Genomic DNA, 271,970 nt, shown 5'->3' with positions numbered 1-271,970 from the left:
CCTACTGCGCATGCTTGCTCCGTAAGGCCGGCGTAAGCCCGCCTAATTAAAATTTGGAACAGGGGGGCATGTTTTATGTAAATGTTCTGTGACCCGACGTGATTGACGTTTTTCACGAACGGCGCATGCGCCGTCCGTGGAAATCTCCCAGTGTGCATTGCTCCTAATACGCCGCAAGGACGTATTGGTTTTGACGTGAACGTAAATGACGTCCAGCCCCATTCACGGACGAGTTACGCAAACGACGTAGAATTTTAAAATTTTGTCGCGGGAACGATGGCCATACTTAACATTGGTACGCCGCACTTACGTCACCATATAACAGGGGTAACTATACGCCGGGAAAAGCCTAACGTAAACAGGGTAACTTTACTGCGTCGGCCGGGCGTACGTTCGTGAATTCGCGTATCTAGCTGATTTACATATTTTGATGCGTAAATCAGCGTACATGCCCCTAGCGGCCAGCGTAAATATGCAGTTACGATCCGACGGCGTAAGAGACTTACGCCTGTCGGATCTAATAGATATCTATGCGTAACTGATTCTAAGAATCAAGCGCATAGATACGACGGCACAACTCAGAGATACGACGGCGTATCTGGAGATACGCCGTCGTATCCCCACTGAGAATCCGGGCCTTAGTTGCCAGTGGTGTCACCGGTGCATGTGTTCTGAAGGAACAACATAGCCGTGCCCTTCCTTCAAGAGGAAGTAAACCCTCCGAAACAAACCTGAAAAACAATAAACCCTGCAAGACAAAGGCATAATCAGCTAGTATGCATAGCATACTAGCTGATTATGTATTACTTACCTCAGATCCAAGCCCCCACAGCGGTCCACGTCTCCCCCTCTGGCCGCTGACATTGTTTTCCCGGAGTGACTTCAGGGTATTGCGGCTGGAGGGGGATTGCTGTGATTGGCCGGAGCCGTGATGACGTCACTCCCGCGCATGCACACGGGAACGGCACAGTACAACTAAAGGAACGGCACATAGTGGAAACTTCCGCTCATCGGAAACCCTCCCCCCCTCCGATGCCACATTTGACACCTTTCAGGGGGGAGGGGGGTGCAGATACCTATCTAAAGACAGGTACTGTATTTGCACCCACTTCCGGCCACACAGTCTGCGGGTAGACTGCGGGCAGGACGTCAGATCCCATCAGATCACGGTTCCCAGAACACAGCGGGGACCAGAAAGCACGGCGCAGTGCGACTCGCGCATGCGCCGTAGGGAACCGGGCAGCGAAGCCGCAATGCTTCACTTCCTGGTTCACTCACCGAGGATGGCGGTGGGGGCAGCAGAGTGACGAGCGATCGCTTGTCCTCGACTGCAGACGGAGCTGGATTCCAGGACAGGTAAGTGTCCTAATAAAAGTCAGCAGCTGCAGTATTTGTAGCTGCTGGCTTTTAATATTTTTTTTTCCGGCGGAGATCCGCTTTATGTGCGCATGTGCCGCATGACGTCGGCACATGCAAATACAGGGATATCTCCTAAACCATGCAGATTTAGGCCCCATGCACACGAGACGCTGCTAAACTCGAGTTCAGAGGCATTTGGGCATTTTTTTCAACTGCCCCTGAACACATTTAATGTTATCCTATGTGTCCATGCACACGATCACGTTTTTTGGCGTTTCAAAGCAGTTGGGTTTAGGGCCGTTTTTCCAAACCCAAAATTTTGGGTTCAGAAGCTTTCAGCTTTTGCGTTTTAGACGCAAAACGCCGCTAAACGCGGCACAAATAGTTTGATTCTGAGCTTGGGGAGGGTCTACAGTGTTTTGGAGATAAACGCTGACAGCCGCAAATCGCGGCAAAACGCCGCGCAATTCGCGGCAAAAACAGGCGTTTTAAATGACGGTTTTTGCCTTTGAAAAGCTGAGATTAGAGGCGTTTGTAATAGCGTCTCGTGTGCATGGGGCCTAAGGAGACATCCTTGTTAGCTACAGGTAAGCCTTAATATAGGACACAAACCTATATTTTCAGCTTTCAGTGCTGTCGCTGTTTAAATGACAATTGCGCAGTCATGCTACACTGTACCCAAACAGAATTTTTATCATTTTGTTCCCACAAATAAAACTTTCTTTTGGTGGTATTTGAGCACCTCTGCCGTTTTTATTTTTTGCTAAATACTGGCAGGCATTGTGGATGGGTGCTGATTGGCAGCTGCCTGGGCATTGATTGGCAGCTGCCTGGGCACAGATTGGCATTTCCCTGGTGGTCTAGGTGGCATACCTGGTGGTCCAGTGTGGTGGCCTTCCCTGGTGGTCCAATTTGGCATCCTGGCGGTCCTGGGTGGGCATCCCGGGGGGGGGGGGGGGGCTGCGCTAATAAACAATTAGCACAGACCCCCCTGTCAGGAGAGCAGCTAATCGTCTCTCCTCTACGCGCGTCTGTCAGATGCTGAAATGGTCCAGTAGCCTCTAAGGACCTGTGACCTGTTCAAAGAGGTTGCAGGCAGGGAGGGGGGACAACTTTCAGTGGAAGTGTCAATCTGCCAAAACGCGGTGTCTGCTCCCCCCCCCCCCCAAAAAAAAAATAAACCTCCAATACTGTTAGAGGAGGTGGTTCTTAAAAGTGTCACTTTAGGGTGAAGTTCCACTCAAATATCTCTGACAACAGCAGGTTAGAGCTTATGTAGATCGCAGATTTAAAAGGACCCACCCTGGAAATGTCGTTTGTTATGAAGACACATTGGGGAGATGCTCACCATACACGCAGGCTGGATGATTACACCCTATCATAAAACACCTCCCTCTCATCCATTTTTGGACATGACCTTCTTGATGTGATGCCAGTTGCAACATTAAAGTGTTACTAAACCCAGGACCCTGAATGTCTTATATATCCGGTCTCCCACAGTACACAGAACATGGAAATGCAATAGTTTTAGTAAATATAAACAGCTAAATACTTTTTCTCATCAGCAGTTACAGCAGTCCTGTGACTTTTATCAGTGTCTCCTTAAAGCTTGTACGAGGTGTTTTCATTCTCCTCTGAGTGTTCTATGAGGCTGCAGAACACCTGACCATCTGTTTGAACAGTGCTGATTGGCCCTGTGCTGATCACATGCACTTTCCCAAGAAATAAAAACTCTCTAGCAATACACACCAAACTGAACACGTGCAGCTTGCCCCCAGGGCTCTGTTCAACCAGCAGATAGATTGGGCACAGTGGAAGAAGGGGAGGATCAGAGAAGACCGGATCAAACATCCTTTTTACACAATGTGCAGGATTAACCCCCTAGGTTCCACAGTGAGTATAACAAGCATGCTTTATTGCATATACAGACTGATTTTTACTGTTTAGTAACTTTACTTTAAGGGCAAACCACCATTTAATGTCATCTTCATGAACATACATACTGTAAGACCCCTTTCACACTGAGACGTTTTTCAGGCGCTAAAGGGCTTAAAACAGCGCCTGTAAAGTGCCTGAAAAAGGCTTTCCCTGCCACTCCAATGTGAATGCCTGAGTGCTTTCACACTGGAGTGCTGCACTGGCAGGACGTAAAAAAAACCCTGTAAGCAGCATCTTTGGGCGGTGGAGTAGTATATACACCGCTTCTAAACCACCCCTGCCCACTGAAATGAATGGGCACCGGTGTCGAAAGTGCCTGCAAAGCTACACGCTTTACCGCTGTTTAAGTGGCGCTATTCGGCCGCTAGCAGGGCGCTTTTAACCCCCTCTAGCGGCCAAAGAAAAGGTTAAATGCGCCTGGCTAGCGGCCGAATAGCTCTGCTTAAACAGCGGCAAAGTGCTACTAAAACTAGGGGCACTTTACTGCTAGCGCTGCCCGTGGTTCAGTGTTAAAGGGCTCTTAATAATATAATAAATAATATATTAATATACTGTATATAATAATAATATAATAAATAAATAATATTACCTTATTGTCCCTTTTCTTCTCAGTCCTCTTTTCTTTTATTCTTTATTATAAAAAGATCAATAATAAAAAAAAAACAGTTTCCCTAACTTTCTGTTATAGCAGAACTAAACTATCCTATGCTATTTGGCCAAGGAAACTGCCATCTTAACTTCTGTTTGATCTGCAACTGGTGCTGCACATGCATGTGATCAGTTACGACACCAGCCAGGGGCGTAACTACAGGGGGTGCAGAGGTCCCACAGGCATTCATTGACTGCAGGAGGAAATGGAGGGCATCAATTCCTCTATATGCTGCTTCTCCTCTATATGCTGTAGGCTGAAAACTGTCCTGGGCGGGAAGGGGTGAAAGTGCCTGGTATTAAAGTGGTTACATATTGGTATTTGCACTAAAAACTGTAATTTCAGGTATTTTTTTGCAGTGTCAGCAAATTTCATGATTTTTACCGGGGAAACATTTGGTGCCATTTGTAAATTTTGGCATCTTGTCGGTAAATTTCACTTCGGTGGGAAGGCAACACTGTCTGGGAGCAAACTGGAGTGCCTGCAACAATACCACACAGGCTCCGGAAATATATGAAAACTCCAGGCAGTTAATGCCATGGTTTGGATTAAAACCGATGACCCCAATCACTACCTGCCTTGGATTTTCATGTTCTCCCTGTGCCTGTGTGGGAAATGTATTTTATTTTTTTTATGTACACTTTAACATGCAATGGTGTTGATTTACTAAAACTGTAAAGTGAAAAATCTGGTGTAGCTGTGCATGGCAGTGTTGCCAACCACCAGTGACAGGAAAAAATTGCTAGGAAAAAATATGGCTGTGATGCTTGGTTCGAAACTGTGCATGCACAGTTCCTTTCTGGAGCTGGTAGAGACTATGCGAGTGCCTGCTACAGTAATTTCAGGGGCAGGTCTGGCAAAGGCAGTTCCTGAGCGTGTCATGTGATGTCACAGTGCAAGGGAGCTGAATGTTGCGGGCGGAGCCTCTTGTGTGGGTCTGCGGGACAGGAGCAAGACAAGCCGGGATCGGGACTATCAGTGCTCTTTGGACCGGAGTGGACTGAAGGGATCACCTGGTGTGGAGAGAGACTGTCACTGCTGTCAGTGTCACCGTGAGAGGCAATTTCATGTGTGTGTGCCGCCCAGTCCTGTCCCTGAGCTACTTACTTTCTATATCAAAAATAAAATAAGAAATATGGGCCAGATTCTCAGTCAGCGGCGTATCTTTGCCCGGGCGAAAAGTAGCCGATTTACGTTACGCCTCCGCAACTTCGACGGGCAAGTGCTGTATTCTCAAAGCACTTGCTTCGTAAGTTGTGGCGGCGTAGCGTAAATCGGCCGGCGTAAGCCCGCCTAATTCAAATTTGGATCAGGGGGCTGTGTTTTATGTAAAACTACTGTGACCCGACGTGATTGACGTTTTTGCGGAACCGCGCATGCGCCGTCCGTGGAATTTCCCAGTGTGCATTGCTCCAAAGTACGCCGCAAGGTCATTGGTTTCGACGTGAACGTAAATGACGTCAAGCCCCATTCACGGACGACTTACGCAAACAACGTAACTTTTTAAAATTTCGACGTGAGAACGACGGCCATACTTAACATTGGTACGCCGCACTTATGCCTCATATAGCAGGGGCAACTATACGCCGGGAAAAGCCTAACGTAAACGTCGTAACTTTACTGCGTCGGCCGCGCGTACGTTCGGGAATTCGCGTATCTAGCTAATTTGCATACGCGGAATTCGACGGAAGCGCCACCTAGCGGTCAAAAAAAAATGCAGTTAAGATCCGACGGCGTAAGAGACTTGCGCCTGTCGGATCTAATGGATATCTATGCGTAACTGATTCTAAGAATCAGACACATAGATACGACGGGTCGGATTAGGACTTACGACGGCGTACATGGAGCTGCGCCGTCGCAAGTCCTTTCAGAATCTGGCCCTATGTTTTTTTGCCTTAATATCTACCTTATATCACATTGCTCATTGCATATTGCACTTGTTTGTAGCCCAAATACTGAAATTTGAACTTGAACCTGTCATTTTGTAACTTTTGGAAATGCCAATAAAAACATGGCTGTGCCAGTGAATTTTTGGTGTCATGTCAGTAAATTTCAGTCTGGCGGGTTGGCAACACCGGTGCATGTTATCCAATCAGCTTCTAACTTCAAAGAAAAAGAGCCGCTGCTCCAGGTGTATGCTGATAACCTGAGGTGGAATATCACGTAGTGTCAGCCCCGGCCCGCCTCCGTGGGAAACTTGTAAGAAAAGAAATGGCTGCACATCTAGGAATTCCGATTTGCCTTTTATTGTTCAAAATGATAACACCAAAGACACCAACACGAGGTCACGTGGACACGTTTCACACACACAACTTGTGCTTAATCATTACCATTAGCTTCTAACTTCAGCTTGTTCAATTAAGCTTTGACAAAAAAAAAAAAATGGAAGCCGCTTGGTTTCTATGCAGAGCTGAACCAGATTTTACACTCTCCTGTTTTAGTAAATCAGCCTGTGGCGGCCCCTCCACAAGGAGTGCAGGGGCGCCGCCCCCCTAATTGCTATGCGCCCAGCCCTTAATCTCCAAGCAGGGCGCCGTATGCATAGAGTTATACAGTTTTTTTTTTGTGAAGCAGATGATTAGAGTCGGAAGCTCTGATTGGCTTTAAAAAGGGTGGGCTTGGGGCGCAGAGCACTGAGCCCACCCACTTGTGACAATAGCGAATCAACATTCGCTATTGTCTTCCTGCTTCTTCTCCCGGCCAATCAGGACAGGAAGTGGGAGGAGAAGCAACTGGAGGATAAGCTGGGGGAGCCCCCAAAGCCACCTGGGACCTGGATGGGTTAAGTGCAGGGCTGGCGGGCTTGCAAGCGGGGCTGGCGAGCTGAGCTGGCGGGCTTGCAAGCGGGGCTGGCAAGCAGGTCCAGTGGGGCTGGCAGGGGGGGGGGGGGAGTAGGGTGACCACATTTCCAAACTGCCATTCAGGGACAGGGCGGGGGAAAATGTAGCCTCAGGGTTGATGGGGAATTTGGCGGTGGGTTATTTGTCAGCTGAATGTGCCACTTGCCATCAAATGCAGTGCCACTTGCCACCCATAGCCTGCCACCAGATGCAGTGCTGCTGCCACTCCCTCTGCATGAGCCACGTGCGTAGAAGGAAAGGAGTGGCATCACTATCTGGAGAGTGAAGATCACACCAGTCCCTGCTGCTTGCTGCTGGATGCCGGAGAAGGAGGAAGTGCCGAGGTGGGTGGGGACAGCAGTGCTGCACTAGGTGCAGGCCTCACTGTCTGAGAGTAAATTGTCACTGGTTGCAAGACGCCAGGCAGTGCCAACCCTAGCAACCAGTTCTGGAAATGTAGTTGCTAGTTAGTAGGGGTTGACTGTGTCCTTGATTTCATTCCGGGACACTGTATTGTCCCAGGGACCAGGGATAAACATGTCATTTGCGGGACAGTGCCAGGCAATCCGGGACACGTGGGCACCCTAGGGGGGAGGCGGTGGTTGGGTGTTTTTTTTTTTGCCCCCCCCCCCCCCAAATGGAGCACCAACCGCCACTGAAATAAGCCTTAGTATGTTTCTCAATTATATTTGTTTAGCCTCCACGTTCATGTGTCTTACTTTCCTTGACCTGTCTTTGTGTTTCCCCTGCGGCTGGTTCTGTTCCTGTCTCTATTTTCTCCTCTCAGTTGCACTGTGTGAACATTTCCAGGGCCGTTATATAGCTCTGGGATCAGATTCCTCACACTTCACCAGAGTTTCAAATCCCATTTATAGAAGCTGGCTACATGTGACCTGCTCAGGAGAGGGGATCAACATCCTGAGCCAGCAGGCACAGGAGAGTGCTGCCAGCAGGGCTGGACTGACTAGGTAAAAGAGGAACGGAAGCAGAGGGATCAGGAACACTCAGGAACAACTCTGACATTCTGGAGGCACTCCGAGACAAGGACAGGGATTAGTAGGTGACGTTAACTACAGTGGAGGCAAGAAGGAGAGGATTTAACTGTGAACGGAACATCAAAGCTCTGCTTAGCTTCCTTATATGTGTTTGAAGGGTAAGAAATCATTTGTGTCTTTTTTCTTTTACCATGGAGCTCCTTTGCATCATCATATTATCCTACATTACAGTAAAGTGGAGAAACTGCTGCACAGGGGGTTCTACCACTTGTCAAAATTGGTCACATAGGCCTATTAACTAATCAAAAATGAGGACCTAACAAATGACTAATACATACCAGGGGCCAGATCCACAAAGCAGTTATACTGGCGTATTTATTGATACGCCGCGTAACTGCTAGGTTGCTCCGGCGTATCTTTGTTTTGTATCCACAAAACAAGATACGCCTGAAGCTGGGCTAGATCCGACTGGCATATTTACGATGGCCGCTAGGTGGCGCTTCCGTAGATTTCCGCGTTGAGTATGCAAAATAGCTAGATACGCTAATCCACAAACGTACGTCCGGCCGGCGCATTTTTTTACGTCGTTTCCGTAAGGCTTTTTTCAGCGTAACGTTACCCCTGCTATATGAGGCATAGCCAATGTTAAGTATGGCCGTCGGGCCATCGTCTAATTTTCCGTTGTTCACGTCGAAAGCATTGGCTTGTTGCGGGTTCATTTGGAGCATGCGCACTGTGATACCCCCACGGAAGGCGCATGCGCCGTTCAGAAAAAACGTCATTTACGTCGGGTCAAGACATATTAGCAAAAACACGCCCCCATCTCATCCATTTGAATTGCGCGCCCTTACGCCGACACAGTTACACTACGCCGCCATAACTTACGGCGCAAATTTTTTGTGGATACGGGAAATACGCTGTAAGTTACGGCGGCGTAGTGTATCTGAGATACACTGCGCCGGACGTAAAGAAGCGCCGCGGTACGTGGATCTGGCCCCAGATGTTTTGCAATGCAAAAAATCCCATGTTTTTTGGGTTCTGGTAACATAGATCATGCCATCTTAGAGCTCCCTGATCTTTTTGCCATAGGGATTGGAAGGAAATTCTTACTTCATTTCTCATTCAGTCATATTAAGTAGAATCTCTCCAACAGGGACCCAAACAGAAATAAAACACTTTTATTAGAGGGTTACAGCCGCTGTTGGACCCTCAGTTTGGAGTCCTGGTTGGAGTGATCCTTCTCTCACATGTGGTGATTGTGCAGGAAGTGAAGGGAAAGCTATTCAACAGGACCATAGACAGTAAACAGCCTGGCAAAGTTTCTAACCCATTGCTAAAATTCCTAAAAAAAAATGTTTTACTTTCACCTTAAATGCAATAGTTGATAAGGGAAATTGTGATGTCTTTTTGCTCATTTAAAGCAGAGTTCCACCCAAAAATCAAACTTCCGCTTTGAGTGCTGGTGACCCCCTGACATGCCACATTTGGCATGTCATTTTTTTGGTGGGGGAGCAGGTACCCAGTTTTTACAGGCACCCAGCTCCCACTTTCTCCCCCTGCCGAGCCCGGAAGCAAGATCACCTCTACCTCTCTGTAATCTTCTGGGACACGTCACAGTTCCCAGAAGATTCCCCGGCCATTCACTGCATACTGCGTGGCTCATGCCCTGCTGTGAAGCCACAGCCGGGTGCGCACAATTAGAATGCTGGCGCCGTGGAGAGGAGTGAGGCTTTGTGCGCCCACATCGCTGGACCATTAGACAAGCGAGTGTCAGATTATTAAAAGTCAACAGCTACACTTTTTGTAGTGGCTGACTTTTAAATGGATGGAAATCCGCGTTAAACTGGAACTTTACCATAACAACTTGATAAAATATAATTTTCTTTAGCAAAGAACATACATCCCACATTAATAATTATGCTTCCAAAATTAGTGTGCGCTATAAATTGCCTTCAATACTGTTCCTGCTTCTAGAGGCTGCCATTTTACTGAAGCTTTAAGCCCCTGAGCAGCAGTACATCTTTAGGCCGGCAGCAGATCGGCCTCTAGTGGCTCTGACTGCACAATGGCAAAAAATAGAGCACAACTGAGCATGTGCAGAGCACGGTGAGACAGTGTATTACTGGTTTTTAAACAGTATAGGCACTTATGTTTAAGGTTTTACATCGTTATACCTGCAAAAGGGGCCAGCTTAAAGTGATCTAGCAGGACTTATTTTTCTGACTAAAGTTCCACTCCCAGTTAACTCTGGATACGCATTCTGAGCAACCACAGGATGAGATTGTTAATTATTGGTGCCAAAGGCCAGGGACTATAGAGGATAGGAGTGGGGAAGAGGACATACAGTGTATAAATATATGTACAGTATTAACAGTTTGAGATTTGCATGATAAACCAAAGATTGTAATTAATCATGTTAAGCCACTGCATTCAATATATTTCAAACAGGCTTTAAAAACAGATGTCTAGAAGTGGATTAAGGCAGAATGGGGCCTTAGCTAAGATAGCTGCTTCTCTAACCCCAAACTCTGCGGTCTACATTGATACGTAAATAATGGGGTGTGGGGGTTGTGGCGCTGTCTGTGCTTCCACCTATGAGGAGAAGAAGAGGGGGAGAAAAGGGAGGAGAACAGCCCCTCACCCTATTGCCAGTGTGTATAGAATAAAATAAACTAGCTTAAAGCGGAAGTTCACCCTAAATTTGGACTTTGGCTCAACTAAACTAGCAGGCAGAGACAATAATTAATCCATTGTGTTTTTTTTTTTTTTATTGGCGATCCTTACCTTAGTCCGGCAGCAGTTTCTATCCTGTCACTCAATATTCCCCGCGGGAGTGGGTGTTCCTAATCACAGGCTGTGATTGACGTGCTTCCGACGGGAACGCGTCACGAGTTGCCGAAAGAAGCCAAACGTCGGTGCGGCTTTATACGGCGCATGCGCACCGACGTTCGGATTCTTTCGGCAACTCGTGATGCGCAGTATGCGCCGGTCAGAAGCATGTCAATCACAGCCTGTGATTAGGAATGCCCACTCCCGAGGGAAAGCCAGGGGCCGAAAATAGCCCTATACAGGTATGTTGGGGGAAAAAAAACACAAGCAACAGCATACTGGCAGTCTCCTAGGTCGGTCCATGTATTATTAGAATTTTTTTTTAGGGTGAACCCCCGCTTTAAAGGGGTTGTAAAGGGAAATGTTTTTTCACCTTAATGCATCCTATGAATTAAGGTGAAAAAACATCCGATGGTAGCGCCCCCCGAACCCCCGTTTTACTTACCTAAACCCTCGAAAGTCCCGCGCGTGTCCATGTGATGGTCTTCGGTTCCCAGCCTGGCCGTTGATTGGCTAGGCTGAACGGATTGATAGCAGCGCAGCCATTGGATTAGGGGACACTGTGCAAAACGAGCTGCACAGTGGAGGTAAGTATAACATATTTGTTATTTAAAAATAAAAAAAAATTCTGCCTTTAGTGACCCTTTAATTTCCCACAAAAAATAGATACAATGTGTATGTGTAAAGAACACTAGTAGAACAGTGAGAACAATATCATGACCTGTGCCTTATCTATTGGCCATTGATAGCGGCCTGTATGGCAATAACAGGTGTGCAATCTATAAACACCGTGAGTATCTTGTGTGCTCTATGAATGTGTATTTATCAAAAACCATAAAACTCTAAAACCAGCATATACTTGTATAATACAGCAAAAACATCAATCCTTGATTGTCCAGTGAAAAGAACCTAAGACAAAGATTGTCTTATGTGTGTATGCGCATAAATATGCGCCTAATTTTTATTTTTTTATATTTATAGTGATACCAAAAAATCTGTAGAAAAAACACCAAAATTAATATATGTTGAGTAAAAATCCGTAACAGAACATAATTAGTGTCCCATCCACAATAGGATCTTGATATATCTTCAACTTATACAGTGCAGCAATCCGTAGTGAATAGGTGATCCTATATTCAAATTAGTGCTTCCGAGGTGGTTCCCCCACCAGGGTCCCCACTCTCCAGATAGACTCACCCCTCCGGGGGTATACTGCATGTAATTCCAAACTCCCACACTTTGGCTGTTGCGCTCATCCAGTCCTCACGTCAGCTGTGAAGCGAAACTGGAAGTGGTGTGTGTACAGTAGAAGCAGCCAGTAGAGGTCCAAAATCCTCAGAGAGAAGGAAAACAGGCTTCCACGGTGTAGTATAAAAGCGTTTTTACTTGTACTTTCACCAAAAAATATATATACAGGGGAATGCGGATAACTAATGTTAACAAGATCTGGCTCCAAGCAGTTGCCAGCACAAAGAGATTTTAATTAAAAATATAGTGATAAAATAAAAATAAAAACTGAGCGCCAGGTAGTATACCACGCCAAGCTGGGAATGCGGCGTGCGTTCCAAAAGCGTGTCAGCTGGCTCAACCCGGAAGTAGCGTGCGTGCGTGTCTCTGCCTTACGCACGTTTCGTCATTACGTCTTCAGAGGCGGTGTCACGCATAACATGCCTTTTTTGCGGCACTGTGGCCCCCCCACCCCAAAGCACCCTGTCCCCATGTTGATGAGGACAAGGTCCTCTTCCCGACAACCTTGGTTGTCGGGGTCTGCGGGCGGGGGGGCTTTTCGGAATATGGGAGCCCCCTTTAATCGTACCCCTACCCCTTCACCTGGAGGAAATAAGTGTCAAGAATAAAACACTAGACATGTTTTTAAAGTCATTTATTAGGCAGCTCTGGGGGTCTTCTTCCATCTTCGGGGGTCTTCTTCTGACTTTGGGGGCCTCTTCTCCAAATCTCCGGTGCCTTCTCTGCGCTCTCTGGTTCTTCTCTTGCTCTCCGGTGCTATCTGCCTTCTGCCTGGCTCCTCCGCTATCTACCTGGCTCCTGCCAGCTCTTTTACTAGCGTTGGCCCAGTCTTCTCCGCCATTTTCTTCCCTCTTCTCTCCCTTTGATGTGTGCGCGGTGTGCAACGATTTATATAGGCATGGGGCGTGGTCACAGGGTGATGTCACCCGGTGACCCCGCCCTGTATGACGTCACAGTCCCGGGGCATGATGGGACTGTGAAATCATACGGGGCGGAGTCACCGGTACAGTGGTCCTCAAACTACTGACCACTGACACTGGGCAATTTTTACTTTCACCGACCACTGGCCATAGTCTGGCACCCTAGAAACTGAAGGATACTGAACTGTTTCTCAAATTAAAAAGGTTTGCTTCTGAAATACACCAACAGCCTTGGCCTGGGCTGTCAATTTTCTTTGTAAGGCCTGTGTAACCAGATGATAAAACATGATTATTTTATACAAATACCTGTCCAGTCAATGAAAAAGACAATTTTCCCTTTAGTATAGCCATCAATATTGTCTTGTTATACACTGCTTGTTTAAAGCAAAACACCAACCAAAGCTGAACTCCTCCGTCTCTCTCTCTCTCTCTCTCTCTCTCTCTCTCTCCCTGCTCCAGGGGTAGAGCCCCCAGCATAGGGGTCACCTCCCGATGGCTGGACCCTGGACTTTGCTCCCAGACTGCCAGGCTTCAGAATATTTATGGGTTGCTTCCCCACTTTCTGGGCTCACCCCCCCAGGGTTTGATGGAAGTCTTGTAAATATTCAGGCTGCAGCCTCTGTTCCCCCACCCTCTATGTTCTGGAAATCTCCATTGAGTTCCAGAATACAGGGGGAGGTAGCAAAGCTACAACCTGTGATGCACTGCACAGCCTCTAAACACAAGGGGAGCAGACTAAATGTACCTAATAACTAGCCAACTAGGAGGGTGCTACATTATAATAACAGGATGTTACCTTTTTGCTACTGCCTCTAAAAGAAAAGATGCTAAAAAACGTCATGCATGCTTTTTAATGTCAACAGATGATACACCGAAGGGATCTGTCATAAAGGTCAAAAACAAAAGGTTTAATCGATCGGAGAGTATTAACAAGGTGCAAGCAAAGGCAAGCTGAATGAAATGAACAACAGCTGCAGTACAGGCCCTTAGGGCTGGGTGCTCCTAGTATGCACACCACACATGCAAAACAAGAAGTCTTCTGCACAGAACCTTGCCAATACAATCAGTTATTATTGTTCTGCAAACAAATAAAATAAAAACTATTCATAGATTGTAAAAATAGTTAAAGCGGGGGTTCCGCGGGTTTTCTTTTTTTTTTTGCTATGCTTCTGCCGCTCTTACCTGTTTGAAATAAGCACCCGTGTCTCCCAGGATTTCTGCCCGCAGCATTGCACTTCTCCAGAAAGCGAGATTTTTTAAAATCTAAAAATGGACGTTTCCATCTTTACTGTGGGCACTGTGAAGCCCAGCAGCTCGTCCTTCCGGGATACGGTGAATGCCGACGTCCCAGCATTCACCTCTCTATCCCGCGCATGTGCAGTGTTGACGGCGTGCGTCGCCGTCAACACTGCACTGTTGCCATCACAACGACCGGCGTTCCCATACCTAAAATGGAGGATTCGTAGCCGCCCAGGTCACATGACCCTTTTGACGAGTCACATGACCCGCTGGACGTGTTACGTGACCCGCGAGATTTCGCGGGATTACAGCACAATGCGTCTCCTGGGCCATTAAAGTGGAGCTCCACCCAAATGGGGACGTTCCGCTTTAAGGACTCGTCCCCCACTCCCAGGGGCGGACTGACAACTCATGGGGCCCCGGGCAATAGGAGATTATGGGGCCCCCAGGCAATAGGAGATTATGGGGCCCCCAGGCAATAGATTATGGGGCCACACAATATACACACATACAGTATACATACAAAGTATACACACACAGACACACAATACAAACACACAGTATACATACACACAGAATACACATACACACACTGAAAAGGTACTGAAGAGCCGCCAGCAATAATCTTGGGATTTTTTTAAAAACACAGATTTTTACATACTGTCCCTGGTTTTACTGAGGCTGGCAACCCTGCTGGGGCCCCCTAGTGGCATGGGGCCCTCGGGCAGTGCCCGAGTGTCTGAATGGTCAGTCCGCCCCTGCCCACTCCTCTCCTCTTGAATTTTTCGGAGGAGGAGTGAGCAGGTACCCAATTTTGACAGGTACCCGCTCCCATTTCCGCTCCGTATGCCTAGGTGATCGGAGTGGAAGTTCTCCTCCCTCCCCCCTGTAGTCTTCTGGGACATGTGACTGGTTCCAAAAGACTGCCTCCACCATTCACGATGTGCAGCGTGGCTCGCACATGGGCAGTGGGCACCCGACTGCAAGCTGTCACAGCCGGGTACCCATAGTGGAGATGCCGGCGCCGAGGATAGAAGACAGCGGGTGAAACCAACTGGGGTGAGCTCACTGCTGGATCATGAGACAGGTGAGTGGCTGTTTCTCAAAGTCAGCAGCTACAGTTTTGGTAGCTGCTGACTTTTATTTTTACAGGAGACTGGAACTCCTCGTTAAGTTGTATGATGTGTATGGATTATCTTTGGTGAATAAGGATATCATTTAGTGCTGGAGTGCTACCCCCAGAGGAAACGCTGAACAGGGCCGGATTAACATAGGGGCTATTGGAGTTGCAGCTCCAGGCCCCTTCCTCAAGATAGGCCCATTTGCCCAAAAAAAAAAAAAAGATTGACTTTGAGGATTGTAACTCGGCGACCAGGGGTCACAGAGACCCCACATTTGGGAGGTATGTAGCTGAAGACCCACCCCACCACTGGTCAAAATATGGGGCTCATGGTTCCGGAGATATGGGGCTGCTTGCGCAGCCTGTCAGAAGATACATACAGAACGGCCAGTTTAAATACAAGCTGACACACTCTGCAGCAGACTGAGAGGATGAGATCACAGGGCTTATAATAATTATTTGTATATTACTTATGGTAATTAACCCCTTGCCACCCAGGCCAATTCGCGCACACACGGTAATTTTTCGGGTTCTAAAAAACGAAATTTTCAGGCTCTAGAAAAAAACGAAGTTTTTTTTTCAACTTCATCAATAAAACGGCCTTGCCTACACACGATCGTGAAAAAAAAATGCTCTAGCAAAGCGCGGTGACGTACAACACGTACGACGGCACTATAAAGGGGAAGTTCCATGCGGATGGCGCCACCCTTGGGGCTGCTTTAGCTGATTTCGTGCTAGTAAAAGACGATTTGCGCTTTTCTGTCTGTTACAGCGTGATGAATGTGCTTACTCCATTACGAACGGTAGTTTTACCAGAACGAGCGCTCCCGTCTCATAACTTGCTTCTGAGCATGCGCGGATTTTTCACGTCGTTAAAGCCCACACACGACCATTTTTTACAACCCGAAAAACAATGTTAAAAAATGCAGCATGTTCGAAAAAAAATTGTTGTTTTTCAGAACCTGAAAAATGATGTGCAGCCCACACACGATCATTTAAAATGACGTTTTTTAAAAACGAAGTTTTTTTCATGCTGAAAAATTATCGTGTGTACACGGCATCAGACTTAGAGGTACCCCTGCCTATAGACTAACATAAAGCTTTCATCCAGATCCACCTGAAAACCTGACAGGCAGATCTGATCAGAACGCAATGTGAAAGGGACCTATAGCAATGAACTGACAGTATTTAAACTAGTTATGGCTCTGTATAAATTGTCACATCAGTTGCCCTTTGTCAGGGCCGTTTGAAGGAATTTGGGGGCCCCAAGCAAAATGGGGGCCCCCAAGCACCCCCCCCTGCACGCAAAGCCTACATTAGCGCTACACTAATTTTTTACACCCATGTTCTTACTCCTCCCCCTCTCTAGTCCCTATGTTTTTCTATTCTCACCTCCCCTTCTTCCCTGTAGGCTGCCGCTGTAGCGTGGCCGAGCTCCTCTTTCTCCTGTCAGTCCGGTGTTCTATCATCAGATAATGCCCGGGCCGGGTACCGCGCGGTACAGGAGATTCAGTTTCCTTTGTTCCCGGCTGGACTGAAAGGAAGTGAGCACTTAGTGTGCACTTCCTATCAGTCCGGCCGGGAACAGGAAACTGAATCTCCTGTACCACACGCGGTACCCGGCCAGACTGACAGGACTCCAGGAGGAAGGAAGAGGAGCACGGCCATGCTACAGCCTGGGAAGGGGAAGTTGGGGGCCCCTGGCCAGCTCGGGGCCCCAAGCAATTGTTTGTTTTGCCTGTAGCGACGGCTTGCCTTTGTGCATTAGACCCCTTTCACACTGGGGCGCTTTTCAGGCATTTTAGCTCTAAAAATATCGCCTGTAAAGCGCCTCTCAAGTCACACCAGTGTGAAATCCCGAGTCTCTTTCACACTGGGGTGGTGCACTTGCAGGACGGGAAAAAAAATCCTGCAAGCAGCATCTTTGGGGGCGGTGTAAGAGCGGTGTATACACCACTCCCAAACTACCTCTGCCCACTGAAAAGAATGGGCAGAGCTGCCGAAGCACCTTCGGCCGCTAGCAAGGGTTAAAAGCGCTGTGCTAGTGGCTGGAAAGCTAGCGGCACTTTACCGCTAACGCCGGCATCACCATAGTGTGAAAGGGGTCTTAGTTATGTGTTTCAGACTACAGTATATTCGCTATATCAACATATAGAAATGTCTGTTTAATTGAATAATAATGAATATTTTGTGGGTTGTGATAGACATATATTTTAGGCGTAAAAGCAGTGCCGGCCCAAGACATTGTGCTGCCTGGGACCAAGAATGAAACGCTGCCCCCCCCCCCAGAAAAAAAATCACGCCAACCAAAAGGCCCCCACATTCATTATTTTATATCATGATAACTAAAGGGGACCCGTCATGGCTCTATACATGTATAAAGGAGTATAAAGAGGACCTGTCATTGCTCTATACATGTATAGGAGTATAAAGAGGACCTGTCATGGCTCTATACATGTATATAGGGGACCTGTCATTACTCTATACATGTATAAAGGAGTATAACGAGGGCCTGTCATGGCTCTATAGATGTATAAAGAGAACCTGTCATGGCTCTATACATGTATAAAGAAGTATAAAGAGGACCTGTCATGGCTCTATACATGTATATAGAAGACCTGTTGAGACCTTTACATGTAAAGGAATATAAAGAGGACCTGCCATGGCTCTATAAATTAATATAGGAGTATAAAGAGGACCTGTCGTGGCTCTATACAGGTATGTAGGAGAATATAGAGGACCTGTCATGGCTCTATACATGTATAAAGGATCAAAATCAATTTAATGTCCGTCATAGAAATTCTTGCTTCATTAAACAATTTTCTTGTTGTTGTCAGCTTGACTGATTGCCCTTTTATACACCCACATTAATGGTTTCATGCTCAGTTAAGTGGCAGATTCATCCTTGGCTTTGCTCGCCACAAGAAATATTATTCCCGGCTTAGATATAAACACTCATTGATAATATAGAAGAGATGTCCAGCAGACGGACATGGAGAAGTGGGGAGATTGTCTGTGCTGTGATAGAGAAAAGCATGACATCACAGCTCTGCTTAGGACTCTGTCTGGGCTCTTTTGTTTTTTTGGCTCTTTGCATTTGGCTCAGTATTATTGCAGAGGGGTTAGGATTAGCTGCTGCGATCATGTTTCTGCTCTGCTGTCTGACAGTGCAATGATATTTTTAGTTTAGAAGCACTCATATACTTTGAATAACACAGACCAAATAAAAAATAAAACAATATAAAATGCCTCTATATTAAATGTTAATATGAATATGTGCTTTACCCATGCAGGGCAAAGCAACAGGTTCACTTTAATGCCCCCTGACCCAGAAGCACAAGCTTATCTTCCTTAAAGCGATTGTAAACCCGCATATACATTTATTTATTTTTTAACCCTGCAAGGCAAAAGCCATAATGAGCTAGTATGCACCGCATATTAGCTCATTATGAAATACATACCTCGGAACGAGGTAGGGAACTTACCTGGTCCACGCCGAGCCGAGCGTGTCTTCCGGGTATCGCCGCTCCAGCGCTGTGATTGGCTGGAGCGGCGATGACGTCACTCCCACGCATGCGCGCGGGAGATTTCAATCCGGCATGGGTCAGCGAGGCCGGCCCTTCAGCCGAGGAGCTCCCCTGCGCATGCGCCGCTGCAATCAGCGACGCATTGCGAGGGGAATATCTCCTAAACCGTACAGGTTTAGGAGATATTCTTTATACCTACAGGTAAGCCTTATTAACCAATTCCCGACCGCCGCAAGTATATGTACGTCCACAGAATGGCACGTACAGGCATATGGGCGTACAGGTACGTCCTTGCCTTTCCGCGGGTCGGGGGTCCGATCGGAAACCCCCCCCCCCGCTACATGCGGCGGTCGGATTCCCGTGGGGAGCGATCCGGGACGACGGCGCGGCTATTCGAATAGCCGCTCCATCGCGATCGCTCCCCGGAGCTGAACAACGGGGAGAGCCGTATGTAAACACGGCTTCCCCGTGCTTCACTGTGGCGGCTGCATCGATCGAGTGATCCCTTTTTTAGGGAGACTCGATCGATGACGTCAGTCCTACAGCCACACCCCCCTACAGTTGTAAACACACACTAGGTGAACCCTAACTCCTACAGCGCCCCCTGTGGTTAACTCCCAAACTGCAACTGTCATTTTCACAATAAACAATGCAATTTAAATGCATTTTTTGCTGTGAAAATGACAATGGTCCCAAAAATGTGTCAACATTGTCCGAAGTGTCCGTCATAATGCCGCAGTCACGAAAAAAATCGCTGATCGCCGCCATTAGTAGTAAAAAAAAATAATAAAACTATCCCCTATTTTGTAAACGCTATACATTTTGCGCAAACCAATCGATAAACGCTTATTGCGATTTTTTTTTACCAAAAATAGGTAGAAGAATACGTATCGGCCTAAACTGAGGAAAAAAAAAATTATATATGTTTTTGGGGGATATTTATCACAGCAAAAAGTAAAAAATATAGATTTTTTTTCAAAATTGACGCTCTATTTTTGTTTATAGCGCAAAAAATAAAAACCGCAGATGTGATCAAATACCACCAAAAGAAAGATCTATTTGTGGGGAAAAAAGGACGTCAATTTTGTTTGGGAGCCACGTCGCACGACCGCGCAATTGTTTGTTAAAGCGACGCAGTGCCGAATTGTAAAAACGCCTTTGGCCATTTAGCAGCATATTGGTCCGGGGCTTAAGTGGTTAAAGGCTTACCTGCAGGCAAAGGTCAAAAATTTGGGTTTACAACCACTTTAAAGAGGAACTGCAGTCAGCTCACATAATTCGTAATAAAACATCTTTGCTATTCTGAAGCTTCTCTCCAACCACTTTGCATATTATTTAAAGCGGTTGTAAACCCGCATTGACATTTTATTTTATTTTTTTACCTGCAAGGCAAAAGCCATAATGAGCTAGTTTGCACCGCATATTAGCTCATTATGAAATGCTTACCTCGGAACGAGGTAGGGAACTTACCTGGTCCACGCCGAGCCGAGCGTGTCTTCCGGGTATCGCCGCTCCAGCGCTGTGATTGGCTGGAGCGGCGATGACGTCACTCCCGCGCATGCGCGCGGGAGATTTCCTTTCCGGCATGGGTCGGCCCGGCCGGCCCTTCAGCTGAGGATCCCCCCTGCGCATGCGCCGCTGCAATCAGCGGCGCATTACAAGGGGAATATCTCCTAAACTGTACAGGTTTAGGAGATATTCTTTATACCTACAGGTAAGCCTTATTATAGGCTTACCTGTAGGCCAAAGTCAAAAAAGTGGGTTTACAACCACTTTAATACATACTGTGATTCTGTACTTGCCAAATATGCTACAGAAATCTCCCTCCACTGAGTCTGGATGCATCCATTTTAACAGTGGGCAGTGGAAGCTGCTGCCTGTTCACTTCCTGGATTTACAGACACGCAGAGGAAAACCTCCAGCTCTTCAACTCTGCAGCTCTGATTGGCCCTCCTATGACTCATCCCCCCTCCCTTCATGGCAAACTCTCACCAGAGTGAGAGAGAGACCTGTGCATGATGTCATCTAGGCTAATGACCAATCAAGAAACAGAAAGTGGACTGTAGAAGGTATTTACTGGCAGAAAAAACTGTTTTACTATCCAAAGGTAAAACCAGGGCAGAAGATTTAATAGATGGGGGTATCCACTTAATAATTTAATGGTGGTGTTCAGAAAATGGCATAAACTATCCATCACATTCCATTGACATACATTCTGGATTTACTTGAGAGTACATAGTCAATCACATTCAGTGGATGGCCCACAGCAGTCACATGTGAAAGCATTCTGCAGCACTTTGAAGCAGCCAGCTCCCTCCAACAGTCTCTCCTCCCAGGGGAAAGGGAATAGCCGCTCCAGGTGGGAACCCAAACGAACATCCACCGTTGCAGACAACTCAGGTACAGGCAATGCACTTAGCAAAGCAGGAACAAAGATTGTCTCTGGACAGCCGCACACTGAACAAATTGTAGCCTTTATTGAAAAAAAGGACAGCACTACAAGTCACAGCAAAGTGAAGTAAAATAAAACCCAACTGCTGACGCGTTTTGCACTAACACTAGTGCTTAGAAATAGCTATGACTAAGCACTAGTGTTAGTGCGAAACGCGTCAGAAGTTGGGTTTTATTTTACTTCACTTTGCTGTGACTTGTAGTGCTGTCCTTTTTTCAATAAAGACTACAATTTATTCAATGTGCGGCTGTCCAGAGACAATCTTTGTTCCAGTCACTCCTTCCACCTGGAGTTATTAGTACTCACTGGAATGAGATCTCTGTAGTCTCCTCCACCACAGGTACAGCTCTAACGGGACCCTCCTTGATAATGACCTCACTCCAGGGAACTCTTGGCCTGGCCTAAAAAGCCTCTTGCAACCTGTCCTAACCTCCATCTCTAAAAGGGTTAGGAAGTCTACAGCCGGCTCTCCTGGGTCTTCTTCTCCTCAGCCTCCAGCCCTCTCCACCAGGACCTCCATGTGCTGGTTACAGTTGTGCCGAAGTGGAGTGTTTAACTACCATACCCCAACTGCCACTAGAAGTTTTCCCAACTTCCCTTATATCTGGGCATTAATTCACCCATTATAACACTACAGGAGTGTTCTAACTAAAAGGGGCCTAGCACCTGATGACACTGCTTTCTGTAACCAAACACTATTCTGGAACAGAGCCACCTAGTGGTAGACTAGATAGCAGCACCTGCCCAAATGCTGGTTGTAGCAGCATGGAGCGAGTCACATTCGTTTCCTTATCCAGAAGTACTGGGTTTTTGTCTTTACTGTACACCAGCTTCGTTAATTAGCAGGAGAGCAAAGGAAACAAATGGGACTGTGGCAAAAGCACATGCACAGCCTAAAATCGTCACTATCAGAAGTGTGACAATACAGTCTCTGTTAGAGTGTGTAGTATTTACTTACATTGTCTGGACACCCTGCCCCCCCCCCCTCCATAAAAATCACTTGCTATTAGTAAGTGCAAAATGCACCTGTAAAGAAAAAAGTTAGATTTATAGGGCCAAATCCTCAAAGGAGATACGCAGGCGGAACTGCTGTTCAGCCTGCGTATCTCTGTGCCTATCTTTGGATCTGATCCTCAAAAGGATTTTTCCTAAGATAGGCAGAAGATCTGACATCTGTAAGACACTTACACTGTCAGATCTTAAGATGCAGTACCGCATCCGCCGCTGGGGGCATTTTGAGTCGAAATGCCGCTTTGCGTATGCAAATGAGTACTTAGGCAGATCCACAAAGCTTTTTAGCTTTGTGTTTTCTGCGTAAGTGACGTTTTGCATACGTAAAATTAGTTCTGCTTTTACAAAGTGTAAACTAGTAACACCTTGTAAAAACAGAACTTTTTTTCGATCGCCGCGATTTTTTTTAAATTTTGAATTTTTTTTCCCGGCGCGTAACTTTTTTTTTACCCGACGCAACTTTATTGTCCCGTCGCAATCCACAAAGCCTGACGTAACGTAATTTTTCGCGATGCACGTCGGGAAAATGACGTCACACGCATGTGCAGTACGGACGGTGCGGGAGCGCGCCTCATTTAAATTGTAATCGCCCCCCGGAGAGGAGGACCGCCTTGCGACGGAGAAACTTAAGTTACACGGCCTGAAATTTCTAGGTAAGTGCTTTGTGGATCGGGCACTTAGGTAGAAATTTTAAGGCCGTGTAACTTAACTCGGAAAAGTTAAGTTAAGCTAGTTTTCTGAGGATTTGGCCCATACTTACCTCACCTACATTTTTCTTATGCAATGCATAGGCCAGGGTGATGTCACTGTACCTAGATCCTGGGAAATATGGAGCATCCTAAATCTCCTGAACTCTCTTGCAATAGATTGTGGTGCCTTCTCATGTGATCTGGCCTGCTCTGCATTCCCTGGAAACCTTTCCAGAAGGATGGAGATTATTTATTTTCTTACAGGGAGAAAGTTCCCCTTTATACTGGGAACAGTTGAAATTTTCACATTTGCATGACTTATCCCAGTTTATGCAAAGTGTGGTTCAGGAAGTGTATCGCCTGGCAGGAGAATAAAGTAAGAGACCTGATGTCTGTGTTTTGTTACCTGTGGGAACGTAAATTACGGCCAGCCCCATTCACGGACGAGTTACGCAAACAGCGTAAAATGTGAAAAATTTTACGTGGTTCCGACGTCCATACTTAACATTGGCTGCGCCATCTTTTTGGTGGTTTATCTTTAAACCCCTTACGTAAACGGCGTATCTTTTTTTTTTTTAAACAGCGTATCTTTACTGCGACAGCCGGGCGTACGTTCGTGAATAGGCGTATCTAGCTGATTTACATATTCTAGGCGTAAATCAGCGTACACGCCCCTATCGGCCAGCATAAATATGCAGTTAAGATACGACAGCGTAGGAGACTTACGCCGGTCGTGTCTTAGCAACATTTAAGCGTATCTCAGTTTGAGCATACGCTTAAAGTTACGACGCGCGGATTCTGACTTACGACGGCGTATCTACTGATACGCCCGTCGTAAGTCTTTATGAATCTGGCCCAAAGTGTCTAAGTTGCATCGCCTGCCACAACGGCAGGTCAGCCATTGTCCTTATATTGGAAATAGATTTCCAACCATTAGATAAGTGAAAGTTTTAAAGTCTAAACATAATAGATGATAGGAAAAGTCCAGTATACCAGATTGGAAGGCCAGGTTCCTGATGACTGGCTTCCTTTTTACTGTCCCTGTTCCGGATACAGTTATACATTGTGTTTTAGGACTATTTTTATTGTTGTACCTGAGTACATGAGAGAATGGTTTTTGATTGATGTGGAGAGGTCCATCATGAGCCAAGAGAGAGTTTGCAGAGGTAAATCAGTCGTATCCGGATCTAGCTTCACTTAACTCTAAAGCCTCGTACACACGATCAGTCCATCCGATGAGAACGGTTTGAAGGACTGTTGTCATTGGTTAACCGATGAAGCTGACTGATGGTCCGTCGCGCCCACACACCATTGGTTAAATAACCGATCGTGTCAGAACGCGGTGACGTAAAACACAACGACGTGCTGAAAAAAAAGAAGTTCAATGCTTCCAAGCATGCGTCGACTTGATTCTGAGCATGCGTGGATTTTTAACCGATGGTTGTGCCTACGAACGATCGGTTTTGACCTATCGGTTAGGAATCCATCGGTTAAATTTAAGGCAAGTTGGCTTTTTTTTAACTGATGGTTAAATAACCTATGGGGCCCACACACGATCGGTTTTGACCGATGAAAACGGTCCATCAGACCGCTGTCCTCTGGTTAACATATCGTGTGTACGAGGCCTAAAGGGTGGGATGTTTGCACCATTCCACTATTCTTGCAACGTGAACTGCTTGATAGTGCTTGATATGGTCCGGTAGACCTGTTCCACCCCTAGGTTGAGTCATAACATTTTTGATGCCTTAAAATATATACTATATGTAATGTACGATCACTATTCCAGTATATCCTACATAAGAGCACAGGGTTAAATATATGCAGGATGTCCTCACTCTTCACATCTTATTACAGTTTAATGTTTCAAGGCCAGGAGACACAGCTTCATGTGACACTTTTCATGTGTAGTCTGACGTATGTATCGCAGCAGCTGGAAAATGACTCAGGGGACTTGGCAGAGTTAGCACGTAGATACAGTCTTACTCAATGATATACACAACAGTTACGTCAGTAAGACAAGAAGCACTCATGGTACAGTCAATCACACAAGGCCAAATGACTAGATTTGTTTTTAGATGTGTCTGTAATACAGCTGGTAATACTTGTCACATACATTTTTATGTTCTGCTCTGCTTACAATAAACATACGACAATGCTTTAATGTAGGCTGCAGCTATTTTATGACCCCTATGGTTCTAGAGCAGTGACTGCAAAATAGAAATACCGTATTTAACGGCGTATACCGCACACTTTTGTGCCCTGAAATTCAGGGCAAAATCGTGGGTGCGCGATATATACGCCGATACCCGCTTCCCGCGCCGAGTTTGAACTACTGCGCCGGCATATACCGAGCGCAGTACACTTGTGTATAGTCGGGCAGGCTTGGCTCATCTCGCAGTCACGTCCTGGATGTACAGGACGCACAGGACGTGACCGCGAGAGGAGCCGAGCCTGCCCGACTATACACGAGTGTACTGCGCTTGGTATATGCCGGCGCAGTAGTTCAAATTCAGCGCGGGAAGCGGGGATCGAGTGGAGAGGACACCGCAGAAGGACGCCGGACCCGACGAGGAGGACACCACCGAAGCCGCAGACGGACACCGGACCCGACGAGGCCGCCGATGGACGCAGCGCAAGACACCAAAACTGTAAGTACTAAAATCTTTTTTTTACAGGAATGCGGGTCCAATGTAGGGGTGCACGCTATACGCCGGAGCGTGCAATACCTCGAAAAATACGGTAAATGGTATGGCTTTACTAAATGTGTTATATTTCAAACTTTGTGAATGCTGCATTCGCTTTTGTAGCACTATTCATTTCTCTCTCTGCGGCTACTGAGGTATGATGGCGCCACCTGTATAGTATTTAGGAGCAGAGTCTTTATAATCTGTGTTGATGAGGACAGGATCTCTAACAAGCACAGTGCCTCCACTCAATTGGGGCTTGTGAATAGCAAGTGAAATGCCATTTGAGAAATATATCTCCACATAGACAGTAATCCACACAGCATTGTATTTGAAAGTCCACGTATTGAAGAAATAACATTCAGTGTACTATCCAACATAAGGTATTTTCCAAATAGGAACATGAAATCATTATCAGTCTCTATGTTTGTCTCAGTGAGGTGAATTCTGCCGAGAAACTCTGTCGTGTGTACGGGGCCTCAGGTGAATCTGCAGCACTTACACAGTCTGTTCTCCCTTAGCAGGAATTCACTGTTCTCTCTGCCACATGTCTCTCTCTCCACCTCCTTACACAAAAAAAACCCTTGCCATCTTTTGCTCTTCTTGATGACCTCATCCTTGGTGAGAAAGAGCATAGAAGCCATATTGGAAAAGGGCAAACAAACACTGCATAACAAGAGTATACACACGGTAAATGGGCAAATAAATTATCACATCACTACACTTTAAATGTCTTTTTTATGGGTGTATTTTTATGTGTGTATCACTATTTCATGGGGCATATTGTTTAGACATGCTGTTAGTGTTACATACCGGTAGGTAAATTGTACATTCTAAATTAGGCATTAGAGATACAAATTATTTACCATAAATCAGTGTTTCTCAATTCCAGTCCTCAGGCCCCCCCAACAGGTCAGGTTTTCAGGATTTCCATTATTTTGCACAGGTGATTTGATCAGTTTCACTGCCTTAGTAATCACCACAGCCTTTTCATCTGAGGGAAATCCTGAAAACCTGACCTGTTGGGGGGGCCTGAGGACTGGAATTGAGAAACACTGCCATAAATCAACATTTCTGTTGAGAAAGCAAATTCTGTTTGTAGCTATAAAAAATAAAAAAGATTTACACACCACACCTTGAAGGATTGTTCCTGTGTTCAGTTTACAAGAAGACAGAACAATCCCCTTTTGTTAGCATTTCTGTGTTGTATGGGTGGGTTCACATTTATTTCTTTCCTGTGGGTTTCTATACATGGGAATATGAACTAAAATGAAAACACCTGACAAGCATGCACACATTGGAACTCTAAGTATAACCACAGTGTACGCAAAAGTGCTGCATAAACATTTAATTAAGAGCATCATAAGAGGACATCTATCACTGCACCACCATGGCTATGGAACACGGCTGGTTGTATTTAACGATTTCCACTGCATAGATGTAAGTCTGAAGCTTCTAATCTTATCAGGGATTTTAGAAATAAGGATTTAATTTCTATACTGATATAGGTCGTTTGCAATATAAAGTTTCAGTGACGCAACACCTGATGGCCAGTTGGACAGCAAAAATAACCCATTCCCATATGGTGGAAACAAATACATTTTCTTATTTTCTTTCTCTCCACCTTTGGAATATTTGTGGCATATTTAAACAAGAGAACAAATAGAGGTGGGGGGCGCCTTTTAGGTAACTGGCACTATCATTCATGGTACGGACAGAACATATACACTATTAGCTAGATTCAGAAAGACCGCCTTAACTTTGCGACGCCCGCCGCATTTACGCTACGCCGCCAAAACTTAGCAGGCAAGTACTTTGTGAATCATGTACTTGCCTCGCTAACTTACGGCGGCGTAGTGTAAACACGATACACTACGCCGCCGTAAGTTAGCGAGGCAAGTACATGATTCACAAAGTACTTGCCTGCTAAGTTTTGGCGGCGTAGCGTAAATGCGGCGGGCGTAAGCGCGCCTAATTCAAATTCGGCTGAGGGGGGCGTGTTTTTTGTTAATATGGCTTGACCTGACGTGATTGACGTTTTTTTTAGGAACGGCACATGCGCCGTCCATGTACATATCCCAGTGTGCATTGCAGCAAAGTACGCCGCAAGGACCTATTGGTTTCAACGCGGACGTAAATTACGTCCAGCCCTATTCACGGACGACTTACGCAAACAACGTAAAATTTTCAAATTTCGACGTGGGATTGACGGCCATACTTAACCACTTCCTTACTGGGCACTTAAACCCCTTCCTGACCAGAGGACTTTTTGCGATTCGGCACTGCGTCGCTTTAACTGACAATTGCGCGGTCGTGCGACGTGGCTCCCAAACAAAATTAACGTCCTTTTTTCCCCACAAATATAGCTTTCTTTTGGTGGTATTTGATCACCTCTGCGGTTTTTATTTTTTGCGCTATAAACAAAAATAGAGCGACAATTTTGAAAAAAAATAAAATATTTTTACTTTGTTGCTATAATAAATAGCTCAATTTTTTTTTTTTACGTTTTTTTTTTATCCTCAGTCTAGGCCGATACGTATTCTACATATTTTTAGTAAAAAAAAAAAAAAAAATCGCAATAAGCGACTGGTTTGCGCAAAAGTTATAGCGCCTACAAAATAAGGGACAGAATTATTTTTTTTTTTTATTTTTTTTTTACTAGAAATGGCGTCGATCTGCGATTTTTATTGGGACTGCGACGTTATGGCGGACACATCGGACACTTTTGACACATTTTTGGCGCCATTCACATTTATACTGCAATCAGTGCTATAAATATGCACTAATTACTGTATAAATTTTTTTTTTTTACTAGAAAAGGCGGCGATCTGCGATTTTTATTGGGACTGCGACGTTATGGCGGACACATCGGACACTTTTGACACATTTTTGGCGCCATTCACATTTATACTGCAATCAGTGCTATAAATATGCACTAATTACTGTATAAATGCTTTTTTTTTACTAGAAATGGCGGCGATCTGCGATTTTTATTGGGACTGCGACGTTATGGCGGACACATCGGACACTTTTGACACATTTTTGGCGCCATTCACATTTATACTGCAATCAGTGCTATAAATATGCACTAATTACTGTATAAATGTGACTGGCAGGGAAGGGGTTAACACTAGGGGGTGAGGAAGGGGTTAAATGTGTACCCTAATTAGTGTTCTAACTGTGGGGGAGGGGGGGTGACTGGGGGGGTGACCGATCCGTGTCTCTATGTACAAGAGACACAGATCCGTCTCCTCTCTCCCCTGACAGCACCGCTGTCTGCGAGAGCCGGGAATGAGAGATGATCTCATATGTAAACATATGAGATCATCTCTCATTGGCCGCACAGATCGCCTAGGAAACGGCCGCTCCGATTGGCCGTTCACGGCGATCTGTGACTGGCTGTGTCCGAGGGACACGGGCAGCACAGCAGTTCCCCGCTGCGCGCTCGGGAGCGCGCGCGGGGAACGCGAAAAGGGGAGGCCGTAAAAAGACGGCCTGTTAGGGATTGGGAGCCGCGCTGAGGCCGTACAAAGTCGTACGGCCGTCAGCAAGTGGTTAACATTACTAGTTCAGCTATTTGATGGAATAACTATACGCCTGAAAATGCCTTACGTAAACAGCGTATCTGTACAGCGTCGGCCGGGCGTACGTTTGTGAATCGGCGTATCTAGTGATTTACATATTCTACGCCGACCGCAATGGAAGCGCCACTTAGCGGCCAGCCTAAAAATTACACTTTAGGATACGACGGTGTAAGACACTTACGCCGCTCGTATCTTAGCCTAATTTAAGCGTATCTGGTTACCAGAATACGCTTAAATTTGCGTCTGCGCAGATTCAGACTTAGGCTGGCGTATCAGTAGATACGCCAGCCTAAGTCTATCTGAATCTGCATATATATAAGTATAGTTAGATAGTTATTGACATGTAAATTTATAGATAGGCAACTCCTATCCTCATATTGATTGGTGGTTTCAAATTAATAACTACTGCAGTAGGGAACAGACACAAAAGATACACTCAGCATCTTTCCAAATAACTGTTCTGTTTTATTATGACCCAATTGAAGGTTTTTATACACATGATTATGTAGGTATTACAATTACAATTGTACGTTTATGGTAACAAGGGGTGTAACATAGGTAGGCTAATTCTAATCAGGACCCGAAAATACAATACAATTATATACAGAACTTACAATTTTTTTTTACAGTTATATATGCTAAATAGAAGGATTTTAGGTGATGGATTGTACAGTAAATGAAGAAATACTTTTTGGGTTGAACACGATGGCCTTTAAAAATAGCATTAACTGCATAAAATACAATAATGAATGAAATAACATGCCATCATCATGAATGCTACCTTTACCGATCAAGCACAACACATTTCCCAGATTTGCATTCTTCCAGTACTGACATCTACTGCATTCTGAATTCCGTCCTGTAGCATTTTAGAAATGAAAAGTTGATGCTGAAACACTTTCCTCTGCTCGGTGGTGTGATCGAAGGCTAAGGCCCCGTACACACGGCCGAGGAACTCGACGTGCCAAGCACGTCGAGTTCCTCGTCGAGTTCTGGGATGAAGCCGCCGAGGAGCTCGGCGGGCCGCCTTCTCCCATAGAACAACGAGAAAATAGAGAACATGTTCTCTATTTTCTCGTCGAGCTCCTCGGCGGCTCCATCGAGCCAAAACTGTACAGACGACAGAGTTTCTCGGCAGAATCCGGGTTTTGACCGAGTTTCTCGGTGAATTCTGCCGAGAAACTCTGTCGTGTGTACGGGGCCTTAGACAAGGGAGCAGGTAGCTATATACCTCAAAGCACCTGTCACTGTCTCTGGTTTGGGCTCTTTCACACATGCCGACCGTATGTCCGTTTTTCATCCATCCGTTTTCGGATGAAAAACGGACCTACATGTATCCCTATGGGATAGCGGATGTCCGGACATCCGATCTCATCAGTCTCTGCTATGCTCCGAAACTGATGACGGAGGAAAATCCTATTTTTCCATCCGTCTGCGTATCGGATGAACACGGATAGATGGTCCATGTTCATCCGATCCCCTATAGAGGAGAGCGGAGATCTGACAGGGCGGTCCCTGCACAGTGTTTCGGTACCGCCCTGTCATCTGCCGGCTCAGCGGAGATCAACGGAGCGATCCCCGCTCAGCAAGCGCATGTTTAAAAGAGCCCTTAGGGTCACCAACCCAACATACATTATTTGTACTGACATACAGCCCAGTACTTCCCTGCAACAGGTGGTATTATATCTTAATACAGCTCTGGTTATAAGGTCTAGTTCTGTTGAAAAAGTGAACTGAAGGTGCAAATGTTGCCATGACATTGTGTGCTTGCCTTACATCACCACCCTTATATAACCCACCACATATTTTATCTCAGATTCAGCCTAGGTGGGAACCCAGCTTATTCCTGTATCGGCAGGAGCCATATGCATAATGTAAAGTAATCATGAGCAGTGGTTTTCCAACCTTTCGGATCTGGTGTTTCAGTGGGACATTGTATTAAAGAGGCTCCTGTGATTCTCCTGTATGTAATCTGTTGGTGCTCGTCCCGTCCCCTCTGAGGCAGCAGATGGACATCGATCAAGCTGCATTCATGGCAATGGCGGGGCTGCATTCATGACAATGGCGGGGCTGCATTCATGGCAATGGCGAGGCTGCATTCATGGCAATGGCGAGGCTGCATTCATGGCAATGGCGAGGCTGTAGATGGGCACTGATTAGGCTGCATTGATGGGCAATGACCCTTATTTTGCTTCACCGTTCTTTTATTTACATTTTTTTTCCTGAAACTTCCCTCCTAACGTGTGTTATACGCCGATAAATACGGTATATCCAAATAACATGCCCAAGCTCATCTCTTCACCACAAGCAGCCACAAAGGCAAGAGAATTCTTGTTGGGCAGTGTATTAGTGCTCGGGCAAACACACTTAGACCAAATTTTAATGGTTCAAAGAATGTCAGGCAAAATGGTCGGCCCTTACGCATGTTCACTTCATCAAATCTTTGAAAAAAGTTTGGACACCCCTGGCCTACACCTACAGCAAGGGTATTAATTAACTTTGGTCAACCCTGCACAGTTTGTTTTTTCTACATGTGCCCCTTACCTACATAGGCATTTTTTATGGGTAAAGGTGAACTAACTCTTTAATATTAAAGCATAAATTAAATTTAAGAGCCATATTCCCAGGCATTTAAGCATTTATTAAGTGACAGATTATCCAGAGTCATTTAGAAGTCTGGACTCTTTAGGGCGGGTGCCGGCAATGTGTGTTTAGCAGGTTTGGTGTTATGATGGGCGGGTCTCAGATAATAGATGTGTTTTACCTGTCTGGGTGGGAGGAAGAGAAAGCATTACATTTCTACAAGTACAGTCTGGAATCTTATGCAACATACTACTGCTGTAAGTATACGACAGCTGCAGGGGCTTCACATAGAATACACGCCAATCGTACATTTCCTGACAGTGAGACGGGTCTATGCAACAACCTTGGATTACATTTTACTCTAATGGAGGCACACTGGATATTTTGGAGAGATAGTTCTTTTACGTACTGTACATAAGTCTTCTCGGAATTGTATGGTAGCCTATCAAGAAACATTATTTATTGCAAGAGCCGTAAGTAAGGGATATGATACGGTAAAAGGGAATATAATAGAGCTAAAGTGCATGGGTCTGTATTTACTTACATATTGCAAAGACTGAACTTGTGGCATTGCCAACAGAAACCATGCCAGCTAAACGTTCACTAACGTAACTGCTTATTGCGTGCTGAGCTTTATTTAGATAGTAATCTGTGGCCTATTTAAGCAAATCATATTCTCCCTTTGACAGCTGTGATCTGATTGGTTGCAGTGGGCACTGCAGACATTGGGGCAGATCCTCAAAGATCTGCACCGGCGCAGCGTATCTGCGCCGGTGCAAAACTCCCAGGGTGCATTGCTCCAAATGACGTCGCAAGGACGTCATTGTTTTCGTCGTGAACGTAAATGGCGTCCAGCCCAATCACGGACGACTTATGCAAACGACGTCAAATTTTCAAAATTATACGCGGGAACGACGGCCATACTTAACATTGAGTACGCCACCAGATAGCAGCTTTAACTATACGCCGGAAAAAGCCGAACGGAAACGACGTAAAAGAATGCGACGGCCGCTCGTACGTTCGTGGATCGTCAGAAAAAGCGAATTTGTATACTCGACGCGGATTACGACATGAACGCCACCCAGCGGCCGCCGGAAAATTGCATCTTAGATCCTAAGGCGTACGCCTGTCGGATCTAACACAGATGCCGTCGTATCTTGTTTGGTGAATACCAAAACAAATATACGACACGGGAAATTTGAAATTACGCGGCGTATCAACAGATACGCCGGCGTAATTTCTTTGAGGATCTGCCCCATTATTTTTATTTTTTTTGAGATACTGTAAAATATTAAACATTTATTAAGAAATAAGTCTTTTTTGTGAACATGTTTAGAAGTGTTTAAGATTACAGATATTTACAGAACAAAATATGAATACTGTATATGCTTTACGATTTTTTATAGAGTATTTATGTACTTAGAAGCAGTTTTAATTTAGTTGACTAAAACATTTTAGTCGACTAAATTAATAGTATTTTACTAAAACAATTACGATGACTAAAACACGATTAAAACTAAAATGGCATTTTAGTCAAAAGACTAAAATGGGACTTAAACTAAAATGCCATTTAACCACTTAAGCCCCGGACCATTTTGTTGCTAAATGACCTGGCCACTTTTTGCGATTCGGCACTGCGTCGCTTTAACTGAAAATTGCGCGGTCGTGCGATGTGGCTCCCAAACAAAATTGAAGTCTTTTTTTCCCACAAATAGAGCTTTCTTTTGGTGGTATTTGATCACCTCGGCGATTTTTATTTTTTAAACTATAAACAAAAATAGAGCGACAATTTTGGAACAAAATATTTTTCACTTTTTGCTATAATAAATATCCCCCAAAAAATATATAAAAAACGTTTTTTTTCCTCAGTTTAGGCCAATACGTATTCTTCTACATATTTTTTGGTAAAAAAAATCGCAATAAGCGTTTATTGATTGGATTGCCCAAAAGTTATAGGGCCAGATTCACGTAGGAGAGCGTATCTTTAGTTGGGCGTAGCATATCCTATTTACACTACGCCGCCGCAACTTAGACAGGAAGTGCAGTATTCACAAAGTACTTGCTCTGTAAGTTGCGGCGGCATAGTCGTAAATCGGCCGGCGTAAGCCCGCCTAATTCAAATGTGGAAGAGGTGGGCGTGTCTTTTTTTAAATGAGCCGTGACCCCATGCAAATGAAGCGCAGATCATACGGCGCATGCGCGCGCATGCTCAGTATCACGTCGAATTTACTCCCTAAGATACGCCGGCTCAATGCCTGTGACGTGAACGTAACCTATGCACATCCCCATTCACGTACGACTTACGAAAATGACGTAAAAAGATACGCTTGTTCCGATGACCATACTTTGCATTGGCTGCGCCTCATATAGCAGGGGTAACTTTACGCCGGACGTAAGCCTAACGTAAACGGCGTAGCGAGCGCAAGTACGTTCGTGAATCGCCGTATCTACCTAATTTACATATTTGACGCGTAAATCTACGGAAGCGCCCCTTGCAACCAGCGTAAATATGCACCCAAGATACGACGGCGTAGGAGACTTACGCCGCTCGTATCTTGGCCAAATTCATGCGAAACTGATTCTAAGAATCAGGTGCATAGATACGACGGCGCTCATTCGGACATACGACGGTATACGTGGAGATACGCCGTCGTAAGTCCTTTGAGAATCTGGCCCATAGCGTCTACAAAATAGGGGATAGTTTTATAGCATTTTTATTAACAATGTTTCTTACTAGTAATGGTGGCGATCTGCGATTTTTATCTTGACTGTGACATTTTGGCGGACACAAAACGGACACTTTTGACACATTTTTTGGACCATTGTCATTTTTACAGTGATCAGTGCTATAAAAATGCACTTGTGTACTGGAAAATGACACTGGCAGTGAAGGGATTAACCACTAGGTGGCGCTGTAGGGATTAAGTGTTCCCTAAGGGTCCTTTCACACGGAGCGGACCGTTTCTGTGTTCGCTCCGTGTGTCGGCCAAAGCTCAGCGGGGATCATCCGTCATCCCCGCTGAGCTGTCGGCGGATAGGGCGGTCCCCGCACACAGTACAGAGACCGCCCTGTCTCTGCTCCGCTCTCCCCTATGGGGGTTCGGATGCAGACGGACCGTCTGTCCGTCTGCATCCGATCCGTTCAGCCGAACGGAAGAAAAATAGGGTTTCTTCCGTTCGCAAAAGCGGATCCCGACGGACACGGACGTTAGCGGATGCTCCATCCGCTAACGGACGCGATCCCATAGGGATTCATTACAAGTCCGTTAACGGACTTGTAATGAACGGACGAACGGTTCGCTAGTGTGAAAGGACCCTAAGGAGTGATTCTTACTGTAGGGGGGTGTGGCTTGTTTACATTAACATCTCCCTATTCTATCTCTCCGTGAGACGATCGCCGGTATGCCCACGGCGATCGAGTCCGCGCGCCTGCAACAACTGCTTCTAAAAGGGGACGTACAGATAGGTCCTTTTGCCTGCCCGTGCCATGCTGCAGACGTATATCTACGTGCGGCAGGCGGCAAGCGGTTAAAGGGGTTGTAAAGCTTTGTGTTTTTTCACCTTAATGCATCCTATGCATTAAGGTAAAAAAACACCTTGCACTCTCCGGCCCCCCCAGCTGTTTTACTTACCCGAGCCCTACATCTCCATGGGCGCGATCCCGCATTGCTTTCCCCCAGCTCTTCAATGGATGATTGATAGCAGTGCAGCCATTGGCTCCCGCTGCTGTCAATCAAATCAATGACACCGCGTGTCGGGGGGCGAGGCTGAGTGATACACTCGGCTGCTATGGCCTCCAAGTGTATCACACGGGAGCGCGCCCGCAAGCTAACCCCCTTGGGAGAGCGCTTCCCAGAGAGGGGAGGAGCCGAGACAGCTGCCAAGGGACCCCAGAAGACGAGGATCGGGGCCACTCTGTGCAAAATGAACTGCATAGTGGAGGCAAGTATAACACAGGGCTTGACAAATTTTCTTGGAATCTTGGAGCCAGCTAAAAAAGTTAGGAGCCAGGAACGCACCCCGTCCCGCCGAGCTCACGCGCAGAAGCGAACACATACATGACTAGCGCCCGCATTTGAAAGGGGTTTTCAAACCACACATGTGAGGTATCGCCACGATTGGTAGAGCGAGAGCAATAATTCTAGCCCTAGACCTCCTCTGTAACTCAAAACATGCAACCTGTAGAATTTTTTAAACGTCGCCTATGGAGATTTTAAAGGGTAAATGTTTGTTGCGATTCCACAAGCGTACGCAATTTTGAAGCGTGAGATGTTGGGTATCAATTTACTCGGCGTAACAATATCTTTCACAATTTAAAAAAAAATTGTACTAACTTTACTGGTGTCTAATTTTTTAATTTAAAAAAGTATATTTTTTCCCCAAAAAGTGTGCTTGTAAGACCACTGCGCAAATACGAGATGACAGAAAGTATTGCAACGACCGCCATTTTGTTTTCTAGGGTGTTACAATAAAAAATATAAATAATGTTTGGGGGTTTTAATTAGAGGGTAGGAGATGACAGTGAAAACAGACAGGGGAAGCACCATTAGAATTGCTGGTTGTCTTGTCATACCAACGGCCACCACAAGATGGTGCCAGATCACAGCAAGAAAGCATAGGCCTGCAGAAGGCCGCAAAGCCACGGCCCTAATTACCGGCCCGACACGATCGTGCGGCGGGGGCGCACGGAGACACAGGATGCGCCAGGTCGCGAATTCTAGTCGCAATGGCAACCTGGTGCCCGGGTTTCGTCGAACCCTGGTATAACATGTTTGTTATTTAAAAAAAAAAAAAAATAAACCTTTACAACCCCTTTAAGTCAAAAAACTAAAACTAAATTGAAACTTGACTTCAAAATTAACACTGGTCTGTAGTACATGTTCATACCTCAATACCAAAAATAATAACATATTCGATCTTTCACTCCTGAAGTATATAATGAGTTTGGAAATTCTAGAGAAATGTTAACTAATGCATTACAATTTAATTACACCCATTCGATTTTAGTTGACTAAAATGTACTGGAGATTTGATCGACTAAATACAATTAAAACTAAAACAATTGCAGAAGCCTAAAATGTAACTAAAACTAAAATTCCATTTTAGTCCTAAGACTAAAGCCTCATACACACAATCGGATTTCCATCGGAAAAAAGGCGTAGGACTTTTGACCGAAGGGCGTTGGCCGTGAACTTGTTCTGCATACAGACGGCAAAACTTTGTCAGCCAACAAATACGAAACTACGTGGTTTTTCAGCTCTTTAGCGCCACCGTTTGGGCAACTTCTGCTAATGTTGTGTTATGGTTAGCATTTCTTCTGAGCATGCGTGTTTGTACTTTGGAGTTTTGTCCGGCGGACGATCGGATAATCCGACATCACACATTTGTTGTCGGAAACTTTTAAAGCATGCTATCCAACATTTGTTGTCGGAGAATCCGACAACGATCTTCCGATGGAGCATACAAACGGTTGGATTTTCCGACAAAACACTGCCATCACACAATTCCCATCGGAAAGTCTGATCGTGTGTACGGGCCTTTAGACTAAAAACAAAATCGAAATTTGCTGCCAAAATTAACACTGCTTAGAAGTCTGAATTGCAGAAACAGCATAGTACTTATAGCCTTGATTGCACATTACATTTGGAATAATCTGTTATTTTACCCAATATGTTTAATTTTTTGCAGGTTTTTTTTACATAATGCTATAAGAAGCACAAGATGGGTAATGACAACAGCCATAATAAAGCTGAACCTCAGGTGAGATATTATTTTAGTTTTTTTTTTATTAAACATTATTTCCCACAAAGATGTACATTATTTTAGTTTCTTAGCTTAACACATTGAGCACAATAAATAAAAAACATTTCATATTAAACTACATTAAACTAAATTATTAAACAAATTCTTACCCCTGCAATTTACAACGTTCAATGCTGCTGGTTCCTGCACTCCCAGTGCTGCTTCCCTGAACTTCAGGGGGCAGATCCACAAAGGTTGATACGCCGGCGTAATTTGAAAATTCCCACGTCGTATCTTTGTTTTGAATCCTCAAAACAAAATACAACGGCATCTCGGCTAGATCCGACAGGCATACGTCTTAGTACGCCGTCGGATCTAAGCTGCAATTTTTCGGCGGCCGCTAGGTGGCGTTTCTGTCGAATTCCGCTTCGAGTATGCAAATTAGCTATTTACCGCGATCCACGAACGTACGTACGTTCGGCGCATTGTTTTTACGTCGTTTGCGTTCGGCTTTTTCCGGCGTATAGTTAAAGCTGCTATTCTGAGGCGTACTCAATGTTAAGTATGGCCGTCGTTCCCGCATACAATTTTGAATTTTCGTCGTTACGTCGTTTGCGTAAGTCGTTCGCGAATAGGAATTTCCGTCGAATGAAGTCACCGTCGTAAGCATTGGCGGGTTCCAGTTTAATTTCGAGCATGCGCACTGGGACGGCGCATGCGCAGTTAAAAAAAAACGTTGTTTACGTTGGGTCACAACGTATTTACATAAAACACGCCCCCATTAGATCCATTTGAATTCCGCACCCTTACGCCGCCAGAGATACACTATGCCGTCGTAACTTATGGCGCAAATTCTTTGTGGATTCAAAATAAAAAAAATAGGTTACGGCGGCGTAGTGTATCTTCGATATGCTGCGCCCGGCGGAAGATTACGCGGAGGTACCTGGATCTGCCCCCAGGTCTTTACAGGAATGAGTTAACAATAGACAATTTGTTAGCTTAGAGAGGGGGCTGGAAGATCTATGTTTTGCCATTGGGCTATGTGGCTGTGTATTTCTATTGATGGACACAGTGTAGGGAGACAACACTAGTCCTTGCATGCAGCGGTGGCTCCAAAGCATGTTAAAAGAGAAAGGAGCTACCTTAAAACAGGAGACTTGTGGCAGTGGTCATGGCACCAGCTTAAAATTAACACAAATAAGAATTAAAATATAAAGAAGCTGCATACTCATTAAGTAATTAAATCACTCCTACAAACTCAACAGCATGAATTCAGCGACTTTGTATATGTGCTGGCATGCAATGAGTTAAAGTAGAACGATAGGCAATTTTTTTGTTCATTTTGGATAGAGTAAAGAGGGGTTAAAACCCTGTTGCTTTATTTTTTTGCTATCTGTGCCCCGTTGGGGAGATTTACCTTCACCTTCTGTCCCATAGCCAACACAGGAAGTCAAAGAAAATCCCTGCAAAATAGGGGAATTCCTTGGGGACCTCCAGGTCACCAGAACTAGTGCCCCCCTTTGTAAGATTTCCCCTCCATTAATTTTCTGGGGACAACCCAAAATCAGGGCTTTTCTTTTACACTTTCAATGATAAATAGGACAAATTGAGAGTAGGGATGAGCTTTATGTTCGGGTCGAACATGAGTTCGGCTAATTTTAAAGGTTAATATGCAAGTTATTGTCATAAAAAGTGTTTGGGGACCTGGGTCATGCCCCAGGAGACATGTATCAATGCAAAAATACATTTTAAAAATGTCAGTTTTTTCGGGAGCATTGATTTTAATAATGCTTAAAGTGAAACATTCCTTTAAATTTCATACCTGGGGTTATCTATAGTATGCCTGTAAAGTAGCGCATGTTTCCTGTGTTTATAACAGTGTCTGCACAAAATTAAATTTCTAAAGCAAAAAAAGTCATTTAAAACTACTCGCGGCTATAATGAATTGTCGGGTCCTGGCAATACATATAAAAGTCATTGAAAGTCATTGAAAAAAAAAATGCGTGGGGGTCCCCCCAAATTCCATTACCAGGCCCTTCAGGTCTGGCATGGATATTAAGGGAAACCCTGTGCCAAATTTTTTAAAAATGGCATGGAAATCCCCCCAAAAATTTATACCAGACGAAGAGTCTGGTATGGATTTTAGTGGGAACTCCGCACCAAAATAAAAAAAAAATGGCGTGAGGTTCCCCTCAAAAATCCATACCAGACCCTTGTCCAAGCATGCAACTTGGCAGGCCGCAGGAAAAGAGGGGGGGAAGAGAGAGAGAGCTCCCCTTCCTGAACTGTACCAGGTCACATGCCCTCAACATGGGGAGAACAAGGGCTTCATCCCCACAACCCTTGCCCGGTGGTTGTGGTGGTCTGCGGGCGGGGGGTTTATCGGAATCTGGAAGCCCCCTTTAACAAAGGGGACCACCAGTTTCCGGCCCCCCCCTATGTGAATTGGTAAGGGGGTACATTGTACCCTAACCATTTCACAAAACAAAAAAAAGTGTTACAATTTAAAAAAAACGACAGGAGCCATCTTGGGACAAGTCCTTTATTAAAAATCAAAAAAGGATTCCAGCGATGTAATACATTCTCGATCTCCAGCGATGATCTCCAGCGATGATCTCCAGCGATGATCTCCAGCAAGGATACGATACACACAGTCCTGCCTCTACCGGAGGCACCCGACGAATGCCGCGCCGCCAGCCTGACAGCTCTTATATAGCTGAGGGCGGGGCCAGAGACGCAAGGGGAATTGCCAGGGTTACCCAGTGACGTGTACGGTTGACCCCGTCCCCTCTGATGCAACGGGAACCCCGTGTCGTATCCTCGCTGGTGATCATCGCTGGAGATTGAGAATGGATTACATCGCTTGAATATTTTTTTTTATCTTTAATAAAGGACTTTAATTATAGCACCTGTAAGGCATCCTGAAAGAGCGGCTCCATTCACTCCAGTATGAAAGCCCGAGGGCTTTCACACTTGATCGGTGCGCTGGCAGGGCATCAGAAAAAGTCCTGCCAGCAGCTTCTTTGCAGCACATTAGGAGCAGTGAATACACCGCTAATAAAGCGCAGCTGAACCTTTTTTTAACCATTTTTCGACCGATAGCGCGGGTTAAAAGTGCCCTGCCAGCGGGCGAAAAGCACTGCGCCCAGGCACTTTCAGTGTGAAAGCAGCCTTAAGTGTTACTAAACCCAGGACCCTGGATTCACTATATCTGGTCTCCCACAGCACTGTGTGGCTGAGCTCTGGTTAAAGCTTGTAGGAGGAGTTTTCATTCTCCCCTGATTGTCCAATGATGCTGCATGACCCCCGACTAGGGTTGCCACCTCATCCCTTTAAAAAGGAACACATCTGAAGTACACAGGTTCTGTGGCTGATTAAGGTGGTAATTAAACTCACTTGGTGCCTTATCTGCATTAAATTAGCCTCAGAACCTGTGTAATTTAGATGTGTTCCTTTTTAAAGGGATGAGGTGGCAACCCTACCCCCGACCCTCTGTTTCGACAGGGTTGTACCCTCCCAAAAAGCAAAAAACTCTCTAGTAATACACACCAAACTGAGCATGTGCAGAGTGTATACCTGTACTATCAGCAGATGGACTGGGGAAACTAAAAAAAGGGGAGGATTAGAGAAGACGGGATAAAACAGCCCTTTTTCACAATGCGGGGGATTAACCACAGTGAGTATAACAAGCATCCTTTACTGCATATACAGACTGAGTTTATTGTTGTGGCTTAAACTTGTCTAAATATTTTGCCTATATTTTTCACACAGTCATACAACATTTACTTTTTTTTTCAAAATATTTTATTAATTTGGAAAAATGTGTGAATCATTGGTTAAAGTTGTGTGAATTTAGTGTAACATTTTTTATAATATACATACACATATAATTCTATCTATCTATCTATCTATCTATCTATCTATCTATCTATCTATCTATCTATCTATCTATCTATCTATCTATCTATCTATCTATCTATCTATCTATCTATCTATCTATCTATCTATCTATCTATCTATCTATCTATCTATCTATCGATCTATCTATCTAATCTATCCTCAAATAAAATATGGAATATATGTAGTTGTATTTGCAGGCTGTTGGTGGCGCTGTATGTTAACAAATAATCAGTTTTAGTTATAGCGCCACCTAGCGTCAGACAGATGAAATGCAGCTGTGTTGAAAAAAAAGGGGAGTACAGTAGTAGTAGTAGTAGAATAGAGTGTGGGGGCGGGGTGTGTGTGTTGTAGGACAGAAGCACATGGTGCTGACAGAAGGGGGGTTGTCAATACATGGACATACACATAACGTTTACTATATCTACTTCCAGCCTGAACCCCCAACCAGAGACATCCCCAGTGCATCCCAACAGCCTGATGAGGAGGTGCAGGAGGTGAGTTAGTTTGTGCTTTCTGTGACGTCACAGATTTATTACATCATATTCTCTCCCAGCAAGACTTGATGGAGATTTCTGTCACTTACAGACTCTCAAATCAGCAAACCTGACTCCTGTTACCAGCAGATCTGCTGCCAAATAAAACCGATGAGAAAGAATTCTTTGTAACATTTGAGTTTTGTTACTCCAGAAGGGTTCATTTTGGTGATCAGGGGGCAGATCCTCAAAGAAATGACGCGGCGTATCTCTTGATACGCCGCATAATTTCAAATTTTGTGCGTCGTATCTTTGTTTTGGTATCCCCAAAACAAGATACGACGGCATCTCTGTTAGATCCGACAGGCGTACGCCTTAGTACGCCGTCGGATCTTAGATGCAATTTTTCGGCGTCCGCTAGGTGGCGTTCACGTCGTAATCCGCGTCGAGTATGCAAATGAGCTATTTCCGACGATCCACGAACATACGAGCGGCCGTCGCATTTTTTTACGTTGTTTCCACTCGGCTTTTTCCGGCGTATAGTTAAAGCTGCTATCTGGTGGCGTACTTAATGTTAGGTATGGCCGTCGTTCCCACGTCTAATTTTGAAAATTTTACGTCGTTTGCGTAAGTCGTCCGTGAATGGGGCTGGACGTTGAAAACAATGACGGCCTTGCGACGTCATTTAGCGCAATGCACGGCGGGAAATTTTAGGGACGGCGCATGCGCAGTTCGTTCGGCGCGGGGACGCGCTTCATTTAAATGAAACACGCCCCCTACCCGCCCAATTTGAAATCCGCTGCGAGAGATACACTACGCCGCCGTAACTTACGGCGCAAATTCATTGAGGATTCAAACCAAAGCCAGGTAAGTTACAGCGGCGTAGCGTATCTCACATCTGCGCCAGGCGCAGCGGAGGTGCGTGGATCTACCCCCTGGAGTTTTAGATTTCAGTGTCAGTGTTTCCAATTAATGCCATTGTATTTTTGTGTGTATATGGACTTATTGTGTCATCGATTGTTTTATTGCAGTCATTTTAATCTATTAGATATTGGAAATGATTGTTCAGTACAACACAGTCAATTCCCCAGTATGAATGAATAACTGTCAGTGTCAAGCTGGCTATACACTATACAATCTGATCTCCTTTAGATCAACTATGTAGAGAAATGTCCTGCCTGATTTGATACACATTGAGGGCACCTTCACCGTAGAATGCGGTCTAACATCTAGCAAACGCAGTTCATTGGTAATTGTTTAGGTGTCCTCATATTACATATTTTTGGAGGAGATTGTATGATCACACTGTGTATGGGCAGTTTTATGGTGGCCACACACGCTTGGCTTTTTGTATCCAATCCATGTGCAATTCAATTGGTTTTCCTGTCGGGAAAGCTGCCATGGAGCATACATGGCTAGTTTTCCTGCCCGAAAGCTGTCATGGCAGTTTTCCCGACGGGAAAACGAATCGTGTGTACGAGGCATTAGAGAGAGTGGGCCAGATTCAGATAGGAGATACGACGGCGTCTCTCCTGATACGCCGTCGTATCTCTAAGGCCGGCCGGTCGTATCTATGCGACTGATTCAGAGAATCAGTTACGCATAGATATCCCTAAGATCCGACAGGTGTAACTGTATTACACCGTCGGATCTTAGGCTGCAATTCCAGGCCGGCCGCTAGGTGGCGCTTCCGTATCTTTTACGCGTCGAATATGCAAATGAGGAGTTACGCCGATTCAGAAACGAACGACCGCCCGGCGCTTTTTTTTTACGTCGTTTGCGTTCCGCTTTTTCCGGCGTAAAGTTACCCCTGCCATATGAGGGGTAAGTGCGGCGTATACTATGTTAAGTATGGCCGTCGTTCCCGCGCCGAGTTTTGAAATTTTTACGTCGTTTGCGTAAGTCGTTTGCGAATACGGCCGAACGTAATTTACGTTAACGTCGAAACCAATGATGTCCTTGCGAAGTCATTTGGAGCAATGCACGCTGGGAAATTTTGCGGACTGCGCATGCGCAGTTCGCTCGGCGCGGGGACGCGCCTGATTTAAATATTACACTCCCCCTACCCGCCGAATTTGAATTTGGCCGGGGGATTTCTGTTACGCCGCCGCAACTTTACAGGCAAGTGCTTTCTGAATAAAGCACTTGCCTCAAAAACTTGCGGCGGCGTAACGTAAATCAGATAGGTTACGCGGATCTAAAGATCCGCTAACCTATCTAAATCCGGCCCCAAGAGTTTTGGAAACCTTGTAGGGTGCCATTCACACTTATGCAGGTGTGAATGGTGAAGATGTGTGAGCATTAGGTGCATCGTGTTTAGGGCAGCTCATTCACTTCGGTGGACTGACCTACACATGACAATCGCAACAACTGAAGTGCGGGTAATTAATTTTTTTTACAATGTACTCTAACGCATGGCAATAAATTAGCATGCGCTGTGGTGCGATGTTGCACACTCACTTTGGCTGGTGCGTTAATTAAGAATGAATGGCCCCAAAGCACACCTGCAGGAATCCATGCGTTATCGCACATGTTCCTGCATCACATAGGTGTGAACGGGGATATAAAGAGGATTTTTATATAAGGCTTATTAATTACCTGTCCCATTGCTCGTGCCAATAAACAGAACTAAACTGAGCAGGCTGAAAACCTCTATATTTGTTGGATGCGTGCTCTCCCTTCGTGTTCTGTGCGACCATCTGCCGGGTGCTGTATCACTACTGCGTCCTGTACAGTCCACACCTTGTGGCTCACCATGAAAATGGATTGATCTCCCCCGTGCCAGCTGCAACATTTTCTATTCTGAGTGAGGAAAGACTCGCTTAGAAACTTCACTGAAGCAATGAGTTCTGCAACACCTTTTGATGGGTCTCTCAGATGGGCAGTAGTGCCCGTCACCCTCCTTAAAAGCGACCTGTGAGGCCTCGTACACACGACCAGACATGTCCGATGAAAACGGTCCGCGGACCGTTTTTATCGGACATGTCTGCTGGGTGAATTTGGTCTGATGTGTGTACACACCATCAGACCAAATTCCCCGCGGACAAAATACGCGGTGACGTGGCGGCGACGTAGCGGCGACGATGACGCGGTGACGTGCGCGAACCCGGAAGTTCAATGCTTCCACGCATGCGTCGAATCACTTAGACACATGCGCGGGATTTTGGGCCAGCGGACATGTCCAATGAGTCGTACTGACCATCAGACATGTCCGACGGACAGGCTTCCAGCGGACAAGTTTCTTAGCATGCTAAGAAACTTTTGTCCGCTTGAAACCTGTCCGCTAGGCCGGAAAACTGTCCGGTCGGCCCTACACACGGTCGGAGATGTCCGCGGAAACTGGTCCGACGGACCAGTTTCGCTGATGTCATTTTATATTTTCTGTTAGCGCAGTCTTTTTTCTTATATTATATTATATGGATTTTTATCCGATGGAGTTCCACACAGACAATCGTTTTTTTATCCATAGGAAAAATTTTAAACATGTCCTATTTTTTAACACCGATGGAAAAAAGACTGATGGGGCCCACACACGATCGGTTTGTCCGATGAAAACAGTCTATCAGTCTGTTTTCATCGGACAAACCGATCGTGTGTACACGGCTTTAGTGTTTGGGTAACAATTGGTAGTAGTTCCAAATTTGCATGTCTACAATTCAAATGACCGATTTTGATGACTGTGTTGGTTAAGGTTCCTGAGAACTACCATATCCCAGGCATGCATGGGTTTATTATTTCACAGGTTTTCTCTCGAGCTTGATATTATTGCTTATGAAGATTTGTTTTAGGTTTTTTCTCTTGTACTCTCACACTGCTGTGGCTTTATGATGTATGTAAGCTATGTACCATTTGCTGACTACAGCAGTTGCTCCATTCATGTGACATATGGCTTGGGACAAAGGGGTCGTGGAATTTTTACATCTTAATAAACCTGTGCACTAGTGTGGCCAACACAACAGAAAGCGCGCTTAGGTCATATTTTCTGGACTAAAAGCGAAAGAAATGTTCTGTTTTCCAAAACAACACTTGGGACTACATCTGCCATTGTTCTAATTCAAGTTAAGAGTATAAACTTAAATTATTAGTCTAAATAAATGCGACTGAAAGGTATAGATGTGTGTTTATCACGTAATCAATAAAATAAAATTAAATCAAATATAAATATAAGAGCTGCGCGTCTTCCAGCTTAATTATGCCAAAGATACGAGGAAATAGAAAATATAGACTGCGCTTTAAGAGCTTGTTCACACTTGACTAAGTTTCTAATGCTTAAAGTGGAGGTTCACCCGGAAATGTTAATTTTTAACCTTAGATTGATGCTCATTTTGTCAAGGGGAATCGGGTAGTTTTTTTAAAATCGAAGCAGTACTTACCGTTTTAGAGAGCGATCTTCTCCGCCGCTTCCGGGTATGGGCTGCGGGACTGGGCGTTCCTATTTGATTGACAGTCTTCCGACAGGCTTCCGACGGTCGCATTCATCGTGTCGCGATTTTCCGAAAGTGGCCGAACGTCGGTGCGCAGGCGCCGTATAGAGCCGCACCGACGTTCGGCTTCTTTCGGCTACCCGTGACGCGATGGATGCGACCGTCGGAAGACTGTCAATCAAATAGGAACGCCCAGTCCCGCAGCCCATACCCGGAAGCGGCGGAGAAGATCTATCTCTAAAACGGTAAGTACTGCTTCGATTTACAAAAAAAACTAGCCTATTCCCCTAGACAAAATGAGCATCAATCTAAGGTTAAAATTTTTTTTTAGGGTGAACTCCCGCTTTAAAGGAGAAGTCCAGCCTGAGTTTTTTAGGTTGGGCTTCTCCTCTGGGTCACAAGAGGGCAATGAATTTTTTACTCCTGTGACCCGTTTTCAGCGAAGAGCGATCTGAAGTCTGCTCTCTGCTGACATTACAAAGTTCAGTCGAGGCAGGGCGTCATCCCAACTTCCGAAGTCTGGATTGGCCAGGTGCCTGGACTGATGGCAGTCTCAGTGAGCCGCTGAGATGGCCGCTCCCCGCCCCTCCACAGCTCAGAGCTCCAATGAGCGTGGAGGAGCTGAGCAGGAGAGATGCTGACTGACAGGCAGCATCTCTCCGCTCGGGTAGGGGAAAGAACCGAGCCATCGGCGGTGTTTGATGGCTCGGTTCACAGTGAAGAGGCGGCGGGGGACAGATGCAAAATCGATCTGATGCTCCATCCACATAGGTAAGTATGAATATATAAAAAAAAAAACTCTTTTGACAAATGCTCCTATAACGTTAGTATGGGAGTTAGACACATGTTAATGAGCTGTAGTATGGGCATTAGACTGGTGTTTTACAAGCGTTAATGACTGGTTAAAAATGCTCCTCAAATGCCCTATGCGCAGTTTCGAAGCATTTAATGAGCGTTACAGCACATTCAGGCTGGGTTCACACTAGTGCGAATTGGATGTGGGTTTCCCCCAAACCAATTTGCATGTCAGCAGATAGTGACCGGCTCTCTATGGAGCTGGCTCACACATCTCCGGAGCGAATTGCAATTGGACCTGAAACGGTGAACAGCAGACAACCAAAGTCTCCCACGAGGTGCAGGAGTTTCCCGCATTTAGTAGCGGGCTCCTGAACACCTACGAGTGCCCTGCGATCTCCTGGCTGCAGGGCTGATCCTGGGTGGCAGTGGTGTCATCCATGTGTCCCCCTCTGTTCTCCTCTGGTCCGCTGTCCTCCTCCTCAGCCCCCCTCTATTCTCCTCTGGCCCACTATCCTCCTCCTCTGCCCCCCCTCCGTTCTCCTCCGGCCCACTGTCCTCCTCCTCCGCCCTCCTCTGGCCCGCTGTCCTCCTCCTCTGCCCCCCCTCCGTTCTCCTCCAGCCCACTGTCCTCCTCCTCCGCCCTCCTCTGTTCTCCTCTGGCCCGCTGTCCTCCTCCTCAGCCCCCCTCTATTCTCCTCTGGCCCACTATCCTCCTCTTCTGCCCCCCCTCCGTTCTCCTCGGGCCCACTGTCCTCCTCCTCTGTTCTCCTCTAGCCTGCTGTCCTCCTTCTCTGCCACCCCCTGTTCTCCTCCGGCCCGCTGTCCTTCTTCTCCAGCCCCCCCTCTATTCATCTCTGGCTCGCTGTCCTGCTTCTCTGGCCCAGGAAGATCACTCCGCCAGGGAAGGAAAGGAGATAGGCAGGTGGCTGGCCAGGATTTGAGCCTAGGCAGAAGAACATGCGAGCGAAGCTGAATGGGCATGCGCCCGAAACTGAAGAAATATTCCCTCTGCTCCGACCAACACATGGTCATCAGAAAGGGGCACAGATAATGGGAAAAACACAACCCCCCTATGCTAGAAGGCACAGCGGAGCGGGGGTGTAATTCAATTTTTTTCATTTTAACTCTGCACTGACTGTCTTTGAAATTGCCCCTGCCCCCTATTAAATCCAATCTGGGGACAAAACCAGGGACAGACTTGGTCCGGAGACAGTGTCCTCAATCAGGGGACTGTCCCCTGAAACTGGGGATGTCTGGTCACCCTACTTTACATTTACTTTAAGTTCCAAGCACAAGCCTACATTAGCTCTAGCAAATTGTTAGGTGTCTCAGTCTCTCAGAGCTCATTGGCTTCTTGCAAGGACAAGTAGATATCCACCCACTCATAATTTTTAGGAAAATGTCAGATTGTCAATGACAATCCTAATGCCGCGTACACACGACCGTTATTCATGTCATGGAAAAAAGTTTTTCTCAACGTGATTCCTCTCAAGCCTGCCTTGCATACACACGTTCGACAAAAATGCTCGAGCAAAGCGCGGTGACGCACAACACGTACGACAGCACTATAAAGGGGAAGTTCCATTTGAATGGCGCCACCCTTTGGGCTGCTTATGCTAATTTCCCCGTCTCATAACTTGCTTCTAAGCATGCGTGTTTTTTTCCCCCTTCGTTAAAGCGTGCACACGACCATTTTCCACGACGTGAAAAACGACGAGAAAAAATAGAGCAGGTTCTAAATTTTTAATGGCCATTTTTCTCATGCTCTGGAGCCTACACACAATCGTTTCTCACGACCAATTTAAAAAATGGCATTTTTCTCGTCATGAAAATCGGTCGTGTGTACGCGGCATAAGACTCGGAGGCAAGAAGCCTTGTACAGCTTCAGTATCAAAGCATCAATATACCCCGGGGATCTATTTTAGAATGTTTTGTATATTTTTTGCGATGACATGAGTGGTGTCCTTTGCTTTTTGTCATCAGTTCAGTCAGACTATTCTGGAACATCCCTGACCGACCGTCCTGTATAGCAGACATGCACCCACTGTGGCTGCCCCTGCATGACCTGTAATGTTTGGACAGGCTAACAGTTGTCATCTCTATTTAATTCCATGGCGGTGACCTTTCTTACCCAGAATTCACCTTCTCTGTGGGACTGGTCACTTCTTGCCTGAAAGTCTGCTGGGATGGAGGTCATATGGTACAAAGTCTGAATTTATCAGTGTATTTTTTCAGGTATGTGCTTCTCTCCATATAGCGCTATAATTCTTGTTACTTTTTATTGTGTAAAATATTATTTTGGATCCATCATATACTTTGTAATGGTACTGTAGGTGTTCGCAAGTAATTTGAGACTGGCCAAGCTTTGGCAGTATTTGATCGCAGTCTGAGCAGAGCCCAGAATGGATTCATGGGGCTAGATTCAGATAGCCTCGCGCATTGTTACGGCGGCGCAGCGTATCGTATTTACGCTGCGCCGCTGTAAGTTAGAGAGGCAAGTGCTGTATTCGCAAAGCACTTGCCTCCTAACTTACGGCGGTGTAGCGTAAATGGGGCCAGCGTAAGCGCACCTAATTCAAATGAGGATGAGGGGGGCGTGTTTTATTTAAATTAATGGTGACCCCCGTTCGTGAAAGAATCCCAGTGCGCATGCTCGAAATTCCTCCGCAAATCGTCATTGCTTTCGACGTGAACGTAAATTACGTCCAGCCCTATTCGCGAACAACTTACGCAAACGACGTAAAAAAATTCAAAATTCGAAGCGAGAACGACGTCCATACTTAACATTGGCTGCGCCTCATAATAGCAGGAGCAACCTTATGCCGAAAAAGCCTAACGTAAACGACTTAAAAAAATAGCGCCGGACGTACGTACGTTTCTGAATCGGCGTATCTAGTCATTTGCATATTCTACGCCGAAAACGACGGAAGCGCCACCTAGCGGCCAGTGTAAATATGCACCCTAAGATACGACGGCGTAGGAGACTTACGCTGCTCGTATCTTAGCCTAATTTAAGCGTATCTGGTTTCCAGAATACGCTTAAATTTACGACGGCGTAGATTCAGAGTTACGACGGCGTATCAGTAGATACGCCGGCGTAACTCTCTCTGAATCTAGCCCATTGAGTAATCTGTATTCAACAATCATAGGATCTACCTTGACTTTTTCAATGCAAACCATCTGAATAGGACATGTTCATACTGAGATGCTTGAAACTGCACTTGAAACTGTTGAGGGCAAGAGCAAAGCAAGGGTTCCCGGCTCAGCGGGTTCCTCTCAGGATCCAGAAGAGTGACGTAAACAGAGGGGATTGTAGGGGGGCAGTAATCTCAGGAACATTTGTAGAGTTAGATTAGTGGTTCCTGAAAATTAGGGACTCAAGTAAGTATATCTTGCTTCATGAGGAATTCAAAAGCAAACCGTCTTTCAGGGTGTTGTTACAGGGGTAGGTGGGAGATAGGGTTGTGAGCTCCTTTCTCTATCTGCAACATAGAGAGCGTCCTGACTCTCCCGTAGTCCAAGGGAGGGGGCGAGCACGACACTCCACACCGGGGAGAAAGCCTCGCATTACTGTGTGGAGTTACAGACAGAAGATCAGGAAGTGAGGATTTCTCAGAAGAAATAAGGACATTTAAAGCAAAATGGAAGGATGAGGTAAGTGAAGGAGGACTGCACTAAGGTAAAGGAAGCTATTTAGGGGGGGGAAAATTGTACCTTTACAACCCCTTGATGCTATTGCCTCATAACTAGCAGTAGTATTGCCAGCCTGCCATGTGTGCTCCTCAGCTGGCTGTGGCATTGTCAATCTAGTTTATCAGAAAGGTAGGCAAATGTCAAACTAATGCCGCGTACACACGATCTGATTTTCCGTCAGAAAAACCTTGGATGGTTTTTCCGACGGAATTCCGCTCAAGCTTGGCTTGCATACACCCGGTCACACAAAAGTTCTCTGAACTTTCGACCATCAAGAACGCGGTGATGTGCAACACTACAACGAACCAAGAAAATGAAGTTCAATGCTTCAGAGCATGCGTTGAATTGTTTCCGAGCATGCGTCTGAATTTTGCGCGTCGGAATTGCTACAGACGAACAGATTGTTTTCTGTCTGAAAATTTAAGAACCAGCTCTCAATCTTTTGTTGGTGGAAATTCCGGCAGCAAAAGTCTGATGGAGCATACACACGGTCGGAATTTCGGACCAATAGCTCACATCGGACTTTTCTTGTTGGAATTTCCGATCGCGTGTACGTGGCATTAGGGCTCATTCAAAGTTGAGGAAGCCCTTTCCGCCCCTTTGAAAATATCTGTGGTGAATTGCTTTTCAGAAGACAGTTAAAGGGCGCCTGGGTGATGGCTGTTTAAACCTTCTGTGTGCAGCAGTCCCCCCAGCCCCCGTAATACTTGTCTGAGCTCCCTCTCGATCCAGTGATGTCCATGAGAGTCATTCCTGATTGGCCAATGGCTCCTGCTGCTGTCAGTCACACATGCCTCCCAACTGGCACAGATTTTGTGGGACTCTCCCGCATTGACAACTGATTCCCGCGTTCCCGCAAGAGAGGATATTTTCCTGCATAGAAGAGTTTTTCTCTGCATCCCACACAAAGCGGCGGCTTCGGAGTGCACATGCATGGGTGCCCTCACAGCAAGCTGCTTGCTGTGGGGGCACCAAGCAGGAGGGAGTGACCAGGAGCGACGGCATGGGGCCCAAGAAGAGGAGGAGCTGGGCTGCTCTGTGCCAAACCACTGCACAGAGCAGGTAAGTGTAACATGTTTTATGAAAAAAAACAAAACACACAAGTTTTATTATTTTAACTGTCAGCCTGCAACTGGAAGTATTGGGGTAGATTCAGGTAGGGGCGCGCACTGATACGGCGACGCAGCGTATCGTCTTTACGCTACGCCGCCGTAAATTACAGGAGCAAGCGCTGTATTCACGAAGCACTTGCTCCGTAATTTGCGGCGGCGTAGCGTAAAATGGGCCGGCGTAAGCGCGCGTAATTCAAATGATCCGGTAGGGGGCGTGGATCATTTAAATTAGGCGCGTTCCCGCGCCGAACGTGCTGCGCATGCGCCGTCCCTAAAATTTCCCAACGTGCATTGCGGTAAATGACGTCGCAAGGACGTCATTGGCTTCGACGTGAACGTAAATGGCGTCCAGCGCCATTCACGGACGACTTACGCAAACGACGTAAAATTTTCAAATCGCGACGTGGGAACGACGTCCATACTTAACATTGGCTGCGCCTCCTAATAGCAGGAGCAGCCTTACGCCGAAAAAGCCTTAACGCAAACGACGTAAAAAACGAACGCCGGGCGCACGTACGTTTGTGAATCGGCGTAAGTATGTAATTTGCATACTCTACGCTGACAACTACGGAAGCGCCACCTAGCGGCCAGCGGGAGAATGCACCCTAAGATACGACGGCCTAAGAGACTTATGCCAGTCGTTACTTAGGCTAATGTCGGCGTATCTAGCTTTCTGAATACAGAAAAAAGATACGCTGGCGCAGCTTTGGAATTACGCAGCGTATCTATGGATACGCCGGCGTAATTCTTTCCTGAATCTACCCCATTGTCTTTGCAGGATCTCCAGGTGAGAAAGTATGCAACAGATTCACACAAAAACAAATGATTGTGAAAACTATATACAATGCGACATACTGACAAACATAATGAACTGATTTAGGATTCTTTCACACAGGCGGTAAAAGCAGGCAGTTGAGCTAAGTTTTTACCTACCTGGTACCGGTGCCAATCGCAACACTTTTAAGTGAAAAGGGCCCTGGCACAATTATATTGAATGCGGTTGCATTGTGATGGTTCAACCTTTTGAGGGTTTAAACAGGCGGAGAGGAGCCGACATATCGCCTCCCAGGCGCCTGTCAACTGAGGATCGCTTTTCAGATGGGACGCACATCTGCACAAGCCCCGAGAGTTTACTTACACAATAATAATGCAAGTGACTTTCAGCTCCACTGCCTGAAAATATCAGTATAAGTATGGCCGCACACTCTGAGCATCTCTAGCAACTTTTGCATACCATGGAGATATATAAACAAGTGATAACAAGCTTTCATATGCCACAAAACGAAATTCTGTGCTAAATAGGGAACAGTCATGCCGTTAGGCCTCCTGTTATCACAGGCTTTCCTCACTTATGATAATACACGTACAAGTGTTTTGTTAGCATGTGGACTTCTTTGTAAGCTGTGGGAAAAGGGAGCAGTCATTGGGTAGAAGGTGTGCTGTGATGGTGATGCCAGGGTGGCGAGGAGACGTCGCCGTGTACAGGCACAGAGCTGTCTGCAGTGGATTATCTTTGGCACATCTACTGGAAAATATTACTGCACAGCAGAAGTGAGCCGAATCCTCACAATGACGTTTTCCTCTTGCAGTTCGTTTCTTGACCAGCTTCGTGATTCCTGGATGTGAGTGGATCGGTCTGAAATACCCCGTGTTTACTATAATCTGTCTAGCATTCCCCCTTCATCCTCAGCAGCCAGGAAATGTGAAGCTCGGGATAAATTGGTTTTACACAGTGATGATTTTCCCTGGTGCCATTTTTGTGTCCTTTCCATTTACAGGGATGAGCCCTCTGTGTACAGTAAAATCTATTTCTAGATGAAAAATCCAGACGGCACACAAATATCAACTGTGTAGCTGGGAGCAGATGGGGTAGGAGGGATTCTTAAATTCCCAATACATATACACCAAAAGTATTCTGACGCCTGCCATGGCAAGGTCCATAAAGACACGGACGAGCGAGTTATGGTAGAGTAAGGCCTCGTACACACGATAGGATAGCCAGAGGACATTAGGTTAACCGATAAAGCTGACTGATGGTCCGTCACGCCTACACACCATAGGTTAAATAACCGATTGTGTCAGAACGCGGTGACGCAAAACACAACGACGTGCTGAAGTTTAATGCTTCCAAGCATGCGTTGACTTGATTCTGAGCATGCGCGGGTTTTTAACCGATGCTTTTGCATACTAACGATCGGTTTTGACCTATCAGTTAGGCGTCCATCGGTTACATTTTAAAGCAAGTTCCTATTTTTAATGTTAAATAACCTATGGGGCCCACACACGATCGGTTTTGACCGATGAAAACGGTCCTTCAGACCGTTGTCCTCTGGCTATCCTATCGTGTGTACGAGGCCTTAGTTTGATTGGCCTGCACAGAGTCCTGACCTCAACTTGATAGTACACATTTAGGATGAATCAGAGCGGAGACTGTGAGCCAGGCCTTCTCGTCCACATCAGTGCCTGACCTCACAAATGCGTATCAATGCCAGAATCAATAAAAAGTATTAAGAAGGATATCTTTCACCATATGACATCAGCATCTAGAACAATAATAGCTTGTAAAAAAATAAAAGCGCTAACATTGCAGATTGAATATGTGAGGTGAACGAAATACAATATATCGAAAGACAGATAAGAGAAGAAGGATATATAAATGATCAGATGCCAGAATTATGGCAAAAATGGGATGAATTTCGGCTCTAAAATAGAATGAATATTTATAAATGGAAAATCAGGAAGAATTTGAAGGTTTCAAAAGGTATCGAAAGGGAGAGGAAAGAGAGGGCATGTTTTTTTTGTGTGATGTGGTTGATGGTGATGAATGTGAGATAGGATGAATAAGGTACGATAGTAGAATACATGGAGGTATTTATGGTAAAGATTTTTTTTTTTTTATAAAGGTGGTTTATAGGCATTGATCAGATTCTGTACATTGGAAAAATAAAAAGGAATGGATATATACTGTGACAGAATCTTGAATAAATGTAATTGTTTTTATGTTTTTGTATTTAAGAAAAGAGGGCTTGGGTGGAGTTCCGCTTTAAATCACATTCAACAGCCATTTCTAATAAATGTAAGAACGATAGCCCATCATTTATAGCCAAACAAGAATACAAAGGAAGGGCTGAAAATTGTGAAACCACCCTGTTCTCAATACACAATGCAATCCTTGGTGTCAGGAAGACGCTCATAAATGTCAATCCTTCGATATATATAACTGAAGATGTGAGTTGTTGTCAAAACAGAAAGGTAGAGATGTTAACCACTTGCTTACTGGGCACATATACCCCCTTCCTGCCCAGGCGAAATTTCAGCGCTGTCACGGTTTGAATGACAATTGCGCGGTCACGCGACGTGGCTTCCAGACAAAATTGACGTCCTTTTTTTCCCATAAATAGAGCTTTCTTTTGGTGGTATTTGATCATCTCTGCGGTTTTTGTTTTTTGCGCTAAACAAAAAAATAAAAAAACAATTTTGAAAAAAACTGAATATTTTTTACTTTTTGCTATAATAAATATCCCATTTAAAAAAAAATATATATATATTTTTTCTCAGTTTAGGCCAATATGTATTCTTCTACATATTTTTGGTAAAAAAAATCGCAATAAGCGTATAGTGATTGGGTTGCGCAAACGTTATAGCGCTTACAAAATAGGGGATAAAATTATGACATTTTTTTTTAATAGAAATGGAGGCGATCTGCGATTTCTTTTTCAGGACTGCGATATTTTACGGCGGACACATCGGACACTTTTGACACATTTTTGGGACCATTCACATATCTACAGCGAACACTGCTATAAATATGCACTGATTACTGTATAAATGTGACTGGCAGGGAAGGGGTTAACACTAGGGGGCGATCAAGGGGTTAAATGTGTTCCCTGCTAGGTGATTCTTACTGTGGAGGGAGGGAACTGACTGGGACAGGTGACCGATGGTTGTCCCTATGTACAAGGGACACACCATCAGTCTCCTTTTCCTGACAGGACGTGGATCTCTGTGTTTACACACAGAGATCCACATCCCTGTCTCTGTGACTGCCGATCGCGGGTACCTGACAGACATCGTGGCCACCAGGCGGCGCGCAAGCACTCCCAGCGGCGGGAGGACAGAGGCCGTAAATTGACGGCCTCTCAGCATTGTAGAGCCACCTTGTGGCCGTCAATTGTCGATGGCAGGATAGGAAGTGGTTAAAAGAGTGTCTGGGACTATGCCTTGTGGACTTGAAGAAGGCCCATGACACATTATCGGTGCTGCTGAGGATTGGAATAACAGAGACATTTTAGTGCTCTGCGGTCTCTTTGAAGAGATGTCACCTCCAATGATCTCTAGGTTGCCTTGGTTGGCTTGCCTTGAAGAACAGAGCTCTGAAAATCAAGATCAACGCCCATAAATCCAAAGGTTATGTTACTGCTTCAAAAAAGAAGGACTTTATCAAGGAACTAGGGTACCCAGGATTTTTTGAGTGATGAAAAAAAGGAGTACAAAAGTGATGAATAATTTGAGTATTCTGCTAAAGTTTTATAAACACTGATTCAGTCGGTAATGGGAAGCGTGAACCGACTCTTCAGACAAGGCTTGTATATTTATAATAATCCTCTGTTTTTACCTATTCTTATGGGTTATTGGTAATAAGTGTAAGAATGCTGGTAAAGTGGAACTTTAGCCAGGAAATTAAAGGAGTTGTAATGGCAGAAGGCTTTTTTTTATCTTAATGCATCCTATGCTGCCCTAATACTTACCTGAGACCCATCTCTGTCTCGGCCAACTCTCCCTCCTGATTGGCAGAGGCACAGCAGTGGTGTCATTGACTCCCGTTGCGGTCAATCAAGGTCAGTTGGCCAATTTTATCAAGTTGTTATGGGTAAAGTTTCACTTTAGGGATGCAAATAATGATTATTTAAACTAGGATAGCTAGGCTTACGCTACAGGTGAGGATTGAGTCAGTCCCACAACTGATACTTTCTGACAAGGTGTTAACAGTTGAAGAGTTTGATCCCTGAAGCCCCTTTTGAGAGCTTCTGACTTATGTCTAGCTGACCCCAGGAGACCTAGAACATATTGTCAAGATGAAATCTCCCAGCTGGTCAGAGAAAAGTAATTCTCTGCTAACCTGCTCTGACCATTTCATCCATGACTTCTTCAGAATTAGGCTCCATGCACACTGAAGCTGCTAAACTGCAGTTTATTGGCGTTTTGGCGTTTTTTTTTTAAAGCCCATAAACTGAACTCTATGTTAGCCTATGTGCCCATGCACACCTGGGCGTTTTTAAGTGTTAATGAGCTTTGGAGTTGATTGGCTTTTTTGTAAACGCCTGAAATTTGCATTCAAAGTGCCGTTTTTCGGCGAGGAAAAGCGCTAAAGATTGCAAAACGCCAAAAAACGCCCATAAACGCTTTAAAACGCTCAAAAATGCTGGTGCCAGCGTTTTTTTGCATTTTTTTTATCCATTAAAAAAAAAAGTAAAAAAAAAAAAGAAAAACGCTACACTCAAAAACGCTGATTAAAGCTATTGTAAAAACGTTGAAAGGCTCCCTGCAAAGCTACTGGCGTTTTTTTATAGCTTTTATCAGCTTCAGTGTGCATTTTGTTTGCTGTGAGTGTATATACAGCTCACAGGTTCATAGTGAACAAAAATGTTGCTCCTGCCTGTCTTTCTGTCCTCAATTACTCCCCACTGGGTTCAGCCATTTGCCTCTTGCATAGCATAGAGAAGGTGAAACCAGTACTTTCCTAAAGGTCATACTTCTGTTTGTGTGTATTCAAGTAAGTCATTGCCCCCAATATGTGGCTTCTTGTTTAAGTGATATTAAAGCGGTTGTATACCCTCTGCTAGCACTTGCACCTACAGGTAAGCCTACATTAAGGCTTACCTGTAGGTGCTTGCATTATCTCCTTAACAACATGGTTAAGGAGATATTTGCAGAAAAGCGGGCGCCGATGTCTACGGCGCATGCGGAGATCCGCCTAAAGAAAAAAAATATTAAAAGACAGCAGCTACAAACTCTGCAGCTGCTGACTTTTAATAAATGGACACTTACCTGTCCAGGGTTCCCACGATGTTGGCAGCCGAAGCCAAGCAATCGCTCGGCTCTTGGCTGCCCCCGCCGCCATCTTCAGTGATGGAATCAGGAAGTGAAGTGTTGCGGCTTCACTTCCCGGTTCCTTACTGCGCATGCGCGAATTGCGCTGCGTGTCCTTACTGGTCCCCGCTGTCTTCTGGGACATGTGTGTTTCCCAGAAGACAGCGGGGGGGGTGACGCAAAGGGGCGTGACTCCTGCAGGAGTCTATTCCCGGAAGTGGGTGCAAATACCTGTATTATACAGGTATCTGCACCCCCTGAAGGGTGCCAAATGTGACACCGGAGGGGGGGAGAGTTCCGAAAAGTGGATTTTCACTTTTTGTGTGGACCTCCGCTTTAACTCAGCAAAGTACCTTCTGTTCTCTGGCCAAATCTCCAAATTCCTTTTGATTGCTGCTGTGTTGAGACTTCCTTTTAGAGGGTGACTAAAGTTGCTCTCCGTGGTCTCACTGCATGTAAGAATGTAGCCATCCTCTTTGGCTTGCTCCCAAGATGCACTAAGGGCTGTGGCATTTGTAGTGTGCATAGGGTATGACCGCAACCAACAGGCACTGCTCCTCCAAACAAATGGAAGTGAATGGGTACAGAGAGGTTCAGGAACTCATGGAGGACATTACAAGAAGGCTGAAAAACACAGTAAGAAACAATTTAATAAAAAATAGATAACAAAGCCAATAAGTAGCGGATGTGTATGGATTATTTTTGTAGAATAAGGATATAATTTAATGTCATCTGAGGTGCCATGTAATATTGATTAGCTATTTGTTGTGCATCACACCAGGAAGTGGAGGCTAGCCATTCCTTTAGTTTACTAAGCTTGTATGATTCCTTGGATTTATTGGTCATCATACATAGTGGGATCGTTATACCCAGGGGGGCTACCTCTACCTGGACAACTTTCAACCTGTGTGTGCAGCTGTCTGTTCTACAGAAGCTGGTCTCACAACTGGCTTCTGTTGAACAGGAATGCTGGAAGACCAGTATCCAACCCGTATCCAATCAGTGCTGGCAGCCATTGTTCTGTCAGGGGGGCAGCCCCCCTGGCAGAACACAAAAGGCACAGCGGGGGAGATAGCCACACTAACATTGCTTGGGTAAGTACGCAATCTCCCTTTTTTTTTTTTCGGCCCGCTGGGCAAATAAATAAGCATAAAAGGTGAAGCCAGGCTATCGCTCACAGCTTGCATGTAAAAAGTTGGCTATGCACTGTTCAAATTTTGGCCAGTTCCCGATGAATTTTTTTTAAATTGGTGTTCGAACAGCTGATTTTATTCTGTCAGGTGCAACCAGTATTCGGTATTCTGACAGCTGCCACCACAGTACTTTTTTTTTTCAGGGCACACTGCCTGCGCACCACCACTGCACTAGAATCGCTGCCCAACGCACTCTCACCGTACCTTGTGTGAATGAACCTGAAGAAACCTGATCAATTAAAATGTTTTATGATAATACGTACCTGTCAAATGTTGCATAGCCAGTGGAGAGCAGTAAGAGATGGAGAAAAAACTGAAAAGTTTGGGCTATACTTATTATTTTTGAGTCACTGACCTGGAACAAGAATGTGGAGCAGGAGGTCTGGGTTTAATTGCTGGATACATGCTCCTGGTCAGTGACGTGAAATCATTTGATGCAAGAGTGTCAACGTATCGTATATACTCGAGTATAAGCCAAGTTTTTCAGCACATTTTTTGTGCTGAAAATACCCCCCTCTGCTTATACTCAAGTCACCTATTTGCACCTGATCTCCCGGACTTTGGGGACCCGGTACCGGCAGGCCGTAGGGCCCCTGGACCCCAAAATTTGTTGCCCGGGGGACCTACGGCCAGGGAGCACCAAATTTTCAAAGCCTGGCACCCCTTCCATAGAAGCCAATGTTAAACAGTAATTTCTCCGGTGATTTTGGGGACCCGGTACTGGACGGTAATAGGTCCCCTGGACCCGGAACCTGGCACACTTGTAGCCCCATTTCTCCCCTACAAGTGTGCAAAGTTGTTTGTCTGGGGGACCTACGGCTGGGGAGCACGGAATTTTCAAAGCTGGGCACCCCTTCCATTGACTCCCATGTTTAACGTCAGTCTACTCATGGACACAGTGAGGCATAGGCACAGTGAGGCATGGGCACAGAGAGGCATGGGCACAGTGAGGCATGCACATGGACACAGTGAGGCATGCAGATGGACACCCTAAGCTTATACTCGAGCCAATACGTTTTCCCAGTTCTTTGTGGTAAAATTAGGTGCCTTGGCTTATAATCGAGTCAGCTTATACTCGAGTATATACAGTAACTACCAGGCAAGTAACTTTTTTAACGGTAGTCTCTTTATTTTAGCACAAAACAGTTGTAAATCCTTTATAAACGACCCTGTTCCATACATGCCGCTACAGCAGGAAACAGTCCAGACACGTGGGCACTTGTGTATTTTTGATTATTGTGTCTAATGCTTTATTTTCCATGCCACAAATAGTGCAGTGAGGAGGGGTGAATTGTAAAACTGCAATTAGCCTTGTATTAGTTTAGAACTGTCAGAATAATTATAGATAATTGCTTTAGTTTACTATACTTTCGGTGTTGAATGAGTCAGCCACTCTCCCTGTGCTCTATGGGTGCAGGTGGCTAATTTCCCCCTTGATACCTATGAATGGACCCTCCCAATAATTGTTCTTTGCAGAAATGTGGCATTAATTGACAAGGACGAAGGACATGCCTTGGCTGTAATAGTCCCAGTGGATATTTAATTGGCATTTAGTGATCCACGACCACCATCATTGGATAAGTATTCTATTCACCAATTTCAACTAGGAAATGTTTGACATTTAGACATCAGGTCCTCAAAGGGAATCTTAACATCAATTTCTAATATTTGATTTCACATTTTCGAAATATAAAACTTTTAAGGGTCTTTATGCCAAGCTAAAATGGCTGATTAAATTATTTCTAAAGCCAAAACTGATTATTTTTTTCTTTTTATATAAGTAACAATTTTAACTGCAATTTCAATGCTGCATAGCTGGAAACCTGGGGGCTATTCTTACCCTGCATTCACACCTGAACGCGGCGTATTTTACCGCGAATTGCCGCGACAAATTGCTGCGTTTTGTCCCGCGAATTGCCGCGACAAAACGCGGTAAAATACGCCGCGGTACATACGCCGGAGGGGTGATCAACATTGTCGGCTATGCCGAACGCCGAAAGCCGCCTGAAAAAAGGGTCCGGGACTTGTTTTGGGCTTCAGGCGTTTCGGCGTTCGGCGTGGAGATGTGAACCATCTCCATAGCCGACAATGTTAGATCACCCCTCCAGCGTATTGCAGGCTGCAATAGCGTCGCGCTACAGGCGACAAATCGCCTAGGTGTGAATGGGCTCTTAAGCTGGCCACAAACTTGCAGAATTGTATTTGAAATTTTTGTTTTAAGAATGTTCTTTCAATATTCCAATCATTAGTGATGTCAAATTGATGTTTGTTTTCCACCACAGTGCAAGAAAATTCAAAGGAAAGTCATTCTAGAAAGTCCATTTATTTCAAAATGAAATGTTAAAATAAAATAAAATTTCAAGTACTTTCAAACAACATTCTTCATGTCATTGAATGTGCTGAGAATTTTCGTGTGACTGCTGATCAGCTCTCGCTGTATAAAATCACAGGGGGAGCGAGTCGCTGGAGGCGCACGCTCACGCCGTATACCCCACATTTTGGGTTGTCCCCAGAAAAGTAATAGAGGGGAAATCTTCCAATGGGAATACCTGGGGATGCCCAGGAATTCCAATAATTTGCAGGGATTTTCTCTCACTTCCTGTTTGGCTGCTGATGAAAAATCTCAGCAATGTGACACAGATGACAAACAAAAATTGACCGGGGTTATAACCCTCCCTTGCTCTATCCAAAATGTAAAAGTTTTGCGTATGGCTCTACTTTTAAATTTACCATCAATTGATCTCCAATGGAACCTGTTACCATAAAGCTACAAGAACGATCCAATGTTGTCTCAGATAGGAATGATTTTCATGCATCTCGTGAAACAAATGAATCGAGATGTAAAGATGAACCATGAGTAAGTGTACTGTAAGTATTGTGACAGGAAGTCAGGTAAATCTGTGGGTGTTGTCACAGACGGAACATACCTTTTTGCCTTGTTTAGACAATACACCAATCGTTATTAGGTGTCGGCTAGAAAATGTAGCCAGGAAGGCTAAGGGCCGTTGGAAGACTCCAGCTGTTCAGAGTGAGGCAATTAAGGCCTCTATAAGAAGTCCAAAGGATTACCACTAATTGGCTGCATCACTCCTAAGGCTGTGTGAGTAGGAGAGCAGTGCCAGAAGGTCTTCTGTGGAGGTGAGGAGAGGATTGATTTTTTCTGTGTGAAACAAAATCAAAAGACTATTGTTTTGTGCTGTATGACCAGCACTGTCTACCCAGCAGTAGGCTGTGTTAGACTTCATAGATAGGTTCCTGTGTGGAAGGTAGACGCCCAAAGTGGCTAGGAGTTATTTTATGTTTGATTTTGTTTATGCTGTTTGGATGCTTGCAATTGTTTTCCAGCAAGATGGAAAAATAAACCCAAAACTTTGTTTTCAACCGTCTTCGACTGCCAGTCTTTATAAATTCAGTGTGTGGTGAACCCATCCAAGGGGTCACACACCCCGCTACCGAGCTAACCCCTCACATTATGTTAAATGATAATCTGGATTACTGCCCAGCAACGTATGGCACATAACAAATCCTGGAATAAAAATTCTTCTTTTGTGCACAGGTATCATAGGGATCTCGGTCTGTGGGGTTTGCTCATGCAGTTGCTAAAAAAATAATCATAATATAACTACAGCCCCAATTCCAAAAATGTTGGAACGCTATATAATATCTACTGTACATAAAAATAGAATGCCGTGATTTGCAAATATCATGAACCCATTATTTTATTCACAATAGAAAACAGAACAAGTGATTAAACTTAGAAATTGAACCATTTTGAGAAAAAAAAAAGGTCATTTTGTAAATGATGGCAGCAACACATCTTAAAAACATTGGGCCAGGGCAACAAAAAGCTGACAAAGTACAACCCCAACTCCAAAAAAGTTGGGACAGGGCAATGTTTACTACAGTGTAGTATCACCTTTTATTTTAATAACTCTGTAAAAATCTGGGAACCAGTTGCTGGAGTTTTGGGAGAGGAAAGTTTTTCCATTCATGCCTGAGCTAAAACCTCTATATATCTTTAAGCATTGATGGTGCCTTTCCTGATGTGCAAGCTGTCCATTCTAACAGTGCGTACGGGCGCCGCCTCCCCTATCCATGCGTCCAGCTCCCTTTCTACATATCAGTGGCGCCGGATCATGGATTCCAATGCGGGGTGAGTGTTTTTTGAAGCACCTGATTAGACCCAGAGGCTCTAATAGGCTTCAAAAAGGTGGCCTCAGAGCGCAGAGCATTGAGCTCCGAGGCCACCCAGTTGTGTGACCTTAGCGAATAAATTAAAGTTCCTCCCTGACAATCAGGGGGCAGATCTGTGAGACCTGTTTCCCGATTAGCCAAAGCGGCAGCCGATCATATTGCATGCCTGGTGCTTTGGCGGATGAGGAGAAACGCGACGAAGGAAGCCGCTGGAGGAGCGGCCACCAGAGCAGCCACTGTCTTCACTCCAGGAGAGGAGTAGAGGAAACCACAGCCCTGCGGGTAAGTGCCGGATCACCCGGGGGGGTTTCAGTGCCATGTCACACCGCTGGAGGGGGGGTGGGTGTTCTTTTTTTGCCGCCCCCCCAAAAGAAGAACCCACCAGCCTCCACTGCACACTAATGCATCCCAATACCATCAGAGAAGTGCTTATAAGAAGCCGGAGGGTCTCTCTCCTCTTCAGTACGGTGGATGCAGTGCCCATAGTTGCCAAAAAGAAACTCAAATTTCGATTCATCTGATCACTGTACAGTTTTCCACATATGAACGAGAGAAATTGGATAGCTGCACACCCACACTGCTATTCCAGCTTTATTTAAACTTCATAAAAACAAACAAATGAGCTTACAGGCAGGGGAGGAACAGGTAGGTTGACACGTTTCACACAATGGATGTGCTTTATCAAAACCACAGTTGCCAAAAAGAATGTCAAAGTTTGATTCGTCTGACCATAGTACAGTCTTCCACGTTGCTGTACTGATTACTCATTATTCAGTACATAAAACCAGAAAACGTTGTTTTGCTTTGGACCCTTAAATTACTGACACCTAGTTATTCCCACCCTCATACAGCACTTTCTGCGGAAGGTTGAGAATTGCAATGTTTTCCTTGCTCATTCTTGAACAAGGGCAAACTCTTCCATGGGAAAGCAGACGGAACATACCCTTAATACTTTAAATAAAATAAGAGACATCAGACAACTGTTGGATGTTAAAGGCCGCAAGTGTTTAATATTGGTTTCAAATTGTAAATAAATATTTTCAACATATTTTCATAAATAAATAAGCCTTCAAATAAGCCTTAAAGCTAACCTAGCCACTACGGCTCAGGCTGCCAATAAAACTAACCAGCTTTACACCAAGACAATAGCATAAGCTAATAATAATATTATTATAATAACATATAATAAATATAATATAAATATATAGCTAGTCCCCCTTTGTTGATAAATAATTTTATTTTATTTTTTTAAACAAAGGTGACACTACCACATAATAAACACCGTGACAAAATTATAAAAAAAGGGGGGGGGGGGAGAACACCACAGCTCCTAAGTCTTCTGAGGCGAATGAGCCTGAGCTAACGGAACCCTGCTTAAAGCGGGAGTTCACCCATTTCTAAAAAAAAAAATTTTCTTCCCCTAGATTCCTGCTCGTTCGGTCTAGGGGAATCGGCTATTTGTATTAAAATATGAGCCGTACTTACCCGTTTTCGAGCTGCATCTTCTTCCGTCGCTTCCGGGTATGGGTCTTCGGGAGCGGGCGTTCCTTCTTGATTGACATTCTTCCGAGAGGCTTCCGACGGTCGCATCCATCGCGTCACTCGTAGCCGAAAGAAGCCGAACGTCGGTGCGGCTCTATACTGCGCCTGCGCACCGACGTTCGGCTTCTTTCGGAAAATCGTGACGCGATGGATGCGACCGTCGGAAGCCTCTCGGAAGACTGTCACTCAAGAAGGAACGCCCATTCCCGAAGCCCATACCCGGAAGCGACGGAAGAAGATGCAGCTCGAAAACGGGTAAGTACTGCACATATTTTAATACAAATAGCCGATTCCCCTAGAGAAAACGAGCAGGAAGCTAAGGGGAAAAAGTGCCCTCTAAGGGTGAACCCCCGCTTTAAATAGCCCAGAACCAGGTTGGTTCTAACCAGTTCAAACTGGGTTTTCTCGGGCTTTCTACCCCAGAATCTAAAGGTCATCTGTCGGGCAATGAGCCTGCCAAATTCCCCTGCAGTGAGAGGTCAACTGTAGGGCAAAAGAGCCCGCCAATTTTCCCTGAGGGAGCCAAAGGCTCCCCTGGGGAACCTGAAACAATTAAATCCGTTGCTTTCCCATGAGGAAAAGGGGGGCTAGAGACAGCCTTCCCCTTTTCCTGTCATACTTAATACATAATTGAAAACGAGGATGTCTAGAACCCCGGTATCCAGGGACAGCCTGAGGGTCAAATGCAGCCCTATGGCCATAGCCCTCAGCAGCCCGTTGTGATTTCTCTCATGTCTCCTTGTTGGTTGAGGATCTTGGTATTTAGTGACACAAGGATGGGGTTGTTTTACAGCTTTGAAGTGCAATAACTCCAGTGTGTTCATAATTCACAGAACATGAAAGTGTGTTTCAGTGCTGAGGAAGAGCAATTAAGCAGACAATGTAATAGGCTTTAGTAGTGTAGAAAGGGGGATTAGCTCAGTGTGATACATATTAAGATTGCTGAGCTGAGCCTCACAGCTGCTCCTCTTCTCCGGAGGGTCTAGTACCAGACAGTGAACTGCTTTATTGATGTGGGTCTGTGCACATGGCGAACGTTTTCATAGATGTTTATTTTATGGCATGCCGTATCATTGTGGCATAGTTATCAAAGGTCCCCGCTCACTGAAAGTTTCAAGTTTTGTAGATTTGTCACGGAAAATGTCCTGGATGCTGACTAATGATCATCTTCACAGGGCCGGCCCTACCATGGGACCCGATGGTACCATTGTACCAGGCAGCACTTTCAGGGGGGCAGCAAATTTCCTGCCTGCACGCCATCCCATTCCGCCAGCTCCACTCTCCACTCCACTGTGGGGCTAATTGCCGCCCGACCGCTCCTCCCGTTCCGCTCCACTGTGGGGTTAATTGCATGAATAGAGCCATAACAGGTCCTTTTTATACTCCTATATACATGTATAGAGCCAGGATAGGTCCACTTTAGTTATCATGATATAAAATAATTGATGTGGGGGCATTTTGGTGAGCGTAATTTTTTTGGGGGGGGGGGGGCAGCATTTCATTCTTGGTACCAGGCAGCACAATGTCTTGGGCCGGCACTGCATCTTCACAATAACATTTTTTGGGATGTTGCCCTCTTCTACTGTGCATTTTATATTGTCTTTTATGTCTATTTAAACCTGAAGTGTAAAAATATTATTGGAGCATTAGATTGGTACCAATAAAGTACCTCCATGATGTGTGGCCCACTACTGTCTGCTGCTTATTTCTTGTAATTAAAGCTGGCTATACGTTATTAGGTTTTTTTCTTTCAGCCTGCGGGCTGAACAAAATCCTCCATCCAATCCAACAATTTTTCCCTTTTCTCTTTACAATTTTCCTCGATGTCCGCCGGGCACCCGCGATTGCCTGAAACAGAGCAGGGACATGGATCTGTGTGTGTAAACACACAGATCCACGTCCTGTCAGGGAAGAGAACACCGATCAGTGTGTTCCCAGTACAGAGGAACACTGATCGGTCTCTTCCCCCTACAGTTAGAATCACTCCCTAGGGAACACATTTAACCCCTTGATCGCCCCCTAGTGATAACCCCTTCCCTGCCAGTGACATTTATACAGTAATTAGACCCCTTTCACACTGGGGTGTTTTTCAGGCACTTTAGCGTTAAAAAAAGCGCCTGAAAGAAGCTGCATCTGCAATCCCAATATGAAAGCCTGAGTGCTTTCACACTAAAGCGCCTGAAAAATGCCCAGTGTGAAAGGGGTCTTAGCGTTAAAAAAAGCGCCTGAAAGAAGCCTCATCTGCAATCCCAATGTGAAAGCCCGAGTGCTTTCACACTGAGGTGCTGCGCTGGCAGGGCGTCCAAAAAAGTCCTGCAAGCAGCTTCTTTGCAGTGCTTTAGGAGCGCTGAATACACCGCTCCTAAAGCGCCCCTTCCCATTGAGGTGCTTTTTTTAACGCCAAAGTACCTGAAAAACGCCCAGTGTGAAAGGGGTGTTAACGGAGCTTTACCAGCGGTTTTCGGGTGCTGGAAGTGTGATAGGGCTCTGAAAGCACTCGGGCTTCCACATTGGGATTGCAGATGAGGCTTCTTTCAGGCGCTTTACAGGTGCTTTTTTTAACGCCAAAACACATGAAAAACGCTTCAGTATGATGGGGTGCATTTTTATAGCACTGATCGCTGTATAAATGTGAATGGTCCTAAAATAGTGTCAAAAGTGTCCGATCTGTCCGCCGCAATGTCACAGTCACAATAAAAATCGCAGATCGCTGCCATTACTAGTAAAAAAAATTAAATAATAAAAATGCCATAAATCTATCTCCTATTTTGTAGACGCTATAATTTTTGCGCAAACCAATCCATATACGCTTATTGCGTTTTTTTTTACCAAAAATAGAAGAATACATATCTGCCTAAACTGAGGATTTTTTTTTTTTTATTGGATATTTATTATAGCAAAAAGTAAAAAATATTGTGTTATTTTCAAACTTGTCGCTCTTCTTTTGTGTAAAGCGCAAAAAATAAAAACCACAGAGGTGATCAAATACCACCAAAAGAAAGCTCTATTTGTGGGGGAAAAGATTTATCATATCATATGTGTACAGTGTTGCATGACCACGCAATTGTCAAAGTGCGGTGCATACTAGCTTACTATGCTTTTTCCTTTACAGGTGGCAGGAAATTTTTTTTTTTGCCTATACAACCGCTTTAACCGAACTGTAAATACAGGCCAACATAGTGTTAAGAACCCCCAGTGTACAATCTGAAATGGATCCAAGGAAAGGGCAGGATTTCATATTTGGACAAGGGCAGAAGTTAGTGAAGTGTCAGCATCTGGTTACATAGAGTGTTATATTGAGTCATCTTCTAGGATACAAGAGCGTGGGAAGGACAAACAATCCCACAATACGGCCTTTATTACTGGGACCTACTCCACTCATGAAGAGCTGGGGCTTGTGGCGGCATCCAGCACTGCCTTGGAATTTCCAATCTCTTCAGCAGAGTCTGTTCTATCGCAGTAGCGTGTTATCTCTTAAACAGATCCCCATATCACCTACATTGCATAAGGTATACTCAGTTTCTAAAGCCAAATAGCTGCTATATAGAACACCATGAAAGCTCTGAATAGGGATGAAATTTAGCTTAAAGCGGTTGTAAACCCGAACACATCAATACTATATTCATAATATTCTGAAAGGCAAATTAAGTATGAATCGAATGACCACTTTGTGTATATATAAAAATGTTATCTTACAGCATATGTTCTTAAAAATCCAAACCTTATTTCAGTATATTCGCCAGCGCCATCTTCACTGTGGTCTTTTGAATCTAAACCTGCTTTGTATTTCCGCCCACAGAACGTCCTTCTCTCGATAATCCCACGCATGCGCACTAGTAAAGAGATATTCCAAGCCTCGTTTCCGGTTACTATGGAAACGTATAGAAAATAAATCACAGCGCCCGGCGGGGGTTGAGGGATTTCCTCTCACTTCCTGATATTTGCCATCGCACACAGATGGCAAAATTTTTTTCTCAGGGAGTCCCTTACTCTATCCAAAATTAAAAAAATGAGAATGGTCCCAAAATTGTGTCAAAAGTGTCCGATATGTCCGCCGCAATATCGCAGGCCTGACAAAAAAAATAGCAGATCGCCGCCATTACTAGTAAAAAATAAATCATAAATCTATCCCCTATTTTGTAGGCGCTATAACTTTTGCGCAAACTAATTAATATACGCTTATTGCGATTTTTTAATGAAAAATATGTAGAAGAATACGTATCGGCCTAAACCGAGGAAAAAAAAATTAAAAATAAATAAAATTGGGATATTATTATAACAAAAAGTAAAAAATATTGGCCCAGATTCTTTAAAAAACGCCTATCTTTAGGCGGGCGTAGCGTATCTCAGATACACTACGCCGCCTTAACTTAGAGCGGCAGGTCCCGTATTCAGAAACATCTTCCGCTCTAAGTTACGGCGGCGTAGTGTATCTGATATGGCGTAAGCCCGCCTAATTCAAACTAGGCTGGTAGGGGGCGTGTTGTATGTAAATGTTATGTGACCCCACGTAAATGACGCTTTTATCGAACGGCGCATGTGCGCGCATGCTCAGTATCACGTCAAATTTTCTAATTAAATTGCGTCCGCTCAATGCCTAGTCGACGTGAACGTAACTTACGTCCAGCCCCATTCACGGACGACTTACGCAAACGACGTAAAACGTGAAAAATGTTACGCTGTTCCGACGTCCATACCTAACATTGGTACGCCTCATCTACGCCTCATAGAGCAGGGGTAACTTTACGCCAAAAAAACCCTTACGTAAACGACGTAAAAAAAATGCGCCGGGTGCACGTACGTTTGAGAATCGGCGTATCTAGCTCATTACCATATTCGATGCGTAAATCGACGGAAGCGCCACCTAGCCGCCAGCGTAAATATGCAACTTATATACGACGACGTAAGAGACTTACGCCGGTCGGATCTAAGACAAATCTATGCGTAACTGATTCTAAGAATCAGGCGCATAGATATGACGCCTCACACTCAGAGTTACAACGGCGTATCTGGAGATACGCCAGCGTAACTCCTACGAGAATCTGGACCATTGTGTTTTTTTTCACAATTTTCTGTCTTTTTTTGTTTAAAATTAAAAATCGCAGAGATGATCAAATACCACCAAAAGAAAGCTCTATTTGTGGGAAAAAAAAATGATAAAAATATAATTTGGGTACAGTGTTGTATGACCGCACAATTGTCATTCAAAATGCGTCAGCGCTGAAAGCTGAAAATTGGTCTGGGCAGGAAGGGGGTTTAAGTGCCCAGTAATGAAGTGGTTATACAATCTTATTGGTCGGACTGTATTGTATTTTCTTTCTCTGCAAAATGTAAAGAACTTACCTTTATAACATTTTTTGACATGCCCTATTGATGTTACTTCACACGTATTATATTGCAGTTATCTTTGCCAAAAACAATTGTCATGTTCAGGAAATATACTTTACTCCCCCTTTAACTCCATATTCCAATTCAATATTATTTCTCAGATGACTTTACAGTGTGGGAAGTGAGTGAATGGGGCCACATACAACAAAAACCCTGAAGGGGTTCTAACCTCTCATTTTGAGTATTATTAGCATCCTACTAATGGTGATAATAGTTACCGTATTTATCGGCGTATACCGCGCACTTTTTTGCCCTGAAATTCAGGGCAAAATCGTGGGTGCGCGATATACGCCGATACCCGCTTCCCGCTCCGAGTTTGAACTACTGCGCCGGCATATACCGAGCGCAGTACACTCGTGTATAGTCGGGCAGGCTCGGCTCCTCTCGCAGTCACGTCCTGGACGTACAGGACGTGACTGCGAGAGGAGCCGAGCCTGCCCGACTATACACGAGTGTACTGCGCTCGGTATATGCAGGCGCAGTAGTTCAAACTCAGCGCGGGAAGCGGGGAGGACACCGCAGAAGGACGCCGGACCCGACGAGGTCGCCGAAGGACGCCGCGCAAGACACCAAGTACTAAAATCTTTTTTTACAGGAATGCGGGTCCACTTTAGGGGTGCGCGCTATACGCCAGAGCGCGCAATACCCCGATAAATACCGTACTTGTTAAATATTCACAACTACATTAGAGCCTTCATAGCCAGCACTGCGGATGTCATTTAGTTTTGGCTCATTTAATGGGACCTGAACTTTTTATGACATTGCTGTAGTTGGTAATGATTGTGAATCACTTTACTTTACTTTGAAGAGATATGCTGTCTTCAACTACTGCACGTTTCTCATTTCAGGAGTTTCATCCGTCATTGGAAACCCTCCCCGTGCTTTATCCTCAATGGGATACTAACGGCCAACAAGCTGCACCACAGCAGAGGGTGGAATCAAATTTTCCATCATTGTTTTCTGACGACCTGACAGAACCTGCACTTTCCGGGTAAATATTGCATGGCATCCTTTACTATGGATATGTCTTTGCTGTGTGTTTTCACTTAAAATAGATTGTTATTTTTTAACAAATCTACCCAATTCAGTAGGAAAATACAAATGCTTCATTGCTGTGAGACTCTTGCTAATGCCCATTTATTGATTATGTCACATGCTATTCTGAACTACATCCAGACTAGTTCTGAAAGAATACTTTTCTACTTAAAAAAAAAAAAGTATACAAAGGATACCAATCCACTTTGTGTGCACCAAATGCCTTTGCAAATCCAGATATTACATCACTGTGCTGTGTATAGTCTGTGCAGAGAGCAGGTCCCACCCACAAACAAAAAAATACAGAAGGGGGTGGGGCAGGGATGTATTTAGGTTTTGTGCTGCCCTAGGCCTGACTAAACTCGTTCACCCCCTAATTTAAATATGACCCACCCCTTCCTGTCAAGGCCACACCCCTTGTGGTTTAAGACCCACCCTGAAAGTGGGGACACTAGTTCTGATGGCCTGGGGGGGGGGGGGACAATGTATTCCCTTAATTTGCATAGATTTCCTCTCACTTCCTGTTTGGCTATGGATCAGGAAGTGAAGGGAAATCTCTGCAATGGGACAGGGATGGTAAAAAATTTGAAGCGACGCCCCCCCCCCCCCACAGTTGCAGAATGCCAGCCGCCCACATACTGGAAGCAGTGCGGCCGATTTATGGGGGTGCTAAACTAATTTGCCTAACAGCGTAGGGCAAGCCGGCGGGGACACTGTCCATGCTGCCCCCCTGCAAAGTGCTGCCCTAGGCCTGGGCCTTGTTGGCCTAGGCCAAGATACAGCATTGGGGTGGGGACTAGACCAGTCACTCTGCATAAAAAGAGAGATCAGCAGTGACCGGTCTTTATTACAGGAAGCTCCTGCATAGAGGTAAAGTTTCGTACTGGATTACTGCTCTGATTTGGAAGAAATACGCAAGGAAAACTAAGAGTCAAATTATGCCACATACACACGATTGGATTTTCCGTTGGAAAAACCTTGGATCAAAACAACAGGAACAGGGGAACAGCCGACATTTCGCACAAAATCAGTGCTTATTCATGGCTGAAATAAGCCATGTTGTTTTGATCTGGTGATGTATTTGCTGTTCATTTAATAAAAGACAACCTGTACGGTTTTTGGAGTGCGGCCATCCATCCTTCATCTATCTTTTATGCTTTGTTGAAGCCTATTAGAGTCTCTGGCCAAAACAAAAAACAAAACATTGGAATCCAAGTGTCCGGGGCCCCGCATTTAGATTATGGGGCCAGAAGCATGGATGGGCGACAGTGCCCCTGCGCCCTGCATTACGGACCGTCGCTGTTCTAACCATTTCTTTCCCCACCCAAAACTAGAAAACATTTTGACTATAGATATACATTAAATATAGGGCTCCTCCCTACAACTCACTGATATCTGTCCTATACTCCTTGCTTCATTTGACCATTGGAAATACCCGGTACCTCCAGGAATGGGGCAACATGTAATTTTCTCCCAAGATACAGTGCTTAGGAATCTCCAGGCCCAAAGATTGTTACTTGGGGAAGGTAAGAAGGGCATTAACACTGTGCTAGCTCTGACACAGAATAAGGCTAGCTATACGCACGGCTGAATGAGAGAAATTACTTGATTTCTCCATCCAGGCTAAAGAGCGTGGGTGGAGGAATCTCGAGCAACTGTGACTGAGTACCCGAAGCGTGACTGCATCTGATTGGATGCAATCACTTTTTTAGATGACAGTTTTCTAAACAGATCCTTAAATTCTTCAATAATTTTGTTGCGCTGGTAGATGCCGATAGGGTCCCTAAAAGCCTGGGGGGGGGGGGGGGGGGTTTAGGTAGGTTGGCCTGATCATGTTACCACTCTAATTTGCTCTCACAATGGTCACATTATTGGGAGCTAGACCTGCCGACATTCAACCATTACTAGAGATCAGGAGCTGTCACTGGGCTACGAACACTACGCACTCTCAGCACAGGAACCTCGACCACCTTGTTAAAGACCAAATTCTATGCCATAGTACATATGCGTTACATGAGCACCAAGAGGTGAAGTGGTCATCTTAATGATGGCCAGCATACTGTAAATGAATCCAGGCGTAAACATACACAATTCTATACTGAGAACTGTCCAGGAAATATGTAAACATTTACAAGGGAATCGCTCAGATTTTCCATTAAATTCTGCATGTTCATGGGTCTGCTGTTTGTGAGGTCATGACCATCTCTAATTTGACGCCTTGTTGAGGACACATCAAGTCTCTAGGTGACAGGGCCTTGTAATCAGATTTACATGGAGGAATATATGAGTAATTATTCCACAATGTTATTTCAGCCTGAACCCCTATTTCCCTGTGTTCAGTGATGTCCTTTCTTTCCCAGGAGTCACGGTGACGTCTCGCTGCAGCGTGGAGTTTGGGAGGAAGGACAGCTGCTTCCAGCCCTTCCGCAGACTGAACTTTATATAGAGAGACAAGAATATAAAGAATCTGGGAGCAGCTCACAGCCTGGCACCATCAGGTATCATTATTATATGCTTGGCTTGTAACACAGCTCTCGGGTGACTTGGATTTCTCACATTTAACAGCTGTGAGTGTGGAATGAACCATTCGGAGTGTAAAAGCAGCTTTTATTATTTATTATTACAGACCTGAGTATTTAGGCCTGAGCTTGGCATGCTGGGCATGCTTGCAGTGAGTCTGCTTCTGGGTGTTAAGTCATGCTAAGCGGTCATGTACAAACCTGTGGAATTCCTTCTCAGCATCAATAATCCAGGATTATTGCTAACACTGGACACAAAGACTACAAACCAGTGTATACAGTATATCATTCTTTTACGTAATTAATATTTATTATTATTGTTACATTGGTCAGTTTATTGAGTAGGATCATGCAAGGCACAATACATATAGAAACTAATCACATTCCAATTTGCTGCAGTACAATCAATGAAATATGGCTTTTGATTGGTTGCTGCATGGTGCCACATTTTGCCCATTATTCTTCTCCTCATTAACAGTATGAGTTTAGCTGCTTAGCCAATTTCTAGTCTGTCATCATCCATTACCACTACAGGTGCCAAATAGTTTTGCACGCCTCATGCAAGAAATACAAGTTCTACATATCCTATGCTTCTGGAATTTTGATACCAGAGGTGGACTTTCCACAAATGCGGACCTGTTATTAAGTAAACCTCTCTTTAAAGCGGAGGTTCACCCAAAAACACAACTTTGGACCATCCAAACTAGCATACTGTACTAGCATCAGTTACAGTATGCCTTTTTTTTTTTTATGTGCTGTACTTACGGTTTAATCCGTAAGTTTCGTTTCAGACACCCGCGGGGAATGGGCGTTCCTATGAAGAGTGTAACATGATTGACGGCCGGCTATGGCGCGTCCCACATTCCAAAAATAGCCGGAGTAGGACTCGGCTCTTCACGGCGCTATACGGCGCCTGCGCATCAGACTAGAACCTGACTGCGCAGGCGCCGTATATGTGCGCGTCCTATTTCGGCTTTTTTCGGAAGGCATGACGCGCCATAGCTGGATGTCAATCAAGTACCCCTCTTCATAGGAACGCCCATTTCCCGACCGGAGTCTGAAACGAAAGTTACGGATTAAACCGTAAGTACAGCTCAAAAAAAAAAAAAAAAAGGCATACTCTAGCTGACGCTAGTATGCTCGTTTGTATGGTAGATCAAGAAAAAAAAATTTTCAGGGTGAACCCCCGCTTTAAGTAAAGATTCCTTATAAGTAGTAAATGAACATAGGGTCATTAGACAGAGAAAAACGTTAGAACAGAAGGAAAAGAATAGAAGAAAGAAGAAGTGAGGCCTAGTAGCTGAGACGAATTCCCTCAATAGAAAATGAACATTAAAATAATCCACTTACACTTGTGTTGGGCTGTGAAAGGCGATCCACGATGGATCGCTTTTCACAGAGCGGCTGACAGACGTTGCATTGAATATAGGGTCTCTGTGTGCCTAGATGCGCTCCTGTGGGAGCGCATTCGGCGCAGTACAAATCCTGTATCAAATCAAATCAAATACTGTTGACTCCTGAATTTAACAGCTGAATGGCCCTGAATAAGAATAATGTTGTAAACATGAGGCAGCATAGCACTTATTTTTACTGCCTCCCAACCACAAGTGTAAACTAAGCCTTACTGACCTCAGTAGCTGCAGGCACTGTGAATCAATTCATTGTTAAAGTTCACAGCAGGGACTGTTAGGATCATTCTGTCAGCAGCTGAGCGGAGGAACGTCCCGCCCCGTAGTGACAACACAGATAACAAAATCCACACTATATGTGCTCTTCGGCACAGAGGAGCGCACAGTCTCCTAGGAAATGATGACACTCATTTCCCAGGAGTCTGTGCGGCTTAGGTAGGAAAGGAGAAGCACCGCGATCCAGGAAGAAGGCAGATTAGAAATTCTGCCTAGCAACAGGGTATTCCAGGCAAGTAAAACATTTTTTTCACACATAACATTCTTAAACAGATTAAAAGGAACATACTGAATCAATCATACTGAATCAATTCATTTGAACAGCAATAACTGGAGACTTTACTGAACTGTGTGAAATAGAACTATTTCATTTTTGTTGCTTGAAGTCCCTTGTGTTGAGGTTTGAGACTTGTTTACATTCTTTGCATGCTGAGCTAACAGGGGTGACTTGGAAATTTCCCTTTGGCTGCTGTGCTTGCCTTGATTTCATCTCTTTGGCTGGAGTCCATTGCTGTCATCCTTTCTTTCTGGTTGGCAGTATCCTCTATCTGCAGGTTATATTTGTATGTCATGAGTAACTGGATATTATTTCACATACATATTCATAAACTTTCCATTTTATGCATTGATTACTTGTCTGCATTCACAATCAAGTATATTTATACACAGGGAATATATAGGCCCAGATTCTCGTAGACGCGCCTATCTATAGGCGGGCGTAGCATATCTCAGATACACGACGCCGCCGTAACTTAGTGAGGCAGGTCCCGTATTCACAAAGAACTTGCGCCCAAAGTTACGGCGGCGTAGTGTAACTGTGCCGGCGTAAGCCAGCCTAATTCAAAGTAGGCTGGTGTGGGCGTGTTTAATGGTAATGAATAGTGACCCGACGTGATTGACGCTTTTAATGAACGGCGCATGCGCCGTCCGTGAACGTATCCCAGTGCGCATGCTCAAAATTACGCCACAAATAGTCAATGCTTTCGAAGTGAACGTAACTTACGTCCAGCCCCATTCACGGACGACTTACGCAAACGACGTAAAATACGACGCTGTTCGTACGTTTCCGACGTCCATACCTAACATGACTTACCCCTGCTTTATGAGGGGTAACTTTACGCCGGCGTATGTCTTACCTAAACGACGTATCTTGATACACCGGGCGCACGTACGTTCGTGAATCGGCGTATCTAGCTAATTTGCATATTCGACGCGGAAATCTACGGAAGCGCCACCTAGCGGCCAGTGTAAATATGAAACTAAGATACGACGGCGTAAGAGACTTACGCAGCTCGTATCTAAGCCGAATTTATGCGCATAGATACGACGGCTCTCATTCGGACTTACGACGGCGTACGTGGCAATACGCCGTCGTAAGTCCTTTGAGAATCTGAGCCTTAGGCCCCGTACACACGAGAGGATCGATCTGCTGGAATTGATCCGCGGACCGGCTCCAGCGGATAGATCCCCTGGTGTGTACGATCCAGCGGATCTGTTTCCGCGGATTTTTGTCCCCGGGGATGGATTTCCAGCGGATCAAAATTTCTTGACATGCTAAGAAATCGATCCGCTGGAATCCAGTCCAACGGATTGATCCGCTGGTCTGTACAGACTCACCGGATCAATCCGTCCGAATCCATCCCCCACATGCGTCGTAATGATTCGACGCATGCGTGGAATTCCTTATATGACAGAGTCGCGCACGTCGCCGCGTCATCATCGCGGCGACGGCGCGACACGTCACCGCGGACGGAATTCCGCGGGGATTTTGATCTCATGGTTAGTACAACCATGAGATCAAAATCCGCCAGAGGATTTATCCGCGGAAACGGTCCCCCGGACCGTTTCCGCGGATAAATCCTCTCGTGTGTACCCGGCCATAGTGTTCGCGAGTTAAAAAAAAAACTGATTTACCCCTTGAAGGCTTGTGTACAGTGACGAAGAGAGTCCCTCGCTCTCTTCCTCCTTCCTCTTTGTGCCACCTCACCTCTCGTCCAATTACAGAATGCCTTGTATTCAGTGAAAAGAATAAGAGGATTTTCTTTGAATGGATGAGGGGAGAAGAAAGGGGAGAGTAAGTAACTTTCCTTCTCTTTACACTAGTCAGAACTGTCAGTCTGAGTGGTGGAAGATTACAGCTGATGCTAGTATTGTGCAAAAATAAAACTACCGTTTTTAGCATCCCCACCTGACATCCAGACATTGTTGGATAATGTTAGCCATTGTTGGCTAATCACAATTAAAGTACCTTTTCTCGAAGTTCCATTTGAAGGAGTCAGTCCATTCAAAATGTATATATCATTTATTGGTTTATTTTTTTATTTATTTCAGGTACCATATATACTTGAGTATAAGCCGAGTTTTTCAGCTCTTTTCTTTGGGCTGAAAATGACCCCCTCAGCTTATACTCGAGTCAGCGTACCTGAGTCCATTGCCATTCCCTCTGACCTCACCGTGCCAATTGCAGAATCCGATCTATGTACCCGAGTCCGTGACATATTCAAACGGTGGTTTTAAAAACTTGCGCTCCTTCTTGTGCTGTTCCGTGATAGGCGGAACACTCGGTTTCCCAGCAAACACTGTGTTCAGTGTCCCGCCTATCACGATCACCCTCTCATTGATCACAAACGAGAGGGCGATCGTGATAGGCGGAACATTGAACACGGGCGGAACACTTAGTTTCCCAGCAAACATTGTGTTCAGTGTTGCACCTATCACGATCGCCCTCTCATTCCTGATAGACGAGAGGGCGATCGTTATAGGCGGAACACTGAACACAGTGTTTGCTGGGAAAGTGAGTGTTCCGCCTATCACGGAACAGCACAAGGAGGAGCGCGAGTTTTAAAACTGCACGGCCGCCGAATATGTCACGGACTCGGGTACACAGATCGGATTCTGCAATGGGCACGGTGAGGTCAGGCTGCAAAGGTAAAAAAAGCCAATAGGGGAATTGTTCAGAAAGCCAACTATGAGACTTGGCCCACCTAAATCCACCCATAAATAAAGGGTATCTTTTAGATGGTCTGGCCAAATGTTTTCTTTAAATATTATGATCTGCTAAGTGCATATTAACAAATGAATGAATGGGGTATTCTACTTAAAGTGGATGTAAACCCTCACATATACCCAGGAAAGTGAACAGCCTCAGATTATACACAGGGATAAAACAAATCTCCGTACATATGTTTTAAATGTATGTCTGCTGTCTTCAGCTTTATATACTGTTTAGAAAGTTCAGATCGTTTTAAGAGATTTTCTCTTCCCTGTTAGGATTGCAGTGAAGCCTGGGCATACAGCCAAGACAGCTGATTGGAGGAAAGACACACATCCCCTCTCCTCATAGGTAGAGACTTTCAGAGCTGATCATTGAATCGTTCAGCTCTGTGCTAATCTATTTGTAGCATCCTCCCCAACACAAAACTCCAGCTTCTTTTTTTCATATGTGACAGAGAACTTGTCAGAAGTTATCAGACTGATAACAGAAGAACGGAGCAGGAGACAGCTACAGGACATATTGCTTTGAAGAGAGATAACAAAACACTGCCCAGCTCAAATTCCATGAATCAGCTCTACATCCACTTTAATCCAAAGGGGTAAACCTGCTTCAAAATGTATAGTCCTGTCCTACCTCATTGGTCTCCAAACTTTCTAAACAAAGGGCCAGTTTATTGTGCTTTAGACTTTGGGGGGGGGGGGGGGGGTGTTGTGGCCAGTGGGAGTAAACAATGTCCCATCTTTGGTATTGGGGGAATTATTAGTGCCCCAATGTTGGTGTCAGTGGGAGAAATAGTACCCTATCTTTGGTGTCAGTGGGAAGAATAGTGCCCCATTGTTGGTGTCAGGGGAGGAATAGTACCCCAAGGGCCAGACAAAGGCAATCAAATGGCTGCATTCAGCCCCCAGGCCGCAGTTTGGAGACCACTTTCCTACATCATAAATTTCTCATAATAAACCCATATATTAAAATCATCCTTCTGTCCTTAACATTAATCTGGCAGACTATGGGGATTTACTAAAACTGGAGCACACAGAATCTGGTGCAGCTGTGCATAGTAACCAATCAGTTGTAAACCTGATTCATAAAATATATCTTCAGTATTTTATCTCTTCAATGAAATAAGTCCCGTAGCTCTCTCCTGACCCGTTCCTCTGTTATCTGCCTGATAACTCCTGACAAATTCTCAGACACCGTAGACAAAAGCAGCCTGAATCTTCAGTCCGGAGAGGTTGCTAAAATAGATTAGCAGGGAGCACGTCCTATTACAAGACACCTCTGAGAGTCTCTGCCTATGATAAGAGGGGTGTGTGCCTTTCCTCCAATCAGCAATGTTAGCTATCTTGGCTGTATGCCCAGACATCACACATTGTGTTAAACAGGAAGAGAACATTTCCTAACACGATCTTAATGTTCTAAACAGTATATAAATGTGAAGACAGCAGATATACATGTAAAACGTATGTAGGGAGATTTGGTTCATCCTTGTGTATCATCTGAGGCTGTTCACTTCACTGGGTGTATGGAGGGTTTACATCCACTTTAATTGAATTGAAGCTGAAGTTAGAATCTGATTGGTTACTATGCAGAGCTGCACCAAATTCTGTGCGCACCAATTTTAGTAAATCTCCCCATCTATCATCGATCTATCATGCTAGTATATTTGTTATAGATACAATTATATTAGCAGAAATTTGATAATGATTTCCTAGGTAGACAGCTGCAAAAAGGATTCCTTCCCGTTTACTATATAGAAAAGGCTAATATAAATTTCCACACTTTGGCTACACTGGAAAACTCCATCAATAACAAGTAACTGGACAGATAGGTGCTGTGAAATAGTATATAAAGTAATTCTTTTTGCATAGTTTAGAGACTGGCAATAAATAGTTTTAGTTGGTTGCCACATATTTTAGACAGATACTTTTTTACTTAATGTTCTTACCTGCCTTTGCCTCTTCAGCATGTGGTGCATGGTCTGTGGTTTCTTGATCCTTTACTTGGCTGTAACTTTTGCTTTTTACTGCTGATTTTGGCTATCTTTGCTTGCCATCCTGTGTTGCACGTCTATAGCTCTTAGTGAATTGTACCAATCTCCTTAATGACTGCAGCATCCTCTCCAGGGAGGAAACTAACGAGGAAGACATCTTTGGTGAACCAGAAGACATAGGACTGATTGGGATACTCAGAGAATGGGGACAGCAAGTGAAGCCAGAAAAAATTGTTAGAGAAAAAGAAGAAGACAGGAAGGATACAGTATGGATGCCATATACTGAGCCATCTCCCGAAGAAACTTCTCTGATCGGTGACTTCCATGGTGTACAAGCACAAGAGAAAAAGGCAGAATGTGCTGATTTACCTGGTATTAAACATATAACAGCATCCATTGCTGACAGTTCGATTACTTCTTTTAATGCAAATGATACTCTAGATTATGGCAGTTGGAATCTAGGGGAACCCAATATTCAACTTGTAACTGGAACTCTACAGCAGATTTCAGCACCTTTACAGATCTTCTCTAGGAATGAAGAACCAGTGCAACCAGACACAATACCAAAGAACCTCAATATACTGTCTAAACAAGAAAAAGGAGAATCCATGGATAATATTACTGCTCAGACAGAACAGAAACAATTGTGCGGTTTTTATGACGCCAAGGATCTAAATACAGATGGTGCGAATATACAGACAGGTATTCAGGGCAACCTAATCCTGCCTTTAACAACCATTGGAAATTCAGACAGCAATAAAGAAAAACTTGGTACTACATGTAAACCTGAACCAGATAGCTTGGTCTATAGTGGAGTCGTCCCTATAGTTCAGGTGTTTGACCGAAGTCCAATAGTGTTAGAGCAAAGTTCAACTGACTGTAATCTGTATCAGACTGCAGGTGCAGGACTGTTGGCACAGATGGGTAAAAAAACATCTGATCACAGTTTTCCTGGCATACAATCAGAAGATTTTGATAGTGACACTAAGAAGTGTCCTAATGACCTGAACAACAAGGCTGATCAAACAGAGAAGAATTTAACGGAGAACATTCAATCTGAAATCAAAAATTATTCGAAAGAAATTCCCAGAAAAGATAGTGTGGATTTTAGCAGCAAAAATGTAAAAGATGGTGGTGCTAATATGGAATTAAAGGTAGATGAATTAAAAGTCATTGTTAAAAATACAAATCCTTCTGATTTGTTGAGCCCAACAAGTGGCCAGTTTCCTAAAGGGCATGAAGGATCCAAATCTCCCAATGCAGGTAATGGTACCACAGCTACATTATATAATATAAACAGTGATCCAGGCCAACAGATTAGTATTGTACCTCCCATGGACTTGGTTAGTGACAAACACAGTATAATCCTAAATGACCACACTGGCTTTAAGAAAAGTCAGCCTTGTCAGGAAACAGCTGTTGACATTTTCTCTGCACCTGCCAATAAGATAGTCCCCTCAGAAAATGTAGATATTTTGCAGAAACCTCTTACAGATAAAGTAATGAATCAAGCATATGATATTGCACAAATGACAAAGGACAATAAGCCACAGAGCTGTATAAACAACTTACTTTTGGAAGATGTTCCAACTTTTTCTCTCAATACATTGGAATTACATCTGGCAGAGCCATGCCCTGACTTACAAGATGACATTACCAAAAAATCACAATATGGCCACTACAAAGCGCTCAGAGATCAGTCATCCAGTGAGAACAGAGTAACTCCAATTCCGAATGAGAAGATAGTTGATCAAAACGAAGTTGAGTTTCAACTTTCGAGCCTCAGTGGAAATAAACCTAGTAGCACAGGCAATGAACAAGTTCCAGGGGAAGATGATTTTATTTGGAATGTGGAGAATTATATGCAGAGTAATGCCAATGAAAAGTTTGAAAATTACAGTGTAAGCTCAGCCACCTATCTTAGAAAAGCTGCAGAGACTGATATAGAAACCACAAATTTATCAGTTTCTGTGTGTCCTGGTGATATGGGATACTCCCCATCCATTCAGGCTTCACAAGATCTACCAACACAGCCTTTAAATACACTTGAAATATTTTCTAAAGAAGAGGTCTGCCTTCTTCCTCCGAACCTTTATCCACCATTCTTTAAAACTGGGTCTGCTATGGACTATAAGTATATGGTAAGTCCAAAAGGTGAACAGACAAACTCGTTGAATGAAAGCAGCAACATTCTATCTACTGAAGCCATGACAGAGGTTAGCCAAGACCAAAGTGGGCTTGACATGTCTGTAAATCCTGCACATCAAAGACAAAGCTACGATATTGATTGTAAACTACAATCACATTTCCTGACTGATTTGGACAGACATAACCTCAAACCAGATTACACCTTGAAAGAGCCGTCCAAAGTTCAGCTACTAGAGAACGCCTCTGCATTTACAGAGGAAGACAGTAAGGGAGTCAATGACAAGCCAAACCTGGGGAGCAGGTCTACAAAGAGTGAGGACGTTCCCTCGCTTATATTAAGTCAACAACAAGAAGCGTCTTCAAAGGACACACCTTGCCTAATCTCTGACATACTGCCCTGTCTTGATGTTACCGGATCACTATCAGAGGACGGAGTGCTTACTTCCAGAACACCGGACCTTGCTATAGCATGTATTTCAGCCTCTCCAGTCATAATTGATAAAATGGACGAGACTCTTTTTACCACTGGTGACAAAGATGTTGCAGAATTGCAGGGCAGTAACGCTCTTCTGTCTACTGAGTCGAATGTCTTTAACTATGTGAAAGAGGAAAATCAGTTACCAGGATCAAAGACTGAAGGTCAGCGAATTAAAAGTTTAGAGCTGTCTGCAGGTACGAATAAGGCAGATACTGGGATTCCTACAGCCCATTTCGGAATACCAGCAGATACTGGGATTCCTACAGCCCATTTCGGAATACCAGCAGATACTGGGATTCCTACAGCCCATTTCGGAATACCAGCAGATGCATTTAACCAGCTTCAAATGCCAGCTGATACAGACATCCCTATGAAAATGCCATCAAGTAACAATAACATCCTTGTGGAAGATGCTAATGTAGTAACAGCAAGTGTTCCATATCAGAATGTCTGTGAAAAGACAGATGAAGAAACACCTGCTCCTGGTATAGCCATGGAATCCGAAGCCATCCAAATCCTTACACTGGAAGCACAAGGCAAGAGCTTCCAGTCACAACAGGAAATGTCAAGCGTTCCTCTTCCTCTAAGTGATACTAAACAGAAAGAACTTACTGTCATTTGTCAAGAGGGGTCAACAAAGGTATGTGCTGAAGTTAAAACTGACTCTGTAAAGCCAAGCAATGATTATATCCACATGGACAATTCTACTGAAGAATTACCAAGTCACTTATATCAGGTTGGGGTTGACAAGACAGTTACACCTCTTCCTGGTTTAGCCTCAGAATCTAAAGCCATGCTAATTCCAACAGTGGACGCATCACACCAGAACTTCCTGGCAAAACAGGAAATGTCACCTGTTTCTCTTACTCCAGGTAATAATGGAGAGAATGCAACTCCAGACATTCATCCAGAGGATCCAACAAAGGTATGTGCTGAAAATAAGATGGAGTCTGTAATGTCAAACAATGATGACATCAGTAATGATGTAATAACAAGTCCTTTATATCAGGATGGATATAATAAGACTGGTGAAGAAACACTTATTAGTGGTTTAGCCTTAGAATCTAAAGTCAAACAGACTGCCACATTAATAACACCAGAGAAGAATAAGTCACAACAGCTATTGCAACGTGTTCTTCCTCCTATTGACAATGCACAAACCGTAACTCCTATAACATCCATATGTCCAGAGAGTAAGACAAAGGTATATGCTGAAAATCAGATAGAGTCTATTAAACACGATGCCATAGATAACTCTTCTAGTAAAGATGTGGTACAAAATCTCCAAATAGCAAATAATGACCAATTACAGGAATTGTCTATAGGCGTTACTGTCTCCCTTGACATTGAATCCGTAATTGACGATCCGCAAATGTCAGCACAAAACATAAATACATTTAAGCTTGCGCCACTTCTTGGTGACATTGAGAAAGGTTCCAGTGAAGAAACAGTGGGAAAGTTTAGCTACATTGATCAGGCCATGGATATTCTGAGCGATGAAAGAAGTTCAGGAGGGGAGAATCAGGAAAACAGAGAAGATCTAAAATCTTTGGTTGGAGGAGATCCGGCCTCTGGTTTATTTCCTGTACTCACAGCCGTGTCTGCAGAAGGATCACAGCATGCAAAGACAGAATTCCATAAACCAATGGAGAGCCAGGTAAATACTACTGAATATCCCCAAGATGAAACTAATGTGAACCTGGAAAGTTCTAAAACAGCATATCCATTCGTTTATAATGACCAGAAAGCTGGTTCCCAGACTTCCAAGATAGATGGTGGAATTGCAGAAGTGTGCGAAGATAAGTCCCAATATGCAGAGCCTGTTAAGTCAAAGAGCGAACTTTCAGAAAGCTCCCATGCACATAGTGTTAAAGCAGAGGAAGCACTTAATAGTCGGCATCACAATACTCTGGAGGAAATACACCCTCAAGAAACACATCCTGAGATGAGATTCGAAGGTGTGCTTCATATCAGGCCTGACGAAGAAGGAGCAATCATCAGATCGGAAAAGGAGCATACAAGCATTCATACAGATGATGTAGGCAGCTTCACTGCAAACAAAGGTAAAGCATCGGGTGGAACTGCATTAGAAGATACTTTATCTGTCATGAATGACGTGTCTTCTCAAGTAAACTGTAAATTGGATGTAGGGCCTAACAATCAGTGTCTCAGCAAGCAATACTCGGCACCTGTTACTCTAGAGAAAACAGTCTACGGTGGAGAGTTGGGATTATCTTTGGGGCAACCAACCAAACTAGACTTGGGCGTGGAAAATTCTCATTCTGAACAAGACAAAACATGTGACACTACGACAGCATTAACCTTACCTTCTGATGTCCAATGTCAAGAAGACATATCCCCAGAAACTCCATGTCTTCTTCCCGAGAAGAAAGATGAAACCTTTGTGGATTCTACAGTTAGTCTTCAAATCAGTGATGCCTTTGTTTCCAATGATCAAAAAGAACTTAATGGAAAAGACTTTAAAAACACTGATGCTGTAGCAGAAGACTCTCACTCAACTGTCACAGGAGTAGAAGGCTCTCACTCAACTGTCACAGGAGTAGATGGCTCTTACTCAACTGTCACAGGAGTAGATGGCTCTTACTCAACTGTCACAGTAGTAGATGGCTCTCACTCAACTGTCACAGGAGTAGATGGCTCTTACTCAACTGTCACAGGAGTAGATGACTCTCACTCAACCGTAGATGTCTCTCACTCAACTGTCACAGGAGTAGATGGCTCTCACTCAACTGTCACAGGAGTAGAAGGCTCTCACTCAACTGTCACAGGAGTAGATGGCTCTCACTCAACTGTCACAGGAGTAGAAGGCTCTCACTCAACTGTCACAGGAGTAGAAGGCTCTCACTCAACTGTTTCAGGAGTAGATGGCTCTCACTCAACTGTCAGAGGAGAAGATGGCTCTCACTCAACTGTCAGAGGAGAAGATGGCTCTCACTCAACTGTCAGAGGAGAAGATGGCTCTCACTCAACCGTCACAGGAGTAGATGTCTCTCACTCAACCGTCACAGGAGTAGATGGCTCTCACTCAACTGTCACAGGAGTAGATGGCTCTCACTCAACTGTCACAGGAGTAGATGGCTCTCACTCAACTGTCACAGGAGTAGATGGCTCTCACTCAACCGTCACAGAAGTAGATGGCTCTCACTCAACCGTCACAGGAGTAGATGGCTCTCACTCAACTGTCACAGGAGTAGATGGCTCTCACTCAACCGTCACAGGAGTAGATGGCTCTCACTCAACCGTCACAGGAGTAGATGTCTCTCACTCAACCGTCACAGGAGTAGATGGCTCTCACTCAACTGTCACAGGAGTAGATGGCTCTCACTCAACTGTCACAGGAGTAGATGGCTCTCACTCAACTGTCACAGGAGTAGATGGCTCTCACTCAACCGTCACAGAAGTAGATGGCTCTCACTCAACCGTCACAGGAGTAGATGGCTCTCACTCAACTGTCACCGGAGTAGATGGCTCTCACTCAACTGTTTCAGGAAAAGATGGCTCTCACTCAACTGTCAGAGGAGAAGATGGCTCTCACTTAACTGTCACAGGAGTAGATTATGTTCTTGAGGTTAAAGAGACAGCAATAACGTCCGATGACCTAGACTTGATACAGAAGGAGAGTGATATTCTATCTGACTTGCCATGCTCTGCTGTCAAGGAGACAGAAATCCTATCTGATGAGCCACTTTTAACTGAAAATAAGACAAATAATGCATCTCAGCAGATAAGCCCTCCTTGTGATGACTCAGCAACTTCAGCTTTGGCTGTGACTCCCATGGAGGGAATTAGCATGCAAGAAAAATATATCGTACACGAAACGTGTGGCTCTTCAGTTGCAGATCCAAAATCCATACAGACTAAACCTGAATCTGAGGAATTGTTAACATATAGAATAGATACAGCAATTGAAAACAAGCAGGATTCTTCCATGGTACCTGTTCCACTAACAGCTCCTGATACAGATATCTCAAGAAGTGAACTTTCTTCTGCCAGTTCTTGCCAAGAGACACCACCAGCTGAGCCAGTACCTTCCTTGCCAGCAATCAGAAGCCCAACGTTTCCACCTACTGACTCTTTGAGCTTTACTCAGAAGCTACGCAGTGTTCTCCACTCTGAGAGGCCGTTCCCCAAAAAGACGATGACACCGACATCTTCTGAGCCTCTGGTTCTTCCCTCAAGTCCCAGGTTGCGCAAAGAAGGTGCAGTCAATGAAAGGTACTGTTTTGTTTTATATATATATATATAAATAACAGATAAAATAAAGTGTCTTTACTAGGCTTAGCAACCAGTCACGTCATTTCTTTCTACTAACAGCACCAGAAGAATGAGGTAATGTGCATAGTGTCCCATAGCAATGTGCTGTTTAGTTGAAAAAAAAGACACGTTTTGATTGGTTGCCATTGGTTTTTGCATTTAGCATTGCTGTTTGCAGGACTTATCTTAAAGTAGAACTATGGACAAAACTTATTTTTTTCATTTTGGATGGAGCAAGGGGGGGTTATAATCTGACAATTTTTTAATGTCGCAATCTGTGTTCCATTTCGGAGATTTTCCTTCACTTCCTGTTCCATAGCCAAACAGGAAGTGAGAGGAAATCTCTTCAAATGAAAGCGTTTGTTAACCCCCCCCCAAAAAAATGGATCCTGCTCCTTCAAAGCGGAGGTCCACACAAAAAGTGAACCTCCGGTTTGGCACCTTTCAAGGGGGTATAATACAGGTATTTTCACCCACTTCCGGGCATATCTGCAGGGGGTCTATGTCACTCCCCCCCCCCCCCGCTGTCTTCTGGAAAACACACAGGTCCCAGAAGAGAGCGGGTACCAGTGAGAATACGCAGTGTGACTCGCGCATGCGCAGTAGGCAATCGGGAAATGAAGCCGCAATGCTTCACTTCCTGATTCCCTTGCCGTGGATGGCGGCGGGGGAAGTCGAGAGCTGAGCGATTGATCGACTTCGTCTGCCGACATCGCGGGCACCCTGGACAGGCAAGTGTCCATTTATTAACCACTTAACGACCGCCGCATGTACATATACGTCCACAGAATGGCACGTACAGGCAGAAGGGCGTACATGTACGTCCCTGCCTTTCCGCGGATCGGGGGTCCGGTACATGCGGCGGTTGGAAATCGTCTGGGAGCGATCCGGGATGAGGGGGCGGCTATCCGTTTCTAGCCACCCCCTCGCGATCGCTCCCCGGAGCTGAAGAACGGGGAGAGCCGTATGTAAACACGCTTTCCTTGTGCTTCACTGTGTCGGCTGCATCGATCGTGTCATCCCTTTTATAGGGAGACACAATCGATGATGTCAGACCTACAGCCATACCCCCCTACAGTTGTAAACACACACTAGGTGAAACATTACTCCTTCAGCGCCCCCTGTGGTTAACTCCCAAACTGCAACTGTCATTTTCACAATAAATAATGCAATTTAAATGCATTTTTTGCTGTGAAAATGACAATGGTCCCAAAAATGTGTCAAAATTGTCCGAAGTGTCCGTCATAATGTCACAGTCACGAAAAAAATCGCTGATCGCCTCCATTAGTAGTAAAAAAAAGGAAAAATAATAAAAATGCAATAAAACTATCTCCTATTTTGTAAACGCTATACATTTTGCACAAACCAACCGATAAACGCTTATTGCGTTTTTTTTTACCAAAAATTTGTAGAAGAATACGTATCGGCCTAAACTGAGGGAAAAAACGTTTTTTATATATATTTTTTGGGGGATATTTATTATAGAAAAAAGTAAAAAATATTGAATTTTTTTCAAAACTGTCGCTATATTTTTGTTTATAGCGCAAATCACCACTGCGGTTTTTATTTTTTGCGCTATAAACAAAAATAGAGCGACAATTTTGAAAAAAATTCAATATTTTTTTACTTTTTGCTATAATAAATATCCCCAAAAAAGATATACATTTTTTTTCCCCCTCAGTTTAGGCCGATTCGTATTCTTCTACATATTGTTGGTAAAAAACAAATCACAATTAGCGTTTATTGATTAAAATTTATAGCGTCTACCAAATAGGGGATAGTTTTATTGCATTTTTATTAATAATTAATTTTTTCTAGTAATGGCGGCGATCAGCAATTTTTATCGTGACTGCGACATTATGGCGGACACATCGGACACTTTTGACATTATTTTGGGACCATTGTCATTTTTACTCAGTGCTAAAAAATGACACTGGCAGTGAAGGGGTTAACCAGGAGGGGGGTGCTGTAGGGGTTAAGTGTGCCCTAACTGAGTGATTCTTACTGTGGGGGGGTGTGGTTGGGCGTGTGACATCACTGATCGTCGTTCCCTATGACAGGGAACAGACGATCAGTGACAGGCTCACTAGGAAGCACAGGAAGAGGTTTGTTTACACTTACATGTCTCCCTGTTCTTCCTCTCTGTGACCCGATCCGCCGGACACCGGCGGCGATCGGGTCCCCTGTTCCCGCTTGGGCGGTCACAGAGAAGAGGACTGGGTCGTGATCGCGCAGGCTAGTGCATGAGATATGTAAATAACCTGTCACTCACAGCAAGGGGGAAGAACGGACAAAAGTTTTCTCCTGTTTGTCCTTTTATCTCACTGAAAAAAGAAGAGGATTGCTCAGAGCTGGATTATGTCTTTGTGGCAAGACTGGGCACAGATGATAGGAAATCTTATACTCTACATTGAGACATTGTGACAGCATCCACTTTAAGGGATCTTTTTCATGCGTGGCCAGAGGGCAGTTTGGCCGTGTTTTTTCGGTCCTATGGCGGCAAACAGCAATTGTAACTTGGCACTGGGAACATGCCAGAATCATGACTGCATGTGGTATTTTAATACAAAATCCCCCTGGAGATGAAAAAAAGACATTCAGGAGACAGTAGAAATGCCCCCTAATTGTCTGGCAGCCACTGCTCTACTGCCCTCTGAAAAGAGATCACCCCAGATCACTTTTCAGAGGACAGTAGACACAGCCACCCTTGTAAAAGAGCCCTAATAGAGCCATGGATAGCATTAAAGAACCAGACAAGGGCTTTAATCCTTCCCAACTCTAACCAAAACAAAAAAGAAAAGTTTTGACTGGACTTACACTTTAAAATATGTTTGCTTGAATATGCGACTGTAGCAAACAAACAGGCGGGCACTTTAGCTCCTGCTGCTTTTCAAATCTTCTATGGGTTTAACATTCTTTTTTAATCAACACAAACGCACAATCACTACTGACAAAAGCAGTGTATGAAATGGCCAAACCGCTTATTTCCATCAAATAATTGCTGCTTGCTGGGCTCCTATATGGATTATGTTTATGTGTTTGTTATGTTGATGAATTTATTGCAGAACTTCCTGTTTCTTCCCATATTTCAAAAACATACTGCATTTACCTGTTGCCTTTTAATAAAAAATAAAAATAAATGATAGATGTGTATATATATATATATTAGTGCTGTCAGTTAAACGCGCTATTAACGGCGTTAACGCAAACCCATGTTAACGCCGTCAATTTTTTTATCGCGCGATTAACAAGGCGGCATTCGGGGGTTATACGGGGATGATGCCTGCAGATTTAAAAAAGTACACAGTATTCAGAATCGCCGTTTTCGGCAATCTGAATACTTTGAAGTGCAAAGGAGGGCTCGGAGGTCTTTTAGACCCCCGATCCCTCCATAAAGAGTACCTGTCACCACCTATTACTGTCACAAGGGATGTTTACATTCCTTGTAACAGCAATAAAAGTGATCAAAATGTAAAAAAAAAAAAACACAATTTAATATTATAAAAAAAATTAAAATAAATAAGAAAACAAAAAAAAAATGTTTTAAAGGGTGAACCTCCTTAATCGCGCGATTAATCGTGAGTTAACTATGACATTAATGCGATTAATCGCGATTAAACATTTTAATCGCTTGACAGCACTAATATATATACACACACACACTATATTACCAAAAGTATTGGGACGTCTGCCTTTACACACACATGAACCTTAATGGCATCCCAGTCTTAGTCCGTAGGGTTCAATATTGAGTTGGCCCATAACAGCTTCAAGTCTTCTGGGAAGGCTGTCCACAAGGTTTCGGAGTGTGTCTATGGGAATGTTTGACCATTCTTCCAGAAGCACTTTTGTGAGGTTATGAACTGATGTTGGAAGAGAAGGCCTGGCTCAAAGTCTCCGCTCTAATTCATCCCAAAGGTATTCTATCAGATTGAGGTCAGGACTCTGTGCAGACCAGTCAAGTTCCTCCACCCCAAGCTCACTTATCCATGTCTTTATGGACCTTGCTCTGTGCAGTTGTGCGCAGTCATGTTGAAACTGTTCCCACTAAGTTGGGAGCCAAAAAATTGTCCAAAATGTCTTGTAATGCTGGCGCCTTAAAGTGGATGTGGATTTTTTTGTGAATGCAGCCTAAGAGTTCCCTTCACTGGAACTAAGGGGCCAAACCCAACTCCTGAAAAACAACCCCACACCATAATCCCCCCCCCTCTACCAAGTGATTTGGACCAGTGCACAAAGCAAGCTCCATAAAGACATGGATAAGCGAGTTTGGGGTGGAGGAACTTGACTGGCCTGCACAGAGTCCCGACCTCAACCCGATAGATTGCCTTGAGAGAATTATTATTATTAAACAGGGTTTATATAGCGCCAACAGTTTGCGCAGCGCTTAATGAATTACAGCTCAGACTGTGAGCCAGGCCTTCTCATCCACATCAGTGCCTGACCTCAGAAATGTGCTTCTGGAAGAATGGTTAAACATTCCCATAGACACACTCCTAAACCTTGTGGACAGCTTTCCCAGAAGAATTGAAGCTTTTCTAGCTGTAAAGGGTGGGCCAACTCAATATTGAACCCTATAGACCAGGGGTCTCCAAACTGCGGCCCGAGGGCCAGGTGTGGCCCTTTGGTAGTCTTTATCCGGCCCTTGGAGCACTATTCCTTCCACTGCTATAAGGAACTATTACTCCCACTGACACCAACAATGGGGCATTATTTATTCTATGGATATCAATGATGGTATACTATTCCTCCTACTAATAGGGGCACCACTCCTCTTATTAACCACCAACCCTGAGGCCATATTTATTCTCACCGATGATGGGCCTGACATTTTCTGCCCCTGTTGGCCACAATCCGGCCCCCTTAAGTCTAAAGGAGAATAAACTGGCCCTGTGTTTGAAAAAGTTTGGAGACCCCTGCTATAGACCAAGACTGGGATACCATTAAAGTTTATGTGCGTGTAAAGGCAGGCGTCCCAATACTTTTGGTAATATGGTGTATGTTTTTTTATACTATACTATAGAGTTTGCTGAGTAATCTGAGTACATTTGCAATGTGGTTTATGGTCTAAAGCTTTGCAGTCTGATTTGTCACCTCTGCATATCATTATCCACGAGTGAAGGTGTGCAAATATTTAATGGACTTGTCACAGGCTTAAAAGGTTGTTTAAAACCCCTTGCCGCCGAGCGTACGCACAGATGCGTCCTCGGGTTTCGGGGGTTATACCGGGATGATGGCCGCAGCTGCAGGCATCATCCTAGTATAATTTTTTAGAGCCGGCGATTGGCTTTCCAGGGATAACAACCGATGCGGCTAAAAGCCACTCGGTTGTTATCCCGGAGGAGCGGGAGGGGACATCCCTCCCGCCACCTCCGCCGCTCTCCACCGGGAGACCCAATCTACGATCCGCCGCCTCCAGTGCCTAACCGCAGACTGGAACGAAGCCACGAACGGCTTCCATCCAGTCTCTTCAGTGTAAATACGGAAGCAACGTCACTTCCTGTTCACTCGGCTGCCAATGGCGCTGGTTTAAAAAAATACACAGTATTCAGAATCGCCATTTTTCGGCGATCTGAATACTTTGAAGTGCAAAGGAGGGATCGGGGGTCTTTTAGACCCCCGATCCCTCCATAAAGAGTACCTGTCACCACTTATTACTGTCATAAGGGATGTTTACAATTATAAAGCGTGACATGTTTGGTATCTATTTACTCGGCGTAACATCATCTTTCACATTATACAAAAATTGGGCTAAAGGGCTTGTAAAGGTACAGTGAGGTAAGTGAAGGAGGACTGCACTAAAGGAAGCTATTTAGGAAAAAAAATTGTACTTTTACAACCCCTTAACTTTACTTTTTCATTTTTTTGAAAGTGTCTTTCTCCTAAAATGTTGTGTTTAAAACACCGCTGCACAAATGCCGTGTGACATAAAATAATCGCCATTTTATTCTGTAGATTCTCTGCTAAAAAATATATATATAGGGCCAGATTCACAGATGAAATACGCCGGCGTATCTACTCATACGCCTGCGTATTTTCAAATTTCCTGCGTCGTATCTTTAGTTTGAATCCTCAAACCAAGATACGACGGCATTTGGGTAAGATCCGACAGGCGTACGGCTTAGTACGCCTTCGGATCTTAGGATGCAATACTTTGGCGCCCCGCTGGGTGGAGTTGTATGCTAATGCTAATTAGCTACGCGCACTCATCGCATTCTCTTACGTCGGCTTTTCCCGTCGTAAAGTCACGGATGCTATTTCAATGGCTTATATTTAGACTAGCCATGTTAAAGTATGGCCATCGTTCCCGCGTCGCCGTTCAAAAAATTACGTCGGTGCGACGTCATTTTGCGCAAAGCACGGCGGGAAAATACAAAACGGAGCATGTGCAGTACGTTCGGCGCGGGAACGCGTCTAATTTAAATGATACACGCCCAATTTGAATTAGGCGGGCTTGCGACGGACGGATTTACACTACGCCGCCGCAAGTTTACAGGCAAGTGCTTTGTGAATCAAGCACTTGCGCTGAAAACTTGCGGCAGTGTAACGTAAATGGGATACGTTACGCCACCAGAATTGTACATGAATCTGGCCCATAATGTTTGGGGGGTTTTATGTAATTTTCTAGCAAAAAAATGCAGATTTTAACTTGTAAACACACAGGCCCGGATTCAGATAGAGATACGACAGCGTATCTCCTGATACGCCGTTGTATCTCTGAGTTCCGTCGGTCGTATCTGCGCCTGATTCATAGAATCAGCTTCCGCATAGATCTCCCTAAGATCCGACAGGTGTAAGTGACTTACACCGTCAGATCTTAGGCTGCAATTCCAGGCTGGCCGCTAGGTGGCGTTTTGTTTTTTTCACGCGACGAATATGCAAATGAGGATTTCCGCCGATTCAGAAACGAACGCCCGCCCAGCGCTTTTTTTTTACGTCGTTTGCGTTCACCTTTTTACGGCGGATAGTTACCCCTGCTATATGCGGCGTATCCTATGTTAAGTATGGCCGTTCCCGGGTTGAATTTTGAATTTTTTACGTCGTTTGCGTAAGTCGTTTGCGAATACGGATGGCCGTAATTTACGTTCACGTCGAAACCAATGACGTCCTAGCGACGTCATATGGAGCAATGCACGCTGGGAAATTTAGCGGACTGCGCATGCGTAGTTCGTTTCTTCGCGGGGACACGCCTGATTTAAATTCTACACGCCCCCTAGCCGCGGAATTTGAATTCCGCCGGGGGATTTACGATCCGCCGGCGCAACTTTAGAGGCAAGTGCTTTCTGAATAAAGCACTTGCCTCAAAAACTTGCGCCGGCGGATCGTAAATCAGATTGGTTAGGTGGAGATCCGCTAACCTATCTGAATCTAGCCCCAAATGTCAGAAATAGGCTTAGTCATGAAAGGGTTAAACCCGGGATACTATTCCACAGTGAGCATCATTATAATGCTGCGACTGAATGAGTAGGAAAAAATCGGGGAAAATCTCTTTTTTTTTTCTTTTTTGTCATGTAGAATTGCCCTGCATTTTGCTGAAGTGCACCCACAAGAAAATCCATTTAAAATAAACAGACTGCATGAAGTTTAAGCCCTCCCTCTATGAAGCCCCTACTATACCATGTATAAACAATCCCATTATACATACATGGATTGTACAATGGAATTGTAATGTGTATGTTCAGCCTTCTTCCTTCCTCTGATTGCACTGCAGCGTGCCTTGCTGGAAGCAGGACTAGCAGAATGACTGACAATTCTGAAAACAATGTGAGACATTCTCTTTCATTATATTTATGTAACCTCTTTATGAAGGATCTTTACAATCATAGAACACTCATCGATCGATATCTGTGAGTAATAGCCTCAGGTGGAGTGTAAATCATTAACTTCTATCAGTAGCTCCAGGCTGGAGATAAATATGTGGTCTGACTAGTTGAGATGTTGAAGGAAGGGTTGTAGTTACAGCTTTGTGTCTCTCTCTGCCCGCAATCAAAGTTGTGCTTTGTGGACCATCCATCTGCTCTGTCAGCTAATGCCCGGTACACACGAGGAGATGATCGGACGAATGATCGTCCGTTTTATTTTGCATGCTAATCTCCGATCGGATCTGATGAGTTAACTAAAATCATGAAAATTCTCGTACGACAGAAAAAATTTCGGAAGTGATGTCACGTGTTATAATGTATTTGTATTGCATTTTGGAACGACGGCTGTACTGATTAAACGAAAATTGTACGATCTGGCATCGTACGAAAAAATGTGTGCATGTCCAATCAAATAATATCAGATGAACTGTCCTGATCGGCTCTCGAAAGCTCTGTACTAGCGATCATATTATCTTTCGATCGCTCTGAAATCTGTATTTTTTTGTACGATTTTCTGATCGTGTGTACAAGGCTTAAAGGGGTTGTAAAGGTACATTTTTTTTTCCTAAATAGCTTCCTTTACCTTAGTGCAGTCCTCCTTCACTTACCTCATCCTTCCATTTTTCTTTTAAATGTCCTTATTTCTTCTGAGAAATCCTCACTTCCTGTTCTTCTTTCTGTAACTACACACAGTAATGCGAGGCTTTCTCCCTGGTGTGGAGTGTCGGGCTCGCCCCCTCCCTTGGACTACAGGAGAGTAGTCCAGTCCAGTGCGTTTTTTTCTGCATCAAAAACGCATGGAAAGAAGGTCATATGGTTTCCAATGACATTGTTTAAACCAGTGCTTGCAGTTCCAGTGCGTTTCAGTTTCAGTCCCGCTCTGGACTGTACTGGAACGCTGTAAAACGCATCAAAAACACACCGGAATGCAACAAAAAACGCACTTTACTTTACTTAGGGCCAGTTCACACCATAGAAACGCAGTCTGGATGTGTTCCAGATGCTTTTCTGCATTTGCCTTTTTAATGTGTTTCGGTGCGTTTTTGATGCAGTCCTGTGAATCTTTTACCCCTCTTTTTTTTCTTACCTTAAATAAGGACATGTGTGTTCCAGTGCGTTTTTTATGCGTTCTACTGCTTTTCAGTCCAGTGCAGGAAAAATGCAGCGTGTTCTACTTTTTTTTCTGGAACTGGAACGCACTGGAACGGCAGGCACTGGTGTGAACTATGTAATTAAAAACCATATAATTTACTTTCCATGCGTTTTTTAACTTAGGGCCAGTTCACACCCCAGAAACGCAGTCCGGGTGCATTCCAGATGCCTTTCTGCATGCACGTTTTTGATGCGTTCCAGTGCATTTATGATAGGCTTTTGGCGCGTTTTTGATGCAGTCCAGTGCATTTTTTCCCTCTCTTTTTTTCTTAAGGGCCAGTTCACACCACATGCAGTCCAGTGCATTTTTTTCTGCATCAAAAAAGCATGGAAAGTAGGTTATATCGTTTTCAATGGCATAGTTCACACCAGTGCTTGCAGTTCCAGTGCGTTCCAGTTCCAGAAAAAAAAGTAGAACATGCTGCATTTTACCTGCACTGGACTGTACTGGAATGCTGTAAAATGCATCAAAAACGCACTGGAACGCACCTAAATGCACCAAAAACGCACTGGAACACACCTAAATGCACCAACAACGCACTGGAACGCACCTAAATGCACCAAAAACGCACTGGAACACACTTGTCCTTATCTAAGGTTAGTAAAAAAGAGGGGTAAAAAAAGCACTGGACTGCATTAAAAACTTACCAAAAACGCATTGGAACGCATCAAAAACACGCATGCAAAAAAGCACCTGGAACGCATCCGGATTGCGTTTCTATGGTGTGAAGGGCCAATTCACACCATAGAAACGCGATCCAGATGTGTTCCAGTTTCTTTTCTGCTTGCATGTTTTTGATTTGTTCCAGTGCGTTTTTTGATTCATTTTTGATGCAGTCCAGTGCTCCCCCCCCCCCCCACCATCTTTTTTCTTAACCTTCAGTAGGGAAATGTGTGTACCAGTGCATTTTTGGTGCGTTCCAGTGCGTTTGTGATGCATTTTACTGTGTTCCAGTACAGTCCAGTGCAGGAAAATGCAGCATGTTCTACTTTTTTTTTCTGGAACTGGAACTGCAAGCACTGGTGTGAACTATGCCATTGAAAACCATATAACCTACTTGCCATACATTTTTGATGCAAATAAAAACGCACTGGACTGCATGTGGTGTAAACTGGCCCTAAGGACTTGTGCGTTCCAGTGCATTTTTGGTGCTTTTAGGTGCGTTTCGGTGCGTTCCAGTGCAGGAAAAAAGCAGCATGTTGTACTTTTTTTCCTGGAACGCACTGGAACAGCAAGCGCTGGTGTAAACAATGCCATTGGAAACCATATACCGTATTTATCGGCGTATACCGCGCACTTTTTTTCCCTGAAAATTAGGGCAAAATCGTGGGTGCGCGGTATACGCCGATACCCGCTTTCCCGTGCCGAGTTTGAATACTGCGCCGGCATATACCGAGCGCAGTACACTCGTGTATCGTCGGGCAGTCTCGGCTGACGTCCTGGACGTACAGGACGTCAGCGCGAGAGTAGCCGAGCCTGCCCGACGATACACGATATATGTCGGCGCAGTATTCAAACTCGGCGCGGGAAACGAGCAGGGAGGACGCGAGGACGCCGCAGAAGGATGCTGGAACCGACGAAGAGGACACCCGAAGCCGCAGACGGACGCCGGACCCGACGAGGCCGCCGATGGACGCCGCGCAAGACAACAAAACTGTAAGTACAAAAAATCTTTTTTTCCACAGGAATTGGGGCAACTTTAGGGGTGCGCGCTATACGCGGGAGCGCGCTATACCCCGATAAATACGGTAACCTTCTTTCCATGCATTTTTGATGCAGAAAAAAAACGCACTGGACTGCAGGTAGTGTGAACTGGCCCTTAAGATGAAGAAAAAAGAGGGGGGAAAAAATGCACTGGACCGACCCAAAAATGCACTGGAACGCATCAAAAACGCGCATGCAGAAAATCATGTGGAACGCATCCGGACTGCGTTTTTATGGTGTGCACGGGCCCTTAATAGATTGTAGAGAAATGGTACAATGTGATTGTATTGTGTTTAGGAATGGAGCGTTTGCTGTGATCACAGAACAATCCCTTCCAGCGCCTGTGACACGCTCCCTGTCTTTTCACATGTTGAGTTAGTTAAAGGGTGAGCCCCCCTCCCCCCCCCATTCCTGATTGGAGGGCGGCCTATTCCTGCCCTTAGGGGTGTGAATGTTTTAGCGGTGCCTGGGCATGCTGATCCAGTGTGTGTGACAGATTCTTGTGACCCTGTGCAGGACCTCATGCCTGTCTGGGAGCTTTCACAGTGCCCTTCCCTAAGGAGGGGAGAGAGAGGCAGAGCCCCTCCCAGGCAGCACTTCATTCCATTCCCTGGCCTTTTGTTGTGTCTCAACTTTCACTAAGGAGAGGCAAAGTTTCCTTCCATCCTGTGACAGAAGCCGGCATGGCGTCCTCCGGGCATTTCCTCCGCTGCCCCTTGTCTGGGAAGTAGAACTACAACAACAGGCACGCCTCGGATGATCGCCGGTGAGTGAGGATCCAACAAGGGGCACAGCGGGCATTGCCAGGAGCTACAGGAACGGTGAGCCCTTTAAATCCTTCATTGTAGATCTGTACGCGGTCTGCCACTTAACTGTCATTGTGTGGATAGATTGCATATACCAGACTTAGGGCTAGGATCATCTCAGGAGGCTGAGCGTAAGGAATGTTTGAGGATCTATAAGGCTGGACGAAGATTTGGCACTGCGAAGGGCGATGAGGATTTTAGGTTTCGCTCTGTTGGAATATCTCAGCACGATGCACATGGGGGGCTTTCTTCTCCTTCCAACATTTGGGAAGATGCCCGTGTGCAGCGAGCTTCTCCAGCGTCCGGAAACACTTGTATCGTTCCATTTAACGCCCGCATGACCTAGTCGGTGCAACTGATTGTATTGCTTCCTTTTCTACATGTCATTTCAGCGTGATCGCTACTGATACAACGTGGGAGAAGTTAGTACTGATCTGAGTGCGGATCCTTTACACCAGGGGGTCTCCAAACGTTCTAAGCAAGGGGCCAGTTTACTGTTCTTTAGGCTTTGGGGTGGGGGGGGGGGGGCAGACTGTGGCCAGTGGGAGTATAGAATGCCTACCTGGCATCAGTGCCCCATCATTTTTTATTTTTTTTGCAATAGATTTTTATTCAAAGAGTTTAACAAATTCCTTAGATCCCTTTCAAGCCTCGTACACACGACCGAGGAACTCGACGGGCGAAACACATCGTTTTCCTCGTCGAGTTCCTTGTTAGGCTGTCGAGGAACTCAACAAGGCAAGTTTCTCCATTCCCGTCGAGGAAAAAGAAGACACGCTCTCTTTTTGACTCGACGGGATCCTCGACAGTTTCCTCGTCGAAAAATGTACACACGACCGGTTTCCTCGGCAAAAAAGAAATCCCCGCAAGCTTCTTGCTGGTTTTTGCCGAGAAACTCGGTCGTGTGTACGAGGCCTCACACTGAGGAGTTTTTCAGGCGTTTAGCGCTAAAAATAGCGCCTAAATGGCGCCTGAAAAACGCCTGCCCTGCCGTCTCAGTGTGAAAGCCCGAGTGCTTTCACACTGAGGCGATGCGCTGACGGGACCCCTCCAAAAGTCCTGCCAGCAGCATCTTTGGAGCGGTGAGAGAAGCGTTGTTTACCGCTCCTCCACTGCTCCTTCCCATTGAAAACAATGGGACACCATGGTAATACCGCCGGCAATGCGCCTCTGTAATGCGCTATACCGCCACCGCACCTCCCGCCCTGGTGTGAAAGGGGCCTTAGGATACAAATAATATACCAATATAGAAAGATCCATGCACCCACAAGAGTAACCATGTGTCAAATTGTTAGGACTATAATACAAAAATCGATTGTAAAAGGGAAACCCAATGAAATTAGGCTAGTGCCTGCCTGGACATATACAGAATAGTCATAATTACTCTGTGGTATAGACTATTCAGGAATATTACTCCGAAACGCATCCTTGTAACATGTGATCAAACTGTAACGCCTATAGCCTAACCAGAGATGGGAGCACTTATCACCAAGATTGATCTGGTACTTCAAGTCACTTTATGTTGCTCCCACATTGGCATCAAAATATGAGAGGCTCCAGGACTCTTCATTGGCATCCATAAGATAGATATCATTGAACATAAAAAGAAAGAGAAGAAAACCCATTGTTGGTTTTAAAGGGAGGAACAGTGCCCCATTGAGGGTGTCAGTAGGGGGAATGGTGCCCTGTCATTGGTGTCAGTTGGTGGAACAGTGCCCCATTGATGGTGTGAGTAGGGGGAAATGGTGCCATATCATTGGTGTCAGTTTGTAGAATAGTGCCCCATTCATGGTGTCAGTAGGGGTAAATGGTGCCCTATCAATCATTGGTGTCAGTTTGTAGAATAGTGCCCTCATTGATGGTGTCAGTAGGGGGAATGGTGCCCTATCATTGGTGTCAGTTGGTGAAATAGTGCCCTCATTGATGGTGTCAGTAGGGGAAATGGTGCCCTATCATCGGTGTCAGTCGGTAGAACAGTGTCCCATCCATGGTGTCAGTAGGGGAAATGGTGCCCTATCATCGGTGTCAGTTGGTGGAATAGTGCCCCCATTGATGGTGTCAGTAGGGGGAATGGTGCCCTATCATTGGTGTCAGTCGGTAGAACAGTGTCCCATTCATGGTGTCAGTAGGGGGAATGGTGCTCTATCATTGGTGTCAGTTGGGAGGATAGTGCCCCATTGATGGTGTCAGTAGGGGGAATGGTGACCTATCATTGGTGTCAGTTGGGGGAATAGTGCCCCATTGATGGCATCAGTAGGGGGAATGGTGCCCTATCATTGGTGTCAGTTGGTGGAATAGTGCCCCATGGGCCAAATAAAGGCAAGCAAAAGACCACATGCGGGCCCCCAGACCATAGTTTGGAGACCAATGCTTTACACCAGCGATATGCAATTAGCAGGCTTCCAGCTGTTGCAGAACTACAAGTCCCACGAAGCATAGCAAGACTCTGACAGCCACAAGCATGACACCCAGAGGCAGAGGCATGATGGGACTTGTAGTTTTGCAACAGCTGAAGGTCCGCTAATTGCAAATCCCTGCTTTACACCATCAGGGAAGTATTAGGTGAGCACTATGTAAGTATTCATTACCATAGGGCTCATTCACAGCAGTCTATTGGGCAGCATTGCCCAGCGCATAGACAAAGCAATTTGCCTGTTATGCTCTGTATGACACGTGCCCACAACTGTGCGTTGTCTAAGTGCAGTGCAATGCTTTGTTACAACACATCGCAGAGTTAAAAAAAAAATATTTTCAACTCTAATAAAATGTAACAAACTGCCATTTTATTCAATAGTGCGTCACAACAGCCTGCCCTGCGCAACAATGCAACCTGTCCTTTTTATCGGAGCACCTTGTACTAAGGCTAGGTTCACGTTTTTCAGTGCGTTCGTAGATTTGCAGAAATGCACTACAGTCCATTTAACATTAGTTCCTATGAGTCACGTTCCCATCTATGCGGTTTCCACTGGTGCGTTTTTTTTTCTTTTTTTTTGGAAAGGTGCAGCGGCTTTTATACACACAGCATGGTGTGTTTTTGGCTCCATAGACTTCAATGGAATTGTATCAAAGATGCATGGAAAAACGCATGTACATGCTTTTTTAGGGAATTTTGCTACATGACAATACACATCTGCTCCTAGCAACATTACTACACCCTAGAAACTCAAAATGCATAAAAAAACACATAGAACACGCACGTTGGAAAATGGGCCTCAAAAACGCATCTCCCTCAAATGCATAAATGTGAACCTAGCCTTAAACAATAAGGGCTAGATTCAGAAAGAATTTACGCCGGCGTATCTATTGATACGCCGCGTAAATTCAAATCTGCGCCGGCGTATCTTCTTTCTGTATTCAGAAAGCAAGATAAGCTGAAATTTGCCTAAGATCCGACTGGCGTAAGTCTCTTACGCCATCGTATCTCAGTTGCATATTTACGCTGGCCGCTAGGTGGTGCTTCCATCGATTTACGCGAGGAATATGCTAATTAGGTAGATACGCCGATTCACAAACGTACGTACGCCCAGGGGATTTTTTTACATCGTGCGTGTTCTATGTGTTTTTTTTACATCGTTTACGTTAGGCTTTTTCCGGCGTAAGGTTACTCCTGCTATATGAGGCGTACGCAATGTTAAGTATGGACGTGGTTCCCGCGTCAAATTTTGAAATTTTTGCATCGTTTGCGTAAGTCGTTCGCGAATAGGGCTTTGCGGAAATTACGTTCACGTCTAAAGCATTGACGATTTGCGGCGAAATTTCGAGAATGCGCACTGGATTCTTTCACGAACAGCGCATGCGCCGTTCGTTAAAGACGTCATTTACGTGGGGTCATGCTTTATTTACATAAAACACGCCCACCTCTTTTCAATTTGAATTTGGCGCGCTTACGCCGGCAGATTTACGCTACGCCGCCGCAATTTATGGAGCAAGTGCTTTGTGAATACTGCACTTGCCTCTCTAAATTGCGGCGGCGTAGCGTAAATAACATACGCTACGCCCGCACAAACTTACGGCGGGCTACCTGAATCTAGCCCTAAGAAGGCAAATTGTCTTGTCTCTGCGCCGGGCAATGCTACCCAATGCAGCACAATGAGGTTGATGTGAACGAGTACTTGGGTCCATTGGTGTGTGCTGAGAAAAAAGGAATGGTTGAATTTTTACGCAGTGTGTGGCATCGCACGACAACGCATCCCTATACACTGCAGCACATATAGTTGTATAAAAATTTTGCAAAAAGTAAAAAAAAAAGTGGCCTGTCTGCTGCACTGTAGCATTGCATTGCAATGCCCCTACATAACGCACAGCAGCGGTTGAGTGTTCTATAGACCATATCGTGCACCTGCTGCTGTGAGCGTCTCTAATGTCCCAATGGAGTCGTTCTTATAGATTAGAGTAGGATCACACCTTGAAGAGGCACCTTGATGACTATATATGCCTTCTACGTATATATATATATATATATATATATATATATACAAAGCTATGCACCTGAGACCTCTGCATTTGTTTACTATTAGAATTGTTTATTTTTTTGAGGTTCCTTTGTTGGTTTTGTTCTGGGCACCTACAGTATATATAATATTGCATGCTGGCGGGTTTAATAAATAATAATAAGCAAACAATAATATTTGGAATCCTCTTGCTTAAATCTTCCAGCATGCTGGACAATTACATGAACCTGCTTTGACGCTGTATAAGTAATCTTGCAAATTAGAAGTTATTAGGCAAGCAGTAATATTCAGCATCTGCCACAAAAATTTGCCAGCACATTTACATAAATCTCTAATGCCGCGTACACATGACCGTTTTTCATGACGAGAAAAATGCAATTTTTTAAATTGGCCGTTAAAAACGGTCGTGTGTGGGCTCCTGGGCATTTTTCTAGATGAGAAAAATGGGCATTAAAAATTTAGAACCTGCTCTATTTTTTCTCGTCGTGAAAGACGTCTGCGTGTAGGCTTTAACGACAGGGAAAAAAACGTGCATGCTCAGTAGCAAGTTATGAGAAAATAAATTTGCATAATCCGCCCAAAGTGTGGCGCCATTCGAATGGAACTTCCCCTTTATAGTGCCGTTGTCTTGCCGAAAAAGGTCCCCCGGCGGATTATGCCCCCCCTGTACTGTGCAGGCGCGGCGATTGCCTCCGAAAATTGCCGAACATGTAGCTCTAAACGGCGCCTGCACACGCTTCTGACATCCAGGCTCATTCCTTACCATCCCCGTGGACATGGAGAATGTTAAAAAATGAGCCAGGAGGCCGAGCGAGCAAAGCGGGGACATGAGGCCGACTGGCCACTTACAGCGAGGTCCACGCATGCGCCGCATGTTCGGCTATTTTCGGACGCAAGTGCCGCGCATGCGCAGTACAGGGGGGGGAATAATCCGCCGGGGGGACACTTATCGGCAGAACACTGTCGTACTTGTTGTACGTCACCGCGCTTTGCTCGAATATTTTTTATCTAGATCGCGTGTATGCAAGGCAGGCTTGAGAGGAATCACGTCGAGAAAAACGTAGTTTTTTTCCATGGCATGAAAAACGTTCGTGTGTACGCGGCATTAGGCTCGGTTCACACTGTCGCCACATGTGGCTCACTGCAGAATTTCAGCCCAAAATTCGGGCTGAAATCAAACCTGAAACGCACCAAAAAAGGCACGCGTTTTTTTCGGCACAACGCAACAGACCAGCTGCAGAGATATGTAAAACCGACTCCATAGAGAGCCAGTCACATTCTCCTGCTATGCGAATTGGATGCGGTAAAATGTGCATTCAATTTGCATAGGTGTGAACCAAGTCTTACAACTTAGTACCTCTTGCGCTAAATAAATGTCAGCTTTCCTGCTACAATAATGGAATTGCCCTTGCGGTAAGTGATTCAGATGCACAAGTGTTGTTAGGTCACGAGAGATCTGTCCATGGATGGCTGGCTAGACGATTATGGAATATTTGTTAATGTAGTTAGTAAATCTTTCCTTACACAAGCAGATTCTTTATTGGGAAGGTTCAAACAATCTCCACAATGTTGGCTTTTATTTTTTATTTTACACTTGATCAAAAAAAAGATTTGTAGTGCGCGGTCACAGTTGACACAATGGGCTTTTGTTGGTGTAGGATGTTCATTGTCATTATTAGTTACTTTAGGGACGACTATATAACCCTCCTTAACAATGGCATTTGTCATTGTGGGACCTCCGCAGTGTCCCTCTATAACACAGCTGACATACAGATGCAGAACACACATGGCGTGGGGGCTGTCCCTGTCCTGCTGTGTAACTGCGAATATTTTCCAACATTTTTAGTGATCACGCCTGACATTCAGAGGGCTGGTTATCCTTGCTGAGTTAACTGTTCACTGCTTGCTTGCTTGCAGCTTGTTGCTGAATCAATGACATCATTGGGCAGAATAGTTTGACTTGCAATGCGGTCCTCAGTTTATATCCGGGTTAGCACACTTTACGCATGGAGTTTGCACATGCACTCCATGCTTGTATGGTTATTCCAAAGACATGCTGGTAGAGTAACTGGCTCCTGTCTAAATTGGCCTTAATAAGTTTTATAGGGACCTGAGATTTAAAAAAAAAAGAAGTATGGAGTTTGGGGTTTTGCAGAATCATACTTACCCAGCATCTGTCCCCCGCCGGTGCTAACACTGAGAACTGAGCAATCTAATACCGCAGATCGTTTGGGGTCTTACAGCTCCCTGAACAGAGAGCTGCTGACTGTCAGTTACTGCTCTCTACTCGCCCCCCCCTCATGCTCACTGGAGTACTGGGCTGTGGAGGGGTGGGAGCGGCCAGCTCAGGCGCTCAGCGGCTTGCTAAGTGGCTGAGCGGGGTGTCGGTCCAGGCATGTTTGTGGATCCCAACCCCAGTGTTGCCCGAGCCTGGACCAGCACTGTGACGTCAGCAGACAGCGGACTCCAGCCCGCTGTCTGCTGAAAACAGGTCACAGGAGTACAGAACAAACTGCACTTCTGTGATCCACAGGAGAAGTACAACCAAACAAGCTCGAGGGTAGGGACTGATGTGAATGTTCAGTATGTACAGTACTGCTTGAAGAGGAACTTCATCCAAAAGGGGAAGTTCTGCTTTTATTCCTCCTCCATCACTCCTCTTTAGCCCTGGTTCACACTGGGTACGATTTGGAACGATTTGAGATGCGATTTGACATGTCAAATCGCATCTCAAATCGGCGGCAATTGTCGGCAATGGCACTGTCCTAATCAGTGCGTCGCCGCATCTGCGATTTCAAAAAGTAGTTCCTGTACTACTTTTTGCGATTTCGGGCCGCGATTTACATTAAATTGCGGCATTTTACCGCGATTTTGAATTCGCAGCAGTGTGAACCTAGGCTGAAGGCTACTTTCACATTGGGGCCACGGGTGCGTTAGTGCTAAAGTGCCGTTTGTTTTAGCGGTGCTTTAGCGCAGTTTAATTGGTGCTTTTTGTCTGCTAGCAGGGTGCTTTTAACCCCAATAAAGGGGTTAAAACCGACCGCGTTGCGGCGCTTCCAAATCGATTTACAGGCACTTTGGAAGAGGGCTGTTTAAGAGCGGTGTATACAGTGCCCCCAAGCCACCCCAAAGATGCTGCTTTCAGGACTTTTTTCCCGTCCCGCAAGCGCACCACCCCAGTGTAAAAGCACTCGGCCTTTCACAGGGGAGGCATGAGAGGCAGTTTTCAGGCACTTTACAGGCTTTTTAGCGCTCAATTGCCTGAATACTGCCCAAGTGTGAAAGCAGCCTAGCTTTTGGGCACTTTTTTTGAGGTGGGGAGGGGGTACCTAGTTTTGATAGGTACCCACTCCCACTAGGGCCCAAGTTTGGGACTCAAAGACCGGAGAAAAACCGGCCTGAGTGAGGAAAGCACTGGATCCCTGGACAGGTAAGTTTCCTTTTATTAGATTTAGCAGCTACAGTATTTGATTTGATTGGGGTTGAGGCTTCCCCTCATTTACAACTGCCCTAGCAAATTGCACAGTATATCAGCCATTAGTAAATCAACCCCACTGTGAGGCAATCCTTCTCATCCAACATCAGTCAGTACCCGACCTCACAAATGCTCTTTTTTTCTGAATAGAACACATTCAGGCAGACAAACTACAAAAACGTGTGGAAAGCCTTCCCAGAAGAGTGGCGGGGGCTGTTGTAGCCCCACATTTGCGGCCAGTTCAGTATTATTGCTGGGATTTTGGAATAGGGCATATAAGTATGATGGTTTCGGTGTTGGCACACTTTTGGCCATATAGTGTATTTTTGGAAGGACAGCTGAAGGTAGATGTTATGCGTTAGTTACACTAACCACCTTGCCTTCCTTTCCCAGAAACGATTCTGAAAACATTTACCCGGAGCGCGGTGGGACCTTGAAAAGAGGTCAGCTTTACTTAAAAATAAGGGAATCTTTAAAAAAAAACAAAAAACTTATGTGCACAATTAGGGCCGTTTTACACTGGTTGTATCAGCATTGTGATCAGCAGGGGATCTGAGTTCAGAATTGGAGTCCAGGGGTCCAGATGTTGCTTTTGTGACATCCTTGTCTGGTCATTTATGCCCCCTGCATTTTAAAGGAGAAGTAAGGCCAAAGCTTCTTTGTCCCTACTTCTCCTGTGGGTCACAGGAGTGCACTCAATTCTGAACTCCTTTGACCCAGATTAAGCTGACAGCGGGCTAAAATCTGCTGTCGGCTGACTTCACTGAGCTGGTCCAGGCTCTGGAGAGATCCCAACTACTTTAAAGGGACAGTAAAGGTTCCCGTTTTTTTTTTAAAATAACAAACATGTCATACCTACCGCCACTGTGCAGGTCCTTTTGCACAGAGTGGCCCCGATCCTGGTCTTCTGGGGTCCCTCGGCAGCTGTCTTGGCTCCCCCCGCATCAGCTAATCCCATTCATGGGAAGCTCTCTCCCAATGGGGTTAGCTTGCGGGCGCGCTCCCGTGATACAGTCGGCGGCTATAGCCGCCGACTGTATCACTCGGCCCCACCCACCGGCGCGCAGCGTCATTGATTTGATTGACAGCAGCGGGAGTCAATGGCTGCACTGCTATCAATCAACCAATAAATAAGCCGAGAAGCCCGGCCGAGAAGCCAGCGTTCACGGCGCATAACTTTCGAGGGGTCAGATAAGTAAACAGGAGGGCTGGGGGGCCTCTAATCCTCAGATGTTTTTTCACCTTAATGCATTGGAATGCATTAAGGTGAAAAAACATGTACCTTAATAACCCCTTTAATGTTGGAATCCACTTAGATGGCTGAGTGGCAGCTGGTTCAGCCTTTTTAGCACATGGTAGAGAGCCTGAGCCAGCCGCTTCTGCCCCCTCCACAGCTGGGCAGTTTTAGGGAGTGTGAAAAAAAACTCTGAGGGCTAGAGCATTAGAGCAGAGAGCTGGAGACTGACAATCATCATTCTCGGCTCACTGAAGACCGAGAACTGAGCGATCAGTGATGTTTGATCACTCAGCTCTTGGTGTAGAGGTGGCAGGGGACACATAGGCGAGTATGTATGTTTGTTCTTTTGGAAATCCCACACTTCTCTTTTAACTGGCTCATGTTATGTGTGTCTGTTTACATCCATCTACCTCCGATCCATCACATTTATGTCCAAAGGAAAAATATGCCTAGATGGACAGAAATCAGACGTAGTTGGATGCACGTCCCTTCACATCCGCCTGCCTGGAGACTCCATTGAGATTTGTCTGAAAAGCTGACAGGTACAGTGCCTTGAAAAAGTATTCATACCCCTTGAAATTTTCCACATGTTGTCATGTTACAACCAAAAACATAAATGTATTTTATTGGGATTTTATGTAATAGACCAACATAAAGTGGCACATAATAGTGAAGTGGTAGGAAAATGATAAATGGTTTTCAATTTTTTTTTACAAATAAATATCTGAAAAGTGTGGCGTGCATTTGTATTCGGGCCCCTTTACTCTGAAACCCCCTAACTAAAATATAGTGCCACCAATTGCCTTGAGAAGTCACCCAATTAGTAAATAGTCCACCTGTGTGTAATTTAATCTCAATATAAATACAGCTGTTCTGTGAAGCCCTTAGTAAACAAACAGCATAAATAGGGATAAAGTTGTGGAGAGTTTAAAGCAGGGTTAGGTTATTAAAAAAATACCCCAAGCTTTGAACATGGAGCACTGATCAATCCATCATTCGAAAATGGAAAGAGTATGGCACAACTGCAAACCTACCAAGACATGGCCGTCCATCTAAACTGACAGGCCGGGCAAGAAGAGCATTAATCAGAGACGCAGCCAAGAGACCTATGGTTACTCTGGAGGATCTGCAGAGATCCACAGCTCAGGTGGGAGAATCTGTCCACAGGACAACTATTAGCCGCACACTCCACAAATCTGGCCTTTATGGAAGAGTGGCAAGAAGAAAGCCATTGTTGAAAGAAAGCCATAAGAAATCCTGTTTGCAGTTCACGGGAAGTCATGTGGGGAACACAGCAAACATGTGGAAGAAGGTGCTCTGGTCAGATGAGACCAAAATTTTACTATTTAGACTAAAAGCAAAAACGCAGTGTGTGGGGGAAAACTAACACTGCACGTCACCCTGAACACACCATCCCCACTGTGAAACATGGTGGTGGCAGCATCATGTTGTGGGGATGCTGGTCTTCAGCAAAGACAGGGAAGCTGGTCAGAATTCATGGGAAGATGGATGGAGCCAAATACAGGGCAATCTTAGAAGAAAACCTGTTAGAGTCTGCAAAAGACTTGAGACTGGAGAAGGTTCACCTTCCAACAGGACAACGACCCGAAACATACAGCCAGATCTACAATGAAATGGTTTAAATCAAAGCATATTCATGTGTTAGAATGGCCCAGTCAAAATCCAGACCTAAATCTCACTGAAAATCTGTGGCAAAAAAATTGCTGTTCACAGACACTCTCCATCCAATCTGACAGAGCTTAAGCTATTTTGCAAAGAAGAATGGGCAAAAATGTCCCTCTCTAGATGTGCACAGCTTATAGAGACATCTCCGAAAATACTTGCAGCAAAAGGTGGTTCTACAAAGTAGAATACAAATGCACGCCACACTTTTCACATGTTTATCTGTAAAAAAAAATGTGAAACCCATTTCTCATTTTCCTTCCACTTCACAATTATGTGCCACTTTGAGTTGGTCTATCACATAAAATCCCAATAAAATACATTTATGTTTTTGGTTGTAACATGACAAAATGTGGACAATTTCAATGGGGTATGAATACTTTTTAAAGGCACTGTAGATCTGATTGGACTGCTTGTATGAAAGGGCCCTGGGGGAGTACTGGCAATAAACATACAAATATTAAGTGGCACTTGGGATTAGGGGACTCGGATTTGTAAGGCCGGATTCACACTTGTGCGGTGCGAATTTCAGCTCTCTTATCTCTGCAGAGAAATAAGAGAACTGTTCAGCAGATCATCTCTGTTTTAGATGCGAATTTGGAGACCTGGCAGGGGGAGGGGGGAAGTGTATTGAGTAGAATCAGAGAAATCCTGAAGAGAAATTAACACATCTGTGAATCAGATGCGTCCCCATAGAAGATAATGGGCCTGAATTCGCATCTGAGCCGCACCGCAATGCCTAGAAAAGGACACGTTTTTTCGGCAATGCGCAGTGCGAATGCATCGCACATATGTGAACCAGCCTCATTGAAAACAATGTATTTAGAAATGTTCTGCGAATTGGATGCGGTTTAATCCGCACTCAATTCGCATAGGTGTGAACCCAGCCTAAAGGTGGAGGAAATGCTTGGTAAATACCAGTTTTAGCTGAATACACAGTCAGATATTGATTTGTCACATCAAACATCTATGGCATGTGAGGGCCAGACTAAATATTCCATGTAACTTCTATACAGACAGGTAGAGCCTTATATTACACAGTTGTTGGTAGATTTTGTAGATAGGACAGATCAGAGTCTATGTGATCCACTTTGAAAAAAAAAAAAACTGTATAGAGCACTGGAGGAAATGGAAACATTGTGACACATTATGAGACACAACAACTACATAGTAACAGAAGGGTAACAAATGACAAGTATGATAGTAGTGCAATGTTTGTCTTAGGCTGGGTTCACACTACGGTTTTCCCGTCCGTCAGCCGCATACGATTTCAGTATTGAAAACGTACGGGCCCGGACGGGAAAACGTATAGATAGAGAATGCATTGCAAATCGTATGCACCCAGATGCATCCGGGTGCGTACGATTTGCTGGCAAAACGTTTTTTAAACGTACGCAAAACCGTGTTCAACCACGGTTTTGCGGTCGTTTTTAAAACAGTATGGCAACCGCATACGTTTTCCTTTAACATTAATGTCAATGGAAAACGTACATATGTGCGGTTCCATACGTTCCCGTCTGTTTCAGCCGCATACGTTTTTTCATATAAATCGTATGCGGCTGACGGACGGGAAAACCGTAGTGTGAACCCAGCCTAAGGGCTCTTTCACACGTCAGCTCAGTTTTTTAGATCAGTTTTTTTTTCATCAGTTGATCCGTTTTCCCATCAGTTTTTCGTCCGTTTTCCGTCCGTTTTCCGTCAGTTTTTCATCAGTTTTTCATCAGTTTTTCCATCCCTTTTTTTCATCCGTTTTTTTTTTTATTTTTTGGGGCTTTTTACATATTTTGATGAAAAACGGATGCTTCCCTATGGGTTAGCGTCCGTTAGCGGATGCTCATCCGCTAACGGACGCTAACCCATAGGGAGGCATTGCGGTCCATTAACGGACGTCCAAAAAACGGACGAACGGAACGGACGTGTGAAAGAGCCCTTAGGCTGAGTTCACACTACGGTTTTCCCGTCCGTCAGCCGCATACGATTTCAGTATTAAAAAAACGTACGGGCCCGGACGGGAAAACGTATAGATAGACAATGCATTGCAAATCGTATGCACTCAGATGCATCCGGGTGCGTACGATTTGCTGGCAAAACGTTTTTTAAACGTACGCAAAACCGTGTTCAACCACGGTTTTGCGGCCGTTTTTAAAACAGTATGGCAAACGCATACGTTTTCCTTTAACATTAACGCCAATGGAAAACGCACATTTGTGCGGTTCTATACGTTCCCGTCCGTTTCAGCCGCATACGGTTTTTCATATAAATCGTATGCGGCTGACGGACGGGAAAACCGTAGTGTGAACCCAGCCTTACACTATCTATGTTTTAAAAGTATGAGTCGCCTGTCAGAGTACGGAAAGGCAACAAGTTTATTGTAACCATGAGATCAGAAGTCACTGATCAAAGATCTCTATGCAGGGCATATGCAATTAAGTTACTGTCATATAAAAGTTATATACATTACATCAAGTAATTCATTACAGTAGCCTTGTGCTTTACCCATGCAGGACTAAGCGACCGGTTCACTTTATTGGGCAGCCTTCTTCTACATTTACTTAGGCTAGCCATACTAGCCATTTACTTGGGCTAGCCATACTAGCCATTTACTTGGGCTAGCCATACTAGCTATTTACTTGGGCTAGCCATACTAGCCATTTACTTGGGCTAGCCATACATGGATGGAGGAATCTGCACTGGTGTATATTGTCTTCAGACAGCTGCTGCACCCATAACTGTCAAAACAGTGGCTTCATCTGATAGAATGCCGTCACTGTTTTGCCGAAAGTTTTCCACCTGGCTCAGTCATTTTTTAAATTAACTTTTGTCGAGCCAGGTGGTTCAGACAGTGCCTCCCAAGGCTCGGATGTCAGCTGATTCACCAGGGATCCAAAAAAAGTTGAGCCGTATATGGTGGGCATTGCACTACTATTGGGAGTGAGGAAAAATACCTAGTACTTCCAGGCATCAGGATCATGTGACTCATTTCCTTTCATGTGACAACATTGATGCTTGGTGATTGGCCCAACACTGTTACCAGAGGGTGAGGAAACTCTGTAAGCTCCCACTGGAGCTTACCCATTGCTTCCTGGAGGGGAGCTGAGTGGTGGAGGAGCAACAGGAAGGCAAAGTTTAGTCATTGCATGAGCCAGCACAGGGGGAAAGCACAGGTTCACTTCAGAGTAAACCCATCACAAATATGGGCAGAAATGAACATGAAAATCCCAATGCAGAGGTTACCTTTTTGTAAAAATCACACATTAAAATAATCAGCAGCTCCAGAGATACAGGCTGCTAAATGTATCTAGAAATTTCGACGTCTTTTATTAAGTCAGTCTTGGCCCTCCCTACCCCCTTCTTTTTGGAGCTTTCTTATGACGGACGGCTTTATTGACCAAGAGTGGGCTTGGGAGGCCAAGCTCAACTTTTACAGGGAAGTTCAGCTGTGATAATCTCTGAATTTACTTATTATTCTGATTTGGTTTTGACTGAAGGTAACTTTGACTGTGCACTCTCTAATCATATGCTCACTTTAAAATCAACACTTGTGACAGGTTTACGTTAAAGTCACTCAGTGCCATACCTAAATTCAAGCCATTTAAAGAGGAAGTAAACCCTCTCTTAAAAGAAAAACCCTGCAAGACAAAAGCATAATGAACTAGTATGCATATCATACTAGCTCATTAAGAATTACTTACCTGAGAACGAAGCCCCCACATCGGTCCTCAGACACGTCCTCCGTCGCTGCCATGATACCCGGAGTGACTTCCGGGTATCGCTGCTCCAGCGCTGTGAATGGCCGTAGCAGCGATGATGTCACTCCCGCACATTCATGTGGGAGCCGCCACTAACAGCATGAATGCCGTTAGTAGCGGTAAGCTCAGTGCGCCTGCCCGCCGTTGTCTACGAAGCATGCGCCGGAGACATCGGTGCTGTCTTTCTTGGAAATATCTCCTTAACCGTGTAGGTTAAGGAGATATTTATTGGACCTACAAGTAAGCCTTAATCTAGGCTTACCTGTAGGTCAAAGTGGTCTGTTAGGGTTTACAACCACTTTAAAAGGAATAAGTTGACCCTTTTGGTGCCATCATTACTCTTCGCATTGTGGTTGTAATGTAAACCTCTGAAATGAAAAATGAATGCTCTATACATGTACATACATATACACACTAGGAGCTTTGGATTGAGGCTATGTGCCATTGCTTCAGTTAGCCCCAGTGCGCATGTGCCGATGACATTGACACATGCAGGGGACAGGGGATATCTCCTAAACTGTACAGGTTTAGGAGATATCCTGGGTAGCTACAGGTAAGCCTTATTATAGACTTACCTGTAGCATAAATGGTCTGTAAGGGTTTACAAACACTTTAAAGCGGTGGTTCACCCTTAAAAACAAGTTTCTACCATGAAATGCAGCATACTAGCGTGAGCTACAGTATGCCTTTATTTATTTATTTTTGCGCCGTACTCACAGTTTAATCCCGTAGTTAAGTTTCAGACTCCCCGCGGGGAATGGGCGTTCCTATGCAGAGGGGAACATGATTGACGGCCGGCTATGGCGCGTCACGCTTCCCGAAAATAGCCGGAGTAGGACTCGGCTCTTCACGGCGCTATACGGCGCCTGCGCACAGACTAGGAGCTGACTGCGCAGGCGCCGTGAAGAGCCAAGTCCTATTTCGGTTATTTTCGGGAAGCGTGACGCACCATAGCCGGCCGTCAATCTTGTTCTCCTCTGCATAGGAACGCCCATTCCCCGCGGGGAGTCTGAAACTTAACTACGGGATTAAACTGTGAGTACGGCGCAAAAAAAATAAAAATAAAGGCATACTGTAGCTCGCGCTAGTATGCTGGATGGCATGTTAGAAATATTTTTTTTTTTTTATGGTGAACTCCCGCTTTAAGTTTGGGCTCTGACTATTCCATGCAAGGACATTCTTCTTTTTCTCCTTCAACCATTGTGTGGTCATTTTTGCTGTGTGCTTTGGGTCATTGTCATGTGGGATGGTAAACCTTCTTCGCATTGACAACTTTCTAGCAGAGGGCAGCAGATTTTCCTCAAGAATTTGATGGTATATTTCCCCATCCATTTTTCCTTCTGTCCTGACAAGTGCTCCAATCCCTGCTGAAGAGAAACACCCCCATAACAGGATATTACCACCTCCGTGCTTTACTGTAAGAATGGTGTTATTTGGATGGTGAGCTGTATTGGATTTCCGCCAGAAATTTGCCAGGTACACACGATCGGAATTTACAGCCACAAATGTTCGGTGGGAGCTTGTTGTCAGAAATTCCGACCGTGTGTAGGCCCCATCGGACATTTTCTGTCAGAATTTCCGACAACAACAATTTGTGAGCTGGTTCTCACATTTTCCGACAACAAAAGTTCTTGTCAGAAAATCCATATGCATGCTCGGAATCATTGAACTTAATTTTTCTCGGCTCAGTGTAGTGTTGTACGCGACCGCGTTCTTGACGTTCGGGATTTCCGACAACATTTGTGTGACCGTGTGTATGCAACACAAGCTTGAGCCAACAGTCCGTCGGAAAAAAATCCACGGTTTTGTTGTCGGAATTTCCGATCGTGTGTACGCAGCATTAGACTTCACTGTGCTTCTAAGCATTGATAAAGACTGAATTTGTTTGTATCCTTCTCCTGACTTGTGACTAGAATAGGTAAATATTTTTCACTCGTGGTTTGCTCAAGCATGAGTTAGTAACCATGAATAGTATCCTCTTCAATCAAACATTTAGAAGTAGTTCCTTCTGTTGTGCAATTCACAAATATTATTTTAAAGGATCTACATGTGACATAGGGCAAGGTAGTCCACGTGTTGTAATGATGATGTATGGAGGAATTGAAGACAGCTTCGTCCTGGGGGAACGTCAGAGACTTCCAGTCAGGACTTGTTATAAGAGGACAGAAACCTCAGTAAACATTCTATGGTAAATTGTGTGAACGAGGCTTCTTGCTGCCAGATAAACCACCATTTTCAGAGTTGATTATGAGGTACAGAATGTTCTGGGTTGTCTGAGAACTGAAATTTTTGTACCATTAGATTAGCCAAAGTTGTTGATGAAAGGAACTGGCCCTGCACTGACAGGATGCTGCTGAATCCACTTGCTGTCCCCCCCAGCGGGTTGCTGCTCCTTAAATGGGAACAGTTAACTCTTCCCTGTCTTGGCCATTGCCTATTATGGAGATGCTTTGCCTTCGAAGTTCTAAGTGAAAATACACAGAAGCACTGCGGCTTGTCTGCAAAGGAGAGTCAAACCACGCTTGCAGGAGTGCAAGAAGTAAGTTGGAGTAAACAGAGCTATTTTATTTACAAACCAATATATCTTGTATCAAAATGTATAAACACTATGGCATGGTTTGCTGGGGCTTGTGGTAAAATTGCTTGCTATGGGGGCGCACGTGTGGGCTTGCTGTCGTGTGTACAGGGCCCAAGGCTGGTTTCACACTACTGCCAATTGGAGTTCGGGTTTCCCCGCATCCAATTCGCAATAGCAGGAGATTGTGACTGGTTCTTTATGGAGCCGGCTCACGTATCTCGCCTGCGTCTCCGGTGTGAATTTTCACTGGGTCCTGTGCATCTTTTGGTCCATTTCAGGTCCAAATTCAGCCAAACGGACCTGAAACGGACCTGAAAAGGTGAATGGGGATGCACCGACCCCTGCTGTGAGCCACATCATTTAAATGTTAACCCAGTCTAAAGAATTAGCAAGTAAAACTTTGTATTATTCTGCCCAAAGGTGATCTTTCACATGTAAATGTAGCACCCTGCTCCTGAAGAACAGGCGCTGCTCTAAATTTAGTGGGGGTCTGAGCTGGTATTTGGCTCAGACCAGAATGATTGAGGGCAATTTAGCCTCTGTTCCAGCCATGGCTGTGCTGGGAGTATCCACCATTGATCGCCTGGGGGTGTTGTTACCACCCCAGGCCAAGGTTTGCAAGCTGCCAGGTCATGGTGTTTTGAGTGTACCCCTCAGCGGCGAATCAGTGGGAGTGGTCGCCCCACTGTGCATGCTGGGGGGGTACTTAGGGGCCAGACGCCATTGGTGCGGGGTCTGTCGTCCGCCCGTGCCTCGCGGCCCGCCTGGCCAGGGGTGCGTGTTGTGAATCCTGGCTCCGGGACCACGTTAGCCCGGGGCTGCGGCTTCGTTTGCTGGGCCCAGTTGTCTGACTGGGGCCTGTACTGCAGAGGTGATCCTGTGCGGTCTGTCCTGCGGGAGGAAGCCACTTGATGAAGGAAGCCATGGGAGAAAAAATCCTGGTGATGACCATGCTAGAGGCTGGGGCCTGGGGGAAAGCCTGGAAACCTCATCTGAGGATGCACCGTACACCGAGAGGCCTGACAGTGTCTAAAGTTCTAGTGAAGCAAAGTTAAAGAGATCCGGGTGCTGAATCCTGTGGCAGAGGATTCCGGACCAAAACATCTCTACAAAGGAAGGTCTGTGGCAGAGATTGTACTTTATTCCGTGCGCCATCCCGGCTTCTAGGCCAGTGAGAGGGACCTATCCGGGTGAACAATACCCACTCTGGCTAGAGTGGCGATGAGAACTGTTTGCTGGAAACAGGAGTGTTTCCTTACTTTGCACCTGAACCTACCTACCCTTCCACCCCTCATCCTTCTTTTCTACTAAAGTTCTCCCAAATAAACCCAAAGAGAAAAGAGGTACAATGTGTGTGGACATTGAGATTTTTCGCACTCTCCTTTCACCCTGGACAGCGAGAATATAGAGGTAACGTGCCACACAAAATATAACCCGCAGCTCCTGCGGGGGTAGTGCTGCATATATCTAAAAACAGTAGAAACACTATAGTTCCTCTTGTAATGTCTTTGTTGTTTTTGGCTTTGATACTGGAGTTTGTGGTCAAGGAAAGGGTTTTTGAAGGACGTTGATGACAGCCATGATATTGAGGAAGATGTGTAAATATCCCCCTGCAGTGGCATAGTAGAGAGCTCCCGCACAATTATCTGCTGTTCTGGATACAATTATAGGACACAAGGGTTAGAATTCCCTAATCATGACATCACAGTAGTCCCAATGCACATTTCTCAGTCTGCTCCATGGAGGGAATAGGACTTGAGTGCACGGGCAGAGCAGCTGGTACCGCACTGAGCCATGACATCTGCGGCTAAATGTATCTCTGTCTACTGACTCATTGTCATCTACAAGGTACATTAGGCATTATGTCCATTACGCTCATATCACATATCGTTCGCATAAACTCAATGGCACATGCAGCCAGCATGATGAACCATCTCCGAGCACTTGTGCTGATGGACTAATTGCTTTAACTTTATAATTTTCAGAATGGAGGTCAAAGTGACATATTAGTTATAATTTACATGTTGAAAGTTCGACATGTTCCGTGTAAATCTACGATCAAGAAGAAAGCTGCAAAGAGCCATTAACCCTCTCGCTGCTAGAACTCTTTTTGCGTTTTTTGTTTACTTGTTTAAAAAAAGCACTTTAGGCCCAAAGATTACATAAAACCCCCAAAATATTACCGTATATACTCAAGTATAAGCCAAGTTGCCAAGTGCTGAAAATGCCCCCCTCGGCTTATACTCAAGTCGCCTTTTTGCGCCTGATCTCCTGGATTTTTGGGGACCTGGTACTGGCACACATGTAGCCCCACTCTTCCTGTACAAGTGTGCAAAGTTTGTTGTCCGGGGGACCTACGGCAGGGGAGCACCAATATTTCAAAGCCGGGCACCCCTTCCATAGACTCCCATGTTATACGATCATTTCTCCTGTAACTTTAGGGACCCGGTACTAGCCGGTCGTAGGTCCCCTGGACCCCAAACTTGGCACACATGTAGCCCCACTCTTTCTCTACACAAGTTTGTTGTCTGGAGGACCTACGACCAGGGAGCACAGATTTTTCTAACCCAGGCACCCCTTCTATAGACTCCCATGTTAAACGTCAGTCTAGTCATGGACACAGTGAGGCATGGGCACAGTAAGGCATTGACACAGTGAGGCAAAGTGAGGCATGCAGATAGACACCCTAGGCTTATACTCGAGTCAATACGTTTCCCCATTTTTTTGTGGTAAAATTAGGTGTGTGGGCTTATATTCTGGTCGGCTTATACTCGAGTATGTACAATATATATTTTCTGAAAGCAGACACCCTACAGAATAAAATAGTGCTAGATCCAATTTATGCCACGTATTAGCGCAACAGTTTAGGAAATGAAAAATTTAAGTAAAAAATACATTAAAGTTAATCTTAGGGGCAACAAATGCAATAAATGATCAGGTTTGTTTGTAAAATATAAAAGATGAGTTTGCACCAAGTAAATTGATACCCAACATGTCAAGCCTAAGGCTGGGTTCACACCAGTGCTAATTGGATGTGGCTTTCACTGCATCCAATTCGCATGTCACGAGATTGACATCTCCGGGACAGTTCGGAGCAAATTGCACAGGAGTCCTGTGCGTCTTCTGGTCCGTTTCATGTCTGAATTCAGCCAAAAATTCGGACTGAAATCGGACCTGAAATCGGAAACAGGGACGCAATCGGACCCCCGCTGCGAGCCGCTCTGCACAGCAGTGTGAACCCAGCCTTAAAATTGGGTGCTCCCATGAAACAGCTACAAATTCCTTACCTTATATTTTAAACAGGTGACACTTTATACGTTTAGAATTAAAGCGATTGTAATCGATCACCTTGTAAAACAACACATTCACTTTAAAAATAGAAATGAAAGGCAAAACATTTGTGTATGGATATAAAAAAAATACACTATAAATACCATTTTCCCTATTTTTTATAATTGATCACATTCCCTCTGTTCCCAGCTGCATAAGAGCCAGGGAGAGAAGAAGCAACAGCACACTGAGCTTCCCACTGAGAGGCTATGCGGGGGGTGTCAGGACAAGTCTGATCATTGGAGGAGAGCAGGCTAGTTTCCCAGCACAGTTAGAGAACTGACCACTGTGTGCTCCCCTGCTTAGTGTGGTCAGCTTTTAATAGGAATGCAAAGGGACTGGCAGGATCACCAGGGATTTCACATAAGGGAAGCAATACAAGGAGAATAGGATACCTTTTCATACAAGTACATGGTACAGGAGGCACATATCAGGAATATGAACTGTTGGGGTAACAAACACTTTTTAACCATAAATAATGACCATAGAATTGTCTCTCCGGTGTGTGCCGTAATATGTAACTTGTGTAGTACAATTTACGTTTTCTTGCGTAGGTGCCCCATACGTGTGCATTTACAGTCATACATGCGTATATGTGGGGTGCGGGCCTAAAAAATATTTTTGGGAGGATTTTAAATGCTTGGGTGAAACTTGAAATTTTTACACTTTTTTTCATTTTTTTTTTTTCTTGTATCAAACTTTTTTTAATCACATAGACATAGAGGACAAAAAGTCCCCTATCTAATGCATTTTTGGTGACAGGTTTTCTTTAATAAGACGTCAGGGGTGTAAAAGACCCCTTTTGTCTCACCTGCCCTCCATTGAAGCTGATAGAAGGCCGACTGCATTCCATTGGCTTCTTCAACACGGGACACAAGTTTGGTTTACACATCACTTCCAGGCCGGTAACAGGAAGGGGAGATCAGTGAATGGATGTTCGATGGTCTCCCTCTTTGCTACCTTATGGCACCCACCATGCCTGTCCCACGTCTGCTGATGGGCATGGGGGGGGGGTGGTCTTACCAGGGTGTGTGGAAGCGACCGGGTGGCTGCAAAGCCCTTAGATCACTACTACTGAACTCCAGGATAAGCAAATATTGTCTAAATACAAGAGGCATCTGTATTCTTATGTGAATCTTGGTGCGCTTTGTGTATTTCCTCCACATCTAAGAAGTAATCCAATATGAAACTTTGCCTCTGTGCAGCAGCTTCCTGTAATAAAGACCAGTCAGTGCTGCTCTCTCTCCTTGTGCAGGGTGACTGGTCTTGTCTCCCCCCCCCTGTAGTTTTCTGCAGGCAGTCTGTAATGGACAGGTCTGTTGGGTCCCTCTCGGCACAGTAATGATGTCACTGCTAATCTTATATAGTAATATTTGGGCTTGCAAAGGCATATGCTGAGCAAAAAGTGATTTTTTTTTGTGGTTGTAATATTTAAATTACGTTTTTTTTTGTGCCCTGAGTTCAGCTTTAACAAAGACATGCCAGGCAGCTAAATACAAAGAACAAACGCATATATGGAATTTGTTTTACCTGCCAAAGGATTTGGAATTCTGTGGACTGATTCAGGAAGCCCAGCCAGGTCTTGCACTCCCTGAGACCTTTCTGCAGATTAAAATATTTTTGAGTGATGCAGCGTGGTCTACGACTTAACCAGTTAAGGACCCCTTCACGCCGATATAAGTCGGCAGAAGGGCACGGCTGGGCACAGGCACGTAGAGGTACGTCGCCTTTAAGAGCCCAGCCGTGGGTCGTGAGCGCGCCGCCGATGGCGCGTTCGCGACCTAGTCCTGAGCTCCGTGACCGCACCCGTGGGACCCGCGGACCCGATCGCCGCCGGTGTCCCGCGATCGCGTCACAGGAGCTGAAGAACGGGGAGAGGTGAGCGTAAACAAACCTTTCCCGTTCTTCTCTGTGGCTTGTCACTGATCGTCTGTTCATAGGGAACGACGATCAGTGACATGACACGTCCAGCCACGCCCCCCTACAGTAAAAAAAACACACAATAGGACACACTTAACCCCCTAGCACCCCCTAGTGGTTAACCCCTTCACTGCCATTTCATTTTCACAGTATCAGTGCATTTTTATAGCACTTTTCGCTGTGAAAATGACAGTGGTCCCAAAAATGTGTCAAAAGTGTCCGATGTGTCCGCTATAATGTCGCAGTCATGAAAAAAATAAATCGCTGATCACCGCCATTACTAGTAAAAAAAAAATATTATTAATAAAAATGCCATAAAACTATCCCCTATTTTGTAAACGTTATAACTTTTGCGCAAACCAATCAATAAACGCTTATTGCGTTTTTTTTTTTACCAAAAATATGTAGAAGAATACATATCGGCCTAAACTGAGGAAAAAAATGTTTTATATATATTTTTGGGGGATATTTATTATAGCAAAAAGTAAAAAATATTGCATTTTTTTTTTAAATTGTCGCTCTATTTTTGTTTATAGCGCAAAAAATAGAAACCACAGAAATGATCAAATGCCACGAAAAGAAATGTCTATTTGTGGGGAGAAAAGGACGCCAATTTTGTTTGGGAGCCACGTCGCATGACCGCGCAATTGTTAGTTAAAGCGACGCAGTGCCGAAAAGCAAAAAGAGGCCAGGTCCTTTATTTGCATAATGGTCCGGGGCTTAAGTGGTTAACCTCCTCCCCCTCCCCAGCCACATCCAGATCTGAGATTTACACAGCTCTGCACATAGCATTTGTTTTGACTCTGCTGCTTCTAAGCAATGCTTACAGGTCTTCACAGCTTTTGAATGAATAGTGAAAAGAGAAGCGACAGGCTGATGAGCATTCTTTATTGCCACTCTGCTCTCTTCTCCTGTCAGAATGTTCTCTGTTAACACATCAGAACTGCAGCACAACTGAATTCCGACAGCAAATGTCCAATGGAGCCTACACAAGCTCCCATCGAACATTTGTTGTCGGAAATTCCGATTGTGTGTGAGATAACAGGACAGGTCTTCTTTAATATGAGCAGATCCCAGTTACTCAGTGTGCTGGCCGCTAATACTTATGAGCTGTTCTTTTTTTATTCAGTGAAAGCACGCTGGCCCCGGAAAGTGAGTCCTGGCGCCAAGAACACCCTGGCACTTTCCACAATCTGTTACTTAGATTTGTAAGCTTGTGTTCTTAGATATTTTAGAGTGTTGTATATTTGGGAAACATTGCTTGTGTAGACAGGGAGGGTCTTTTATAGCACAATCTATAACTATAACCTTTTTATTTATAACAGTGCGATCGTACTTTAGAGCAGTGGTCGCCAACCTTTCAGACTTCATGGACCACTAAACTCACCCCTGCACTCTGCATCACACTGCTGCCTTATACACACACTGCTACGGTTCTCTGACCCCCTCCATATGCACTCTGCACCACACTGCTGCCTTATACACACACTGCTACGGTTCTCTGCCCCCCTCCATATGCACTCTGCACCACACTGCTGCCGTATACACACACTGCTACGGTTCTCTGCCCCCCCCCCTCCTATGCACTCTGCACCACACTGCTGCCGTATACACACAATGCTATGGTTCTCTGCCCCCCCCCCCCCCCCCCCTATATGCACTCAGCATCACACTGCGTTTCGAGCACTCTTCTTCAGAGCCAAAGAGCGTATGAATGGTATATAGGCCAATGTGAAACTATTTACACTCTTTGGCTCTGAAGAAGAGGGCTCGACCATCGAAAAGCATAAGCCAAAGGACGCAATGAGGGCTTCCCACACCAGTGGATGAGTACCGTGGACCTGGAGGCGATCTTGTCTGCCTCCTTTTATATGCCAATGCATGTCAGGTGGTGCTTCCATTGCGGTCGGCGTAGAATATGTAAATCGCTAGATACGCCTATTCACGAATGTACGCCCGGCCGACGCAGTACAGATACGCCGTTTACGTAACGCATTATCAGGCCTAAAGTTATTCCATCAAATAGCTGGAATAGTAATGTTAAGTATGGCCGTCGTTCCCGTGTCGAAATGTGAAAATTTTACGTTGTTTGCGTAAGTCTTCCGTGAATAGGGATTTATGTCATTTACATCCACGTCAAAACCAATAGGACCGTGCGGGGTACTTAGCCGCAATGCACACTGGGATATGTACACGGACGGCGCATGCGCCGTTCCAAAAAAACGTCAATCACGTCAGGTCAACCCAAATTAACATAAAACACGCCCCCTCAGCCTATTTTGAATTAGGCGCGCTTACGCCCGCCGCATTTACGCTACGCCGCCGTAACTTAGCAGGTGAGTACTTTGTGAATCATGTACTTGCCTCGCTAATTTACGACGGCGTGGTGTAAACACGATACACTACGCCGCCGCAAGGATAAGCCTGCCTACCTGAATCTAGCTATACTACTACTAACCTTTTCAGTGCTCCCAATCTCTTCTTCCTCCGTTACAGCCATCACTAAAATCTGAAGTGTCACCTGGTGTCAGAGGTTAGGGGGAGCAGGGACATCACTCTCTTGGACTACAGATTACATCTGGTACGGTTGTCATCTGGTGAACAGTTTTTGGATTAAAATATTTGAGATATATCAGAAAGTATCGGGAGTAGAGAGGACTCCAAGTATAGAGATATCATTGTTATCCCTGAGGACAGAATCAATAAAGAAGGTTAAAACGGATATTCTTCACCACATGACAACGGCACTCAGAACAATAATAGCTTGTAAATGGAGAGAAACTAAAAGCCCTACAATAACAGAATGGATATGTGAAATGAATGAAATAAAATATATGGAAAATCAGATAAGAGAAGAAGGATATATAAAGAATCAAATGCCAGGAATATGGCAAAAATGGGATGAGTTTCGGTCCGCGAGAAATATGATAGAATATCTATAAATGGAAAAGAACAGGTAACCACCCTATGGGGGTATAAATGAAAGAGGTAAGAAGAGGGAATGGAGAGACTTTGATATGAATGGGAATGGTAGAGAGTAAGAATAAGTTAGTGTGAATATACTATTTTTTTTACGATATAGAAGCTAATAGATATTAATCAAGGTTCTTTTTATTTTTATTATAATACATAACAAAAAGGAACAAATATGTATAGTAATAAACCTTGTATAACTGTAAACATTTTGTATAAATGAATAAAAAGAAATTGAAAACACTCTCTTGGTCATGTGACATGTGTTTAGAAAGGGCTGTTTGCTTGTACCAAGCGCTGTCACAGATGAGGAGGTCACATGCTACCCCATACCCGAAAGCACTGGGTATTGTTGCTGGCTTTGTCCAAAGAAGAAGTGGCTAGAAAGAAAATAAATGACAACCTCATTAGTGCGTTGTTCCTCCTTTAAAGTGCAGTTACAGAGACTGCAGACCAGACCGCAATGCTTAACTGCAGAGACGTCTTAAGAGTGAAGGATCTGGCTGTGTTGCTTGATAGGAGTGCCTGGATCTGTGAACAGCCTTACAAATCCTTTTACAAACAGGATATGCGTTTCAAATTTATTTAGCTGGAGTTCAGCTTTAATGATCCCCGGAAAAAGCCTTAAATCATTATACTGTATATTTTTGGCCTGTATGGGATCAACCATTCCGTGACCATAAAAACACAACCATAGACAACATTGCAATGCTAGGTGACTTTTTAAAATGATGTTTACATATCACACATTTCAGTGAGTCATTGTACGTATTAAAAGCTATATAAAGAAAAGCCTACTGTTGCTAGTATAAATACTGCTGTGTCTCCGTCCCCAATATAGGACAAAGTACATGGGGAGTTTCCAGTGCAAGTCATGCATTACACAGTAGAAAGAGACTCAGGAAAATGCAGCAAAGTAGAAGTACTCATTAGATAAAGTAGAAGAAATTATCTTCAGGAAACCTTTTGTTAAAGAATTTTCCACTCTAAAGAGGAAGTAACCCTGGTAGGATTTACTTCCTCTTTATTCCCCTGCAAAGTAAAAGCATAATGCATCCTAGCCCATTATGTGCCACCTACCTGCAAATGAAGCCTGCAATGTCCGCGATGTCCCGCTGGTGGAAGCATCCATCTTTACTTCTCTTCCTTCCGGGGCTGAGGACTCCAGCTCTGTGACTGGCCAGAGTAGCGTGACGTCACTCCTGTGCATGCACACGGGAGCCGACGGTCATGGTACGGGCCCTATAGAAACGGCACGATCATGCCCTTTCTAAAGTGCGCATGTGCTCATGACATCGGCGCAAACGTATTTGGGAAACGTATCGGTTTTAGGAGATATTTCCAGTACCTACAGGTAAGTCTTATTATAGGCTTACCTGTAGCGAAAAGTGGTCTGTAAGGCTGGTTTCACACTGAGGCGTGCAGCCGCGGTGACGGTATAGCCGCGCTATTTGTAGTGCGGCTATACCGTCGTATTTACCGCGATATTCGGGCGCTAGCGGTGAGGTTTTAACCCCCGCTAGCGGCCGAAAAAGGGTTAATACCGCGGTATTACCGCGCTTTCCCATTGATTTCAATGGGAAGGCGCGGTATAAGAGCGGTGAACACACCGCTCCTATACCGCGGTAAAGATGCGGCTTAAGGGTTTACAGCCAGTTTAAGCTGCCCATAGATAGATTGAAATTCAGTCGGTTCAGCAGGAAGGATCAGGAGCAGGATGGCAGAAGACCATCTAATGAGCAACTTCTGTTGAACAGGGCTGTTGGAAAACTTTTGATGATCAGGCTGGCTGCAGCCGCTAATCAGTGTATTATGACAGCAGAGGAGTCTCCCTGTCAGAATACAGCCGTGGCCAAAAGTTTTAAGAATGAAACGAATATTCATTTTCACAGAGACAATATTTGCAGTGTTGTTCTTTCTTTTTCAAGACCTCTGCAATTCGCCCTGGCATGCTGTCAATCAACTTCCGGGCCACATCCTGACTGATGGAAGCCCATTCTTGCATAATCAATGCTTGGAGTTTATCAGAATTTGTGTTTTTTATTTTTTGTTCTCCCACCTCTTGATGAGGATTGACCACGTCCTCAATGGGAGTTTCCTGGCCATGGACCCAAAATTGTATGTTTTATTCCTCAAGCCACTTAGTTATCACTTTTGCCTCCATCATGCTAAAAAATGCATGTGGCTTCGGACGGGGGGGGGGGGGGGGGGGGGGGGTGGTGGATACAGAGGAGGCTGTGGATGGGGGGAGGGGCGGTGTACAGTGGTGGCTGTGGACAGAGGATACAAGAAAATGTTTGCCCAGCATTTAATAATGTCATCTGTAAAAGTGTCTGTGTTATTTAATAAAAATGCAGCTATAAACCTCATTAAGAGCGCCAGTCGGCACTCACGCGACTTGCTACCTCTCTTTTCTCCTCATCTGACATTTGCAGTGGGCAGGGCTGAGAATTATGTCAGTCAGGAGGGGAGGGGGGGAGGAGGAGAGGCAGCGAGTTCCCTTCACTGGAACTAAGGGGCCAAGGCCAAGCCCAACCCCTGAAAAACAACCCCACACCATAATCCACCAAATTATTTGGAACAGTGTACAAAGCAAGGTCCATAAAGACATGGATGAGTGAGTTTGGGGTGGAGGAACCTTACTGGCCTGCACAGAGTCCTGACTGCAACCCGATAGAACACCTTTGGGATGAATTAGAGTGGAGACTGAGGGCCAGGCCTTTTCGTTCAACATCAGTGCCTGGCCTCATAAAATGTGCTTCTGGAATAGTCAAACATTCCCATAGTCACACTCCTAAACCTTGTGGACAGCCTTCCCAGAAGAGTTGAAGGTGTTATAACTGCAAAGGGCGGGCCAACTCGATATTGAACCCTACGGACTAAGACTGGGATGCCATTAAAGTTCATGGGCGTGTAAAGGCTGGCATCCCAATACTTTTGACAATATAGGCCCAGATTCACGTAGGGAGCGCGTATTTGTGGGTGGGCGTAACGTATCCTATTTACGCTACGCCTCCGCAACTTTGACAGGCAAGTGCAGTTTTCACAAAGCAAAGTTGCGGCGGCGTATCGTAAATAGGCCGGCGTAAGCCCGCCTAATTCAAATATGGAACATGTGGGCGTGTTTTATGTTAATCTACTGTGACCCCACGTAAATGACGCTTTTTACGAACGGCGCATGCGCCGTCCGTGAAAGTATCCCAGTGCGCATGCTCCAAATTAACCCGCAAAAAGCCAATGCTTTCGACGTGAACGTAAATGACACACAGCCCTATTTGCGAACGACTTACGCAAACGACGTAATCTACGGAAAATTTGACGCTGTTCTGACGTCCATACCTAACATTGGTACAGCTCATCTACGCCTCATAGAGCAGGGGTAACTTTACGCCGGAAAAAGCGTAACATAAACGGCGTATCTGTACTGCGTCGGCCGGGCGTACATTCGTGAATAGGCATATCTAGCTGATTTACATATTCTAGGCGTAAATCAGCGTACACGCCCCTAGCGGCCAGCGTTAATATGCAGTTAAGATACGACAGCGTAGGAGACTTACGCTGGTCGTATCTTAGAGAGATTTTGGCGTATCTGATTCTTTGAATCAGGTGCCAAGATACGACACCTCAGACTCAGAGATACGATGGCGTATCTGGACATACGCCGTCGTATCTCCTACGTGAATCTGGGCCATAGTGTATAAGATCCAAAAGTTTGATTGCAACATGTCCAAACAAACAAAACACAGGACAGAGAGCAAATGTTGACGCGTTTCACTCCAGCTGGCGCTCGATCATAATACTTAGTGTAGATTACATCATTTATTGGGGATGGTGAGAGGACTGGGATAGTGGTGACCTTTGGGACATCTGTCACCAATTCTCAGTATTTTTTATATATTTAAAGGTAACAAGAAATGGAAGTATTTACATTCCACATTAAATGCAGTACTTGAAAAACATTCACATACACTTGATCCACCACACACTTTTTTTGCAGATGTCGAATGCTGCGGCTAGCCAAAACTTTTCCAACAGCTGCAGAATGGAATAGATGACATCATATATTTCGCTGTCTGTTCTTACTGTTGTTCTATATGTAAAATTATATTTTGCCAAGCTAATCAACATCTTAAGGAGTAGCCCATGGATTTGGGGCCCCGGCGTAATGCTGCGTACACACGATCGGATTTTCTGACGGAAAAACCTTGGATGTTTTTTCCAGACGGAATTCCGCTCAAGCTTGGCTTGCATACACACGGTCACACAAAAGTTCTCTGAACTTTCGACCGTCAGGAACGCGGTGACGTACAACACTACGACGAGCTGAGAAAATGAAGTTCAATGCTTCCGAGCATGCGTCGAATTGTTTCCGAGAATGCGTCGGAATTTTGCGCATTGGCTCGCGTCCTGGCATTGCACGTGTTACCGCAATGTAATGGTATTGGCCTACAGAGGGGAGATCTCTCTAATTGAGCCTCAGATGGCATTAAAAACCAACAGGTGATCTAAAACTGGCCATGCACTGTTATGCCGCGTACACACCATCACTTTATGTGATGAAAAAAAATGACGTTTTTAAAAACGTCACTTTAATTGACTGTGTGTGGGGGAAAACGTCGTTTTATGTCTTGTAAAAAACGACCAAAAAAAATTGAAGCATGCTTCAATTTTATGTGTCGTTTTTCAAAAGTGCACTTTTTACTTCACAGAAATTGACCGTGTGTAGCAAAAAACGTCGTTTTCTAAGACGTTTTTTCATCCACGCATGCCCAGAAGCTACTTATGAAGCGAGCTTCAATGGTAAAACGTGGTGGAACTAACCTCACTTTGCAAGAACATTGTGAGAAAAACGATGGTGTGTAGGCAACTTCGTCTTTGAAAATTGAAGTTTCAAAAACGTCATTTTTTACTTCACAGAAAGTGTCGTTTTTTTTCATCACATAAAGTGATGGTGTGTATGCGGCATTAGAATTTTGACTGATCTCTGAGAATCGGCTTAAAATCTAACCATGTGTGACCCTGCTGGCAATGCCCGGCTCAACAAACTGTCAGGAGTCAGGAGCAAATTGTAAACTGAAGATTGACTGCAGCCAAATAGATGCAGTCACTGTTTGGGTACCGGGTGTCAGAATACGATAGCTGGCGGGGAAGATGCGCCCATCCATGCTGTTTAGTGTGGATGGGGGACCTGAGTGATTTCTCTGGTTTCTATTACGTCCACTGCTATTGAAATTTAGTGAATGCAGGAATTCAAACTTATTTAGTATAACACTAGTGAACGCAGTGATGAATCAGAGTACAAAAACCCTGGGTGATGATACCAGCTTAAAGTACAACTCCAGCAGTGTATGGCAGGAGTGTATGCTCATTGCGACCAGGTAAGAGGCAATGGTTTTCAATGACTCTCTGCTACCACCTAGAGGCCGCTGCCTATGACAGGCATTCATCTCCTTGTGGACCCTACATATTAGATTTGAGTTGCCTATTGATATAATATGTAAATATAAATTACCTTGTCAATACCTTTGCCTTTGCTAATATGTTATTTTAAGGGAAAGTGTCTATTTTATTTATTTTTTATTATTATTATTATTATTATTATTATTATTATTGAAGCTGCTGCACCACTTACAAAGATTGCCATTTAATTAAAAAGATAAACAGTCAATATGCATTCCAGTATCTGACATCCTTAAAGCCCAACTCTGGGCACAAAAAAAAAAATAAGCCCCCCCCCCCCCTAAACTATCCAAGTTTGAGCTTTAAAGAGGTTGTAAACCTCCATGGGGAAGTTGTACCTATAGGTAAGCCTAGAAGAAGGCTTACCTGTAGGTACTGTAAATACAGGGCCGATCCGCCCTATAGGCTCACTATGCTAGCCGCTTAGGGCCCTGCAAAGCTGCAAAGGGCCCCCCAAATTACTAGAGGCCCCGCCTGGTGAGAAGTCATTTTCGCCCCCTCACCCTGCTTCTCAACTCGCTGGCTGCATGGGAGAAGAGGTAAGAAGTCAGCACCCCTGCTTCTCACTTTAATGTAAGATGTCATTTCCGACAGCAGAACACCCCCTCCCCCACTTCTCAACTTTCTTTAATGTGACATGTCACTGTCGTCAGCGCCCCCCGCTTCTCATTTTTAATGTGCCATTTCATTTTGCTTAGGGCCCCCAGGGAGGTCAGGATCGGCACTGTGTAAATATCTCCTAAACGTGCACCGTTCAGGAGATATTTACTGTTTACTGCGCCAATGATGTCATCATGCACTCTGAATGCCCATGCCATTTCTTCAGGCGAGTATGCCAGGACCGGCGGCTCCCACGCGCTGGAGTGACGTTATGTGGCTCTGGCCAGTCACAGAGCCAGAGTCCGCAGCCCTGAAAGGAAAATGGGCGAAGATGGATGCAGGCTTTGTTTGCAGGAACGTCTCACATAATGTGCTAGTTTGCAGTGCATACTAGCACATTATGCCTTTACTTTTCAGAGAGGAACAAAGGAAGAAAAACACACCAGGGTTTACTTCCCCTTTACCCTTATCTTCTGGGGTCCCACTATCCCCCTCCTCCTCTTCTCTGTTTGCCCCCCTATCAAGCTGTTTGCTAGGGGGGCAGATGTGCAGGCGTGGTTCCAAGCCGGGCTGCGTGCGTCTATTGACACACACACAGATCGGCCCTGCCCTCCTCTCTCTCCTCACAGGATGTAATTGACAGCAGTAGAAGCCAATGGCTCCTGTTGCTGACTCCATGTCCAGTGAGAAGAGGGAGATTAGCGCTGTTGCTCTGGATCACTGGATCATGATCAGGCTCAGGTAAGTATTTAGGGGTGCAGCGGTTGGGGGAGGTGACCTGACCATGGAAGTTTTTTTACCTTAATGCAGCGATTGCTTTAGATAAAACGAACTTAAAGTGTAAATAAAGGCAAAGCTTTTTTTTTTTGGATAGAGTGGAGAAGGATTAGAATGCCTGTCAGTTTTTATCGCTGTCTGTGCCCCCCATTTAGGAGCTTCACCCTCTCTATTTCTCCATTGTTATCATTGAAAGTAAAAGTAAAAGAAAATCCTAAATTTTGGGTTGTCCCCAGAAAAGTAATAGCAGGGAAATCTTTCAATAGGGACGCCGGGTCTGGTAACCTGGTGTTCCCCAAGGAATTCCCTTAATTTGCAGGGATTTCTTATCACTTCCTGTTTGGCTATGGGACAGGAAGTGAAGGGAAATCTCTGCAATTGGGACCCTGATGGTGAAAAAAGGGATTATAACCTTCCCTTACACTATCCAAAATGGGAAAAAAAAAATTCCCTATAGTTCTAAGCCTTTGCAACCACTTTAAGCAGAGTTGTGGATCAGAGCAATGTTCAAGGGGGAATACTGGCACTGGAGTCTTTAACTCTTACTGTAGCACTACAGTAATAAATGAAGAAGGTTTGGTTGGGATTTAAAAACGAATAGCTAGATTTAGGTACGTTCGCGTAACTTTTCGGCGGCGTAGCTTAAGGAATTTAAGCTACGCCGCCGTAAGTTAGCGAGGCAAGTACATGATTCACAATGTACTTGCCTGCTAAGTTACGTCGGCGTAGCCTGAATCGGCGGGCGTAAGGGCGCCTAATTCAAATGTGTTTGAGGGGGGCGTGTTTTATGTTAATGGCGCTTGACCTCACGTTTTTTACGTTTTTTTACTGCGCATGCGCCGGGCGCCTACATTTCCCAGTGTGCATTGCGGCTAAGTACGCCGCACGGGCCTATTGATTTTGACGTGGACGTAAACGACGTAAATCCCGATTCACGGACGACTTACGCAAACAACGTAAAAAATTCGAATTTCGACATGGGAACGGCGGCCATACTTGACATTACTATTCCAATAGAGCCTTGCTCTAACTTTACGCAGCCTATCTCTTACGTAAACGGCGTAAAAGTACTGCGTCGGCCGGGCGTACGTTCGTGAATCGGCGTATCTCCTCATTTACATATTCTACGCCGACCGCAATGGAAGCGCCACCTAGCGGCCATCCAAAATATTGCAATCTAAGATAGAACGGCGCAAGCCGTCGTATCTTAGATATGTTTAAGCGTATCTCTGTTTGAGCATACGCTTAAACATAAGTCGGCGTAGATTCTGAGTTAGGCCGGCTTATCTACTGATAAGTCGGCCTAACTCTTACTGAATCTACCTAAAAATGCTTTACTGTGATATGCCATGTACTGTATATGAATACTAATGCATGTTGGTGTGTGCCTGGCCTGTGAAATGGGTGATCAGTGTAGAAAAGTTTGCTGATCCTATATACAGTACGTTCTGATGCATCCATTTCACATAATGAATTGGACTTGGGATGTATTGGAACATAAAATCTTCCTGTGTATAATGGACTGCAGAGCTGTGTGTGACATCCATGCTTTGTATGGTGATTGGGCTGCTTCCAGGACGGGATCACACAATAGCAGCTCAGTGTCCTCAGACATGAAAGTACAGGAGCAGCCAAGCTTATGTCTCCTCTGACACTGCCTCCTCTGTTATAAAGGTCAGCGAGGAAGGAGACCTTCAGGGCTTTACCAGCTTAGGAACTGTGGCTCTTGCCAAATAAAAGGTACATTAAAGGGACACTACAGGTTCCCATTTTTTTTTAAATAAACAAACATATCATACTTGCCTCCACTGTAAATAGTTAAAGGGGTTGTAAAGGTACAATTTCCCCCCCCCCCCTAAATAGCTTCCTTTACCTTAGTGCAGTCCTCCTTCACTTACCTCATCCTTCCATTTTGCTTTTAAATGTCCTTATTTCTTCTGAGAAATCCTCACTTCCTGTTCTTCTGTCTGTAACTCCACACAGTAATGTGAGGCTTTCTCTCTGGTGTGGAGTGTCATGCTCTCCCCCTCCCTTGGACTACAGGAGAGTCAGGACGCCCACTAACACACCGCTCCTTCCTCTATCTGCAACGTAGAGAGCATCCTGACTCTCCTGTAGTCCAAGGGAGGGGGCGAGCACGACACTCCACACCAGGGAGAAAGCCTTGCATTATTGGGTAGAATAAATAGGTCCTCATTTGACTTTGCTTAATCTTAAATTGGTTGTACAAAGACTACAGCCAGATTGTAATGTGTATGGTGACTTTTAAGCTCACCACACATTGCTGTATTTTATAAATGTAGGGGTTTATATGTAGGATTTTTTTTTTAATAACCGCTCATAGGCAGAGTTTTTATAACATAAGAGACCCTAGTGGTCTCGTCTGTCATAAATACCTCTCGCTATATGTCGCACATGTGCATCTCAGGCCTCGTACACATGACCGAACATGTCTGCTGAGTTTCCGCGGACATGTCCGACCGTGTGTACGGCCTACCGGACCGGATTCCTGGGCTAGTGGACAGGTTTCCAGCGGACAAAAGTTTCTTAGCATGCTAAGAAACTTGTCCGCTGGAACCATGTCCGTCGGACATGTCCGATGGTCAGTATGACTCATCGGACATGTCCGCTGGTTATGACGTATAACCAGCGGCCCGAAATCCCGCGCATGCGTCAAATTAATTTGACGCATGCGTGGAAGCATTGAACTTCCGCGTCAGAGAACGTTGGTGTCGTATACGTCACCGCGTTCTCTGTCCGCAGGGATTTTGGTCTAATGGTGTGTACACACTTCAGACCAAAACATCCCAGCAGACATGTCCGATGAAAACGGTCCGCGGACCGTTTTCATCGGACATGTCTGGCCGTGTGTACAAGGCCTCAGAGTACATTTATTACACTGCTCTGTGTTGGGTGACTCCCATGCGTATTCGGAGGAGTGATATCATCGTTACCCAGCCATTCAAGCAGCCGAACAAAGCGAACACAAAAAGAAGGCTGTGCGAAAATTGAAGCACCTGGGACCAGCAGGAGTGCTGACACCGCACCGTTGGACAGGTAAGTCTGCCAAAATGTGCTAATATGTGGTGCCACTTAATGGCGTAAGCCCCCTGGAGGCCCATTAAAAAGAAACTTGCAGTTTAATTCCGCATTAAAGCGGTGGTAAACTGCTGAAAAAAAAACCCTGCAAGACAATAGCATAATGTGCTAGTATGCATCGCATGCTAGCACATTATAAAATTAATTACCTTAGAACGAAGCTCCCGCCGCATGCCCAGTCACAGCTGAGGGAGCTGACATGTTCCCTCTGTATTTCTTCCGGGATTGCTGGCTCCTGCGCTGTGAGTGACCAGAGCCGCAATGATGTCACTCCCGCGCATGCATGTGGGAGCCCTTTGTTTGGGCAAGTTCTGGCAGGATACACCGAACCTGCAGAGCGGTTGCATGCAGGGTCAATATCTCTTAAACCTTGCAGGTTTAGGAGATATTCTTTTTACCTACAGGTAAGCCTTATTATAGACTTAGCTGTAGGTAAAAATCACGAAGCGGGCAATAAAACCACTTTAAGTAGCAGTGAGGCCGCCATGAAGCCAATACTGCTGCTTTATTAATGCACTCCCTAATGTGTCTAATGATAAATTCAGCCCTGCACCTTGTAGTCTATTTATTAAAAATAAAATAAAAAATGCATGGCCATTCATCCAGTAAATCTGCATATACATTTATTCTGTGCCAATTGGGCAAAAATGAATGTTATGTTATTTTCTCTTCTGAATGAATGTGCTTTTATTATGGGCAATATTAAAATACTGCATTATGGCCACTAGATGGAGCTGGGGAGCATGGGAATAGCATACATGTTTGAAACAAGACATATAATGTAACAATTCTAAAGAAGGCCAGAGAGAATAAACAAATAAATGTAACCATTGGTCACTACTGCCCATAATAATAAGATGTTCGTTCAGAGGAGAAAAATCGTATATATGAATGAATGACGGCTACAACACGGCCAGCTAGTTCTGGGAGGCCATCATATGATGGTCTCCCGTAATCGTGCCCGCTGCTCACCCTCAGCGGGGTGAGGCTGCGTGCTCTGTGATCGTAGAGCAATGCAGACACTGCTGATCAGAGATTGAGGTAAATTGAGCCGATCAGCACTTTACCTCTTTGGACATAGCTGATCATGGATGTAAACAGAAGCCAGTTATCAGCATTCCTTTCCTCATGCTTACAGCATGAGAAGAGAGCCAATAACCGGCTTGTGTAAAAGGGACATCTACATCAGTGTCCTGATTATCAGTGCATTACCAATAGTGCCAACCAGTGCCCATCAGTACCTCCTCATCAGTTTCACTTATTAGTGCCGCCTATTAGTGCCCATCAGTGTCACCTATCGGTGCTGCCTATCAGTGCCCATCAGTGTCATCTATCAGTGCCGCCTCATCAGTGCCCATCAGTACAGCCAGGGCCGCCATCAGGAATTATGGGGCCCCTTACACAGCTAGCTTCAGGCATGGGCTCCCTGGAGCAGAGAACCGGGGGGAGGTGGGGGGGGGGGGATTTGCCACCTCAAATTGAGAAGCTGCCTGTACCCCCCTGATGGTAGCCCTGAGTGCAGCCTATCAATGCCCATCAGTGCCACATCATCAATGTAGCCTATCAGTGCTGCCTAATCAGTGCAGCCTCATCAGCGTACATCAGTGAAGGAGAAAAATGACCTGTTTGCAAAATTTATAACAGACTATACATTTTTTCACCACCAAAAGAAAGCTCCAGTTGCGTGAACGAAATGATAACGATTTTCTTTGGGTACAGTGTTGCATGACCGCGCAATTGTCATTCAAAGTGTGACAGCTCTTAAAGCTGAAAATTGGCCTGGGCAGGAAGGGGGAAAAATGCCCAGTAGGCAAGTGGTTAATAAATAAGATTCTTCAATCACTGTCTTCATAGTAGGAAATTATCATTTTACTATCTGTATACAAAATGTCGAGTTTTCATGCCTACGGGGCGCCAGTTGCAGCATCTCACAGCCATTACCATTAGGGACAATTTTGGTATTCTCCGAAAAAGTCAGCCCATCTGTAGCTGTCCTATGAAAATGAATTGTTTGGAACTTAATGCTGGTCAGAAGTATGAGCGCAGCCTGTGATAGTGCCATGCTTGTACTTCTCCCTAGACAGATGGCAGTGTAATGTGAGCAGGGTACCATGTCCCCATCTGGTCCATCCCACGCTGATGCCTCTTATCCCCCGCTGGCGACGGGTCCAATGCTTCCAGTTCTCACAATCACACACGGCTCCATAGCTGCAGAGGCACTAGCAGTTTAATGACAGGCTGAAATGTAACCAGATAAGATGGACTCTGACAGCCAGGAAAAAAATGTAAAAATCTGTGTACAGTCCGCTCTGAACCTGGACGAAGAAATGTGTAAGGATTAATTGCTCTACAGGATGGTTACATGTCTAGATCTATAGCCTAGCGTTAGCAAAACTATAGCAAAGTATTTTGTTTAGCTGTATATATTCTTTACCAAAATCAAATAGATTTGCATCATATTTTATTTCAGATTGTGATAGAGACAGAACACTAGTGCAGTTGACCTTAAGGGGTCTGGTTATCAAACAGTTGTTGGACGAATGTCACAAGCATTCACTCGGCCTGCACAAATTTTCCTTGTATTTTCTCTACTAAGATTATTTCCTATGATTATTTTCCTATGATATTTAGCGCCATCTAATACACAAAACATGATTTATTTTAATTTTTTTAACCTTTTGCCGACCGCGCCATAGCAAAAATACTGCTACAGCGCAGTCGAGTTGTTCTGGGAGGACGTCCCTGGGACGTCCTCGTGCACTTCCGTGTTTTGCGCGCGCCCTGCGGCGCGCTCGCGGGAGTGTGCGTGCTCGCCGGGTCCAGGAGACCCGGCGCAACACAGATCACGGTGAAGAGCCAATGATAGCGGCTCTTCACCACCTGATCGCTCCCTCCAATGAGGGAGCGATCAAAAAGTAAACAAACGCAGGTCATCCAAAGGTCTCCTTCTCTTCTCTCTTCACATCGTTACAGAGTGTGAGGAGAGAAGACATTTTAAAAGTGAGTGTCATTTTTTCTTGTGCCCAGCAGTGCCCAGCAGTGCCCAGCAGTGCCACACAGTAGCCATCTGTGCCACACAGTACCCATCTGTGCCCCTACAGTACCACTACAGTCCCCACCAGTGCCAATACAGTCCCCATCAGTGCCACCTCTGCCACTTCAGTGCCACCTCTGCCACTTCAGTGCCCATTGGTGCTGCTAGTGTCCATCAGTGCCACTACAGTGCTCATCAGTGCCGCCAGTGTCCGTCAGTGCCACACCACTTTCCAAAAAGGGGTCATTTGGGGGGTATTTGTACTTTGCTGGCTTGTTAGGGTCTCAAGAAATGAGATAGGCTGTCAGTACATCAGGTGTGATCAAATTGATACATTTTCAGTGATTGGCACCATAGCTTGTAGATCCTATAACTTTCACCCAGGCTAAATAATATCCACTAATTTGGGTTATTTTTACTAACGATATGTAGCAGTATACATTTTTGCCAAAATTTATGAAGAAAAATTACTTATTTGCAATATTTTATAATAGAAATGAAGAAAAATTCATTTTTTTTACCAAATTTTCAGTATTTTTTCATTTATAGCACAAAAAATAAAAAACCCAGAGGTGATCAAATACCACCAAAAGAAAGCTCTATTTGTGGTGAAAAAAAAGGACGAAAAATTCATATTGGTACAGTGTTGCATGACTGAATAATTGTCATTCAAAATGTGAAAGCACCGAAAGCTGAAGATTCGTCTGGTTAGGAAGGGGGTTTAAGTGCCCAGTGGTCAAGAGGTTAAATACCTCAGTGAGATAAAATATAGCATTTTGGCCACTAGATGGAGCTGATCATCATAGGAAATAATTGTATTAGAGAAAATACTGTGAAAGTCTTCGCAGGGTAGGTAAATGTTTGTGACATTTGTCCATGGAATGTTTTATAAATAGAGGGGCATCTTTGCAAAGCAGTTCATTTAACAAAAACAAGCATTCACTGCAGGGGAATCTTTCTTGTGCATGTGTTTTTAAAAGGGATAGAGGGAGTATAGTTCTCAATGGAGCACAAGTGTGTTCATGTCCTTTCACTTGTAGTCTATTGATACATCGTTCAGCTCCAGCTAGTCTGCAGGAGCCAGAGCATTGCACCCACAAAAAATCAAAGTCCATGCGCATTGATGAATGAATGAAAAATTTGAATGAATGAAAAATTTATAGAGCGCAACACATGCGAACTGAATCGCTTCTGGGCGCTAGTTGTCTGTGACTCATGACCTCAAAAGAGCAGAGTTTTGATCCGTCTTCTGAAAGTCAGGTGGTTTTCCTCCAACCGAATGCTGGTTGGTAAAGCGTTCCATAGTCTAGGACCCTGGAAAGCAAACCTTCTTTCTCCTTTGGATTTGTATTTAGTTTTTGGTATCCTGACCAGATTTTGGTCGGTGGATCGCAAAACGCGATTTGAATTATGAGGTTCTATCTTGTCGCAAAGATATTGCGGAGCCTTCCCATGGATGCACTTATGTGTCAGGCAGAGTGCTTTAAATGCAATTCTGTCTTTTACTGGCAGCCAGTGAAGGGTTCTCAACGAAGGTGAGATTGATTCCCATTTTTTTTTCCCAGTCACCAGTCTGGCGGCCGTATTCTGTACGACTTGCAGGCGGGAGATTTGGTACTTTGGGAGTCCGAGGTACAGTGCGTTGGCATAGTCCAATCTGGAGTTTATGATTGTTCCCACCACGACTGCTACGTCTTCTTTAGGAATAAATGGAATAAGTCTGCGTAGTAGGCGCAACAGATAGTGCGCTCCGCTGACTACTGACCCTATTTGTGCGTCCATTGTCATGAAGGTGTCAAAGATGACCCCGAGACTTTTGACTTTGGAGCTGGGGTTAATGATTTGTCCCAGAATGGGCGGTGGAGTCCAAGTTGTTACCACTTGACTCTTTCGGCTGGCCTGAAACACAAGGAGTTCTGTTTTAGAACTGTTGAGTTTAAGATGGCTATTAGTCATCCAGTTGTCAATCAAAGCAAGACATTTCTCTAAACTTGGATGATGATTCTTTTTGTTGCCGATGCGCAAGTACAGTTGCGTATCGTCTGCATAAGAGTGATAAAGTAGTTCTTGGCTACTGATAATATCAAAGAGAGGGCGTAGATAGATGTTGAAAAGCACCGGTGACAGGGGGGATCCTTGGGGGACTCCACATGACACCGTGCGCTTCTCAGACGTGAAAGAACCCAATTTAACTGTTTGTGAACGGTTTTCAAGAAAGGAAGAAAACCATGGTAAATCACCTTCTGCAACTCCTGCTACCGAAGCTAGTCGCATCAGTAACAGTTTGTGATCTACCGTGTCGAAGGCTGCGCTTAGGTCCAGCAGAATTAGGAGACAAGATTCTCCTTCGTCTGCGGCCTCGAGGGCGTCGTCCCATATTTTAAGTAAGGCCGTTTCTGTCCCGTGTCCAGGACGGAAGCCAGATTGTAATGGATCCAGTAGGTTGTGGGTATCTAGATGCTGTTGCAGCTGTTGTACCACTACTTTCTCCATTATCTTAGAGAGAACGTTTAGGCCTGTTATGGGGCGGCGGTGAATTGGGTCCTTGGGATCCAGATTCGGTTTTTTCAGGATGGGCTGGATTATGCCCTCTTTCAGCATGGATGGCACTATGCCTTCCTTGAAAGATTGATTTATAAGCTGTGTGATGGGTGGCGCCAGAATGTCGGCACAATCCTTCAACAGCTTAGTAGGGATGATATCATTGGGCGATGTGCTGTTCCGCAAGGCACCGATGATATTTTTTGTGGTGTCGCTGGAAATAGGCTCCAGAGTGAATTTTGTCGAGTGCAGAAAATTTCTGCGAGAATTTTTTGGCTGATTGATAGCCGGATTGAGGTGGGTATTGTTTTTCAGAATACTTTCCCGGATTCTTTCAATTTTACTAATGAAGAAATCCGATAGTTCATTACAGAACTCTTGGGTGTCTGAGTTGGGGACTTCAAGACAACCCGGATTCATGGTCTGGGTGACCATTTTGAATAGTTCGCGGGGACGATTTAGGGAACTGTTAATTGCCATAGAAAAATGGTGTTTCTTGGCTTTGAAAATTTCTTTGTGATATCGTGTTGTTGTTGCTCTGTAGAAGATAAGATTATCCTCTGCAGGGTTTCTTTTCCAGGCGGCTTCCGCCCTCCTGCGCTCTCGCTTCAGAAGCGATAGCTGGTTGTTATACCAGCCAGACTTTTTCCTGCGGCTGCCGAATTTGCGTTTCGGTGCTACTAAGTCGGCTGAGTGTAGTAAGGCTGCGTTTATGGCGTCCAGTGTATCAGCGGCTGTTTGCTGAGGCTGGATTGTTTTAATTTTGTTTCTCAAGGTAGATTTGAAGAGTTCCGAGCGGAGCTTCTTCTGAGACCTAGCCCAGTGTATTGTCACCGGTTTTGGTGCTTTTGACACTGGGGGGATTTTGGAGATTGTGAACTTGATTGCATGGTGGTCTGTCCATGGCAATGGTTCATTTTCTAGAATGCTTATTTCCAGATTTTGTCTGAAAATTAGGTCAAGTGTGTGACCTGAAGCATGAGTGGGCCCGCATATAAGTTGCTGTAGTCCTAATCTATCTAGGTGCTCAATGCAGGCGTCCGCAATGGGATCCTGTGTGGAGTTGGCCCACAGGTTGAAATCCCCGAGTAGCAAAAGATGTTTGCTGTTGAGGGTATAAGTGGATATAAACTCTGTTAATGATGGCAAAAACTGCGATTTAGGCCCAGGTGGGCTATAACAGAGGAGAATGTGAACAGTCTCCTGGGGGGAGGTTTGAAGCTGAAGAGTAAGGGTTTCCATGAATGGAAGAGGATTTTGCAGGGCTGGTTTAGTGATTGCGATGTGATTCTTATGGATCACCGCAAGGCCTCCTCCTCTTTGCCCTATTCTGTTTTCTGTTATTAGGTGATAGTTTTCTGGCACCAGTTCATCGAGAATGGTGTTACAGTCATCTGAGAGCCAGCTTTCTGTAATAAAGAGGCAGTCTAGATCGTTTAGTAGTAAGAAATCGTGGATTTCTGATCGGTGTTTTACTGCCGATCTTGTATTAATCAAAACACATGATATGTGTTTTGGCTGTGTCAAGTGGTTAAAATTTTTGATGATCGATCGTCGATCGACTCTCCATAGTTGGTCTATTTTTAAGGCCTTTTTGGTGACGGCTGGTAATGTAGTTGCGAATTGTCTCAGATCTCGTATGGAGTCCGCAGAGTAACGCAGATTACCCATTATTGCCTGTCACTGTGGGGGGGGTTGATGATTTAAGTTTATAATTGGAGGGAGGATTCATAGAGTCCTTCCTCTTGATCTTGGTCCGGAGGAAGGCGAAAAAACCCCTGGCAGAGCTGAGCCAATATGCTGTCACGGGGAAAAATTCCTTCCTGATCCCTGAGGGGCGATCGGCTGCAAAGCCCTGGACCAAGTATCGTAGGGTAAAGGGAGGAGAGGAGGGTGACAGGAGTCCCTGTTCTGAGGGGGTACCAAGCCTCAGATTTGTCTGGGTAGTGTTAGCTTTATCTTTTATAAAAAAAGCAAAAAGACACTGCTCATTACTAATCCCGGGAGGACGGGGTCCTCCAGGGATATGGGCGGGGGAGTATCTTTCCTAGAACTAGCGTATTTATTCCTGGCTGCGGCGCGCCACTAGGCCGCGGCTGAAGCCGCGGTGTTTCCTGATTACGGCGGCCGCGAAAGAGTCAGGCCTGGCGCGGATGCGGAGAGAAACGGCCGCCCGCGCAGTGCAAGAAACGTGCGAGATGCGGGGCGATCGTGGGTGATTGTATGGGAACAAATGTGGATTGCAGAAAGCAGTGTCCACAGTGTCCACAGTTGGAACCGCTGGGGTGGCTGTCCTTACAAGGACGGTTCCCAGTGATTCCAGGGGGATAGACCTGAGAAGCAGGGATAGAGTCTTACCAGTCCAAAAGCTGCAGGTGAGAAAGCGGCAGCCAGGCAGCAAGGTGCTGGAAGCGAGCGGAGGCGACGGAGAGGAACCCCTACCTGTCTGGGACCAGGAGCCACACGTCCTACTACTAGGGCCGTGCGCCGATTACTGCTGGCCCAGTTCTAGCCCTGGGGAGGAGTCGGAGTCGGCGTGCTTCTGCCTCTGCTTCTGCTTCATTGACATTGACATTGACATTCAATACTAAGTACATTGTGAAAGGTGTTGAAAATGTGTGTTGATATACATTAAATTTTTTGCTGTGTTTCCATTGTTTTTAATGGAAAAATCACATAGTTATGAATCCATCCTTATAATGTTTTTGAAAATACAAAGAAAAACTAAAGTCCACAAATATTCACCTCCTTTTCAGTCATGTGACATTTGCAAACTCCCACACCAGTGCCAACATCTTCATGTCAATTTATTTTGTCAGAATATTCTGTGCAGTTGGAATGTGTGAATGCAGAACATACCTAATTATGGGCACTAGATGGCACTGAATATCATATGAAAGGAGTATGCTCCTCAGCACCATCTAGTGACCATAATGTGGTATTTACCACATACATTCGCCCGAGAATACGGCAAACAGCTATGCAAATACATTTTGCACACTTTCTATAAATACACCACTTAACTTGTTGTGAAGCATTATTGGTTTAGATGTAAAATATTGTTTATCTGATTTTTTCTGCAAAATGTGCTGAAAAACTCGGCTTATACTCGAGTATATACGGTATGTTCATTGCTGGGGTTTGGAGAACATTCTTTGTATATCTGTGTATTAATGCTGCAGAGTTATTTTAGGATTTGCATTGTCCCCCTTCCATCCTTATCTGATTTCATTTCGTACTGTGAATAGATTGTCACCAATTCCCTTGGTCATGATTTGATATTTCATTCTAAGTTTCCACCTTGGATATATTCTGGGAAATTCCACTCTCTTGGAACTTGGCTGCTATCACTCATCTGCCTTACAATGTATTTTTATGGATAGAGGAGAACACAGAAGTCACGGTGACTGACGCTGAGAGACATATGGTTGTGTTGGTTGTGCGGGGGAATTAGTGTCACTAATATCTCAGTGGGGGGGGGGGGGGGGGGGAGAGAAAGTGATATCCAGGAAAGGGGAGAAGCGGCCACAATACCTTCTGTTTTGTTTGTGCTTTTTACAGTTCTTTTAGAGATCAGTTTTCATGTCTTTGTATGACTGCCTCTTCTTCCCAAAAGAAAATACTCACTCTGTATTTATTAACCCTGAGATTAGTGATGTACAATGGCAGCCAATCACAAGTTAGATGTCAAAAGTCATTAGATCAAGCAGGGATGAGCTGATAGCTGGTTGGTCACTTTAGGCTGCAACATAATTCCTTTGTTAAAAAGAATTGAGTTATTAAGTTGACAATAATTTAAATCAACCTATGTTTAAGGGAAATGTAGGCGACCATGGCTTACCTACTGCTAAAAATGCTAACTGCCTGGCTGTAACGCTAATTCATCAACATCAGTACTTTCTGGATATGCGGCAGGTGAAGTCTGAGTCCATGATCTGTATGTTTTTTCCAGGTCAAAGGCTCGGGAGAAGTCATACATTTATTTAGCACAACGGCCAGACGATCAGCATTTTCAGATGGGGTCAGAAATGTCAGCCTATGTATTTCTCTTAGGACAGGTTTCCTTATTTAGTACAGCCCTTAACATATCACCCTGCATCATTTTGAAGCCATCAAAACTATTAAAAAGAATAGCCAATGCACATCTGACATTACTCTTTCATTTTGGGGTTGACCAATAAAAGTATAATTCTGTGGTCCAAAATGGCCTGTCTCAACAAAGAGTGCTTATTCTTAAGTGAAGTTACCCATAGCTGCTGGTCAGAATTCACTGCCAAAATCAGACCAGTGCAATATGTATTCTGATTGGCTACTATTAGTCACTGTGTTCATGAATTAGCACTGAAGAATAAGGGCAATGCTAAAATGTATGGAAAATGCATGTACATTTCCATCCATATTAGTTGCGTTCTAATGCGGTCTGATGTCCGTTGACATACGGTACTTTTTGATGTCCATTTACATGCATGCGCAGTGTTATGGTGTAAATGGGACACATTGGAAGTTATTGTTTTTCAGATTTCCCTTCGTTGATCTGCGTTTTTCAGCTGCGCTTAAAACACAGATCAACGCACTGAAGTGACTTGATCCTTAGAGTGCAAATCTTATCAGGATCCCGCTGGTCGAGCGGAGTGGATTCCCCTAAAACACGTGAATGGATTCCCCTAAAACACGTGAATGGATTCCCCTGAAACACTAATTCATACAAGTGAATCAGAATTAGCTCCAGGGCCAACATTACTTGCAGAGTAGTTCCGGGGGCCAAAACTACTTGCAGAGTACTTCCAGGGCCAACACTACTTGGCAGAGTAGTTCCAGAACCAACACTACTCTGCAGAGTAATTCAAAGGCCAACACTACTTTGCAGAGTAGTTCCAGGGCCAATACTATTTGGCAAAGTAGTTCCAGAGCCAGTACTACTTGGCAGAGTAGTTCCAGGGCCAACACTACTTGGCAGAGTAGTTCCAGGGCCAACACTACTTGGCAGAGTAGTTCTGGGGCCAACACTATTTGGCAGAGTAGCTCCAGGGCCAACACTATTTGGCAGAGTATTTCCAGGGCCAACACTATTTGGCAGAGTATTTCCAGGGCCAACACTACCTGGCAGAGTAGTTCCAGAGCCAACACTACTTGGCAGAGTAGTTTCAGGGCCAACACTACTTGGCAGAGTAGTTCTAGGGCCAACACTATTTGGCAGAGTAGTTCTAGGGCCAACACTACTTGGCAGAGAAGTTCCAGGGCCAACACTACTTGGCAGAGTAGTTTCGGGGGCCAACACTACTTGTCAGAGTAGTTTCAGGGCCAACAATACTTGGCAGAGTAGTTCCAGGGCCAACACTACTTGGCAGAGTAGTTCCAGGGCCAACACTACCTGGCAGAGTAGTTCCAGAGCCAACACTACTTGGCAGAGTAGTTCCAGGGCCAACACTACTTGGCAGAGTAGTTCCAGGGCCAACACTACTTGGCAGAGTAGTTCCAGAGCCAACACTACTTGGCAGAGTAGTTCCAGGGCCAACACTACTTGGCAGAGTAGTTCCAGGGCCAACACTACTTGGCAGAGTAGTTCCAGGGCCAACACTACTTGGCAGAGTAGTTCCAGGGCCAACACTACTTGGCAGAGTAGTTCCAGGGCCAACACTACTTGGCAGAGTAGTTCCAGGGCCAACACTACTTGGCAGAGTAGTTCCAGGGCCAACACTACTTGGCAGAGTAGTTTCAGGGCCAACACTACTTGGCAGAGTAGTTCCAGAGCCAACACTACTTGGCAGAGTAGTTTCAGAGCCAACACTACTTGGCAGAGTAGTTACAGGGCCAACACTACCTGGCAGAGTCAGCGGCATGACGCCAATGATCCTTTAGCTTTCTATAAGGGCATTTTATCCACCACTGTAAAGAGGATATGCTTCTCACTGACCACCAATTTAGGCTGGGTTCACACTACGATTTTCCCGTCCGTCAGCCGCATACGATTTATATGAAAAAACGTATGCGGCTGAAACGGACGTAAATGTATGGAACCGCACATATGTGCGTTTTCCATTGACTTTAATGTTAAAAAAAAACGTATGCGTTTGCCATACGGTTTCAAAAACGGCCGCAAAACCGTGGTTGAACACGGTTTTGCGTACTGTTAAAAAACGTTTTGCCAGCAAATCGTACGCACCCGGATGCATCTGAGTGCATACGATTTGCAATGCATTGTCTATGTATGCGTTTTCCCGTATGGGCCCGTACGTTTTCAATACTGAAATCGTATGCGGCTGACGGACGGGAAAATCGTAGTGTGAACCCAGCCTAAGAGACATTTTTCCCACTGAGCCCTGATAAAAAGAATTTTCAGATCTCAAAAACAATTTAAGGGTTAAGTCTGCTGCATTTACTTTCTGTAGCTCATAGGAGCTGATTAACTAAAGCAGAGCGCAGGGCAATGACGACATGCAGTAACCGATAGGTTCCATTTTATTGTGTGAAAATTAGCTATTGCTTACTGTGCACACTTCTGATGGTCCCCTATGGGTTACTGCGCAGAGTTTTTGAATAGCTGCTATGGTAATCCAGCATCTGGAAGGATGTGATGATTACTGCTTGCATCTATGGACATTTTTGGAGAGATCCTGAGCATTATGGGGTTAGGTTACCCTGTGTCAGGTGTGAGTGGTAGTACAGAGCTTTTATTATCAAGAATGGGATATGTAAATGCCATTTCTGCGTTTCTTTGTCAGCACGGATCTGTAGGCAGTTTATTATAAGGATCAGACGTAAAGGAGTTAAATCGAAGCCATTGCTTCCCCTCCTCCTCTCTGCTGGAGCCTGCGCTGCTGATGCTGCTCCAGCTCTCTCCATCTCCATTCTCTTATTTCACCTAGACCGACCACTCATCTTGCTCCCTTCCAAGCCATTCTCCTTGATGAACGAGAGCTCAGGGAGATGAAGATGCCCAATATTCTCCCGTGTTGAGGAACATTACAGTCCTGTCTCCCCTCCCCCTTCTTGCTTTTTCATTGTGCTGTCTGAGCAGACAAGCATCATCGTTCGTTGTGTGCTACAGCCATTTGCATTCAGCCAGTGACTTTGCTGAGAGCTTTCACAGATTGACTGGACTAATCACAGTGACGCCGTGACTTCGCTGAGGTTACAAGGAGCACGCCAAATGGATTCTATTCTGCAATGGAAATGACCATCACCTACTGTAGTGAGCGAGCAGAGGTGATGTTCCTCTGTGTTCCCTGGCGCTGCTCCCTGTGATATAAAGGTGGTGGCAGGAGCCAGGCTGCCTGAGGCTAACCTCTCCGGGCTGGATATTAGGGCTGCCAGCGGGTCGCTGATCTCCGCACTGCAGGCTCCTGTCTTACTCTGGGCCAGGCACTGCTGTTTTGGCAGTGCAGGAGGCTGTGAGCCGACCTGCAGCCTGCTGAGGATGGGAGGGACTGAGTCAGCACTGCAGCAGGGACAGGCCACAAGCCTGGCAAGTGAACCTTCTGAAAATATGTGAGTAATCTCTCATTTGGAATATTCCTTTGTGAATCGCAGTTGGTTTGATGGAGGCTGTCATAAATCTGTTTTCCGCGTGATGCGCAAGAGCTTCATGCGCTTCCTGAATTTCTCATTACCAGTGAATTGTGACCTTAACCTCTGAACCATAAGTGTGTTGTCATTCATTCATAAACCCTCAGTGCTTTGCATCCCATCAACTGCCATCTACAGTGTTCTGTACAGTGCCTATTAATCCTGACTCTCTAGTGGGTTGTGTCAGCTTCATTAGCCTGTAGAGTACTTGCTGTGCAGGCTGGGTTAGGGTAACGTACATGGGGAATATTTGATAAATTTTTCATAAAAACACATATGGCTGACACATAATGTATGTATATATTCAACCCAGCCAGTTGATTTTAGGTATTTTTTCCAATGACAAGTTTATTCACTAAGAAAGTGCAAAGAGTTGTTGTGATGCACAAAGTGTAGCAACCCATAGCAGCCAATCAGAATTCAGCTTGCTGTAGTTGGTAAGTGAGGCCCCGTACACATTTCTCGGCAGAATTCAGCCAGAAACTCGATGGGAGCCGTATTCTGCCGAGGAAACCCGGTCGTGTGAAACCGATGAGGATCTCGTCGAGCCAAATAGAGAACATGTTCTCTATTTCCTCGTTAGTCAATGGGGAAACTTGGCTCGCCGAGATCCTCGGCGGCTTCACAAGGAACTCGACGATGTGTTTTGCCCGTCGAGTTTCTCGGACGTGTGTACGGGGCCTGAGTGGTATCTATGGGTCATTTAATTTGCACATCCTGGCTGCACTGTAGTTGATCTCATAAGATACACATGGTATTCATACAGGGCTTTGACATTGTACCCCAAAATCATGTCATCTATCGTTACTCGATACGTGAACATTTCTGATGTACAGGTCAGTTCTCTAATTCTTCCACGTTAAATGTGGCACCTCTGAGCAAAGTTACAATGAGTATTGATGTGTTGCTTTGAAAAGAGAGTTTGTAGGGGGCACTTTCACAACTTGCACCTAGTAGCACTAATGCAGAAAGTGTTCAGCCTCTCCTTGCCACTGGCAAGATACAAGACCTATTGAATACCTTCAGTTTTGGCAGGTTTGTTTGTCACCTGGATTGTTACAGGTCTAGCTAAATCAAAGGAACCAAGTATAACTGCAAAAACACCATTGACTGTTGTTGTTATTGAAAAGTATACTGTGGGGTTGATTTACTAAAACCGGAGAGTGCAAAATGTGGTGCAGCTCTGCATAGTAGCCAATCGGCTTCTAACTTCAGCTTGTTCAATTAAGCTTTGACAAAAAAATCTGGAAGCCGATTGGTTTCTATGCAGAGCTGCACCAGATTTTGCACTCTCTAGTTTTAGTAAATCAACCCCTGTGTGTTCCTTGGGTCCTAAAAACTAATTGCAAACTCCTAGATTCTAGATCCTAAATTTGACTCCTAGATTGGCCTCAAATGTATAAGTACATTTGTCCATCATATCTATGTGGTTTTAACATCCAAAAACCAAAGGTAGATGTGAGGAACAGGGCTTAAATCTTTTAGCAAAAGGTATTAGTTGGTCTTGGGACTTAACCTCGGCAGCTCTACTACAAAAGTGGAAGACCCCCAAAGAAGCAATGGCCTCTCCAATTGAAGTCCAAGTAAACTCAAAAAAAGGAAGATCAGATGACCGCACTCAAAAGTTGGACACTCCAAAAAGCTTTAATATAAATCCCCCCAAAAAAGTAGGGAGACAGGTAAGGAATTTCATGCTACAAGTGCTTACTCGTAACTGAGTTGCGAAAAACGCAACTTGTAGCGTGTAACGCTTTAACTGTCTCCCTACTTGTTGAAACGTGTTATTGTGTGTTTTCATGGATTTATAATAAAGCTTTGTGGAGTGCTTCAATCCTTGAGTGCGGTCATCTTCTTCCCTATATTTCCCACGAACTGGACTGCCACCTTGGGGTGTGCATTGGAGTTGTCAGGACCTACATTGTACACTATCTCACCTGGAGCGGTGTTCCTTGGTTGGATTAAACTCAACAAGAACAGCAGCAGATGGTCATCTTAAGAGTTCATAATCAGTTACTGTTGGTAAAACCAAGACAATAAGAAGGTTAAATGTAGCCAATGTATTTCAGGGCCAAGAAGAAAAAGAAATCAGCAAGATAAATCAACAAGGTTGGTCGTTGACCCTTGAAACATGTTAGGCCTCGTACACACGACCAAGTTTCTCGGCAAAAACCGGCAAGAAACTTGCTGGGAGATATTTTTTTGCAGAGGAAACCGGTCGTGTGTACATTTTCGTTGAGGAAACTGTTGACAAACTCGACGAGCCAAAAAGAAAGCAAGTTCTCTATTTCCTTGACGGGAATGGAGAAAATTGGCTTGTCGAGTTTCTCGACTGCTTCACAAGGAACTCGACGAGCAAAACGATGTGTTTCGCCCGTCGAGTTTCTCGGTTGTGTGTACGAGGCCTTAGATACCATTGACATTCCCGTTGTCTCGGTTTTACCAACAATTAATGATTATGTTCTCTTGAAAAGACTTTTGGCACTCTTGTTGATTTCACTTTCGTGTGGTTGGAATGGCCATCATAAGTAGCCTTTGGGCAGTACTGTGTATGGCAGGGGGGCTGTGAACCATGACGGGTGTTTGAAGTCTGTTGTTTTGCATTAAAGTGCAAAGAATGCATGGCACCTTCAGTCCATTTTCACACATACAAAGATATGAGAATGCAGGTGGATGTGAGGGCTGGACAATATTTCCCGAGACTATCTTGCTGTCTAATATTCAAGCATAGCCATTCATTCTATCAATGCTTGAAATCGTTTTAATAATCTAATGGTGAGCCTGTTCATAGGTCCTCCGACACAGATGTACTGACCTATTACAACATTCGGGATGCTCCACATCAAGCCGTAGATGTTTGCTACAGAAAAAATCATTAATTGGATTTGTTCGTCCTTGTTGGCGATAAGCTCTTTTATGGAATTGTCTAAAATGCACTGCGCTCTCAACTGGAAAGTGTCGCTGTCCTTTATATATGGACTGTAAGCTTATTTACTATTGTGTGGTCCTAGAGCGGATTTCACTATTTCTTTTATCTGGAAAAACACCTTTTTTATTGCTGCTCAACATTGCGTAGAAAAAGTCTCTAATGAGGGGCCAGCAGCTGTCTTTGGTGGCTTTGTGCCAGGCCGGCTTTACCGTGTCCTCAGCCTTTTTCCTTGTATTTAATCTGTGCCAGTTCATCTTATTGCCGCTCAACAGCACTCCCTGCTATGTTACCCCAGAATCTTTTCCACCCAAGTTATTCCTCGGAGAGACATCACACCGAGCTGCTGTCATGCTAAGGAATGTGTGTCACTGCTGGCTAGTAATGACATCCAACGGCACCATACTGTAAGCACCTGAGATCTTCAGCCTCATAAGTATTTAAACATGTTCTACCATCTCTGGGGAAAGATGGCAGTGAATACACTTTTCATGACAGCGTGTTAAATAGGTTGTCTTAGACAATGTATTTGCTCCAGCTAGACTAGAGACTACGTAGAAGCAGAAGACTCCATTTTGATGGTGTCGTTGAAGAGGTCCATGCATTTGTTCTGCTTTGATATTAGAAGGTCTTTTACTGGTATACCTATTTCATAGAATTCCCTCATTTTAATTTATCTACTGTCTATGTAATAGGGTGAAGGACGATCGTAGATGTAGTGATGAGGTTTTGTGTGTGCATGTGGCTACCTGTGCTTTGTTTTGTCTTGAACTAGTACTGAAATCAGTAATGGAGAGACGGAAGCAAAGAAACGACTATAGGGACGTAGAGCTGGAAGACAATGTCACTGTCGGGCTTACTTAAAGCTCAGCTTCAGGCAAATATAATAAAATGCATTTCCACATTCCTTTTAAAATAATCAGGGGCCTATTCACATTCATTCATTGCAGTTACAGGCATACCCCACTTTTAAGTACACAATAAGGTTTATTTACTATCGCTGGAGAGTGCAAAATCAGGCTCACTTCTACATAGAAACCAATGAGCTTCCAGGATTTATTACCAGGCTTTATTGAACAAGCTGGGGTTAGAAGCGAGCCTGATTTGGCGCTTTCCAGCGATAGTAAATAAACCCCATTGTGTACTTAAAAGTGGGGTATGCCTTTCTATGTCTTTTGAGGTATGCTACTGAAAGTGATGGTAACACAGTGTGGTGCGTTGTGGTTTATTTTGAAAGCATTCTTGGGCCGGTGTATTGTCACAGTTTGCTGCCTATCCTAGAATGCTCCGGAAGTCACGTGGCGGCCAACTGCGCATGCGCGATGCGTTCCAAACGCAAATGCGATGCGTTCCAATGCATTCACGACAGTGCACACCAGTGAAACCTCGGTCGGCATCCAGGCTCTTTCCTTAACATCCCCGTGGATTGGAGGATGTTAAAAAAAGAGGCAGGAGGCCGAGCGGAGCGAGGATGTGAGGCCGACTGGCCACTTTCCTCTAAATCCACGTCGCCCTGAATGCCGGGTTCGCTGGTGTGTACTGTCGAAAATCCATTGGAACGCATCGCACTTGCGTTTGGAACGCATCGCGCATGCGCAGTTGGCCGCCACGTGACTTCCGCAGCATTCTAGGATAGGCAGCAAACTGTGACACTACACCGGACATACACGGTTCCAATCTTGGCTGGTTCTGCATCGCGCATGCGCAGTTGGCCGCCACGTGACTTCCGCAGCATTCTAGGATAGGCAGCAAACTGTGACACTACACCGGACATACACGGTTCCAATCTTGGCTGGTTCTGCAGGAACTGGCCAAGATTCGAACCGTTATTGGGCAGGCTGAATGTACCAAGTTGATTGATCAATCAACATGAGTACAACCAGCCTGCCCGATTCTCTTGCGATCGGCGCTAGCGTCTTTTTTTTGCTAGTGATAATCACAGTCTTGGCCTGGCAGGAGGGATTCCCACGCCAACATTGTCTGTGTTGATGGAGGAATCGAGCAGGAAGGCAATTCACTCTGTGTATGGCTGGCCTTAGAGACAAGTTTTCCTGACACCAAGAGAAAAAAAGATGACAATGGAGGGATCTCCATCAGAGTGACAGTCTTGGCTCTGTTCCTGTGTGTTCCTCCAATCAGCTCTCAGACCTCTCCTCACTAAGCTCTGCTGAGTTTAACTTCAGCTCTCCACCCCCTTTCTTTTAAAACTACCAGACAAGCTTTAAAATTCAGCACTTTGAATGAATGTAGAGAAGACTGCAGATAAACGGGTACAACTTGGGATTGTCACTTTACTGGGTATATGTAATGCAGCGTACACACAACCGTTTTTTGGGTTGTAAAAAATGAAGTTTTTAAGGGTCTAGAAAAAACAAAGTTTTTTTCAACTTGATCATTAAAACGGCCTTGCATACACACGATCGTGAAAAAAAAATGCTCTAGCAAAGCGCGGTGACGTACAACATGTACAACGGCACTATAAAGAGGAAGTTCCATGCGGATGACGCCACCCTTGGGGCTGCTTTTGTGTTAATAAAAGACGATTTGCGCTTTTCAGTCTGTTACAGCGTGATGAATGTGCTTACTTCATTACGAACACTAGTTTTAGCAGAACGAGCGCTCCCGCCTCATAACTTGATTCTGAGCACATCACGTCGTTAAAGCCCACACACGACCATATTCTACAACCTTAAAAACTACAACGTTTAAAAACGTTGTGAAAAAATAGAGCATGTTCGAAATTTTTAATGCCCATTTTTTGCCGATGTGCGTGCCTGTCGGCCGCGATGTCCGCCAGGCACCCGCGATTGGCGGTTACAGAGACAAGGACGTGGATCTGTGTGTAAACACACAGATCCACGACCTGTCAGGGAGAGAGGAGACCGATCTGTGTCCCTTGTACATAGGGACACAGATCGGTCACCTTCCCCAGTCAGTCCCCTTCCCCCACAGTTAGAAACACTATGCAGGGTACACATTTAACCCCTCCCTCGCCCCCTAGTGTTAACCCCTTCAATGCCAGTCACATTTATACAGTAATTAGTGCATATTTATAGCACTGATCGCAGTATAAATGTGAATGGCGCCAAAAATGTCCGATGTGTCCGCCATAATGTCGCAGTTCCAATTACTAGTAAAAAAATAAAAATAATTCTGTCCCCTATTTTGTAGGTGCTATAACTTTTGCGCAAACCAGTCGCTTATTGCGATTTTTTTTTTAGTAAGCAAGTGGTTAAAAAAAAAAAAACGTACAATCCCATATACCCACAGTTGATCCAGAGGAAGTAAAAAAAAAACAGCAAAGCATGATTCAATTTGCTACAGCAGGGGAAAAAAATATTTCCTGATCCCACGAGAGGCAATCGGATTTACCCTGGATCAACTTTACCTATAAATGTTAGTACTCAGTTATATTCTGTACATTTAGGAAAGTATCCAGACCTTTCTTAAAGCAATCTACTGAGCTGGCCAGAACCACCTCTTGAATACTGTTGTATTTTATGATAGATGCATTAGAACAAATAACTGAAATATGATACACAGAACACCTGGCAACACCTTATAGTGTACATATAGACACAAACTTGAGGTGTACTAAAATAGTTACATCCTCCAAGGGCCAGGGTCAACGCGTTTCACTGGTTAGCGTAGCTTCTTCAGGACCCATAGGTTAGGTATCAACTATCGACACATGGCGGAAAGAACAAAGGCATAAAGACGTCTGTGGGGCGGACACAGGGGCTCTAGCTCCCAAAAGCAGCCTGTAATATATGGATCAATATGGGCCAAAAAAGTCCCTGATTATAAAGTGGATGATATTAAGGTATGTTGTTTCCAGATCAGTTCCCAAAGTGTATATGTAGTTAGGCTATTATAAGAGAGCGATGCTCCAAATATGTATTGCCAGAGTCTCCAAGCATAGTTTAGCAGAGGTTCTTAACCACTTGGAATCCGCACTATGGACAAAAGACGTCCACAGCGCGGCTCTCAAGTGCCGAGTGGACGTCTTTGGATGTCCTCTTGTTGTCATTCCACGTGCGCGCCGCTGGGGGCGCGCAGCAGGGAAACGACGTTCCCGGCGCATCGCTGGGGAGCCGATGCGTGTGCCTGGCGGCCGTGATGTCCGCCAGGTGCCCGCGATCGGCGGTGACAGCAGGGATGTGGAGCTCTGTGTGTAAACACAGAGCTCCACGTCCTGTCAGGGAGAGAGGAGACCGATCTGTGTCCCTTGTACATAGGGACACAGCATCGGTCACCTCCCCCAGTCAGTCCTCTCCCCCCACACAGTTAGAACACACCCAGGATACACATTTAACCCCTTCCTCACCCCCTAGTGTTAACCCCTTCACTGCCAGTCACATTTATACAGTAATGAGTGCATTTTTATAGCACTAATCGCTGTATAAATGTGAATGGTCCCAAAATTATGTCAAAGGTGTCCGATATGCCCGCCATAATATCGCAGGTCTGACAAAAAAATCGCAGATCGCCGCCATTACTAGTAAAAATATGTAGAAGAATACAAATTGGCCTAAACCAAGGGAAATTTTTTAAAAAAAAATTGGGATATTATTACAACAAAAAGTAAAAAATATTGTGTTTTTTTATCAACATTTTCTGTCTTTTTATGTTTATAGCGCAAAAAATAAAAATCGCAGGGGTGATCAAATACCACCAAAAGAAAGCTCTATTTGTGGGAAAAAAATTATAAAAATTTAATTTGGGTACAGTGTTGTATGACCGCGCAATTGTCATTCAAAATGCGTCAGCGCTGAAAGCTGAAAATTGGTCTGGGCACGAAGGGGGTTTAAGTGCCCAGTAATGAAGTGGTTAAGTAGTAGCCATTCCCTGGGATAAATGAAAGTAGATGGTCATTGCAGGTGCCCTCCACACAGGAAGCACAGGAGATGCCGTCAACCACATGGTCTGTGTAAAGTCCACTCTCTCACCACCTTTTACTGATTGCTGCAACGCTTTCCCCTCCTCCGTTGCAACCACCACCAAAATCCTGTTTCCCTGGTGTTCAGCTTTAAACCGATCGCTCTGTACATAATAGGAGAATTAATGGGACTGACAACAAGCATTGATCTTCAAATGGATGGAAAACATACAGGTCTACTCTGGGAAAGCCTGCAAACCGGAAGGGGCTGCAAAGTCATGGTGATATCTTGGGAGATTCGGTTTTGGTTGAGCTGATGCTTCCATTGCCACGCTCATAAACATATACTGATATTAATTCATCTTTCCCACACATATGCCCTGAGCTCAATTAGAAAATCATTAGGGCATGGCGAGCACATGGAAGTCAGACAATAGCTCCCTGGGGCTAGAGTTATTTACAGGGCTTGGAGTTCTGGCTGTGTGTATGCGGGCTGCACATATGTAACTCTGAAAGTGCTAGTGAAAGGGCTCAAATTAAAAGGAAACAAAAATGTAGTTGATGCTGTGTGTCCTGTGTCCCTGTGACTATTGCTGTGACCTTGTTCTATGAAAAAAGCCTACACATATTTACATTTTTTACCTATGCCCTTAGGGGCAGATCCACAGAGATCTGCACCCGCGCAGCGTATCAGACATACGCTACGTCGCCGTACCTTACCTGGCTTTAGTTCGAATCCAGGAAGATTTCGCGCCGTAAGTTACGGCGGCGTAGTCTATCTCTGGCGGCGGAATTCAAATCGGAGATTAGGGGGCGTGTTTCATTTAAATGAACCGCGTCCCCGCGCCGAATGAACTGCGCATGCGCCGTCCCGAAATTTCCCGCCGTGCATTGCGCTAAATGACGTCGCTAGGACATCATTTTTTTTAACTTAAACGTGAATTACGTACATTCCGATTCACGGACGACTTACGCAAAAAAGAAAAAAAAATTTACGCGGGAACGATGGCCATACTTAACATGGCAAGTCTAACTATACGCCGCAAAATACCAGCTTTAACTATATGCCGGAAAAAGCCGACTACAGACGACGTAAGAGAATGCGACGGCCGCGCGTATGTTTGTGGATCGTCGGAAATAGCTCATTTGCATACCCGACACGGAAAACGACGAGAACTCCACCCAGCGGACGCCGAAGTATTGCATCCATGATACGCCGGCGTACTCTCTCTGTGGATCTGCCCCTTAGTTCTTATAGGGCATCTTATAACACTTGTAACCTCTTTGTTAGGCTGGCCATACACTGGAATCCCATCTGAATGTTCATACGGAAATTCTCCCAAAAAGTTCATCAGAGCATTCAATCTTGCCATTTTTGAGTCAACTAATTTCATTTTCAAATACAATTTTCAAATTTCCATTTTCAAATAAAATTTCATCAAAGCCCTTAAAATTTCATACTGACCAGTTATTAGAAAAAAAATCCCAGCCATACTAAACAGGTTTCTTTTTGTACCTACAATATGTTCAATTTTTCTTGAATGAAAACATTCACGGTTAAAATTTCATTAAAGGGGTTGTAAACCCTCATGGTGCTGCTCCCCAGTTTTATTTACCTGGATGTTGTCATCCTCTGGCCGGGAACGAGCACACCATCTCTAGCTGGTGTCTCGTGTCCTGATTGGATAGACTGATAGCAGCGCAGCCATTGGCTTCCGCTGCTGTCAATCAAACCCAATGATCTGGGGGCGGGGCCATGTCCTGTATTCTGTGTGAATCGACACAGATGCCAGACTCGGGAGTGCGCACGCATGGGTGCCCACCAAGGAGAGTGCTTCTCCAACGTGGACACTCGATCCAGGGAGGAGCCACCAGAAGAGGAGGTTCAGGACCTCTCCTTGCAAAATGACCTGCACAGTGGTGGTAAGTGTGTCATGTTTGTTATTTAAAAAATAAAAATAAAAAACAAGGGGTTACAACCCCTTAAATTTGAGAAATATATTTTATCATGTTCCCTCACATTTTCTCATCACTATGGTCGAAAAATTACATTGATTTGACTCCACCTACCATTAGAGAATTGAACGAACGTTCCTATTATGAAACTTCAGTCACACCTCAAACATTTTGGAAAGAATTCATGCAGCATGTAAAAACTTTTATATGATTTATCTACTTAATTTTCCTAAATCTGCAATTTTTCAATGTAAAAAGAAGGCTATAGTTACACCGACTCACCATATATGTCACCGCAGCCATTGTACCGGAGGGCAGCTTAAGCCAATGCCCTCAGTTTTCTGGGGAATCCATGCCGCTTCTCCGCCCTCTGCAATGCAAATCCATGCACGCGCAGTACAGCGGTACACATCGCAGTGCGCGCTTGCACACTACATGTTGTCTCTGTCCATCCTTCACCAATCTCTGCCTACCCTCTGCCCTCCTCCAGCTCTTCTCTGCCCTCCTCCAGCTCTCCTCCACCCTGCTCCAACTCCCCTCATAATAAAAAAAAAAAACAGAAAAGAAAGCCTGGAGACTCCTGGGATTTCTAATGAAAATATCCCAGGAGTCAACAGGAGCAGAGTAGACGTCATTCTCCTAGGCAGGGGAATCAGGAAGTAACAGGAACTATGTAAAAAAATGTATTTGGAGCTAGAAATTTTTAATTTTTTCATTCATTGATATTTAAAGAGGGGGAGAGAATGCTAATAGAAGGAAGTTGAAAGGTGGACTGAAGATCCACTTTAAAATATGTCAGGAGCAACACTTCCTCTTTTCTTTGGCCCACCAAAAGAAAGATTTGTTCTGAATGAAAACCATATTTACGGTTATGCCGCATACACACGATCGGAAATTCCATCAACAAAACCGTGGATTTTTTCCCCGACGGAATGTTGGCTCACACTTGTGTTGCATACACACGGTCACACAAATGTTGTCAGAAATTCCGAACGTCAAGAACGCGGTTTAACTCCTTTATAATAATATATATAAAAATTTCTATTATAACAAACTATTAAAAAAAAAATAATAAAGTGTTTAAAAGAGATTAAAAAAAAAAATGCGGTGACGTATAAAACGTACGACGAGCCGAGATCAATGAAGTTCAATGATTCCGAGCATGCGTAGGATTGGGTGCATAGGATTGATTCCGAGCATGTGTAGGATTTTTGTGCGGCAAAATTGCATACAGACGATTGGAATTTCCGACAAGAACTTTTGTTGTCGGAAAATTTGAGAAGCAGTTCTCAAATTTTTGTTGTCAGAAATCCCAACAGAAAATGTCCGATGGAGCCTACACACGGGCCCGAATTTCCGACAAAAAGCTCACATCTAACATTTGTTGTCGGAATTTCCGATCGTGTGTACTTTCATTCTTTCGAGAAAAAATTGCTCCTTTGCATTTTCTTGTCACCACGGCTGAAAATTAACTTTGGTTTGACCCACTAACCATTAGAAGATTGAAGGAACGTTCTGATTATGGAAAATTTCCAACAAAATTCTACTGGTTTATGGCCAGCTTGAGAAAACCAAAATAAATGTCTTTGTCTGCCCTTCACTCAGTATCCTGCTCTATAAAAATATGTCATGAGCAACACCTCCTCCTCTTTTCTGTGGCCTACACTGTTGGCTGTCCCCAAGGACGGTGTTGGGAAACCCAAGCTTGGGCAATTACACTGTGCAATATATGCCAGTCTGACAGGTTTTTTCTTTCCATCCCGTTCACTTTATACTGATTCAGCTTGAGTTAAAGCCCAGAGGCACAGTTACCAAATGTGTCTCCTTTTCCTGGGTCTTTATCTTCATAATACACATTCTCTATGTGGTGACAATGCTAGCATGTAACCTTATCTCTAGCCTCAGAGAGACAGTTCTTGTACCGACTGATGTATGTAAACTAATGATCTCTTTACAAGGCCATTTTATGCGAACACAGAAAACAGTATAGCATTTAATTTTTACCACTTATTACTATACTGTAGCAGCTACTTCATTGTGTGGAAACCTAATAATGTGTAAAATCTTCTCACGTGTGGCATTCTATGTGGTTATCCTGTTAGCTATACTGGCACAAGCTGTTACTGGATAATCTTGCTTATGTCCGTGCTAGTTCTAATCTATTGGTGGTGAACCTGGGTAAGGTTACCAGTAGGTTGTAACAGTCTTATGCCGCGTACACACGACCGTTATTCATGTCTTGGAAAAAAACAACGTTTTTATCAACGTGATTCCTCTCAAGCATGAAGCGCTCCATTCTGGACAAAGGGCGGGACTTTTCACGTTAAAGGTAGGTGATCGATGGCTGGGACCTCCCCGCTCCCGAGCAACGACCTCCTAACTAAAAAAGTCCCGCCTTTTGTCCAGAGTGGCCGCGCTTCATGTTTTGTGTAAATAAGACAGGCAGTGTAAAGAGGAGGGAGGTAGTGCAGCAATGAAAGAGATGGACCTGTCATGCTGTGGAGATAGTGGAATTGGCAGCGGCAGGCAGGTGGGCGAGCCGGCGAAGGGGAGAGGACACGCGGGAAACTGCTTGGCGAGGCTGCGGTCCACGTAGAATGGCCAAAGGGGCCGGAACAGGACCGCGGTCCACCATTTAGTGAAGCCCGATGTATACTATAAACTTTCCCACAATTAAGATTTCAGGACAAAATTCACATTTGCAGGATGGCTAATGTGTGCAGCGGTGAGCACGCTTGTCAAGTCCTCCTTAGACCTCATGTACACTGCTGCTGTTAAACGGACGTTCAGAGGCAGTTGAACGCTTTTTTCAACTGCCCCTGAACACATTTAATGTTATCTTATGTGACCATGTACACAGTCTCGTTTACAGTCGTTTTTAGGCAGTTGCTTTTAACAACGTTTCTATGAAAGCAAAAAAATGAGTTCAGACGCCGGAGATTTCCATGTTTCAGACGCCAAACACGGCTAAACGCGGTACCGGCGTGTCGACACAGGGTCACGTGTCTTCCTCAGGGGAAAGCATACACAGCACGGCATTTAATTAATTTTTTAGGTACTTTATACTGGTGCCATATCATGCAATAACATAGTTTCACTGTAATTTTGGGTATACAAAGTCCTAAACTGTTCTTTCAAGTTGCTGTATCTGCAAATATCCCATTGGCATTTATCTGAGGATTGAAAATTGTTTTGGAGGGGGAAGTTTAAAGTTGCTATAAGTACAGGTAGATGGCTTGTTTCCCTTGCTTTACTCGGTTTAGAATTTTGTCTGTAGCCCCACCTGGAGGTAAAACCTGATACCACTACCTAGTCATCAAGTTATTTTCTTATGTGGGTGCTTTTGTTTTTCAAAGGTGTCATGTCATGCAAAACCATCGTTTTATTGTAATTCTAGGTGTATATATAGTCCCAAGTTTTTTTATTTGGAATTCCTACTATTGCTTATCTTCAATTATTCAGTTGGTATTTCTGTATCAAAAAATGTTTTGAGGAGGAATTAAAAGTTGCTTTAAGTAGATGGCTTAGCTTTCTTGCTTTACTCAGATCAGAAACTCTTGTTTAAAATTGTGTCTTCAGCTCTACCTGGAGGTGAAACCTGGTATCACTACCTTGCCATAGGGCTAATTTCTTCTGTGGGTGCTTTAATATTTCAAAGGTTGTATATGAGCATAGGGGGGCTTCTAATGTCTTGTACACATGACCTGGATCTGGTGCTTGTTTCACACTACTGCGATCCAAGTAACACATTAACCTTTTCCAAAATCACAAATGCTGAGTTGCTAGATACAAACGGGCACCATTGAATATATTATAATTTCCCTTCTCATGTGATTCTGTCTGACTGTCAGGTCTTCCCTCCTGCTACTAAACGAGCAGCTCTTTTCTTTCAGTGCTCAGAAGCTGCTCAGCTGTCAGTTAATTACCAGCAACTCCTTGTTACCACAGTGACTTACCTGGTTACCATTTACCTGCCTCATTAGTCCAGCCTACAGCCAGCTCCTTTAAGCAGCTTAGCTCATTTCCTCCTTGCTCTTGTGTGGTCTCTAAGACCCCTTTCACACTGAGGCAGTTTTCAGGCATTTTAGCGCTATAAATAGCGCCTGTAAAGCACTTGAAAACTGCCTGCCATTGATTGCAATGGGTGCTTTCAAACTGGGGAATGCGCTTGCGGCATGTTAGAAAAAGTCCTGCAAGCAGCATCTTTGGGGCGGTTTGGGAGCACTGTATACAGCACTCCCATAACACCCTGCCCATTGCAATGAATGGGCAGTGATTCCAAAGTACCTGAAAAGCAATTCGGAATAGCCGCAGCACAGGAGTTTTTAACCCCTTTTTTGGGGTTAAAAGCACCCCGCCAGCGGTCGAAAATCAGCACAAAAGCACAGCCTAAACAGCAGTAAAGTGCCGTTAAAACAAGTGCCACTTTACCGCGAACGCACGGACGGCCCCAGTGTGAAAGGGGTCTAAGTGCGTTCCTTCCTGTGCTCTGATGTATGACTTGGCCTGGCTGACTTCCCGTACGATTCTTGTTCCTGATTTCTGCTCCTGACTTCCTGGTTTCCTGATCCCGGCTGGTTTATGGTTCCTGAAAGTGACTCTAGGCGTATTAGAAGTCGCACTTCTGTGAACCAGCCCTTAAGGTGTTGGAAGTGCAATATAAACTGCATGGAGATAATAAATTACATATTGCTGCGGTTGTGTAAGGTACCTGTGGTAGGTAGTGTCCAAAGTGGAGCTTGTATGCTGACGATTCAGACGAAAACGTAGTCAGGCAGGTCAAGTTGGCAACAGATCAGGCAAAGCGTTACAAAATTGAAAATCCAAAGAATAGTCAGACAGGCGGGGGTCATACATGGGCTGGCAGTGAAGTACCAAATCAGCAGGCTGGAGAATAGTCAAGAATTCAGGCAGAGGTTCAATACATGGTAGTCCAAACCACAGAGTTATCAGTACACCCAGGGAGCTAGTCCAAACAAACAGGCACTGAGTAACAGGAAGTGCTGCTATTTTTGGGTTGCTTGATTGTACATTGTCCGCAGCTGGCAACAGGTGGAGCTAGTGAGTCCAAGGCAATGCATCAAGCTGGGAGAACATTGCAGTAAGGCCCCTTTCACATTGGGACGTTTTTCATGTGGTACAGCGCTAAAAATAGCGCTGCTATACCGCATGAAAAATCATGCCCTGTACTCTTCAATGTGAAAGCCCGAAGGCTTTCACATTGAAGCGATGCGCTAGCAGGAACGCTCCAAAAGTCCTGCTAGCCGCATCTTTACCGCGGTATAGGAGCGGTGTGTTCACCGCTCCTATACCGCGCCTTCCCATTGAAATCAATGGGAAAGCGCGGTAATACCGCGGTAATACCGCCGCAACGCGGGCGGTATTAACCCTTTTTCGGCCGCTAGCGGGGGTTAAAACCTCACCGCTAGCGCCCGAATATCGCGGTAAACACGATGGTATAGCCGCGCTACAAATAGCGCGGCTATACCGTCACCGCGGCTGACGCTTCAGTGTGAAGCCAGCCTAACTCCAGAGCTTCTCCGTGGCACAATAGGCAAGACTGCAGCTGTGGGACCAGGAACATCCCAGTTCGAAGACACCCAGGTGCACGACAGGTTGTATTCCCTGACCAAAAATAAAACCTGTAAGGCAAAAGCATCGCAAACTAGCTCATTATGAAATGCTTACCTTAGAACAAAGCGCCCGCACCGCCTCCTGGTCACCGCTGAGGGAGCTGATATGTTGACTCGCCATTTCTTCTGGGTTCGCTGCTCCGGCGAGTCCTCCAGTCCGGCAAGGAGCTCTGATTTTCCAGCAGCATCCACCCGACCTTCAGAGCGCATGCGCCGCTGACGTCAGTGGCTGCATGCAAGGTGAATATCTCCTAAACTTTACAGGTTTAGGAGATAATCATTTTACCTACAGATAAGCCTTATTATAGGCTTACCTGTAGGTAAAAATGTGCAAGAGGAGGATACAACCACTTTAAACAACATCAAGCACAGGCTGTGCAAAATAGGTCAAATGTCAATTCTACAGAGGTATTGTTCCTCTCCCAAATATGCTAGTTGTTGAGGTTTTAAATCAATAGCAGTGAGAGAAGGACTTTTAGGCCCCTTTCAGACGGGCGGCAGTTTTGCCGCAATTAAAAGCATGTACATTTTCAGTGAAATTCAAGGCTCTGGGCACTGCGATTAGCTGCATTTGTACATTGAGATTACGTGCGGTTACATGCGGCCGCGTTTAGCTGCTGTAGTCATTTCCATAGCAACCCTTTTTATTTATTTTTATTATGATGTGCTTCCTGTTGTTCTTTTTTTTTTCTTTTCTCACGCTGCTATCCGCAGTTGACACAAAGACTGCGATTACCTGCGGTTAAGTCCATATAGCTGCGCTAAATCGCACCTGGACGCATTCAATTCTATTTTTTCTATTCGCACCAAACCGCATGCAACGAAATCGCAGCTAAACGTTGTGTGTGAATGGGGCCATAGGAAAGCATTGTGTGCTTTTAGCTGCGGTAGAAAACTAGTAAATCCGCAGCTAAAAGCACCATTCTATCCGTCCGTGTGAAAGGCCCCTGTTGACTAGAGTTTGTCTTTAAATGCTAAGTATTAGAGGAACGCCTCTTGTTTCAGACATATATTTTCCCCAAGGTTATTATTATAATCATGTCATGTAGACCTCACCTCACTGCAATACAAAGTTTTGCTTCCCTGTTTTGCTCAGACCGTCTGCTGTAAATGACCTCACCGATGTTAGAACTGCTTAATGCTAAATCATTTTATCCACGCCTGGAGCAGCATACCAGATTACCTCTGTCACTCTCACATTTCTTAAACAAGCAGTAACATAGAGTCGCTTCCATTATATAAGATCTGCTATATATATATGTGACGTGCACACGTGGCTGTTACACCTGAGGGGTGACCGTGAAACAAGGCGTTTATAATAATTATTCCCTTTCTGTACAGGAGCTCCGACTCTGAAGAAGCCTTTGAAACCCCAGAATCCACAACGCCAGTGAAGTCAGCTCCTCCGATCCCTATTCCGGACCTTCCAGAGGTTCAAGAACAGCAACCCCAGCAACGCCAGGATCTTGAGGAAGTTCTTCCCCCTCCGCCCAAGCCTGAAGAGCCAGGTATATATGCCAAAGGCATTCGTTGCTGCTTATATTAATGAAATGTAGAAACTCAAATACTGACCTTAACTATCGGCTAGAATAAAAGATTGAGAATTCTCCTGATGCACTTTTTAAAGTGGAACTTCACTCACTTAGTCAACATTGACTATTTTTAATCCTTATGCTGCTAGCATTAGTAAATAGATAGTAAAGTATATCATATTTACTTGTTTTAAACTTTTTTTTACATTTCTTCAGTTACGTCCTGGTTTTCAAGCCTAGGCACATTCTGTAATACTTTGTATAGGATTGCGGCTAGGTGATCAGATTATATCAGGCACCTCATCCCTATTTCAGATAGCTAGGACAACAGGGTTTTTGTGGGATTATGAAGGTGCCAGAACACACTTATATATAAAACATATACATTTTTTTTTACACAGATTAAAAATGAAGATATAAAATTTAACACATATCACTTCATTGGTCAAAAATAAGGTTTCCATTGTACAGGTGGTCATGGAGTGATGTCTGATACCGACATGTTTTGCCAAGATTAGCTTCTTCAGGAGATATTGCAGACCACCACTAGGCAGAGGACTAGAATAGAAATCATATATATCGTATAAAATATAACATTAAAGCATTGTATACAAATATATCAATATATATCTTTGCATTCACCCTGTCCAACTCATTGCATGCTTATCCAGCAGACCATATGGATCAACACCTCCGTCCACACTCCCAAAGAAGGGGGGCACCGTACAACTACAGAGGACACATAGAGACCGAGCTACGATAAAATAAATCATAAATGTATGAGCTAATAATATTCAAACATCTGGACATACCTAATAGTAGGTCCAATTGAGGGCCAAACGACCTCCATTATTTACTTACTTGAAATGTAGCCTCACTGTGCCCATGCCTCACTGTGCCCATGACTAGACTAACGTTTAACATGGGAGTCTATGGAAGGGGTGCCTGGCTTTGAAAAATCGGTGCTCCCCAGCCATACGTTTCCCAAACAACAAAATGTGTGCCAAGTTCCGGGTCCAGGGGACCTACGATCGGCCGGTACCGGGTCCCCAAAGTTACCGGAGAAATTTCCTTTTAACATGGGAGTTTATAGAAAGGGTGCCCGGCTTTGAAAAATCGGTGCTTCCTGGCCATAGGTCCCCCGGACAACAAACGACCGGCCAGTACCGGGTCCCCAAAGTCCGGGAGATCAGACGCAAAAAGGTGACTCGAGTATAAGCCGAGGGGGGCATTTTCAGCACAAAAAAATGTGGTGAAAATCTCGGCTTATACTCGAGTATATACGATACTGCTGTAATATATAGACGAGATATTCCATGATATCAAACTTGAGTACATACACATGTGTATAAACACAAATATATCTACAATTATATATACATCTATGCATCTTTTCGGCAATGGCTGCAGAAAAAACACTTGTACAATGGAAAAAAAAATTGACCAATAAAGTGATAGGTGTAAAATTTTATATTTTGATTTTTTATCTGTGTAAATAAAATGTATATATTTTATATATAAGTGTGTTTTTACACATTATGTCATACATCCCAGGAGTCTTCAGGAGTGGAGGAGGCGCTTTGTCAGCTAAGCACATCCTCCTGCCCGCATTCCTGCACTAAGGCAGATGGATCCCAGGAAGTAAATACTATCTGAATCATCTGTCCCCACTCAAGATGGCCACGGCCAGAAATTCCGGGTTTTTTTTAAGGGTGATTTTCAGCAAAATAAAGCATGGAGACATGGATGGATGGGGGAGTTTGCTTTGGACATTAAAAATGAATTAAATAAAGTTTTGGTTTGTGGTGCTTTAAGTAGACCTGTCATTAAATTTCATATGAATCAGTATTACTTTGAGTGATAGTAAAAAGTACCCTTTGCTGATCACAACCACCTCTATGGCTGTGTTCACATAGGCTGCGGTTCACAGCATGGGGTCTGCTACGTCTCCGTTTCAGGTGCGAATCAGGTCCAAATTTGCGCCTGAATTTGCACCTGAATCGGGACCAAAGACGCACAGGACCCTTTTTGAATGTGGACTGCGGCCACCCGGAGCTATGTGAACTGGCTCCATTGCAAGCCGGTCATGCTCTACTGTCATGTGAATTAGATGCGGGGAAAACCCACATCCAATTCACGTATGTGTGAACCCGGCCTACCTCTGATAAATGTCAACCTTCACTTGAAGCTTACAGTGCAGTGCTGCTATAATGACTTGAGTTTTAGCAAAATAATGATGCTGGTATTCAATGACTAAGCTTGTGATCCTCTTATAATAGCATTATAGCTAGTAATCTGCTATGACTTTGTATTTTATGCATATTAAGTGATGTCATCTGCAAAGCATACTTTATTTTATTTTTTATTCTAAATCCTTGTTTATAATGGTAGTTGAGGCGTAGTATGTTAATAGCATGTTAATAATGAGGGGGAGCCTAAAGCGTTACTAAACCCAGGACCCTGCATTCACTATATCTGGTCTCCCACAGTACAGTACACAAAACATGGAAATGCAATTATTTTAGTAAATATAAACTGCTAAATACCTTTTCTCATCAGCAGTATATAGCAGTCTTGTGATTTCTATCAGTGCTGAGCACTGGTTAAAGCTTGTAAAAATATTTTGCTGTGTAAATGGGAACCCATAACAAACATATGATGGGGTTTTTTCTCAAATTTGACTGCAGAAGTGGTAATACACTTTAAAGACTATGGGGTTTATTTACTAAAGGCAAATCCACTTTGCACTGCAAGTGCGATTGTAGATCCGTGGGGGACATGCAAGAAGAATAAAAAACAGCATTTTTGCTTGTACATGATTGGATAATAAAAAACTTGCAGTGCACTTGTTGTGCAGAGTGTATTTGCCTTTAGTAAATAAGCCCCTATGTCTCTAAATGTACTTACTGTTACAGTTTAAACATAAAGCCAAAAAAAACTATTTTGTGCCAACAGCTTTGCATTTTTTGTTTTCCAGCCTTTCAATTAATTCAAAAGCCCTTTGACTAACAAACGTTGCTTACCTGGTGACCACAAAAGTGAATAGCCTTAACTAGGGCAGAAATTAATCATTAACATGTATTGTTTCCCTTTGTCCAGCTCCAGAGCAAAGTTTGGAGAACACACAAGCCCCTGAGCCGAAACCTGCTGAGAATGAGAACATTAACGATTCTCCATTCCGTCAGCCTTCTCGCTCATTTTCTGTAGTGTTTGATGAAGACAAGCCCATAGCAAGCAGTGGTACCTACAACTTAGATATAGTTGTCGTTAACACAGTGGATGTCAGTTCAGCATCCTCAGAATCCTCTTGCAAAACTCGTCGCAAATCCACAGACTCCGTGCCTACCAACCGAAACACTTTGTCCCGCTCTCTTAGCTTGCAGGCTGGGGATTTTCAGTTTGATGATGTGTTGAGTGGCCAAGGAGGATCTGAGAGTGTCTTTAATAGTCTTCGCAGGCCTAAGAAGGTGAGGCCTACATCACTAAAGAAGAAGGCAGCAAGTGCTAAAAAACAGACAGAGGCCGTAAGCAACAAGGACACTCAGGCATTGTCAGCAGAGCCACAAGAAGCAGAAGAGTCCAACGATCTTCAGATTCAATCCGTTCCATCACCTCCCCCAACAGATAAAGAGCTACCTTTATTAGGAGAGCAGGAAACACAGCCTGTTGCCTCCTTAGAGGTCACCTCTGTGGATCCCCAGCTGAGCAGCATCACAAGCACCCCTCTCGTTGACTCTTGCCCTCTGCCACTAACAGGAAGAGTGTCCCCACCATTGCCTACCCATCAGAAACGTGAGGTGACCCCAGGAGACTCTGGAGTACCAGAAAACCCTCCAGTGGTTGGGCAATCAGTGAGGCTGGAGTTCGATTATTCTGAGGAGGCACGGGAGGGTCAGCCTCCTGTAAGAAAAGGCAAAAAACCCTCGGGCAAAATGCCCCTACGAAAACCCAAGCCTAAAAAGGCAATTGAAAAGCCTGATGCTCCCCCTGGACCTCCCAGCTCCATTTCTACAGATCTTGATGACATTCCTATTGCAAAGGGATCATATTCATATAACCTGGACCAATGGGATGATCCCAACTTCAATCCCTTCTCTTCCAATATGAAACTACCGGATTTACCACCCACTACTCAAGAATTACCTGAACCATTCAAACCCATTGTGCAGAGATCAGAGTCTCCTGCAAAAACACCGGCTTCTTTTGAGATTCCAACAAATGATGCAGATCAGATTGGAGAGAGCAATAAACCAGCCAAGAAGAAGAAGACTCCATTAAAGACGTAAGTCACTTCTGTTATCTAGGAATGTTATACACGTGATCTATATCTACTCTGTCTGCAGTGGCAACTGCCAATCTGTTCCTTATTTTTAAGGACAGTCCCTGGTTTTACAGATTGTCAAATGTCCTTCTTTTAAACACTATTGTACAATATCCTAAAATTACATTTTTTTTTCCTGGAATGTTTAATTTAAATCATATTGTCCAGTACTATTGATTTGTCTGTTGGATTTAAAGTGGTTCTAAAGCCTAAAGGTTTTTTACCCTTATGCCGCGTTTACACAACATTGGGTTTCTTGGCAGTGAAAAAAACGCTGAGAAACCCGACGGGAAAACCGAGGGCCGGCTTGGTCCCTTTTCCCCGTGTACACACGGCCGGTTTTCTCGACATGTTTTATCTTGGTCGAGAAAACCGACCGTGTGTAGGCTCCACTGCAATGTTTCCCTGTGGGAAAACTGCTGAGAAAAAAAAAACGCTGCGATTTGCGACGAGAAAAATTAAAACATGTTCTAAATTTTCTCGTCTTGATTCTCGGCGGTTTTCTCGGTGGGAAAACTGCTGGAGAGCCTACACACAGGCGGTTTTCTCGTCCAAGAGAAAACATGACAGTTTTTCCGACGTGTGTATACGGCTTTATACTTTCCTGAGCCCATTCCCAATTTAATGATGTGCATAAGAGCCGAGGCTCTCCCGACTCTGTCCCTTCTCTATATGCAGATTGATAGCAGCAGGAACCATTGACTCCCGCTACTGTCAATCAAATGCTGGGATGAGGAAGCAGGGGGGAGGCAAAGCCGCCTGGTCTGTGTCAATAGATGCAGACAGGGTGGCTTGAGAGCGAGCCCAAACCAGTGCCTTCATATAGGGGCACTTGCCAAAGAGGAGGAGCAAGGAGCACCTCGGAGAACCCTAGAAGAAGAGGATTGGGGCTGCTCTGTGATAAACCATTGCACAGAGCAGGTAAGTATAACGGGCCAGATCCACGTACCTCGGTGTATATATAGGCCGGCGTAGCGTATCTCAGATACACTACGTCGCCGTAACTTAGAGCGGAGGTTCCTTATCCACAAAGAATTTGCGGCATAAGTTACGGCGGCGTAGTGTAAATGTGTTGGCGTAAGGGTGCGAAATTCAAATGACTAAGATGTGGGCGTATCCCAGTGCACATGTTAGAAATCACGTCTCAAATAGTCAATGCTTTCGACGTGAACGTAATTTACGCAAAGCCCTATCCACGAAAGTTTTACGCAAACGACGTAAACAACGGAAAATTCGACGCTGGCCCGACGTCCATACTTAACATTGTGTACGCCTCATATACGCCGGAAAAAGCCTTACAGAAACGACATAAAAAAATGCGCTGGGCAGACGTACGTTCTGAGAATTGGCGTATCTAGCTAATTTGCATACTCTACGCGGAAATCAACAGAAGCGCCACCTAGCGGCCAGCGTAAATATGCACCTAAGATCCGACTGCGTACTAAGACGTGCGTCAGTCGGATCTAGCCCACATTCAGGCGTATCTTGTTTTGTGAATACAAAACAAAGATACGCCGGCGCATCGTAGAACTTATGTGGCGTATCAATAGATACGCCGCAGTAAGTTCTTCGTGGATCTGGGCCAACATGTTTACTATTTTATTTTAAAAAAAATAGATAGATGAATGAAAGCTCCACCCCTTCCATTCATAGATCACGTTTCATTCGTAGAAGCTATAGTACAGCTTGGAGAATAGGGGCAAAAAGGGAGGGCATAGTCGGCACTCGTGATGAGTGCCTGTCACAGGTCCATCAGCTCTAAGCCCATTGGAAGATTATGGGGGTGGGGTTAGGTCGCATTGGCGACTATGACATGTTAATAAGTCATACTTACATAAGTGGTGGAAGATTCCTGCCAGACTTTTGAGAGGCATGAATAAACCAAAAAGTGTCTCAAAACAAAGCATACCTGTAGACTAAACAATGAGTAACATCACATCTAGTAACATATAGTAACATCTAGTAACATCACGAGGCTCAAATAATTTTTGTACCATATTTTCTGTATACAGTCATTGTTTCCTGTGTGTTAGAACAAGTGTGTTGGGAAACATACAGTATAAAATGAAAATCTATGTTTAATATGGGGAAAATACAAAGTTGTTGGGTAGTACACCCTTTGATCCATGATAAAAGTCAGTTCAGTCTTAGTATATGATCAAATAATGTATATACAGGAATTACCTTCCGTAAAAGTCAAAATGATTAGTTAATTTTTTCTGTAAAGATGAAGCTTGACCCCACCTGCAAAGCCTCCCTATAGGTCCCATCACAATATTCCTTGCAAATCCCATGCAAAGTTTAAACAACAGGTTCACAACAGGGGTGAAGAGACAAACCCCTGTGTATGGTTAAGGATTCTTCCTCTTACTTTCAAGTGGGTGGCAGTTCATCAAGCACCCAATCAGCAGTGAATCACATGGGAGGAAGGGGATTGAGTGACATGCTCGTCATACCTGGAAGTACTGGCTTTTTCTCTTTACTTTTCATCAGCCCAGTAGAGCTGCAGGGGAGCGTAGGAAAGAAGGGTATGTACAGGTGGGTAGGTCTTCATTTAACTGAACATGTTGGCTTGCCCTGCACAGGCATGGTATGAAATTTAGACTTGTCTGTAGTTCCTGATGCCGCGTACACACGACCGTTTTTCATGACGAGAAAAATGCCATTTTATAAATTGGTCATTAAAAACGGTCGTGTGTAGGCTCCAGAGCATTTTTCTCGACGAGAACCTGCTCTATTTTTTTCTCATCGTTTTTCACGTTGTCGTTTTTCTCGTCGTTGCCTCTGAAGTCGTCTTGGGATCGCCTTGCCGAGTCGCCCCCAAAGTCGTGCCGCCCCAGTGTGAACCGGCTCTTACTCTCAGCAGTACAGGAACTAGGAAAATCTTAATGTAAACATTTGAAAATCAAGTTTAGTTAGAGATAATTGAAATCATGTTTTGCCTTTATTTTAAGTCCATGGATTTCCTATAAGATGGACTATCAGAGGGCACTGTCTTATGTTGTGCCAAAGAGTACTGTAGGTTGATTCCCTGGTCTGCAGAGACAGGAAAGTAGAAATAATCCGGGTTTTAGACACATAAAACAAAGCTTTGTACTTTTCTTTAATATACCGCTTGTCGTTTCCACAGGCGATATAATACAAACTAGTAGCAAAAACCATACCCCCCTCCCCCCTGTGGCGCAGCACGGCACAGCACTAACACCCCCCCTCCACCACCCGCTGTTCTTACCATAGATGTGGGTGGTGAGAGCTGCAGTCAGAGCTGCTGTGGCCATCTCCCAGCATGATGGGCCGGGCTCCGGTGTCCTATCCTGGAGTTTTCTGCTCTCTGCTCCTCCCAGTGCTAAGCATCCAATAGGATCGCCTGACATTTTGGCTAATTGGGAGACGGGTTTCATACCTGCTTCTTGATTGACCAGGAGGAGGATCACCGTTGCAACAGCGTGTATTCAGTCGCTGTTGCAACACACCTGGGTGGGCTCAGGACACATCCTCAGCATCCCGAGCTCATGCTATTTTAAAGCCTATTAGAGCCTATGGAAAAACCTGGCCGCTGGATTTCATGTGCCCGGTCACCCAAAAGGGACCGGACACATGAATAGGGGGCGGCTGCCGTGGATAGTCTATGCATAAATCTATCCACTGCGAATAGGGGGTGGAGGGGAGATAGGGGGCGGCGCCTGGGCGCCCCTAATGGATGGGCTGCCACTGCAACCATCTCTATTGGTTAGCCACTGAAAAATTGTATTTAAAGGAAGAGTAATCCTAGGAATGCCTATTCATATTTACAGTAAGCAGGGGCTGATCACAGATTTAAGCTGGCCATATACTAGTAGATTTCCGTGCGATTGAAAACAATTGCCAATTTGACCCCCACCGATTTAAAAATCGTATGAACTTTCTCAAAATTTAAATTTTAGAACAAACTTCTAGCAGTGTATGGTTAGCTTTAGTGTTTATTTCCAGTTTTGTGCCATCTTATGATTTATTATAGTCCTAGCCATAAAATGCAAGAGTGTAGCCAAGTCAGGCCGACCCGGCAGCCGCTCTGGGACTACGGAGATGGGAAGCTGGCTTGCGGGGCCCTCCTGGCTCATCCAGACATAAATGAAAACACTTTTCTATTTTATCTCTGGTATAATATGTTTGGGATGCTGCTCATTAATAAACTAGATTGCAAAAAATGTTGATTGAATTTTAAAACTAGAAAAGATACAATTTCTGGGGAAATTGTGCGGCGTGGTCTTGCCTCCACCAATACTCCTGACTGGAGACGGTGCCCCTGGAGATGTAAATGTGATCCAACAGTGTGTCGAGCCAGTTCGGTCCATTGCCCCATCAAAAACTGCTCCATTAAAAACTACCCCATCAAAACTGCACCATCCTATTTGCCCCATCAAAAACTGGTTGCTATGGACTGGTTGCTATGGAGTGGTTGCTATGGAGTGGTTGCTACGGAGTGGTTGCTACGGAGTGGTTGCTACGGAGTGGTTGCTATGGAGTGGTTGCTATGGACTGGTTGCTAGAGACTGGTTGCTATGGACGGTTGCTATGGTCGGGTTCCTATGGACGGTTGCTATGGACCGGTTGCTATGGACCGGTTGCTATGGAGTGGTTGCTATGGACTGGTTGCTATGGACTGGTTGCTATGGACGGTTGCTATGGACTGGTTGCTATGGACTGGTTGCTATGGACCGGTTGCTATGGACTGGTTTCTATGGACTGATGGTTATGGACGGGTTGCTATGGACTGGTTGCTATGGACAGTTGATATGGACTGGTTGCTATGGACTGGTTGCTATGGACTGGTTGCTATGGACTGGTTGCTATGGACTGGTTGCTCTGGATTGATTGCTATGGACTGGTTGCTATGGACTGGTTGCTATGGACTGGTTGGTATTGACGGTTGCTCTGGATTGGTTGCTATGGACTGGTTGCTATAGACGGTTGCTATGGAGTGGTTGCTATGGAGTGGTTGCTATGGACTGGTTGCTATAGACGGTTGCTATGGTCTGGTTGCTATGGACTGGTTTCTATGGACTGGTTGCTATGTATGGTTGCTATATGCAGAGCATGCAGAAGTTACGCAGAGCCAAAAAAAACTGAGCCATATCACCTCACAGTGTGTGGGAGGAGCTATAGAAAGCCCTCACAGATGTGTGTATGAAGGATTTTACCTCAGCGTCTCCTAGGAAACCAATGTAAACATATGCAAACACACTCGAGTCTCAAACTGGCGGCCCTCCAGCTGTTGCAAAACTACAAGTCCAATGAGGCATTGCAAGAATGACAGTTACCAGCATGACTCCCACAGGCAGAGGCATGATGGGACTTGTAGTTTTACAACAGCTGGAGGGCCACCAGTTTGAGACCCTTGCAAGCAGAGGAAAGTTCCCTCAGCCTTGTGTGGGAGGAGCCAACTCACCTCACAGCTGTTTGTGAGGTGTTATTAAACTCCTCAGCGTCTCCTAGGAAACCAATTGTTTGGTTTGCAGGCTCTCTGTAAACACAGCAGAAATTGAGGAATTTTTTTTTAATACTTGTCCTTCAAATTAAGGTATTTACCTCACAGAAAAAACCTCACAGCTACCTCACAACTGTGTGTATGAAGGTATTTACCTCACAGAAAACGCCTCACAACTACCTCACAACTGTGTGTATGAAAGTATTTACCTCACAGAAAACGCTTCACAGCTACCTCACAACTGTGTGTATGAAGGTATTTACCTCACAGAAAACGCCTCACAACTACCTCACAACTGTGTGTATGAAGGTATTTACCTCACAGAAAACGCCTCACAACTACCTCACAACTGTGTGTATGAAGGTATTTACCTCACAGAAAACACCTCACAACTACCTCACAACTGTGTGTATGAAGGTATTTACCTCACAGAAAACGCCTCACAACTACCTCACAACTGTGTGTATGAAGGTATTTACCTCACAGAAAACGCCTCACAACTACCTCACAACTGTGTGTATGAAGGTATTTACCTCACAGAAAACACCTCACAACTGCCTCACAACTGTGTGGGAGGAGCTATAGAATCCCCTTACAGCTGTGCGTGAGGAGTTTTTATTACCTCAGCGTCTCCTAGGAAACCAATGTAAACATAAGCATGCAGCCTCTAAGCAGAGACTCAGATCCTGGATTTTTCTTAAATACTTGTCCTATTCAAATGGTTGTATTTTAAAAACTATGAATCGTACAGCGAATATCTTTATATTTTACGAATCACAAGACCCAGACCTACATTTTGATGTATAGTATGTCTCTGAAATAATAAAATTGAAGGCACAGTCGCAGTTTACAAATTCCAAAGATGATTTTAGTTTTCTAAACTTTGACCTCCATTGACTTCCATTGAAATAATGGATGGCGTAGGTTGCAAACAAATTATCATATTGTGAAAACGGTTTGATCAATCACTTAGCCGTGAACACGTGTGGAGGCAGCAGGGATAGCTGAACGTTTTGATATAAGATTTGTGTAGGTCGGCTTGAAAATGAGGGTGTGGTCGCAGTTTGCAAATCATGTAATGATTTTTCATTTTTAGAAATCCCACACTCTACCGCTCCCCATTCATTCCTATGGGAAAATTTTGCCGCAAAAATTACAATATTTCGCGAACGGTTCGGCGAAATTTTCCACACAGTAATAGCCCACCGATCGGGAACAATCCGCACGATTCGATATATTACTCGTCTATGTAGTGTAAAAACTGTGGGAGGAGTTAGGGGGGCAAATTTGGCTATTAGAATAATAATAATATATATGTGAGATAACAATAAGTGCTCTTGCTATGCAAGACCACTTAAATATCATCCAAAAGGTTTAAGCCAGGTACACTGGCTGGGTTGAACGAACAAAACTGTCAACTCCGGTCTGAGCCGCTGTACTAATGATCCGACGTTAGTACAGCGATCTCCCCTACTGAGCTGTTGTGTTTTGACAGGGGGACGGCGCCCCCCATAGAACACTACGTTCAGCGCTCTCAGCCATTGGTTGAGAGTGCTGATCGGGAGCCGATTGGCTACTGGAAGCCGGCTTCTGTCGGACCGGCTGGCATACACACAGGCTGAATGTCGATTGTTTTGTATTAAACCAGCAGATGTTTGCCAGAATTTGGCCCGTGTGTACGATGGACAGAAAATTCCTGGGACAAGGTGGAGATCGTGACATCACCGCCCCACCTCTCCGCCTCGTCCAATCAGAAAAAACTTTGCATTCATTAGGAGAATGCAAAGTGATCTCTGAATGGGCCCTGAAGCTGTACCTCCCAATTTTCTGAGACAGGAATGAGGGACACCTATTAGAAAAAGTATGTAGGCATAGGACACCCCCTGCCACGCCTGTCTATAAAATCTACCAGAAGTTTAGCTTTAAAGTGGATGTAAACCCGAAAATGTTCATTTATTTTTTTGCTGTCACAATGTAGAGTATAAGATTTCCTATCATCTGTGCCCAGTCTTGCCACACAGAGTTAATCCAGCTCTGAGCAATCCTCTTTTATTGTTCAGTGAAATAAAACTGACTTGCAGAGAAAAACCTTAGTCCGTTCCGCCCCCTTGCTGTGAGTGACAGGTTATTTACATATCTCATGCACTAGCCTGGAAACGGGCATTATTTTTTAATTCCCACCCCCACTCCTTTTCTGAAGTCATGTGGTTACTTTTCTGGATTTTGACTGGATGTTAGTGATCAAAGCAGAATTCAGTGTAAGGAATACACAGGAAAAAATGCATGTCGACAAGGGGAGTGTAGAGGAGGGCGGGGAGTCTACTGACATCACGACTCCACCCACCGAGCTCCAGACAACAGATCCACCCACGGAATCTGCAGTTTTTCAGTTCTTTTAACAGACAGAGGGGAAACATTTGACAGGTAAGGATACATGCAGGAGTCATGTATATCCTTATAGATCAGCACTATGGCATTATTTTAGAAAGGATGAGAGTGGGTTTACATCCACTTTAACTGGTACACTTTGGCCACGGACTCACCTGGAGCCTGCTGACTGGGCAAAGAGGAAGCATCAACACACTGATAAAGTCATCACTCTCCCCGCTCTGATCTCTCCTCCTGTCAGCATGCCGCCTGTGATAGATTGACAGTACAGTGTGTTAGAAAAGAACCCTGATTGTTTTACAGTGTTTTTTTTTTCCAGCTTCTTCCTTTTCTCTGCAAGGGGTTACAAGGAAAAGATAGACTGGACTGCTTTTATGCTTTAATCTCTGTGTGCTTACTAAGCATTTCTCCATTCCCTAGATATATATTATTCATCAAGCCAGGTAAAAATAAAGCAGACAGGCCAGTGTGGGAGGATTTGCTTTAGTTTTTTTAAGCAGTTCCTTCCTGTTAATGTGTATTAGTGTGTAAATAACTCCAGTGGGGCCACATGGAATGTTTATTGCGTACACAGCCTTCTGTCTGTCTGTCTCTTTGTCTCTGTGTCTATAGGATGGTTGAAGATGTCGTGTCTGTCTGTTCTCTCTTGTAAGTAACTTCACTTCAGCTACATTCCTTTTCTCTGTGCTTCTCTCCTTCCTCACTGTGCATGTTTGTGGTCACGGCTCCTTCCCATTAGATTCCCATTGTCTCCTGTGCCAGTTGTGGCATGTTATGCTGCTTTACACTTGGCAGTACGTGTCTGTATGTGGTGGAGTATTTGTGAATTATGTGAATTGTTCTCGCTTTGTATATTGCTGTGTTCTTATGGGTTTGCTGCTTTTTTATGTTTTATTGGAAAACCAATATAAAATATTTAGCAGGAGCATTGTATCATCCAGGGACTATCAGTACAATGATGCCAGTGGTCACCTATTGAGGCATAGAGCAACCTCAGTAGCAGGATGATTGCTCTGAATGCCCAATACTGACTCAAGTAACAAGGTGAAGATTTGATTATGTTGCTCCCTGTTGCATACACGCTTCTATGTTAAATAAAAACCTTAGTGCCATCTTAGGCCCTGTACACACGAGGAGACATGTCCGATGAAAACTGTCCGCGGACCGTTTTTATCGGACATGTCTCCTGGGAGCTTTTGGTCTGATGTGTGTACACACCATCAGACCAAAATCCCTGCGGACAGAGAACGCGGTGACGTAGAAGACACCGACGTTCTCAAACACGGAAAGTGCAATGCTTCCACGCATGCGTCGAATCAATTTGACGCATGCGCGGGATTTCGGGACGCTGGTTACACGTCATAACCAGCGGACATGTCCGATTAGGTGTACTAACCATCGAACATGTCCGACGGACATGTTTCCAGCGGACACGTTTCTTAGCATGCTAAGAAACTTTTGTCCGCTGGAAACCTGTCCGCTAGGCCGTACACACGGTCGGACATGTCCGCGGAAACTGGTCCGCGGACCAGTTTCAGCAGACATGTTCGACCGTGTGTACGCCGCCTCAGGCATTCTCGCATCTATGTGCCTTAAAGTGGATGTAAACCCCTTGCATATACCCAGTGAAGTGAACAGCCTCAGATGATACACAAAGAAGAAACAAATCTTCCTACAAAAGTTTTACATGTATATCTGCTGTCTTCATCTTTATATACTGTTTAGAAAGTTCAGATCATGTTAGATTTTCTTTTCCTGGTTAGCACTGCAGTGAAGCTTGGGCATACAGCCAAGACAGCTGATTGGAGGGAAGGCACACACCCTCTCTCCTCATAGGTAGAGACTTTCAAAACTGTCCCTTGTATGGTTCAGGGCTCTGCTAAATATATTTATAGCATCCTCCCCAACACAAAACTCCTGCTGCTTTTATCTCCTGTGACTGAAGCCTCGTACACACGACCGAGGAACTCGACGGGTGAAAAACACATCGTTTTCCTCGTCGAGTTCCTTGTCAGGCTGTCGAGGAACTCGACAAGCCAATTTTCTCCATTCCCGTCAAGGAAATAGAGAACATGATCTCTTTTTGGCTCGTCGAGTTTCTCGACAGTTTCCTCGACGAAAATGTACACACGACCGGTTTCCTCTGCAAAATATCTCCCAGCAAGTTTCTTGCTGGTTTTTGCCGAGAAACTCGGTCGTGTGTACGAGGCCTCAGAACTTGTCAGGAGTTATCAGGCTGATAACAGAAGAGTGGAGCAGGAGACAGCTACGGGACACAGTGCTTTCAAGAGAGATAACAAAACACTGCAGATATATGTGCCCAGTTGTAATGGATCAGGTTTACATCCAGTTTAAAGTGGTTGTAAACTTCAGAGAATAGATATGAACAAAGCATACCCCTCTATAGTGTGTACTTGTCTCAATCAATCAGGGGTTGATTTACTAAGGACTGTGCACCTTGCAGTTGCACCCTGCAAGGGCAGTTGCTCCAGAGCTTGGTAAATGAGGTAAAGCTTCAATTTTCAAAGAGTCTGGAATCACGAGCAAGGAAAATAAAACTGCATTTTTGCTTGTATATGATTGGATGATAAAATTGAGCAGGGTTTCTGCTTATTTACTAAGCTCTGGAGCAACTGCTTTTGCAGAGTGCAATTGTACTTTGCAAGTACACAGTCTATTTTCCTTTAGTAAATCAACCCCACAGTGGAATTTCTATCTGCTACCCTGTTTCTCTGCTATCTGCATGAGTCACTGACAAGTTTTCCTGACACCAAGAGAAAAAAGGTGACGGGAGGGACCTCCAGCTCAAATCTGTTACTGTGTGCTGTGTGAAGAGAGGTGTGTCCCTTCCTTCCAATCAGTGCTAATAGCTCGCCTCACTGAGCTCTGCAGAGTTTAACGTCAGCTCCCCGCCCCCTGTTTTATGACAGCTCAGACAAGCTTTATTAATTCTGCACTTTGAATGGATGTACAGAAAGAAGACTGAAGATAAACGAGTACAACTTATGTAGGAGGATGTGTTTCATCTCTGTGTATCACTCATTTCACTGGGTATATGTAAGTGTTTACAACCACTTTAAAGTATATCTGAATCCAAGAATAACATTTAAAATAGTGCAGCTTACTATTCTTTATATGTTGTTCCTGCATTTTTTTTTCACTTTATGATCCTTTCAGTGACACACTTCCTGTCCTAGGGTGACAACACTCACTGACTGCACTGTATCTATGGAGATGCAGCAATGTCACCCATGGACATGCAGTGTGGTAGGCAGGGCCATCTTTAATGTTGATTGAACCCTGGGCAAAAAAATTCTTGGGCCCTCCCCCCATGCAGTTTGCTCTCCACCTACTCTGAGACATACAATAAATATCAGCTAGACTTAAAATCAGTTTACTGTATCAGATCAGGCAGTGATTGTGATTGGTTGCCAGAGGTTACAGCATATCATTACCACTTACTGACTGGTTGCTAGAGGCTACAGCACACATTACGGCTCACTGATTAGTTGCTAGAGGTTACAGCACATAATTTCTTCTTGTTGATTGGTTGCTAGAGATTACTGTACAGTAATACTGCTCACTGATTGGTTGCTAGAGGTTACAGCACATCATCTCTTCATTGCAGAGCATGATATACATATGAATGTTGCCTTTATTTACATATGAATGCTGCTGGCCTCAACTATTTACATATGAATGACCCCCATTATTTACATATGAATGCCCCCCATTATTTACATGTAAACACAGGGTCTGCAAGTGAGTCATCTGTACACAACAATAGTGGCAGAGCTGGGCAGCATTAGTAGCAGCACTTCACACTGAGATATCAGAACACAGCACAGGACTAAAACTTCAAGGGACAAGGGAATTTAAACTGGTATAGTTGGCAAGAATGAGGCAGCTGCTTTGGACACTACAACAATGACAGGGCCCAGGGCAGCTGTCTCTTTTGCCCTGCCTTAAAGATGGCCCTGGTGGTAGGACTATAGCCTCTCCATAATTATTCCCAAGTAGTCAGATGAAGAGAACAATCCTATCTAATTCCTGCAACCCATAGATCAACATAATTTCCGACCACTGTGATAACAAAAAACTGTTTTTCTACACAAGACTCATCACATGCACTATACAGCAGATGGGTTTTACATGTCGGGTTAAAAATAAATCGACCCTTTTCAAACGCCACGATTTATTGGCTTCAACCAACAGCTAATTATGTAACTGTGTTTTCAGCTGGAGAGGCAAAACATGTAATGGGTGCGATATTCATTTACTGGCTAACTGAAAATGAAAACAAACATTCGGTATCTGTGGACTCTGGATCAGCGTTCATTCACTAGTAATTAAATGTAAGATACAGATGTGTATGTACTGTAAGCCAGGATCCATTCAAAGATTTGTTTTTTTAATAAAGTAGGGAATGGCTAGAAATCATGTCAGATTATTTTTGCATGTCTGTGTTGTCACTAGGAACTTCCTATCCTGGTGACTTCACTAAAAATAAAAGAAAACTCATCAATGGGGACACGGGCTGGAAATAAGGACCAGACAGATCTATCCATTCACTATTCTACAATATAAGGGCTTTATATTGCTGTCTGTGCCCCCTTTGGAGAGATTTATTTAATTTTTGTGTGTCAGTGAGGGGTTATCTCCCTATTGGGGGGCAGCATCATACACCTTGCCCACCATTATCCAAATCTATCAACAAAACAGGACCTGGGCTTTTAGGTGAACCTGTGCTCTGCCCATACCCCTTTTTCTTTAAACACCCGCTTCTCCCGAACCCTTGCCACAACCCTTTTTTTTTTTTTTACAAAATCCTTTCTCAAATCCCTTTTTCTACTTTGGTTTTCTGGTCAACCACATGAGGTCCTCCAGTCTTCTTCCTCTTAGGCCCCGTACACACGTCCAAGAAACTCGATGGGCAAAACACATCGTTTTGCTCGTTGAGTTCCTTGTGAAGCCGCCAAAGATCTCGGCGAGCCAACTTTTCCCATTGACTCAGGCCCCGTACACACGTCCGAGGAACTCGACGGGCAAAACTCATCGTTTTGCTCGTCAAGTTCTGTGTGAAGCCGCCGAGGATCTCGGCGAGCCAACTTTCCTCATTGAACAACGAGGAAATAGAGAACATGTTCTCTATTTGGCTCGACGAGGAACTCGCCGGCTTCCTCGGCCGAAAGTGTACACACGGCCGGGTTTCTCGGCAGAATTCAGCTCCGATCGAGTTTCTGGCTAAATTCTGCCGAGAAACTCGGTCGTGTGTACGGGGCCTCACGAGGAAATAGAGAACATGTTCTCTTTTTGGCCCGACGAGATCCTTGTCAGTTTCCTTGGCGAAAAGTGTACACACGACCGGTTTTCTCGGCAGAATACGTCTCCCATCGAGTTTCTGGCTGAATTCTGCCGAGAAAACCGGTCGTGTGTACGAGGCCTCATTCTTGCAGAGGTGGTCAGTCTGCAATCATTGTACTATGAGCCCCGGATTGACATGGTGATGCACCCCAAGGGGGTATGTTCATGACAGCCCGGGCTCACAGAAAGTGTATTGATTAGCTACGACCATCATTCAACCTGGACGAGGATTGGCAGCAAAACAAAGTTTCTGCCGGTGACAGTGGTGGACACAGCATGAATATTGCATTGAGCTATGCAGTCTTCATTCTTAAAAAGCCTTTTTTTCATTAAAATAAAAATTAGCTTTATAGTCCAATTGATTTACAACTGTAATGCACTCAGGCTGCATGTACATTATAAATGTTGTCATTTTACTTTTTTATCTGCCAAGTACTGAAGTTAAAATACCCTGAGCTGTAACATTTAGAGATGGATCACTGTCCTCACATACTCTGCAGTGGAGCAGCACACCAGCAGCCTGAGGCCTCGTACACACGACCGAGGAACTCGTCGTAAATGAAACATCGATTTCCTCGACGAGTTCCTTGTTAGGCTTGTCGAGAATCTTGATAATCTTTCTTTGCGTATACACTGTCAAGACAAAATCTCGTCGTTCTCAAACGCGGTGACGTAAAACACGTACGACGGCACTTTAAAGGGGAAGTTTGATTCCACTGGCGCCACCCTTCTGAGCATGTGCGGGTTTCTAAGCATACACACGAACGCGTTTCTCGTCGAAAACCAGCCCGACGAGGAACACGACGAGGAAATTGAGACTCCCGACGAGGAAAAAGAGGAACTTGTTCTCTTTTTTTCTCATCGAGTTCCACGACAGTTTTCTCGATGAAAAACATACACGCGACCGTTTTCCTCTGCAAAAAAGCTCTGCCACCAAGTTTCTTGATGGATTCTGTCGAGGAAAACGGTCGTGTGTACGAGGCCTAAATCTAACATGAACCAAGAACCCAAAACACGGAGACTGCTTGCTATGGTCAATGCCTTCACTCCCCATTATGTTTTGTTAATTAAACCAAATATATCAAATCAAAATATAACTTTATAAAATATAATATAAAAATAAAATATAATCAAAATCAAATAAAAATAGGCATGTTTAACCACTTCCCGACAGCCGTACGACTTTATACGGCCGCAGGGTGGTTCTAATTCTCTGAGTCGCCGTGTTTTTACGGCCTCCCCTCCTCCTGGCCACTGGGGGGGCAGATGCGCGTGCCTGGCGGCCGCGATGTCCGCCAGGCTCCCGCGGCGGTTACTGAGACAAGGACGTGGATCTGTGTGTGTAAACACACAGATCCACGTCCTGTCAGGGAGAGAGGAGACCGATCTGTGTCTCTTGAGACACGGATCGGTCACCTCCCCCAGTCAGTCCCCTTCCCCCACAGTTAGTAACACTAGGCAGGGTACACATTTAACCCCTCCCTCACCTCCTAGTGTTAACCCCTTCAATGCCAGTCACATTTATACAGTAATTAGTGCATATTTATAGCACTGATCGCAGTATAAATGTGAATGGTGCCAAAAATGTGTCAAAAGTGTCCGATGTATCCGCCATAATGTCGCAGTACCGATAAAAATCACAGATCGCCGCCATTAATAGTAAAAAAAATAAAATAATAATAATTCTGTCCCCTATTTTGTAGGCGCTATAACTTTTGCGCAAACCAGTCGCTTATTGCGATTTTTTTTTTTTACGTAAAAAATATATATATATATTTTTTCAAAATTGTCGCTCTATTTTTGTTTATAGCGCAGAAAATAAAAACCGCAGAGGTGATCAAATACCACCAAAGGAAAGCTCTATTTGTGGGGAAAAAAAGGACGTCAATTTTGTTTGGGAGCCACGTCGCACGACCGCGCAATTGTCAGTTAAAGCGACGCAGTGCCGAATTGCAAAAAGTCCTCTGGTCAGGAAGGGGTATATGTGCCCAGTAAGCAACAGGGCACAACGTTTCGGAGAAGGCAGTTCTGAATGTACCTGTATACTGGTTTTCATTTTATTTCTTCCAGTAACCAGTTAAATGTAATATCCATGGCATTTTGTCTGAAAGTAAAAGTATCTTACCTGCTAGAAGATACTTTTGGCATGTAACGCAGGCTACATGCAGATTACCACCCTGCTTTTCCAGATGTCGTCACATTGTAGCTAAAAGCTATGATGAAACTGCATGGTATTTATGTGATCATTTAGAAGTAGATATGATGGTAAATAACCTGTGTAATCATACATTTCCCATTGTGATTGTCATTTTGTTGTAATGACTTGCTTTCTGTTATTTTTTTTTCAGTGACACATTTAGGGTGAAGAAGTCACCAAAACGCTCCCCGGTTACTGAGAATGGCTCTGAGGTTTGTATGAATGGAATGTATGAATGGTGTTCTTGAGTAGTTAACGCTCTATATTCTGTGTGTTCTCAATGATGAAATATTTCAATATATTATTCAGAGGTTAAAGAGACCCTGTCACCAGACCATTCATGTCAACAAAAACACTTTCCATAGGATTATATGTACAGTGTATATTATACACGTTTTTACCTGTAAAAGCCTCTCTGTAGACATCCAAAATTTCTCAGATCGCTGCTGGGCGCTGTCATCGCCGATGTGATGTCAAAAACCCCAGCTGACTCAGAGCTGACATTCAAGTTAAAGCAGAGGTTCACCCAAAAAACAAGTATATAACATTACATTCAGTATACCTCAAACATGTACAGTATGCCGTTTTTTTTGTTTTTTTTTGGGGGTGTACATTCGGTATTATTAGTATTTTCCTCCCGGCTTCCGAGTACTCGCACCAGCGGGAGTGGGCGTTCTTGTGCAGTGCCGCAATGTCATCTGGGACTTCGCCCATATGATTGACGTGCCTGAGAAAAACTCCCCCCGGCGGATAAGGCGCGTCACGACTTTCTGAAAGTAGCCGAACCGCAAGTCGGCTCTATACGGCGCCTGCGCAGTCAGCTCTACACGGCTCCTAGTCGGTGCGCAGGTGCCGTATAGAGCCGACTCGCGGTTCGGCTACTTTCGGAAAGTCGTGCCGTGCCTTATCCGCCGGGGGGAGTTTTTCTCAGGCATGTCAATCATATGGGCGAAGTCCCAGATGACATTGCGGCACTGCACAGGAACGCCCACTCCCGCGGGAGCGAGTACCCGGAAGCCGGCAGGAAAATACTGATAATACCGTATGTACACCCCCAAAAAAACGCCATACTGTACATGTTTGAGGTATACTGAATGTAATGTTATATACTTGTTTTTTGGGTGAACCTCCGCTTTAAACTCTATAGTAGGGGTTTCCAAATTTTCTGAACAAAGGGACATTATACTCTCTTTCAGACTTTAGGTGGGCCAATGTCTCAGGCTTGTTGACCAGTGGGAGTAAGGAGAAAAAACGGTGCCCCACCATTGGTATTAGTTGGAGGAATAGTGCCCAATCAATTACGCTATGTCAGTGGAAAGAAGAGTGCACTATCACTGATGTTAGAAGAAGGAATCGTGTCCCATTAATGGTGTCAGCGGGAGAAATAATTCCCCACTGTTTCCTCCCCAATCTGGGGGAATGGTAACTCATTGTTGGGGTTAGTGAGGAACAAGAGCCACAAACAGGCAAGCAAAGGGGCACAGTTTGGAGACTACTGTTATAAAGTATTTCCCTTTGTGCCTACCTCAGCAGCCACTTAAAAGGTTATGCAGGAATGTGAGGGGAGGAGCAGAGGAGCAAGGCCAGCACAGACAGTAATTTGACACTCCCAGAAGAGGATAGAGTTATAACGTTCAAGGTGGGAAAGTGCTGTACTAATGAGCTGATTAGCTGATTTCTCTAGCAAATTCAAAGCCACTTTCGAAAGTAAATAATCACATATAGGAAAAAACTGTATGAGAATGAGGTGAATCTCTGCTGACTTCCATCATCCAATCATGTGCAAGCAAAAATACATTTTTTTTTTCATTTTCTATTTACATGATTAGTTATTGTTTTCAAAAGAATTTTTACAGTATTGACTAAGCTGAGGGATAATTTGATGTATTTGGTCATGAAGTGGTTGTAAAGAATGGCTGATATTTACTAATACCCGATTACTGTTGGAAACCTCCACAGTAATCATTACACTTGGAATATTTCTCATAGTATAAAGCCTAGTACACATGGGCCGAATGTCGGACGGCATCGGTCAGTTTAATGGAAAAAGGCTGACATTCAGCCCAGCTGGTCCAAAGGGCCATGACCGAAAAAGATCTGCCGACCGGCTCCCGATCATTGTTCATGCTGAACTGGCCGAGATTCGAACCATCAATGGCCACATTAAAGGGGTTGTAAAGGTTCGTTTTTTTTTTTCTAAATAGGTTACTTTAAGCTAGTGCATTGTTGGTTCACTTACCTTTTCCTTCGATTTCCCTTCTAAATGTTTTTTTTCTTTGTTTTCTTTGTCTGAATTTCTCACTTCCTGTTCCTCCTCAGTAAGGTGTTCAGTAAGCTGTTCTGAATGACTTTCCACCGCTCGGATGATGGTGGAAAGCTTACTGAGGAGAAACAGGAAGTGAGAAATTCAAACAAAGAAAAAAAACATTTAGAAGGTAAAGTGAAGGAAAAGGTAAGTGAACCAACAATGCACTAGCTTAAAGGAACCTATTTAGAAAATAAAAGACAAACCTTTACAACCCCTTTAAGTCATCTTCCAGGTTTTATTGTCAAAGCTTAATTGGACAGGCTGAAGTTAGAAGCCGATTGGTCCCCATGCACAGCTGCACCAGAATCTGTGTGCACCAGTTTTAGTAGATCTCCCCCAACATGTACTACTTTACTCTTTACAAATCATTAGTAAGACCTCATCTGGAATATGCAGTTCAGTTTTGGGCACCAGTTCTCAAAAAGGATATCGGAGAACTGGAGAAAGTGCAGAGAAGAGCAACCAAACTGATAAGAGGCATGGAGGAGCTCAGCTATGAGGAAAGATTAGAAGAACTAAAGTTATTCACTCTTGAGAAGAGGAAAATAAGGGGGGATATGATCAACATGTACAAATATATAAGAGATCCATACAGTGTACTTGGTGTTGAGTTATTCACTTTACGGTCAACACTGAGGACAAGGGGCACTCTTTACGTCTAGAGGAAAAGAGATTTCACCTCCAAGTACGGAAAGGTTTTTTCACAGTAAGAGCTGTGAAAATGTGGAACAGACTCCCTCCAGAGGTGGTTCTGGCCAGCTCAGTAGATTGCTTTAAGAAAGGCCTGGATTCTTTCCTAAATGTACATAAAATAACTGAGTACTAAGATTTGTTGGTAAAGTTGATCCAGGGTAAATCCGATTGCCTCTCGGGGGATCAGGAAGGAATTTTTTCCCCTGCTGTAGCAAATTGGATCATGCTCCGCTGGGGTTTTTTGCCTTCCTCTGGATCAACTGTGGGTATGGAGTTGGGTGTATAGGATTGTATTGTGTTTTTTATTTTGTTTGTTTATTTTTTTGTGGTTGAACTGGATGGACTTGTGTCTTTTTTCAACCTGACTAACTATGTAACTATGTAACTCTTACCGGTTCTTGCTCTTATTTATCTCCCTGCAGGAGCTGACAATACTCTCCAAGTCAGACACCCCCCCTGTGATAGCCTCTGAAGATCACGCCACTGATGAGGAGAAGCTAGCCTCTTCTGTTGTTAGCCAGAAATGGACCTGCATGGCAGTGGATTTGGAACCAGACAAACAAGACTATCCCCAACCATCTGACCTGACCAGCTTTGTCAATGAGACTCAATTTCACTCTTCCACAGATGGTACTGCTCTGTACACACTGCCTTACACATATTGCTAAATGTCACCTTGATTAACTTGAAAATCTCTTTGTTGTTACCGCATGGGCACTTAGACCACTTTCACACTGAGGTGCTTTATAGGCGCTTTCACGCTAAAAACAGCGCCTAAAAAGCTCCCGGAAATCTATTTCCATTAAAATCAATGAATGCTTTCACACTAGGGCAGTGTGCTGGCAGGGCTATGAAAAACTCCCCTCTCCATTGAAATTAATGGAAAGCTCTTCAAAAGCGCCTGAAAAGCTCTTCAAAAGCGCTCAGTGTTTTTACTGGCAGTTTAGAAGCGCCTCAGTGTGAAAGTGGCCTTAGGCTGGACATACACACAGGGCCGGTGCAAGGATTTTTGACACCCTAGGCGAAACCTCATTTTTCCGCCCCCCCTTGGCTCCACTACTGACTCCATTCCCTTTGCCCTGGCTATGTATACCCCACATTTTTAACCACTTCCCGACGGACTATATACGGCCGCAGAGTGGTTCTACTTCTCTGGGACGCCGTCATTTTACGTCCTCCCCTTTGCTTGTTTCCCGAGCGCGCAGCGGGGAACTTCTGTGCTGGCCGTGTCCCTTGGACACACCCAATCACAGATCGCCGTGAACAGCCAATCGGAGTGGCCGTTTGCTAGGCGATCTGTGCGGCCAATGAGAGATGATCTCATATGTTTACATATGAGATCATTTCTCATTGCCGGCTCTCACAGACAGCGGTGCTGTCAGGTAGAGAGGAGACCGATCTGTGTCTCTTGTACATAGAGACACAGATCGGTCACCTCCCCCAGTCACCCCCCTTCCCCCACAGTTAGAACACTATATAGGGAATACATGTAACCCCTTCCTCACCCCCTAGTGTTAACCCCTTTCCTGCCGGTCACATTTATACAGTAATTAGTGCATATTTATAGCACTGGTTGCAGTATAAATGTGAATGGTGCCAAAAATGTGTCAAAAGTGTCCGATGTGTCCGCCATAATGTCGCAGTCGCAATAAAAATCGCAGATCGCCGCCATTACTAGTAAAAAAAAAATAATAAAAAATAATAATTCTGTCCCTTATTTTGTAGGCGCTATAACTTTTGCGTTTTTTTATTTTTTATTTGTTTTACTAAAAATATGTAGAATACGTATCGGCCTAGACTGAGGATAAAAAAAAAAATTGAAAAAAAATTGAGCTATTTATTATAGGAACAAGTAACACATTTTTTTTTTTTTTCAAAATTGTCGCTCTATTTTTGTTTATAGCGCAAAAAATAAAAACCGCAGAGCTGATCAAATACCACCAAAAGAAAGCTCTAATTTGTGGGGAAAAAAGGACGTCAATTTTGTTTGGGAGCCACGTCGCACGACTGCGCAATTGTCAGTTAAAGCGACGCAGTGCCGAATCGCAAAAAGTCCTCTGCGCAAGAAGGGGGTTTAAGTGCCCAGTAAGGAAGTGGTTAATGACTGCTACTATTTCGCATGCAACACTTTGGTAGACTAGCTAATTGTGGAAAGTCTCACCTGTGCCAATCAAATAGTCTGACCTGTGCCCATCAACTAGTCTGACCTGTGCCCATCAAATACAGTCTCACCTGTGCCCATCAAATACAGTCTCACCTGTGCCCATCAAATACAGCCTCACCTGTGCCCATCAAATACAGTCTCACCTGTGCCCATCAAATACAGTCTCACCTGTGCCCATCAAATACAGCCTCACCTGTGCCCATCAAATACAGCCTCACCTGTGCCCATTAATGCCGCTTCACCTGTGCCCAAACGCAGTCTCACCTGTGCCCATTAATGCCGCTTCACCTGTGCCCAAACGCAGTCTCACCTGTGCCCATTAATGCCGCTTCACCTGTGCCCAAACGCAGTCTTACCTGTGCCCATTAATGCTGCTTCACCTGTGTCCAAACGCAGTCTCACCTGTGCCCATTAATGCCGCTTCACCTGTGCCCAAATAGTTTCACCTGTGCCCATCAAATACAGTCTCAGCTGTGCCCATCAATGCCGCTTCACCACTGCCAATCAATGCAGCCTCACGGGGGGGGGGGGGGGGGGGCATTGGTACATACTTGGCACTTTGGCAGATCAGTCATCAGTGAATATAAATACATATAATACACACAAGAGATTTGCCAATTGCATTCCAATAACAATATATACACAATCTTGTGATTATCTAAGAAAGGCAACAGTTTTTACTGAATACACATCAGGTGATGGTCTTGCTCTCAGAAAACTTGTATCCCACATGAGTGCCTGCTGTCTGCCTGTTCCTTGCTCATACCAATCCTAAATTCTGCTGTATATGCCTGTACCTGCCTCTGTCCGTGCCTCTTCTAGGCTCCAGCAGGCCCCAAGCCTGGAGAGCCACTGCCAGACGCCATGCTACAAGATTGTCCCAGGATTTACTCTCCTCCACTCCAGTGTGACACAGCCAGTCCAGGAGAGCGTCCTGGGGGGGAGAGTAGACGCTGGACACACACACATGTCAGAGCAGAGAGCAGAGAGGGGAGGGGGGGCTGGGTGGGGTGCTGGACACAGTACACTGTCAGAATGATCTCCGTTCTGAGTCAGAGGCTCAGAGTGCAGAGCGAAGAGCCGGCTGGGTGAATCCACTGCGAAAATGTCAGAGGTGGAGAGCGGCAGGGGAGGTGTTCTGCACAGTGGACACACACGATGTCAGAGTGGAGATCGGGAGTGGGGGCGCTGCTCTGCTTCACACATGCCAGAGGCTCAGAGGAGTCAGAGCAGCTGCCTGGTGCATAGTATTATTGTAACTGCAAGCTCTGTCTACAGTGGCTGGGCGCTCTAGGCGGCAGTGCGCTCCAAGCGGCTGCCTAGTCCGCCTAGTGGTAGCGCCGGCCCTGCATACACATTCAAGGACTGAGTGGGTTAAATATTTGGACAAGGCAACGTTGCTTTGGGTTCTTTACTGACACTCAATGGCCTTTCAGGAAATTAGTGTGAAGCCCCGTACACACGACCAGTTTCCTCGGCAGAATTCAGCTTCCGACCGAGTTTCTGGCTGAATTCTGCCGAGAAACCCGGCCGTGTGTACAATTTCGCCGAGGAAGCCGACGAGGAGCTCAACGAGGAAATAGAGAACATGTTCTCTATTTCCTCGTTGTTCTATGGGAGCTCTCGTCCCGCCAAGCTCCTCGGCGGCTTCAGGGCTGAACTGGCCGAGGGAACTCGATGTGTTTGGCACGTCGAGTTCCTCGGCCGTTTGTACGGGGCCTCTCTCTGTTGCCAGTCCTATAAACCACCAAAGAGCCTGTCTTACTTGAGTAAAGGGTAGCTGATGTTTTATGTGCTAGTCTCCACGTTACTTGTTAGTAAAGTATGTACCTTGTCTAATATATAAGTATATGTAAAAATAAATACCGCGCAGGTCTAAACAATCATAAATAGTGTGAGACCATTTACATTGGATGAAAAAACTGTGAAAATTAAAAATAAAAAATATATAAAACCAAAAAAATGAAAAACAATAAAAGGCTGCTGCAGCTCATATGTCAGATAAACATAAAATACAGATGAAAATTGGTAGAAGCTGCGCTGCAATGTGAGAAAATCAATATAACAATCAAATTATAATGTGTGCAATGCACACAAATCACTAGTGCAATCTAAAATAAACAAGTGAAAGGTGCAGAATCCATATGAATGGATGTATCACAGAGAAAATCAAGATGACAGAAAGTTCTCCGAATGTGTGAAAGGTATCCAGATAATATCCAGTGAATCTGTATAGCAGATGAAAGTATCCTCCACCGTTAAATCCTAGCTGCTTACCAAAACGATAAGTTAATCAAGCATGTAACCAAGCATGTAACCATAACAGCCAGATCCAGGATTCCAGGGTATATTTTCACCTTATCTCAGTTTCACATATCAGACCATTCCTTCTCCATAGTGTGACCCAAAAGAGAAAAGGCTGACATAGCGTGATACCGTAATAATTTTTTTTTTTTTAATGATAAAAGTAATGCACTTACAGTTATGCAGTTAAAACAGTGCGTGTATTATAATAGCCGGCTGGCTCTACTGTCCGCTCGTCCTTCCGGGTAGACAGCGCAGTACGATTCGTGGTGACGTCAGCACGCCGCTCCTCCCTGACGTCACCACGAATCGTACCGCGCTGTCTACCCGGAAGGACGAGCGGACAGTAGAGCCGGCCGGCTATTATAATACACGCACTGTTTTAACTGCATAACTGTAAGTGCATTACTTTTATCATTAAAAAAAAAATTTTTACTACGGTATCACGCTATGTCAGCTTTTTCTCTTTTGGGTCACACTATGGAGAAGGAATGGTCTGATATGTGAGGCCTCGTACACACGACCAGTTTCCTCGGCAGAATTCAGCTTCCGACCGAGTTTCTGGCTGAATTCTGCCGAGAAACCCGGCCGTGTGTACACTTTCGGCCGAGGAAGCCGACGAGGAGCTCGACGAGGAAATAGAGAACATGTTCTCTATTTCCTCGTTGTTCTATGGGAGCTCTCGCCCCGCCGAGCTCCTCGGCGGCTTCAGTGCTGAACTGGCCGAGGAACTCGATGTGTTTGGCACGTCGAGTTCCTCGGCCGTGTGTACGAGGCTTCAAACTGAGATAAGGTGAAAATATACCCTGGAATCCTGGATCTGGCTGTTATGGTTACATGCTTGGTTAACTTATTGTTTTGGTAAGCAGCTAGGATTTAACGGTGGAGGATACTTTCATCTGCTATACAGATTCACTGGATATTATCTGGATACCTTTCACACATTCGGAGAACTTTCTGTCATCTTGATTTTCTCTGTGATACATCCATTCATATGGATTCTGCACCTTTCACTTGTTTATTTTAGATTGCACTAGTGATTTGTGTGCATTGCACACATTATAATTTGATTGTTATATTGATTTTCTCACATTGCAGCGCAGCTTTTACCAATTTTCATCTAATATATAAGTACCTAGACAAATGTAAAATACAACCCTTTACCATAGCAACTGTGAACTAAGCCCCGGTTCACATTATGAACAGCATTTGAATTGCACAGGAACCACACCGCATTCCTGTGCAATTAATGCGATTCAGTGGTTTGCGATTTGAACCCATTTTGAATGGGCTCAAATCGCACCAAAGAAGTGCAGCCACCTTTCTTGGAGCCGGCACCATAATGCATGGTTGTTTTGTACCATGCGATCTGATGCGGGCAAACCGCACTGGGTTTGTGATCCTTTTGGGGTGTAACTTTTTATTGACACCCATAGCGGATAGCAAACACAAGGATTATTGCGTTTCCTGCACCGCTTATGTGTGTACCTTGGCTAAATCAGTCAATCAGTCATGTGTAAGCCTATATTGTCTGTTTGAAATCAAATGGGCATTCCCATTGGTATATATATGTGTGGTCACGTGTTCATCAAGTTTAACCAAAATGCTTATCTGGAGAAAGGCAATAGAACACCATAAAGCAAGGTTTAATTTCTTCTAACAAGATACAAAATATATTTTCTATTCCCCAAAAGACAACTGGATAACTCTCAGGCCTCGTACACACGTCCGAGGAACTCGACGGGCAAAACACATCGTTTTGCTCGTCGAGTTCCTTGTGAAGCCGCCGAGGATCTCGGCGAGCCCAAATTTCCCATTGAACAACGAGGAAATAGAGAACATGTTCTCTATTTCCACGCCGAGATCCTCGTCGGTTTCCTCGGCCAAAAGTGTACACCCGCCCGGGTTTCTCGGCAGAATTCAGCTCCGATCGAGTTTCTGGCTGAATTCTGCCGAGAAACTCGGTCGTGTGTACGGGGCCTCAGGATGATTTTTATATTTTGTGAGATATCCATTACATTTTCTACGCCTTAACATGAATATTTTTACTCTATTTACTTCACAGATATAGATTATGGAAGCTCATTCAACATTGAATACATGGAGAAAACCGGCAAGTGCTCTCCGGTAAGCCCTGTTTATTTATTACATAGCACATCATGTGAAGTTTGTATAATCCCTGTTAGCATTTGCATTTTTTTTTAATACTTGGAGTATTTTCAAGCTTCTGAAAACTTATAATGAAAACATGTGTGTTTTAAACACTCCTTAATTTAAACCATTGCTCAAATCTGACCATACTTGGTCAAAAACAGCTAGTTTGCTATGCTTCTCCTCTTTAGGTTTCAAAAGTTGTTTATATTCTAGTAAAAAAAAAAAAAAAGCATAATTGATAAGTATGATATTACAGTTTGAGAGTTTCAAATAAAGGCAATTACTGATCTGCTTGTACTGTTGTTGTATAGGCTTACCTGTAGATAAAAATCAAGTGAACTTTACTACCGCTTTAAGGAGTTGGTGTTCCCAGAGCAGGATTGGATGTGCCGATGCACTATATCAGCATCAGGATGAATTAATAAACATGTAGGCTCTGTCCCCTTTACGGGGCCCTGTAAACCTTTTAAAGGAGACCAAAGGATAAAATTGAATTTACTCCCATCACCCCAACTTGCTTTTCCCGTGAAAAATAAATAAATAAATAACGTTAGCGTTCTTAGCTTCATACTAGATTTAAAGGTTTTGGCTTGACATATGCTTTAATACCTATTAATTTTTTCATTGGAAAAGCAAGAGGGAATGGGACCAATTTTTTATTTGATTTCTTAAAGTGGATGTAAACCCGAAATTATTATTTTTTTCCCTTGCTGTCGCAATGTAGAGTAAAAGATTTCCTATCATCTGTACCCAGTCTTGCCACAAAGAGTTAATCCAGCTCTGAGCAATCCTCTTTTCAGTGAAATAAACGGACAAACAGGACAAAACTTTTGTCTGTTCCTCCTCCTTGCTGTGAGTGACAGGTTATTTACATATCTCATGCACTAGCCTGGAGACAGGAATTATTTGTTAATTCCCACCCCCACTCCTTTTCTAAAGTCATGTGGTTACTTTTCTGGATTTTGACTGGATGTTGGCAGAATTTAGTGTAAGGAATACACAGGAAAAAATGCATGTTGACAAGGGGAGTGTAAAGGTGGACGGGCAGTTCCTGACATCACGACTCCACCCACAGAGCTCCAGACAACAGACCCACCCAGAGAATCTGCAGTATTTCAGTTCTTATAACAGACAGGAGGGGAGACATTTGCCAGGTAAGGATACATGCAGGAGGCATTTATATCCTTATAGATCAGCACTATGGCAGTAGTTTAGAAAGGATGAGAGTGGCTTTACATCCACTTTAAGTACTTGTTATGTATTAGTCACAGTGTATTTGTTTAATTACATTTCAAGCAAATCAAAAACGCACTTATAAAAAAGATATGCAAATTGTCCTAATTCTAGTAGGGAAAGTTGCTGTTTTCAATACGGAATCTATCAGTGACATTATTCTCTGAAATAGCAGCATGGAGAATGTAGATTATGCTTCTAAAATGTGTCCTTTGAACCAGGGCTGTGGAGTCGGTAGATAAATGTTCCGACTCCGACTCCGACTCCGACTCCTCAGTTTTATGTACTTCCGACTCCGACTCCTCTGTATTAATATGCAAATGTATTTTATACATTCCTTGAGGGAAAGAAACGCAACCTACCACAGGACTACTGGCTGGGAAGCCAACAGTCTACTGTATTGCACAGTTTAAGCAAAAGACAAACACAATGAAAACAAAGTTTTTTATTCTAAAACATGATTTTCCTAGGAGAATCCCATAGTCATGTTTAAAGTTTAAGCTAACAATCTGAGTTTACAAGTTTTTATAGCCTTAGCTAAATGACAGCAGTTTTTCCAATGGTTTACAGCAGGGCTCAAAATTTCAAGTCCTGAGCTACTAGCCAGGCCTCAAGAGTTACTCGCCACCAGTTGCCCCACCTAATTCATACACTGCCCTGCGCCTAATTGCACCTGTAAACACGCCCTCGTAGATTATCTCATGGAATGACAATGTTTTATGCAGAATCAAGTTACAAAATTAAATATTACCAACAACAACTTTAACAAAATGGGACAGGGCACTGGGGGCAGACCAGAGGGACAGGGCACTGGGGGCAGACCAGAGGGACAGGGCACTGGGGGCAGACCAGAGGGACAGGGCACTAGAATTGGGTCTCTTCCCCATTCTCATGCTGTCTCCTCTGCAACTCCCATCCATCCTCTCTCTCTCATTCATCTCATCATCAGGAGCCTGTGTGTGCGGCTCCACGCTTGCATGTCCCCACTTCCCCCTTTTATTCAGGCTGGCAGAGAGGAGAGGAGCTGCAGCACAGCGGGAGGGAGTACAATCCAGCGCCGAGATCCACACAACTGCACAGCCATTGACACCATAGCACAGCGCACACTGTCATAGAAAAATTAATAACGCACGTACATAATTAATAATCAGTGATTCATAAAAATATTAATATCGCACGTAACTAATTAAAGTAAACTATGAAAACCTTTTTGTCTATATAAAAATTAAAGCAAAGAATATCGCTGCGGAAAAGGGAAAAGTATTACATTTATTGATACATAGAAGAAACTTGTATTACTCTAATATTTACAACTATAACATCACACAATTATACAAACAATAAGATGGCTAGATCAGTATCTCAAGACAATTCATAGGAGAAGAAAAGTTACAGAGAATAAGTTAAGGGAGAGAGAGACAGAGAGACAGAGAGACAGAGAGACAGAGAGAGAGAGAGAGAGAGACAGAGAGACAGAGAGACAGAGAGACAGAGAGACAGAGAGATAGAGAGAGAGAGGGAGAGAGAGAGAGAGAGAGAGAGAGAAAAAGAGAAAATATATTTGCAGAGTACTTCACCAAATTTTCCCAATCAGCTCATGATCCAGTCTGTTTCTCAGTCAAGCTAGCACTGTTTTTTATACCCTCTAAGAATTAAGAAAAAAAGCCCTCTACTATGATTGGTTGTCCTTTTCAGGATGGCAATTAAGGACCCCCGACCCACCCAGTATCATGTCCCATTGTGGCCTGTAATTAGACAAAGGATGAAAGGAATCTCTTATAATATACACACCCACACCTGGTATTATTATCTGATTAACACAGTCTTAAATTTGGTCCTCAAACAGGAGATGACAGGAAATTCTTGTACTTCAATGAGAGGACACTTCTTATCAGATCCCCATCCCTTTGAGATAACCTCCCTATGCTAATATAGGTTTATAGTCCTTTTGTTCGTTGAACTCTAACAACGAGTCACTCTGTTGACTAAGAAAAACAGGACAGTCGACCAACGACATCTCAGTCTCATTAATAAGAAAAGCCTTATAAAAGAATGACATATACATCTTCATATAAATCTTATAAATATGGTTTTGAAAAGTCTCTACCACAGTTCCCCCTGAAGTTCATTCTTGAACTTATGTCCTCCTTCAATGATCCGGTACCCACCCACGACGGCCCAGACGCCCCGACCTTTCCCCCACCACCACTGCGGCCTTTTCCTTTCTTGAACTCGCCGTAACTCATCAAGGTAGACTAGAGACAGTCCTGGTACCTTTGAGACTTCCGATCCGAACCCTGAGTGTCTGTACTGCAATGTTTCATCGCCCCTCTGCATTGGAGGAGTGGAATTCCAACATTGATGGCGGGATCCTTATATTTAGTCCTGTATCTTGGAAAGATGGTGTTCTGATTGTCCCCATTGGATCGGACCGCGAGACAGCCCTTTTTCAGCATGATGAAGAAGGGTTTCGGAGTGTCTTATTCATGGCACGTTTGTCTTAAAAAAAATGACTTGGTTGTCGTTGTTTCTTCAGGTGGTGGTTGGGTGGGCCTCCAGACAGTCATGTATGAATACAAAAGGAGAAAGGAGAATGTCAGTGTACAGTTATTGGAGGAATGTCAGACAGGAGCCGTGGGGTGGCCTTTATAACTATAAAGCCGTAGATAGAATTACTTTAAGACATGAAAACCTGGATGTCCAGGGATACAATATGGCACTGGCGGGCAGGAATGCTCACGTGCCTTAAAAACAAAATATGACTGAAGTTCTAGTTACATTATCCTGAGAAGATGTATGATGGAAGCCAAAAAATAAAAACTTAGAGAGCATAAAATTAAAGGAGGAAAGGAAGAGAGGTGAGTAATGAAAAAGAATATGGAGAATAGAAAAAAAACAAAAAATAAAAACTACAGATTTAATGCTGCTCCAACCAAGCTCTCCAGTTTAGATTCCACTTTCGATTGTTAAAGAGCATTGAATCGGTATTCAAAAAACGTAATAAAAAATAATATATAGTTCTCCAACAAGAGGGCAATTAAAAACGATGCATTATTTACTATTTTCCTCTTCCAGGTCTATGCACTACTCCCCCCTTCAGGTGGAAAAAGTTCAAAACTTTTGGAACCTTTCTCACCTGAATGAAATAAGAGGAAAAAAAATAACTAAAGAAAAATAATAATGAAAAACTTTAAAAAATTAAAAGTAAAAAAATTATAACCATAACCCTTCAGGGAGAAAAATGAGAGAAAAAATATAAAAATTAAAACGGACAACAAAAAAACTGATAAAAATGAGAAATGAGAAAAAAATGTATTCAAAATTACTAAAAATTTATATAAAACCGAGAAAGAAAAAAATGAAGAAGAAAAAACTTTTACAAAAATTAAAAAAAAAAAAAAAAAAAAAAATGTATAAAAATTAAAAGTAAAAAATTGTAATGGATAAAAAATGAGTACAAAAATAAAAATAAAAAATAGAAATAAAAATTACTAAAAATTATTACACGAACATGATAAAAATTTAACCTAGGAGTATAAAAAAAACGGTACATTTGTACTGGTCTGGATTGGAACTGGCTTCTTCCGAAATTTGTTTCTGAGTTAGTGGCTTTTCCCCCCATATGTCCAGCCAGGCGCTACTCTTTCCACACCTAGGTGTCCAAAAAAAATGTTTTATCCAGGAAGCCTACCCCACCTCCACCTAAAATGTTCTCTCAGCCAGCTCCATGTCCGATAATTCCCAGCAGTTATTATATTTGTTCCACCCCCTCCCCTTAGCTTATAAATCCCTTGAGCCGGGCCTTTTTATTCACGCCTTGCACAAACTGTTGGCACCATTTAAATCCTGTTGCCCAAAGTTTAACTACCTATCTTTTAATTCCTCCCCGAATCCCAACGGAAGTTTCAGTAAGTGTAAAGGGGATGTCAGGTTTGCTATAAAACCTTTCTTCAGGGCAACTCGGGGTGTAACCCGGGGTTCCGTCTATATCCATCCCAAGGACAAGAGAATAGGTACAATAGACTCCCCAAGGTGGTGTACCCTGCTGAGTATAATTCAACCTAATTCTAACAACAGTGCATCACTAGACCAGCACCCATACCCCAGCATTCGGTATTGAGTACAACAGCACATATACCATTGAAACAATGACAAAACCCACAAAAACTCCCTCCCTGTGACTTGATTTCAGTGACCATGCCCCACTACCACCTGGTAGGTCCAAGGAACACCCTAGTTCCATGACTAACACCCCATCGGTATCCTCTAGGACAAAGAAACAAAACTCGCCTATGTCCTAAATTATACCTAGGTGTTTCCTCCCCCGTAATGATCTCCCCATCCAGAACCCACAGTGAAATACCTTACCAACATTCCTCCTTCACCACCGTGTATTGACCTGGAATGCACAAGACATCGTGGTCCCACTTCTGACAGGGGGAAATATCAACCTGCTCTTAGCTTCTGTACCCTCTGATCACATGTGGGTCACTTAGCCCCGAATGCACCAAGATAGAATCCCCAGTCAGTAAGCTCATTGATTCCAACCTATCTACAGACCGAGTCTGCACTTCCGTATATGGGATCATACAGCACCTTATTTCTCACAATCCAAACCAGTACAGCCCATCCCGGCGTTTGACTATCATTTTGGATTGTGTAAGCGGCGAGTTGTGTCAAAGTCTTACTGAGTGGTGATGCTAACTCCTCAGGCTACCGCCCATCATACAGAGATTTGTACACTCAGCCTGATACTGGTCACTAACTTCGCCTGCCCCTGCATGTACGCCAGAGCCAATGACATGTTTTTGTCCTATACCCTATCACACTCTCTTCCAACCTCTTAACATGGTCCATAAAATGGTGAGCCATATTAAACTGGGTATTTATGCAACTTTGTTGCATGTTGTCACAATTGTCACCAATCTCTCAGAGCAACAAAGCCGTGCTTATTGTCTGAAGCCATGGCGGCGGGTCTGTTCCTCAGGAGACCGCTGTCCTCTCTATTACTAACACCCATCTCAGCTCCTATTCCCCCTATATAGTGCTGAATACACCCCTCCTCTGTTGGGTTACTCCTCAGAAATAAGCATCCTGCGTGAACCTTATGCTGTGTCCGCACATCTCTGGGAGAAAGCCACTGGTCACTTAACCATCACTTGATTCAGTGCATACTCAGCACATACAGGGTAATAGTCTTATCAACCACTCTGTACCCTGTTAGCCCGCGTGTATTCCCTTTATTTGACAGGGCATGTTCCTGTAGGTAGTTACTGGCATTACTTGTGCAGGGATTCAACCTCTCAGGTGAGACATTAACTAGGTGTACCTCTCCCATGTCCAGTAACTGAAAGCTTCTTTATAGGACTGATAAGCATGAGACACTGCCTCTACGAGGAAGTTTTCACCCCATTGAGGTATCACCTGGCACCCTCTAGTTTGGCCAACAGACACCTTATTATGCATAGGTGTCAGTCTCCTGGGTACCTGCACCACATACCTTTATGTCATACTAGTCACCCATTCCAACATTTCTTTCAATTCCTGTCTGGACTCACAACCCTCGGAACAGGATGGACTCCAGGGTGTAACCCAGTAGAGTCTGATAGGATAGTACCTAACCTAACTGTGATATATGCCCAAAGTTCCGTCCATGCCCTTATGGATGAGAATAGAACGAGTTGGATTTTCCTAACCCTTCCCTGATATGTAGCCCAGGGCCTCCCAATGTGTTCCTGATTATCTCCAGCTCTATAGTGATTACGGTACCCAATGACCCATCTCCCACTCCCAAGACAGTCGCCATTGAGCCTCTCTTTAGTATGGGAAATAGTCTGGATACCCGGATTGAAAACCACCTGCCACCAGGTACACCCAATCCCTCATAGAGGCTGCACACTTTCTTCCTCCTCTATCAATTCAGTAATTAAACTATGTGATCCTTCACCCCTAACAAAACACACTGCCTTCACCATTCAGACAGGACTCCCATGAAAGACAGGAGTCTAGTGCCACCCTGGGGCACTGATATTCTTGGCATGCAAGTCACCGACCACCAGTTAAGGTACACAAGTAATCTAGGACAGGAAGGACACCTATGGATATTAACTGAGGAGAATACTGCATGCCCACATATATATCGGAAGTGAGGGCCTCTGGAACAGCCAAGAGCTGATATCAAACCATACAATCTTCCTGCACACCTTTTCTCCAGACTCAACCCAAAAACTATACAATACGAGGCCATACCTATGCACTTTCAACTCGTATGCCACCAGGCAGGCCTTCGTACTACATGTCTGCCGGTAACTCTAAAAGAAATTGGAAAACAAGGATTACATATAGTGTATCCAGCTCAAGGGAACGGGTGTTACCAGACACAACTGACCAATAGACTAAGAAAAAAAATTCCTTGTAGCACTGAGGCAATGCAACCTTGTACAGCCAGGCTTAACAGCAGGGGGGAGTTTAAGAAGTCCTAAAAACACAAGTCTGGCCAAAGTAACATCAGGATTTTACCTATTAGATCTATGGAACTACACGTGTCAGCATGGCTGATCTTCGGTAATAAGAAAACAGATATGCTACGGATCTATGGTCGATCCATTTCAACCTCTGGAGAATACCCCAAAACCCTTTTACCACTAAGTGTGGTACCCCTGAACGCTACTTAGCTTAATATATGTGTTAGAGTGCCAATTATCCCTTGCAGTCTTACTCAATTTTTCATAAAAAACTAATACACGGACCTCAGTTAGTTGGTTCTGCTATTCAGTGGATCAGCACATGTAACCCCCACTAGGTGGTCCAAAAACATAGCCAAATGGACTGACCACTAGACGTTCCAACTAGATAATGGTCATGAAAACCTAAACCTTGTGAAACCCGACCGACTAACCAACCTAAAGATTTCCTCTTATTCTGAAATCCTGAAAAACACAGTTATCGATTCTGAGGGATAAAACACAAAATAAAAGTTTAGTAATAAACATTCAATTTTTTTCTTAACCTGGAAACAAAAAACAATGGTTATATATCTGTAACAAGACATTATCATATAAAACACAAATATACATTACATTATATTACATAAACCGTGCACTTTCTTTTAAAATACCAAAAATTGTTGAGCTCAACGTTTCATTAATATGTATTACTATAATACATATTAATGCCATATGGATTTTTGTTCTATGGTATACCAATAATTCCCCCCTAAAAATGTATTCACCATGGTTAAAAATGAGCAGTTTTAAAACAAACACATTTTTTATAAGTTTCCCTTTTGTCTTCTAAAACAATCCTACTTACCTATTCTGAGTACATTGGAAAACTTAAAAAAAAAACTTCTATGGAAACAAAGATTACCGTTAATACAAAAAAAATACACACACATATATATATATATATATATATATATATATACATACACATAAGGCATCTTACTTTCGCTTTACCATTCACTCGGCTCACTCAATTTGCATGACAATACAGCTGTTTCACACACCCTCACAAAATAGAAGGGGGGGTCATTCGGGCTGTCAGCGCTGAGTCAGCAGCTGAGAACACACGTCACACACTCTCAGTTAGACTTGTGTCAGGGAAAGAGAGGGGGGGTGGTTGCTCTGAACTATAGAACACCATTCCCAAGTTTTAAACCTTAACCAACACAAAACAAATCCTCATGCCATCACACATACCCTCACAATCCATTTATCTAGGTCAAATATGACCTCAAGACCTTACATGTTCTATATCCTACCTACCCATAAACTCTGTTCATCATCACTTCTCTGGGGATGTGGATTCCCTATTAAAAATACTCACCTCATCAGTTCTGATATCCTACCATCCCTGCCCTCCAAGCATCTTTTTTTCATTTGTTCGTATCATCTTCCCGTGGTGACTGCACCACAGGGCTTCCCAAGCGCTTGGCTTGAAAGTACCCTTTTTCGAATATTGCTTTCCTGTCCACTGATCCCAATCTTTTGTATATTTCACAACCCAAGGTCCATATTCATCTATCATTTCTTCCTTCGGAGTCACGTGGTAAGGCTCCCCCCGGTTCGACATCCGTTTTGAAGCGATTTGATTTCCCATCCTTTTTGCGGACGAAGGACCTTGAGCTGATCCCGCAAACCCTTAAAGGTCGCTTTTTCCCAAAGTTAGCTACGCTTTGACCCCTGATTGAGTGGACCGGTACTGCCCCTCTGCTGATCTTTTTTCACTACTTGTCAGAACAATGACTGACTATAGTCCTTCAAAAAATTAGCCCGGGGATTTTCCCAACTAAATTAGTTGTCCTCCCGTGAACTTTTCTGCAACATTCTAAAAGAAATGCTTACTTATTAGATCGTTATGATTGCTTGCAGTGCAAGAGGCACCTAATTGCACTAATTTAACTGACGCTTACCTAATAATGATTTTTAGCGGTTACAATATAGTCAGTGTTTACAGATCTTATTACACCGCTTACCATCCCCAGTTATTTGATTAAACAGAGGAATAGATTCACATACATCCAGATAATTCAGTGTGATTTTAGTCTCCGTTTCCACTGATGTGATTTGCCATGCGACTTTGGACCCAAAGTCGCATTACAACTCGCAGCCCATTGATTTCAATAGCACCCATTCCAATCTATGTGGCTCAATGCTGCAGCGACCGATAAAGGTACCTGCACCATTTTGATGCGACTTCTGGATAAAAAAAAAACGCATTCAAAGCCACACCACAGTCGCACTAAAGCTGCATTTCCAAATCGCACTTTGAATCAGGCCACATTGGAGTTGCACCAGTGGAAACGCAGCCCAAAAGCATAGGTGCTGACAACACCTGAAAATTAACATTTGTGAGATGGATAGGGAAGCTTTGCTCAACAAGAAAAAGCTTCATTAAGCACCTACTATGGATCTGGCCTTTATCACAGTATACAGCAACCAATACCAACAATTGGAAAATATCTTCAAAAAGTATTGGCCCATTTTCAGAGAGCACAGAACTTTAGTAGCGGTATTGCCATCACGACCCAGACTCACCCACCGCAGAGCACCAACACCACTAACACACCCCGTCCACAATGCACTCGATCCCCCCAGGGAAGCGAACACCTGTCCAGAACCTGAAGGACTCCACGGATGCCAGAGATGTCCACCGTGCAAAACAAATAAACCCCAGCCTCTGAGAAAAAAACAACATTCAAGGCCCCTGTACATAATAGAGAGGTTTAATAACCACTACACCCACACCTTATTGAATATTAATCATTATAGCGGCGCCATCGCCCCACTGTTTATTTACCAAAGCATAGGTGTGTTTCACTCACAAAGATTGGCCTAATCTCATTCAAAGGGTCAACTGCATAGACGCACACAGGCCCAGATTCACAGTCAGCGGGGTAAATTTGTGCGGGTGTAACGTATCCGCTCTACGCTACGCCTCTGCAACCCAGACGGGCAAGCGCTGTATTCTCAAAGTACCAGCTCTGTAAGTTGCGGCGGCGTAGCGCAGATCAGCCGGCGCAAGCCCGCCTAATTCAAATTTGGATCAGGGGCGTGTTTTTTTTTTTTTTTTTTTTTTTTTTTTTTTTAAATCTACTGTGACTCGACGTGATAGGCGTTTTTGCTGAACGGCGCATGCGCCGTCCGTGGAATTTCCCAGTGTACATTGCTCCAAAGTATGCTGCAAGGACGTCATTGATTTTGACGTGAGCGTAGATGACGTCCAGCCCCATTCACGGATGACTTACGCAACCTACGTAACTTTTTCAAATTTCGACGCGGGAACGACAGCCATACTTATGCTTCATATACCAGGGGCAACTATACGCCGGGAAAAGCCTAACGTAATTTTACTGCGTCGGCCGGGCGTACTTTCGGGAATTCGCGTATCTAGCTAATTTTCATACTCAACGCGGAATTCGACGGAAGCGCCACCTAGTGGTCAGGAAAAAAAAAAAATAATAATATGCAGTTACGATCCGACAGTGTAAGAGACCTGCGCCTGTCGGATCTTATGGATATCTATGCGTGAGCGATTCTAAGAATCAGGCGCATAGATACGACGGCTCGGATTAGGACCCACGGCTGCGCACCTGGCGTTGCGCCGTTTTAAGTCCTTTCTGAACCTGGGCCACTGTCTCCAAGATTCCAAACAGAAATCCCTGCTACAATTTCATTCTATATATATCTACATTATTCAAAATCAGTCTCATCAACACATTCGCATAGACAAAAAGAAAAGGTTAAGTTCTGAAGAGTAAGTTTGTTAGGTATTCAGACAGGTTAAAACAAAATAGACCTAAACCAGTTCTGTCTACCATACAATAAATCATATCTATCCAAACTTTAAACCCTCCTCACTACACGGGGCACCAACTTGTCATAGAAAAATTAATAACGCACGTACATAATTAATAATCAGTGATTCATAAAAATATTAATATCGCACGTAACTAATTAAAGTAAACTATGAAAACCTTTTTGTCTATATAAAAATTAAAGCAAAGAATATCGCTGCGGAAAAGGGAAAAGTATTACATTTATTGATACATAGAAGAAACTTGTATTACTCTAATATTTACAACTATAACATCACACAATTATACAAACAATAAGATGGCTAGATCAGTATCTCAAGACAATTCATAGGAGAAGAAAAGTTACAGAGAATAAGTTAAGGGAGAGAGAGACAGAGAGACAGAGAGACAGAGAGACAGAGAGAGAGAGAGAGAGAGACAGAGAGACAGAGAGACAGAGAGACAGAGAGACAGAGAGATAGAGAGAGAGAGGGAGAGAGAGAGAGAGAGAGAGAGAAAAAGAGAAAATATATTTGCAGAGTACTTCACCAAATTTTCCCAATCAGCTCATGATCCAGTCTGTTTCTCAGTCAAGCTAGCACTGTTTTTTATACCCTCTAAGAATTAAGAAAAAAAGCCCTCTACTATGATTGGTTGTCCTTTTCAGGATGGCAATTAAGGACCCCCGACCCACCCAGTATCATGTCCCATTGTGGCCTGTAATTAGACAAAGGATGAAAGGAATCTCTTATAATATACACACCCACACCTGGTATTATTATCTGATTAACACAGTCTTAAATTTGGTCCTCAAACAGGAGATGACAGGAAATTCTTGTACTTCAATGAGAGGACACTTCTTATCAGATCCCCATCCCTTTGAGATAACCTCCCTATGCTAATATAGGTTTATAGTCCTTTTGTTCGTTGAACTCTAACAACGAGTCACTCTGTTGACTAAGAAAAACAGGACAGTCGACCAACGACATCTCAGTCTCATTAATAAGAAAAGCCTTATAAAAGAATGACATATACATCTTCATATAAATCTTATAAATATGGTTTTGAAAAGTCTCTACCACAACACTGACACCGCACAGCACACATTGAGATCAGTCTGCTCACAGTGCTCAGGCTAAACTGGTGGACACTTACATAGAGCACAAGGAGAAGAAAACTGCACAAACTGGAAGGCTGCCACTCTCATGTCAGGGCAACTTTCAGTGAGCGCTGCACCGGAGTGGTAATTTTGGCAATCCTCCACCTCACTACTTTCTGCTCTCCAGCTACATTGGTCGGGGCCCGGGGGAGGGGGGCAGGCTCAGAGAGGTCATACTGTTAGGTCCCATGGCTTAATGAGAATTGTAAGGAGAGCACCTGTGTACTGCTCTGCCTGTGCGCGGCTCGCCAGACTACTTTTCCCGAGCATGCGCCTTTCCTCTTCCGCCGCCAATCTCATCGGGACTCTAAGTGTAGGCACAGATTGGAGGGAGATTGGTCATGTAGCCCTGTCATCACTTGCCCCCAGCTTAAATCCACTCGCCAAATGCTAGTAGGCGAGTGGAAATTTTGAGGGCTGGTTTACAGCTTCAGTCTTTAACTATTGGCCCTCCATTCCCTTCACTTATACAAGTGTCTCACTCTCTAGTCCTGCAAAAAACATATTTATTTAATCCCTTATCAGTAAGAGGCTAGGTTACACATGGACGCTGCGTTCCCTGTAAAAGCAGAACACAACACTATGGAAAGTATAAGTATTGCAGCTCCTAATTGTGCGTTGCGTGCCATATAGTGAAGCACATGAAAAGCATGCTTCTTCACGGTCACTTAACGTGTTCGTTTTGCGGTTACGTGAGGCACTGCATGCATTGGTCTTTATTCTTACAGTAGAGAAGTCATTAATTATAACTTTTTGTGAATTGGGACATTTAAACTTGCTTTTTTTTTTTTTTATTCCAATCTAAATTTAGTAGGAGTCGGAGTCGGAGTCGGTGCATTGTTTGCCGACTCCGACTCCGACTCCAGGTACCCAAAATTTCCCCCGACTCCGACTCCTCGACTCCGACTCCGACTCCACAGCCCTGCTTTGAACACACAATGTCCATAAAAATGGGAAGTACAAATCCATCCATCCATGCTGTAAATCTGCCTGCACACATTATATACAAGGTATTTATTGCAGAGCTCTCCTCTATAACAATGCATCAAAGTGTGTTATTAAAATGAAGCCATAAGTAAGTAAAGTCATTACTCAGGGTGTGTGTTGTGTATAACAGCAGCCTAAATATTATAGAGTTTGACTCATTCTGACGCTGCCATTATAATGTCTCCACAGCTCCGGGAGGTGCCTCAGCCTCAGTCTCTGTACCTCATGTTTGAAGCATCACAGGACAGCCCAGAAAACTCTCCTGCCAAGTTTTCAGAGTCTTGCACCCCAGGGACAGAGTAAGTAGATCAGCAATACATTGTGGTGTACAGTTGCAGTCAAATTTGTTTTGCAAATGAGAGGCCAACTGGCTTTCTGTGCAGGATGTGCAAGGCTGCCGAGGTAATATCAGACGTGCTGTGTTTATATCCTAATTATCTGTAATCTTTTCATCCATCCAGCTTTGAGACAATGGAGTCCAATATATGCTCTGGACAGCTGCCCCTCTCCAGATCCCCACCCATAATGCAGGACAGTACACGGCAAGCCTCGGAGAGGTCACGGTCCAGAGACGATGAGCCAGAGTTGATTGGGAGTGGAAAAATGGAACTGGTGAGGAAGTGTTTATGCAAATATTCTGAGGGTGAATCTCCCTACCAGGGGCACAGACAGCAATAAAAACCTGACAGGTGTTCTAATCCCTCTCCACTAAAGATTTACTTTAGAGCCCTTTCACATTGGGGCGGTGTGGGCGGTAGCGGTAAAGCGCCACTAGTTTTAGCGGCACTTTACCGCTTTTATAGCACCGCTTTTCGGCCGCTAGTGAGGGTTAAAAGTGCCCCTATTGCGGCGCTGCCGAATCGCTTTGCTGGCTCTTCGGCATTGCTGCCCATTCATTCCAATGGGCAGGGGCGTTGGAGGAGCAGTGTATACACCGCTCCCCTACCACCCCAAAGATGCTGCTTGCAGGACTTTTTTTCCTTTCCCAGTGTGAATGGGGATACTTCAACCTTATCACTGTATCTCTAGACTAAACAAGCACTTACCCTTTGCAGTGTGGGGACCCCACTCCATGAGTACCGTATATACTCGAGTATAAGCCGAGTTTTTCAGCACTTTTTTTGTGCTGAAAATGCCCCCCTCGGCTTATACTCGAGTCACCTTTTTGCGCCTGATCTCCCAGACTTTGGGGACCCGATACCGGCTGGCCGTAGGTCCCCACATGTAGCCCCACTCTTCCTCTACAAGTGTGCAAAGTTTGTTGTCTGGGGACCTACGGCCGGGGAGCTCCGATTTTTCCAAGACGGGCACCCCTTCCATAAACTCCCATGTTAAACGTCAGTCTAGTCATGGACACAGTGAGGCCTGGGCACAGTGAGGCCTGGGCACAGTGAGGCCTGGGCACAGTGAGGCCTGGACACAGTGAGGCATGGACACAGTGAGGCATGGACACAGTGAGGCATAGACACAGTGAGGCATAGACATGGACACAGTAAGGCATGGACACAGTGAGGCATGAACATGGACACAGTGAGGCATGGACACAGTAAGGCATGGACACAGTGAGGCATGGACACAGTGAGGCATGGACACAGTGAGGCCTGGGCACAGTGAGGCCTGGGCACAGTGAGGCCTGGGCACAGTGAGGCCTGGACACAGTGAGGCATGGACACAGTGAGGCATAGACATGGACACAGTAAGGAATGGACACAGTGAGGCATGAACATGGACACAGTGAGGCATGGACACAGTAAGGCATGGACACAGTGAGGCATGGACACAGTGAGGCATGAACATGGACACAGTGAGGCATGGACACAGTAAAGCCTCGTACACACGTCCGAGGAACTCGACGGGTGAAACACATCGTTTTGCTCGTTGAGTTCCTTGTGAAGCCGCCGAGGATCTCGGCGAGCCAAATTTTCCCATTCCCGTCGAGGAAAAAGAAGACATGCTTTCTTTTTGGCCCGACGAGATCCTCTACGGTTTTCTTATCGAAAAGTGTACACACGACCGGTTTCCTCGGCAAAAAAAAAAAACCCAGCAAGCTTCTTGCTGGTTTTTGCAGAGAAACTCAGTCGTGTGTATGAGGCATGGGCACAGTGAGGCATGGACACAGTGAGGCACAGTGAGGCATGCAGATGAACACCCTAGGCTTATACTCAAGTCAATAAGTTTTCCCAGTTTTCTGTGGTAAAATGAGGTGCCTCGGCTTATATTCGGGTATATACAGTACATTTTGTCTAATTACCAGAGTTCAGGTTACATGGTATCTAAAGGATTCAGTAACTTATCAGAAGTGAGTATATTTAAAAAAAATTGAAATAGAAGGGAGCGCTAGGCCAAGGCTACTTCCTGTCTGTTTTTTACATGGAAAGAAATACTGCTTGTGACTATTAAGCCATCTTTAGTCTAAAATAGAAGTCAATAAACAACAAAACATTATACCGCTGAATACTTAACATTACATATTCACTGCAGATTTGGAAACTGTTATCCACAAATGTGTGAATCTAATTCTAGCTCACCCTTACCATAGTTGCCAACATTTGAAAAAAAATTCCAGGGACACTTTGCAGCACAGCTATTAATTAATTACCACACTCACTTCCCCGAAGCTCCACCCACTCCGCAGTATGTACAGGAGAGGAGGAGTGCAGAGGGTATGATGGGGGCAGTATGTACAGGAGAGGAGGAGTGCAGAGGGTATGATGGGGGCAGTATGTACAGGAGAGGAGGAGTGCAGAGGGTATGATGGGGGCAGTATGTACAGGAGAGGAGGAGTGCAAAGGGTATGATGGGGGCAGCATGTACAGGAGAGGAGGAGTGCAGCGGGTATGATGGGGGCAGTGTGTACAGGAGAGGAGGAGTGCAGAGGGTATGATGGGGCAGTATGTACAGGAGGAGGAGTGCAGAGGGTATGCTGGGGCAGTATGTACAGGAGAGGAGGAGTGCAGAGGGTATGCTGGGGCAGTATGTACAGGAGAGGAGGAGGAGTGCAGAGGGTATGCTGGGGCAGTATGTACAGGAGAGGAGGAGGAGTGCAGAGGGTATGCTGGGGCAGTATGTACAGGAGAGGAGGAGGAGTGTAGAGGGTATGCTGGGGCAGTATGTACAGGAGAGGAGGAGGAGTGCAGAGGGTATGCTGGGGCAGTATGTACAGGAGAGGAGGAGGAGTGCAGAGGGTATGATGGGGGCAGTATGTACAGGAGAGGAGGAGTGCAGAGGGTATGATGGGGGCAGTATGTACAGGAGAGGAGGAGTGCAGAGGGTATGCTGGGGCAGTATGTACAGGAGAGGAGGAGTGCAGAGGGTATGATGGGGGCAGTATGTACAGGAGAGGAGTGCAGAGGTTATGCTGGGGCAGTATGTACAGGAGAGGAGGAGGAGTGCAGAGGGTATGATGGGGGCAGTATGTACAGGAGAGGAGGAGTGCAGAGGGTATGCTGGGGGCAGTATGTACAGGAGAGGAGGAGGAGGAGTGCAGAGGGTATGATGGGGCAGTATGTACAGGAGAGGAGGAGGAGTGCAGAGGGTATGATGGGGGCAGTATGTACAGGAGAGGAGGAGGAGTGCAGAGGGTATGATGGGGGCAGTATGTACAGGAGAGGAGGAGTGCAGAGGGTATGCTGGGGGCAGTATGTACAGGAGAGGAGGAGGAGTGCAGAGGGTATGATGGGGGCAGTATTTACAGGAGAGGAGGAGGAGTGCAGAGGGTATGATGGGGGCAGTATGTACAGGAGAGGAGGAGGAGTGCAGAGGGTATGATGGGGCAGTATGTACAGGAGAGGAGGAGGAGTGCAGAGGGTATGATGGGGGCAGTATGTACAGGAGAGGAGGAGGAGTGCAGAGGGTATGATGGGGGCAGTATGTACAGGAGAGGAGGAGTGCAGAGGGTATGCTGGGGCAGTATGTACAGGAGAGGAGGAGGAGTGCAGAGGGTATGATGGGGGCAGTGTGTACAGGAGAGGAGGAGTGCAGAGGGTATTATGGGGCAGTGTGTACAGGAGAGGAGGAGGAGTGCAGAGGGTATGATGGGGCAGTGTGTACAGGAGAGGAGGAGGAGTGCAGAGGGTATGCTGGGGCAGTATTTACAGGAGAGGAGGAGGAGTGCAGAGGGTATGATGGGGCAGTGTGTACAGGAGAGGAGGAGGAGTGCAGAGGGTATGATGGGGGCAGTATTTACAGGAGAGGAGGAGGAGTGCAGAGGGTATGATGGGGGCAGTATGTACAGGAGAGGAGGAGTGCAGAGGGTATGATGGGGCAGTATGTACAGGAGAGGAGGAGGAGTGCAGAGGGTATGCTGGGGCAGTATGTACAGGAGAGGAGGAGGAGTGCAGAGGGTATGATGGGGGCAGTATGTACAGGAGAGGAGGAGGAGTGCAGAGGGTATGATGGGGGCAGTATGTACAGGAGAGGAGGAGTGCAGAGGGTATGCTGGGGCAGTATGTACAGGAGACGAGGAGGAGTGCAGAGGGTATGCTGGGGCAGTATGTACAGGAGAGGAGGAGGAGTGCAGAAGGTATGCTGGGGCAGTATGTACAGGAGAGGAGGAGGAGTGCAGAGGGTATGCTGGGGCAGTATGTACAGGAGAGGAGGAGGAGTGCAGAGGGTATGATGGGCACAGTTAGTACAGGAGAGGAGTTTGGAGGGTATGGCGGTGGCATAATGGGGAGGGATTTCTTGTGGTGTCAATGGGGTAATCAGGAAGTGATGTTGGGAAGATAAGGGAAGGTAAGTGACCATGGAATGATGTCCCTCAGCAGGGGGGGGGGTAGGAAGCTCGGAGTGATGTCTGTATGATGTGATCTGGGGGTGATGCAAGCTGGGGGGAGTATGTACAGGAGAGGGGGACTGAGAAGTGGTCAGATAGCGATGTATACAGGGCAGGACTTAGGGTGGTGGGGGCCCCTGGGCTTGAGTGTTGAAGGGGCCCCCTGGAGCCGAGAATTGGGGGGGATCGAAGTTGTTGAGCGGGGGGGGGGGCGAATTGAAGTTGTTGAGCGGGGGGGGAGCGCATTAAAGTTGTTGAGCGGGGGGGGGATTTTGCAGTTGTTGAGGGGGGGAGTGCCTCTCACCTGTGCCAACAGCCGGGGCCACAGACTGTCATTAGCCCGGCTGTCGGCTTTCTTCCCTTCAGCAGCCACAGTCCTCCACACACCACTCCGGTTCCTCCTGCTTCCGTGCTGCCTCCTCCTCTTGCAGTGCGGGAAAATTAACCCTTTTGCGGGACTGCGGGAAGAAGCTGTCTGTGCGGGAAAGTCCCACAGAATCCGTGCGTGTTGGGAGGTATGCGCAGGGCCGCCATCAGGAATTTTAGGGCCCCTTGCACAGCTTAAGGCATGGGCCCCCTGAAGCAGAGAACCTAGGGGGGGGGTGGGGGTGCTGCCGCCTGAAATTGAGAAGCGTGGGGGCTGCCGCAAATTGAGAAGCGGGGGGGCCTTTACAAAAAAAAGAAGAAATAAAGAAGAAAACAAATATATATAAATATATGTAGCCATCCGGGGCCCTGGGGACCTCTGGGCCTTTTAATAAAAAGAAAAAATAAACCTCTGGGCCCTTTAATAATAAAAAAAAAAAACATTTATAAAAAAATACATAAAAAAAGGGAGTTTGCCAAACCCGGGGGCCCTGGGGACCTCTGGGCCCCTGGGAACCTCTGGGCCTTTTAATAAAAAATAAAAAAATAAACAAAAATAAAAAAATAAACATTTATAAAAAAATAAACATTTATAAAAAAAATAAAAAAAGGGGGGGTTGCCACATGGGGCCCTGGGGACCTCTGAGCCCTTTAATAAAAAAAAAATATATATATATATATATATATATATATATATATATATAAAAAAAATTAATTTTTTTTTATAAAAAAATAAAAAAGGTGGGTTGCCATCCGGGGGCCCTGGAGACCCCTGGGCCCTTTAATAATAATAATAAAAATATATACAGTGTGTACAGGAGAGGAGGAGTGCAGAGGGTATTATGGGGCAGTGTGTACAGGAGAGGAGGAGGAGTGCAGAGGGTATGATGGGGCAGTGTGTACAGGAGAGGAGGAGGAGTGCAGAGGGTATGCTGGGGCAGTATTTACAGGAGAGGAGGAGGAGTGCAGAGGGTATGATGGGGCAGTGTGTACAGGAGAGGAGGAGGAGTGCAGAGGGTATGATGGGGGCAGTATTTACAGGAGAGGAGGAGGAGGAGTGCAGAGGGTATGATGGGGGCAGTATGTACAGGAGAGGAGGAGTGCAGAGGGTATGATGGGGCAGTATGTACAGGAGAGGAGGAGGAGTGCAGAGGGTATGCTGGGGCAGTATGTACAGGAGAGGAGGAGGAGTGCAGAGGGTATGATGGGGGCAGTATGTACAGGAGAGGAGGAGGAGTGCAGAGGGTATGATGGGGGCAGTATGTACAGGAGAGGAGGAGTGCAGAGGGTATGCTGGGGCAGTATGTACAGGAGACGAGGAGGAGTGCAGAGGGTATGCTGGGGCAGTATGTACAGGAGAGGAGGAGGAGTGCAGAAGGTATGCTGGGGCAGTATGTACAGGAGAGGAGGAGGAGTGCAGAGGGTATGCTGGGGCAGTATGTACAGGAGAGGAGGAGGAGTGCAGAGGGTATGATGGGCACAGTTAGTACAGGAGAGGAGTTTGGAGGGTATGGCGGTGGCATAATGGGGAGGGATTTCTTGTGGTGTCAATGGGGTAATCAGGAAGTGATGTTGGGAAGATAAGGGAAGGTAAGTGACCATGGAATGATGTCCCTCAGCAGGGGGGGGGTAGGAAGCTCGGAGTGATGTCTGCATGATGTGATCTGGGGGTGATGCAAGCTGGGGGGAGTATGTACAGGAGAGGGGGACTGAGAAGTGGTCAGATAGCGATGTATACAGGGCAGGACTTAGGGTGGTGGGGGCCCCTGGGCTTGAGTGTTGAAGGGGCCCCCTGGAGCCGAGAATTGGGGGGGATCGAAGTTGTTGAGCGGGGGGGGGGCGAATTGAAGTTGTTGAGCGGGGGGGGGAGCGCATTAAAGTTGTTGAGCGGGGGGGGGGATTTTGCAGTTGTTGAGGGGGGGAGTGCCTCTCACCTGTGCCAACAGCCGGGGCCACAGACTGTCATTAGCCCGGCTGTCGGCTTTCTTCCCTTCAGCAGCCACAGTCCTCCACACACCACTCCGGTTCCTCCTGCTTCCCTGCTGCCTCCTCCTCTTGCAGTGCGGGAAAATTAACCCTTTTGCGGGACTGCGGGAAGAAGCTGTCTGTGCGGGAAAGTCCCACAGAATCCGTGCGTGTTGGGAGGTATGCGCAGGGCCGCCATCAGGAATTTTAGGGCCCCTTGCACAGCTTAAGGCATGGGCCCCCTGAAGCAGAGAACCTAGGGGGGGGGTGGGGGTGCTGCCGCCTGAAATTGAGAAGCGTGGGGGCTGCCGCAAATTGAGAAGCTGGGGGGCCTTTACAAAAAAAAGAAGAAATAAAGAAGAAAACAAATATATATAAATATATGTAGCCATCCGGGGCCCTGGGGACCTCTGGGCCTTTTAATAAAAAGAAAAAATAAACCTCTGGGCCCTTTAATAATAATAAAAAAAAACATTTATAAAAAAATACATAAAAAAAGGGAGTTTGCCAAACCCGGGGGCCCTGGGGACCTCTGGGCCCCTGGGAACCTCTGGGCCTTTTAATAAAAAATAAAAAAATAAACATTTATAAAAAAATAAACATTTATAAAAAAATAAACATTTATAAAAAAAATAAAAAAAGGGGGGGTTGCCACATGGGGCCCTGGGGACCTCTGAGCCCTTTAATAAAAAATATATATATATATATATATATATATATATATATATATATATATAAAAAAATTTATTTTTTTTTTATAAAAAAATAAAAAAGGTGGGTTGCCATCCGGGGGCCCTGGAGACCCCTGGGCCCTTTAATAATAATAATAAATATATATATATATATATATATATATATATATATATATATATATATATATATTATATTATATATATAAAAATAAAAAATATATAAAAAAAACATTTTTTTACAAAAAATAAATAAAAAAAAGGGGGGTTGCCGTCCGGGGCCCTGGGGGCCTCCGGGCCCCTGGGGACCTCCGGACCCCTAAAAAAAAAAAATGTTTTTTTTTTTTTTTTTTAAAGGGGGCCCCCTATTGGGTGGGGCCCCTGGGCTTGAGCCCAGTCAAGGCCAATGGTAAGTCCGGCCCTGGATGTATATATATAAAAAAAAAAAAACTCATCCACTAAAAACAATGAATCATACAACAGTACTAGATGTAAGTACAGATCTATGTAATCCAGTTTATAGCACTCTGTATCCAATCCAATTGCTCAGACTAGATAATGTGGGGTCATTTATAGCCATTCATGTAACCTGTGTGTGTATGTGGTGAGTTCACACTTCTGATTGTACATGTATACAGGTTCTGAGTCTGTACAATCAGAGGTGTGAACTCACCACATACACACACAGGTTACATGAATGGCTATAAATGACCCCACATTATCTAGTCTGAGCAATTGGATTGGATGATGTTTGCACAGAGTGTTCATGCTTAGAAGTGATCTGTCAAAATGTGTTTGGGCTGCAGACCTCAGCCCCCTCCCCCTCACTATCTCCTTTAAACCTTCTCCTAAGAAAAAATCTCCTTGAAAGTGTGTACTACTATCCACCCTAGGAAACTTCTCCCAGAAAAGTTCAGCTTACTCACCTCCTCCCTTCCTCTGGCCAGCCGACAGGAGCTACAGTGAGCTCCGCCTCCCAGGTCTCACAGCACACCGCGCTGCTGATTGGAGGGGGAGGCTGAGTCAGAGATAACAAGAACCCCGCACAGCACGAGACTGGAGGGAGGGAGGGGACAGAAAGGAGCTTTGCATCCCAAGCACACACCGCAGGCTCAGGTCCCTGCCGAGACCCAGAAGCCGCACCTTCCTTCCCCAATAGCCGGGACAAGTCCCGGCAGGCTAAATTAGCTGGGACTAGGTTCTATTTGACGGGACTGTCCCTTTAAAAACGGGACAGTTGGCAAGTATGCCTTACAAGTATATAATTGGTTTTAGGCCTAGTGGTGCATAATGCCATGAGCAATGATCTGCCTGAGTCTGACTGATAGAGCTAATCAGAAGCCAGGTCTTCTCAGATAAACTGTACTAGATTATAGAACATCATTGCTCTGTCTTTAAGAAAATAAATAAATAGCTAAATATGTGTTTACTAGATCGGACAATTACGGCTGTAAATCACACAGGAATTCTGCTAATAAATTCAAGATTCACCAAATAAGATCATGCACTGGTTTAAAGCCAACTCCAGAGACACTTTATATTCTTTCTTGGCCTTTGCTGTGTTTATCCATTAAGGCCATCAATTTCATTTTCTTTTTTGGACATCTATCAATTTTTTTCTCAGGCTTAAGGAAACCCAGTAATTCCAGTTCCCAACACATTACACAATTATATGTTGTAGTGTGAATTATTCCCTGTGGTCTGAGCTCACTCACACAACATTAGCATTTGCTTGGGAATTGTTTTTTCTCAACATGTATTTCATTTACATAAAGCTAAAATAAACCACATTTGTTCATGAGAACCTTTAGAATCTAGTGATTTGAAATAGAACTCCAGTGTAAATTATTAATTTTGTTTTGACACGGATATTTCTCCCATGATAGGTTGTTTTTTATAGGATCGCTCAACTTTAAAACAAAAAAAGTTAAATTACATGAGAGATCTACCAATTATATTTGTGTGTGTGTATATACGTGTTTGAGAGCGTTTTGCAAGACAAGCAACATTTTTAAATACATTTTGTCATGATATACAAGTAGTGTCACGTCACAACAGAGTATAAAACAGAAGAGAGGCGCCTCTAAGTATAGCAATATGGTTACATTTAATGAAGGTACAACATTTATAAACTCACATGGTTGATGATTAACCTCCCTGGCGGTCTTCCCGAGACTGACTCGGGGTTAGATTTTCCTGCTACGATCGGTAACCCCGAGTCAGTCTCGGCTCGCCTCGCTGAATCCACAGGCACTTTTTACTTACCTTGTCCCTGGATCCAGCGATGCCACCGCGCTGTGTGAGCGAGCGGGACCTCGCTCGATTCATAGTGCCTCCGTGTGACGCCGATCTCCGTTCCCTGCGACGTTACGACGCACGGGGACGGAGAACGGCGCCAAATTCAAAAACGTAAACAAACACCTTACATACAGTATACTGTAATCTTATAGATTACAGTACTGTATGTAAAAAAAACACACCCCCCCCCTGTCCCTAGTGGTCTGTCCTGTGTCATGCATGTTCTTTTATATAATAAAAACTTTTCTTTCTCCCTGCAAACTGTAGATTGTCCATAGCAACCAAAAGTGTCCCTTTATGTCAAAAATAGTTTTAGATCAGCTAAAAAACAGCGATAATAAATTATAATCACTTGCAGAATTGTGCGATAGCGATTTGTGGGGAAATTCGTCATAAAAATAAATAAATAATGACAGCAACAATTCTGCAACTGAGCAAATTTCAGTGATTTTAATTTGATTACATTATTGAATAATTTTTATTATAATTATATTATTATTTGTTATAATTATTTATAATTATTTATTATATTATAATTTATAATTTTGTTTTTAAAAAAATGTCATACCCGGGATGCCTATTAGAATCTTGTTTGGTCAGATTTAAGTGAGTTATTTCTAAAAATTACAGACCTACAATATAAAACGCCAAATTTCCTTGCAAATAATGGTACCGCTTTCAGCATGTTTTTTCTGAAAGAATCATACCGCCAGGGAGGTTAAAGGAGACACATCTTAGTATGCGGGCATCGGGGGTAAAGCTGTCCACATAGACCGCCCTCCTCATCACCATCGAGTACATCCCTTCCACGCTACGCTCCACGAGCGCTTCAAACGCTCTACTGCAGAGTAGTCTTCCCGGTCATGATTGTAGACTGACAGAGGTGAGAGCAGGTGGTGCGGAGGACGGTCTATGTGGACAGCTTTACCCCGGATGCCCGCATACTTAGATGTGCCTCTTTTAATCATCAACCATGTGAGTTGCTAAGTTTTGTACCTTCATTATATGTAACCATATTGCTACACTTAGAGGCACCTCTCTTCTCTTTAAAACTCTGTAGCTCTTGCTGGATTTTGCTTCTAATCCCCTTGTGGATGGACATTTTATGAGTACACACCTTATCACATTGTTATAATCTTTTTATATGGACTTTAAACTGAAGAACTTATAAATAAATGGTTGTGGAACAAATCATCTGAGTTTCCATTATTTCTTATGGGGAAATTCGCTTTGATATATAAGTGCTTTGGAATACTAGCATGTTTTCGAAACGAATTATGCTCGCAATCCAAGGTTTTACTGTGTGTGTGTATGTATGTATGTATGTATGTATGTATGTATGTATGTATGTATATATATATATATATATATATATATATATATATATATATATATATATATATATTATATACTCACACACATATATACACCTGTGTTTGCATGCTCTCCCTGTGAATGCATGGGTTTCCTCCAGGTTCCTCCCACATTCCAAAGACATGCTGACAGGTTAATTGGCTCCTATCTGAACTAACCCTATACCTAGTATACTGTATGTATGTTTGGATGTAAGTAAAGCTAGCCATATGTTATACAATTTCCTCATTCATTTTTCTTTAGATTTACCTTCAACTATGTACTACAAGGTCTTGCCTGATTGCATACAGATTGAAAGTGTTTAGCTATGACATATTATATGGTTTTTGATAAATCTGAAGGAAAATTGTACAAGAAAATTGTGCCAGCCTTAGGCCCCTTTCACACTGAGGCAGTATGTGCGGTGGCGGTATAGCGCCGCTATTTTTAGCTGGGGCTATACTGTCTGCAGAGGCGCATTGCCGGCAGTATTACTGCGGTGTCCCATTGTTTTCAATGGGAAGGAGCAGTGAAGGAGCGGTATACACACCGCTCCTCTCACCGCTCCAAAGATGCTGCTTGCAGGAGATTTTCTTTCCTCCCGCCAGCGCATTGCCCTCTGCTGGGGCAGGAGTATTTCAGGCATTATTTATGCACTATTTTTAGCGCTAAAACGCCTGAAATACGCCTCAGTGTGAAAGGGGCCTTAGGGACCTTAGACTGTAAGCTCCTTGAGGGCAGGGACTGATGTGAATGTACAATATATATGTGTAAAGTACTGCGGAAATTGATGGCACTATATAAGAACCTGTAATAAATTAATACAAATATTTATACTGTATGTATACAGTATATACTGTACAACGTTGTATATATATAATGTATCCTCCATTGAACAGAACTGTAATTATTTAAAAAGGAATACACAGTAAATGCCATCTCCTTACTAGTTGTGTTGTTGGATGACCGTGGAGGAAAAGGAGAGAGGGCATCCACGTAGGTAGCGTTCCACCGCACAGCCTTTCCCTGGGGGGAAGGGACACTGTAATGAAAAAAATACTTCTTCTTTCTTTGTTTCTAATGTTTGTATTGCCTTGTACATTACTGATCACACGTGTTTCCTCCCAGGGCTCTCCCGATGATGAATATATGCCTTCTGAAGCATTGTTGTCACGGATCGCACATCACAATACTCTCTGTGACCAGCTGAGTTACCTAGAGCCGGATCTCGCAGAGAAGAACCCACAAGCATTTGCACAGAAATTACAGGTTTGTCCTTTCACTCTTGTCTTGCCTAATATGCAGATAGACAGCCCTCTGTGTTTGAACTGTACCTCCCATGATATTCAGCCAGGCAGCTAAAGCATTGCACTTTTTTATCTTTATACCTTTACCTAAAAATCGATCTCTTTTTCATATCATAATGTACTGCTCCTTCATTCTATAGAGGGTCTTCTGGCATAAATTAGAATTCAACTACTAATTGTAGGTTTATTTTAAAAAAATCATATATGGTTTCCCCACCTGCTGGGGAAACCTGGCATTACAGACCAAACCTTTAAAATTAAAAACTAAAAAGAAAACGTTGTTTTTAATACATAAGTCTAAGTTATGTTGAGTACAAAAAAAAAATGTTATTAGGTAAATTCGAATATTTGCATACATGGTAAATATTTACCACTTGCAGCCATTGCCTTGCCACCCATGAGGCCACTTGCGTTGGGAGCACCAATTCAGGCACGGTGGGTGGTGTTATTTAGGCCAGATACTCCATCATAAGTGTAGCTTTGTAAATGCCGAGCCTGATAAAATCACAGGCTCAGTGTTACAGAGCTCCCTCCCTGGCCACTGCACCTGTCAAACAGCAAAAATGACTACCTCGATGGCATCTACCCCCAGCACTGCCCTCTTTGCAGCCTACAGATGAGGCTCACTGTGACATACATTGAAATAGGGAATCCCTGTCCTTCCCTCCTATAAAAAATGGCAACAGTATATCTAAACCTTATCACAAAAATTGCATGAAAGCTTTGAAAGAGAAGTATGGGATTTTTTTTATCCTTAATCATACATACATATACTGCATCTGTCCCCCACCGGCTCTAATGCCCCGTACACACCATCACTTTATGTGATATAAAAAAAAACGACGTTTTTAAAAACATCACTTTAATTGACCGTGTGTGGGGGAAAACGTCGTTTTATGTCTTGTAAAAAACGACCAAAAAAAATTGAAGCATGCTTCAATTTTATGTGTCGTTTTTCAAAACGTCGTTTTTTACTTCACAGAAATTGACCGTGTGTAGCAAAAAACGTTGTTTAAAACCCGCGCATGCCCAGAAGCTACTTATGAAGCAAGCTTCAATGGATAAAGTGGTGAGAACGTAACCTCGCTTTGCTAGAACATTGTGAGAAAAACGATGGTGTGTAGGCAACTTCGTCTTTGAAAATTGAAGTTTCAAAAACGTAATTTTTTACTTCACAGAAAATGTCGTTTTTTTTCATCACATAAAGTGATGGTGTGTATGCGGCTCTAACACTGAGAACCGAGTGATCAAACACTGCTGATCGCTTGGCTCTCACAGCTCTGTGAGCAGAGAGCTGGCAGTCACTGGCTCTCTGCTCTGCGCACACCCCCGCTGAGAGCCTGAGCCGGGTGCCGGTCTAGGCATGTGGGTCGACCTTGACCATATGGTCGCAATCTTTCCCGAGCCCGGACCAGATCTGTGATGTCAGCCTACAGAGGGCTTTGACCTGCTGTCTGCTGAAAACGGGTCACAGGAGTGCAGAACAAACTCCACTCCTCTGATCCAAAGGAGAAGTACAGCCAAATGAGCTTTGGCTGTACTTCTCCTTTAACATGTTACTTTATTTGCAATTTAAATCTGTAGCTATCATGCTTTGAAGGATGTCCAGATATTTCCTGTTATAGGGTGACAATGCTCTATCCCTTCCTCCCAATTTCTCTCTTGTGCTGTTACCCTGTCACATTGACTTCCAGTAAAGACTACAGGTAGTCTTTCTGATGCTAAATGTGCAGGCATATTGCATTGTTGTCATCACCAGGAAGGTTGCATTGCGCAATAACAGGCAGATTTTGCTAGAGCTCATAGTAGACATAGGGGTTGATTTACTAAAGGCAAATAGACTGTGCACTTTGCAAAGTGCAATTGCACAAAGCAAGTGCTGTTGTTTCAGAGCTTAGTAAATGAGGTAAAGCTTTACTTTACAAAAAATACCCAATGACGTGCAAGGAAAATTAACCTCCCTGGCGGTATGATTATGTCATATTTTTGATGCTGAAAGCGGTAAAATTGTTTTGCATGAAAATTTGGCGTTTTATATTGTAGGCCTGTAATTCTTAGGAATAACTCACTTAAATCTGTCCAAACAAGAGTCTAGTAGACATCCCGGGTATGATAAAGTTTTAAACACAAAATCATAAATTATAATATAATAAATAACTATAAATAATTATACCAAATAATAATCTAATAATAATAATAATAAAAATTAATCAATAATGTAATCAAAAACACTGAAATTGGCTCAGTTGCAGAATTGTCGCTGTCATTACTTTCAGTGTTTGATGATGAATTTCCCCACAAATCGCTATCGCTCAATTCTGCAAGTGATTCTAATTTATTATCGCTTTTTTCTCGCTGGTCTAAAACCACTTTTGACATAAAGGGACACTTTTTGGTTGCTATGGACAATCTCCAGTTTCCAGGCAGAAAAAGCAATATAAAAGTGCATGCAGGACACTGGGAAGACCACTAGGAACAAAGGGGGGTGTGTAATTATTTTATACAGTACTGTAATCTGTAAGATTACAGTATACTGTATGTGTATTGTGTGTTTTTACTTTTTTTAATTTGGCGCCGATCTCCGCCCCTGTGCGTCGTAACGTCGCATGGAACGTAGCTCGGCGGCACTTGGGCACTGTGTGAATCGAGCGAGGAGACCGCTCGCTCATACAGCAGGGAGACATCGCAGGATCCAGGGGACGAGGTAAGTAACTCTGCCTGGATACTGCGATCCCGAGTCTGGCTTGGGGATACCGCTAATGGTACTGAAATTTCACCCCGAGCCAGACTCGGGATTACCGCCAGGGAGGTTAAAAAAAAACAGCCTTTTCGCTTGCATATGATTGGATGATGGAATTCAGCAGAGCTTTTCCTCATTTACTAAGCTCTGGAGCAACTGCCCTCACAGTCTATTTTCCTTTAGTAAATCAACCCCAAAGTTCCAACAAAGAGACTGTGGGAGGTCAGCAGCGCTAAGTTGCAAAAGAGGTTAAAACAGCATTTACCAAAAGAAAATGCATTAACAATGCTTTAGAAACCCGAATGTCACCCACTTAGGCCGCGTACACACGGTCGGACAAAACCGATGAGAATGGACCGAGGTTCAGTTTCATCGGTCCAAACCGACCGTGTGTATAGCCCATCGGTCTGTTTTCCTTCGGTCCAAAATTTTAAAACATGCTTCAAAATCGAACCGATGGACCGCTGCCAGATCGGTCCAAACCGATGGTTAGTACAGAAAGCATCGGTTCAAAACCTGCGCATGCTCAGAATCAAGTCCACGCATGCTTGGAAGCATTGAACTTTGTTTTATTCAGCACGTCGTGTGTTTGACGTCACCGCGTTCTGACCCGATCGGTTTATGGAACAATGGTGTGTACACACATCAGACCATCAGGCCACTTCAACTGTGAACCGATGGAAATGGCCCATCGGACCAATCTCATCGGTTTGGAACGACCGTGTGTACGCGGCCTTAGGGTTTACATCTACTTTTGTTAATGGATAAACAGAAAGCTAGGCTTCCCTTTGACATAAAGAAGTAGTAGACTCCCAGGTACTGTAGGTGTATGAAAACTCCTCCATGTTACTACTTAGACGGGTCAGCAGCGCATTTTTATTTATGTCAGAACCTCTTTAATTGCTTATTTAATTAACCCCTGTTTAATATCCCTTTTCTGCAATTCTCGTGTCCCTGTGTTCCTTATTTTCCTTCTTGTGAGATGTTTTCTTTGTGTTTTACTGAATGTTTTTCTCTGGCTTGTTACTGGAGCAGGAGGAGTTAGAGTTTGAAGCAATGCGAATTGAGGCTCTGAAGTTAGCCAAACACGTATCCCAGTCGTCCCAGTATACAGAGGTATCTGGGCTGTGTGTGTAGTGAACTGGTCTCTGCATCCCTCTGACAGTGTGTGTGTTCTTGGATCCCACACCATTTTCTCTCTGCAAAATCACTGCACCTTTCACACACTGGTATTAACTGTAAGAATGTATAGATAATACACATTATGGGGGAATTTACTAAAACTGGAGCAGGCGGAATCTGGAGAAGCTGTCCATAGTAACCAATCTGCTTCCGCCTTTAGCTTGTTTAGTTAAAGTGGAACTAAACCTATCGATTTCCCTAAACCGTTACATTCAAGGCATGCCATGGATGATAACTGTCCCAGGTGCTGGTGCTGTCACCTGAACTATCAAGCCAGCAAAAGGTTGGTGTCATAACTGATTGCATGTGCAGCATCATGGCAGCTGCAGATCAGAGGCTTAGGCCCCGTACACACGGCCGAGGAACTCGACGTGCCAAACACATCGAGTTCCTCGGCCAGTTCAGCCCTGAAGCCGCCGAGGAGCTCGGCGGGCCGAGAGCTCCCATAGAACAACGAGGAAATAGAGAACATGTTCTCTATTTCCTCGCCGAGGTCCTCGTCGGCTTCCTCGGCGAAATTGTACACACGACCGGGTTTCTCGGCAGAATTCAGCCAGAAACTCGGTCGGAAGCTGAATTCTGCCGAGGAAACTGGTCGTGTGTACGGGGCCTTAGACCCCATACACACTTAGATTTTCTGCAGATTTTTGTCTTTAGATTTACCAAAACCATGTAGTGCAAGGACCTGCCTGGTTCATTTTTTTATTTTCTAAATAGGTTCCTTTAAAGTGGTTGTAAAGCCAACCACACAACTTGCACCTACGCCTAGATTAAAGCGGAGGTTCACCCTAAAAAACATCTATGTACCGTCCCATCCAGCATACTTGCGTCAGCTACAGTATTCTTTTATTTCTTTTTTTTTGTGCTGTATTTACCGTTTAATCGTTCAGTTTCTTTTCAGACTCCCGCAGGGAATAGGCGTTCCTATGAAGAGGGGAACAAGATTGACGTCTGACTATGGCGCGTCACGCGTTCCGAAAATAGCCGGACTATGACTCGGCTCTTCACGGCGCTATACGGCGCCTGCACACAGACTAGGAGCTGACTGCGCAGGCGCCGTATACAGCCGAGTCCTATTTCAGCTATTTTCGGAACGCGTGACGCGCCATAGCCGCACGTCAATCATGTTCCCCTCTTCATAGGAACGCCTATTCCCCGCGGGAGTCTGAAAAGAAACTGAGGGATTAAACGGTAAATACAGCGAAATAAAAAATAAAAAAAAGCATACTGTAGCTGACGCAAGTATGCTGGATGGGATGGTATATAATTCTTTTAGGGTGAACCTCCGCTTTAAGGCTTACCTGTAGGTGCAAGAAATATCTCCTTAGCATACACGGTTAAGGAGATATTGTCACAAAAACAGGCACCAAGGTCTACGACGCATGTGCACCATAGACAACGATGCAGGCGCACTGAAAGTGCAGTTTTTGTAAATGGGACAAGCCAGTGTTAATGCCGTATTTTGGCGCATGCGCAGGGACCGCGCACATGTGCAGAAGTGACGTCATCGCTGCTCCGGCCAATCACAGCACCGGAGCGGCGATAACAGGAAGAAACTCAGAGGGGACACGGCGGCGGCGTAGGGGGACAAGCAACACTTTGTGGGCTTCGATTTAAGGTAAGTGCCACATAATGAGCTAGTATGCTATGCATACTAGCTCATTATGCCCCTCTCTTGCAGGTGTTTTTTTTTTTATTTATTGATTTAAGAGGCTAGTGCATTTATTGATCTATAAGCTAGTGCATTGTTGGTTCGCTTACCTTTTCCTTCGATTTCCCTTCTAAATGTTTTTTTTTCTTTGTTTTCTTTGTCTGAATTTCTCACTTCCTGTTCCTCCTCAGTAAGCTGTTCTGGCTGACTAACCCCCAGCCAGATAATGGGGGCAAGCTTACTGAGGAGAAACAGGAAGTGAGAAATTCAGACAAAGAAAAAAAAACATTTAGAAGGGAAATCGAAGAAAAATGTAAGTGAACCTACAATGCACTAGCTTAAAGGAACCTATTTAGAAAATAAAAAACGAAACTTTACAACCCCTTTAAGGTTTGACCTCATTATATATAGTTTTGGTAAATCTGAAGACAAAAATCAGCAGAAAATCTAATAGTGTGTATGGCTCTTAAGTCTTCATCCCCAGGGGCATTGTGTCATGGTATTAATGGTAGCGGCAGGAATCTACTATTTTTGATAGGTGTGAGCAGCTGGCCGTTGCCTTTGAGCCCGTACACTTCAATGACAGGTTGTCGTGTTCTTTTCTGCTTGCACAGCCAGAAGTTATCGCTGCTGGGCGCACACAAAGGAATCAGATGCCTGCAGCTGCCATTTGCAATATGGCAAAGGGTCCGTGCAAATGTAGCTCCACCACTTAATGACCATCGATGTACCAGTGGTTACAAAGAAATGATGACTGCAGCTTATTGGCATCATATTCAGGGCTCAAGTCCTGCGGGAACGCGTGGGAACGGAGTTCCTGCACTTTTTTCACAGCAGGAACACAGTTCTCTTTGCAGGACGAGAACAGCCGAGCCGCCCGAGCCAATCCTTCACTAAGCAGCGATGCCCAGCTCGAGTCACTGTCAGGGGCAGGTGAACCTTAGTAATCCTTTATGTTACTGGCCGCTTCCTGTATATGGATTCATCGGGTAGTGTGCGGGTATTCCGTCACTTCCCCCATGCCGCAATGTCATCTGGGAGCTTTTGTCATTGTTCCCAGGAGACATTGCGGCATCGAGGAAGTGATGGAATACCCACACACTACCTGATGAATCCATACACAGGAAGCGGCCAGTAACATAATGGATTACTAAGGTACAGTGGATCGAAAAAAAAAAACTTGCGGTTTAGTAATTATGCATATGAATGTATAATTTTTATTTATTATTTTGGTGGGGGAGTGGATCTTGGGTGGGAGTTCCCACACTTTTTTCCCCAGGACTTGACCCCTGATCATATTGATACCGTTTTTTAGACTCAGCAGTAGAGAGCAGCTCTTGTAAACAATCCTAGCAGCTAACTAGAGGTAACGTCCCCCCCACCGCCTTCCACGACTTCATCAAGCGATCCCATCCCTCCAGGACACCCCAATCGACCAGCTGGAAATTTTACCAGCAAATCATAGAGATGACCAAAGACCAGAACGGCTCTGTATGTTCCTTATATAGGGAACTGGTAGTGATGACCATACATCACTTCCGGTTTACCCAGATGTAAATAGCACCATTTTTTAAAATGTAAAAAAATATTTGATGACACAGATCTTGGTCTTTAAGGGCAGAGGAGGGATCTAGGGTCTTGCAGACCCCAAATCTCTCCATAAACAATCCCTGTCACATGCATGTTGCTGACAGCAATAAAAGTGATTACATTTTTTTTAAATAAGTAATTAATTTGAAAGAAAAACCCTGAATACAGAGAGTATTTTTGTCTGCTTTTTTTTTTCAAATATTTTATTGAATTATCAAAAACAGAAATGCAATTAAATACAATATATTTATATTGCATAACAGAAGATAACAAATGCAATAAGCTTTATAGATATTCTATTTTTTATATATTTTTTTTTAACGAATAGTGCCAGAAAAGGCCTAGGGGGCAAGTGGTTAAACTGGCAGCTTCGTTTGCTGTAAAGAATAGGAGGGTTTAGCTTTGAAAATTAAAGCTAGAAACTTAATGGTTTCCTTGCACAGCTACTCCAGATTCTGGTTGCTCCAGTCTTAGTAAATTCACCTCCTTGAATATTAATATTGTTTAACATTTAGAAACACTTTAAAGCTAACCACATACTTGGCAGTCTGATTGCCCAATCTCCTTTAGATTTTCTATCATAGGAGGGATGATATAAATTGAATGTAGTGTTAAAAAAGGCACTATCAGTATATAATTATTGGTAAATATAATGGATATTTTACGGAGATTGTACAATCAGATTGAGGCATGTGTGGCTGCCTTTAGGGAGTCCAGCATGCTTAGTTAGGAAAGTGATACAAAATGATAGCTGTGCTGTTTCCTAGTTGGAAGCCATGCCAGGCCTGCAGAGTGCATGCTACCTTTCAATTTTGCATCCCACTAAAGAGCTTGGCATGACTTGAGCCATCTGACTAAGGTAACACGGTGTATATATTCCAGCGAGAAACAAAATGAAATGACTCAAGCTAGTCGCCATGTTCCCTATGATTAATAGGGAGTTAATTATACAATATACCGCTGCATCAAGCATTTCCTTGTAAAACCTAGATTTGTCATTCGCACACCAAGACATATAGGTGGTGTTCGCATTCTTGAAAAATTAAAAAAGAAACCTGCAAATCAGACTGAGCGTATGATGAAAAAATGCATAAGGAGGCCTTACGTTTAGCGAAAGTCACGTTATAAGAAAAAATCAATGTATGTGATGATAAAGGCAGCCCAAGCTATAAAAAAATCCAACTCTTCCCTTAGCTCTTGAGCACAGTCCTACACCCTCCTGCCTCCTGTACTTGCTATTGGTCCATTATTGAGTAGTCTCATTGATTAATGGAAAGGTTTTAAATATAGGTTTTATTATAGGAAAAATTTACACTTTTTTTGTGCAACTTGCTGCCTTTATCTCCAGATCTATTCATCTCGACATGCCATTTTCACTGTAGGCAACCTCAGCTTATGCATGTTTTATTTGTGTTCTCAGTTTGAGTGTGCTCTAGTATTATAATGATATTATTATATTGTACTAACACTAGGAATGGTGTCAGCACAAGACAACATATGTAGAACATATGTGGACACCTAAGCATATAAAAAAGGGAACTTCCCCACCTAGAGGCTATTCTATGAACTACACCACCATTGCTATATTACACAACTGTATTATGCGACTGCAGACTTGAGACTGCTCAGAGGTTCCATACTTCTGCTCTAATGCCATTAATCTGGTTTAAATTACATACGGGAAAGTAGGATTAGGTATTAATACCAGTTGTTTATTCTTGGTCTGTTTATTGTAAGATTGGAATGCATTGTTTAATAAATCTAGTAGAATTTAAGCTACATACCGTAGATATTTTTTTACACATATACACACACACATATTATATTTTTTATATATATATATATATATATATATATATATATATACACATATACACATATATACTAATAGTATTAGTATTCTTTACTTGCATTTGTATAGCTGAACAAAGTGAATTACTGCATTAAGACAATTAACCTCCCTGGCGGTATGATTATGTCTGGAATTTTGTACCAAAAGCGGTACAATTATTTTGCATGGAAATTTGGGGGAAGATCCACGAAGAAGTTACGACAGCGTATCTATTGATACGCCGCGTAACTTCTATTTTGCTCCGGCGTATCTTTGTTTTGTATCCACAAAACAAGATACGCCTGAAGCTGGGCTAGATCCGACTGGCGTACGTCTTAGGCCCCGTACACACCATAGAATCCATCCTCCGAAAAAACTCAGCGGATCGGTTTCAGCGGATAGATTCTATGGTGTGTACATTCCTGCGGATATTTATCCGCGGAAATTTACCAATTCCAGCAGATAAAAATTTGTAGACATGTCTACAAATCTATCCGCTTGAATTGATCCCAACGGATTGATCCGCTGGTCTGTACAGACTCACCGGATCAATCCGTCCGAAGGGATCCCCCGCATGCGTCGTAATGATTCGACGCATGCGTGGAATTCCTTATATGACAGCGTCGCGCTCGTCGCCGCGTCATCATCGCGGCGACGGCGCGACACGTCATCGCAAAGGGATTTCGGCGCGGATTTCGATCCTATGGTGAGTACACTCCATCGGATCCAAATCCGCTGAAATCCTCGAGAGGATTTATCCGCGGAAACGGTCCGCTGGACCGCATCCGCGGATAAATCCTCTCGTGTGTACTAGGCCTTAGTACGCCGTCGGATCTAAGGTGCATATTTACGTTGGCCGCTAGGTGGCGCTTCCGTCGAATTCTGCGTCGAGTATGCAAATTAGCTAGATACGTGAATCCACAAATGTACGTCTGGCCGGCGCATTTTTTTAGGTCGTTTACGTAAGGCTTTTTTCGGCGTAAAGTTACCCCTGCTATATGAGGCATACTCAATGTTAAGTATGGACGTCGTTCACGCGTTGAATTTTGAAAATTTTACGTCGTTTGCGTAAGTCCTTCGCGAATAGGGCTTTGCGTAGAATGACGTTCACGTCGTAAGCATTGGCTTGTTGCGGGTTAATTTCGAGCATGCGCACTGGGATACCCCCACGGATGGCGCATGCGCCGTTCAGAAAAAACGTCATTTACGTCGGGTCAAGTAAAATGAACATAAAACACGCCCACATCTTTAACATTTGAATTCCGCGCCCATACGCTGGCTGATTTACGCTACGCCACCGTAACTTTAGAGGCAAGTGCTTTGTGAATACAGCACTTGCCTCTCAAAGTTGCGGCGGCGTAGCGTTAATACGATACGCTACGCCTGCCAAAAATTACGATCCGCTATGTGGATCTGGCCTTAGGCGTTTTACATTGTAGGCCTGTAATTCTTAGGAATAACTCACTTAAATCTGCCCAAACAAGAGTCTAATAGGCATCCCGGGTATGATAAAATTGAAACACAAAATTTGAGATTTTCCTAGCTTGTGACGGAAAATATTGATTATATGAGGACAGGAGGCGAGTATCTTGTGCATTAATCTTCCTTTATTAATGCTCACAGCAGAATACATTTCTAATAACTTTAATGTAAAAAAAAAAAAAAAAAAACTTTTTTAAACAGAATACCCCCTCAGTAGTCCATACAATCCTTAACCACGCCCCTGATAGTGACCCCATAAAAGGGGCTGTCTGTGAATGTTCCCCCTCTTTCTTGATGCGATAATCTTCCTAAAAAAAAATGGTACCAGAAAGAAGGATCGGAGCGTGTCCTTGGGGCGAAGACCGGCCGGTCGACCTCTGAATGGCTTCCAACGGGAAGTGCACCACCAACCATGACCCAACAGGGGATTCAGGAGCAATAAATCCACAACGAGGATTTTCCATCGAGCTGCCGTCCAACGGGAAAGCAGAATTCGATCAATCTCCTAACCGGATTATCCGTCCGTAAGTTCCAGCTCGGCCTTCAGTAACCTGCGAAAAAATGAAAAACAATCGTAACAGGGAGGGTCGGGAGGGAAGATACTCGCCTCCTGTCCTCATATAATCAATATTTTCCGTCACAAGCTAGGAAAATCTCAAATTATATATCAGACAGGAGGCTCATATCTTGTGCAAGTTCAAAGCTCAAATATACACATAAATAGATATGATAAAAAAAACACAAGTCATAACTCTAAGGAAGGACCGCTAGAGAGACATGGTCCTGAGGTCTGAAATAGAATTGACGGAACGTGGCCTCGGAAGACCAGTCCGCCGCTCTCAAGAGATCGGAGAGAGAGCCTCCTGAAGTGATTACTTTAGTAGCCATGGCGCCCCTGGTGGAGTGGGCTCCGAACAGGGTGACGTCGATCCCCGCCATTTCCATGGCGGTTCTCACCCATCGTGCCAAGGAGGCAGACGAGACAGGTAGGTGGGGTTTGACATAGGATATAAGGAGTTGAGAAGAGCCTGTAGGGCGTAAATTAGCCGTGAGAGACTCGTATGTCTGAAGACACCGAACGACACAGAGGAGGGGATGCGTAGGAAAAGAAGGATAGAAGACCGAGTGAATCGCAGTCTTGGTCCTGCGTACAATGGAAAATTCAACGCCGTGTGGCGAAAATTGCCTTCTGGAGACGTCAAGAGCTCTAACATCTGAAACCCTCTTGATGGAAATTAAACAAAGAAGGACCGTCAATTTCATAGATAAAAGTCTCAGGGACAGGTCCGAATTGTCCCCCCAACTGGCGAACATACCAAGTACCTTTGAAACATCCCAGGTCACTTGGTATCTAGGCCTAGGGGGACGTTGAAATTTTATGCCTCGTAACAGCTGGCATACTAAGGGATGTCTGCCCACCGGTAAAGAATCCACGGGGCAATGATAGGCTGAAATAGCCGATCGATAGATATTAATAGAACTGTATGCCTTGCCGGATTCGAAAGACTCTGCCAAATAATTAGCTACTAGTGAAACAGGGGCCTGTATGGGATCAACCTGTCGTTGATCACACCAACGAACCCAGAGTCCCCAGGCTGATCGATATGCCGATCTAGTCCCGGGGGCCCAGGCCAGGGAGATGAGATTCCGAGCCGAGACTGAAAGGCTTCTATCTGTGATCGGGATCCCGAGACTAACCACGCTAGAAGTGGCAGGTTGTTCTCCAGAACCATGGGATGAGGATCCCCGGTCGGATTGGTGAGGAGGTGAGGGGAGAAGGGGATCAGTCTGGGGTAATCTATAGCCATTCCCAGAAGCAGAGGAAACCATGGTTGGGTCGGCCACCATGGGGTAACTAAGACCACTGTCGCTCCCAGGTAGGTTATCCGTGGGAGAAGTCTGGGGATCATTTGAAAGGGGGGAAACGCGTAATGTGTCCCCTCTGGCCAAGGCTGGCGGAGAGCGTCCACCGCCTGTGCCTCCGGATCTGGCCTCCAGCTGAAGAAGCGAGGTAGCTGACGGTTGAGGCGTGAGGCAAAGAGATCGAAAGATAGCGGACCCCAAATTTGCTGCAAACGAAGAAAAATTGATCGATCCAATGTCCAATCGCTGGAATCTCGGAGATATCGAGAATTCCAGTCGGCTACCGAATTGGATACCCCCGGGATGTACTCCGCTATAGGGGTGATGTTGTGAGATAGGCAGAAGTGCCAGAAGTCCCTCGCGATATATGCCAGCGTCTTGGATTTGGTGCCTCCCAGTCGATTGACATATTGCACCGCTGCCACGTTGTCCATGCGAAATAGAATACAGCATGTGGACGTGTGAGGCATAAAACTCTTGACAGCGAACAGAGCTGCCAAAAGTTCCAGTGCATTGATATGCAGGGAGGTTTCCGTAGCGGACCACGTCCCTCCTGTGGAGGACGTCCCGCACCGGGCACCCCAACCCCTGCGACTGGCGTCTGATTCTATCACGACGTCCGGAGAGGGGTTGAAGATGGTTTTGCCGTTCCATTCTACGGCATGATGAAGCCACCATCTCAGTTCCTCGGTAGTCTCTTGACATAAGGGAATTTCGTCTGAATACCTGAGGCCTTGTCTCAGGTGCATAATTTTGAGCCGTTGAAGGGCTCTGTAATGTAGTGGGGCTGGGAAAATGGCCTGGATGGAGGCCGCGAGCAGACCCACCAACCGTGCTAGAGTGCGGAGGGATAAGGAACCTCTGTTCAGTGCTGCCCGAATTTCTTTGCGGATGAGCGCAAGTTTCGTTTTGGGTAGACTGAGGGTCGACTGGATGGTGTCTACCGTAAAGCCCAGGAATTCTATTTGTTGGGCTGGAGTTAGGCTGGACTTCTCGTAATTGATTACGAATCCCAGATCTTGGAGTAGGGAAATTGTCCAAGACATGTGTAGGAGGGCCTGATCTCTGGAATAAGCCATGATGAGGATGTCGTCGAGATAGATAATCAGACGAACTCCTCTGTTCCTCAGAGCTGCCACCACTGGTTTCATCAGTTTGGTAAAACACCATGGGGCAGACGACAGGCCGAACGGAAGGCAAGTGAATTGCCACATTCTGCCTTTCCACGGGAAGCGAAGTAAATGTTGTGAGTCGGGATGAATGGGAACCGTAAGATATGCATCTTTTAGGTCCACTTTCACCAGCCAATCGCTGGGGTGGAGAAGGTCTCGGAGGAAGTGGATGCCCTCCATTTTGAAATGCCGGTATTCGACATATTGGTTCAAGCCCTTCAGGTTTATCACTGGGCGGAAGCCTCCTCCTTTCTTGTTTACTAGAAACAGGTTGCTTATGAAACCTGGGGAAGAGGGATCTACTTCTATAATGGCCTGTTTCATGACCAGATCTAGGATCTCTTTGTCTATGAGGCGTTCCTTTTGTTTGGCAAACCGAATGGGTGGGGGAATAATGTTGAGGGTCGGAGGGAATAGTAGTTCTATGATAAACCCCGTGACGGAGTGTAGGATCCATGCGTCTGCCGTAATCGCAGACCAATGTTGGAAAAAATACCTCAGACGTCCCCCCACAGGAGTGTAATCGAGTGTGGTGCAAGGTATGCTCACCGGTATGAGGTCGGGATCGTGGGTAGCCTCGTCCACCACGTCCGCGCCAGGGTCTGCCTCGAGGAGGGAAGAACGGTGCGGGTTGGGCCATAGGAGTGGCGTAGGACGGAGCCTGGTACTGGTATTGGGCATTGGATCTGCCCTGTGGCCTGAAGAAGGAAGAGCGGCCGGCAGAACGGCCTCTATTTCTGCCGGCCCTGTTAAAAACCTTGTTTGTGCCCGTTTTTCTTAGGGAATTCTGAGCCTTATCCAGACTGGAGAACAGTCCAACAAATTTATTAATATCTTTGATGACCATGTCACCAAAGAGCATGCCTTCGGCTGCTGGGCCGGGCTCGGATTCCGCCAGGTGGGATAACTGGGGGTCTAAGCGCATCAGGATTGACCTGCGCCTTTCTACTGAGCATGCTGTGTTTGCGGTGCCAGCCAGGCACAGGGCTCTCTGTGCCCAACCTCTAAGCTGCGGCAAGTCAACTGGTTGATCAGAAGCCGCCGCTTGTTCTGAGAGGTTGAGTATTTTGGTTAACGGGCCCATCAGATCCAGGACGCGGTCCTGTATGGCTCGGAAAGACCGTTCAATGCCCTTCTTTTGAAACTTTCCTGTTTTTAACAGGTATTTTGTCAAAACCGGGTCAACTTCCGGGGTGGCTACCACTTTTTTGGGAATGGAGGGTCTGGGACATTCAGCCCTCAATTTATTGCGGCTACCCTTGTCTAAAGATTTCCTTGCCCATAGTTCCACGTATTGTGAAACGTGCGGTAAAGGAGTCCACTCTCCAGAACGCGGGTGTGTTATGGCGTCTGGGTGGAAGAAGGGTTCGCCGAGGGCGTCCAAAAGGACTTCGTCCTGTGTGGCAGGAGTGGCTGCTGTGTTAAGAGCCGTAGCCCCAGCATCTTCAGTATCCGAATCAGAATCGGATCCTTCCGATCCCTCTAAAGGGTCGGCAGAGTCCTCCTCAGAGGAATCCACGTAAGAGTCAGGTTTTGCTCTTCTGGTGGCATTAGGTCCCTTTTTCTGGGTCTCCCTGAGGTTCAGGGGTCGAGTTGTGTCTAAGTGATGCTGGGGTTGGTAGACCGTGGTGGGTGCTACCTGTAGCATATTAGTTACTTCCCCTGCCGGGGAGTCATGGACCGCAAGGGTGTGTTTCCTTTTTTGTAAGGATTTTCCCTTTTTATTAGGCGGTTCACCGCACTGAAGCGGGGTCGGTGTCACATCCGTGGGTTGTAATGCCCAGGGGGATGGGGTAGTGGCGGCTAGGGCGGCCTGAATAGACATCTGTATGATGTCTTGGAGTTGGGAGGCGCTCAGCGTGTGTGAGGTGCCTGTGGATTGAATTTCCCCACTGGGGTTCAGTGGATTAATATCAGCCATCCTGTGACTTTAAGGTAGTATGCCAGTAAAGGATGTTATCTAGATTGCTCAGACCGTTTGTAGGTATGTATATATGATATTTAATTATTTCCTGAGTATTACAGTAAAGGGGCACTATGTGGTCAGCGCAGGGATTTAAGGATGGCTGAGGATAGCCAGCGCTGGGGGTAGCTAAGTTCAGGGGAGATACTTAGCTAAATGCACTGTGCGGGCAGGCTCCTGTCTTATCCTCTCCTCCGTAGGCTCCGAGTGGCTACAGAGAAGAGGGGAGCCTCAGAACTGCAGCGGCCCGGGAAACGAAATCTCGCGAGATTTCGTCCGGTGCGCGCTGATTGGATGAGCGGCGTATGAGGGCGGGGACGCCCCCTAAGAGCGCGCAAGTGTCGTGAGGGAGAAGAGGACACTAATGGCGCCGTGCCAGGTAGTCAGCTGTGCAGGATGTCGGGAGGAGAAGCGCTCCCGACACCCTGTTGCCTGGTAGTCGCGCTGTATAGAAAGAAACGTTTGCGATGTATAAGCAGAGAATTAAAGGTAAAGGCACAGTAAAAACTCCTGAACACAGGAAAGATGGAGAAAGCTAAAATCTATATCATATTGACGAAAATATATATAATAAGAGAGAATATACATATAAATATATATGTAAGTAACAAATATAGGAAAATTAGGAGAAAATTCTCTAGAAATCCTATAAAAAAACAAGCAATACACTATAAATGAGTACTTATCTGATCTGTGAGCAGAAAGAAAGAGGGGGAACATTCACAGACAGCCCCTTTTATGGGGTCACTATCAGGGGCGTGGTTAAGGATTGTATGGACTACTGAGGGGGTATTCTGTTTAAAAAAGTTTTTTTTTTTTTTTTTTACATTAAAGTTATTAGAAATGTATTCTGCTGTGAGCATTAATAAAGGAAGATTAATGCACAAGATATGAGCCTCCTGTCTGATATATAATCATAAATTATAATATAACAAATAACTATAAATAATTATAACAAATAATAATATAATTATAATAAAAATTATTCGATAATGTAATCAAATCAAAAACTCTGAAATTTGCTCAGTTGCAGAATTGACACTGTCATTACTTTTTTTTTTTTTTTTTTTATGATGAATTTCCCCACAAATCGCTATCGCACAATTCTGCAAGTGATTATAATTTATTATCGCTGTTTTCTAGCTGCTCTAAAACCATTTTTGACATAAAGGGACACTTTTGGTTGCTATGGACAATCTCCAGTTTGCAGGCAGAAAGAACAGTTTTTATTATATAAAAGTACATGTAGGACACTGGGCAGACCACTAGGGACAAGGGGGGGGGGTGTATTTTTTTACATACAGTACTGTAATCTATAAGATTACAGTATACTGTATGTAATGTGTTTGTTGACTTTTTTGAATTTGGCGCCGTTCTCTGCTCCCGTGCGTCGTAACGTCGCAGGGAACGGAGATCGGCGGCACACAGGCACTGTGTGAATCGAGCGAGGAGGACACCGCTCGCTCACACAGAGGGGAGACATCCCAGGATCCAGGGACAAGGTAAGTAACTTGTGCCTGTGGATGCTGCGAGGCGACCCCGAGTCTGGCTCGGGGATACCGCTTTTGGTATTGAAATCTTACCCCGAGCCAGACTCGGGAATACCGCCAAGGGGGTTAAAGGGGTTGTAAAGGTACAATTATTTTTCCCTAAATAGCTTCCTTTACCTTAGTGCAGTCCTCCTTCACTTACCTCATCCTTCGATTTTGCTTTTAAATGTCCTTATTTCTTCGGAGAAATCCTCATTTCCTGTTCAGTCTGTAACTCCACACAGTAATGCGAGGCTTTCTCCCTGGTGTGGAGTGTCATGCTCACCCCTCCATTGAATGACAGGAGAGTCAGGAGACCCACTAACACACAGCTCCTTTCTCTATCTGCAACGTAGAGAGCGTCCTGACTCTCCTGTAGTCCAAGGGAGGGGGCGAGCACGACACTCCACACCAGGGAGAAAGCCTTGCATTACTGTGTGGAGTTACAGACAGAAGAACAGGAAGTGAGGATTTCTCAGAAGAAATAAGGACATATAACAGCAAAATGGAAGGATGAGGTAAGTGAAGGAGGACTGCACTAAGGTAAAGGAAGATATTTAGGGGGAAAAAAATTACCTTTACAACCCCTTTAAAGCATTATTTGTTCAGATATTGCTAGGAAGGATGGAAAATATCAGTGATTTGGGTGATATGGTAATTTCTCTTGGCCTGTGTATTGTGCATGTCTAATGGTGCATGTATGGGTTAGATTAGTCCTTATAGAAATGATTGCTAGTAGTATCATAACCTATAGTCCTTGGCTTTCCTATAGGGTTGCCACTTTTTCTTCAAGCCAAACCCGAGCACTTTAGCGGCACACAGCAATTTATTTATTTTATCAATATACACTATATGATTGTAACAGACCTTGGACATCTTTGGGCACTCCAAAGAAAATATTAAAGTGGCGCACATAGTGCCCCCCACCCTCCTGTCAGGCCCTCTTCTGAGCCACATTCCTGTCTGAATAATGTGTCCGGGTTTCAGGTGGACTAAAACCTGGACACATGATTCAAAACCTGAATCCCGGACAGGTGGTAACCTACTTTCCAAACATCCTCAATACTTTGAAATCATTGTTTATTTCTGCACATAAAACTTCCTCTGTGTACACATTTTCTATTATTTATGTTGGCATAGTTCCATCAGTTGTTAGAGCAGCTGAGGCAGTTTCCAGAGGTCACAAGCTGAGAGTGGTGCCCTTGGCAGCTTTGAATGCAGAATATCTCAACGTTGCATTAGTGAAGTTTTGTTGCTATCTATAAAGGTGGACTGAAACCCGGACACATGATTCAAACCCCAAACTGTCCGGGTGAATCCTGGACAGGTGGAAACCATAGTTTCCATAGGGAGCATGGTAGGACAGTTAATGTGGGGTTGAGAGGTTCTAGTGGACAAGTTGGTGGAGACAATAACCTAACCGGGTGCTGGTAGTGTTGCAGAGTGGACTTGTGCACATTTTAAAGTGATCCTATGCAGGACACAGCCATAGGTTCAATTCCGTGCTGGTCTTTGCATCTGCTTTTACTCCCTTTCCTTTAGACCCCCCCACTGCCTTTTGTAAGCCTCAAATCACAACCTGAAGCTTACACAGGGCTGAGGACTCTGTCTTCCCCCTCACATGAGAGTACTGAGTATTTGTGCGGCTCCTTGCCAGGCGCCATCGGTGCCATATAGGAGGAAGGAAAGGGAGTCACATACTTGCCTGTATTCAGTATGTCACTTGCGGTTTTTTAGGAGGATGGAGCAGCAGCAAGCAAGGAGGATGTAAGTATAAGCATCTGAGAGGTCTAACATTAAAGAGAACCTGTTACATTGTCATGCATGGGTAGATGTGCCACCCCCCCCACTGCATAGGTATAATGGCAATGCATGACTTTACAGCTGTATAAAACAACATAAAAATAAATGTATAAAACAACATAACTGTCTTCTGCAATGTTAATCCTGAAAAAGAATTGTATTGCTTTGTGATGAATGCTTTTCTTCTTTCTGCTTCACAAGTAAATTGCTGTTTCATTCTTTGAGGCCTCGTACACACGGCCGAGGAACTCGACGTGCCAAACACATCGAGTTCCTCGGCCAGTTCAGCACTGAAGCCGCCGAGGAGCTCGGCGGGACGAGAGCTCCCATAGAACAACGAGGAAATAGAGAACATGTTCTCTATTTCCTCGTCGAGCTCCTCGTCGGCTTCCTCGGCCGAAAGTGTACACACGCAGGGCCATCTTTTCCAATGGGCACGCTGGGCAGTTGCCCGGGGGCCCCGCTTGCCTGGGGGGCCCCACCGGCTGCCCAGCAACCCCAGGAAAAAAATGTGGAGAGTGACGGGTTAGAACTGCCCATGCCCAGTTTGCGGAAATCACAGAGAAGATCCGGTCCTCCATGAGTGCGGGGGGTTGCTGATGTAAGGGGGGAGTGAATGCAAAAATTTAAGGGGGCACTGATATAAAGGTTCCCCCTCCTATATTAGTGACCCCCCTTACCTTAGTGTATTTACTCTACGGAAGGTGGTCTCTGGTCACCAGAGTGCCCCCCACATCAGAGTTCCCCTTTAAATCAGAGTCTGCAGGATTCCCCCTTACAATGCAAGGGGGAATTCAGTCTGCGGACCCTGATGTAAGTGGGAAAGAGAAAGCAGTGGACTCTGATATAAGGTGGTCTCTGGTCACCAGAGCCCCCCTCCACATCAGAGTTCCCCCCCTTAGATCATGATCTGCAGCGTTCCCCTTTACATAAGAGTTCCCTTTCACTGTAAGGGGGAATCCTGCAGACTCTGATGTAAGAGGAAACTCTGTGCTGGCTGGGTTATAGTAACCTGACCTTCATCCTTCATGTCAATGAAGAAATTTTTTTGTTTTACTTTTGTTTAACTTAAACACATTGCTAATAGCACTAGCTATATGTTTATAGTTTAAATACTGACATTTGCATTGTCCGGCACTGAAAACTGTAATTTTAGGTACTTTTTTTTGCAATGGCAGTAAAAAATGTGGTTCTGCCAGTAAATTTTTAGATTTTTGTCAGTAAATTCTCGTGCGTGATTGTGTAGACAGGGCCCCAGTGCACTGTATTGCCCGGGGGCCTATAATGCTCTTAAGATGACACTGTACACACGACCAGTTTCCTCGGCAGAATTCAGCCAGAAACTCGGTCGGAAGCTGAATTCTGCCGAGGAAACTGGTCGTGTGTACGGGGCCTAAGGTCCTGTGTTTCTGGGGCAGAGGGGAGGTAGTGAGGCTTGTTTGTGCGCTTCACTGACGGCACTGGGTTGATGATTAACCAACCACTAAGGGTCAGTAAGACCTTTAGGTAAATCACCTCTTGGAGTGTTTCAGCTGTCATAGAATTGCAGGTTACACTCATCCTGCAGTCCAGTAATCGGCTGAAGCCATCAACATTAATATAGAGCTGATCCCTGTGTGCTGTGCCCTGCACTGCTGTCTAACCTGATTGAATTTACCTGCGTCTGCCTTTGTTTTATATTATTGCTCTGACGACTGAAACATTGGAATACAAATTGATACTGACCCTTTTTTATTACCTACAGCCAGAGATATTGGACCCAAATGATGTAGGCCTCTCGCACAAGTCACTTTATTCGCGGTCAGTGGCTATGGAGACAGCTGGAGGTGGCCATTTACATAACTACCAACAGTCTGACCTTGAAGCAGCTCTTCAGCTTGCCAGGGAAGAGGTACAGTAGACCTTTGCTGACAGTTGCTGTCATAGATTTCAGTAGCAAGCCTACATTTGGCTTTATCTGACTGCACAGTAAACTGTTCTATTACAAGACACTTGATACATTATATACAGTACTTATAAATGGGATGCAGTTTTGTTAGGTAATTGTCAATACATCATGCAACCACTATGTGTCACTGTTGCACTAGTGGATTTTCTTTAAAGCAGTATTACACCGAAAAGCAAACATTTACTATATGGCGACTTATCAATTCCTACATGTGGTGGTTGCATTTGTTTTTGGCTTCCTTTCTTTCATTTTCACCAGGTGATCCATCCAATAAGTCTGTTGTTTTTCAACAGAACAAGCTGTCCTGCAAATGAAGCAGTTGGAATGTTGAGACAAAATATTTACCACTGATAGGCATAGCTCCCAACTGTCCCTGATTTGGAGGGACTGTCCCTGATTAGGAGCAATGTCCCTCTGTCCCTCATTACTCCTCATGTGTCCCTCATTTTGGTCTGATCTATATAGTTGTATATAAAATGTACTTTTTATCTATCAAAAAGTGTTTTCCAGCCCTAAACCTTTCATCTGATTTCTAAATTGCTGCATTTGTAAATTCCAAAAGCCAATATAAAGGAATAGTAGTGGTAAAACAAGCACTTGTGGGTTTTATCTTGTTTTTGTACATTTCTCCTTTAAGGGGGTGTGTCCTATGCCTGCATACTTTTGCTGATAGGTGTCCCCTATTCCCATCTCAAAAAGTTGGGAGCTTTGTGATAGGGGTGCTTACAATGGTCTGATTTTATTGATAAATTTAAAACCTTTATCCCCCATAAACTATTTCTGTAACTGCTTGTGTACCTGCAGCATAGGCATGCGCAGGGGGTGTGCCAGGCAGGGGCGTTGCTAGGTGGCAAAAAGACTAGGGGCTTCAGCCGGAAGTCAGCATCGGGGGTGGGGTGGGGTTTGCGGGCACGGTGGAGTGGTGCGGTGTGACCTACCTGAAACACATAATTATTGATTGATGGACATCACACGTCCCGCGGTCCCGGATTGGACCAGTAGGACGTCCATCATAGGCACTGCAGGCTCCAGAAGGCGGAACAGAAGACAGAATGGTCCCTGCTCGGCGGCACTCGGGGCTCGTAATTAAACACTGCATGGCCGAGACTCGGGGCTTTTCGGCGGCCCATTCAGGGCTCCAGCCTCCTTAGCCCACCCCTAACGATGCCCCTGGTGCCAGGTGTGCCTGGGCACACCCTAATCCCTATGTGCAGTGCAGATTCCCTTTACTGCCCAGACTAAACCCACCCTGCAGTACTGCTGGCATCCCACCTCTCCCCCCAGCTGGTGCGGGAAGGTAAGGGGCTAGTAAAAATGTCAAACTGCATTTACTATGGTTCAATTTGTGAATGAACAGGAAGCCGCTTAGCACAGAGCACTCCCTATTCATTCACTGTCCTGTGCAGCTGGGGCTGCAGAGAAAGGAATGGGTGTTTGAACTTTGGGGTGCACCCCCTAATGCATCCTAGGCTGCGCACACCTATGACCTGCAGTGTGAGTTTGGAGTGTGGCTTAAATTTATTAGTGTATTTAAATCTCCTAGTACATCTAACACTCCTCTCCTACCAGACTTCCAATACTGCTGTTCAAAGGTGCCCCTGTGTCCCTTCATCCAGAGTGAGGGCAGTATAATGCAGGAGGTGCGTTACTGGCAAGATCACCAGGTGAAACAGAGGGAAAAAAGGTCTAAAAAACAAAACAAATGCAGCCACCACATGTAAGGACTGGTAAGCTGCAATATATTAACCACTTCCCGCCCAAGGGAACGTCCTTGACTTTAAGCGGGGATAGCTGAATGATGCTTCAGGTATCATTCAGATATAGTCTTTTAGAGCTGGCGATTCTGTGCACCATAAGAATGACCATAGCGGCTGTTCCGACGCTTGAACGTTCTTACGGGCGGTGAGAGGGGACGTCCCCACTCCTTCCGCCGCCCTCCAGTGCTTCTAGCGTCTCACCGCTGCGATCGGTGAGTCGAAGAACGGATCCGCCGGACCCGGATGCTTACCATAGAGATTTCCGGTGGAACAGATGGTTGCCGGAGTCTCTATGATCGTTCGGAGGCCGGGCGCGATGTTATGATGTCATGCATTCAAAAAACGACGCCGCCTCGGCTGGGAAGCTGAGATCGTTTTTTTATTATTATTATTATTATTATTATTATTATTATTATTATTATTATTATTATTATTATTATTTCAGGCTTCCCAGCCTTCCCAGCCTTTTTTTTTTAAAGTGTCAAAGTAAAAAGTAGAATTAACAATGAATTTTTTTTTTTTTAAAGTGCCCCTGTCCCCATGTGCTCGCACGCAATAGCGAACGCATATGTAAGTCCCGCCTACATATGAAAACGGTGTTCAGACCAAACGTGAGGTATCGCAGCGAACGTTAGAGCGAGAGCAATAATTCTAGCCCTAGACCTCCTCTGTAACTCAAAACATGTAACCAGTAAAAAAATTAAAGCGTCGCCCATGAGGATTTTTAAGTACCAAAGTTTGGTGGCATTCCACGAGCGCATGCAATTTTGACGGGTGACATGTTAGGTATCTATTTACTCAGCATATCATCATCTTTCACATTATGCAAAAAAAATTGGGCTAACTTTAATGTTTTTTTGTTTTGTTTTTTAAGCATGAAACTGCTTTGTTTAAAAAAAAAAAAAGTGTTAGAAAAATTGGTGCGCAAATACCGTGCGAGATAAAAAGTTGCAACGCCCGCCATTGTATTCTCTAGGGTCTCTGCTAAAAAAAAACGTACATAATGTTTGGGGGTTCTATGTAATTTTCTAGCAAAAAAAATGATTTTTACATGTAGAAGCAAAGTGCCAGAATTGGCCCGGATCCAGGTTTTTTGTTTTTTTGGTTTTGAGGACTGGCTGAGATTCAATCCATCTCTGGGCATGCTGATTGTACATAGGTCGATTTATCTTTTAGCTTGGAAACAACCAGCATGTCGGATTTCTAACAGGCGATAATTGCCAACAGCTATAGCCACTAGCAATAATCATTGTGTTCTCCCGGCAGGGACGGCTCCCCATGCCCCCCACCGGTAGAACACAATAGCTCCGCGGGAGGGATTCCCCCATCAACATGGACTGTGTTGATGGGGGAACTGAACGATGAAAATCACATCATCTATGGCCTGCCTTAGATAATAGTCTCTTTTGTATGGGGGAAGATCAGGTTACACATTGCAGAATGACTCACATAGAAGAGACACGCTCCCTCCTTCTTTCTCTTAGATGAGCTAAATCAGCTAGTCGACTGCAGTTAAAGGGGTTGTAAAGGTATATATTTTTTTCCTAAATAGCTTCCTTTACCTTAGTGCAGTCCTCCATCACTTACCTCATCCTTCCATTTTGATTTTAAATGTCCTTATTTCTTCTGAGAAATCCTCACTTCCTGTTCTTCTGTCTGTAACTCCACACAGTAATGCAAGGCTTTCTCCCTGTGTGGAGTGTCGTGCTCGCCCCCTCCGTTGGACTACGGGAGAGCCAGGACGCCCACTAACACACAGCTCCTTTCTCTATCTGCAACGTAGAGAGCGTCCTGACTCTCCTGTAGTCCAAGGGAGGGGGCGAGCACGACACTCCACACCAGGGAGAAAGCCTTGCATTACTGTGTGGAGTTACAGACAGAACAGGAAGTGAGGATTTCTCAGAAGAAATAAGGACATTTAAAAGCAAAATGGAAGGATGAGGTTTGTGAAGGAGGACTGCACTAAGGTAAAGGAAGCTATTTAGGGAAAAAAATTGTACCTTTACAACCACTTTAAAAGTGATTGTAAATTATTTTTTTTTTTAAATAACAAACAGGTTATATCCATTGCACAAAGCGGCCCCAAACCTCCTCTTCTTGGGTCCCCCACCAGTGCTCCTGACTCTTCCACTCCGACAAGTTCCCCCATAGAAAGCCACATTCTATGGGGGCGCTCATGTAGGCTCGCTGCTGAGCCTCACTGTCTGTGTCTTTAGACACAGACAGTGGGACTCTAACCCCCCCTCCCGCCTTCCTTGTTACTGGTTTTGATTGACAGCAGTGGGCTCCCACTGCCTCAGCAATGCCTGTGAGACCTGGAAGTGAGGGGAGAGAAGAGCTGCTGATGTGCACAGCGCTGGATCGAATGAGGGCTTATATCTAAAAAAAATTACCTTAATGCAGGAAATGCATTAAAGTAAAAAATATTTAGGCTTTAGAACCACTATAAATAATTTATTTACAGGGTGGTTCTAGGCATGCAAGACGTGCTTATAAGAAAACCCAGCATTCTTTGCAATCTGGGGTCATGGAAGCGCTTATGGCAGGGCTTGACAAATTTGCTTGGAATCTAGGAGCCAGCTAAAAAAGTTAGGAGCCAGGAACGCGGCCCGTCCCGCCGAGCTCGCGTGCAGAAGCAAACGCATACATGAGTAGCGCCTGCATATGAAAACGGTGTTCAAACCACACACGTGAGGTATCGCCACGATTGGTAGAGCGAGAGCAATAATTCTAGACCTCCTCTGTAACTCAAAACATGCAACCTGTAGAATTTTTTTAAACGTTGCCTATGGAGATTTTAAAGGGTAAAAGTCTTTCGCCATTCTGCGAGCGGACGCAATTTTGAAGCGTGACATGTTTGGTATCAATTAACTTGGCGTAACATTATCTTTCACAATATAAAATAAATTGGGCTAACTTTACTGATGTGTTTTTAAAAAAAAAAAAAGTTTATTTTTTCCTAAAAAAGTGCGCTTGTAAGACCGCTGCGCAAATACGGTGTGACTGAAAGTATTGCAACGATATAATGTTTGAGGGTTCTAACTTCTAAGTAAAGGGAAGGAGATGGAAACAGGCAGGGAAGCTCCATTAGCATTGCTGGTTGTCTTGTCATACCAACGGCCACCACAAGAGGGTGCCATATTACAGAAGGCACCATAGGACTGCAGAAGGCCGCAAAGCCGCGGCCTCAATAACAGGCCGGTGCGGCCCAACGCGATCGCGAGGTGGGGTGCGCACAGAGTCAGGGTACCCCAGCTGTGCCGCCCCGGGCGCTAGGTCGCTAATTCTAGTCGCAATTGCGACCTGGCGCCCGGGGTTTGTCGAGGCTTGGCTTATGGCATTGAATAATTAAAGTAACGTTTTTTACATAAATAAATACAATTATATATAATGTATGTTTATAAACGTGTAACCTTTCAATAAAAGTAAAATAAAATTGCTGAGTAGAAGTGTCTGTCTGACATAAGTCCAGTGCTCGGGATTAGCCAATGTTTATAGTCATTCTTTATTCACTGCTATATTCTACTAACCTGCCATTTTATTCTTTAGATTACAGCCAAGGAGAGAGAAGTAACAGACTGGAAGAAGAAGTATGAAGACACTCGCTGTGAGGTGGTAGAAATGAGGTGAGAGGAGCTTCAATCAGCCATATATTGTACATTGTTCATCTATCAGCCCGTCTTATGTAGGCTCTAGGTTTTAGCATTACTGGGCATTGAAGTCTGAGCTGTCTTGAGCATAGCAGACGATCCTCTTGTAGTACTGTGTAATCTTGCTTTTTATACCTCAGATGGCCTTACAAATCCTAGGCATTAAAGGCCCCTCCATATGGCAGTGAGATAAGCACAAACCTACATCTACTTGCATCACAGGCAACTCTTGAACAGAGAAGATTCTCGTTCAATCCCTGTAATGTATAAAGGTCCTTAGATCTTAATGTGGGAAATCTTCAGACTGTAAAAGTAAAATCTGTGGAAATAAAATATTGTGTACCCACTAACATCACTTAATTTGGTAACTACCCAAGGGGTGACTATTCAGAACCCAAAGAAGTTTCAAAAACTAGTCTGTGTATAAGGGTTTTAATAACACCAGAAAAGCTAGTAGTAGGCACTGACAATTATTTTTAGAATGTTGTTGCACCATGATGAATGAGTTTTATAAATTGGAACATAATGGCCCGGATTCACAAAACACTTACGCCGACGTATCTCGAGATACACCGCGTAAGTGTAAGTATGCGCCGCCGTATCTGTGCGCCGTGCCCACAAAACTAGAAACGCCTGAAAATAGGCTTCATCCAACCGACGTAATTTTCGTACGCCGGCGTATCGTTGGCGCATATTTACGCTGGCCACAAGTGGTACTCCCATTGATTTCCTATTCACCTATGCAAATGAGGGAGATACGCCGATTCATGAACGTACTTGCGCCCGGCGCATAATATACGCGCTTTGCGTAAGTCCTACGTCCGGCGTAAAGTTATTTATACACCTTACTGCTGCTGAATAGTGCATGTAGCATGGGTGTAAGCATCTCCAGGGATGTGTTGCCCAGTCCTCTCCTATATGTCGGCCTCTTGTGCTTAATAGTAACACTGGTCCCAAAGGTAATGAACCTAATAGGTGCTCAGCACACCATGTATACAGGGGAGGAAGAGAAGAAAAGGATGCCTTCAATGGTGAAATATCATCAAATAGGGTGATCTTTAATAAGGATCCCTGATGAAGTCACAAGGTATGTGACGTAACGACATAGGGAAAGAGATTACGCGAGACTGACGTAAGCCGGAAGATATCGGAGGAGACGTAAGACGGCGCTGTGGACGCCGCGTCTTGTTTACTTTTATGCACACCTATTTGATGATATTTCACCATTGGAGGCATCCTTCTCTTCTCTTCCTCCCCTGTATACATGGTGCGCTGAGAATTACCTTTGGGGCCAGTGTTACTATTAAGCACAAGAGGCCGACATATAGGAGAGGAGCTGGAGAGGACTGGGCAACACATGCCTGGAGATGCTTACACCCATGCTACATGCACCATTCAGCAGCAGTAAGGTGAGAGTTCTGGGAGACCGGGCACGGATTGCATTATAATACACAGATTCACACTACACTAGAAAATCTAGGGAAGATTTGGATACCAACCTATCTAAAAGGACAATCCATCTATTTATCTTATTTTGGGACATTTTCTTTTCCTTATCTGTTTTTTCATGATCCACCTGTGACCTATTGTCACTCTACACCACATATTGTGTTTTGTTTGACCATACCGTACTATTTATGTGATCACTTCTTTAGTAGTTTTTACTACGGTTTTTAGCGCTTATCACCTTTTATTGCATTTATATTTTGTGTACAGTGAACACTATTAGATACTGCTGCTTTTTACCTACTTTATTCATTTAATATTGGTTTACTCACAGTAGCGCAGAAGTTATCACCTTTATTACTAATTGTAAATTCTGTGGTATGTTCACAACACTCAATTAAACCCTAGGAGCCACTTGGATGAGTAGTAAAATGTTTTCAGTATTACAGAACAATTCCTGTTGAATATGAGTAACAACTGCTAGCTATATTGTGATCTGAATAAACGAATGGCAGGAATACACGATAAGAAAATCTGGTGAAAATTTCCGTTCTGCGAACGATCGGCCCATTTTCTACTCGTTGATGCCCAGCAAGTAATACCTGATATCGATATTTTGAATGAAAAAGACCGATAGGAAAAAAATTAGAAATTGTGTTGAAGGTTATCAGAGCAGTTGGTATTAAACGACTAAGATTGTATAGTGGGGAGCAGAGCTTTTTTCCTCAAACAATAGGTGTTGGAACAAAACCATGACCCCCAATACCCCTCCCCTCTCCCACACACCCTCCAAATCACATCAAATAGTGGGTGTGAGCAGATTTCATAAACAGTAGGAAGGTCTTAAAGGGGCATTAAATACCAGGATTGCATTACATACAGAGTGCAGAGTTCATGGGGGTTACATACAGAGTGCAGAGCTGTCACTTGTAAACACAGAAACCAGACTTCCGTGTTTACAAGTGATTGTGGTGAGCGGGCACCAAAGGGTCTGAGCCAGAGGTGGTGGAACTGAGTTCCACCAAGTTCTAGCTGAAAAAAAAGCCCTGGTGGGGAGTAATATTCATTATAATCTTGTACTACTTACCTATTACAATTGTTTTCTTCAGTGGGAAAGGTAGACTTTCCTCCTATTTAGTAGAGTTTGGGGTTAAGAGCATCATAAATCCTAATAGTAAAGACAGAACACAGAGAACAGATATTAAAATCATAGGTGTTAAAATCCTAATTCCATAGGAATATAAAACTTTTCTGCAGAATGTAAAGAACTGAAGGTAGTTACTGGAATTCTGACTGTACAGTGAAAAAGCAAGAAAGTAGAAAGAGAATGACAGATGGCCATGAAGGAAACGGATTAGGAAAACAGGAGGCGAGGAGGAAAGTAGAAAATAGCACACATTATCCTAGCAGAGGACAAGCCTAGAGGGAGGAAGTAAGAATAGTAAACATAACATAGACAAATCGGGCTAGGTGAGGTGTTGGAGGAAGTAGTAGTAGTGGGAAGTAGTATTTCACCCCAGGAAGGGAACAAGCCTATACAGGATTGCTTATTTGCTAGTATTATCCAATATAACACACAGCATCTTAGTTTAGTGGTCTCTTAACCCTCCTGGCGGTATCGCGGTAGCGTGACTCGGGGTGGGTTTTTTATGCTGAAATCGGTAACCCCGAGTCACGCTCGGGGTAAGCTATGCAGAGCCTGCAGTGTGCGCTGCCTTACCTTGTCCTGGATCCAGCGATGCCACCGCGCTGTGTGAGCGAGCGGGACCTCGCTCGATTCACACAGTGTCCTCCTGTGCCGCCGATCTCCGTTCCCTGCGACGTTACGACGCACGGGAGCGGAGATCGGCGCCAAATTCAAAAAAACAAACACTTTCAAGTAAACAAACACTATACATACAGTATACTGTAATCTTATAGATTACAGTACTGTATGTAAGAAATACACACCCCCCCTTGTCCCTAGTGGTCTGCCCAGTGCCCTACATGTACTTTTATATAATAAAAACTGTAGATTGTCCATAGCAACCAAAAGTGTCCCTTTATGTCAAAAATGGTTTTAGAGCAGCTAGAAAACAGCGATAATAAATTATAATCACTTGCAGAATTGTGCGATAGCGATTTGTGGGGAAATTCGTCATAAAAAAAAAAAAAATAATAATGACAGCGACAATTTTGCAACTGAGCAAATTTCAATGATTTTGATTTGATTACATTATTGAATAATTTTTATTAGAATTATATTATTATTTGTTATAATTATTTATAATATTATAATTTATAATTTTGTTTTTAAAAAAATGTCATACTCGGGATGCCTATTAGATTCTTGTTTGGTCAGATTTAAGTGAGTTATTCCTAAGAATTACAGGCCTACAGTATAAAACGCCAAATTTCCTTGCAAATAATTGTACCGCTTTTGGTACGTAATTCCAGACAGAATCATACCGCCAGGGAGGTTAAGGTCACGGTTGCCCGACACTTTAGCTAGCAAGGAGAGAGCTGCTTTGCTGGTGAGCCCTTGCCTCTGACTTTCTGCACTTGTCACCATCAATAAGAATGCACAGGGAAGGAGGGCGTTTTAGCTACATCTACCGCTGCATTCCTCAATGTAACGTTTGTTGGGGGCTGGAGACAGGCGATTGCTAGCAAAACCACCACCTCCATGCTCGCTGTGGTGTCAAGCGCTGTGCATCGGGGGGGGGGGGGGGTGTCTGACATTGTACCTAGCAGGAATGGACTGGCCATTGGGACTACAGGGAGTTTCCCGGTGGGCTGGCTTTAGTGACAGCAGACTGCCACCCCCCTCCGCTCCTCTGTCTCTCCCTTCCGGCAACGCTCACCTCCTCTCCCTCCCTGCAGCGCTCACCTGGGGGGAACAAAAAAGCAGGGGAAAAACCAGAGGAGCAGGGGGGACGACAGAGGAGCATGGGGGAGGGGACAGATATCTGACTCAACAGCTATGGCCTGGGAGTTTCTCACTTCTGCCTAATCTTGTCCCATAAGGGGGAGCACCAAACTGATTCTTTGCCCCGGGTGAAATAAGGTCTACCTTCCCCACTGGTACTGCCTATAAGAGTACCAGTACCAGCCGTTCTACTCTAATAAAGTGGAACGGCTAGTGAAGGGGGAGAGGGGGCTTGGGTGCGGCCAGGCGCAGGGGGGGGGGGGGTGCGGGAGTTGTCCGGCAGCCATGGGAGAGACCTGTCAAAGTGGGCCAGTCTGGATGAAGTCCAGGGCCAAATTTTTGTCCCAGTCCAGCCCTGGTACCTAGTGTTACAGAGCACTGAGGAAGATGGGACAAAGTATTACTGAATGCTGTAAAAAATTCTACTTTTTTAAAGCACAGAAAACACAGCATAAATCGGATGACTCTTTCTATGTAGTTGGGTACACAATCCATAATTCTGTATAATGCTACAGACTTGCTGTGAGAGCTGACCAGGGTTGCCTCTGCGGCATTTTTTACTGACAAAACATGAAAAAGTTACTAACGGAGCACACTTTTTATGGACAACCTTAAAAATGACAGAACTAAGAAAAGCTAAGACAATGATAGCATGATATGGAAACACTGACCATACACATAACTAGTAGTTTGCCTGGTTTACACTTACAAAAGCCAACACAGCATGACAAATTATCAGCCTCTGATATGTATGGAGATTTGTAAAAGTCGCAGGCTTTTACAAACTGTCAGTAAATTTACTGACATTTAGCAACCCTGGTGCCGATAGGAAGATATTGGTGTTACAGCTAACAGTGCAGACACCCTCCAGAGAGAAGAGCACCTTCCTATGTTGTATGATAGATACATTCTGTTATACTTATACTTTTGGACAGAACTCTGTTTTAATGCTAGTTTACAGCAGTTCATCACATCATTATTTATGACAACACAATCCTCCTAACTGGCAAAGTCACTTTCTTAATCAGCATGAAGGACTAATTGTTATCACAATTAAACTGGTATGCCTTTAGGACGGTTGTAAGCTTTCTATTAAGAAAGAGATTTAAAAGTCTTTTTGTTTTCCTCCAGAAAAATTGTTGCAGAATATGAACAAACAATTGCACAGATGATTGGTAAGTGTTCACATTGTACATACTTTTAGCATGCATGCATAGCTTTTTGTGTATATGCTAATGTCACTTAATATTCTGGTAAATTTGTGGGAACTAACACTAATCTTAAAATTATATATAAATTGTATGTGTGTGTGTGTGTGTATATATATATACACACACACACAGCTGTGGCCAAAAGTTTTGACAATGACACAAATAATAATTTTCACAAGGTCTGCTGCTATAGGCCCAGATTCTCGTAGATCGGTGTATCTTTGTGTGGGCGTAACTTATCCTATTTAAGTTACGCCTCTGCAACTTAGACGGGCAAGTGCAGTATTCTCAAAGCACTTGCTCCGTAAGTTGCGGCGGCGTAGCGTAAATAGGCCGGCGTAAGCCCGCCTAATTCAAATGTGGAACAGGGGGGCGTGTTTTATGTAAATAACTTGTGACCCGACGTGATTGACGTTTTTCACGAACGGTGCATGCGCCGTTTGTGGACATATCCCAGTGTGCATTGCTCCAAAGTACGCCGCAAGGACGTATTGGTTTCGACGTGAACGTAAATTACGTCCAGCCTCATTCACGGACGACTTACGCAAACAACGTAAAATTTTCAAAATTCAACGCGGGAACGACGTCCATACTTAACATTGGTACGCCGCATGTACGCCTCATATAGCAGGGGTAACTTAACACCGGGAAAAGCCTAACGTAAACAGCGTATCTGTACTGCATCGGCTGGGCGTACGTTCGTGAATTTGTGTATCTAGCTGATTTACATATTTCTAGGCGTAAATCAGCGTACACACCCCTAGCGGCCAGCGTAAATATGCAGTTAAGATCCGACGGCGTAAGAGACTTACGCCGGTCGGATCTAATACAAATCAATGCGTAACTGATTCTAAGAATCAGGCGCATAGATACGACGGCTCAGACTTAGAGATACGACAGCGTACCTGGAGATACGCCGTCGTATCTCCTTTGAGAATCTGGGCCCCAGTGTTTTTAGATCTTTTTTGCCAGTTGCTTCTATGGTATACTGAAGTATAATTACAAGCATTTCATAAACGTCAAAGGCTTTTATATACAATAACATGAAGTCTATGCAAAGAGTCAATATTTGCAGTGTTGCCCCTTCTTTTTTAAGACCTCTGCACTTCACCCTGGCATGATGTCAATCAACGTCCAGGCCACATCCTGACTGATGGCAGCCAATTCTTGCATAATCAATGCTTGGAGTTTATCAGAATTTGTGTTTTTTTTTTTTTTTTTTCGCCTGCCTCTTGAGTATTGACTACAAGTTCTCAATGGAATAAGGGTCTGGGGAGTTTCCTGGCCATGAACCCAAAATTATGATGTTGTGTTCCCCAAGCCACTTATGGCAAGGCATTGTTTGTAACCAAACTGTTCTTGGATGGTTGGGAGAAGTTAGTCCAGGAGGGTGTTTTTGTACCATTCTTTATTCATGGCTGTGTTCCTAGGGAAAATTGTGAGTGAGCCCACCCAGACAAGGTTTTTGAATGCCCCAAACAATCGGAAAGGGGATTCATTAGAGAAAATTACTTTACTACGGTTCTCAGCAGTCCAGTCCCTGTACCTTTTGCAGAATATCAGTCTGTCCCTGATGTTTTTCCTGGAGAGAAGTTGCTTCTTTGCTGCCTTTCTTGACACCAGGCCATCCTCCAAAAGTCTTCTCCTCACTGTGCGGGCAGATGTACTTACACGTGCCTGCTGCCATTCCTGAGCGAGCTCTGCACTGGTGGTGCCCTGATCCCGCAGCTGAGATAACTATAGGAGACAGTCCTGACACTTGCTGGACTTTCTTGGCCACCCTGAAGCCTTCTTCACAAATGCAGTGGAAATGTTTTTTTATGAGATTTCACAGCAAAGAGGGACTTTGCAATTAATTGCAATTCATCTGATCACTCTCCATAACATTCTGGAGTATATGCAAATGGCTATCATAAAAACGGAGGTAGCAGACTTTGTGAAAATGAATATATGTGTCATTCTCAAATCTTTTTGCCACAGCTGTATCGTAAACTTGTACTGGGAGAACTCTGAAGACTACAGATGCTAATTAACTTCTAAAAATGCAAGTTGCTTGGCTTTCTATGGCTATTGTTTCCTTGAGTTTGTAGGCAGTGCAGGCAGAAAAGTCAAATCTTTTTATCTGCATACTTGTTACAGATCAGTCACTAAAGCCCTGTACACATGGCCCAGAATCTTATCAGGAAAAACAGTTTTTTTTTCCCGACGAGATTCTTAGCAAGAATCTCTTGCCGGCCGAGTGTACAGACACTCCATTCAAAAGAACCGCCGTTCTTTTGAATGGCACAAAAGCGATGACGTCATTGACTACGACGAGCATGCGCTCGTCACATTCTATGCCGTCGTCGCCATCTTGCTACACCCTACCTATGCCTTGGAAGCTACGTACATGCGTCAAAGTCATTTCGAGCATGCGCTGGTTTCCACGGCGACAGGTAAGTATACAGACGCTCAGGTTTCTCGGCAGGAAAACACTGCTGAGAATCACAATGAGAAAATAGAGAGCAGGTTCTCTATTTTTCTCGTCGAGATTCTGGGCAGTTTTCTTGACGAGAAACCTCAAAGCCGTCAGTGGTAAATGAAAGCTGTACTTCTCCTGTAATTGCTACCTGCCTTGCTCTCATGCTAATTTACTGGCTTCAATACTTGAGAAGAACAGCTTTTATTTACCACTGAGGGATAGCTCATCTGATGGATTGAGTTTTTGCTCTGTGGTGCCTGTACTACCACAGAACTTTGCAGATTTCCAAATACTTTGCAGGATATTTAAAGTCCAACTGAACTTTCAATTCAAATCAGCTAAAGACATTACATGTGCATCAAAACAAAAGGTGTGCAAAATCTTAGAGAAAGTGGCCACATCCTGAGTAGAAAAACTTGTCCCTTGGAAGCCTACTGTGGAGAAGGACCCTTGTTCTCTGTAGAAGCAGTGGTCTCTCTGCAGAGTTCATACACCCCTGCTGAATCTAGAGCTTTCCAGTCAGTAGTGAACATAAGCTTACTGATTGCACAGCTATAGGTCAGACCTTTGCAGAAAGACCACTGTTTCCACACAGAGAGAAATGGTCCTTCTCTACAGCATGCTGGCAGGGTATAGCTGTGACTGCTTTGTAGAGCAAAGGAAAACATGGTTTCAAAGGAGGGTCATTGAACACATTGATAGACTACTGAGGGGAGAAACAAAGATCGCTTTCTCTTGTGCTGGGAAGCAGATTGGATACATCCCCCTCAACAGTGTACATTCTGAATGGTTAGATAATTCTCTTCCCTTTGCATGTTTTTTGGTTGAACACTAGACCTTGAGGATACCGAATGATCAGAACAATGTTGTGTTTTGTTTTTTACTATTTCTACACCAATTTCTCCTTGAGTCCTTTGTGTTGTCTCTAGAACAGTGCCTACTGGGCCCTTCCTATTTGATGCGTGTAATTACGATGCACGTTTTTCCTATGGTACTGATTAACTCATAATGTGAGAGGGCACTTCTGTTTATCTAATTCTAGCGTATTAATCTATGCTGTGCCGAGTAAGACATCCTTCCTTTTTCTCCTTTTTTCTTCCTTCACTGCCTTTTTTTCCCCCTTCTTTTCTTTTCCTTTTTTTGGCAGGTTCTCCTGGTTTTTTTCTCTTTCCCGTTGCTTCTTTAGTCATACACAGGACAAGTCTTGGTACATTGCTTAATATTTTTTACACATCTTTTGTTTTGATCCACCTCAAATATATATGGGAAATTTAAGCGAATGGTTTAGTTGAGGCAAAGTGAAAAATACATCAGCCACGTGCAACCAAATAATTTATGTTTAACTGATCCGATCAAAAAATAAATCTCATTGATTGGGGTTATGAAGTAATGAACCCTCCTTGCTGCTTGCAATGTCTTTTTCAATAACTTGCAACCATGAGTTAGGCCCCGTTCACACACCTGAGCATTTTATAGCTACAAAACACTTAACATACAAATTCCCATGGTTTTCTGTGGCTTGAAAAAGTACAGGAGCTTCTTTTGAGTTACAAATGTCAAGCATTTTTAGCCCCAATAGATGTCAATGGGAACACCTGAAATATCATATCATGCATTTTTTCCCCTAGTGACTAGGGAAGAAGCAAAGCAAAAGCTCAAGCAAAAATGCTAATAAACACTTGTACAAATGCTCAAGAAAAAAGCCTGTAAACATGGCCAAAGAAGCTCAGCTCAATTGATGTAACTTTGATTGCAACCAAAGTGCATTATGGGGGTTACTAAAAATGATGCACACAGAATTTGATGTAACCAATCAGCTTCTAACTTCAGCTTGTTCAATTAAGCTTTGACAATACAATCTAGAAGCTTATTGGTTCTTATGCACAGCTGCACCAGATTTAGTAAATCCCCCCTATATGTGCAGTGAACATGTATGCATTGTTCCATCCTAACAAGCCTTAGGCCTTGTACACACCACAGCTCAAGTTGGAGCCGCTGTACTTACAATCCGATGTACATTGATCTCAGGGCTCAAGTCCTGCGGGAACGTGTGGGAACGGAGTCCCTGCACTTTTTTCACAGCAGGAACGCAGTTCCCTTTGCAGGACTAGAGCAGCCGAGCCGCCCGAGCCAATCCTTCACTAAGCGGCAATGCCCAGCTCGAGTCACTGTCAGGGGCAGGCGAACCTTAGTAATCCTTTATGTTACTGGCCGGTTCCTGTATATGGAACTTAAAATTCTTTCTAAATCCCACGATAACTCGCGGGAGACCTCCGCAATGTCTCCTGGGAACAATGACAAAAGCTCCCAGGAGACACTGCGGCATCGCAGAAGTGACCCAATACCCGCACACTACCCGATGAGTCCATATACAGGAAACGGCCAGTAACATAAAGGATTACTAAGGTACAGTGGATCGAAAAAAGAAAAAAAAAACATGCGGTTTAGTAATTATGCATATGAGCGTATCATTTTTTTTTTTTTTTTTGGTGGGGGAGTGAATCTTGGGTGGGAGTTCCCACACTTTTTTCCCCAGGACTTGACCCCTGATTGATCTCCCCTGTTGTGCTATTGTGTCCTGACAGGGGGACTGCCCCCCCTGCCAGAACAATCCGGTCAGTGCTCTCAGCCATTGGTTGAGAGTGCCAATCGGGAGCCGGTCTGCAGACCTTTTTCGGTCATGGCCCTTCGACAAAAGCTGGCTGTCGGACTGGCTGCCATACACACGGTCCGAATGATGGCTGGTTTCTATTGAACCGGCCGATGCCGTGCCACATTCGGCCCGTGTGTATTAGACTTAAATAGGAAGATAGACAGTGATATTGAAGCCAACAGCAGCTTGCATTCCCCTGAAATCTTGTGTTTGATGCCCTTTCAAAAGCTAGGCAGCATTCCCAGTAGTATGATTTACTTTCTTTTACTAAAAATGTATCCTCTTCATCCTTTAGCAGGAACAAACTCCCAACTAGCTTTGCAGTTCTTCCCTTGAACTAACCTGATTTACTTTGCTTGTTTTATTTGTTTTATCCCCTGCTTTCTGCTTGTTTTTTTTGCTTACGAACATAAGGCAGCCCAGGTAAGACTTTAATGTGCCCCGTATGTCTGTAGTAATGTACTGAGACGTCTGGTGAATCCTGTAACCATCTTTTCACTGGCTGTCTTGTTGTAAAGGTCTATCTGGCTTATTCAGTATGGCAGTATAAAGAGCGGTTATTCTGCATACATTGTAGTGCCGCATACCCACCACTCATATATCATCTCCCACCTCTGGGCTTCTGCACGTTACATATCATCATTGCACTGCCTTATTAAGTAAGCTAGTCCTGTATGTATTTTCTTTTCATCAGTGCTAATCATATTAGATGCAATGAGGGCCATTTTAGATCATTGTTGTGATTAAAATATTTCATGACCTAATAATCATGTCTTTGTTATCCATTGATATTGTGTTCCACCCAATACTTTTACTGTTTTAGCTTTTTTAATCATTTACTTTTACAAACACCAATGCTCACACATGTACCAGTACAGCTATAGTGAGGCTGGTGTGGGAATATGGAGGAGAATGGCTTTAGGTATTGTAAAGCTGGTCATACATTATACAATTTCCTTTTTCAATTTCCTTTAGATTTACCTTCAACTATGTAGTGCAAGGGCCTGTCTGATTGCATACACATTGAAAGTGTTTAGATGTGACCCCATATTATGATTTTGGTAAATCTAAAAGGAAAATTGTATAATGTATGGCCAGCTTGTTGTAACCCACAGCAGATAATCCTATTTCTTTTGCTAAGACATTCTCTTTAAAACAGAGTCGTTTTAGTAACATTTAGATCAAGGTACAAATAACTAAAGTTCACTATATACTTAGACATAAGGTCACCTGGCCCTTCTTAGTCCTGGGTGCTGGTGAATCAATCTGTAATAGAATTGTCTTTGCATGGAAAAGGCCAAATCTGATTAGTATGACATTGGCAGGGCTGGTGCTACCACTAGGCAAACTAGGCAGCCGCCTAGAGTGCCCTGCTGCCTAGGGTGCCCAGCCAATGGTGTTCCTACTCTCTTCTATCTGTAGCAAGCAACTAAGTCTCAGCATCAGCAGGCAGCTGCCACTCCATTTGCACATAGTGTCAGAGGCGCAGCGGCGGCAGAGCACTATGTCTGTGTCCTGACTCTTGTATAAATGGAAGCAAGCAAACATTCATTGATGGGCGCTGGTGAGGCTGCATTTGATGAGCGCTGGTGAGGCTGCATTTGATGGGCGCTGGTGATGGGCGCTGGTGAGGCTGCATTTGATGAGCGCTGGTGAGGCTGCATTTGATGAGCGCTGGTGAGGCTGCATTTGATGAGCGCTGGTGAGGCTACATTTGATGGGTGCTGGTGAGGCTGTATTTGATGGGCACTGGTGAGGCTGCATTTGATGAGCGCTGGTGAGGCTGCATTTGATGAGCGCTGGTGAGGCTGCATTGATGGGCGCTGGTGAGGCTGCATTGATGGTGGGGTTTACATTGGCTGGGGGTGGAGTCAGGGGTTGATCTAAAGGGGGTGGCAAAATTAGGTTTCACCTACGGTGTCAAAAATCCGGGGAGGGTGGAGAAATTGGTTCCTTTATATGCAGTCACCCACTTGTGACTGGGCCCTGTCATTCTTCCACTGGGCTCAGAAGAAAGGGCCGTGTCTGGGGGTCAGGGGGGCCCTTCATGGTTTCTTGCATCAGGGCCCTGAAGGTTCTAGTTACACCACTGTTAAGACTCCATGGAATTAATTTACTAAAGATAAGTAGGTTACTCACGTTGCATGGTAATTTTCCCTTTGGTTAACCCTCCTGGCGGTATCCCCGAGCGTGACTCGGGGTTGATTTTTTCTACCAAAATCGGTAACCCCGAGTCACGCTCGGGGTAGCTGTGCAGAGCCTGCAGCGCGCGCTGGCTTACCTTCTCCTGGATCCAGCGATGCCACCGCGCTGTGTGAGCGAGCGGGACCTCGCTCGATTCACACAGCGTCCTCCTGTGCCGCCGATCTCCGTTCCCTGCGACGTTACGACGCACGGGAGCGGAGATCGGCGCCAAATTCAAAAAAGTAAACAAACACTATACATACAGTATACTGTAATCTTATAGATTACAGTACTGTATGTAAAAAAAAACACACACCCCTTGTCCCTAGTGGTCTGCCCAGTGTCCTGCATGTTCTTTTATATAATAAAAACCTTTCTTTCTGCCTGCAAACTGGAGATTGTCCATAGCAACCAAAAGTGTCCCTTTTATGTCAAAAATGGTTTTAGATCAGCTAGAAAACAGCGATAATAAATTATAATCACTTGCAGAATTGTGCGATAGCGATTTGTGGGGAAATTCGTCATAAAAATATAAAAGTAATGACAGCGACAATTCTGCAACTGAGCAAATTTCAGTGATTTTGAGTTGATTACATTATTGAATAATTTTTATTAGAATTATATTATTATTTGTTATAATTATTTAAAATTATTTATTATATTATAATTTATAATTTTGTTTTTAAAAAAATGTCATACCCGGGATGCCTATTAAACTCTGGTTTGGTCAGATTTAAGTGAGTTATTCCTAAAAATTACAGGCCTACAGTATAAAACTCCAAATTTCCTTGCAAATAATGGTACCGCTTTCAGCATGTTTTTTCTGAAAGAATCACACCGCCAGGGAGGTTAATGAATGTAGTAAAAAATCACTTTGAGTAATATTTGCAATATTGTGCAAGGAAAATTAAAAAAGAAAAAAAAAACACTATTTTTGCTTGCACATGATTGGATAATGGAAGTCAGCAGATCTTCACCGCATTCACTAACCTAAGTGAAAAGTCTCTTGCAACGTCAACAGTCTATTTGCCTTTAGTAAATCATCCCAATAAGTTCTGCTAAGTTTCTGCCATCTTTCTGTATGTTGTAAGTGCTGCTGCTGTCTTTGCTGCATCTAAAATTGATATATTATTATTTTTATTGTATTTATTTTTATTAATCTTTTTACCAAATACAAAAAATGTTCCATTTATACATAATTCCCTTAAAATTTACATCATTCCTTTTTTCAATATACGGAATCTTGATAAATATCTGTTAGTTACTTTGTTCTTAAAACCCAATACCTTTTACCTCACACACACACACATATATATATATATATATATATATATATATATATATATATATATATATATATATACATACATACTCCCATTATCTTCCATTCCCATTCTACACCTCATTCGTACAATATATCTATATATATCTATATATATATAGATATATATATATATATATATATTTCTCCTACTATACCTTTATATATATTCTTTCATTCCTTCCGATAGCCTATATTCATCCCATTTTTTCCATAATTCTGGCATTTGACTATGTATATATCCTTCTTCTCTTATCTGTTTTTCCATATATTGTATTTCGCTCAGTTCACATATCCAATCTGCTATGTTTGGGCTTATATTTTCTCTCCAACAATGAGCTAATATTGTTCTAGCAGCCGTTGTCATATGATGAAGCATATCCTTCTTTATACTATTTTTTGAATCTGGAGTCAGGCATAGCAGTGAAATATCTAAACCTGGATACCTCTCTACTCCTGACACTTTCCAATATATTTCATGAACTTTTTCCCAGAAATTTCTCACTAAGTGGCATACATACCAAATATGGTCCATACATATATATATATATATATATATATATATATATATATATACACATACATATATATATATATATATATATATGTTTTTTTTTAACAGTAGTCTTGTACAGTGTTTCTTAGAGGAAGGATAAGGAGAATACATCTTTACCTAATTTCTGTATGCTTCCAGCTACACTGATTACAGGAAGGAGTAGTTAATGGATATCATACTGAGCTTCTAGCAGAAACTGAAGGAAGGATATGACAAGTGACAGGAACACTGCCACACATAATGACCAGTTAGGTAAAATTATTTGATAAATTAGAGACTGGGATGTAAAAAGCACCAGCATTTTAAGCACACTGCCTCATTATGTGTTCAAGCCTCAACCTAAGATGACATGAAGGTCCTGCCTTGGATACTGCCCTTAGTACATAGAAAACAAAACTTGTTCATTAAAGACTAACTTTGTTTTTCATTTTCCTGTGAACAGAGGATGATCAGAGAGAGAAGTCCATGTCACACCATACAGTACAGCAGCTTATTATAGAAAAAGAACAAGCACTCTCTGACTTGAATTCAGTGGAAAAGTCATTGGCAGAGCTCTTTCGAAGATACGAGAAGATGAAAGATGTACTGGAAGGCTTCCGGAAGGCAAGTGGCTTGAAACAATACACCATGCTCTCGTCTGCTTCATTCTTGAAGATCTAAGGATCTCATGATTTAACCACTTAACCACTTAAGGACCGGACCAATATGCTGCTAAATGACCCAAGGGGTTTTTACAATTCGGCACTGCGTCGCTTTAACAGACAATTGCGCGGTCGTGCGATGTGGCTCCCAAACAAAATTGGCGTCCTTTTTTCCCCACAAATAGAGCTTTCTTTTGGTGGTATTTGATCACCTCTGCGCTTTTTATTTTTTGCACTATAAACAAAAATAGAGCGACAATTTTGAAAAAAATGCAATATTTTTTACTTTTTGCTATAATAAATATCCCACAAAAATATATAAAAAAAACTTTTTTTTTACCTCAGTTTAGGCCGATACGTATTCTTCTACCTATTTTTGGTAAAAAAAATCGCAATAAGCGTTTATCGGTTGGTTTGAGCAAAATTTATAGCATTTACAAAATAGGGGATAGTTTTATTGCATTTTTATAATTTTTATTTTTTTTACTACTTATGGCGGCGATCAGCGATTTTTTTCGTGACTGCGACATTATGGCGGACACTTCGGCCAATTTTGACACATTTTTGGGACCATTGTCATTTTCACAGCAAAAAATGCATTTAAATTGCATTGTTTATTGTGAAAATGACAGTTGCAGTTTGGGAGTTAACCACAGGGGGCGCTGAAGGAGTTTCGTTTCACCTAGTGTGTGTTTACAACTGTAGGGGGGTGTGGCTGTAGGTGTGACGTCATTGATCGTGTCTCCCTATAAAAGGGATCACACGATCGATGCAGCCGCCACAGTGAAGAACGGGGAAGCCGTGTTTACACACGGCTCTCCCCGTTCTTCAGCTCCGGGGACCGATCGCCACACTCCAGCCACACTCCGCGACCCACGGCTGGGTACTAGTACAGGACGTACCTGTATGTACATGTGCCCAGCCGTGCCATTCTGCCGACGTATATGTGCATGAGGCGGTCCGGTCCAGGCAGTGGTTAAAGACCGCCTAACGCCGATATACGTCGGCAGAATGGCATGGCTGGACACAGGCACGTACCTGTACGTCACCTTTAAGAGCCCAGCCGTGGGTCGCTCGTGACCCGGTCCGAAGCTCCATGACCGCGCCCGCGGACCCGTTCGCTGCCGGTGTCCCGCAATTGGGTCACAGGAGCTGAAGAACGGGGAGAGGTGTGTGTAAACACACCTTCCCCGCTCTTCTCTGTCGAGGTGTCACTGATTGTCTGTTCCCTGTTATAGGGAACGACGATCAGTGATGTCACACCAACAGCCACGCCCCCCTACAGTAAGAATCACTTCTTTAGGGCACACTTAACCTCTTAGCGCCCCCTAGTGGTTAACCCCTTCACTGCCATTGTCATTTTCACAGTAATCAGTGTATTTTTATAGCATTTTTCGCTGTGAAAATGACAATGGTCCCAAAAATGTGTCAAAAGTGTCCGATGTGTCTGCCATAATGTCGCAGTCATGAAAAAAAAAAATCGCTGATCGCCGCCATTAATAATAAAAAAAAATATTAATAAAAATGCCATAAAACTATGCCCTATTTTGTAAACGATATAACTTTTGCGCAAACCAATCAATAAACGCTTATTGCGATTTTTTTTTTTTTTTTATTTCATCCGGTCTGTTTTAATAGAACAGAACTGCTGGAAATTGTATACAAAATAGAATTGCTTCTAGTCCATACATTGAAGAATGACCTCCGGCAAGACCAGGCCACAGACAGCTGAAATAAAAAGGTCCATAAAGAAGAGTGACCTCTGACCTCCAGCAGGCGTTTTTTTTTTACCAAAAATAAGTAGAAGAATACATATCGGCCTAAACTGAGGAAAAAAAATGTTGTTTTTATATATTTTTTGGGAATATTTATTATAGCAAAAAGTAAAAAATAGATTTTTTTTCTAAATTGTCGCTCTATTTTTGTTTATAGCGCAAAAAAAAACAAAAAAACGCAGAGGTGACCAAATACCACCAAAATAAAGCTTTATTTGTGGGAAAAAATGATGCCAATTTTGTTTGGGAGCCACGTTGCACGCCTGCGCAATTGTCAGTTAAAGTGACGCAGTGCGGAATCGCAAAAAGGGGCAAAGTCCTTAACATTTATTCTTCTACTTATTTTTGGTAAAAAAAAATCGGTCCGGGTCTTAAGTGGTTAAAGTGTCTGTAAGAAGGACTTCTCATGGCAATGTGATGTTTCATGTTGTGATATTGGGGGGGGGAAATAAGAATCTGGTAGCTATGAGTAGCAGTTTGTAGCAGTGCTGTTTTGCTCTTTTTGTGAAGCTGTTTTGAATGACTAGATCATTTCCCCCCTCCCTCATCTTTCCAATCTATCTACAGAATGAGGAGGTGCTGAAGAAATGCGCTCAGGAATACCTGGCGCGAGTGAAGAAAGAAGAACAGCGGTACCATGCTCTGAAAATCCATGCTGAGGAAAAACTGGATAGGTAGGATAATATGATACAGCAAAATTAAATGTAACATTAGTTACAGGTTGGGAGCAGCCAATCAAAAATGTATTACAGTGGAACCTTGGATTGCGAGTAACGCGGTTAACGAGCATTTCGCAATACGAGCACTGCATTTAAAAAAATCGTGACTCGGTTCTCGAATATTGTCTCGCAAAACAAGCACGATTCAGGCCAAAGCGGTGTGCAGTACCGCTTTTGGTCTGAGGTTGGGGGGGCGCCAATCGCAGCCGATTGGCGCCGATTGGAAATGCACATAAAGGCCCGAGGACAGCACGGCTGACCTCGACAAATCTCAGGTAGGAAGTCTTTCCCAGGTTTGCCGAGGTCAGCCGAAGTGTCCTTGGGCCTTTTCGTCCATTTTTGAGGCTCTCCGCCTCTGGCAGCATGCGGTATTGCATCCCATTGAAGTCAATGCGGAACTAATTATTTTAGTTTCCATTGGCTTCAATGGGGAAACTCGCTTTGATATGCGAGTACGGTACTTTGGATTACGAGCATTCTCCTGGAACGGATTATGCTCGTAATCCGAGGTTCCACCGTACTTAGAAAAGGAAGTGGATTGGCAGGTTTTGGGTTTGGCAGCAGTTTCTGTGATCTGCTTTGTATTTGACAGTGTGTGATCTTTTCTTATAGGGCTAATTCAGATATTGCCCAGGTGCGTACCAAGTCTCTGCAGGAACAGGCAGCATACCAAGCCAGTCTGAGGAAGGAACAGCTCAGAGTGGATGCTTTGGAGAGGACCCTGGAACAAAAGGTTAGACATGGTTTCTGAATGCTTGTAGTAAAAAGCAGTGTTGTTCAGTACTATTTGTTCAAATAAGTTCAGATGTGTTCTATTTCTCAACTTTGGACCTTTATTGCTTTATGGATTCAGTCATCTACCTCTTTTTCTGAGACCTTATGCCTCAGTTGTTCCTTTCCCTCAAAACCTCTTAAATTTGAATCACAAAGTAGTGTTAGGAACAGCACATCTGAATAATGTAAGATCCATCCCTTTTGGCATCAGCCATATTGCACAAGTATACAAAATGTTCTGTTTAAAACATTATAGACTATATGCAGAGCTGCCACAGTCTACCATTCTACAGCCAGCAGAGGAAAGTCCTCCTGCATGTTTTCTGTTCTACTGATCTAGAGTCCATCCCAACCTGAATCTGTATATACATTTTTTCCAGCATGATGTGTCTTGCAAAATATGTTAATAATTGTTTCTCTATTGAGAGCCATCAGCTGACACTTTGCTTGGCTGGTGTCTCTTAATCTCAGGTGCCACTGACAGCTCCAGACCCTACTGGTAATTAGGATGCTTATTATTAAAATAGTGTTTAGAATAAAAGTCTTATACAATACAACGGTATGCTCTTAAAAAACTTGAAAAAAAATAATAATTTGGGGTATGCATATGACTTTTTGTCTAGGTAATTGATGCTGCTATATTTTTCCCTGCGCATCTAAGCTTTTTAACCTGCTGAGCGGTATTCCCGAGTCTGGCTCGGGGTGGAATTTCAGCACCAATAGCGGTAACCCCGAGCCAGACTCGGGATCGCATCGCAGGATACATGCAGGGAATTACTTACCTTGTCCCTGGATCCTGCAAGGTCTCCCCGCTGTGTGATAGAGCTGTGTCCTCCTCGCTCGATTCACAGTGCCGTGTGCCGCCGAGCTCCGTTTCCTGTGACGTTGCGACGCACGGGGGCGGAGATCGGTGCCAAATTCAAAAAAGTTTAAACACAGTACACATACAGTATACTGTAATCTCACAGACTCCAGTACTGTATGAAATAAATACACACCCTTTGTCCCTAGTGGTCTGCCCAGTGTCCTGCATGCACTTTTATATAATAAAAACTGTTCTTTCTGCCTGGAAACTGGAGATTGTCCATAGCAACCAAAAAGTGTCCATTTATGTCAAAAGTGGTTTTAGACCAGCTAGAAAACAGCGATAATAAATTAGAATCACTTTCAGAAATGAGCGATATCGATTTGTGGGGAAATTTGTCATCAAAACACTGAAAGTAATGACAGCGACAATTCTGCAACTGAGAAAATTTCAGTGTTTTGGATTTGATTACATTATTGAATCATTTTTATTATTATTATATTATTTGTTATAATTATTTATAGTTATTTATTATATTTTAATTTATGATTTTGTGTTTTAAACTTTATCATACCCGAGATGTCTACTAGACTCTTGTTTGGACAGATTTAAGTGAGTTATTCCTAAGAATTACAGGCCTACAATATAAAACGCCAAATTTCAATGCAAAATAATGGTACCGCTTTCAGCACCTAAAATCTGAAAGAATCATACCGCCAGGGAGGTTAATGACCTCTGATCATGAGGGTTCCTGAGGTATACAGTATTTTTTTCACTATGCATTCTTTTAAATCAGAAATTGGATTTTCAATTTCCTTATGGCATCAATGCACAAATCAGATTGTATTATCCATATTCTAAGTTATGTGCATTAGCTTTACTGTCCAATCAGTTTTCTCCAGTCGGACAGTCCCAAGTTGTTGCTAGATCTAAAAGGAGGTTGTATGGTCAGCTTGAAAACATGTGTGATGAACCAAGGAGATTTCCAGGCATTTATTTTTGCATCTCTATGGTAGGAAGTTAAGAGAATTTTTTTGTCCCAGGGAGCACAAAAAAAAAAAAAAACAATCTGACTGGTTTAATCAATTTCCACTATATCCAAATAATTTTTGAATGCCGGTACACTTTAAGATCAGAATTGACCTATTCTGTCAGCCATATTTGAGTCTCATGCACTTTTCTTTTGTGGTTTCAGAATAAAGAGATTGAAGAGCTCACCAAGATTTGTGATGAACTTATTTCTAAGATGGGAAAGAGCTAACCTGGTGCTTCATCTTTTGGGGTGCTTGGTTTTCAAGCGGAGTGCAATCTGGATGATGTAGGGAAGGACTGATCCATTTTTATTTGTACCTTGGATATGGAGATGTGGCACCCATGGCTAAGGGTGGCACAAGAAGCATATGATGCCGCCTTCCTTCCTGCATGGCCTTCCTGTATCAGGAAGGTAGAACAAACTGGCTTTGCATTTCCATGCATTTTTATCTTATTTTATATGGGAGTTCTGCATTGTGTCAAAGAGCTGTAAGCTCATTCTACGTCCTGCTGGGCAAGACTACATCATGTTTTAAACACTTTATAATGGCTGAGGGATTGCTTTCGTCACTGGATTGCTATTTAAGTAGATTTCAAGATGAAATGATGTTCAGCTCATACTCGCATGATTGGAGTGCTGTAAATAAATCTGTATTATGCAAACACTGGAGAACCCATTTTTCCCCTTTGAGAAATGTTTTGCTGGAATTGCTACCATCTTGTTGTTCTTCTTTCTCATAAAATTAAATTGTTTGTTTGAGAGCTGCACTATTCTGAGATACACAAGAACAGCTTCCAAAATTGCCAAATATCTGTACATTGCTGGCAATTAAATGGTTTAACCCTGCTGCTGATTGGCATATATCTTGTCTGAGTCATTTTGCATTACCAACTTGGGAACAGCCACAATACCTTCAGAGCAACGACGTCCAAACGTTTAATACCTTTTGAAAAACATATGATGGAGATGCGTAACCCTTCAAAGGTTTTGTAAACCACACACCATACAGTGCTATACAGCTGTATAGCTTAAGCAGGGTGATTCTCGCTATGACGTTCTACCATTGGCTTCCCTCCTGCCTGCTCTCTGGTTCTGCTTCCTGCCTGCTCTTTGTCCATGCCTCCTGTCTGCTCTTTAGCTACGCTTCCTGCCTGGTCTATGGGCCTTCCTCCTGCCTGCCTTTTGACAATGCTTCCTGCCTGCTCTTTGTCCCTGTCTCCTGCTTGCTCTTTAGCCACGTTTCCTGCCTGATCTATGGCCATTCCTCCTGCTGCTTTTTGACCACGCTTCCTGCCTGCTCTTTGATAACATGCTTAGAAGACTTTTGGTTGTTTAAACTCTTACTCTGCACCCAGGGCATCAATAGCACTATTAAAGCATAATGGTGTAGAATTATAAGGTAAAGAATAAGACGCTATACATGTTCATGTGAAAAACTGGCACAAAGAAAAACATCAACAATAATGGCAGTTACACTCACATGTTGTAGTGCCTGGCCTGGCACTACAACATGTGAAAGTAACTGCTATTATTGCTGCTGTTTTTACTTTATTAAAAAAACTACTACACTATGAGACTTTTATCCGTGTCTCCTGTGGAGTCATTTTTTACATTCTAGCCCCTTCCTGAGTGGCCACTGTTGTTGATTTATGCCATTAGCGGAACCAATCTGGTGTTCCCAAAGCGTTTTTTGACCATCCTGTAAAAAGGGGTCAAACAGCTCTGGTGAGTGGCCATCTTCATACTAAGCACCCGTGGTGGAAGATCTAGAAGGTTTATCTCAGAGCATTCCGTTTTGGTGTTGGGATTTATTCACTTATGGACTTTATGCTTGCTTATTTTTTCATTTATGTGCACATTTTTTCACAGGAACATGTATAGCGCCTTATTCTTTACTTTATAATTCTACACAGTTTAGTGATTTGTTCACTTTAAAGAGGGCAGATGTTGGTTTATATGTTCTTATCCCCACAAGGCGCCATTTTTTGGTATATATTTTTGCATTAAAGCATAATGGGTTTGACATGCATCCTGTTATGCATGTCCACACCTTTCAGAGTGTATATATGTTTCAATTTATTTCAGATTGTAAGCGTGTATGTACATATGCTTTGTAATTATAGATATGCACCCCCCCCCCAATATACCTTAACCTTCACAAAAATGTATATAGTATGTTGAACACAGATTTAAACTGTATATCTATCACATAATAGACAAGCTCCTCACAAAGGGTTGGATGAGATCAGTGCCCCCATTTAATGAGGGAAAACCTGACTTAGTATAACCAGGGGTTGGGAGGATGACCATTCCTGTTTTCCCCAGGCTGCCCACAAAGAAACAAACCAGTGGGTGTCCAAATGGCCCAGTTTATAGGCTCAACAGCCCTCCAGTTTAGCAGTCTGAGTAGCCCCGCTATAAACTATTAACTGATTCTATCTTCTCTAATCTAGCACCTTTAAAGCCCTGTCAATTTTTCACAAGTTCAAGGTAGCTCTCCAATAATAAAAATTCATAACAAAAAGTGCACAACCTAATAGGTGCATATATCAAAAAACATCAATGACAAAAACAGCTTCTAGGTTTTATTGCCAAAGTTTAATTGAACAAGGTGAAGTTAGAAGCTGCTTGGCTATTGTGCACATCTGCACCAGATTTTGAGTACTCCAGTGCGTGTGTGTGTGCATGTGAATCTCCCCAGTGCGTGTGTGTGTGCATGTGAATCTCCCCAGTGCGTGTGTGCATGTGATCTAGCAAAAAGAAAAAAAGATTCAATGGCCAACTATTTTGATTTTCTTTTCATTAGAGAAAGACAAGGAAAAACAAGCATTCAAAAAACAGCATGCACACTGCAGAATCTAAAAAATATATATATATATATATATATATATATATATATATACACACACACTATAGTACCAAAGGTATTGGGACACCTGCCTTTACACGCACATGAACTTTAATGGCATCCCAGTCTTAGTCTGTGGGGTTCAATATTGAGTTGGACCATCCTTTGCAGCGATAACAGCTTCAACTCTTCTTGGAAGGTTGTCCACAAGGTTTAGCAGTGTGTCTATGAGAATGTTTGACCATTCTTCCAGAAGCACATTTGTGAGGTCAGGCACTGATGTGGACAGGAAGGCCTGGCTCGCAGTCTCTGCTCTAATTCATCCCAAACGTGTTCTATCGGGTTGAGTTTGGGACACCAAAATCACTCATACATATCTTTATGGACTATGCACTGGTCCAAATCATAGGGTGACGGGGGGATTATGGTGTAGGGTTGTATTTCAGGGGTTGGGCATGGCCCCTTAGTTCCAGTCTTAAGGTGTCAGCATACCAAGACATTTTGGACAATTTCATGCTCCCAACTTTGTGGTAACAGTTTGGGGATGGCCCTTCCTGTTCCAACATGACTGCGCACCAGTGCACAAAGCAAGGTCCATAAAGACATGGATGTGTGAGTTTGGGGCTGAGGAGCTCCTAAATACTGCATTATGACAATACCTCCTGTAAATTCTTGCAACATTCCTCATTATTCCATGTGTATTTGTTAAAATTGTGAGTGACACATTTTTAAGCTGAGCTCCAGGCAAACAGCTAAATACATAAATTTGTAGAAACTAAATATAATTTTGAACAGTCAGTTTTGTGATCCAGCATCCCCTAAAGAGCCTCTACATTTCTCTCTAATCAAAAGGTAAAAAAAAAGATTATCTGACTGGAGTTGGGTTTTATGGTTTTAATAGATTTGTCCAGCAGAGACCACCAGAAAATGATTTGTATTGATTTTTTTATTTTTTGACCAACAGTTTTTTCCTCTGGATTATCCTGAGACAATTGTTGTAGGTATAGAAACGCAGCAATAGAAGCAATTTGACAAAACAAATGATATAAACCTACTTTTGAACATTGTTCCCTTGGACTTAAATGTAACTCAAATGTATTTCTCTCACTGATGCTTCAAGGCACAAGGGATCTCTGCATTTTGGTGGATGCTGTAGACTCTAGAGACAGTTTTTATGTTTCTATTGGGTGATCCTGTGTCTGGAGAGAAACATCTCTTGGCATATTGGGGGATTTATGTGGTTTCCAGAAAGTGGGATTTAGGTGAGAAGAAACTGTTCACTTTACTAGTGAGCGATAATGGATAGGTGAACTTGTGTTCACTTTGGATACCAAATTGTGTGCAAGATAAGAAAAAAACAGGATTTTTGTTAGCACCTGATTGATCGGCTGCCTACATGTTTAATTTATTAAGTGCAGTAAAAAAAAGTGAACAATTTGTTACAGTTTCTTTTCTTTCCTTAAATTCCCCCCAATGTTTTGTTGATTTTTCTCTGTGTCAAAATAATTTATAGAGGGCTCATCAATGATATTGTATTGTGACCTAAAACTTGTGGTATCCCAACTGTATTTGGCCTAAGGTTGAGTAGAAATATTCAGCTGGATTTCCTTATGCGCTGTCATTCATAAACTGGGTACCAGTCATTTCAAAACCTTAGTTTGCAAGTGTAAAATTAAAATTGTTTCTACACTGCCACAGGAAGTGCCAAGGGCCCTAAATATGTGGTATATTGTGATCTGCTGATTATTAATGACAAGTTCCTTGGATTTAGAGATCATTGCTGCAGTTCTGCTTGTTCCTGATGCCCTGATCATCTTGTAAACTCCTCATTTCACTTGACAACAGTGGAAAAGCCAAATCAAAATCTCCTTTTTAAAAAAAGGCCAAATTAGCATATGCCTCTTGAGCAGACATCTCTATAAGTCACAAATATTTTATAACGGCTTCTACTACTTTATTCCACAGTTTCACTTCCCTTAGCATTTTGAATATAGTCTGATAAAGTATTGCCCTACGTAACCATTATTAAATAGAAGTCAGAGGACACAAGATGACATTCTATGAACCTACTGATTATTACCAGGACCTTTGAGGGAACGCAGAAGAATTTTGCATTTACATCACATTTGTGTCCATTCATCAAACAGTTAAAGAAGAAGTAAACTACATTTACTGATTTTTCCTATAGGTAAGCCTATAAGAAGGCTTACCTAGAGGCAGTGTAAATATCTCCTAAACTTGCACCTTTTAGGATATTTTCACATTACATGCAGCCAGTGACATCACTGCGCTCTGAAGGAACGGCCATCCATGCTCTTCCTTCAGAACCCTGTGCCGAGACCGGTGGCTCCCGTGGGAGTGACATCATCGTGGCTCCGGCCAGTCACAATGCTGGAGCATGCGAACCCGGAAGCAAGACGGGTG

General features: G+C 44.3%; 1 protein-coding gene across 3 annotated transcripts; it reads left to right on the top strand.

Annotated features, from left to right (window-relative positions):
- The first annotated feature begins 31,931 nt into the window (after positions 1-31,931).
- Positions 31,932-267,559, top strand: TACC2 (transforming acidic coiled-coil containing protein 2). 3 transcript variants are annotated; one of them, XM_040361948.1, is made up of 25 exons: positions 31,932-32,141; positions 37,358-37,427; positions 41,741-41,803; positions 71,065-71,207; positions 73,612-73,749; positions 80,574-85,630; positions 85,802-87,302; positions 164,072-164,238; positions 167,362-168,544; positions 184,151-184,211; positions 187,423-187,630; positions 193,534-193,595; positions 207,488-207,597; positions 207,760-207,910; positions 219,872-220,012; positions 223,823-223,906; positions 238,791-238,820; positions 240,601-240,747; positions 246,111-246,187; positions 251,697-251,740; positions 257,305-257,313; positions 261,394-261,554; positions 263,935-264,041; positions 264,699-264,819; positions 266,861-267,559. In XM_040361948.1, the coding sequence occupies exons 2-25, from the start codon at positions 37,389-37,391 to the stop codon at positions 266,924-266,926; spliced, it is 9,870 nt and encodes a 3,289-aa protein (XP_040217882.1). In that variant the 5' UTR covers positions 31,932-32,141; positions 37,358-37,388; the 3' UTR covers positions 266,927-267,559. The 3 variants fall into 3 exon arrangements, with proteins under 3 accessions (XP_040217882.1, XP_040217880.1, XP_040217883.1); XM_040361946.1 differs by having other exon boundaries at positions 80,562-85,630; positions 223,826-223,906; XM_040361949.1 differs by lacking the exon at positions 223,823-223,906 and having other exon boundaries at positions 80,562-85,630.
- The last annotated feature ends 4,411 nt before the right edge of the window (positions 267,560-271,970 follow it).

This window comes from Rana temporaria, chromosome 8, assembly GCF_905171775.1.
Source record: "Rana temporaria chromosome 8, aRanTem1.1, whole genome shotgun sequence".
In the NCBI taxonomy this organism is placed as follows: Eukaryota; Metazoa; Chordata; class Amphibia; order Anura; family Ranidae; genus Rana; species Rana temporaria.
The sequence above is the reverse complement of the archived record's forward strand: the minus strand, read 5'-3'. Positions and strand labels throughout refer to the sequence as shown.

Coding starts and splice junctions, on each gene's coding strand:
- TACC2 (XM_040361946.1), top strand. CDS start 37,389: ATGGGTAATGACAACAGCCATAATAAAGCTGAACCTCAG. Junction 184,212..187,422: donor TTACTGAGAATGGCTCTGAG/GTTTGTATGAAT, acceptor ATCTCCCTGCAG/GAGCTGACAATACTCTCCAA. Junction 187,631..193,533: donor ATTTCACTCTTCCACAGATG/GTACTGCTCTGT, acceptor TTTACTTCACAG/ATATAGATTATGGAAGCTCA.